Source organism: Camelina sativa, chromosome 5 (assembly GCF_030686135.1).
Source record: "Camelina sativa cultivar CO46 ecotype springtype chromosome 5, ASM3068613v1".
Lineage (NCBI taxonomy): Eukaryota > Viridiplantae > Streptophyta > Magnoliopsida > Brassicales > Brassicaceae > Camelina > Camelina sativa.
Window position 1 is genome coordinate 34,879,134 of NC_141884.1, and position 216,009 is coordinate 35,095,142.

Genomic DNA, 216,009 nt, shown 5'->3' on the forward strand with positions numbered 1-216,009 from the left:
TGGAGATTCACGTCAATCAGCTTAGCTTAACCAGGCCTTCAAGCTAACGCCCGCCGACGAATCGTTTTGCTTGAGAACCAATATTTTTTTTTTACGTTCTTATTGATAATCACTATATTTATGTCTTAAATACGTATATTATTACTTAATTACCTTGTCAATTACACGTCTTTTCAACTTTCCGACTTTTATTTTATATTTCATATATTAAATTTTTAGTCGGTTTAGATTTGATGTACTTTGAATTTTTGTATTGACAATCAAGATTAAAGATAGAAATAATGTATGAATCGCATAATGTTTTTAAGTGTTTACTGTTAAGCTATTCACATCCCTACTATAATAAAGTAGAGGTGGTGACATTAAAACGCACTAAAAGCATTATATACTTATAGTATAAAGGTATATAATGAAAAAAAACAGAGATGATGGGAAATATAAATATAGACGTGGGATGACTTTTCCAATAAAGCAAAGACAAGTTAATAGGAAATAGGTTCGATGGTTTTTACTTCTTCGGGAAATAGGTTCGATGGTTTGTCAATTATACTGTACTAGTAGACTACAAATTTGTTAGAAGGCATGGCAATGAATGAGATTGAACTACACTAAATGGCAATATAGTGACTTGTTAATATAGACTAAAAATTTGTTAGATGGCAATGAATGATATTGAACTCGACAAAATAATGGGCAATTTTGTGATTTGTCAGACTTTAAATTTGTTGGATGGCAATGAATGAGATTGAAACTAAACCAAATTGCAATATTCTGATTTATTTCTATCAAATTATACATACCTGCAATTTTTTTATAAATTATCCATTGTTTATGTTATCATGCGATTTATTGTTATCAAACAATGTAGAATATTTATATAATTGTTTAAATAAATTTAATATGATATTTTGCAAAATAAATTTAAAAGTGTATGTATTTAACATTCTCAAATATTTCACTCAAGTCTAATGAGATTTGAAGTATAATGATAATTAACAAATTAATATATTAAATTAGATATCAAAATATTTTATTTGGTGAATAATTTAATAAAGAAAATTAATATGGTAAGTTAGATGATCTCAAATGATTTTTTAGAATATTCTCTTTACGATTTTTGGAAACAATAAATCCATACTATACAAATAATATAAAACTTAATCTATAACCTATTTATAACCAACTTATTAAAATTATATAGTCTACAAAACAATGTTGTGTACTTCCGTTTTATTATATAGGGATATATCTTATGTTTTTTTACTTTTTTATAATTTTAATCTTGTATATTATTTGTCCAAAAAAAAATCTTGTATATTTTTTACCATTATATCTTGATTTATAGTGTTTTGTATATCTTATGTTTCTTATCTTAATCTTGTATTTTATTGACCATATTGTCCCATTTTCAAAAAGTAAATCATGCCTTTATGCTATAGAGGTAGATTGTTTTTGTATATTTCTTTCTAAAATAATGTATTTTAACTAGTTTTAATGTTTTGTATATGTTATGATTCTCATCTCAATCTTGTGTTTAAATATCTTTAGGATTCTAATTTATAAAGAATTTTTAAGACTTCAACAAAATCATCAAAAGTGAATAAGTGAAAGATTTTTAAGTATTGCTAGAGAGTATTCTATAATTTTGTTGAATAATTTTCTAAAATTTTGTAAAATGCTTCAAAAAATCTATGTATATTTATGATATTTTCTATTATTTTATTTTGTGCAGAAAATATATAAAATCATGAACCAATAACATAATAATTGAATTCATTAACAATCCTAGATTTTGTTGTTTTAATTGAGTAACACAAAACTTTTAATAATTTTATAAAAGTTTGAATCAAATAACCCAAATTTGTTAATATTTTAAATGACTTTTTACAAATCACAAACTAATAACACTAAACTTTAGCAGAGTTTAACAAAATCTTGATATGGTTGACAAAAAAAAAAAAAAAAAATTGATCTAATAACAACAGATTCTACATAATATTTAAAATATTTAAAACTCTATTCAAATCTCAAGCTAAAAACCCCCATTAGTATATTTCTTTTTAAAATCAAGTATTTTAACTAATTTATATGGCTTTGTATTTGTATATATTATGTTTCTCTCATATCTTAATATTGTGTTTTATTGACTATTTTTTCTTAATTTGAGAAAGTAAATCATGACTTTATGCTAAACATAGGTAAATATATTTAGTATATCTCTTTCTAAAATCATGTAATTTAACTAATTTATAGGTTTTTGTATATGTTATGTTTTTCATCTTAATCTTGTATTTTATTGACTATTTTGTCCCAATTTGAGAAAGTAAATCATGTCTTTATGATATATAGAGGTAAATATCTTTTGTATAATTTTGTAGCACTTTGTATATTTTATGGTTTCCATCATAATATTGTGTGTTTGTTGACTATTTTATCTTAATTTGAGAAAGTAAATCATGCCTTTAAGTTATATATTTAGTATATATCTTTCTAAAATCATGTAATTTAACTAATTTATAGGTTTTTGTATATGTTATGTTTCTTATCTTAATCCTGTATTTTATTGACTATTTTGTCCCAATTTGAGAATGTAAATCATGTCTTTATGATATATATAGGTAAAATATATTTTTGCATATTTCTTTCTAAAAATCAGATATTTTAACTAATTTTGTAGCACTTTGTATATTTTATGGTTTCCATCATAATTTTGTGTGTTTGTTGACTATTTTGTCTTAATTTGAGAAAGTAAATCATGCCTTTAAGCTATATATAGGTGAAAATCTTATATATATATATATATATATATATTTTTTTTTTCCTAAAATCATTTATTTAATTAATTTATGATGTAGCATTTTAGACAAAATATATTGACTAAGTTAAAATTAAATACATTAAAATAACATTTTAAAATCATAAACTGGTTTTAATTGTTCTTTGGTTTCGGAAGCAGTTTACACTTTAAAAAATAAAAATGATAACTTTACCTTTTCTTTGAGTCAAATGCAAACTTTTATTTTTGTCCCCTTTAGAAAAAAAAAAAGAAGAAGCAAAATATCAAAGTATTAATTAAAAAAAAAGAGATAAAAAGAAGTAACCGTTGTAAAATATAGTAATTGGCTGATTCTTAACGTTTGACCTCTCTCTCTCTCTTCTTCCTATACATCAGTTCTTTCCTTAGTTTGTTACATAAATCCTTTACTCGCACTTTCCCTCACGTGTTTCACACGCGCAATTACGCATTTTCTACGGTAAAAAAAAAAGTAAATAACCGGAGTTAGTTTCAACAAATTTTAGTCCCTTTTTGTAACCGTTTTGATTTATAAATAAAGACTAAAAGATCCTCTTATTTCTCTTGTATAAATATAACCTCACAATAAAATATATTTATTCATGAAGCTACGTTAAAGCGAGCATTGGGGTCAACGACGTTTTGACCGGGGAATAAAGACAAAAGTACAAGGGTAAACTCGTAATTCCACTACCAGAGAAAGAGAGATACAACTCAACCACTTTGTATATTTATAAGCCAAAGAGATTAAAAAAAAAAAGATAGAGAGAAGAGATAAGAAGAGTCTCTGTGTGTAATCCTCCTCTCAAAAAAAAGACAAAGAAGATTATTATGTTACCCGTTACAAAAACAATGAAGAGAGTTTTCTCCGGGGACTTTACTCCGGCAAGAAAACGCCGACGATGTGTTGTTGGTCTTTCTTCCTCTGTTTCTCCGGCGCCGGAAACTGTTGTTGGTGGTGGTGTAGATTTGTTAGATTCAATCCCTGACGATCTTGTTGTTACTATCCTTTGTAAACTTGGCTCTTCTTCACGATGTCCTGCTGATTTCATCAACGTTTTGATGACGTAAGCTTTCCGGTTTGGTTTTTTCCTTTTTTATCACCGGTTTGGTTTTTTTTTTTTGCGTTACAGAGTTCTAATTTTTGATTTTGTGTTTTATTTTTCGTTACAGATGTAAAAGATTAAACGGATTAGCTATGAACCCTCTCGTGTTGTCGAAGTTGTCTCCTAAAGCTATTGCTGTTAAAGCTCATAATTGGTCGGAAAATTCTCACCGGTTTTTAAAACGGTGTGTCGACGCCGGAAGTCTCGAAGCTTCTTACACTCTAGGAATGGTTAGTTTCTTTAAAACTTTATTACTTAGTTTCGTTAAAATAAATGGTTAAGTTTTGATATTTATTTCCATTTTCGTGTAGATTCGCTTTTATTGTTTACAAAACAGAGGAAACGGCGCGTCGTTGATGGCTAAAGCCGCGATTAGTTCTCACGCGCCGGCTTTGTATTCGTTAGCCGTGATTCAGTTCAACGGAAGCGGTGGTTCCAAGAACGATAAAGATCTTAGAGCCGGTGTGGCTTTGTGTGCGCGTGCGGCTTTTCTTGGACACGTCGACGCGTTACGTGAGCTTGGTCACTGTCTTCAAGATGGTTATGGTGTTCCTCAAAACGTGTCCGAAGGTCGTAGGTTTCTCGTTCAAGCCAACGCACGTGAGCTCGCCGCCGTTTTATCTTCCGGGGTACAAGATAGGCCAACGTGGCTCACTTTAGCACAGCCACCTCCGGTTCCTAACCATGGACAAGGTTGTCCTTTGCTTAGCGATTTCGGGTGTAATGTACCGGCACCAGAGACGCATCCGGCGAATAAGTTTTTGGCTGAGTGGTTCGCCGTACGCGGCGGTGATTATCCCGGAGATGGGTTGAGGTTGTGTTCACACGCTGGATGTGGACGGCCGGAGACGAGGAAGCATGAGTTTAGGAGGTGTTCGGTTTGTGGTGTTGTGAATTACTGCTCACGCGCTTGTCAAGCTTTGGATTGGAAACTCCGGCATAAGATGGACTGTGTTCCGGTTGAACGGTGGCCTGATGAAGTTGAAGGTGGTGAAGGTAACGTTCAGATTGACGGTAATGGTAACGGTGATAATGTTTTGCTTCCAATGAGTTAACGGCAATGTAACGGCTGCTGCTTTGAATAGTAAAAAAAAAAACGACGCGAGAGATGAAGGTAAAAAAAACGGAAGCTTGTTTCATTTTTTTTTTTTTGCTATTAGTGGAAAAGATTAGGTTAATTATATTACCATCGAGTAGAGTAATTTTTGTAATTCCAAATCGACTGTAAAGAGGAGTTATAAATGAACGGCCTTTTTTTTACTTTTCGTGTTAAAAATCGTAATTTAGTTTTTACTTTTGTTGAGAAATCTAATGCCGTAAGGAGCTTATCTCTCCTTTATTCTTCATCTTTACATTCTGATTTTGTTGATTTCGTCTTTGGTTTTGGTATTCTTTTTTTCATATTTGAATAGTGGAGGAGGGTGAGGTTTTGACCCTTATCTTGAGTGTTTTGAGCTTTTTCTTGCATCGCATTAGGTTCCCCTCGTGGTTTGCATATCGTCCCTACACCAATATTTGAATTCAATCATCTTGCTTCATAATAATAAACTCATTTTCATTGTCCCCTTCTAAACATTTATGATTGCTCTTGACTATTTGCGAAGAATGGACTTTTCTTTTCTAGGACATTAAGTCACTTGGAATTATATTGACTTGAGCAATTATATTGACAACCATTACTCCAACACTTCATGATCGAGGTTGCTATTTTCCGGTAACATTTTCCATCGTTTTCTATCTTTAAACTCCTTGAAAGCTTTACGGCAATGGTTCTCACATTTGACATAAGATCGCATGTGTAATGTGTTCCTCTGAGGTATTTTATTGTGAAAGTTCCCGGATGTTCAAGCTTTGGAGGCATACTTCTTTGACCTGCGGGAGACCTTGCAAAGTATTCATTTTCAGAAAATTGTAAACTCTTTCTAAGAGAGTAAGAGTTGAGGTCCATGACACTTGTGGATCCTTTATTCGTGTCTCCTTTTTCAAACACCTTCGAATTTTTTCTCTTTTCTTTCGCTTTTTCACTTAGTAAGTATTTGGGCGAGGTACGTAGTCTTCAAGTTTCTCGTATTGATCTGTTTATTAAGTATGGCTGTATGGGTCTTTGCCTAAAAAAAAAAAAATAGTAAGTATGGGTTTGATACCATATAGATTTTCACGAACAACGTTTTTCACTTGTCTCCTTATAAGTTGATTACGTAGGTGTGTTGCCCATGGTAAGTTTTCTGAAAAAATGTTAGTGTTCTCATTTTTTACCGAATTGTTATTCAATCTAGAGGTCAATAAGATCAAACAAAAACTATAATGTTAGTAATTTAGGGGATAGTAAAAAAGTAAAGGTTAGTCAAACTATACAAGAAAATTTTCAGATTTGGAAAATATCTATAAATGGAAAATGTTATAAAAGGAAACTTACGAAAACCTATAAGGAGATAAAAAGTTAAAATCTACATAACAAGATTAAATAGTAAAAACGTGCGGTAAGAGTAAAAGAGGAAGCGAGTTAGCAATAAACCGAAGTAAGCGAGCTCGAAGCTAAGGTAATTTCTGACGAAAAATACTTAGGTTCACCCCTACGGGTGAACCTTTCCATTCACCCCCTCTTTTCTCAGCCAATCAGAATTTTCCATCTAATATTTCATTTGAAAAAATAAATCAAATTAAGGAAATAAATTATGTATACTTTTAATTAAGGAAAGTTAAATATTGGTTTGGTTTAGATTTTTAAAATTAATAAAATTATATGTCGGTTTAGGTTTACAAATGAAGTGGTTAGAGTTTAGATTTTACAATTAAAACAGAATTATATGTCGGTTTGGATTTACAAATAAGGTAGTTAGGGTTTAGATTTTACAATTAGAACGAAATTATATGTCAGTTTTGCGTTCACAAATGAGATGGTTAGGGTTTAGTTTTTACAAGTATAACGAAATTATATGTCGGTTTGGGTTCACAAATGAGATGTTAGGGTTTAGATTTCAGAATTAGAATAAAATTATATGTCGGTTTGGATTCACAAATGAGATGGTTATGGTTTAGATTTTACAAGTAGAACGAAATTATATGTCACAAATGAGATGGTTAGGGTTTAGATTTTATATATGTCGGTTTGGGTTTATTAAAGAGCGGTTTAAGTTTTTAATTTTATAATAATGTATACAGATTTTATTTCCTTATTTTATAAGGGGGTGAATGGAGAGGTTTACCCCTAGGGGTGAATCCGATTGTATTATGAAAAATACTTAGGTTCACCCCTAGGGGTGAACCTTTCCATTCACCCCCTCTTTTCTCAGCCAATCGGAATCTTCCATCTAATATTTCATTTAAAAAAATAAATCAAAATTAAATTAAAAAGCAAATCAAATTAAGGAAACAAATTCTGTATACTTTTAATTAAGGAAAGTTAAATATTGGTTTGGTCTAGATTTTTAAAATTAATAAAATTATATGTCGGTTTGGGTTTACAAATGAAGTGGTTAGGGTTTAGATTTTACAATTAAAACGAAATTATATGTCGGTTTGGATTTACAAATGAGGTGGTTAGGGTTTAGATTTTACAATTAGAACGAAATTATATGTCAGTTTGCGTTCACAAATGAAATGGTTAGGGTTTAGTTTTTACAAGTATAACGAAATTATATGTCGGTTTGGGTTCACAAATGAGATGTTAGAGTTTAGATTTCACAATTAGAATGAAATTATATGTCGGTTTGGATTCACAAATGAGATGGTTATGGTTTAGATTTTACAAGTAGAACAAAATTATATGTCACAAATGAAATGGTTAGGGTTTAGATTTTATATATGTCGGTTTGGGTTTATTAAAGAGCGATTTAAGTTTTTAATTTTATAATAATGTATACAAATTTTATTTCTTTATTTTATAAGGGATGAATGGAGAAGTTTACCCCTAGAGGTGAAACCAAGTATTGTTCATTTCTGACAGTACTATCGCTAATTTCACAGTATCGGCTATTTTGTTAAAATGTAACTCTCATTTTATTCACGTAAAAATGCTAAAAGCTCCACTATTGTACAATATGGTTAGTAATTTGAAGCAATAAATTTGCGGTAAGACTACTCAGTAGGAATATTTTGACCACACCTAATTCGAAGGGTTTGTAAATACTAAATCCGCACGACAATGATTTTATAGACAAATGAACGTGTCTTGATAATTCAGATTTAGCTTTCAAGGTAAAGTTTGTATCTTAAAAATAAATATTGTCGATACTCATACCAGCAGCAGGCAACAGTTAATAATTAATAAAAGTAGTGATTATATAATAAAATTTTAAGGTTAATGGGTGACAAAGCATCATGGGGTGTGCGATCTATTTTAGCTTTCTTTTTCTTCATGTAATTCGTGCTTTTTTCCTTTTTCGTAAATTCAATTAGGCAGACCGGGAAAACCTCATTGCAAATCAGATATGGATTAACAGAAAGCTTAATTTCTGATATTTAAATAAATGATCGTGGACCCTCTTTTGATACGTTATTGTCTCCACAACCACGATATTATCTGACAAACACAAATGTTTTATTTCACGGGCCCATCATCGTTGGTTTACAATTTGCTTTCTAATCATTATTGCATATATACTTTTACCACTAAATAAGGGAACCAAGAAAACTAGATTTCTTTCGTAAACATTATGAAATCTTAAAAGATTGTATATTTCAGACGAAATTTGTAGACTACTAACAACCAAATGAACATAACATCATACATTTACTAGGAACGTTGTTTATGCCATATCTTCAAAACATGTTATCGTTACAAAACATGATTAGTATGACTTGAAAAGCAAATTAGGGAGGAACATAGAAGAGTGTATTAGTGGGAGAGAATGAGGAATTTTTACGGGAGTGGGATTTTTTTTAAAAAAGAAAAAAACTTTAGACCCACCAGCAAAGCATTTTAATCAAATAGTCTTTGAGAAATTAAATAAAGTGTGAATGAGAAAAAAATAAAAAGAATAAAGCAATGTTGTTAAAATAAATAGATATTACTCATATATATATGTTTCCAACTAGTCACAGCGGAAGGAACAATGATGAACATAACTAAGGAATTAATTGGGAATTTGTAGAACAAAAGTATCAAATACTCAAATGTGGTAAGCATGGAATAAACATAACAAATTAAAAATGTGAGAAAAGTATAATATACTATAGGTGATTTTCTTTCAAAATATATATAGGGTCCGATTGGTAACGTATCCAAAACTGTAAGCTGGAGCTGTAAGCTGTTACGGAATACTGCAAAGCTGTAAGAAAAAGCTGTACATAAAATTTGTACCAAAAAGCTGAGAGTAAAATTTTTAATAAAGTTTTTAGTAACGCTTTTGTGATTGGTAAAAATTCAAATTTGTACAAGTGGTACAGCTTTAATTGTGTTCACCAATCAAGGCTATAGTTTTTGACTAAAAATATTTTCCAAAATTTGGCATAACTATTAACATCCTATGAGAATCTTATCTATGAGAATCGACTCGAACGGTTCTTATTTCATTTTTAATTGGGCTTTTGGTAATTTAAACATAATATTGTGTCATTCTAGTTTTTTCTTAAGGGAGGGTGTCAATCGAGCAATATTTTTCCAAATTTGTGTTAATCTAGTCTATTTTCAATTTTTCACTATATTATATGGTGATTTTTTTCAAAATATATATAGTTTTTGACTAAAAATATTTTCTAAAATTTGGCATAACTATTTAACATCCTATGAGAATCTAATCTATGCGAATCGACCGCACGGTGTAATTTAGCTCAAGGTAATCAAATAGCGTTATGTGACTATGTCTAAAGTAACTCCACATAGGCACATTTTCATAAAACTATGATTTCTTGAAGAAGAATGTAGATACATATGTTTTGGACCAACAAGCTTTGCATTAATTTAACTAAATATCGTGATAATGTATTTACCGATTTTGTCAATGCCTAAAAAGTAAAACAGAATTACTGTTCAGTGGCCAAAATTGACTCACTTATTAAGTAGCTTCTGTTGCAATCAATCAATCAAAAAAAAAAAAAAAAATATTGGATCTTTCTGTTCATCTACCTTCTTTTTGGGGTCACAAAATAAATGTATCAACTTAAATTGAAATTTGAACGAAAAAAACAAAGTAGAGAAAAGAAGAGGATGGGGGTTGGTACAAGAGGCCCAGCCCATTTATTGCTAGTGGTTAGAATTGCCAGCTTTAGTCCAAATCATAAACACATACGTATAGATGTTGTGTGTATATATATAGTTATGGCCTTTTAGGTAGGGAATATAAAGAAATTAAATGTTGTGTTAAAAAAAATGTAGTGTGGCCTTTTTAGGTAGAAAAAAAAATTGAATGTTTTACGAATCCTATGGGGATTTCACGAAAAAAAAATATAGTGTGGCATTCTCTGATAGAGATTGAACGCTCACCAGACGTACGTGAGACCTGCGACAAAGAAATGGATAGTATACCATACTGGCATACTGCATAGATAGTTTGAAGGCACTTATTCGTTTGACAATAGTTCTTACATCGGTGAACTATCTTGTTAAGGAGAATGTGTCTTTGAACACACTTTGAGACAAAAATTAAAAGACCCTAAATGAATAGGCAAACAATCTTTTCTGTTCAATACTTCAATTAGTCGTTTAATCGACTATTTTAATTATTTTTAGATTTGATTTATGTGTCATCCCGATAAAAGTAGTTTTGTGAAAATCCTTTTCTTCTATAATTTGTTTTCTTAAATATTAACGAAAGAAAAATATCAAAATATATATTAATATTGGAGAATTAAGACAAGAAAGTGATTTAGTTTAAATTTACTTTTGAGTGAGTGAATGATAATTTAATATAAAAGTAGTAATAATTAACAACGTGTAACAATTAGAAGAATGTTTATATGCTTTTCAGTTTAACTACACTAACTCAAGTTCAACTTTGTATTGAGTTTTTTTTTGGTTCTCAACTCCACACTAGTATTTTTACCTTGATTTTGTAATCTTGTTGGTTCTTAATTCTGAAAATCAAATCGAAACGAATAAGTGATAAGTGATAACCAACGGAGAGCAATATACAATTGGGGGTTTGACACATAAAACTGCGTGGCGTTTTCGGAAAAAAAAACGTCTTGTTTCCCTCATTCCAAGTAGCAAACAACACGCAGTTTCTGGTTTCTATCAGATTTCTGTTTTCTTCTTCTTCTTTCATTCACTTGCTCTGCGCTGAGTTGTATCAAAAACTCTCTGACCCTCCCAAAGCAAAAAAAAGCTTCAGCAATCTTCATCCTTTGGTTTTCGTATCTCAAGGTACGTTCCATCTCATTCTCAAATTGGTTTTAGTATCGATCTTAAACCTAGGATCTTTAGTCTTAGGTTTGTGTCGATCCTCGTCTTAGGAGAAATGATATAAAAGAGACCCTAATTGTTGTAATGTCCGGCTCCTAGAACCTTAACCTAGATCTAGATGGGAACCAGAGTGTACCGTGATGTTTAGGTCAGAGAACCCAATTTTTGGAGATCAATTGCTTTGATTTGATAGGAACCCTAATTTCTGGCTGAAATTGATTGTGAGTGGTATGATTTTGAGTGGCATTGAGTTTAGAGACGAGATGGGTTTCGTAATTTTAGGTCACAGAGCTCAATTTATGGATTTGATTATATTTAAAAAACCTAACTTTGGGGTGAAATCGATTGTGAGTAGTAGTATGTGTTTGAGTTTTGCAGTGAGAGAGAGAGATGGGTTTCATAATGGAATTCGCGGAGAATTTGGTGCTAAGGTTAATGGAGAATCCAGAGGATAGAGACAGGAAAGCAAGGGAACACATATATGAGATGCATGAGAGGTGCAAGAAGATTAAGGAGATGTGGGCTTTACCTATTCGTCCTTATGGATTCTGGACATTTGAGCGTCACAATGCTCAGCTTCGTTGGGATCCTCAGATCAGTCAGGTTGCTGGTCGTAGGGATCCTTATGATGATCTCCTTCAGGACAACTACACTCCTCCTCCTTCATCTTCACACTAATCAAACAATGGTTAGTTTCTTATATGCTTTTTTGTCTCTCGGTTGGTTGAGCAATCTGTGTTGGTTTGATATATGATTTGACTTTTGAGGGTCTTAAGCTATTTTGATATGGGGTGGTAATATTTTCTGTTTAGTAATGAATCCTTGGATCACCATCATAGTGGACGAGTTTGTACATCTTTTCTCCTTCACATTTGTTCTTCGAATTTGTATTCTTACTTGCTACTTATCTACAGTTTTGTCTCTGTCAATATAGGAATTTGTGTTGGTTAGTATATGATTTTACTTTTTAGGTTGTTAGAAATGGTGGAATAGTAGTGTTTGCATTCGCTTTCAAATTGAGGGTCTAAGCTGTATTGATGATGGGTTGGTAGATATTTTCTGTTGCTCTTTGCTCAACTTTCATAGTTACCTGGAGCAAAGTATATATTGTTCTTCTGATGAGTCTATACGCCTCTTGTACTTAACATATTACATATGTGCTTGGAATCTGCAGTGCTTTCCTCCTATTTATTTACAGTTTCAAGTTCATTAATGTCTCCTCTAAACACAACTACAATTAGCTGCTGCTGTGCGAGAAGTTGAAACTCAGTTTTTGACCTGTTTGTTTTGTCTGGTGCAGGAAGATGCGTTATGCTCTTTGGATTGATGGATGCATATGTCTGTTTTCAAGCTATTTTTTTCTCAGTACTGTACTCCCTTTGTTTCCAATTGTTCTTGAGGGAGCTTGGTACAGACTCAAATAATAAGCTCAAAGACTAGTTTACAAATGGGAGAGAAATACTTGTTGTTTTTTTTAGTAAAGTTGTTTTGATTGTCCATCTTTGATATGAAATATTTTGTTCTGCTATATGACCATTATGGAGTTTTGTTGCTAAAATTGTCTCTTTTGATTAAAAATGATAGAAACACGCATCACTTTTTTCACACTACCAACAATATCCTAAGGTCATTTACATATGTAACCAAACCCAACAAACCAAATCACACAATGTTTTCAATTCTGCACTAAATCAGAAGATGATTTATCTCCATCAGTAGGGGCAGTAGCTTCTTCTTTGTTTCCATCAACAGTAGCTGTATCTTCTCCTTTCTTCTTCTGCTCTGCATCCTGTTTCGCACAAGCCTTCATAATATCATCAACAGGGACCATTGGAAGATAACCAACCAAAGAGACCATCTGAGACAAATCAGTCACCAAACACGTTTTGCAGCCACGGATGAAGCTTTCTCCCCCACTGCATGAATTGGTTTGTACCGGTTAAGTCTAGCCCAGACCTTAATCTAGCTGATCACAACGAAACACTTGTACTCAGTCGCAGCATGGTTAAACGCAGCTTTGGGACCACCAGTACGAGCCTCTTTCACAAAGCTCTGAGCTTTCTCTGTTGCCTTGTAGATCAATACATCATACATGTGCTTGAGTCACCACTTGCTTAGCCATCGGAGTATCATGCTTCTCAAATTTGTAAACCAACCTATAAAGGTTAGGACTTAGGAGTTAGGACCTTTAGCCATACAAATTCGGTTTACTTTTGGTTTACATATATGTGTTTCAAAATTCAGCTATAAAACCATAAATTAAGACGTTTTCACTAAACCTATTAATAATGTAAATTTACGTTTCTTATTAGAAAGGAAACAATCTAAACCCTTTTTGTTAATTACCAATTAACGGAGTATCAAAAAACAAAAGGAAATAAAGTCGATGGTTTACTTAAACCAGACCTGGTTCGGTCTCAGGAGCGTTGAGTAATTAGAAATAAAAAAAGGAAAACAATTTTACTTAAGTCGTTTTAATTACTGATTAGTGTAGGTCAGAAAAAGGAAAACAACTAGGATTAATTAGAAGCTGAGTTTCTTGAGGTTAAAGTCTCTATATATTATATATATGATTAGAAACAGAGTGAGTTCCATCACATTCATTCTTTCGCAAACACGCAAAAAAAAAAAAAAAATCTCAAAGTCTTGTCTCGTTCTCGTTGTCTGTGAAATCTCAAAACACATCATAATATAATAATGGGTGGGTTGAAGAGGAAGATTGATACAGGGAAGAAGATAGATGGGAAAAATCCACGAGCGGTTGCTTTCTCTAAACGTCGTAAGGGTCTTTTCAACAAAGCCTCAGAGCTTTGTCTTCTCTCTGACGCACAAATCGCGATTTTAGCAACTCCGATTTCTTCTAATTCACACGCCTCTTTCTACTCTTTTGGCCACTCCTCTGTCGACAATGTTGTTTCAGCTTTCCTCGCGGGTCAGACTCCTCCTCGGGATGATGATGATGATGAAAAGTTAGGGTTTTGGTGGGAAGATGAGAGTCTCGGCAATTCACAGAATCCGGAGGAATTGGGTTGTGCGATTGATTCGATGAGGAAGATGTTACACGATCTGAAGGAGTTGAAAAATAAGCAAAGAGATCGTGTGGACGTAACTCATCAGCAGCAAACCCTAGATCATCAACCCTGTTCTTCAAGTCTGTGCGTTGAAGTAGATGATGTATCTGTGAACGTCCAAGGGTTTCAAGACAAGAACAGTGTAGATGATGATGTATCTGTGAATGTGCAAGGGTTTCAAAACAATACTGATGAAGAACAAACCCTACCCAACAACGACGGTTTACTTGGGAGCTTCGATGGATGCAATCAAGAGTTTGATCTTGATCAATTATATGATTTTGTGACGAAATCTGAAGATCTTTGGAAGGATATGGAGATGTATGATGTTTGTGTGGACGTGGAGAAGGAGAAGGGTGGTTCACACGTAACTCATCAGCAGCAAACCCTAGATCATCAACCCTGTTCTTCAAGTCTGTTCGTTGACATAGATGATGATGTATCTGTGAATGTACAAGGGTTTCAAAACAACAACACTGAAGAACAACAAACCATAGCGGTTTCTGGGAGCTTCGATGAAGAGCTTGATGTCGATGATATATGGAAGAATTTGGATTTGGATGATTTAAGTGTGAGTCTCCAAGTATTTCAAAACAATGTTGATGAAGAACAAACTCTAGCGAACGATGACGGTTTACATGGGAGCTTCGATGGGTGCAATCAAGAGTTTGATGTTGATCAATTATATGATTTTGTGACGAACTCTCAAGGTCTATGGAAGGATACGGGGATGTATAATGACTGTCTCTATTGATTTGGGATATTGATCGAACTAAAACCGATCGCTTAGCCTTAGCATTAGTTTATTTTGTTTGTATGTTTGGAATGTCTTTTAACAACATCGCTTGTCTTGTCTGTCTGTATGACATTGATTTCGTATCTATCTAAATGTATAAAGTTTCATTCATTAGAACATACAAACAAATTGCAAAATTGCTCCATAACAAATTGCAAAATCCTTTTATGTCGTTACTCTCTTATATCATTCAATTCATTGTAGATAAATTGTTTTTCTTGTGTGGTTATGTCTGAAATTTCACAAGCGTAAAGCTCACATACAGTAGATTAATGAAGTGCTAGCTTTCAATATCACAGTCAATACTTGTTGGCTTTTGCAGTTGCCTGGAGCAAAAGTATATTGATCATCTGATGAGTTTTGTACGCCTCTTCTACTACTGATGTGTCTGGTCTTTTCCTCTTAGCATAACTAGAATAGCTGCTGTGTGAGAAGTTGAAACTCAATTTTGACCTGTTTGTTTTGTCTGTGTCTGTCTGTTTTAAAGTTACTTTTCTCAGTGTTGTACTCTCTCTTTGTTTCCATTTGTTCTTCAGGGAGCTTGGTACAAACAAACTCAAATAATAGCTAAATGACTCGTTTACGGATCAAATCAGTCAGGTCGCTGACGATCTCTGTCAGTTAGTTTCTTATATGCTTTTGTCTCTCGGTTGGTAGAGGAATTTGTGTTGGTTTGATATAGGATTTAACCTTTGAGGGTCTTAAAGCTATTTTGATATGGGGTGGTCTACAGTTTTGTCTCTGTCTGACAGAGTCTGTCAATAGAGGAATTTTTGTTGGTTGATATATGATTATACTTTTAAGGTTAGAAATGGTGTGAACTATGAGTGTTTGTGTTTCTGTGTTTGCACTCGCTTTCAAATTGAAGGTCTAAGCTGTATTGATGATGGGTTGGTAGATGTTTTATGTTGCTCTTTGCTTTACTTTTTTAGTTACCTGGAGCAAAGTATGTATTGTACTCATCTGATGAGTCTATACGCTTCTTGTACTTAACATATGTGCTTGAATCTGCAGTGCTTTCCTCGTACAGCTTCATTAATGTCTCCTGTAAACACAGCTAGAATTAGCTGCTGTGTGAGAAGTTGAAACTCAATTTTGACCTGTTTGTTTTGTATGTGTCTGTCTGTTTTCAAACTATTTTTCTCAGTATTGTACTCTCTTTGTTTCCATTTGTTCTTCAGGGAGCTTGGTACAATAACAAACAAACTCAAATAATAGCTCAAAGACTCGTTTAGGAATGGGAGAGGAATGCTCATTGGCTTTTAGTAAAGTTGTTTTGATTGTCCATCTTTGATATGAATATAAATTTCTGAAAGACCCACACATCACATTTTTCACACCACCACCAAGAACTGAGAGACACTTGACCAAGTTTTGAGATCGAACAAAGAAAAGAAAAACAGAGGTCCTAAGATGAAAAGCAGAGGTCCTAAGATGAAAAGCAGAGGTCCTAAGGTCATTTACATACGTAACCAAACCAAACTCTCTCCAAAGGGCAACAACCAAATCACACAATCCTAATCCGAATCAGAGGAAGATTCATTTCCATCAGTAGTGGCAGTAGTCTCTCCTTTCTTTCCATCAGTAGTAGCTGTATCTTCTCCTTTCTTCTTCTTCTGCTCTGCACCTTCTTTCTCATAAGCCTTGACAATATCATCAACAGGGACCAATGGAAGATAACCAACCAAAGAGTAACCCATCTGAGTCATATCCGTCACCAACTCATTGTACCGAGTAGAAACGTGTGCAGCCACAGGTAAAGCTTTCTCACCCACTGCATGAATTGGTTTGTACTGGTTAAGTTTAGCCCAGACTTTAACAGAGCTGGTCACAACGAAACACTTGTACTCAGTCGCAGCAAAGTTAAACGCAGCTTTGAGACCACCAGTACGAGCCTCTTTCACAAAGCTCTGAGCTTTCTCTGTTGCCTTGTAGATCAATACATGTGCTTGAGTCACCACTTGCTTAGCCATCGGAGGAGCATGCTTATCAAACTTGTATGATGCTTCACCCACCTATAAAAAAGGTTGAAACTTTAGCCACAAAACTTATCAAGTAAAACACGATCTGGTTTCCATCAGATCAAACAAACGAATTGGGTTTACACATCAGATCCAAGAAAATGAATTGGTTGGGTTTACCTTGTGATCTAGAAAGACGAGGAGAGAATCTGGAACATCTTTGAGTTTGTGGTAAACAGGGGTGACGACGGTGGTGACAGCTCCTTCAACCTTTTCCACAGCGGGTTTGAGAGAACCGGAGTTTTGTTTAGCGTAGTCGTAGAGATTTGAAACGGAAGCCAGAATCTGGATCGCTGCAACCCTAACGAACCCAAGATGCTTTAGGCTTAGATTCTTGCTATTCTTCTTCTCTGTCTCCATCTATAGACCAAAGAAGAAGAAGATGAGGAGATCACTCTTGATTTATTATACTTAAAAAGAAAGAACAAAGCGGATGATGATCTCTTTCTTACCTTTAGTTTTGAGTTTTTCGATTTGCTTTTCTTGAGAAATCTTGAAGACGGTCACTGTTCTCTCTCTATGACGTTGTGAAACAGTAAAGTATCTTCACATCACGTTGAGGAGTGAGGAAGGAGACTGGGTTATTATTAGAAACTACGAGAGGAATTGGACTTGTCCACGTATCTAACGGTTGAGAATAATACATCTGGTAAGGTGGGGGCCCATGAAAGGAATCGTTTTCTTGGAAGGTGTTATCGTGTGTGGATGTTTCTGGAGTTTTTTAGCTGTGGGTAAAGATTCTAGGAGATTCGTACGTGTTTGCTTTCCATTGTGGGGTGATCGTATAAAATCTTTTCAAGGTTTTGGATTTTATCGTAAGGGAAGTTTAAATTAAGAAATGTAGGTCGATTTCTTACTTACTTCCATAAGAAATAAAAAAATGTAGATCACTGGATAATTAATTACTAAAGGGTTTACTTTGTTTATATGACACCAACAAAGTTGTTGGAGTTTGTTTTTTTACCTTTGCAACCTTTAAGATACTAAAGTACTTAAGAAAACAAGCGTGATAATATTCTCAAACGCATAGTGGTAAATAAAGCAAGAAAAGCGAGTGTATCAGGAGGAGGTTATGGAGTAGATAGATAATATCATATAAACCACTGAGGAGGTGGTTGGTTGACGTGTCTGATAGAGAGAGGTGGTATCTTCAATTAGCCTGAGATTTCTGGCGCTTGGAGGATTGTAGAATTGGCTCTCTCACCTTGACAATCACAGATCACAAGAACCGAAAAAAATAGGCTTATGTCAGTTTCAGAATTATAACTTAAGTTGAAAACATAGAGAGAGTAATGTGGTGTAGTGTAATATACCATGCTGGTCTTCCTGCAACGCTTGTCTTGTGAGGCTTGGCTACAGTTAGCAGGCTCGGCTTCTTTAGCATCCCCTCCGTTTACTGCAAAGCTCTCCCTCGATACCGCAGGCTGAGTGAGAGCCACGATTACCAAATTAGCAAAGAGTCTCAAACAAATAGGATATGTCTATCACTCGGTGGTGATTTCATTCTACCTGTGCCTTGTTGCTAATAGGAGTGTTCCCTGCTTTAGAGATAGTCTGTTCGCTTAGAACTGAGCCATTCGGCTGCATCCCAGATCTTCCTTTCGTACGTGTGAAGTCTGATCCTATGGAGTGGATACCTCCACACGTAGATACATCTGTTTGTTTCAAATATGTAAGATAGATAAACCAGCTTAAAAGTTGTGTGCAAAGTGCGAACAGGAGTGTACCTGCGGTTCCTTTGGCCAATATGCCGTTGGTCTTGTCAATAGGTTCGTTATCATCCACGTCCTGTGAAAGCATTCACGTTATAAAGCTGCTCCATGGATTTTTCAATTCTAGTTCTCAAGTATTATTACCATATCATCTGTGGCAAGAACCTTTCTGACTTCATATAGCTTCTTCTCAGTCAGACTAGAATGAATCACACGTTTCCCTATTTATAAACATTGCATCAATGAGGAAACAATAACACAACAACCAACAAAACTTAACAGAGAAGGGTCTGAATGGAGGTAGCAAACCTAGCCTGCGGTTGCTAGAAGCTTCCACGTAGCCCTCTTGGGTCATCCTGTCCATTAATTTACGAACTGCATTCTGATTGGCTTCACCATCCAGCATGTTGTGAAGCTTCGTAATAGTCACATATTTCATCGGAAGAGAATGATATAGAGCCTGACATAAAAACCATGAGTCAATCATGGACCTCAGGACCATCTTTATTTCTATCCTTTGTGCAGGTGTATCAAACACAGAGTATGAAATTAGAGTCTCTTACTTTCATGTACAAGTAGTCTTCAGGAGCTACAGGTTTCCCCTTCTTTGGAGCAATTTCATCATCAGCTTCATCTTTCACAAAGGTGAATTCACTCTCTGGTGTCTGCTGATATTTTGGGTAAGTAATAAATTATTATCAAAAAGCAAAGAGAAAATCATAACCAAATGAAATCAGGTCAGTAGGATTTAGGATAAAACTATCACCTTCTTAGTGTACGTGTCTTTCCCAGTTTTCGAAAGAACACCTTCTTGCACGAGCTGATCCATGATTTCTGAAAGTCAGAATGTGACCAGTTAGTGTAGGAAGACAAACTCTGAAGTTAACAGCAGATAGCTATCAGCAAACTGTATTATTCATCATCATAAGATTATGCTTCAAGTGTGTTTTTGACTAGTGGTTTACCTTCACATAGAACCTGAAATCATAGAAAGAAAGTGGCTTAGATTTAAGAAACGGCAGAAACTAAATATGTAAAAGCTCAGTTACACTTTTTAAGGTGAGAATCAATAGGAACAACTCATTACTATGGAGATATCTGGGAAGTTTGCTAGAATATCTGTGAGCTCCAGAGTATTAAGATGACGGGAGTTGATCCAGTCCTTCACCCTTGCCAACTGCTGTTCATTTTCAGCCGGATCCTGTGTGTTATCATCTTGAAGCATTTCACAGATAGGTGAAAATTAGAAGAAGCTCGTCTAATTCCATGTAATATAGTTTTTGGTGCCTAAATAGTTATAGAATAATTCACCTTCATCGACCTCTCCATCATCATCATCTTGTTTCTCTGTTCGATTATCAAGTTTATGCAGGTTAGTGAATAATTAATAGACTGGCATAAACAAACTAGGATTTGTTAGTCGTCATCATTACCTACTGGCACCACAATGAATTGATTCTCTTGTGTTTGACTGATCTGGAAACAACAATGAACATAACAGTTTAGGCACAGCAACGTGTAAAGCACCGAGGAAGTAAAAAGAAGATGAGCAAATAAAAGACTTCTTCAACCTCGCTATCTGAATCAGAAGGCTGTTCATCATGTACAGAATCATGTCCAATACTCTTGCCCTCATCTTGCATATCATCATTTTCATCCTCACAAGGATCGAGCACGCTCTTCACCTGCACAGATCATCCACAATGAATTGACATCAAAAGACAAGAAATATGTCAAGCGAGTAGCATCATTCTTCAATCACATTACCTTTAGCGTTAAGACAAGATGTTTGCTGTTAACATTCCCAATTTCCATTCTTAGAGGATTCTTTGTCCATACATACTGAGCTTCTTCTTCTGTACAGCCTCTGAAGAAAGGTGGCTCGTAATCTGGTGGCTGTTAAAAGGTTCAAATTACAGATGTCAGTCTTTCTTGTGGGCATTTAACTTTGGCAGAGTAGAGGAAAGTGAGATAAGGTGAATGGTATAGAAATTATTCCAAAAGATAGCAAGAACTTGTATGCAAACCCAATAACTTCAAAGCTACTCTGCCTATGTTATAAGTGTGTAGAACCAATCAGTAAATAGGAAATTGACAAGCACAAAATCAGAATGCTGACTGACAAGCACACATGTTAACCTAGAAGTCAGAACTATTACACAAAAGAAGCTCTACTCAAGCTGCATTGAGATCATAACAATGTCACCAGAGAATTTAGTAAGGTGGTAACCATACCGTCACATCATCGTAGTACAGAAGCTTCATCACTATGGTGCGCTGTAACAGAAGCAAAAAAGTGGTAATTCTCAGTAATCAGCAAATTTGGAAACTGACGTAAATGGAATAATCCTGAAGAGTAGTTACAAATATTCATAACCTCATCTGGCATTTTGTCAAGAGTCCTCATCAGCTGGACTAGTGTACGAACCATTTTGCAAGCTGAACTCCTGATTTCAGTACAGCCATGAAAAATAGTAAAGCATGTTACAGAAGATAAAACCAGATAGACCTCAAAGTAGGAAAGAAGTATCTCAAACAGTGCACCTCATTTGATTTGGGGTAATGTCAGCAGTGGAGTTAAATGTTCCTCCATTTTTCTTACTTCCAGTACGATTGATATTCATCATGACATTTTGGCTGTCAGAATCCGAATAGCTGAAAGAAACTGCAGTTACACAAACTCTTCATCAACCATTTATGGATGCTACATTCATTTATATAGAGCATTGAACCGTAAAAACGATTTAGCAAAAAAGCACATCAATCAAAGTATACACCAATTAATCAGAGAGGCATGAGGTATCAAATTAACTTTCATCAGAAGCTAAGCAATCAACTCGCCAAAACTTACAAGCGTATTCCTCAATCATCGGACCATCAACTGTTTCACATATGCAGAACATGAGCGTCTTCAAATATTTCCTCTGAAGCGCATCGTAGACTCCTAGATTCCATGATAAGAAACAAAAATCACCAAAGATGAACCAATTGAAACGAAGCGTTGAATGCTAAAATCGTTTAAGTATAATAAACCTTTCTCCATCCAGTCAATTAACCGGCGTGATTCAGCATCCATAGGCATTAGCTTCTTAATCTTCATATCTACAAAATCATCCGCCAAAAGAAAATTAGTTTCTATATTTACAGAAATCGAAATTTAAACTGGATTTCTTAAGATCCCAAAGCCAGAGAGTTCTAGAAACTTCCAGATTAGCGTCTCACCTAAAGCAGGAACCGATTTATCGTTGAAATACTTCTCAGGAAAGAGTCCTCTGATGTAACTTATGTTGAAGATAGCAATACGAAGCAGATTCCGAGTCTATTTCAACAAAACGAGAACCAAAACAAAGACGTCAGTGTACAAAACGTAGAAACAGTTCACAATTCCTCAGATTAAGCAAAAAAAAACAGTCACAGAGAGCAGATTAAGAGCTCGATATGTTAGATTCAGATCAAAATCTGCGAAAATCATCAGGAAGGAACTAGAAATTTGCACTTATCGTTTAAGAAACAAAAACTCAAAAGCTCGATGATCGGCGTAGGCGTAGCTTACCAGAAGAAGCGAGTCCTGCTCAGTAATCTCTGCTTCCTTCAGCTTCTGAATCACAACCTGAGGTAGAAACAAACGCAACACTGAACTCAGATTTAAGAAAACTAAAGCGAGACGAAGAGAAGAACGCTCGCGGAGAGGAGAAATTGATGATCGGAGAACTTCAGCTCACCATCTTCGCAGAGGTCTGGAAACGAAGAACGTGGTTCGTAGTCGCAGTAGTAATCTCAGAGAGAAGAAGAGAAATTTTCAAAAATTAAATTTCGAAAAATGGAGAGAAATTGTAGTGTGAGAGTCTCTTTGGGTTGGGAGCTTATTTGAAGTTTATAGAAATGGAGAAAAACATTTAGGGGCAACAGTAGTAATTCGGTGGTGAAAGCAGGGGCATTATCGACTAATTCCTTAACGTTGCGAAGATATTTTTGGGCAACGTTGGTATTTGGTGAATATAGTAGGGGTAATATCGTCTAACGACTTATTATAGACTGTAGTCACGTACAAGCGCTACCAAAAAGTTCGTTGCTCTTAGTGGACCCTACCTCTATTTTTAATTTCTATTATAATTAATTTTGGATTTAAAAATAGTACAGAAAATGAAAAATGTTACAGCCCGGCCCAGTCCATGAATTGTTATTGGGTTTAGTCCAGTTACTAGAATCCAAAGAAGTTGAAGTTGAACCATTGAGAGAGATTTGCAGTGTTTAAGTTTTCTTTAAGTTCAAACTTCAAACAATGTTTTGTTAGATGATAAAACAATATGAGCTTAAAAAAATGTATGTGTTATATACTTAAATTTATATTAAAATGAAGATTTTGTTTATTTTCATTTGAACTTAATAAAGAGAAAGTTACCATAGCTTATTTTTACATGATATAGTTCCCCAAATCCATTACTACCTTTTTGATAAATCAACCACATAATAATGTAGTTAGAAAGCTTCAAAACTCGTTACAATAGAGAATAATAATTAAGAGAATGGTTGGTTAGTTGAAGTTCATAGGTAAAATAGGGGCAATACTTGGAAATTGGAATTACTAACTTGGACTCTGTGTTGGTCAGGATCCTAGCGACTATGAGCATAGAAATGTTGTCAAAAAGAATTTTCTAACAAAAAATTTTGACAAAGAAAGTTTCCGCCGAAAAAATTTTACAAAACTTTTCTAAGGTTAATTTTAATAAGATTTTCATAAGGCTTTTATAAAGTTTTTACAAGGTTTTAAACGATTTAAAATTATTTATAAGACATTTATAAAGTTTATATAAGTGGAAACATTATAAAAACTTATGAAAAACTTTATAAAAATCTTATAAAAATATTATAAAAATATTATAAAAATCTTATAAAATTCTTATAAAAATCTTAGAAATTTTTTATAAAAACCTTATAAAAACTTTGCAAATGGCTTATAAAAATCCTATAAAAACTTTATAAAAATTTTATAAAAACTTTGTAAACACTTTTATAAGATATAAATTTCAGAATATTTGGCGGAAATTTTTTTTCAATTTTTGGCAGAAATTTTTTTATTTTGGCAGGAAATTTATAAAAGATATTAAATAATTTTTGTTTTTTTGGAAGGTTATAAACCGTCACAATGGTCATCTGGAGGGCTGCTCAATCATTCATTACGCCCACCTGTGTCAAGACAGTGTGCTCGAAACTTATTCTTGAGAAACAAACCAAAGCTATTGCACTTTCAAACCGTCATGGACACGGTACGGGAACCAATCCGCTTCAGTTGTCTCCAAACATATTCTCCCATCCAAGGCTCAAAACACTGTTCCTATATCGATACGATTTAAAAACTGCACACGCATTTACAACTGCTATAATCTCAAGATTCTCAAACTTGAGAACATCTATGCTGAGGTTGATGTGTTCAACAGAATTATTGCATCGTGCCCTTCTCTCAAGGTTTTGGTGCTACACCATGTCATGTGGCTCAACAAAAAGGCTTGCTTGAAGATTCACATCAACAACCTTAAGCTCTTGCATGTGTCTTGCATTGATGTTGATTGCATTGAGGTGTATGCGCTTCTTCTAGATATTTTCTCGATTTATTGTATTCATTTTCCTAGGGGATCTAACTTCTTCATCAAGGCCCCAAGACTTTTGCTCAATAATGGTGCTATAGACTTGGCGGAATTCAACATGCGCTACAACATTTCACGTCAAGCTCGGGTACAAGTACAAGCAATTGTATTATAAATCTATTTTGATTTAAAAATAGTGCAGAAGATGAAAAATGTTACAGCCCGGCGCAGTCCATGAATTGTTATTCCATGAATTGTTATTGGGTTTAGTCCAGTTACTAGAATCCAAAGAAGTTGAAGTTGAACCATTGCAGAGATTTGCAGTGTTTAATTTTTATTTAAGTTCAAACTTCAAACAAAGTTTTGTTAGATGATAAACCAATATGAGCTTAAAAAAATGTATGTGTTGTATACTTAAATTTATATTAAAATGAAGATTTTGTTTATTTTCATTTGAACTTAATAAAGAGAAAGTTACCATAGCTTATTTTTACATGATATAGTTCCCCAAATCCATTACTACCTTTTTGATAAATCAACCACATAATAATGTAATTAGAAAGCTTCAAAACTCGTTACAATAGAGAATAATAATTAAGAGAATGGTTGGTTAGTTGAAGTTCATAGGTAAAAATAGGGGCACTACTTGGAAATTGGAATTACTAACTTGGTAATTTGGTTTATATATGCTATTAAATCTGGTGAAATGGAAAGAAATCTTAAAATATAAAATAGAGAATAATAATTAAGGTAAGTACTGGAATACTTTATTTTATTTTATTTTTCTTTGGGTGTGAATATATAACTGAAATTTATTAGCTGTAAACCAAAAAAAATAAAAATTGTAATTAAATACTTTTTTTTTACAGAAATTAAATAATTGATTTATTTTTATTTTGAATAGAAACCATATTTTACCTTGTAAGTCATAATGAAAGCAATAATTGTAAATTTCTTTCCATCTTTATTAAATGATTTATTAATTGTCATAGTCAAAAGAGAGTAAATAATTTTTCTTGAATAATAAAAAGAAAGAACATTCCAATTAGGGTTATACTAGTAAAACAACCAAACACCATCCAAATACATTTGTTGTCTATATAATCTTCTTAACCTCTTCACGAATCAAACAACATCTATAACATCTTCACCTCTCTTTTCATATACACAAGTTAAAAAAAAATGAGTCTCTTCCCTCTCTCTATTATGAAAGGCTCTCAATTTCATCATCAACCCAAACCCATGAACGCATCACTATCGTCGGATGAAAGAGGCAAACGGATCCTCATCGATCCTGACCGGATCAGCAAACTCCCAGACAAGGTGTTGGTCAAGATCCTAGCGACTATGAGCACAGAAGATGTCATCAAGACAAGTGCGTTGTCTAAACGTTGGAAGAGTGTATGGAAGCAGGTGCCTTTCCTCCACTTCGATATGCTCGTTGACATAAACAAGACACCTCTGGCTCCGGAATCTATAACCCAGGTTTTTCTCTAATTTTTAGCGTCTTCTCTTTTAAGAGTTGTTAATCTGTTACCCGGAAATGTTTTTTTTTTTTAATCTATCTCGATTCGCTTTAAGCTTATATGAATGATGGTTGAATTGATGATTGCATTACAAATATACACTTGTTTATACAATAGCTCATATATGTGTGGTTATGTGCTTAATACGGTTTATCTTAAATTCCCACAACAATAACGGCATTTCGATTATTTTAATGAAGAGCATAGGTTAGGTTGTGAATGCATTATTTAATAGCTAATGAAAATCTAGGCCAAAAAATCTCTTGCCTTACTCTCATAGTGTACATGATATTATTATTATTATCTTTCAATTTAATTGTATTTAACAATTGATAAAACTAAAGCCATTTTATGTTTATTAATTAGTGAGACTTAAGCACAAGATATTAAATAATTGTTTTATTTTTTTGGAAGGTTATAAACCGTCACAATGGTAAGTTGGAGGGCTGCTCAATCATTCATTACGCCCAACTATGTCAAGACAGTTTGCTGGGAACTGACAGTGTGCTGGAAACTTGGATCGAATTACTTACTCTTAAGAAACAAACCAAAGCTATCGCACTTTCCAACCGTCATGGAAACGGTACGGAAACCAATCGGCTTCTGTTGTCTGTAAACCTATTCTCCCATCCAAAGCTCAAAACAGTGTTCCTATATCGATACAATTTAAAAACTGCAAATGCCTTCAACAACTGCTATAACCTCAAGATTCTCAAACTTGAGAAAATCTATGCTGAGGTTAATGTGTTCAACAGAATTATTGCATCGTGCCCTTCTCTCAAGGTTTTGGTGCTCCACCGTGTCGTGTGGCGCATTAAGAAGGCTTGCTTGAAGATTCACAGCAACAGCCTTAAGCTCTTGCATGTGTCTTGCACTGGTGTTGATTCCATTGAGGTGTATGCGCTTCTTCTAGATATTTTCTCGATTTATTGCACTGCTAGGGAATCTAACTTCGTCATCAAGTCCCCAAGACTTTTGCTCAATAATGGCCCTTTAGACTTGGCGGAATTTAACATGCGCTACAACATTTCACGTCAAGCTCAGGTACGTACAAGTACAAGCAATTGTATTATATATCTATTTTAATTATATATGTTGTTTGACATGTTAAATTATTGTATATATCGAAGGAGAGAAAATGCATTGCGCATGAGTTCGTGATTAGTAGAGATGCTAACTATTTGAAGCGGCTTAGATCTTTGTCGGTGTTCGTGAATCTAATGAATTCGAAACAAGTTGAGCTGTTTCGTCAGATATTGGTAGCATGGAATGGAATTCTTGGGAACCTCAATATATTATTTGAGGTACGTTTATTTTTATCACTTTTCTTTAATTAGTGTCTATTAATTATATCCAACACACGTTAATGTATATGTTCTTGTATATATGTAGGAAGAAGGTGAATCTTCCATTGGTGGAACACAGAATAAAAAGTGGGAGGAGGGAAAAGTGTTTCCCAATGCTGATTTCCGTGTGGAAACTGTGTCCATGCTTAATTTCAGCGGTTCGAATAAGGCTCAGTTTGCATTAGCTTCACGGTTTATAACGCAAGGGACCGTAACGAAGAAGATGATGTTCATGACGTCTTCGTTTCCTAAAGAGGTGAAGTTAAATACAGAAGCGGCAGTCGCTAAACTAATGAAACTTCCAAAGGGTAACGAGAATCTCAATTTTGGATACTTCTGATGAAATTGGGTTCGAATCTAGAAGGATATTATAATATCTCTTGTCATGTGTGACAAAATCTGTTGTGATTTTTCAGAAACTTTAATATGTTGTTTTTTTTTTAGGGCAATGACTTATATCAAACTTGTTTTTTTATCTCTCCCATTAGATCGATATTTGAAATAAATAAAATGAAAAAAAAGTTATCTCTTTAAATTTGGGTTTCCTTATGTGAACTTGTCTAAATGTAATTAAAGTGACAACAAGAATTTGATTGGTAAGAAAGAGAGAAGGGAGAAGGAATTAGGCAAGGGGGAGCCTGATGGAGAGTGAGTGGAGATACTCATAGGATTCTAGGTCGAGCATGCATTTGCATGAACATTATTGTACTGTTGACACTAGCAACAACAAATGGATATTCATATGCGGCTCTTTTGCCTCCATTCAACAGACGCTGAAACGAAGTCTACATATGTGTGAAGTTTTGGGCCTCAATCTATTCTCGAAATCTGAAAGTATGCTTCTTATTGATAGCATCTTGGCTAAGTACTAATCATCAAGCCCAACAACAACTACAAAGAAAAGGGAAAAATCGTAATATAAAGAGCAACAAGGGTTACGTTTTGACTATAAAAGGCCAGGGAAGCTTAGTAGTGCACAAGAAAAAGTGAGTCGTCGTATCCTTTAGTTACGCAGGGTGTTTCAACGGAAGTACAGAGACGAGAGAGTCGAACCAGAGACAAGAGAGAAAGAAGAAGTTCGTATCTTTACGACTTTACCTTTAGGTTTTGCTTTATCTTTGTTATTATCTCTTCGTAATTACATATGGCAGCATATGTTTAATCCAACTTATTATCATCTCTCTTAGTGTACTTCCAAGAAAAACATGAGTTATAACTCCCTCTCTACATTTCTCAAGCCCTTTCGATTTCATCCCCATCCAAACCCATGAATAAACGCATCACTATCGTGGGATGCAAGAGACAAGAAAATTGTCGTCGATATGGTGGAGGACCGGATCAGTAAACTCCGAGACAATCTGTTGATCATGATCCTAAAGGATATGGTCATAGAAGATATCGTCAAGACAAGTGTGTTGTCTAAACGATGGAAAAATGTATGAAAAGATGTACCCTACCTTTTCTTTGATATGCAAAAAGCTATTGTAACCAACATGGAACTTTCGGTCGCTCATTCTCATCTTGTTTCCAAAACAATAACAAATGTTGATTTCTCTCTATTTTTTTTCAAAATTTTATCTATATTCACTACAAGAAAATTACTAGAAGACGTCGGTTTCTTAACATCGGTTCTCAAACCGACATGAAAACCAAATAAAGGAAGGAATTTAACGTCGTTTAATAAACTGACGTTAGTTTTAAGTTTAACTAATCAATAATAATATTAATAAAATTACGATAGAGTGTTTATCTTCTTCTTCCTTACAAAATCAAAATCGGAGATCTCTTTTCATAATCTGAAAATCGGAGAACGCTTAATTTTTTCTTAGCTTGCTCTTCGATTGCGATGAAATTGATCATCATCCCTATCACGAGGTTTAAGATCCAACATCGAAGGAACAAATCTCACTCAAATTCGAGGTTTTCGTTCTCTATCTCCGACGGCTTTTTTTGATAGCTTGTGATCGATGATTTGTATTCGTATGGTACATTTTTTTCGAATTTTGTTTTGTTTCTGAATAAGTAGTTCAATTCTAACAGTGCTTTTAGGTTTCGTTTCAGGATTTGATGGATTCGTGAAACATTTGGGGCTAGGGTTCTTCAGCGGCGAATCCCAAATTTTTGAATTCATAACATGAGTAAGTCTTTTGATTTGAAACAGAGCATTCAATTCAACATTTACTGATTTATATTTCCAATTTCAGTGTAGAAAGATGAATAATGCATAGTTGTTTTCGAGTTGATTCCTATATGTTGTCGTGTTTTACTCAAACTGTTGACATAGCTATGAATAATGGATATTATGGCTTTTTGCAAGTACAAATTACTAAATACCACATATTTGAAGTACTTGGTATTGATTGTCAAAGTTCTTTGCAATTTTTTAATATGTGTTTCTAGGTGAGTGTGGAAAATCGTATATAACAACACAACTCTGTTAGAATGAGGAGAGTCAGAGACATAGAACAAGTTTGTTGATCTGTCTATTGCATTACGAGGGAGATCTAATGGAAGCTAGTCTCCAATAAAGCAAGAATTTGTAGGGTTAGTCGTCTGTTCCTTTTATATGTTGTATTATGAGTTTGAGGTTTAGTTTTAAAGTTTCAGATGTGTTCATTGTTTTGCAAGCCTTAGTAAAAGTTTTCCACTTACATTATGTGTTTCTTTAACACTCTATACTTTATTCCTTTTATTTTTTTTCCAGATTTCTCTATCAGTCCAAAGAAAAGTCTGAAACTTGAAAGTGTTGTTCCAAGTAAGGCTCATTTTCTTATCGAGTATCTCCAGTGCTTCTTCTGGAAATATGTAAACAACTCTCTCCATTCTCAAACTTTAAAAATGATTCTTCCGATGGTCTATTTTTCAGCCTCCTTGTGACAATCCTAATGGATACGAGCTTGCCTGAGAACGTTCGACCCCTATCCATAGTTCTATAAGGTAAAGTGTTTCATTCATTCATTCATTAATTTCTCCCATTTAGCTCCAGTACACTGGTAATTTGTTAGCACTGTTAAGTAATCTTTGTGTTTGTCTTTCTTGGGATTGCTATAGAACTTATACACTGCATTCTGTCGCCAGTTTTGCAAGTATTCTTGCATTTATGATTTCGTTGTCTAGAGCCTTTTCATCCATAGTGTTTGAACTTTCTTTTATTAAATCATGAGAGAAGAAAACTGAGAAAGAAAGAGGTTAATGATGTTGGATATACATGATGCAGGTAGAAAGCATTGTGTTGAATTTCTAATGTGGTCAGCTGATGTGGAGTTTCTAATCCGATTACAGTCGTATCATATCAATGTCCTCGGGTCCCAATGACAAGTGAAGTCACCAGAGAATGTGGAAAGCTGCAAAGAAATGGGGAGAGACAATAGAGCAAACATTGATAACATATGCTATTGATGCTATTAGAGAGTATAGGTTTACTACAGTAATAAACATCTCTTGTATTTGTTATAACTTATAAGATTGTATCCATGCTACTAGGAAATTTTATACAGAGTTACATTCCATATAAAACGATATCATGTTCGAATATCTGACTTTTATATAGATCAATATTTTTAATGAATTTTTATTTATAATTGTCATGTATTAAATAAATTGGAATATAATATAATCAAATAATCACTGCACATACGTCGGTTGCATGAGTGACACTAATTAAAGTCACAATAAAACTGACGTTAAATTTATGAAAACGACGCAAATATTCTAACGTTAAACTAAACGTCAGTTCTATAACCGAAGTTATTAATTTTAGCGTCGGGTCATGAGAAGTCGGTTTCCAAACCGACGCCAATATATTGGAGTCATTAGACAACCGACATTAACCATGATTATAAATGACGTAACTTACCGTGTTTTTTGTAGTGATTGTTGTTTGACCATATAGTACTAATGGTTGAATTGATGATTACATTTTGATTTGTAGAGAAAGTCATTTTGGAATCAAATACACTTGTATATATACTAATATACAATATGAAAATCTTAGGCAAACAACAATCTCAAATAATCCATGATGGAAAAGACAACAAAAAAAAATGGGATAGGTGTTTTTATATGGGTTTTTATCTTTAACTCATGCAACAAAAAATGATAATAACAACGGTTTTTCGTGCTCAATTTTTTTTTTTATCAGTATATTTGAAAAGATGAGTATAAATTGTAGATGCATTATTATAAGATCTAATAAAAATCTAATAATACAATCGCTTGCCTGATTCAAATAGTTAATTACATGATATTATTGATATATGTATATATATTTTTTAGATTATTGAATTTATCAAATGATGATAACAATTGAGGTCAAAAAAAAAAAGTGATGATAACAATTGCTTCACAATCAAATCTTTTTTTATTTATCGAAACCACTAGAAGTTTACTTTTCTTTAAAGTTATAAAGAATCACAATGATCATCTAGTTAGCTGCATAATCAAATATGATTATAGCCAATATCACCAATGTCACAACGGTGTAATCGAAACTTGGATTCGATTACATACTTACTCTTCAGAAACATACGATGATACGAGGGCTCTCTCACTTTCAAACCTTCATGTTAATTGTAGGGTGGGTCAATATGCTTTTATTGTCCCCTAAAACATTCTCCCATCCAAATCTTGAATTACTCTTCCTATGTCTATACGATTTAAAAACCCTACATGTATTCCACCGATGGCATAATCTCATAATTCTCAAATTTGACAAAATCTCTACTATTATCATAAAGGGATCTCTGTTTAATGCCTATGCGATGCTTTTTCGTTTATACTTAAGCCTAATTACATCTTAAACCAAGTAAAATCCTAATAACGAAGAAGAATTATTTTGCAATCAAAAAGTTGGTTTAGTAACGTCTTTATTTTGTTTTTTTTTTTTTTTGACAAGTCTTTATTTTGGTTTTTCCATATTTTGTTATCATATTTCTTTTTTTTTTTAAGTTTGACCAAAAAAAGATTTTCTTCTATAAATAATAAGGAATGCATTAATTTGTTAATTTATTTCCAGTTTTATAAATAAAAACTTTTAAAAAATCAATTAGGTTTTTATTACCAAAAAAAATTCCACCCATATATTTTGGCTACTTGTAATCCTTGTTATCACATATTTTTAATCCAACCCACATCATCTCTCTAAGTGTACTTCAAAGTAAAACATGAGTTGCTTCCCTCTCTCAATTCTAAAGACCTTTCACATTCATCGTCCATCCAAATCCAAGAATAAGGTGGAGGACCGGATCAGTGAACTCCCAGATGATGTGTTGGCCATGATCCTAAACAAACTGGTCACAGAAGATGTCATCAAGACAAGTGTGTTGTCTAAACGATGGAAGAATGTATGGACAAAGGTTCCATACCTCGTCTTTGATATGCAAAATGCTATCGTAACCAACATGGAAAATCTGACCGATCATTCTCATCGTGTTGCCAAAGAAATAACAAAGGTTATTTTCTCTCTATTTTCCAGTATTCTCTCTCTATTGTTGTTTGACCATGGTACTGATGGTTAAATTGATGATTACATTTTTGTTCGTAATACACTTGTATATTTATACAATACGAAAAACTTAGACAACTAGAGCCAAGCAACAATCTCAGATAATCCATGATGGAAAAGACAACAAAAAGTTTACTCTATGATTTTTTTTTCTACGACTTTTGTAAAAAACCACAATAAATTTTCTTATTACAAAAGTTCAAACATGTTTATCTTTAGGTGAAGTGTTTTTATATGGGGTTTTATCTTAAAATGTTGTGATAACAACGGTTTTTCGCACCATTTTTTTTTTTTTTTTGAGCATTGATCAATAGATTTGAAAAGATGAGCATAGATTGGAGATGCATTATTATAAGATTTAATGAAAATCTAATAATACAATCTCTTGGTGGATTCATATAGTTAATTACATGATATTATATATATATATATATATATAGTTTAATGAATTTAACAAGTGATGATAACTGTAGCTTCATATTCAAATCTTTAATGTGTATATATATATATATATGTGTGTGTGTGTACTGACGACTTATATTTTTGTATTTGTGTATAGTTGTTTTATTAAAACCACTATAATCTTGTTTTCTTATAGGTTATAAACAATCACGATGATCATCTGGTGGGCTGCACAATCAAACATGAGTATCACCAATGTCACAACGGTGTGCTGGAAACGTGGATTCGATTACTTACCCTTCAGAAACATACCAGGATTCTCTCACTTTCAAACCTTCATGTTCATGGTAGGGGATTCAATCAGCTCTACTTGCCCCCAAATATATTCTCCCATCCATATCTCTCATCACTCTTTCTATGTCTATACGAGTTAAAAACCGCATATGCCTTCAACCGATGTTATAACCTCATGATTCTCAAACTTGAAAAAATCTCTATTGAGGTTGACGTGTTAAACACAATTATTGCATCGTGCCCCTCTCTCAAGGTGCTGGTGCTTGATGTCATGTGGGATAACGGGAGGGCTTGCCTGAAGATTCGTAACAATAACCTAAAGCTCTTGCATGTGGCTTGCTCTAATGTTGATGGTATTGAGGTGTATGCACCTCTTCTGGATATTTTCTCCATTGACTACCGTTTTGATGGGAAATGTGACATCGTCTTCAATGCCCCTAGACTTTTGTTTACTATAAAATATGGGTCTATAAACAAGGGGAGATTTAAAACCATGACCTATAATATTTCATGTAAAGCTCGGGTAAGTACAAGCATTTGCACTATATTTATGTATATATATATATATATATCATTTATATATTGTTTGACATGTTTAACTTGTTTATATGAATTGAAGGAGATAGAAAATCTTGGGGACAAGTTCTTGGTGGGTAGAGATGCTAACTTTTTTCAGCAGCATAAATATTTGGCGGTGTCCGTGGATGTAATGAATTGGAAAGAAGTTGAGATGTTGCGAAATGTTTTAGTCGCATGGAATGGAACAATGTTAGGTCTCTTTATATTATTTAAGGTACGAACATTTTATGCTTCAATTTTAGTTAGATTTGATGTTTTATTTCCGTCAACACTTATGCCTGATTAGGAGGTATCAAATCCAAAGCATGTTTATGTATGTTATTGTATATATAGGTTAAGAATGTTTCTAAGGAAGAAGGTGAGTCTTCCATTGGTGGAACACAAGAGAAAAACTGGGAGGAAAACTTATTTCCCAATGCTGATTTTCGCGTGGAAGCTGTGTGGATGTATCATTTCCGCGGTACGAATAATAAACAATTTGCATTAGCTTCGCGTTTTATAACGCAAGGGACCGTGACGAAGAAGATGATGTTCATGACGCATTCGGTTACTGAAAAGGTGAAGTTAGATATAGAAGCAGCAGTCGCCGAACTAAAGAAACTTCCAAAGGGTAACGAAAATCTCGATATTGAATGCTTATGATGGTTTGAATCTAGTCCTATGTGACAAAATCTTGTCTTTTGATAAAAACATAAATCATGTTGTTTTCTTCTTCCTTTCTATAGTTCCATTTTCTGTTGCCTGTTAAGTTTAAATGAAAAAATAAAATACAATTTGATATGTTCAAATTAATCTCTGGAGCTACTCTCTCAAATTAAGAGATTACTGCAGTACTTAGGGGTCGAATTCTACAATAACTCAAATCTACACAATAAATTATAGAGTTTTATAATTATGCTAAACAGATTAATTTGAATTGAAATAACAATGCAAAATATTAAATAAAAGCTGTTGTAAATTCAGAAGATCAAAAAGCTAGGCTTAGGGAATTTCTCAGGAAATTACAAATTATTAAATCAACAAATAAATAGGATTCAAGCAATTAAGAACAGATCTAAAACTCTAAACACTTTTGTAAATTAAATCAGTTCTCCCTGCAAATAATATATAAATTTAAAATCAGAAAATCCAAATCTCTTTGTAAAATTCTAGGTTAAAAATCAGGTTTAGATTGTTCACAAAATTATTAAATCAAATCTCTTTGCAAGAAATAATTTTGCTCATCAAAAGGTTTGATCAGGAAAACAATTATATTCTCATATCAGTTTATTTTCCTAAAGTATTAATTCTAGGTGATCAATCAAGAATTAATATGAAGAACAACCTAAGATGAAGATCTAGATAGATAATGAATCCTAAATAAACAGATATAATAATTCATAAAAACCCTATGAAAAACCCTGAACCTAACAAGCAAACTACTCAGACATATTCGATGAAGAACAAAACGTAATTCTGAATAATAAGCAATAGATATTAAAAGAGTAAGAAGGAGTTTAGAAATTCTTCTCTCAAAGAGTTCAGATCTCTCTCCAATAGCTCTCAAAAATCTTTCAGGATTGCAGGAAAAATAAAACTTGATAGAATACAACTTCATGGTTTGGAAAACCTAAAAATACTATTTATATGTCCTAAAACACGTCTGAGACTTGTGTTGCAAATATGGAAGACTTTGGGCTAAATTGTAAATCTTCCAATTTTTGGCTCTCTCGTTGGTTTTGACTGGATGTCGATCGATGCTCCTTTCAGTGTCGATCGACACTGGTCAGTTGATCAGACTCCAAATTGACTTCTTTGAGTAAATGCTCCAAAACGATCCAAATTGCTCCATTTTGCTCCTTTCATGCCAAAATCCTATAAAACCTGTAAAGACTCAAAAACATCCTAGAAAACAAATCAAAAGACTCTAAAAGACTCCTTATATCATGGTTAAAAATCACAAAAACCATGATATATCAACTCCCCCAGACTTAGTCTTTGCTTGCCCTCAAACAAAACATAAGCTTAGACATGTGAAAGAGGTTTGAAAACAGGGAACTCACTCAACTGCATGATGATTCTTATTCACACTCTTCATTTACCTGACTCAAGAACTTACTTCTTATACTTAACCATGATAAGCATCAACATTCCTTACTCAAATCCCACAATCCTTTGGAATCTCTGAAATCTCCATTGTCATCTCATTAGTCAATATTAAAGCACAAATAAGGTGAATTCTTACCTTAAGTGTATTGATCAGTGGCATATAGACTCTCTTCAGGCCAAGATATTCTTCATACATCTGCTTTCTTCTCCCTTTTCTCACTTCCAAAGGGCTGATTACTCCCAAATTTTTTTTTTATAATCAAAGGTGTAAGCGTATACCGGGGTCATCGGTAATTTACCTACTCCTCGCTTCCAAGTTTTGTGTGATCATTTGACTCAAGAGTAGAATAATGAAGTCACAGGTATTTTACCTACCTCTCTAAACTGATCAAAATCATCTCATATTTTATTCTTTTTTTTTCTAAAGCACTAAAGGGAAGAGAGAGGGGAGACATACTTTGAAAAATTGCACTGTCTTGTATGGCTCGAAGAAGAAGTCTAGTCCACTAATTTCCAACCCCAAAGTAAGCGATTAAGTCCGGTTAAAATCCATGATAAAGGTTGAGACAACGTTAGATCAATCAGATATCCATTGAATAAAGGCTTTCAGAATTGTTGATAATGCTCATAGTCTTTCTAAGCTTCAGTTCTGAGACCAAGCATAAACAAATAATCATTAGAGTTATAGCCAAATAAGAGAAATCATTAGTCAAGATCATAATTCCCAAAGACAAAAAGAAAAATTTGAAAAATTTGACTCAAACTTTATGGTTTTGACTGACACAACTGAAACTCAAAAACAAAAACATAGTTAGTAGATAACCTCCCCCAGACTTAAACAACACTGTCTCCAGTGTTATCAAGCCTAAGATTGGGAAAAGAAAAATAAAATAAAAAAGAATGAGTATTGAAAGTATGAACAAAAATCGGATTTACTCATCTATGATGGTGGTGTCGACCGACACCATTAGTGGCATCGATCGACACTCTTTGCGTCTGCAAAGAGTCTGCCCATAAATCCATAGTTAGTTGATGTTAAATTTGTGTCCCTCTCAATCCTTGGATGTTAGCACTGCTAATAATCACTCAAACACAAGATTAAAGGCAACATGATAGATAGAAGTTCATAATTCAACACTAATTCAAACTGACTCAAAGCAAGAATAAAAATGACTCAAGATGGAAAAGAAAAACCTATGAGTAATTTGCCTCCCACTAAGCGCTTGTTTTTAGTCATTAGCTTGACTGTGCTGAAGCTCAGGCATCTGGTGGATCAGAACGTGGCAGTGAATGCTTCTGAGAGGAATGTCTCATCATCCAAGGTGGTGTATAAGCAGTAGATGAATGAGGTCTGCCAAGGATGTGAGGAACATGACCATGGCGAGAAAGTGGGATGGGTTTGCTTCTTTTATGTCCTGCAAAATCATCAACAGAAGAAACAAGTGCTCTACGATAATCTCGTGGCTTGGTTAATTGTAAAACAGTCTTTGTACCTTTGAAGTTCTTGTTAGTGATTTGAGGAGGACTAGGTGAAGAAGATACATACCTTGGCCTTACCTGAGGACTATGGAATGTGGAGTGGGAAATTTTCTGTTTGGGAACAGGTTTCTGACTTGGAGCATCAGTCTTGGAGATGTTCTGTCTCGGTCGTGGAGGGGTGTCGATCGATGCCTCCTCTGTGTCGATCGACACTGAGTTTGATGCTCGTGATGCAGCAACTTCCTCAACAGAAAAAGTTTGTCCATCAATGGTAGGAGCTCTCTTCAGCTTATCCATCTCAAAATTCATACTCAAACCATCCACATTCAGTGCTCTGTGTCCCTTCTGCACATCAATGATGGCACCTGCTGTAACCAAGAAAGATCTTCCTAAGATGAGAGGATCTTTAGGCTCTGTATCATACTTCAGCACCACAAAGTCGGTGGGAATCATGAAGTTTCCAACCTTAATTGGAATATCCTTCAAAACACCTTCAGAAATTCTTCGGGATCGATCAGCTAGGATTAGAGAAATCTGAGTTGGCTTGAATTCTGTCACCCCAAGTCTCACAGCAACAGAATGTGGCATCAAGTTGATGCTAGAGCCAAGATCGCAAAGAGAGTGAGCAAACCTTCCTGTGGAGATGGAGCAATCTAACACAAAAATTCCAGGATCAGGTAGTTTCTTAGCAGTCCTACACTGAATTACTGCACTCACTTTCTCAGAGACTACCACTTCTTGCTTCCTCTCTTTCCTCCTTTGAACAGGCTGGTTCAACAGAATTGCACTAACATCTTTTGTAAGAAGTGCTCCTTCTTCAGGGCTCAAACCATTGGATACCATTCTCTTCACATACTACTTAAGAGGTGGTGAAAGCTTTACTACATCAATCAAAGGCATCTCAATCATCACCTTATCCATCATAGTCTTGCATTTAGCATCTTCAATCTCCTGCTTGGACCTCATAGGCTTAGGAAATGGAACCTTAGGTTTATAAACCCTCTCAACTGCTGGAACCTGAGATTTTGCAGTTTCGGGTTCTGTCTGGGATGAGTGTCGACCGACACCATCACCTAAAATCGAATTCTCCTTCGATTGCTCACCTTGTTCTGCAGAAGCAATTTCACCTTGATCTTCACCTCTCACTGATATGGCATTACAAGAATGTTTGGGATTTGATTCAGTTCTCCCAGGAAGATACCCCTCTTGTCGTTTAACAGACCCAACAGTCTGAATAACTTGATTCTCTAGTTTCTTGACATGAATGTTCAATGCTTCTATCTTCCCATTCAGCTCAGTGTAGACATTGTCAATCTTTTCATTGAATGTCACTGTCAATTGCTCCTGTCCTTGCAAAAGCTGCTCAAGCATGGCTTCCATTCTACTCTCTGAAGAAGTCTTAGGAGGTGGAGACTGATAAGATGAATTCCCATAGGTTCTTGTATAGCCATTGTTCTGTTGCTGCTTCTGGTCACCATTGTAAGGTATGTTGCCTTGCTGATTACCGAATCTCTATCCCTGATACCCAGCTCCATACACATAGTTGACATTCTCCTCTGTATTCTCTGACTCTGGCTCCAATGTCTCAACTTCAGCAGCAAATTGGACTGACTTCTTACCCATAAGAAGATTGTGTACTGAATCCAGCTTAGCATTAACATAAGCTAGCTGGTTTGAATCAAACTCTCCATGCAGTCTCTTTCTTTCAGCATCATCTCTTTTAGTGCTATTGCTAGAAGCCAAATTCTCAATCAAAACTTCATCATCTTCTGGAAATCTTGTCTTGAAGTTCCCATGACTTGCAGCATCCAAAGCTAACTGATACTTCTAGTCACACCCTCTAAAGAAGATACTCAACAGTTGTACCCTTGAAAAACCATGGTGTGGGCAGTCCCTCTGATAAGCTTTGAATCTCACCCAAGCTGCCTTGAAAGCTTCATCATGTCCTTGCTTGAATGAAGAGATCTTGACTCTCAGCTCAGCTGACATTGCATCATCATAGAAATGGTTGAGGAAAGCCACCTTGATATCATGCCAATTTGTCAAAGATCCAGCTGGCAACTGCTTCAACCACTGAGATGCCTCTCCTGCAAGTAAGTATGGAAAAGCTTGCAGAATATGAAATCCTCAGTCACTCCATTAGCCTTGATACTGGTCACAAGATCCTCAAAGTGCTCAATGTGGTCCAAAGGCTTCTCATGGGGCAGGTTAGAGAAAGGTCTCTGCCTAACTAGCTGGAAGTAAGCAGGCTTCAGCTCAAAGTCATTCCTCTCGAATGGTGGAGGAACAATAGCAGACCGGTTCTCATATACAAGATCAGCCCGGTTGTAGTCAGCAATGGTCATGATCAAGTCCCGGTTTTGGTCCTGTCTTCGAACTGGGCTCTGGACGTGGTTGGCAGCTCCACGTACGCCTGCTGCAGGTGGGTGTCGATCGACACCCTCTTGTTGGTGATACGAGCCAAAATAGGGGTGAGTCGATAGCTGGTCTAAAGGACCTCTCTAACTAACTCGGATAGGATGGAGATGAATGATGGATCGAAGTTCGCCACACAAAGTTGCGGAATGACTTTGTGATAAGAACACAAATCAATATCTAAGTGAATCACACACAAAGATAAAGATTCAACTTATTTTCTAAAGGAATCACACACAATAGAAAAGACAAGTAAAACAAAAGCCTAAGCTTCAAAGTGAGAAAACTCTCTCTTTTATTTTTCCAAAAATATTCTATATATTTACAATGATGGGAAACATGAGCTTTTATAAGCTCAATTTACAAATCAATAACATAAATACAAAATAAATCAAATTAATTACATAATTAAATCAAGAATAAATTTGAGAGATTTTATCAATCATCATTGATGGAGATTGGTTCTTTGTATCTAGACACTTTCTTGATGTAGCCATGAATTGATTGTCTTCTAGAAACTTCTTCATAATTTGATCCTGATTTTCCTTGAACCAATTCTTGATGAGTTATGGATATTTCTAGGATTGCATCAGTTGGTGTCGATCGACACCAAGATTCAGCTCATCAATGACAGCAACTTGCTGGTTCACGACAGCCTGCTCGTTGACAACAGGTTCATCAATCACATTTCCTTATGCATCAAGCTTTTGGCCATGCTCATTGCGCAAGTGGCCCTCTTGATCCCTCAAAGCACCATCCTCATCACGCATCAGAATGATTGTGTTAACCATCTTCAAGGATTTGGTTGCTTCTCTGTTCTCACGCTCAAGTTTTCCCAACTCTTGGTTTGAAAGATTCACAGTAGGATCAAACTTGTTGCTCCTTGTGTGAGGTCTAGGATGCATGCACCTGAAACACCAAAGAGAAGAAAAACAAAAACGTGTAAGTAGAAAATAAAAACAAAAATTTAGACGAAATTAAAAACTCAAATATAATGGTAGATCAAAGAGTCCCCAACAACGGCGCCAAAATTTGATATGCTCAAATTAATCCCTAGAGCTACTCTCTCAAATTAAGAGATCACTGCAGTACTTAATGGTCGAATTCCACAAGGACTTAAGTATATACAATAAATTATAGAGTGTTATATTTATGCTAAACAAATTAATTTGAATTGAAATAACAATGCAAAATATTAAATAAAAGCTGTTGTAAATTCAGAAGATCAAAAAGCTATGCCTAGGGAATTTCTCAGGAAATTATAAATTATTAAATCAACAAATAAATAGGATTCAAGCAATTAGGAACAGATCTAGAACTCTAAACACTTTTGTAAATTAAATCAGTTCTCACTGCAAAAAATATCTAAATTTAAAACCAGAAAATCCAAATCTCTTTGTAAAATTCTAGGTTAAAAATCAGCAATAAAATCAGGTTTAGATTGTTCACAAAATTATTAAATCAAATCTCTTTGCAAGAAATAATTTTGCTCATCAAAAGGTTTAATCAGGAAAACAATTATATTCTCATATCAATTTATTTTCCTAAAGTATTAATTCTAGTTGATCAATCAAGAATTAATATGAAGAATAACCTAAGATGAAGATCTAGATAGATAATGAATCCTAAATAAACAGATCTAATAATTCATAACAACCCTATGAAAAACTCTGAACCTAACAAGCAAACTACTCAGACATATTCAATGAAGAACAAAACATAATTCTGAATAATAATCAATAGATATTAAAAGAGTAAGAAGGAGTTTAGAAATTATTCTCTCAAAGAGTTCAGATCTCTCTCCAATAGCTCTCAAAAATCTCTCAGGGTTGCAGAAAAAATAAAACTTGATAGAATACAACTTCATGGTTTGGAAAACCTAAAAATACTATTTATATGTCCTAAAACACGTTAGGGACTTGTGTTGTAAATATGGAAGATTTTGGGCTAAATTGTAAATCTTCCAATTTTTGGCTCTCTCGTCGATTTGGACTGGGTGTCGATCAATGCTCCTTCAGTGTCGATCGACACTGGTCAGTTGATCAGACTCCAAATTGACTTCTTTGATTAAATGCTCCAAAACGATCTAAATTGTTCCATTTTGCTGATTTCATGCCAAAATCATATAAAACCTATAAAGACTCAAAAACATCCTAAAAAACAAATCAAAAGACTCTAAAATACTCTTTATATCATGGTTAAAAACCACAAAAATCATGATATATCACAATTTTCTTACAATGACTTATAATTTATTTTATAGATCTTTTAGATCCAATAAAATATATTTATTTCGGCATATTTAATTTTCGATTACGAAAAAAACAAATCTCAGTTTATTTAAAATTTAAAAAAAAAACACTCCAGGTGGGAAACATGATTTAATTTCATTACAAAAAGAAACAAAAATATTATTGAAAAAACCAGTCCAAATATTGAATAAACCGAAACAAATAGATTAAAAGAAAAAAGACCCAACATCAATCATCGTATAAAGAACTTCCGTGGTGATGACGAGTTGGTAAGCGGTACGTTTCTCGAAAGAAAACAAAAAAAATCGCTTTAGAGCTGAATCCATATTCTTGCTGCTGTGTGATGACATTCGTACTTTAATTTGTCTCTCTTCGTTGATAGTGCTGAATCTCTCTCTGTGACAAACCTAGACGACCTATTTCAGCATGTTCATGTTCTTAGTAAATACAGCTATGACAGGCCAAGCGAGATACTTAGCCTGCCCGCACCTTCTCCTTATATTCTAGGGTCAGTACGTAACATTTCTTACTGAGTTTTGCTTCCACCCTCAGGCTAAAAAGGACCTCATGCATCTTCGCTTTTCCTCTTATGCGCGCAGGAATGATTTTGCAACGCATGAGCTGAAAGAGGAGGTTGTGCGACTAGTAGTTGATCTCTCGCTACATGTGGCTGAAATGATGTTTTTGCTCTGTGATGACCTTCGTACTATGGTAACATTCTGCTATAAGTTATCGATGTATGGCAAAAGGGACCTGAAACCTGATAGCCCCGTGGTGGAAAGGCTATTTTGTGTTACTCGTGATGTCTACTCAAAACATATCAAACCAAAGAATCTATTATATTACAAAGGTGGCCAGTTGGTCCACTGCAGACTGATGATGACGACTTGGGAGACTTTGAGTGTGGGAATAAGAGATCTGGACCTCCTTGTTAAGAATCTCAGAACTGAAAAATGCTTTTTATATGGCTGCGAGTCCAAGCGGATCATTGAAGAATTGCTGAAGAAGGTAGAGGAGCAGTTGAGGTCTGCCAAGGATGCTTCAGAGGCGCATGGGTTTGCTAGGGATGCAATGTATTCCGGCATCTACGACTTGTGGAAGTCGCTCTTTGACAAAGAAACCGACGTACCATGTGCTCTGGAACGAGATGAGGGACCGCATTGGTTAGCTACTCGCCTACTTAGCTTGTTTCTTCCTTCCTGTTTGGATTATATCTATGGCGCTTATATTTCCCATTTTGCTAAGAATCAAAGTAATTGTTATTTATTTTAAGTTTACTACTGATCAGAATCAAACTATCTTAAAATATATATAAACCAAATTTTGCTTGATTGGTATTGATAAATAGTTGGAAGTGATAGTGTCCTTTTTGTACTTCTCTTCCTCTGCCGAGTAAGTACGTACAAACATTGCATATGTAGAGAACAAACTGGTTCTTGTTATTCTTGTAATGAAATGTTATTTTGTTATCACGGAATGTTATATGCCTATCTATCATACATTACAACGTCACACATTTATTAGAGATTGAGTATATCGATCTATACTATTATTTCACAACTTAGGGCAACGGAGCTCTCGATTGAAAGTTGGCATAATTATGTTTTCCTAGACACATTTGGATTCAAGGATTACATGAAAGCATTTCAATCTCATACTAATTAAGTACTAACTATATAACTAAATTAAGTAGCCTCCATTAATTGGAAGTAGGAGATATCCCAAGTACTAACTATATTATCAACACTTTTCCAAAAATTATAATATTTTTATAAAATTTATTGTTATATTTCTTTTAAAAATTATTTTTTGAGACAATATTTACTTTTAATATTGCAATTGTTTGGTAATAGCATATATCTTTTTTAATACTAACTACTTTATAATATTATAGTATTTTAATTTGTTTGTTATATATTACAGTTTTATATTGTTTGTTTGTTGTATTTGCATCATTAAGTACGTAATAATATTGTAATTGTGAGCAAACAAAATTTATTAATTTATCAACGGCAGAAATTAGTTTTACTAATCCGCCGATGTGGAACATTACAACACACTTTTTTTTCTTCATCAAATGAGTAATATATCTTATGCAGAAAAAAATCTACATATTTATTAATCATATGTATGGTATGATAATTAAAAAAAATAGTAAATCAAATAAAAGAAACATGATGATAGGAGAATCATAATTAAAATCTTAACAAATCTTTTAAATGTAGTTATTAAAAATAATCATATTGTAGATTTAGAAAAATAATATCTTTGTTTTAAAATTCTGATTGATTTACAATTTTTAAAAATTAATTAGTAATTTTCGTTCTTAATTAATTAGAGAGAGAATTTTTTTTTTGCAAACTAAGAATTATTTAAAATAATTTTCAGTCTAATATTAAAATAGCAGTTTTACCCATACTGAAAAAAATTAAACATTTTTAACATGATAATGTAATATTTTACCATTTATAAGGTTAATTTTATATTTGTACTTCTCAATTAATATAGTAGGATTAAAGATATAAAACACACTTGGTCAAGCCAAAATGAGGCACCAAGCACAATATGTAACTTGGCTGGTAGTCACATCTCATTGTCCCAGATCCGTTTTTTTTCGTTATTGTTTCGTATTACGAACTTGAGAGGAATCAAAGAAGAAGAGAAAGTTTGTTAAGATATTTTCTCAATATGATTAAAATCAATCTGTTACATCAGTTATATACAAAGCTGTCACTAAACCGGAAATCTATATCAAAAGCTATATAACTTAATTAAACCGATTAAAACTGGTATACATACTCTAATATTTTGAATCACAAAAAGTGATTTGGTTTGGGTTGAACCGTACCATTAAGACCTTTGCAGTGTCTGATATTTATTAAAGTTCAAACTTCAAACAAAGTTTTTGGTAGATGATAAATAATATGAACATGAAAAATACCTGTGTTGTATAATTAAATTTATATTAATATGACTTTTTCATTTTTTTTTTTAATTTGAACTTAATAAAGAGAAAGTTACCGTAGTTTATTCTCTTTTTATTTTAACATGCTATAGTTTTCCAAATCCACCACCACTTTTTTGATAAATCAACCACATAATAATATAGTTAGAAAACTTCAAAATTCGTTACAATAGATAATACTAACGTTACAATAGAGAATACTAATTAAGAGAATGGTTAGTTGAAGTTCATACGTAAATTAGAGGCAATACTTGAAATTACTAACTTGGTGACTATATATGCTATGAAATCTGATGAAATGGAAATAAATCTTAATTAATAAAATAGAGAATAATAATTAAAGAAAATACACCAGAGTACTTTATTTTGATTTTATTTGGGTGTGAATATATAGCTAAAATTTATTTTCTGTAACAATTTTTTTATTACAACAATTAAATAGTTGGTTTCCATGACAAATTTCTTTCTTTTTATTTTGAACAGAAAGTCAAAACCCATTTTTTTACCTTGTAAGTCATAAGGAAAACAATAATTGTTAATTTCTTTCCATATTTATTAAATGTCATAGTCAAAACAAAGTAAATTATTTGTCTTTAATTAAAAAAAAAAGAACACTCCAACTAGGGTTAATAAAACAACAAAGCAATTAGTTGTCTATATAATCTTCTTATCTCTTTACTAATCAAACAACATAAATCTAATAACATCTTCACCTCTCTTTTCGTATACACAAGTTAAAAAAAATGAGTCTCTTCCCTCTCTCTATTATGAAAGGCTCTCAATTTCATCATCAACCCAAACCCATGAACGCATCACTATCGTCGGATGAAAGAGGCAAACGGATCCTCATCGATCCTGACCGGATCAGCAAACTCCCAGACGATGTGTTGGTCAGGATCCTAGCGACTATGAGCACAGAAGATGTCGTCAAGACAAGTGCGTTGTCTAAACGTTGGAAGAGTGTATGGAAGCAGGTGCCTTTCCTCCACTTCAATATGCTAATTGATATGAACAAGATGCAACCTCTGGCTCCGGAATCTATAACCCAGGTTTTTCTCTAATACTTAGCATGTTGTCTTTACGAGTTCCTAATGTGTTCAATGGAAATGGTTTTTTTTTTTTTAATATATTTGAAAGTGAGCATATATAGGTTAGTAGGATGTGAATCCATTACATAGCTAATGAAAATCTATAGACAAAGCAATCTCTTGCCTTATTTTCATAGTTTACATGATATTATCTTCCAATTTAATTTATTAAATTTAACAATTGATAAAACTATAGCCAATTTTACATATTATTAGTGAGAGTTTAAGCACAAGATATTAAATAATTTTTCTTTGGGAAGGTTATAAACCGTCACAATGGTCATCTGGAGGGCTGCTCAATCATTCATTACGCCCACCTGTTTAAAGACAATGTGCTGGAAACTTGGATCCGATTACTTACTCTTGAGAAACAAACCAAAGCTATCTCACTTTCAAACCATCATGGAAACGGTACGGGAACCAATCCGCTTCAGTTGTCTCCAAACATATTCTCCCATCCAAGGCTCAAAACACTGTTCTTATATCGATACGATTTAAAAACTGCAAATGCCTTCAACAACTGCTACAATCTCAAGGTTCTCAAATTTGAGAAAATCTTTGCTGAGGTTGATGTGTTCAACAAAATTATTGCATCGTGCCCTTCTCTCAAGGTTTTGGTGCTACACCATGTCATGTGGCTCAAAAAAAAGGCTTGCTTGAAGATTCACAACAACAACCTTAAGCTCTTGCATGTGTCTTGCATTGATGTTGATTGCATTGAGGTGTATGCGCTTCTTCTAGATATCTTCTCGATTTATTGTATTCGTTTTCCTAAGGGATCTAACTTCGTCATCAAGGCCCCAAGACTTTTGTTCAATAATGGCGCTATAGACTTGGAGGGATTCAACATGCAGTACAACATTTCACGTCAAGCTCAGGTAAGTACAAGCAATTGTATGTTATATATCTATTTTAATTTATACGTTGTTTGACATGTTTTTTTTTTTTGTATATATCGAAGGAGAGAGAATACATTGGGCATGAGTTCGTGGTGAGTAGAGATGCTAACTATTTGCAGCGGCTTAGATCTTTGGCGGTGTTCGTGGATGTAATGAATTCGAAACAAGTTGAGCTGCTTCGGCAGATATTGGTAGCATGGAATGGAGTACTCCGTGAGCTCCATGTTTTATTTGAGGTTCGTACGTTCATATTTTATGCTTTAATTCTAGTTAAATAGCTAGATTTGATCAATTTTTGTTTTATCACTTTTGTTTAATTAGCATCTATAATATCCAACACATATTTATGTATATGTTCTTGTATATATGTAGGATACCAATGTTTCCAAGGAAGAAGGTGAATCTTCCATTTGTGGAATACAAAATAAAAAGTGGGAGGAGGGAAAAGTGTTTCCCAATGCTGATTTCCGTGTGAAATCTGTGTGGATGTATAATTTCAGCGCTTCGAATAAAGCTCACTTTGCATTAGCTTCACATTTTATAACGCAAGGGACTGTAATGAAGGAGTTGATGATCATGACATCTTTGGTTCCTGCAAACGAGAAGTTAGGTTTAGAAGCAGTTCCTGCAACGGATACGTTAGCTAAAGAAGCGGCAGTCGCCAAACTAAGGAAGCTTCCAAAGGGTAACGAGATGCTTCGAATTAAATGCTTCTGATGGAATTTGGTTCAAATCTAGTAGCTAGCTAGGATATAATATCTCTCTAGTCATGTGTGACAAAATCTGTTATGATTTTTAATATGTTTATTTCTTATATGTGACATAAAATCTTTATGTTAGTTTTGAATGTTTAAATGACATAAATACCATTTTTGCACAATGGCTTACATCAAACTTGTTCTTTCCACTCCCCGATTAGATATTTGTAAAGTAGAAAACAAATAATGTTGACCTCTTAAATTGGGTTTCATTGTGTGAAATTGTCTAAATCTAAAGTGAGAACAACAATATAGATTGGTAACACTAAGTGTGAGAGAGAAGAGAGAAAGAAGGCTGGGTCATATAAAACCCATGAAAATTTAAAATTTGGTGTATTTTTGGTTAAAATTATATATTAACTCCAGCCTAATAAACATATAATCATTCATTCGACACCGTATCCCCATATCCTGAAAAACATCATCCATCATCAGCTCTCCGTCCAGTTGAGCTTTTACATCTTACCATAGCCTACACTAATGGCTAATGCCATCCATTATCATCAACATAACAAGCAATACATTTTATATATTGCAACACAATCGACTCTCGTTGCCATTAATTATAGGATTGGCTGATCAGCAAGACTTTAGGTCGAGCATTTACAAGATCATTAATATAATGTTGACGCAGCAACAGTAAATGGATATTTCCACGCTGCTCTTTTGCCTTCTTGCTTCTTCAACAGACGCTGAAACGAAGAGTCTCGTACACCAACGTTATCAATTAAAGAGGGTTATAATATGTGTGAAGTTTATCAGTTCCTTAATCAATTCTCTATTGGACTAAAACCGAAAGTATGCATGTGGGCCAAATTGCTAATCAAGCCCATCAACAGCTACAAAGAAAAAGGAAAAATCGTTACGTACAGAGCAAAGGTTACGTTTTTGATCATAAGGGAAGCTTGGTGTACAAGAAAAGTGAGCCCTATCCTTTGAAGTTCCTTGGGTGTTTCAGTGGTAATACAAAGATGGGAGAGTTAAACCAAGACAAAGAGAGAGAAAAATAAGAAAATCATCTAAGTAAAGAAGAAGTTCGGGTTCTCTACCTTAGGGTTTTGCTTTATCTTTCTTCTCTAATTAAGCTTTGTTGTCGGTTAAGTGTTGTGTAAACCATGATTGTTAGTGAATCTACGTTTGTGAGAGAACGTTTGCTGAGGCGAACTCGTTAAATCTCCATGTTATGCTTTACAATTGATTCGTGAATTGAGTTTGAGTTGGGACTGAACTGGTGCCACTGTATCACAAAAAAATATGAATCTCAGAAAGTAGAAAGTGACATATAGGAGTTACTAGTTAAGTTTATGGGTTTTCTAATGAATAAGTTCTTTTTTTTTTTTATAGTCCTTGCGTTGTTTTGGGTTTAGATTTTAGAGTTTAGTCACATTACATCTTAAACCAAGTAAAAATCCTGATAACAAAGAATAACTATATTTTGCAATTAGAAACCTTGTTTAGTCTGACATATACATAGTATAATTGTTTTTCCCATATCCTGTACAGATATATTTCTCTTTTTAGTATGAACAGAAAGCATATTTTTTATCACACAATAAGAAATATGTTAATTGTCATATTTGTTTTCATTTTTATAAAAATACCATATTCAATAAATAAATAAAATAAAATACCACTTTAATTAGAGTTTCATTACAGTATAAAAACACCACCCAGTATTTTCGCTACTTGTAATCCTTCTTTATCTCTTCATAATCCTTTTTAACCAAACCTATCATCACCTCTCGTAGTGTTCTCTTCCAAGTAAAACATGGGTTGGTTCGCTCTCTCCACTCTCAAGAACTTTCGATTTCATCGCCGATCCAAACCCACAAATAGAGCATCACTATCGTCGGATGCAAGAGACAAACAGACCCTCGTTGATACGGTGGACCGGATCAGTGAACTCCCAGACGATGTGTTGGCCATGATCCTATCCGGTGTGACCACAAAAGATGTCGTCAAGACAAGTGTGTTGTCTAAACGATGGAAGAATGTATGGAAAGAGGTACCATATCTCTCCTTCGATATGCGAAAAATTACCGTAACCAACATGGAACATCCAATCGCTCATTCTGCTTGTGTTGCCAAAACAATAACAAAGGTTAGCGTCTCTCTATTTTTCCAGTGTTTTCTGTCTATTGTTGTTCGACCATAGTATTGATGATTACATTTTGACTAGTAGAGAAAGTCAATTTGAAATCAAATACACTTGTATGTATTATACAATATGAAAATCTTAGATATATAGAGGCAAACAACAATTCAGATAATTTATGATGGAAAACACAACAAAAAACATACTCTATGGATTTTTTTTTTTTTTTTTTTTTGTAAATACTACAAGAAAATTTCTTATTACAAAAGTTCAAACATGTTTAACTAGGTGAGATGTTTTATTTTATTTTTGACGATCTAGGTGAGATGTTTTATATAGGTTTTTCTTCAATTCATGCAATAAAAAGGTAATAACAACGGTTTTCATGCGCAAATTTAAATTTTTTTGAGTTTTGATCAATATATTTGGAAAGGTGAGTATAGTTTGTAGACGCAATATTATACGATTTATTGAAAATCTAACAACACACAATCTCTTGCCTAATTCACGTAGTTAATTACATGACATATATTTATCTTTCAGTTTATGGAATTTAACAAGTGATGATAACTATCACATTCAAATCTATATTGTATATATGTGTATTAAATAACTTATGTTTTTGTGTATGTGCATAGTTGTTTTATTAAAACCACGATTCTTGTTTTCTTAAAGGTTATAAACAACCACAATGTTCATCTTGAGGCCTGCACAATAAAACATGATGATTACCAATGTCACAACGGTGTGCTCGAAACTTGGATTCGATTACTTACTCTTCAGAAACATACCAGGGCTCTCTCACTTATAAACCATGATGCTGATGCTAGGGGAGTCAATCCGCTCCCACTTTCCCCAAAAATATTCTCCCATCCAGATCTCGAAACACTCTGGCTATGTCTATACGATTTAAACACTGCAGCACCCTTCAAACGATGTCGTAACCTCATGATTCTCAAACTTGACAAAATCTCTACTGAGGTTGATGTGTTAAACAAAGTTATTGCATCGTGCCCCTCTCTCAAGGTGCTGGTGCTTGATGTCATGTGGGATAACGGGAGGGCTTGCCTGAAGATTCGTAACAATAACCTAAAGCTCTTGCATTTGGCTTGCTCTAATGTTGATCGTATTGAGGTGCATGCACCTCTTCTGGATATTTTCTCCCTTGACTACCATTTTGATGGCCAATGTATCTTGGTCATCAATGCCCCTAGACTTTTGTTTACTACAAAATATGGGTCTGACAGGGGGAGAGTACAAACCATGGTCTATAATATTTCATGTAAAGCTCGGGTAAGTACAAGCATTTGCATTACATATTTGTATATATATATATATCATTTATATATTGTTTGACATGTTTAAGTTGTTTATAATATGAATTGAAGGAGATAGAAAATATTGGGGACAAGTTCTTGGTGCATAAAGCTGGTAACTTTTATCAGCAGCATGAATATATGGCGGTGGCCGTGGATGTAATGAACTGGAAAGAAGTTGAAATGTTGCGAAATGTTTTGGTCGCATGGAATGGAATAAAGAAAGGTTTCTTTATATTATTTAAGGTACAAACATTTCATGCTTCAATTTTAGTTAGATAGATTTGATGTTTTTTTTTTTTTTAATTTCCATTAACATTTTCTGTCTGATTAGTAGGTATCAAATCCGAAACATGTTTATGTATGTTCTTGTATACTGTATATAGGATAAGAGTGTTTCTAAGGAAGAAGGTGAATCTTCGTTCGGTGGAACACAGGAGGAAAAGTGGGTGGAAAACGTGTTTAGAAATGTTGATTTCAGCGTGGAATGTGTGTGGATGTTTAAATTCAGCGGTTCGAACAAGAGACAGTTTGCAATAGCTTCGCGTTTTATAACGCAAGGGACCGTAACGGAGAAGATGATGTTCCTCACGTCTTCGGTTCCTGAAAAGGTGAAGTTAGATACAGAAGCGGCTGTCGCCAAACTAATGGAACTTCCAAAGGGTAACGAGAATCTCGATATTGGATACTTCTGATGAATTTTGGCTTGAATTCTATGTCCTATATATGTGACAAAATCTTATCTTCTGATAAAAGCATAAATCATGTTGTTTTCTTCTTCCTTCCTAAAATTACATTTTCTGTTGGCTTTTTAAGTTTACATTAAAAACAAAAAATACAATTTTCTCGCAATGACTTGTATAATTTTATTTAACTTGCTCTCTCATCTCGCCCGGTCGAATATTTGTAAAACAAAAATCGATTTCTTTGGGTTTCCTTACGTGAAAATGTCTTAATCTAAAGATGACAACAAAGAATATAGATTGGTAAAAGACTAAGAGAGAAGAGAGAAAGAAGGCATATCCTCGATCCTGAAAACATCATCCATCATCAGCTCTCTCTCCAACTGACCCCTTGTACATCTTAGCACATCCTACACCAATACCATCCAGTCCATCATTGTCATCACCGTCACAAGCAATATATATGTATACTTTATAAATTATACGGAAACATGGATCGACTCACGTTGAATTCCATGTAGGTAGCGTTCTTGTCCAGCCATTGCTTGTCCATTACCGCAAAGGCCACACAGTAAAGCAAATCAAAGGCCCATTCGTTTTCTGGATTTTTCAGAATCTTTTTCGAGTCATTAATCAAATAACCGAAGCTATGATTGATCATAACCAGAGAGATAATGATATGTTTCCATAGTTTACCACTTTACCTGATAGCATTTGTAAGAACACCAACCGTAGAAAACTCCTAGGCTTTACTGCACATGTAGTAAGTATAAAAACCAATTTTGCTTCACAAACTAAGGCAAGGCATTAAAGAGTGAGTAACACTCACAGGCTTCTAGGTCGAGCATTTGCATGATCATGAAGGTAATGTTGACGCCAGCTACAGCGAATGGATATTCCCAAGCGGCTCTTTTGCCGCCTTGTTTCTTTAACAGACGCTGATATGAAGTCTACACCAATGGAACCGCGGGATTATTACATAAAAGAAGGTTTGGATTTCTGAAAGTAGAAAGTGGCGTGGGAGTCAAGTTTTACCGAGAATGTCTTGGCAAAGAATAAAAGATTCTCCAGTGATATGAATCCAGCTCCTCTAATAACAACAGATGCAAGAAAACCAAATTAATCACTGTTTGACATGTTCTTATAACTCCAGCAGGAGAAAGAGAACGAGAGAGAGAGAGGAGTAACCTGAAATCAGTGGATGGATCTTTTCCTTGCCATCCCATATTTTTCCACTGGTCTGAGACCAAAGCTTGAAGCTTTTCACCGGGATACGTAGCAGACCACAGTGCCCTCAGTGCATCCTGATGGTCGGGTTGCGATGCATCAAAGTAATTCTTCATTTTCTTCCTCAATCTCTTTAGTCTTTCTTCCTATGATAATGATATAACCCCTATCAGACTTACAACACTGAATGCTTCCATAAAAAAACCAATTTACTGCAGCTAGTTTTGTTTACCTGCAATGGTGTCAAGTTAGAACAGATACGTTCATATGCTCTCTTGCGGTTGAAGCACACACATGTTAGGCTTTTCTTGATTCTCCAACTAGGTGTGCTACTACAACTTACATCATCTGCATCCGTAGTAATCAGCCCTGTATAAACAAATAAGAACACACTTTGTTCAAGAATTACATAAAAGCATCTCATACTAATTAAGTACTTACTATATAACAAAAGTAGCTAGCTTCCATTGGAATTAATGATTTAAAACATACTTGGTCAATTCATAGGAAAATGAGGGCACCAAGCACATGTAACTTGGCTGCTAGTCACATCTCATTGTCCCAATCCGGTTTTTTTTTGTTGGTTTTGAATCACATTTTTTGGTTTATAAAATAAAGAAACATGGAAACCTTCAATTTGGTAAATTCTTTTAAAAAAAAAAAAAAAAAAAAAAAGTATTCGATTTATTTTCTCTACAGTTTTTGTTTGGTAAGGTTATACAAAGTATACTCGGATATGAAAAAACTAAGCAGATCGTTTTGGGTATAAATTGGTTTATATACTGCTAGTCCTACATATGGTGACAAGTTACCCAATAATAGATATAACTATGTGACCCCCATTGCCACATAAAGACAATGTGATTATTATTTGAAGTGAGTACCACTTGCCTCTACTCCAGTTTATACACTTTTTGTTTTTGTTTAGGATAACAATTTCATACAACTGTCAAAACTTTGCTCTTGAAGCTGATCTAGACATTTGAGGGGACCAAACATAAAATTCAGTTCCAACAGTTAAATCAAGATAGTGTAACAAACATATAGATCTACACAAACTGAAGTTTTTGTTTTGAGTCACGTGGCAGACCGACTGAATCATTCACGGATCTCTCAGAAACCCGCCCCGATTAAACTAAACCGGGTGCAATCCTATGATGAACCACCGATACGAATTATTATTAATTCACAAAAAGAAAAAAAAAACTCAAAGGACCCACAAATAAAGAACCTCTCAATCTTAGATTATGATTCAGACACAAAATGAAAACCAATGCTCCTTGTAAGCCAGACACCTAATAATTATGCTTAGAAGAGTCCCAAATATACATCACATCTCGAGAAAAAAAAAAAAAAAGATTCTCACTAATAAAATACTACTAAATAATGTTTTCCTGTAGATAGGTTTCTTTACTTATGTTAACAGTTAACTGGTCAAATATACTGTTAGATAGCGGCCTTACTCTGCTACAGACACAGTAACCAAACCAGCCTTTTAGCGAAATATACTGTGAATCACTTATTTTGCAACATTTTAAATTTGGATAACGGAAATAGAAATATTAAATTGAGGAATATAGTAATGAGAAACTAGTTCTTAACAAATGAAGAACGTTTTTTCTTTTTTTTTTTTGATGAGTAAAAAAAAAAAAATTGCATTTGAATGGAACTAAATATCACATTATGAAAAGCTTAAATAATAATTAAGGAAATAAAACAAAGATCAATTGTTTAATACGATTCTGATTTGATTCGGCGTTAGCAAATTAATAGGAAATATAGTTCCAAACAATATAAAAAAACAGAGTAACAAGGCGAAAGAGAAAGAGAACGTACCAGCGGATGAGGCAGAGGCAGAGGCAGAGGCGTCGTCGGAGTGAGCGTCACAACCGCGGACAGAGGAGGATGAGGGAGGTGAGAGATGACGTGTACCGACGCATGAGATTCTGACAACTCTCATCTCCGGTTTGAGAAATGAGATATTTATTGTTCTGCAGATTCTTCCGGCGGAGAAGAACGTGCTTGTTACTCTCTTCTTTCTTACTAAGTCAGCTTCGGCGACTTCGACTTATTTATACACACTATTACTCGTTTTCAGTAGCTACCAAAATGACGCATATACCCCTCCTTCATTACACACTTTTTTTTTTTTTTTTTTTATTATGGGGACCATTTTTGGTATGTGGCCTGTTACACTTTAATTTAATCACTGGTTCAAAGAGATTATACGGTTGGTCGGTTCCAAGATTATGGTGGTCATACTCATATCATATCTCTCTAGTGGGTTTAGTTACATTCAGTATTCAGATGATATATTCTTAGAACCCATGAAAAGATTTCTTGATTCGCCAATAGTAGTAGTGTAGAAGATGACAGACACTCAGAACTGAGACTTCGTGGTGTATAAGTTCCTGATGAATAGCAAAACTGGTGGTACCATGACTTATATCGTATGTACACTGACTGACTTATTTCGTGGTGTTAAGAACAAAACAAAACAAAACAAAACAAAACAGAAGCTGGAATACGAAGAATAAAGAGGAGCAGGCTAGATCATCTTGTTTTCCATTACAAGTTTACAACAATAGGAACTCTCATCTCAAACCTTACAAGATATAAGTGTCTGAATCAGTGAACCTTGAAAGACAAAATCAAAACAGATAAAGTGCTGAACTTAGATGTAACTACCTCAGGTTATTAAAAAATAATGATGTTTTTAGAGAATATATGCCTATCAATGGATTGTGAAACGCAAAATGTAACAAAAGAATCAACTAATGTACAGTATTGAAGAAGAATGAAAAGACTTAACCTTTGAGAAAAATAATGGTCATTTCTTCAAAGCCACCAATCAGGGACTTTCAACCTCCTGTTTCTATGTACAGCGAGCTTGACATTAGGGATCTTGTGTTTCACCTGTCTCCACAACATATTTACTGCATCCTCTCTCTTGGTTGGGTACTGGAACTCAAAGTGATGAGATACGTTCTTCAGGCGTTTCCACATTTCCAGCCATTTCTCCTTAGGAAACTGGCGGAGGTTGTTGAGGATGTAGCCTGGTTCAAGCGACTCTTTTATAGAGAAAAAGAGTGAGAATTCTGAGTAGTCTATTTCATCTTCAAAAGGCAGCTCGATTTTGTCGCTTATGATGACCGGAATGCAGTGACTGACAATGGCATCAAATAGGCGGCATGAAGATGGAGTGTCCCCAGCTGGATGCAGACAGAATTTTGATGATCTCATCCCTTCCGTAGACTGGTGACAAACCAAAACATGAAGAGAAGAATTACTATCTATGTGATAGGTTCAACATCAGATATCTTCCTCTAATTCTTCTCTAAATCAGCTTACAAAATGAAGAGCACAAACTAACTGACACAAGTACCAAAGTTAGAAACCTTAGTTCGTTGAAGAGAACTCATATTCCTTTCATGCCTAATAGGTCCCCAAAAGACTCAAAAGCACTATCCTATATATACTCATGCTTCATGACAACCTATCACATTGGTCTTGGACTGAGAATGCTTGGATACCACATTTTCTTAAGTTTTAAACTATGTAGATTCTTTATCAGGATATAACCAGTGTATGAATCCTTGCCTAGAGAATATGAGAGGGGTAAGTTGCTTACCACTTTGATGTTTTGTGTTGTTGCCACACTTTTCTCATAGTGAACATCAGAGTTACCAGCCAATAACTTCTCCAACCTCAGACGGATTTTACCTTCGTCTTTCCTAGCAGTATTCCCACGGAAGTAAAGAAGCGTGGTACGAGCCTCAAAAGGATCCCTCATACCATCATCACCATCCTCTGTCAAGGACTCAACAACATGTACATACGGGGAAACAACATCTTTACTAAGACTTGCCATGTCTTTCGGATAACGCCCAAAATCCACAACAACAAGAATCGACGCATTCACTTGTTGCCTTAGAAATCTGAAAGCATTAGGATGTGTCATCGGAATCACATGATCTTTACCTCCTGAACGTTTCCAATACTCTGAATTCTCAAGAAACTCCATTAACTCTACCTGATCCACAACAAGAAACAAAGATTCAACATTTGCAATAAAGTTAACAACTTTGACCAAACCCATCAACCAAAACTAAATCAGAACATCCACAAACCACCGAAATTATGAAAAAAGATTCAAAATTTGTAGTAAAGTCAACGACTTTGAGCTAACCCATCAACCAAAAACTAAATCAGAACATCCTAAATTACCTGTAATTGCCGATCAAACTCAGTATCAGGATCGGTCATGTTCTTCCCATGAGTATTAAAGCTCAAGGACGAGAAGAAAGGAACATAGAAAGCATCCGCCAAATCCGGATCAAAAACCCTAATTGCTTCAGCATCAGCATCACCTCCACCACCTCCCTGAAGAAGCGAAGCCATAAGCCAATACTCAACGCTGTGCTGTCTCTTAATCCCAGAAGTCTGAGGCCAAGAAGGCAGATTCTTCCCTGTGAGTGGCTCAACATCTGAGCTGCGTGGATCCATCATCGCTACATTGAACTTCCGAGGGAGATCGTACATGAATACACGGAGAGGTTGTTGTTTCCCCGTGGAGCTACAAGGAGAAGGTTCACGGAGATAGAAGTAAGGTCTTGGATCGACGGTGCCCATGTAGATTGAGAAAGAAGCAACGAGGAAGATGAAGAAGACGATTGTGCATATGGTTTTGCCGTACATTTCTTCTTCTGGATAGAGATGTGAGATTTGGATCCAACGGTCTCTGTTTTGGTTTGTTGTTGTTGTTGCTTGATGCTCGTGTTAACGAGTTTAGAATTGGAAGGAGACGTGTTGAGTCATTTTGACAACAACAAAAACAGATGATTCGATTCGAGTCGAGTCATTCAGTCAGAAAACAAAATCTCTACTAAACTAGTCTTTAGACTATTTTCTCCTTTTTTTTTTTTTTTTTTTTTCAACTCAACCTATACAGTAAAAACCTCTACAAATTAATCACGTAGACTAACTTTATAGAGGCTGTAAAAAGAAAAGACTGTAATTTTTAGAGATTTTTTTTTTTATTGTGAAAATTCTAGAAAATATGAAATGTTAGTCTAAATCAAATCAGTGTTTTGAATGTTATAAATTTTGTAGTTTTGGACTTGACATTTTCATATTTATAAAAAATATTTTGACAATAAATTAGACAAATGAATTACAAAGATTATAGATGATTCCACTTTTATAAGCGATATATAAATTTCAATTTATGATTAGTGATTTTGATTGTCGTAATTTATTTTTATTTTTGTCAACAGTTTATAAGAATATCGAAATAAAAATGATACATATACATAAATTAAAAAGTTACCGAAAATTTTGGCTGAATTTGTGACATATTTATAGAATGTTTAAAAGTTTATATAACACTTGTTTTATATGATAAAAGTTTAGAGTGATAGTTTTCACGAAAATTCTTTTTTTTTGTTCTTAAAACATTAAAACCATAGATTAGTGTATTATTAATTTATAAAGTTGAAATTTTTTTAATTTTTAGACCTCTTTTCAAAAATAACCATTTTCTTGAATATTTTCATTTTTACCCTCTTTTATACAATTACAATATGTTAAATTATTTTTTAGAATTTTTATTTTAGCTTTGAGTTCTCTATTTTACATTTAGGGTAGGATTTAGTATTTGAGGTTTATAATTTATAATTTAGTCATTTTATACATTGAAAAAGGGTATTTTTATAAATAGACAACATAAAAAGGTATTTTTGAAAAATGACGTAAAAATAATTATTTTTGAAAATGTCTCTAATTTTTACTATGCGCCAATTTAAGAGTAGAAAATTTTATTATTTTATAATATTTATTGATTTCAAAAATATATAAAGATATTGGAAGAAGAAAAGATATTGCACATCCATTTTATGGGCACTAGCATTTGTAAACAATCCGGTATACAGTTACGCAACTATGGTATTAGGAGAAGAAGTTTTTTCTGAGGAAGAATGGGAACCGTTTTTTTTAAAAAATGGGGGAAATGCACTATCTAACATAAACAAAAGAAACAAATTATTGTATATGATTTGTATACCCGTAACCCCTACATTAGAAGCACCCATCTCTACACACTCCATTTCATAAAAAAACGAAATGTGCAAAAGACTAAACAATGACTTCTGCCAAATTTCAAAAGTTTAAACAGTTCATAATGTTTGGTTGTCCAGTTGAAAGCCTAGAGAAACAGGTAATGGTTTAACTTACGATTATTGTCTATTAGATTGTTGTCTGCTGAAATAATTTTAATGGATTTTTTTTGCTTTCAATTTATGTTTTTTTCTTCTTATTTCTTGAATCAACAAGCTGCTAAGTTACTACAAGAGGTATTGATCTGTCCAGTTATATCGTGCAAGCTAAGCTAATACTATAATTTTATATACTTATAATAAGAGAAGGTTTCTTCTAAACTTTGTTTGAAGCGATGACATTTGGCGCTTTATATAATTGACACTTATTCTCATATTTATTTCAATTTATAATTCATTATATACAAACGTTTAAGATCCATTGCTAATTAATTACGGCCACAATTGTCAACTTAATCCTTTGGTAATTAAAAAATTTGCCTTAACAAACAAACAAATGAGATCTGAACTTGCAGCCCATGTGTTTCTCTTCCTCCCATACAGTATTTAAATTGAAACTCGAATTTAGTTTTAGTTTTGCATTCTGCTTTTGAAAACGTAACGTCTTGCCATCAAAGTAAATTAAGTCATTTGATAATTGCTTCCTTATTTATTTCCAATTAAATATTCGTAATCTGTTTTCCATAAAATTATAATCCAATAGAATTCAATCTCTGATTACTTTTTATTATTATTATAATCTCTCTCCCTCAATCTACTGGGAATCAACACCCCCACACACTAACTACGCTTTTAAAAATGTTACAACCTAAAAAAATTGCTCTCCACTCTACTCTAGAGTTACTCTCTAACGATGACCACCGGTAAAAATAGGATTGTTTTTGGGAAGCTCCATACTTTAGAAGAAACAATCTCTTACTCAGCTTTAAATGTCTCTTTCTAGACGAAAATGTAAATCAACTACCTAATCCACACCACACCTATCTCACCTACTGTATATTAAAAACTTTCTCTCTAACTATTTTTTTACTTGCTTTCAGACATGCAACTCGCCTATCTATGTTCAAAGATCTGTTGGTTCAGAGAATGCAATGTCTCTCTTTGGGAAAAACTTGCCATTGAAACACATGTCAAACTTCTTACACTCTGGTCAGACTATTTATATTTGAATGCAACATCGTCAACCCAAATGTTTTTTGAACTCCAACAATTCCACAAAAGGTATTATATCGCAAAAGGTATTATACTATTTCATATACATCTGGTTAATTCTGTATTTGTTTTTTCCCCATTCTCCCACATGTAATATATATTGCTTCCAGTTAAATCAGTTTTTGTCTTACTTTTCACATCAGGTTTTCCTAATATTCATACAATAATCTTCTAAAATGAACAACAATCTTATAGTCTTTAATATTTTCCCCAATAACTATTTCAAGGCAAGTAATGTCCCGTCAATTTTAGTTAGCAAATTTTATTTAAGCCCAAAAGATTTGTAAATGATTGACCAAATAGAGACTTACGTCAAACAATAAGGATGGAGATCAGGTAATATAACCAATTTATACTACTACTATTACTTAAAACATCGTCTTGATAGTTTTAAGGAACATTTTGTTTTTGGTGTAAAGCGAAAGTGGTTGAAGTTGTGTGTTGCGCAATGGGTGGCATTACATTTCATGCACTGACTGTAATTAGAAAATGAAAAAATCTGGTTCGATCTTGACATGTCACACTTTCCCTCCATCCAAAGTTGTGGGAATACTCCAGTGTGTTGTTTTCAATGAGTCCGGAATGTGGAAATCTGTTGTTTCATAGTTCTTTTCATATGTTTTTTTATTTTATTTTGTGTACTAATTATTTGAAGGTACTATTGAAACTAAAATTGCCAACCCAAGTCACTTTTGTATTCTTAGGCCAACTTAGATGAATTGGACAACGAGGTGGCTCAGCTCATGAAAAGACTTAATAGGAAAGACATTCTTTTCCAATGTCAAAGAGTCTACATACAATTTCACTGCTCTATGTACCAGAGTTTCACTGTGAGTCTGTCACATCCATCAAAGACGATCAACACCACTTACTCTTAGAACCTGAGACACACATGTGGAAAATTTTTCAACAATGAATCATAAACCATTTATGTTTGAATTTTAACATTTTCAATTTTACATTTTTTCCCTTTGTTATTTTAACAGATAATTATTGATGATGTAAACCAAAGGTTAAAACTGAAGTTGAAGTCTCTGCAAGATTTGCAAGGGATAAAGGCATTGATTGGGGTTTTAACATTACTGGTCTATTGTTGACAGGAAATACAACAAAAAAAGTAAAGCAACTTCTGATGTTGGAAGAAACCAGCAGGCAAAGAGAATAAAATCACTTGTCGTTTCATCTGCAAAGCAAAGACAAATACAAGCCACATAAAAAAAAGACAGTACAAATTTCAAATTTCACCGTATATGTATTACAAATTGGTAGCATCCCAAAACAACACATTTTAATTGTAGAACAGAAAAATATTTTAATCTTTTATAAATTTTATTATTTAATAAATTAAACAAGACTAATAAATTAAATTATACATCAAGGTTTGTTTTTAGTAATGGAGTGTCAGTTAGGGTTGGGTATGGATAACTTTTTTTTTTTTTTTTTGCTAAAGATTGTTCAAATCTCCTTGTGATGATGATGTCAAATATCGACAATTAGCCGATTTTTTCATCAGAATTGAATGATTTTAGGTTTTTAGAGATTAATTTGTTGACTTTAGTATTAGACATATCTCTTAAGGATAATATTTGTACCAATATACATGTGAAATTTACAAGGACATGAGGTTTCTATTTTTCTCACTTAAGCTTGTTGGTAACTCTCTTTTGAAGAGAGAAAGAGTCTTTTTCAATAATTCAATATATGGGGTTTGATTGTGAAACAAAAGTAAAAATAAAACCGTGCGTAGCACGGGATAACCTCTAGTACTCTAGATGAACAATTGGAGGGTCGTGTTGATAGACAAGAGTGGCTACTCTGGCCTATTACTGCTCAACTCATTATTAAGAAATATACCGCTCATAAAGTCATTGACAGACCACAATGCTCAAGTAAAGCAACTGAGCAGAATTGCAACTTGGATGATTGAGAGAAATCAAGTTTATGAAGTTTAGAAAGTCTCGAAAACTAGAGAGATTTAGAAACTCATTGTAGTGAGAAAAACTGGGATATTGCGATTTTTTTGTATTAATTATGAGATGATATTTTACAATAAAGATATACACTTATTATTATTATTTTTATCTTTGACTGATTTGTGTTTTTGTTTTCGATCGTCTCTGTCAACCATACGTCGTAATTTTCGATTTTCTTGACAAGTTGTCAATGACAACAAAGAGCGACGGTGAACACAAGTACACAACATTTCAACCAAAAAAAAAATACACACAATCACGAATGATAAACCAAAACAAAGGTGCAAAGACATACGGATCTCACGACTAGTTATACAACTATAAAGAGTAACTGGTTTCCTCGGCAGCGGATTTGTGAAACCAGAAAAAGGTTCTTCCCAACTATAATGATTGGGAATGGATTATGTTCTCTTCGTTTCTTGGATCAAAATTACTACTGATTCAAAACTCAGCTATAATATTTCACATAGGTTTTGAATGGTTGTATATTATGCTCCAGACCAGACTAAAATTAGACTAGTACGCACTTAATTTACCATTCACCATTGCATAAGTATGCATTTGAACTAAAAATCTCTAATCTTCATACTAGTATACAATGAACTAAAAATCTGCATACTATTGTAAATGCACTATTGGTCTACATTTTTCATTATTCTCCTCAAAAATTCCATATTATTATAAACTCCATACTAATCTGTTATATACTACAGTCCAATGTTTTTGCATACCAAAATATAGGTATGTATAGTCCGATTTACATTATACCGTACAACCATTCAAAACCATAAACCAGTGGAACTCGACATACCGTACAACCATTCAAAACCATAAACCAGTGGAACTCGAGACGTGTGGGGGAGCATATATCATCGTATAAGGAAGAGAAAAGGTAATATCATAATTATATATGCTTTTTTAACACATGTTATGGTGATCACGACTAGTTATACAACTATAAAGAGTAACTGGTTTCCTTGGCAGCAGATTTGTGACCAGAAAAAGGTTCTTCCCAACTATAATGATTGGGAATGGATTATGTTCTCTTCGTTTCTTGGATCAAAATTACTACTGATTCAAAACTCAGCTATAATATTTCACATAGGTTTTGAATGGTTGTATATTATGCTCCAGACTAGACTAAAATTAGACTAGTACGCACTTAATTTACTATTCACCATTGCATAAGTATGCATTTGAACTAAAAATCTCTAATCTTCATACTAGTATACAATGAACTAAAAATCTGCATACTATTATAAATGCACTATTGGTCTACATTTTTCATTATGCTCCTCAAAAATTCCATATTATTATAAACTCCATACTAGTCTGTTATATACTACAGTCCAATGTTTTGCATACCAAAATATAGGTATGTATAGTCCGATTTACATTATACCGTACAACCATTCAAAACCATAAACCAGTGGAACTCGATATACCGTACAACCATTCAAAACCATAAACCAGTGGAACTCGAGACGTGTGGGGGAGCATATATCATCGTATAAGGAAGAGAAAAGGTAATATCATAACTATATATGCTTTTTTAACACATGTTATGGTGATCACGTCACTTAAACTTAAACTTGAACGTATATCTAAATCCCATTATTTGATTTTTTGCGTGTTTATATGTATAACTTTTAATTTGATCATGTAATTCGTGCACACACAAAAAAAAAATCATGTAACTCATATGTTTTTGTTGAAACAATATGACATTTTTCCCAATTATAACCCAAATACAGGCTAATGAACCAATTTTAACACCTTTTTGGATTGCTCTGAATCCTCTGACTCTCCGTCGTAATATGCAAAATTCTACTTTCGCTGCATCGTATTTAAAAGTCAGAAAACACACAACAATGTCACTTTGATATTGACATCTGTCCATACACATGCAAATACTATATGATCTTTCACCTTTTAAATAGTCCAAAGATATTCGAATTCAATGACTTTCAAACTTCAAATCTATAAGTCAAAAACAAAAAGAAATCAAACTTTACAAATCTCTACGAATTAAATTAACACTTTGATCCTGACATGACACCTTTTTATAAATTAAGATTAGATTAGAGAGAAAACGTTTTTGATAATGATATATAAGACGAGGATATTTTAGTAACTTTGTATCACATCACACCGTAACAGTCTCTTCTTCTCTCTCTCTCTCTGACACATAGCGACGGCGTTCCCGTTCTGTGTTCTGTTCCGTTACATTACAAAACTGAACCATCGTTGTCTTTCTAAGTACAAGATTTGTCTTAATTCTTTTCCTTTTCTCTGAATCTCTTTGTCATTACCAAAGCGCCGATTCAAACAATTTGAATCCATTCCATTAGTAGTGATGGCGTTTTGGAGAATGAGCACAAGCGATGCAACTGGATTCAAGTTCCTCTTCTCAATCGTCTTCATCTACGCTTTAATGTCAGCTATTGTTTACTCCGTCCTCCACATGAAATTCATCTCTCCTCTTCCTTCAGACGCTCCTCTCGAACGTTTCTCTGAAGCTAGAGCCGTCGAACACATCCGTGTCTTGGCTGAGGAGATCGATGGTCGTCAGGTGATTTGATTCGCCGCCGTTTCATCTCTTTCACTTTCACTTCCTCTCTCTGATCTTTGTTTCACGACATGGGTTTTGTAGGAAGGACGACCAGGGCTTAAAGAAGCTGCAACATATATAAAATCGCAGTTGGAGATGGTTAAGGAGAGAGCTGGTCCTAATCTAAGGTTTGGTTTGAATAAACTTTTTTTTTTGACCCGAATCAAAGAAAGTGGTATCACGAGTTTAATGCTTTTTGGTTGTATAATAGGGTTGAGGTGGAGGAGACTCAGGTGGATGGTTCCTTTAGCATGATGTTTCTAGGCCATAGCATCTCACTTGGATACAGAAACCACACAAATATACTTATGCGGTACTCTTTCTTTACTACTAGTACATTGAGATTTTCTGGTTTATATGTGTTATTCAGGAGACTTTGTAGTTTGCATTTTATGATTCAGTTTGCGGTTGACCATTCTTTCTCTTATAGTATGTGTTATATTTTATAGTCAGTCATTAGTAGAGAGTCTGCAACATTGAATGATTTGTGTCCCCACTGATTAATGCCAAACATTTCACCAATTTTTTTGTTTTTGTTTTATTGCAGTATCTCCTCAATGGATTCTCATGACACTGATGCATCTGTATTGATGAATGCACATTATGACAGTCCTGTTAACTCACCTGGAGCTGGTGACTGTGGGTCATGTGTAGGTGAGTTTGGGGTTACCATTTATTTAGTTTTTCCTTTCTTGACCACTATATTCATGGATTTATGTGTTTCCATTTTTGCAGCATCACTACTTGAATTAGCAAGACTAGTTGTGGATTCTGGTTGGACCCCACCTCGACCTGTAATCTTTCTCTTTAATGGTGCTGAAGAGCTTTTTATGCTGGTAACTCAGTTATGAATGATGCTTAGTTACTCTTTACGTATAGAATGATGTTGTTTCATGAAATTTATCTTAAATGTAGTTTGTAATTGCTAAATAGTATGATCTTTCTTATATAGTCAAGATGATGAAAAATCAGCTCTTACTTTACATGGTGGTGTGGCGTTTTGTCTGTGTGTTTAGGGCTCACACGGCTTCATGACGAAGCATAAGTTGAAAGACACCATTGGAGCTTTTATCAATGTGGAAGCTTCTGGGACAGGGGGTATTGGTAAGATCTTGTATCCCCTAAGGACTATTCAGATGGTGTAATATTGATAATGAATAAAACCATTACAGTGATATTCTTAAGTTTGATCTTGGATCCACTCTTATCTTTCCCGAGGATTGATATAACAAAGCTTATCATTAAACATCTTTATAGACCATTGCCGTAGACATATTGAAGAACTTCTCATTCATTAGCCTGTCTCTAGAAAATAATGCAGCTTGAGAATATGTGTTGGCTTATTAGTGACAGCGTTAAGTGTTTGCTTTTCAATGACTATTTATTCTTGATGTAAATGGCTGGCAGATCTGGTCTGCCAATCAGGGCCTGGTTCGTGGCCGTCCCAAGTTTATTCTCAAGCTGCAGTGTATCCAATGGCACAGAGTTCTGCACAGGTCTCTCTCTCTCTCTTGATCTTTAGCTCTGTGACATGCATTTGACATTCACACACATCCACAGACACTGTCTTCTCTGCTTTTACCAAGTGATAGTGGGGTCAATGACAAAACTGTATCCAACCATTTTGTTTCTAGTTCATCTGTGTCACTGACTTGAAGTTGCCCTGTGATATTTCCCAGGATGTTTTCCCTGTAATTCCTGGAGACACCGATTACAGAATGTTTGCAGAAGATTACGCTGACATCCCCGGGCTAGACATTATCTTTCTTCTAGGCGGTTACTACTACCATACTTCCTTTGACACAGTGGACAGAATAGTGTATGCATCGTTTTGGTATATATTATGGTTGAACTTTTCCTTACTATTGTTTATTTTTTAGTACGATCCTCGTTTCACAGAAATACATTTAAACCAGACCTGGAAGCATGCAAGCACGTGGAGAAAACTTAATTAGCGTGCTTAAAGCCTTCACAAGTTCTTCTAGACTGAAGGTTGCTAGTGAAAGAAAGGATGCTAACAATGACATGGTTGAAAGAGCTGTTTTCTTTGATTACTTAACATTCTTCATGGTGAGTGCTTTTGACTTTGTTCATCATCTTTTTTTGTTTCTTAACTTGTTTACATTCGCTTGACAAGCTGATATCATGACATCTATCAGGTGTACTATCCAAGAAGAGTAGCTATGGTACTTCATAATATTCCAGCTGCTTTGTTCCTTTGTGTTCCTTTCTTTTTGTATATGATGGAACCTAAGACACACCCTTTGTTATCAATCTTGTGGGCTTTCTTGAAAGGTAAAAAATATGCAATCTTTTACATTCTTACTATTTTTAGTTACTCTGTACTCTTTTCCTTCTTGTACGATGTTTTGGAGGTTTAACATTGTAAACCGTTGCCTGATTAGGAGTTGTCAACCATTTCGCTGGGATTTTACTTGGTGTAATATTCCCTGTTCTCTTCGCAGTCATCAGATTGTTCTTTGCTTATCCCATGAGCTGGTTCGTTTTTTATTCTTGTTACATTGTTCCATATTTTATTTAATGCTTAATAAAGGTATTGAAACAGTGGAAAATTTTATTGGTGGGGGAGACTCATTTAAATTATGGTGGAAATGCAGGTTTGCTCATTCATACTTAGCTTTCTTGATGTTCATCCCCTGCTCATTTTTTGGCCTTTTAATTCCAAGAGCTATCTCTGATCGTGTCTCACATTCTCAAGGTGTTTCATCCAAGAAGATAATGAAAGTTGTAAAGTCCTTATTCTTTCCTCTTATCTCATTAGTCTCCCTGTCTATTACTAGAAAATGTCTTCTAACTATGATCTTGTAGGAACCATCTGATGAAGCAAGGTTTTGGGGAGCATTTGGGTTCTATGCTTTTGCAACTTCGGTATGCACTTTTTGTTACCTCGGACTTTGTTTGTTTGTTTGGCTGATCTTTGACTAACTTGAGAAACGTTTTCAGGCATATTTTTTCGCTGGATTAAATGGAGGATTCATGACATTTGTCATCTGCATTTCTATGCTACTAGGGTGGATTGCTTTCTGTATGTCAGTCAAGTCTTATGGCTATAACTCGATCAAGTAATACTTCTAGACATTGCCTAACTTTAGCCTTCTGGATAAATCTGTTGTATGATAAAGTTATATTTCATCCAGGTCTCCCATGTTTTATGTGATACCTCTTGTTCCATGCCTTCTGTATGCTCTATATTTTGGTGGTATTCTTGCACTATTTTTAATTGAGAAGATGGGAATGATGGGAGCAATTCCACCACCTTATGGTTAGTTTTACCATTGGAACATTAAATAGCTTGTTGTGATTGCAAGTGTGACCTTCATTGTGAAGATGTTTATTGTACAATGTTTTGGTTTTGCAGGGTATTATCTAGCAGATGTAGCAGTAGCTGCAGTCATTGGAATCGTCACCGGCTTGTGTTTAGGTCCAGTAATACCAATTTGTGATCGTTGGCTGGCCAAATCGTCGATCTTGAAATTCTTGCTTCACTTCAGTGTGGTCATGTTGGCTGTATCATCACAGTTCTTTCCTTATAGCAAAGATGCACCGAAGAGAGTTGTACTCCAACACACATTCATCTCTGCAGGTAAGCCTTTTGCTCACGCGATATAGAACTGTTTTCGGAGTAATGAAGTTAAATGTTTATTAATGTGCCTGTTGCAGGTGGAAATGAAATCACAGGCTCAAGTTACGATTTAGCTGTGATTGATTCAAACTCTATGGAGTTCATTTTTAAACATGCTCCGGAAGTGGCAGAGGAACTTCATGCTGGTCCTTCTTTTTCATTGGCAAATGCTGAAGCATCTCCTCAAGAAGCTTGGTTGGTACGTTCTTTAGATTCGTTTCACCGTACATGCTATTGGCAAAGATATAGTAAGTATTTTGAGTTTGGAGTAAAGAGTTGTCTGGTATCTACAGGCACTTTTCCCTATTTCTTGCGTAGTAACAACAAACGGAAGGTTCTCTGCTAAAGCCAACAATATTTCAGAACGATATAGCCAATTCCCACACCTTCAAACTCATAAACCGCAAACGACATTTAAAAACGGAACTCGCAGAGTTCATCTGGAACTCTCTTTGGGGTTAGTTGGACTCCAAAAAAGACACTTCTATTGGTTTTGTTTTGCTATTTACCAAAATTGGTTATTAACTATTGTCTATATTCCATTTGCAGGTCGTTGGAAGAGATCTGGGTCACAGTTCTGAACATAACTGGTCCGTTATCAGGATGGTCCTTTGCAGATGGCAAACCTCCAGGTTACACACACACAAAGAACCCTCCTTTTTCTTTCTCCTAACAAAATGGCTTATTGACTATTGTTGTTGCAGCACCTGAACTCCCACCGGGTGGTCCTCCTTCGTACATATTGAGACTGAGTGGCAACAGCGGTGAGAAGTGGAACTTCTGGTTAGAGGCAAGTAGTGAAGATGAAGTGAGAGTAGATGTAGCTGTTCTTGATCAACGTCTTGATGAAGAAACTATACATTTGAAGGGTCTTTTCCCAAAATGGTCCGACGTCATTGCCTACACTAGCTTTCTTTCTACTTACTTCTTCTAATCATACAATCATAGAGTATTTTGTATTTCTCCAACTTGGGACCGGAAAAAATTATTAATTTACAGAGAATATTAATTTATCGAGATTTGACTATATTTGTTGTATTTAACTTTTTACATGGAAAATAGAACAAACAAAAATAATATCGATAAACAAAAATTATATCCAGATATTTTAAAAGATTTTTTTCTAGATATTGTATACATATAGCTATAGGTTTTGTATTAATTAAATATTGTAGTTGTAGTTGATCTAATATATAACTTTGTATCCAAATGAAATATTTTATGACGAGTTAGTTAGATTAGTAGATTTAATTAAAAGCCACTGACAAAGTAAAGTAACAACAAAAGTTTATGATTACTACATATATATAATCAAATGGAAACGCAAGTCAGTCTCGGTAGTAATTCTTGTCATATACAAAGTTTGTACAGAGCAAAATCTATTTAATGTGATCAAATCTCTATTCAACAGATATAGTTTAGCACAATTTTTTATCTTTAAACTTGATAAGTACTCGCCATGATTCTCCTTTACGGTTGATGATCGATTGGACAACAACATAATGCCATAATTCTTTTATGTAAAGTAACTACTATCATCATTTAAAATATCTGAATATGCATGTAATTATTGTAGTGCAACATTAAAAAAAAAAAATCTAACAAAATTAGCACATGTTATCGAGAACAATTCCAATTCCACTTTACATTTTCCTCTAAATTCTAGTATAGAGTAAGATCCTCTTTTCTCTAATCCTACTATATATATATATATATATATAGAGTAAAACTGCTTTTATTCTACTTTGAGTTGAAAATTTTATTTATAATTTACTACTTTAAATCTGAATTGTTTTTATTTTATGACTCAAATTTTATAAATATTTAGGCCACTTATATTTTACAAACAACAAAGTTACAACACAATTTTTTTACAAGCTTGGCTCGTATACTAGCAAACTGTGGGGATGTGAGGACTTTAACCGTTTTCTTTGATTTGTTGGAAACTAGTCTTTCTTTCACATAATCTCTCTTTTTTTTTAATTAAAAATTATTGATAATTGGCTTTAATTAAATTAAAACTATTAAAAAAATATTACTATTTCCAACTCCTCCAACCGTTCCTTGTGGGTTCCCATCGGCTCGACGGATGTCTCCGGAGACACAATGTGCTTTTCTTTATGTTTAGAACGTCGAAGCGAGTTGTTTGTAAAAGAAAAAAAAAGTGTTCTGATACCGCTGATAAGTTCCTCTTCAAAGCTAAGAGTATTGCTCAAAAAAACAATAAGATCAATATTTTTGGGTAGTTAAGACTACATTTTTTTAATTTTTTGATTGATTTAAATAAGTAAAATACAAAGTGTCGTGTGATCATGACGATCCCACAACTTAGGGAAATGGGAAAGAAGTTGAGTGGCTCCTTATAACTCGGAAGACCACTTCAACTTATTTGCCAACTGAATCAGAAACAACAATAAAAGAACAGGGTCTTCATGGTTGACACAATCAACGTACCGTTGGTTTGGTCTTCTAACACGAACCGGTCTTGTGGAAGGACCGCCTAATGGTTCACTTCGAGTCTTATCAATCACATAAATGAAACACTCTAAGTCTTAACATACATACGTATATCTATATTAATATTTTTTAAGTACATTTTAGTTTATGCTCTTTAAGTTTTACTTATTTAATTTATTTTTTACAACACTAATCTCTAAAACAATTCTATAAATAACACTGCAGAGATACTCAAATACTAAACTTTCTTAAATTGACCAACATTTGTTACATTTATTGCCATAAAATCTTAACAACATCTATACATTCTGATTTTCCAAAAACAATTCTACCCATTAAATCTCTAAACTATTTTTATTGATGCTAGAATCTCTCAAATTTAAATGATATACAACAGATTTTCAATAACAAAAGTTTACAATCTCCATAATTATATTAACATTAATAAATTTCCTAAACCGAACATCCAATTATAAAATGTCACATTAAATATGTTGAAAACCCCCATATAATTTGGTTTTTTTTTTTTTTTTTTTTTTGAGGAATTACCAAAAAAATTAAAATTCTATTAATTATCATAAACTATATATATTAACATGGAAAAATTATAAACTATAAAAATATGCTAATTTGGTAAAGCAATTAACATAATTAGAATTGATTAAAAAAACTTATTTTGATTATTTTTTTTAACGTAAAAACTTATTTTGATTATGGTGAGACGGATTGGCATTAATCCCATATAGGGAGTTAAGTGGACTTTTTTTTAAAAAAAAATACTTTTAGATGTGTACCAGGAGATTCCCTTTTTAATAAAAGGGAAGTACTCAACATAGTTTTTGTAGATTTTATATTTTCAATAAATGGTTACAAATGGTTACACACAGGTTATAGATAGATTATAGATTATTTCATATATTAATATTAATAGTTACACCTAAATATTAGGAATATACCAAATTGATAATTGATATATTAATGGTAACAAATAAAATCATGGATATTCCAAACTGTATTTTTGGAAGATTTTAGTCATATATTGTTGTTTCCAAAGATTTTTAAACACAATATTACAAATTTATTTTCTACATATTTTATCGATAGAGCACAATGTTAACCAAAGATAGATTACGAAATTGATATGTTGATTGGTTACAAGTTAAGTAGTGGATTACAAGATAGATTACGAAATAAAATTTAACCAGTGTTATAGCACATATACTTATCTAGAATCATTAACAATATAAAACTTACAAAATAAACTTACAAAATAGGTGTTTTTTTTCAAGCTTTCATATTTAGCATATGATTTTATTGCATAATGTATTATCAAAAAAACTTTAAAAAAAATAACATAAATTATATTTTATATAAAAATATAATATAAATAAAATGAATTTTAACCCGTGCTTAATCTAGTTGTTTTTATAAGATAAGCTACCAAAATTAAAGGTAAGCAACATATAATAAAAAATAAGGCAAGAAAGAGTAACGATCGAATATTTTAGTGTATATCCACGAACATATTAAAAAAAAAAAACTGAGAAGAAGAATCGCCAACCCAATTCATAGTGTTAATGGGCTATTGTATAAAGCCTGTAAAGTCATGACAAATGGACAAAAAATAAGCCCATTAGAATATAAGAACTAGGTTTTCGCAGGTTTATATCTTTTATCACTATATAAAGTCTCTCTTCAACAAATCTCTCAACTCTTCTGCAGCCGATTCTTCTATTAGCCGCCATGGTAATTGCTTCAAGCTTCTCACTCCATCTCTCTACTCTCGTAGATTTAACCTAGAAAATCGCCTTTGTCTAATCTTCTTTATCTTACCTTTTGCTAATTTCGCAGGTGAAGTACTCGCAAGAACCCGACAACCAGACCAAGTGTAAGTTCCTTTGGTGACCATTTCGTTGTCTCGATCGTTCTGCTTTGTATTCGATTGTGTGTTTTGATCTTTGTGGTTATATTTTGTTTTTGATTTTGGCAGCTTGCAAGGCTAGAGGATCCGATCTTAGGGTTCACTTCAAGGTATGTGTAGCTCGCAATTACATTTTCCGATGTGGTTTTAGATTTATGGGTTTAGGAGATTGTAGTTTTTAGGGTTTAACCTGATTGAGAAAAAGCAGAGTTCTGTAGCAATTTACAGATCTCACGTATACTTCAGGGAGATTGAATTGGTCATCGTGATTGGGTGAATCTGTGTTTGTATATCTCATAACTATTAAGGTTCAGTACATGATGGTACATTGATAATAGTTTTATCATTTCGTATTATGAAGCTTTTGGATTTTAGGTTTTTTTTTTGGGGGTTAGTAAGTTAGTATTGAAACCTGATTAAAAAAGCAGGGCTTTGTTGCCTATTTCTGTGAATGAAGCTCTCGTATATATCAGGGAAATTACGGGCATTGTTCTTGGGTGAACCTATGTAGATTTTTTTGTGACTAATGGTTCAGTAAATGATGCCACATTTTACAAGACTGTTGGTTTTTGATTGGTTGTGCTCATTGTGTTTTTGTTTTGTATTGGATTGTGTGGAACAGAACACTAGGGAAACAGCGCACGCCATCAGGAAGCTACCATTGATCAAGGCCAAGAGGTACCTTGAGGATGTGATAGCTCACAAGCAAGCAATTCCCTTCACACGTTTCTGCAGAGGTGTGGGGAGAACTGCTCAAGCTAAGAACAGGCATTCTAATGGTCAAGGACGTTGGCCCGCCAAGTCTGCTCAGTTTGTTCTTGATTTGCTCAAGAACGCTGAGAGCAATGCTGAGGTGAGGATAACAGTCTTTTAATTATGAATGTATGGAATCGTTTTTGGTTGTCTCTACCATTTTGCTAATGAGCATAATTTGACTTTGACTTTTCAGGTGAAAGGTTTGGACGTTGATGCGCTCTTCATCTCACACATCCAAGTGAACCAGGCCGCAAAGCAAAGGAGAAGGACTTACCGTGCTCACGGAAGAATCAACCGTAAGTTTTGCGATATTGTAAAATTACTTGCATGGTTATCTTTTTGTCTTCTCTTTAGTGACTCATTGTGTCTTTCATGGTTGCAGCTTACATGTCCAACCCATGCCACATTGAGTTGATTTTGTCAGAGAAGGAAGAGCCTGTCAAGAAAGAGGTAACTATATTTCATCTCATTTGTTAGTCAGGATTTGTGTTAATAACGGTGATTCTCATTTCGTAATTGTTTTTTGATAATTGTAGCCGGAGACTCAGTTGGCAGCCAAGTCTAAGAAGTCAGCAGCTTAAGCTTTCTTTGTTTTATTTCTATGTCCTTTGTGCTCATTGAAGAGATTTTGTTCCCTTTTTATTTTAGCTCGAATCGTTTTGTAAGACAACGGATAGTTTTTTCTTGAAGATTTTCGCTTAATGGTTATGACAAGCATTTATCATGTCTCGTATTTAGTAGTAATCATATGATCTAAATAATTCTTGAACAAAAAAGGTTCTGCAATATTAGGTTCTTAGGGTTTACTTCGTTAGTTAATAAAAGCAGACGAACATAAGTTCTGAGAACAAAAGAGATCTGTACATTTTCTGACTTTTTCTTCGTGGGAAACATGAGTTCTCTCATTGTCGTGTATTCTCAATGGCTCGGACGATTGGGTCGTTCTCTAAGTCCAAGTCATCATCTTCGAACTCATCCAGCTCACTGATCATTGTCTGTTTCGTTTTCTTCCTCGACTCTCTCCTATGCTTCTTGGGTACTAGCCTTGGTTCAGCATGTTTCACACCCATGTCTCCTACTTTGTACCTGTGTCATGGATCCCCTAGTTAAACGACATTTGAGAAAATGACCAATCTCAAGATATAAGTTTCAGGAGAATCCCAATAATAATACCTAACATCATCTTCCCTTTTGGTTCCAAAAGTCCTAAGCTGAAACTCCTCCCTGATTCTGATCTCATCAAGCAGTTGCAAGTAGTAAGGATACCTTTCCCAATCACCTTTCACAACACACCCTGGTTCCCCAATATGCAAGCAATCTCTAAATCCACATTTTCCACCTTCAATCTTGTTCCGTATCTAAAGAAACAATTCAGAAGACAACACATCGTCACAGTTGGTCAATAAGCAAAATGGGAACAAGCCAAAGGGTACAAGGAACAAACCTCAGGAAAACAGTGTGCAAGTGACTGCTTTGTTACTTTCAGCAAACTAGGTTGGCTAAAGCCAGGAGTATCAGCGAGATAACCACCTTCAGAAACAGGCAGTAGCGATACGTTCCGTGTTGTATGTTTACCCCTACCACTTCTAGAAGAAACTTCCCCTACTCGTTGATCATCAAACCACTTATTACCTAACATCTGAATATCACAAAGAGTCAAGCCATGAGAACATGGTAAAGTAAAAGTTAAGCTCTAGAATGAAAGAAACTTACAGGCTCAAACCAATTCTCATCTTCCACCTCACCACCACCATGGTGACTTCTCAATATGTTTATTAAGCTTGACTTCCCAACACCACTAGGTCCAACAATCACAGAAGTCTGATTCCTCAGGATAAACGCAATCTCATCAAGTCCTTCTTTAGTTCCCACACTACAAAACAATGGTTCATAGTTCCAACCACGCAATCTTATCTTCCAAGATTCCAATTCCTGTAAACAACAAGTTCATGATTCTAATCAATCCCTAGAAGCAAACAAGTAGTGAGCTAATGCAATCTATAATTCCTCCTTTTACCTCTTCACTGATGAGTTCAGTTTTGTTCAAAGCAAGTGTGAGTGGAATACGAGTAGATTCAGCTTCCACCAAGAACCTAGTGAGTGTAAACGGCTCCAGCTTCGGTTGATCCAGAGAGAAAAGCACCAACAAATGATCAACGTTCGCAACCGGTGGATCCAAAATCTCAGAGCGGCGGTGAAACACATTCTCAATCATTCCTCTCCGATCAACCCAATCAATAGATCCAACAAGAACCTTATCCCCAACCAAAACTCTCCTCCGTATCTTCTTCAACACAGCTCTCACAACACAAAGCAACTCAACACCATTCTTAGACGAATCATCATCATTATCACCACTCTTCACAGAACCAGCTACATCTTGAACAATGACGCGCATAAAGTTCGCTTGAGCTGTTGCAACGGTACCGATAGCTTGAGACTCCAAGAGCGAAGGTTTGTGCTCCGGCGAGAGAACCGGCGAGAGAGAGGAGGAGTAATTTTTAGTACCGATATGTTTCGCTCTGAGCAAATTCTTACTCGGTTGGGGTTTTCTCGAGACATCAGGGTTATCTCGTCTCGCTGAAAGAGGACAGAAGCTGCGGCGAATTCCGATTCCGACTCGAACTCCACATCCGCCGGGAAAAACCGCCGTGCGACGGAGGAACGGGGAAGAGTGACGGAGGAGTGAAATCGACGATGTCTGCATAAGAAAATTCTAGAAGAATCCAGAGACTGTCTAGAGAGGAGAGAGCAGTGGAGAATTTGGGTGTGATATGAAGAAGATTTTTGAGTTATGGGCCTTCTGTTAAGTGCTATGGGCCTGAATCGTAAAAGCGTGAGAAAGACGTGATAGTTCAAAACCTAATTTTCCCATTTGAAGACGATGATGATGTTTGTCGAAAAATACTTAAGTTCACTTTCTCTCCTCTTAGCCATTCAGAATTTTTTATTTAATATTTCATTTAAAAAAAGTCAAAATTAAATTGGAAATAAATTCTGTATACTTTTAGTTAAGTAAAGTTAAATATTGGCTTGGTTTAGATTTTTAAACTTAGAACAAAATAATGTGTCGGTTTAGATTTACAAATAAGATGATTAGAGTTTAGATTTTACAATTAAAACGAAATTATATATCGGTTTGGGTTCACAAATGAAATGGTTAAGGTTTAGATTTTATAATTAGAACGAAATTATATGTCGGTTTGGATTCACAAATGAGATGGTTAGGATTTAGATTTTACAATTAGAACAAAATTATATGTCGGTTTGGGTTCACAAATGAGATGGTTATAATTTATATTTTACAAGTAGAACAAAATTATATGTCAGTTTGGGTTTACAAATGAGATGGTTAGGGTTTAGATTTTACAATTAAAATGAAATTATATATTGGTTTCGGTTTATTAAAAAGCAGTTTAAGTTTTTAATTTTATAATAATATATACAAATTTTATTTCCAAGTATTGTTCATGTTCGTCACAGTTGCAACTTCCAATCACCCGAAATACCAACCACAGCTGGGGATTTTGACTCAAACTGGGATTTTGACTCAAACTGAGATTTTTAGTTCAGTTTCGGTTCTCTCGGTTTAACCGATCAAAACATGTTTAATTTGGATTTGTTTGCTTTCGGTTCGGGTAATTATTAAAATTGGTTTTCACCAATACCTAATTTAACCGAATCAAATGTAACTAAAAATAACCGATGTTAACCGCATTAGAAATCAGTTATTTTTGGTTTTGACCCAAGAACCGTACCGAGTTTCTTTTTTGGCACCTATTTAGAAATATGTTAACTAACCGATAACCAAACAAACCAGCTCAGTTCGATTCGGTTATCGTGAAATCAAACAAACCCAGATGTTCGATTTCATATTTCTCAAGTAACGTGAAATTTCCTTTTATGCTAACCAATACTTCACTCCTCCAGTATTGGCTTTGAATTATTCCAAACCATGATGAAGGAATTTCTTGTGCTAGCTAGGGTCAATACTGAGAGTGTATTGACCTCTAATGGATCTGTTTTTCTTTTCCAACTGGTGAAACGTGTGTCTAGCCATATCTTATCTCCTGGCAGTCAGGTGTTTGACAGGTTGTCGAAACTCTGCCACAATACATTTCTAAAGGAATCTCTGATGGGTTTTCAAGAAGAATTGCATGAACTTGGTTGCTCCTTCTTCTGGTTCCATTATAAGGAAGGCCGGTGGACCGAATGATATGGGCTGTGTGTAATTATCACACAAAACTAAATCATGGTTTGTTATCTTCTTTTATAACAAACAGATAATTTATACTATTTTCAAAACGAGATTCTTTTTTAGTCTACTAAAATATAGTATCAAGGTAATTTTTACACCATCTTACATAATAAAGTAAAGTTTCCACAAAATCCAATCTTTGAAAAGATGTCATTTGTTTCATAATCTTTTGACATTGTCATTCTTTTAAATTTTAATATATAAAGTTTATTAATTTCATATTAAATATGAATCCAATTTCATATTTCTTAATTTTTTTAATTAATAGAGTATTATATAATATATTAGATGTTTGAAATAAAGATAAAAACAACGTAAAACTTGAGAACTTGTATTTAAATTTTATATGAAAAGATCTTTTTGATGAACTAATAAAATGTTAACATGAAAATAGAAAGGGATGGTTTGACATATGAGAGTCTATTTTATTTGTTATAAAATACATAAGTAAAAATATTTTACTTATGTTTTCTTATATTTGACATATGTTTTGCTTATATTTTTGTTAAGTTTTTCATATTATAAATATATGTAAGTTGTTACTTAAATACAAAAAATTCATTGTATTTAGTTGAAAATATTTAGTTATATGTAATATGTGTTCAGTTTTATGATATTAGAAACCTTTGAGGATCTTTATGTATAGAGAAATATGATATTAGATACTAAATATGTAAATCATAATGTATATTTTTAGGAATTTTGATCAACATGGAATTTGTTCTCTTCATCAACTCTTTTGGAAAATAAAATGTTTCTCATAACAAGATGAACATGATTTCATTGTGAATAATACTTATATTTATTCAATATTTCAAAGAACAAAAAAAAAATTGCTGCCATAAGTAAAGAATCACACCTACAATTTATATTTATATAGAATTTAATAAAAATTATATTCAATATATGTATCAAACAATAAAATCATGTAACAAAACAAAACAATAAAATCATGTATATATATATATATGATTCTATCATAGTCACAAATCAATAAAAATATATAAACAACTAAAAATATATCATTCATGCATCACGTGTGCAACCATCAAGTATGGCATAGGGGAGATAACTTTGTTTGTACATACCCATTGCAATTTCAAACACGTTACTCCGAGAAACAATAGTGTCCTCTCGAGAAAGTGAGGTATTGAAAAAGAGTACATCATATCAAGATGCATCTTTCAAATAAGGTGAAAGTGAGAGCATCAAGAAACATACGAAGAATTCGTAGATGCCCATATATAGGCCATATACTTAACCAAATAAAAAAAGAGAAAAAAGGATTTTAGAGTTTAGTTATATAAAGAAGTTTGGCTTGTGAAGAACTGGTCAGTAATTTGATACAAAGAAGAAGTTTGGCACAATATTTTTAGTAGAAACACTCTCATCTCTTTATAAAACAAAGAAACATAAACTTATTATGTTTAATCCCTGAATTCTGATGGACTGTTTGGTAGAGAAGCATAGCTCATTTTATTTGTTCAACGAAAGTATAATACTTTGAATGTTTTAGTCTATATATTGCCTGGTTTGGTAACTTCACCTATTTTAGTTTTTGAAGGAAAGTTAAGACTTTGAATGTTCCGTATTTGATTGACTAATTTACCCAAAACATTGTTCTGAGAATACAAAAACTAAAAAAGGTGTTGACTATCCTATTGCAACTCATGCTCTAGCATAGGTCATATCAACATTTAGATGATATCAAATAATTTTTTAGAATATTCTCTTTAAGATTTTCGGAAACAACATGCTATAATAATAAAATATTCCAAAAATAAATTAGAGTTGCACCCACTATTTAACTTTTAACCAATTAATCTATAACCTATCTGTAACCAACTTATTAAAATTATATAGTCTACAAAACAATGTTGTGTATTTCCGTTTTATTATAAAGGGGATTTGTTTCTTTCATCATTTACTCTGTTTTCTTTTGAACAAAAAACTAGTCAATTATGGTTTTATTGATACTCAAAAAGCTTTGTTGCATTGAAAAGTTAGTTAACGAAAAGTATGTACATGGATGGATCAACACAAGTTACTGGGTTTTCTTTTTCCTTGAGAGCTTGATTAGGAAACTCGTACTGGACTCTCCCCTTGACCCTTGTAGACTTGTAGTTGCGATGTTGAGAATTCTCGTATTTTATTATATTTTTGCCAATCCACGAAAACATAACATAAATTACAAACATTGGAAAAGTTTTGATATCAGATTTTTTTTTTTTTTTTTTTTTTTTTTTTTTTTTTTTTTTTTTTTTTTTTAAATTTTGTTCTTTCATTATAACGGAATACTAGATAAGTGACTCACGCTGTACAGCACGGGAAATTATTTACGTAAATTTGGATTTGTTTGTTACAAAATATATAATAGTAGAAAAAATTATTTATTCTATAAATTTTTATAAAATTATATATTTAATTTACTTAGTCTCATACTTCGATTTTGACATGTAGTCGGTACTACTATTTTGGTTTGGGTGCAATATCAAATTCGTTAATTATAAATTTAGTAAAGTCTAAAAAACCCAACAAAATCTGTATTGACATGTGATCTGGTATTACAAATTGATGAATGCGGATTTAGAGGTGATTTTGTTTCCTTTTTCCTAAGAGCTATATAAAATCCAAGAGAAAAATATATCTAATAAATATAAAAATTTCTCAACGATCAATCTTTTTGTATTCACAAATGGTTAGATTATGTATACGAAAACTACAATTAGATTATGCATATTTATATTGTCAACATTATACACTTAGTATTGGTTATATAGTGAATATTGTGTATAAAAAAATAAGTTGTAGCCAATTAAATAGTTTTGTTATTTTTTCCTAAGATTTCTGAAACAATAAATAGTTACTGTTAAATAATTTCATTAAATAATTTTATTAAATATTTCTGAAAATATATTTTTTTTAATTTTGTAAACCAATATAAACTTTTCTTTTGTTAGTTATTAAATTAATTAAAATGCAATAGCATTTTTTCATAATATGCCACATCAAAATTGGTTAAAATTCTAACAACATTGCTTAAATAAGTATATAGAGATATTTTTAAAATTAAGCAATGTTGTATATTAGTTTTAAAATAGATCTATCTTTATTAAACGATTTAGATATGCAAATATTTAATCTTAGTTTTATAAATAAAATTAAATTTTATAATTGTTTAAAATAGTTTATTATTGTGTTCCTAAGATTTCTGAAACAATAAATAATTACTGTTAAGAATTTTATTAAATAATTTCGAAAATTTTGTTTTATTAATTTATAAACCAATATAAGTTTTTTCTTTTAGTTATAAAATTAAGGGAGATTCTCAAAAATAGCACCAAAATAAGTTTTTTTTCCAAACTTAGCACAACATATCTAAAATTCCAAAAATAGCACTAGTTATTCTTTTAAAATTAAATCCTAAATTCAAAATACTAAACCATACATGTCAAAACTATACCCTAATTGTGAAATTGGGAACCCAAACCTAAAAAAACAAATTCTAAAAATTAATTTTAAATATTTTAATGTGTTAAATAGTGCTATTTTTGGAAATTTATGGAATGTGTGCTATAGTTGTCCTTAAAACTTGTTTTAGTGCTATTTTAGGGTATATATCTAAAATTAATGAAAATGTAATTGCATTTTTTGTAATATGCTTAAATAAGTATATAGAGATTGTAGAAACAAAAATAAGAATAAAAGTTTTAGGTACTTTACAATGTCTCAAATACAAGTATAAGAATTACATTAGGGAGAGTAGCCACACACACATGTCACATTTTATATATACAATAATTTAATTTTGTGTTTGATTAAAGGGTCCACAGATAAACACAAAAAAAAGTATAACTAGAAATTAACAAAATAAAGAATGAAATAAGCTCTTATTGAAAGAATGCAAAGCTAAACTTCCAAAGAAAAAAGAAAAAAAATCTGTTCTTATTAATCATTTCATCTTACATTTTTATGCTAATTTAACATCTGTCGTCGTTTAAATGATTAGTCAATTATAAAGAGAAAAATAGAGCTAACAATGAAAGGCATCTGTACAATCTATATGTTATATATATGACTTCGTCTCCGTGGAAATATTACTTGACATTGTCTTGTTGAAAGTTGAAACATTAGGTCGTTCTCTAAGGTCTTGTACTTGTGTCAAAGCTTCCCAGATTAGATCAGTCCATCTTAAGGTTGTGACCCTAATTTTCATTTGAGAAAATGACGTTGATGATGTCCGATCTTCCAGAGGATTTGATAGAGGATATTTTGTCGAGGGTTCCAATAACATCTCTAGGAGCAGTGAGATCTACTTGCAAAAGATGGAACAATTTATCCAAAGATCGGATTGTATGTAAAGGAGAAACAAAGCCACAGTTTCTAGGGTTCATGGTAAAAGAATCTAAGGTTTGTTCGTTGAGATTTGATCTCATCAATGGAATCCAAAATCAAGATGTCGAACTAGCAGGGACATCTATAAAGCAAATAGATAAATTTAATGAATTGAGGATATTTCAAGTTAATAACTGCAATGGCTTACTGTTATTGGTAACTAAAGAAATCAATTTCAGGCTCGTAGTTTGGAACCCATATTTGGGACAAACCAGGTTGGTTCAACCTAGAATTAATTTCGACTTCGAAGATAGGTATTATCTCGGATATGGTAACAACCGTAACCACAAAATCTTGAGGATATTCGAGTACAATTACGAAATCTACGATGTTAAGTCTAATTTATGGAAGGTCTTTGATATCACTCCGGACGTTGGATATATAAATTTTTGTGGATGCAACTTGTCGGTTAAGGAAAATACTTATTTTATTTATCGAAGAGAGAAAAGAGGGGATTTGGATATAATTTTACAATATTTTGATTTTACAAGAGAGAGATTTGGACCTCGTCTTCCGATGCCATTTCTTCAAGTTTCTATCTTTAACAGTGTGACTATCTCTTCTATTAGAGAGGAACAACTTGCGGTATTATTGAATAATATATAAGATGGAGATGGAGAGATATGGGTGACAACCAAGATTGAGCCCAATGCGGTGTCGTGGAGTCACTTCTTAAAGTTTATTGATTTAAAATTTGAGATTACAGTTTGGAGTTTCTTTATTGATCAAGAGAAAAAACTTGCTGTAATTTTTGATAATTTACGCTTATCTTATGGATCCATAGATAAGAATAACATAGCTCACATCATCAGAGAGACTGGATACTTGAGAACAGTGGATCTCGGAGTAGCTTCCGCACAGTATCGTCCCCTACCAGTGTGCTCTTATGCTCCAAGTTTAGTGCAAATCAATCAAGGCCAAGAAATATCGCTTATGTGGCTAAAGAAAAGATCGAGATTATTATTAACCAGTGGTTATTTTTACAGTACCTTGTTTGTTTCTTGCATCATCTTCTTTTCATTCATTTCCTCTGTTTTCTCTTGAACAAAACTAGTCATATATGGAGAAAAAAAAAAAAAATTAAACATTGAAAAGGTTTTGATTTTGGATCATGTTTAAATTGTCTCTATAAGCAAAAAAAAATTAGAAAATAATTCTGGTGGGGTGGGTAAAATAATTCTTTAAACTTCACCCACGAACAAAAACATTGCATACAATTTCTGAACCTGAATAACCTGAGGAAAAAGGGAAACGAAGGAGTGAGTAATGAATTACTCAGTGAGAGGATCCTTTCCACCAACTGGAAACATGAAAAAAGAATCTACCTTAAAACCGCATTTATCAATTCGCAGAAAAAAAAAAAGACACAACAATCAATTACTCTGCCACACTGTGCAAAGCTATAACATACAAATCTTTCTTGCCCTTAATTAAGCAAGATTCCTTCATCAATACCAGGTTTGATATATAATCTCTATGACCTTTGAACTTATCTAGTTCCACCACTAGGCCCGTCAGCCTTTTATTGAGCTACAAAGAATGCTGACCATTTCCAAGTTCGATCATCTCTATGACCTTTGAACCTATCTAGTTCCACTTTTCATCATTCTGAAGATATTATTCTCGTTTCTCAATAGCAATCATAAAGTACTATTCATCAAAACATTATTTTAAAACCTTATAATACTCATCACTCATCAAACTATATAATTCCTAATTAACAATTCAACACTAGCTCGCAAGCAATGATCTAATCCTATGCAAAGGTATCACGAATTATATATAAGAGTAGAACTTGCAATCGCATTTCCGCAGATCACACCCTCACCTTAGCCATAACTTTTTGGAGACTTCCAACTTGGTTTTCCATCAACCAAAAAATATAGATTAATGCATCACAATCCAACCTCGTTTACCAAACCAAACAATGCAACTTGTTACAAAAATTACTCTATACAAAACTGTCTCGAAAACAAACGCATAGGTCAAGAACTAATTAACCGTTGGAAATGTAATCCCACTGTTGGATCTGACTGGTACCATGAAGTTCTTCACCAAATTTCGTCCCATTCGGAGCAGGTTCGAACCTCCAAACGTTTCCCTAATGAAACCATCAAGAACTGCCTTTTAGCCTTTTAGAATTCTGAGTTTGACAGACTTTGCAGTTACTTGTCCAGAAAGAACCATGCATAACTTTTTTAATATAAAACTAAAGTAAGCTCCGTCAGTGGCTATGGATTCTTGACAGCGTGATCTTTCCAAAGAGACCTTATTTGTGATCTGGTTGTTTCTGGCACGACGGGAATTAGCATCACAAAACCGGAACTCGAATCTGTCTCTTTTGCTTATTCGTCTTCCTCATTCTTTCTTGTTCTTCTCTTCTCCACTTATGATCGCTACGAGTCTACGACTTTGCTCCTCCACCACCACCAAAGCTTACCACAACCAGGACATGAATAATCATATCCACTAGTGACTTCTCCCACGTCGTCTCGCTCAATCTCCTCTTCTCTCGACTCTCTCGCCCTATCTCCTTTACTGCTCCGTTTAGATATTTATTTCTCTTAACTTTGGACCAGGGCTGCACTTATGGCTGCTTCTCTCTTTCCCCTTAAAGGAACTGATCAAGAATAAAAGCAACAACGATAGCGGCTTGGGACAACTAGACCACAATAATCAACAACGACAACTAAACAAAACAATGTTACAAAGGCTCATCTTCTCACGATCTGACTGAAATCACAATCTCTCCTCTTGGCTACGGATCTGATCTGATGACAACATCACAACACAACAACGACAGGACACCAAACCGATGGAGGCTTCTCAAAGACTAGTCCATTATGGATTTGTTTTATATAATCTAGGATGTCGTGCGGCAATGCACGGGACAGTGAAAACTTGAAATGATTAACATTGTTAATTTCACATTTGGAGTAGGAAAAGGAACAAAACATTTGTTGGATCAAAACATTGCAACTTTATATAAACAAAGAGGTGTAAAACAAAAAGGTGTGAAAACTAACATTGCTAACATGGAAAGCTTGGGGTGCGACGAAGAAATATGATTGTTGGATCGAAACTTTGTAACTTTTGAGATTATAAACAAAATGATCATTAATAATACTCAAATAACAAAAACTATTTTCAAAGTCCATAAAAATCTGTATATATATATAAACAAAAAGGTGTAAAAACAAAGAGGTGTGAAACAAATATGTGTGAAACAAAAATGTACAAAAACTAACAAGTGCAAACATTGAAAGCTAGGGGTGCGATGAAGAAACACAATTATTGGATCAAAACATCGCAACTTTATGTAAACAAAGAGGTGTAAAACAAAAAGGTGTGAAAACTAACAGGTGCCAACATGGAAAGCTGGGGGTGCGACGAATAAACGTGATTATTGGATTGAAACTTTGCAATTTTTAAGATCATTAACAAAGGCTGAGATCATTAATAATACTCAAAAAACAAAAACTCTTTTCAAAGAACATGAAAATCAGTATATATATAGATAAAAACAAAGAGGTGTGAAAGATGTGAAAACTAACTGGTGTCAACATGGAAAGATAGGGATGCGAAAAAGAAACACAATTGTTGGATCGAAACTTTGCAACTTTTGAGATCATAAACAAAGGGCGAGATCATTAATAATACTCAAAGAACAAAAATTCTTTTCAAAAAACATAAAAGTCTGTATATATATGAAAACAAAGAGGTGTGAAACAAAAATGTGCGAAAATTAACAAGTGCAAACATTGAAAGCTAGAGGTACGACGAAGAAACACAATTGTTGGATCAAAACATTGCAACTTTTGAGATCATTAACAAATCTAAACCATTAGATGAGATAATAAAACAATTTCATCAGTTAGATTTAAATTGACCCCTAAAAGTAAAATTTTCCATTTTTATCCAATGGACTACAAAAATATGTTTCAAATTAATTATTTTCAGAGTATTTTTAAAAGTAAAAAAAATTGAAGAATTGTTTTATTGGAGTGTTTTTAAAATTTAACCTGCATCAGTCTCATATCAAGGTATTTTTATGAATTTGTTAGTGTCCATTCCGAAAAATTGGTTTTGTTCCCTCCTCCATTTCGTTCGCATATATAGATTATAGATTAACGAAAAGTTTGGTTCTTCTTAAGTGCTCTGTTTGTCTTTATGTTGTCGGTTAGATAATTTACTCAAGATAGCACTTACATTTAATTCCTTCAAGTTAAAGTAGACTAACAAAAGGACGTGAGATCAATATCTATAACACAAAAATTATTATGGCTATATCCGTCATGTGAACAACAATTGTATGGCTATGATACGATCTAGATCAGTGGACACAAAAATTGACTGGGCTTAGTGCGTCGTCGTGGAAAAAGGAATCAAAAGAAGATTCCTAAAATTTTGTAAGGGACACCAACCTACACATACAACTACACCTTGACCGGCCAATGCGGAACTCTCTGGTGGCACGCTCACATCCTATAGCTCCGTGCCACTGTTAACAGTGCTATAGGCATCCTTCCCAATCGCGGTGTTCCCTACCCTTTCCCCAAACCCGACCACGAGAAATTCATTGTTCTAGGTATCTCAATCTTCATATTTTTAATCTTCTTGCATAAATTTGGAATACTATTGACTTGTTGATTTCACATAAAAAATGAGATGTGTGACCTACATTAATATTGCAACGTGATCTTGAGTTTAAAGCTCATAAAAATTAATACTGCTGTCACTCGACGCTAGCGGTTCATTACATTGCATATTTGTTGATTTGAATAATCAATGTCAGCACCCATAGAGCACATAGAGAGCATATAATTATATACTCTAATGTGTCTTCAGAAAGATGGATCGGACAAAAGCTTTTTTTAACGGAAGCGGAGGTTGTTGAATGTTAGACAATTTGACACGCCCTTGTTTACAACATATTGTAAATAGATGTCTTTTTGTTTGCCGATCATTTGCAGTACTTTCCTTAGGCCATACTAATGCATTACAATCTCCACACCTTATTAATTGATTCCGTTTCAATTTTTTTGATGATACAGGTTTTTTATCTACATTCAAATAACCAATTTGTTTATTAATTAGAGCGCGAAACCGTAAAAATGAAAACGCAAAAAAATAAACCACTCAGATTTGCTGAATCAACAGAAAAAAAAATTGAGAGAGAGAGAGAGACGAAGCGGAGAGCTCTAATGGAGAACTTTAGCTCAGTAGTAGTGAGAAGTCTATTTCCGTATATCCTCCTTTGTCTCTTTTGTGTACAGATTAGAAAACATGGTACATATTAGAAAGTCATCAAAGAGTAAATAAGTTACCTTTAGAAGATCTTTGCTTCCTAACTTGACTTATCATTTGGTCGTGCTTACGCTTTCTAGAATTTGATTTTGTGTTGTCACAAGTATGTCTGGCTTTTTCTTCCGCACTCTCTATTTCCATGCTCATTTGGAATATTTCTATATATAATCAAAATGTTTGATATTCAGAAAGTATAAGAAATTAAAATTCAACTAAATTTTTTACAAACTTTATTTACAAAAAAATGGAAACTAATCTGGATCATTTTTATTCAATGGACATCCTTCATAACAAAAACAAAAAAATAGATTATTACTTTTATACCATGTTTGTTAAAAAAATTAAATAGGTTAAATAGGTGAATAATATAATATATATAAAATTATACCATGTTTGTTAAAAAAAGTTTCGCTTATCCGCATCTCTAGCATCAGTGCATGTCATCATGCCTCTCGTATCTCGGTTTTGGTTTTTCCGATTACCGCTCTGAGTGACCACGAGTCGGGTCGTACTCTGGGCGAAGAAGATTACGTTATTGATATTTTTGACTTTCTGGAGGGCACTGTCCTGCAATAAACTTTGGATGCTTGGATGTTATACTCTTTCCCAACTTAATTAAATAAAGAAAAAATTGTGACTGAACAAAAAAGAAGAAAGCCACGTAAACTCATATTTTGTCCCACCGTATCTAACAGTAACCAATTAACAGGTTCGGTGAAGAAACACTAACAAGTCATTCATAAGCTTTAATAATCTAACCAAAAAAAAATTAACAGGTTCGGTGAAGAAACACTAACAGGTCATTCGTAAGCTTTTGTCACTTGGTGAGTTTCAAAATTTTTTTTATATTTATAAGAGCATTTACAACTATACTCTTTCTGTTACTCAGAAAAAAAGAAAAAATAATGTTTTATTATGTAACCAATAGAAAGCTGACAAGTGTAGAATCAAACTGAGCAACGTTGCTTTTCCAAGAATTTTGAGAACGGTTCTCTCTCTTTCTCTCTCCCTTTTATATTATTTAATTAATTTTTAATAAAAAATCTTGGAAGCAACTGAGTGAGATTGATGCTTGTTAGTTAAAAAACGCTTCAATAAAATAATTCTTTAGTTTTATTTATTAACTTGTAAGTTTTAAAAATACTCAGAAAACAAATTTTCGAAACTTGTTTATGTTGTCAAGAAAAGTTCATATATATTAAACAAAGAGATGTAAGACATAGATGTGTGAAATAAAAATGTGTAAAAATTAGTAGATGTGATCTTTGAAACATGGAGGTATAACAAAGAGGTGTAAACATAGAGGTGTAAAATAAAAAAAATGTAAAAATAAATAGATGTGACTTTTGAAACATGGAAGTACAACAAAGAGATGCAAAAATTAAAAGGTGTGATTTTTGAAAGATGGGGGTACGAAGAAAATACACAGATTAATAATTTGCAACTGTTGGGATCACTAATAATTTTAAACCGTTAGATGGAAAAGTAGAACTAATCTCATCCGTTGGATTAAAGTTGACACAAAAAAGTGGGTTTGCTATTATATATAGATATCATATGATACTCAAATTTAAGTTTTATTGTATTGAAGAGTACTATATACTGGGTTTTCACTTTCCATGCCTCTACCATGTGTAGTTGAAACTTCCCCTACACGTAACACGCAGATGCTTAAACCACTTGTTACCTAATATCTGAAATTCTGAATGCTTTGGCTAAAATGAAACTGCAAAAAAAAACCTTGCAAGCTAAAATCGATTTGTATAAATGAAAAAATCGAAGATTATGGGCCCTGTTTGTTTAAGTATATCTGACGTACGCATATATATATATTGTCTAGGGCTCCGATCTCCCGGTGGATATGTTAGTAGAGATATTGTCTAGGGCTCCGAAACCATCTATAGGAGCAGTAAGATCTACATGATGATGATCCTACTTGAAAAGATTGAGATTATCAACCAGTCTTTTTTACAGTACCTTATTTGTTTGTTTCATCATCTTCTTTTCATTCATTCACTCTGTTTTCTTTTAAACAAGGCTAGTCAAGCAGTTTTCTTTTAATTATAAATTTTTTTTTAATTTTTATTTTTTGGTATGAATGTAAAATTTATTCACCCAAAAAAACGTTCTTACAATGAATGGTGAGACCGTGAGAGATGTAGTGACCAGGGTTACTAAACCAATAGCAAAGATCCTCAGTATAGTGGGCACTACCCGAAGAGGAGATAGTGCTGAAACGGTTACGAATATTCTTGTCGAGAAGTCGAACAAGCGTGGCACACGGAGTAGGATCATCATCATGCCGTCGTCAAGAAAGTTAGAAGATTTCTTTTAAATTTAAACAAGACTAGTCAACCAAAATTTCATAATTTCCACACTGATGCTGTTCTCATAAAGCAGTTTTAAGATAGTAATTAAAGACACCTTTTCCACAACACTTCTTGTTCCCAGTATGCAACTATGGAAGCAATCATTGAATCTTCTTCACTTTTGTATTAGTGGCTGAACCAAAATCTCTTTTTTAATTACCTGGGTCGGGAAAAAAAGAAAAAAAAAAAAAAAAAAAAAGTGGATCACACACTTGTGTGCTCTTACTCCAAGTTTAGTTGAAATCAACTAAGGCCTACAAGTAGAACTATCTATCGAACAAAAGGAAAGATCCAGATTATCGACCAGTCTTTTTTACAGTAGCTTATTTGTTTATTTTATCATCTTCTTTTATTCATTTACTCTGTTCTGTATCGAACAAGATTCATCAATTATGGATTTGGTTTATATACTAATATCAGATTATACTCAAAAGCTTTGTTTTATCGAAGACTTGACCAGAACAAAAAAAATATTTGTGTCATACTGGTGGTTTGAAACCTGGTTTGAGGAGGTCAACACTATAGAATTTACCATCTGTGCTACTGAAACTTTATAAAATTACATGTAAAAACAATTATTTACTTAGTTTACCCAGGTTAGGTGACCTACATACTATAAAACAGCAAAGCTTATTTGTTTTCTACGTTCATTGGGAGCTTCATTTACATGATATATGGTTAATGAACAGAAACTTATAATGATGAAAGATTATGGGCCCTCTGCTCCAAGTATTTAATGGCCCATCAGACGCATATATAATAAATCTTTAAATAATTGGGAAAACGTAAAAGTTTAAAAAACACATCAAACAATGACGATGATGTCTGATCTTTCGGAGGATTTGGTTGAAGAGATATTGTATAGAGTTTCAATAACATCTCTAAAAGCAGTGAGATCTACTTGCAAACAATGGAACCGTTTATCCAAAGATAGGATTCTATGTAGAGGAGAAGTAAGGCATGGGTTCCTAGGGTTCATAATGAAAAAATATACGGTTTCTTCATTGGGATTTGATCTTAATGGAATCCACAACAAAGACGTCATTGAGCCATCTATGAAGCAAATAGATATGTTTAAGGATCAAGTCAAGATATCTCAAGTCTCTATTTGCGATGGCTTATTGTTATTGGTGACTAAGGAGGTCAATTCTAGACTCCTGGTTTGGAACCCTTATTTGGGAAAAGCTTGGTGTATACTTGAACCTAGAATCAATCACTTCTTCTTAGTAGACATCTATGCTCTCGGATACGACAATAATCATAATCACAAAGTCTTGATATATAGTTTTGAAAACTACCAAATCTACGATTTTAGGTCAAGTTCGTGGAGGGTTCTTGATGTCGTTCCCGAAATTGTTATAAAGTTTCCTCAAACCAGTCACATCGTGTCATTGAAGGGAAACGCTTACTTTTTTTTCTCAAGGGGAGAAAATAGTGGAAGGACCAGCTGAAACTTTTTTACAATGTTTTGACTTTACAAGAGAGAGATTTGGATCGCTTCTTCCTCTACCAATTCAACTTAATGATGTTGGAGATACCGTGGCTCTATCTTTAGTTAGATATGAACAGCTTGCCGTGTTAATTTTTCACCGGTATAGGTTTGAGATGGAGATATGGGTAACAACTAAGATTGAGCCCAATGCGGTGTCGTGGAGAAACTTCTTAAGAGTTGCAACTACTACTCATTTTAATCTTACGTTTTTTGATGGGAGTTTCTTCATTGACCAAGATAAGAAACTTGCCGTGATTTTTGATAGAATCATTATTAAGCAAAGCTTACTCGATGTAGCTTACATCATCGGAGAGAATGGATACTTGAGAATGGTTGATCTCGGAAAAGCTGGGGTCTCGTATGTTAACCCATTTGTTTTATCTTATGCGCCAAGTTTAGTGCAACTCAACCAAGGCCAAGAACTCCTACTTATTACGCAAAAGCAACGATCGGGATTTTCAACCAGTCTTTTTGACAGTATCTTATTTGTTTCTTTCATCATCATCTCCTTTTCAATTATTTACTATGTTTTCTTTTGAACAAGATCACTTGTATACCTAAAAGCTTCGTTGTTTTGAATAAGACTTGACCAAAGTATTATTAAAAAGAACAGAGTTTACTTTTTTTACTTTCCTAAGGAGCTTCACTACCTGATATGATTAATGAACAAAAAAAATGATGATCTCATTTGATTAGACAATTTGGTCGTTAGTTACATATAGATCAGTCAAAGATGCTGTCTTAAAAGTCGAGCTCATTCATCATTGTCTGTTTCATCGTCTTCCTCGACTCTCTCCTATATTTCTTAGGATCTAGCCGTGCTCTACCTTGTTTCACACCCTCTTCTCCCATGTTGCACCTGTGTCGAGGCTTCCCTGATTAATCCAAAATTTGGGCCCATGTCTCATAATAAAAGCTGTTTGTTTCAGGAGAGAATCGAAACAATACCTAACAGCAGCTTCCTTTTTGGTTCCATACTTCTTAATTTGAGACTCCTCATCGATTCTGATCTCTTCAAGGAGTTGCAAATAGTAAGGATACCTTTCCCAACCATCCCTCACGGCACAGCCTTGTACCCCTATATGCGAGCAGTTTTGGAATTCACACTGTCCTCCCTCAACCATTTTCCGTATCTAAGAAAAAAGAGTAAAGAAACACTAGATTCCTCACAATCATCAATCAAGTCCACATATTGGGGAAATGGGCACAAGCAAAAAGAAGATGGTACAAACCTCAGGAAAACACAGGGGAAGTTTTTGCTTTTTAACTTTTAGTAACTTATGCTTGTTAAAGCCAGGAGTATCAGCAAGGTATCCACCTCCACAAAGCGGAAGTAACGTTACGTTTCGAGTTGTATGTTTACCTCTTCCATTTCTAGCTGAAACTTCCCCTACGCTCTGCTCTTCAAACCACTTTTTTTTCTTCTTCTTTTTTTGGCCATCATACATTAATCCTAATATCTGAATGTGACAAACTAAAGGTCAAGTCATGAGTATATATGGTAGAATGAAATAGGTAAAGAAAAGAAAAATTACAGGCTTAAACCCTTCTTGGTATTTAATGGCACCACCAAAGCCACTTCTCAATATGTTGATCAAGCTTGACTTTCCAACACCACTAGGTCCAACAATCACAGAAGTTTGATTACGTAGGTTAAACGCAATCTCATCAAGTCCGACTTTAGTTTCAACACTACAAACCAATGGTTCATAGTACCAACCACGCAATCTCATCTTCCAAGATTCTATTTCCTGTCATTAAACAATATCATGGCTCTAACGTAACTAATCAAGCAAGTAGTCTAAAACTATGAAAGTTTACTTACCTCTTGAGTGACGAGTTCACATTTGTTCAAGGCAAGTGTGACTCGAATGCCAACTGATTCAGCTTCCACCAAGAACCTGGTGAGTGTGAATGGATCAATCTTAGGTTGATCGAGAGAGAAGAGAATGAGTAAGTGATCCACGTTGGCCACAGGTGGATCCAAAGTCTCGGAGACTCGTTCAAACATATTATCGATCTTTGCTCTCCGATCAATCCAATCAACATTTTCCAGGTAAACTTTATCACCAACAAGAACCGTCCGCCCTATCTTCTTTAGCAAGTTTCTCACCACGCAAAGCAACTCAACGCCAATCTTATCATCATCTCCATCATTACTCTTGACAGACTCATGTACATCCTGAACAACGACGCGCATGTAGTCAGCTTGAGCTGTGGCGACTGTACCGATGGCATGATCAGGACTAAAGACCTTAGTTTTGTCGTCTAACGAGACAACCGGAGCTAAGAAGGCTCTGAGAATAGTTTTGTTGCTCGGCTGGGGATTCTCTCGTTTCTCTGAGAGAAAATAAAAGCTGCGGCGGATTCCAATTCCAACTCCGCCGTGATATTTCGTCGCCGTGCGACGGATGAAGGATGTGAGAGCGGCGGACTGCATAAGAACAAAACAAAATCTAGAAGATTCTAAAGAAATGGCTTAGTGGACGGTTGACATTGATTATAGAGAGAGACAGAGAGATTTTCACATTATAATTTGTAGTTACTGAATTTACATATCATTCCGAGTTTGGTAGTTTTGGCAAAATAAATATCTTCTTTTTCTTTTTGTTACAATCTTTGGTTTTAACTTATAAGGGAATGTTAGATTTTGGTGGAATTGCTTGGGGAAGAAGAAAAAGAATACTGAGTTAAAGACAGTCAAATAATTGGGGACAGTCTTGTCGAACAAGAGTGTATGCGTTGCAGTAGTGAATGGTCAAACAAAAGAAAGTGCTATTTATTGTAGAAAAAGTAGAGACCGATTTTATAATTTTTTGTTTTTTAATTTTCTTGTGTTGTATTTTTTGCTCTTTTTGAACGTCTTCTAATTAAAAGTTTAAAACTAGTGTCGGTCAAAAAAATAAGCGACAGAGTGTAAACAAATATGTAGGTGTTTACAATCGTAGGGCTGATCTTTTGTAGGATGAGATGAGTCTGTTAAGTCATGTGGTGTGTTAAGAGCCGTCGTTATTGTTCAACGAATAATTGTGATAGAGATGAGTTTAATCTAAAATAGTCTATCTATGGTAAATCGTTTAGTCGGAAAATTTTAGAGTGGATATTTTAAAAATTGGTTTTAATAATATTTATTTTGGTGAACATAAAATATAATAATAAATTTTATAGTTGAAAATTTTTCAATCTAAAACTAAAATGTATTACAAAACTGTTATAACAAGAGGTTTAGGGAATTATTTTTTGTATTATTGATCTCTACTATAGGATACAACATATATATAGTGTACAACATATATATAGTGATACAACATTAGGGTTTTAGGTTGTATATAAAGTCTACTAATGGACTCGTAATGGGCATCCACATAATACAATATAATCATAACACTCCCCCTTGGATGACCATTATAAAAATGTAGTCCCAAATGCGCATGTGAGATGCTGCCTTGTTAAAAACCTTATTTGGAAAACCCAATAGAAAAAACTATAGTTAAGGGAAAAAGAGTGCAGCACGCTTTTACTCCCCCTCTTGAGTACATCACTTGAAATCTTCAAAATGTCGCAATCCAATATAATGAAGTAACTTCTTGAAGTAGTGTTTAAAAACGCCTTGGTAAATGGTTCACCAAATCTTCATTTCCACAAATTTGTAGGACATGTATATCACCGTACATCACAATTCTTCTGCAAGCTGTTGGTCTCTTAGATGACTCATCTTGATCATTATCTTCGTCTCTCACGATCTCATCAATGTATATCAAAGAATTTGAAGATGATAGTCTTTCACCATTGGAATCATAATATTCCTCTGCAGATATTTATCTTTCGCGTGTTCTTTTATTGTCTCGATAAAAACCTTTCATGGAAAAACCCAATTGGATAAAAACCATGATAAGAGAAAAAAAAGTACAACCACGCACATGATCATATTTCTCCCCCTGAAAGCATCATCTTCAGGTTATGCGTATATATCATCTTTCCTGAACTGTTATAAACAGCGCTTTCAGGTACAAACTCATATGATCATCATATATTCTATTGGGTCATTGAACTTCAAGTCATTTGAACCCCTTTCATATAGAAGATCTATTTGAACTTTAAGTCCAAATCTTCTTTTACATACAATCTTCCAAACAATCATCTTATATATAGGAGTTATTCATAATCTTTTTATAAAACTTTCTCTTTCAACTCTTTCTTAGTATGGTACTTCAAGACCATATTATATGTAAGATACTTTTATCAACATACTTTACACTTGTTCTTGTATCTTTCTCTTAACAAAAACCACTTGTAAGTGAAGAGATAAAAGACACAATTTTTTTCTTTTAACGAGATTCAGCAAAGGCCTACGTCCTCAAACTTTCTTGAAAATACTTCTTGAACGCAATTACAATTAGTGTTCAATCTCAGATTTACACAACCCTAAGATATTCACTTAGCTTGTTCCCGATTTATTTTCAACCCACTATGAGATCCTTAAGATCAACAACAATGATTCTCTCATAGAGATAAACTCTCACCCTTTTCTCTTCAAAGGTGTCAAAAATCATCAAAACTTTTTCTCGTTTTTACAATGTTCTCGAGAACTATAAATTATTGCCTCTAGCAATATAATCACTTTAAGGGATACTTCTGACAGTTTGGAAACCTTCTAGATAGACTGAATCAAGTCTTGCCTTGTTTTCAAACTCATAAGAGATCTACATAGTTGCTTCCACCATATGAGAGTGCATTTCTCATAATAAATATCAAGTATTTATGAGAATTATTGTACTACTACATGTACTTTATTTCTCATAAAGATCTCCTTATGTCCTACTCATTTTACACTTTCAAGTGTAAGGACTACAAGTCCAAATATTATCTCTTTTTTGAGATTTGAACTATTTCATAATAGTTACTTCTTTCAATGATTAGCCAATCATTCTTTGTGTACACTTTTCAATAGAACATTTTCTATTAACCACGCGGTTATGATCCTCGGATTTATCCATAACATAATCAACTGCAACACTGCATGCAAACATATTTACGACGTCGATTTGCTTTTTGGTTCCTTTTCTTTCGAGACATGACTCAACTTGTTGAGATTTCTTTTCATTATGATTCTCAGGTACCTGAATCTCTTTCTTACTCATGTCTACATCTCTTCTAGAGATTTTTCATAACTCTTTGCTTCCTCGGTGCCATATTAATTTATGCTCCTTTTCTTTTCCGAGGATGCTTATATTTGGAACCATAAGTCTATCACACTTCATGCGATCTTTAGACTTACTAGCAGTTGATCTTATCCTTCTAGGACATTAATATTAATTGGAGCACAACTGGTATATGTGTGACTTTGTCACTATCATGGTCAGCAAATGCTTCTTGCATTCTTTTGCTAAACTTTGCAAATAAATTATTTTTTCAATTTTTAGCGCACATTTCAAAGTAAGAGGATCCAGATAATTTCTCCCAATATATTTATTTTCCAGCTGTTTATTTTCTCCCCCTCATGTTGGAAAGACTGACTTACTGAAACAATAGTCTCACAGTCTCTGTATCTTGACCCTCAAATTCTCGAGATATTCAATCATCAAAAGATATTCATATCCAACATATTTCCAACATTCTTTCAAATTCCATCTTAATCACTTTGGTGGAGCAACTTAACATGTATAACACATTAGATGGAATATATCTGGTTTCTGACCCAAACCAATTGTATTGGGGAATACTCATGATAATTCTTTGGTATGATGCGAATTATTTGACATATAGAGTCATTTATGTCAATTACTTGGCATGCTTTCACCACCATTGTCAATTAACCAAATACTCTTGCAAACTTCATGTTGCAATTTAATAACAAACATATATAGTGGATGATCAGTCCACAATATCGCTTTGTACATACCACAAAATTGACATTATCCAAATTCATTGGGTTGGTGAAAACCATATAATCGGCTTGCTTTGTAAAGCAGCACACATAATAAATCACTAAGAAAACTCTTCAGGTTCTCTAGTGAATGTTTTCAGAAATTTCTGATTATTCTTTTGCATCATTATTAAACCGGAATGGCTTAACCGGTCATGCCAATCATATTGTCTCAATATGAGACAATATGATTACGTTTCAAATCCTCAATATTTGTTCTATCATATGAGTGATTAAACTCATTTTAGGTGTGAACTCTTCTATCTGTTCCATCACCTCTGTATGTGGGATTCATCAATTCTCCCCCTCGAGATGATGACACTTCATGTCTATCAATCTCGATTTGAATCCCACTATGTAATCAATAACATTCTCAAATTGGGTCGTGTATTATATCTTAGACCCTTTTGATTTTGAGACTAATTGGGAGACTGTAACACATTTAATATCAAATTGTGTTCCCATAGACAATAATATATATACTCTTCAAGAGCTTTCAATACTTTTTCTACTACTTCTTAATATTAGTAGAATAGTGGAAATTGTCTCACATTGGTTTCTTTCATCATATATATATATATATATATATATCTGAGATAAGTACATCTAGTACTTAATATTCACTTCTACTGGAGAAACTAGTTAATAATTTTATATATCTTATCCATATTTATGGCCACTTTTATATAGCAACTTTCTCATCAATGGTGTGGCTTTTTTATTTTATAACATAAAGTTATATTCACTTCAAAGAGTAAACTAAGTCAATAGGATGTGATTCACATCAACATCTCATAATTTACACAGTTACAAATAACAAAATCAGAATATTTTTTAGTATATTTTGTCTACAAGACAAATATAAATTTGTGACTTTAAAAGTATATATTCTTTTAAAGAATTTTAGTCATTTACTTTCTGTAGATTATTTTAAAAAACTAGTGAATTTTTATGGTCATATACTTGAACTTAAACCTCCTCATAGAAGTGATGCCAAGAAAATATAAACAATAATCATTATTTAGTAAATTTTCACTTGATTTTCAATTTATTCCCAAAGGTTGGAGACATTGATTTAAAATATTTCACCATGATACTATATCTAATTTTGATTAGATTTAAATTTGTGATTAAAATTCACAAACATTATAAACAGTCATATAAATGAGTGTTAAATAAGTAATAAGCATCATTTATATATATATATATATCTATCTATCTATATATATTATTGTTATTATTATTATTATTATTTTTAATAACTTTTTTTTTTCTTTTGTAAAACAATTAAGAAAATAATTTCATGATAAAAACTTTGAAATTTCTATAAAATCATGTCACTGAAATCGTAAACAATAAAATCATGATTTAGATGTCTTTTCACCTTAATTATCTATTATTGCAAGTACTATTAACTTGGAGTTGACTGTTATAAATTAGTTAGCTAATACATAATTTTTAGTTTAATATGCGCAATACACATACACGTTCCTCGTGTACAGTATGCATATATGCATAATTAAGCCAAATGATACTAAAGATCAATTGGTCACATAATAAAGTATATTTCGGTGTTTTAATGAAGTTTTAGTTTTAACTGTCAAACTTATAAAATTTGACTGACACAAGAAAATTATACTTTTTTTTTTTTACATCAAAAACACCATATTTTATTAAGCTGATCCAAACAGGCTAGCCTCATGAGCTAGCCATCCCGGGACCTGGGAGCTTACATGAGAAAAAGAATCACTGCGAGCTCTAGCCGCTTTTGCAAGACGGTCAGCACGGGTATTATTTAGACGAGGAATAAAGCTAAGAGAGAAAGATACAAAACTCTCACGATAGACCTTAAATAAATTCAATTATGTGGCTAGAGCTGGCCAATCATCCGTATTATCCAATACGGTCATAAGCTCACGACAGTCAGTCTCAAAGTGCATTGCATCAAAACCATTTGCAAGGATCTGTTCCATCGCCCAGGTAAGAGCTTCCAATTCAACATGTAGAGGGGATAAAAGGCAAGGTATGCTACGGAGGCCGAGGAGGGAAGACACGGTACCAGTGAGAACAAAGCCTACACCTGATAGCAAATCTCCCTGCGCCCAAGACCCATCTACCTGACAGCGAACTGCATTGCTCCCCGACAGTACAAATACCGGTTGGGTAGGAGGAGGGTTTTTTGAGTCCTCTTGCTGATCTAACACCTGAGCAAGACTCCAGCTTTGGGCCTCCGAGGTAGCAATACTCAGAGATTCGTGTGGCCCCGTGTCCCTATTGTTGAAAACCTTCTCATTTCTTGCCTTCCATATGTACCACACAAGCCATGGGATCATGTGGATGTGAGCTGTATCTATCCCCAACTCTTGTATCTGCCAGAAAAGGAAATCAAAATTTGCATATCATAAAACAGAAATACTTATCTCTGTGGCAATGTTTTTAAAATCGGACCGGTAACTGAACCGGGAAAGCTTATGGGTCATGAGTCAACATGGTTCGACCGGGGTCGACCAGGTTCAATTGATTTTGATGATACTTTTATAAATAATAGGTATGAATAGGTTTTCTATTTTTTTCAATGATTATAACTATGATATAATTGGATATGCCAAATAAAATACTTCAATAATCACAATGTTTTTAAAAAACCTTAAAAAGTAATAAACTCAAAGTGTAACCAGTACTAATAAAATATTTTAGAAATTCAAACAATAAGAGAATAAGAGTGTAGAACATTTAATCTTCATTCTCTAAGAAACCCTACTATTGCTAATTTTCTAAGAAGAAAACTAGAAAAAGGTAATTAATTAAATTAATTGCACTCATTTTTTTTTTTAAAGTAGAACCCGGTTTTATCCGGTTTAATGGTTCACCGGTTTTTGATATGATTTTTTACCGGTTCAATTTCTTTTGGGTTTTGATATTAACCCAACCCGGACATGTTGCCGGTTCGCGGGTTAACGTGGTTCGACCGCCGGTCCGGTCCGGTTTTGAAAACATTGCTCTGTGGTAATGGGTGATCGGAAATCAGAAACGTCATTGAAGTTGAGACGCATCATACCATACATCGGCTGGAGATTTTTGTGAGTAATTATTTCCTCAGTTCTCCATATTAAATCACGTTGCAGTAGTAAACTCTGAACAAATAAACCAAACAACCAAACAATTATATAAATTTAGGACCGCTAGGATTAGAGACTCGTGCTGATAACGTGTTATAACAAGAGGTTTATGAAATTATTCTCTTGTATTATTGATCTCTACTATAGGATACAACATATATATAGTGATACAATATTAGGGTTTTAAGTTGTATACAAAGTTTACTAATGGGCCGGTAATGGGCATCCATATAATACAATATATTCATCACAAAAACTAGATTAACAAAAAAAAATGAAATCTAGCTCATAATCTAATGATTTGAATTAGTATTGTAGTTGTTAAATTCGTTAATGTACGTGCGTTAATTATAAACGATAAATTTTCTTAGAAAATATGGATTGTAATCGTTGAATGGTCTTTATGATCTTTCATATATCCATTTAAGCTATTTGTTCCTCTTTTGGAGCTACCCTCTTAATCTGACTGTTAGATTATTTTTTTTTATGAAAATATGCTAGTTCATTCTATTTGATAAAACAAATATTCTAGTTCGATTTATTAATTGTTTAAACACGAAGAGGCGAAGAAAATAGTTATATACCTTTCGTTCAAGATTTCCAAGAGATCCAAAAAAAGGAATTTTATCTAAAGCTTAAGGTGACTCACGGCCATGTAACTAACATATGGGATTATGATAAGTCATAAGGTATTCAAATCAACAAATGGGTTGAAAAAAATAAAGGCTACAAATAAGAAATAAATATGAACCGTCAAAAATGGCTACCCACCACATAACTCGTCAACATCACGAGGATTAATGATTATTAAAAGAAAGGAAGAAAAAAACAAAAAGATAAAAAGTGAATGAAACGATCGCTTTCGGGTCGCCACTTTTAGTTTTCATAAACAAGTCTTCTTTTCATTATGGTGGGTTGTTTAAGTCAAATCTCACGAATGCTTTGCTTTGTCTTACTTTTTATTTTTAGTTGGATTCAACGACTTTATCTTTTTTTTTTTTTTTTTTTTTTTTTAAGTATAACAAGGGTGTCATCTTGTGTTTCCTCTTGTTTCGTTTACTCCGACTATTATATCAAATTGTTTTTACTATCTATTTGCATTTGTGTAAAGAACTAATTGTCATATTCCTATAAATTATACATTAATATGGTCGAATGTCATAAAAAATACTTGTACAAGATAATGAAGAGTAAAACGTTGACGAGATGATCGTGGTTGATAGATTCTTTTTTTTTTCTTTTTTAGCCTTACAACCGGATGTGACTTATTTACTATTTTTAATCAAAGCAGCTATATACATTATAATACATATAACCCAAACCAAAATTTTAAAATAAAAATAGTATAAAGTGTTCCACCGTGCTTTAACTTCTGAATTTGTCGAGCCTCAAATCCCTTTTTTCTATGTTTCATTTACTTTTGGAGTACAATTATTCTAATTCCAACTGTGGAACAAAAAAAGTGTTGTAAAAACTGCGAAAAAGTTATAAGAAAAAAAAAAGAACTCATCATCTTGGCTCTCGCAGTCTCGCTAAATGTTTTGAAAGTTTTAAGAAGTGTATAATTTATATGTACCTGTATATCCTTGAGGAAGAAAAGCTGGTCAATTATGGAGATGCTTATTTTTTAAAAGGTAAATGGAAAAAAATATCATGAAAAGATAAATAATTGTAAAATTTAGTATATTGTCCAAAATAAACAAAATACTTGAACTAGGATTAGTGTTACCATCACAGATTTCAAATTTCCATTATAATGTCTGAAAAAATAGTTTTCTCTAAGAACATCTCCAACAACCCCCTCAAACCTTCAAATTTTGAGGGGTTTTAAATTCTAACAACCCCTTAAAATCTTCAAATTTTAAGGGGTTGAATAGTGCACCCTCAAAATCTTTCACATATTTCATTTAAGTCATTAATAATTTATATATCTTACAAATTACTCTGTTAAATTCAATTGTTTGAAAGCTATCTATATAAATTCAAAACATACTAAATTAAAATTGATATTATTGATATATGAAAGATATACCATTTAAAAACAAATTTTATACAACAATAGCATTAATCATAAAATTTTAAAACACACTAATTAATCATATATGTGGGCATTATGGAAAGTAATTATATTGAGTAATTTTATATCATGTAATTTTGTTTTATGCTTTTTAAGAAAATTATATATTATTTTGTGTTATCATATAAGGTTTTGTATTTATTAATATTTTCTGATATAATTTTTTTAATTGTATGTTTTATATTTATATATGAAAGTTTTCTGATTATAACTAATTATTAGTAATATTGTGGACTATACTGTAAATATAAAAACTTTTACAAATGAATTTGAGGATGTACCATTGGAGTAAGCGACTCTCAAAAATTTATTTTGAAGGTTTATTCCTTTTAAAATGAAGATGATTGGTGGAAATGCTCTTAGTAAGATAAAAAAAAAGCTTAAGCATGCTGTTTTAATATATACTTTTTCCTTCAATTATAGCATCAGTGATTCCTTCGAAGCAAAACACATATAAACAAATTTTAATATATAGAAAATATCACTTAGCTATATGTCACCGACTCACCATCCATGTTATAGCTACATATAGCAAAATTTTAAAAAGTGCAAAATATCATGTTATATATTTTCAACAATATGCATTAAGCGAGCTTGATTAATTTTAGATGGTAAGAAGATAACAATAATAACAAACAGTTATAATTTAATTTAAAGTATAAAAGGACGTGGATCCCAGCTGTTTATCTATTACTCTATTCGGATCTTAATTATGTTATATGTGCATCAAAACAGTTCTTTTGTGTTAAACATGTAAATGAAATCGAAACCAAACGACATCATAATTCAATCATCTATACTATAAAAACGGCAACTACTTCAATGCAATCCCTGATCATCCTTTTCCATATCATATCAAACAACAAAATAAAATCATAATATTAACTGACAATATTTTCAGTTAATGTAAAATATTCTTATTTCTATCAATCGCAACAACTCATACTCAATATTTACCATTTTTGTTCGTAATTTAGTATGCTAGAGTTAATCTAAACCAAACAATACTCATTTTTACAGCTGACCATTTATAATATCAATCTTCTCAAATAAAAACAGAAACAGTTTTAATACAATTCATAATCATACTATGGTATATCATATCAAATCCAAGATCAAATTAAAAAATGAAAATCTTAAATTGATTGCATAGAATATTCTTCTTTCACACAAACTCAATAACTGATAACTTAAACTATTATACAAACCATAGAACACAACGTAAAAAAAAACACATCAAACATAAAAACAAACAGATTAGAAATTCACCTTAGAATAAGTCATGGCCGCCACCGATGGTTTCACTCATGTCACCGAGCTCAAGGCCTTCAAAATAACATGGAAGATAAGAGTCAAGATCGTGCATACATGGGAGCAATATACCATATACACTGGAGAGTCAATAGAGATCATACTAGCTGATTCTGCAGTAAATAGTTCTCCTTTTGGTTAAATGATATTTTATTTTACAATAGAATCCTCTTTCCGTTTTGATGAAACATTGTAGAGGGTAAAGAGACTTATAAGGTGTCCTACGTAGATATGGGTGATAATAGTACACATGTTGACAATATTGAAGAGTGTGAGATACATACAAATCCTAGGGATGTGATATCTAATGAAGTTTAGGTATGTAATTCTTACTTAATTTTTTTTTTTTTTTTAAAACAATGAAAGTTCAATAATTTTCAACATGTCAATTTTTTAGGACCATGATTGTCTAACGAATAGTAGTAGTGGTAATAGGACATCTGTTACTACACATTCATCAAAACGGAAAGAGGATTCTAACGAAGATGCTACAGCACAGTCTTCAACATCGAAAAATATGTGCCCACCATCACAAAAGCCATTGAAGAAGCTGGTGAAAAGATTCAAGGAAATGAAGTACCGGGGACTTAAGTTTTGTTTTCTGATTGTGAAGGGGAATATTTTCATTAGGTTTTCACAACAACAAAAACACCATCTTTAGAATCCTCTTTCCGTTTTGATGAAGGTGTAGTAACAAATGTCCCAATACCACTACTATTTGTTAGACAATCCGAGTCCTAAAAATTGACATGTTGAAAATTATTAAACTTTCATTATTTTTTTAAAAATAAAATTTAAGTAAGAAATACTTACCTTAACTTCATTAGATATCACATCCCTAGGATCAGCATGTATCTCAGACTTTTCAATATTGTCAACATGTGTACTATTATCCCCCATCTCTACGTAGATCACCTTATAAGTCTCTTTATCCTCTACAATGTTGGCCGTTTCTACAGAAGCAAGAAATAGAAAAGTCTTCCTCACCAACGCTTGCAAAGCAAGAGGCACAATAGTAGGATCTTGAATCTATAAATACCATTTTAAGTTTAAGTTATTTTAATTTTGAGATATAATGAAATCAAAAATGGGATATTGTAAATAAAAAAGTTTGATTTACCTCATCATAATGTCCTCCAAGTACATCTATTAAAGTTTGGTTGACTATCTTGATAGCATTGGTGTCAAAGAGAATACACTTTGTCTCACCAGTGCTATCCATGACATCCAATACTAATTTGTACCTAAAACACGTAATTCAAAAATAACCAATCAATTAATTTTCAAAGTCACTAAACTTTTTGTAAATGACAATAAATATGAATAATCAAAATCAATTACCTGCATATAACCTTCAAAACATCTTGGTTGCAAGTCTTGCACTCAAAGAGACTCTTTTTGTTTTTTTGGTCATGATTTCATTCTTCTTTTTTGGTATGAGAAAGCATGTTCCCTTACACTTTACACAGGTAAAGTAATACCACCCAAACTCCATATCGATGTGGTAGATAGTACAAAGTATTTTAAATTTCTCTTCCTAAAAGACAATTTAAAATCAATATTGTTTAAAATAAGATTTAGATATAGTTTTTAAACCATAAGGTTACCATTTTAGCTTCGAGAAGATCAGAAATAGTGCTGTGTGGGAACTCGTTGATGTAATCATCCTTGTCATGTAATTGCTTAAGGCAACTACAGTTTCTTTTCCTGAAAGCAATGTTTTTAAACCCGACCCGGAAAGCAGACCGGAAAGCCTTCTGGGTTACTGGGTAGATCCGGTCCGACCGTGGGTCAATAGTTTACTGAACTTCAATATATATATATATATATATATATATATATATATATATTATATGTTATATTTTACTTTTATGAATACCAAAAAAAAAAATTCCATAGTTTATCATATTAAGAAAATAATAAGACTTATGATATGTAAGAAATTACTAATTAAGCAATTACAAGGTGCAAAAAAAATAGTGAATGAACAAAAGAAGAAACCACACTCAATTTAAAAATATTGTTGTCCCACATCCGAGTACAGAGGAAGCGAAGTGCATGGCTGCCTCATTATATAGGTGGACCCTAGTGATTGCATTTACTCGTCGAAGTTTGAGAAATTAATTAGGTTTTGGATTGATCCAGACCATCGGTTCAACCACTGGTTAGTGGGTTTTAGCCGGGTTTTTCCGGTTCATTATGAGTTTTTTGGTGTCCGAGTTTCATGTATAACCCAAACCAGAAGACCTTCTGGGTCACGATTCAACCAGGCGGTCCGGTCCGGGTTTCAAAACATTGCCTGAAAGTAAGTTTCAAATCATCTTTTGGCAGGCTGTTTAATAAATAGGAAAAAATTATAAAACCAAATAATAATATTTAAACAGAAAAAATAGTACATGGAAATAATGATTTTCAAATAATACTTCTCAACAAAAGTTTGAACAGGAGGATAGTCTGGGTTGATTAGCATCAACGACATATCAAATGCATTTGAAATTGTTCTCTCTCCAACACATTAAAAATCGAACAACACATCACATAATAACATAAACAATGTATCAGATAAAAATAGATATCATTGTATGTGTTAATCTTTCCACAATGGATCAAACATATGACCATTGAATCATTTGTCTCATGACATGCTGTCCACATATTGTCGGCAAACTTGCCCCAAAGGGTGCATGACAAACGCTGATTACTACTTCAAAAAAATGTTTACCATACAAAAAAATGATGATAATTAATAGTGTTTAGTATTTCAGAATTCTTAGTAAATAATCATCATTCATAATCTGATCTCATTACCTGGTTTCTCGCAGCACAACCTCTAATATCTTTTTCGGTTTGTCATTGAGCACAGATGTTTTCATTTCTCTAATAGAAACAACCTGTCCAACAACGTCTGAAGTAGGAAAAGAAAATCGATTTAGTTAACAGTATATAATTAACATATCATACTATATATCTAAACCAGACAATATATTAGATGTGCCTATCAAAATGTGTTCATTCAACCCATCTTTTGCGAGGATTTTCTCGTATGAAGCTAGATCCAAATAAAAATCGGTTGAAAAAAAGCACATCGGGTTATGAAGGTTGAGTTCATGATGGTCATCTTGTATGGATGTTTGGTTGCCTGAAAATTCTTTGATGCTCTTGTTAGTTGAAAGTTCTCTATTATTCTCCACTCTCCAAAAACAATAAGTCTTTATAATTTGTTCAACTGCTGCTTCTTAACCGTGGCATGAATGAGAGAACCCTAACATGAAACATTAAACATAGTTATTAAAATTTGTAAGTTCTATGTTATTTAAAGGAAATATTTTTAAAAGTTATAACCAAAAAGAAAAAAATTACTGCAGAATCAGCCAATATCATCTCTATTGTCTCTCTAGTTTATGTGGTATATTGCTTCCATGTACGCACGATCTTGCCTCTTATCTTCCATGTTGTTTTGAAGGTCTTGAGCTCGGAGACATGAGTGGAACCATCGGTGGCGGCCATGACTTATTCTAAGGTGAATTTCTAATCTGTTTATTTTTATGTTTGATGTGTTTTATTTTTTACGTTGTGTTCTATGGTTTTTATAGTAGTTTAAGTTATGAGATGTTGGGTTTGTGTGAGATGAAGAATATTATATGCAATCAATTTAAGATTTTCAGTTTTTGATTTGATATTGGATTTGATATGATATACCATAGTATGATTAGGGATTGGATTAAAACTGTTTCCGTTTTTATTTGAGATTATTGATATTATTAATGGTCAGCTGTAAAAATGAGTATGTTTGGTTTGGATTAACTCTAGCATACTAAAATAAGAATAAAAATGGTAAATATTGAGTATGAGTTGTTACGATTGGTAGAAATGAGAATATTTTACATTAACTGAAAACATTGTCAATTAATTTTATGATTTCATTTTGGTGTTTGATATGATATGCAAGAGGATGATCAGGGATTGCATTAAAGTAGTTGCCGTGTTTATAGTATAGATGATTGGATTATGATGTCGTTTGGTTTCAATTTCATTTACAGGTTTGACACAAAGGAACTGTTTGGATACACATATAACATAATTAAGATCCGAATAAAATAATAAACAAACAACTGGGATCCGCGTTTTTTACACTTTAGATTACATATTTGCCCCCTTTTTATAGCTTTTTCCTTTCTTTTGTCATGGGGCATTGAATTTAATTTTTAAGTTTTTTTTGTTTTCTACTTTTGTACTCCCCAATTAATAGTATAAATAAATTACATGATATTTTTTGACCAAAATAATACAACTTACATAATATTTTATTTTACAAAAAATTAAATGATATAAATTTATTTAAAAAGAAAATTAAAACTCCCGCACCTATGTACGGGTCAATCCTAGTATGCATTAAGCGAGTTTGATTAATATACACAACATCCTACTATATTAATTGAGAAGTACAAATATGAAACTAACCTTAAAATGTGTAAAAAATTACATTCAATTGCCATTAGAAAAACTTAATTAAAAATAATTAATTAATTAAATAAATATAATTAATTTAAAAATATAAAAGCTGACAGATCAAATACAAAAAAATATTCAAATCAAAACTAATTTGTACTTAAAAAAATAAAAATTAACAGCTTAGATTTTTAAAAAAGAAGGATAAATTTTTTTGAGTAGAGTTCATTTTCTTTTTTAATTTTACATTGTCATGCAATTGATTTTAAATAATTATTAGTTTAAAATATTATTTTCTCTCTCTAATAAATTATAGACGAAAATTACTAAGTATTTTTTTAAAAAATATAAACCAATCAGAATTTTAAAAACAAAGATTTTATATCGATGTAGATAATATAATTATTTTTAATAACTAGATTACAAAGATTTTGTTAAGATTTCAAATTATGATTCTCCTAATTAATTTTTTAAACAATAATTTTGTATTACTATATTGAGATTATTATAATTATTATTATATTTCAAATTAAGATTTTGTTAAAACAATAATTTTATTATTATATTATAAATTTTAAAAAATGTTGATCCGTGCTTTAAGCACGGGATATCTCCTAGTATCATGTTATATTCTTTTCATCGAATTTGATTTCGGATGGCAATTATAACAATACTAGCAAGCATCACTTGACTACATGTCAGAATCCATGTCACAAACAAATTTTATTATAATTTTGATATGAAACTCATTTTAAAACACGCTGATGGAGTTGATCTACAAATACTAGCAAAAAACCACTTAGCTACATGTAAATTAATTATAATATGTAAGAATATCATGTTATATTTTTTAAACATGTATTAAGCGAGTTTGATTTTAGATGACAAGAAAATAACAATACTAAGAAAATCACTTGGTTGCATGTCACAATTTTTTTTGGATTGCTATGTTTATTCTCATTTTACTTTGGTTACGATAGAAATGGTATATTTCTTAACGTAGCGGTAAGATAATTACATCCACTAACTTTTGAGAAATACTGAAAGTGTAAGTGCATTGTATTATGATTAATTTTCATTCCATTTTTTTATTGAATACTATTGCCTTCAACCAAAAAACGACTAATGTTAATCTTTCAATTTCTTTTTAAAAGATACTTATTTCTTCGACACCTATTTTTAAAAAGTAACTCAGACTATAATAGTAGTGAACTTTACTTGCCCCCTACTTAACATTTTTACCAAAAAATTAAAAAAATTATTTGCCCCCTAACAAAGAAGGAAATGGCATGCGACTTTAATAGGGAATTCATGGTCAGCACTACGAACCACCAGTTGGAAGATAGGCCCACGTCAGACGGATACAAAGGGATACGATTCGATTGGCATGTGCATTCAGATTTCAGACACACTACACATCTCCATCGTCTGTATGCTTTTTCCCCCATCCTCGAGTCTTTTTCCCTTTTCTCTTTTAAATTTTACAATCTCAATATATTAATTTTATTAAACTTGAAAACTAATTGGATTATCCAAAATAAATCTAAATTCCTGAGGAAGAGAAAGAAAGAGGATGAAACTTGACAAATGTGCTATCTAAACTCCACATATTGCAAGTCTATCAAAGATAGTGAAAGAGAATTGTGCCATCACACAAAGATATCAAAGCCCTTGACCAAACACAGTTACACAAAAGCTGAACCACAACGAACTAATGGAAGCAAACGGGCGAACTCACTCTACCCAAAATTATTGCCTAATATTGGGTAACACAAAGTAGAACACCAAAGCAACACAATAGTTGCTCCTCCAAAAGTAGTGCGAACGAAAACATTCTTTTATTTTCTTTACAGTCTCCTAGTTTGACCCTTCTTATAGATTTATTACAAGTATATATTGACCCCAAAAAAAAAACATGTGGTAGAAAAAGAAGTAGAACCCAATGTTATTGTGTAACATTGGAAGAATAGTAAAGTTATCAAATAAAATAAAAAAATCTTACTCCCTCTGTTCTAATTTAGTTGTCGTTCTAGGATTTAATTTTTATTTCATATTAGTTGTCGTTTTAGATTTTCAATACAAATGTTTGATGAATATTCCAATCTTATCCCTGCTGTTTTAAAGTTTCAACCAATGAAAAAATTATAAAATATATTAATGAAGGGCAAAATATAAAATTTAATAGTTTCCTTAATTTGTGTGAAAAACCTTAAACGACAGTTAAACTAGAACGGAGGGAGTAACTAACAGACAAAAGATTAGTTTACATTTAATATTGTTGTTAGGAATAACAAAACATGTCTTGTTTTCTTGGTTGTCTCAATCAAAAAACATGTCTTCTGAGCATATAAATAGTAATAAAATATATAGGATGATGGGTCAGTGACGTGGTGACTAGTTGACATTATTATCTACGGTGATCCACCGTACCGTAAGATAGTAATTTGCTTATATATATATATATATAAAAATCCTAATCTGACGCTCCCTTCAATTTCCTTCCATTACCATTATTAGATCTCTCTCTCTCTCTGTCAATGTTATCTTCTCTGCACCAACTTCAACGCAAATAGACCCCAAAACCGACAAAGCTCCCCTATTCTTTCGGTACATCCTCATCTCTATCTCTTTTCTTCCTTGTTTCTTTCTCTCTTTGTATAAATGTCTTAGCCATTTTGGATTTAGTTAGATTCTTTCTCCGTAAGTTTCTCCCACTCTTGCAAACAACAAGATCATCATCATCCTCTTCAGGTCTCTATCGTTTCCTACTTGTTTCCCTATTCTAATTCTCTGCAATTTAGATTCTTGATGTTTTTTTCTTTTGGAGTGTTTCTTGTTCTTATGTGCACACGATCTTTGGCCAATTCTTGGAAACTAAGTTTGGTCGTAAGACGTTTTCTTGATATTGTTTCTGAGAGAATTCAGTTTTTTCAGATTTTCTTGATAATGTTTTGCTTTTTTAGGAAATCATTTTATAGCCATTCAAATTCATTTTGTTTTTTCTTGGTAACACGCGAAATTATTCTTTTTCTTCATCGATCATCCTATCTCTTCTTTATTTGATTGTGATCTTATTGGTTCTTCTTGACTTAGTTCAAGACTTTGACTAATCTGAAAAAAACAAAAAATTTGCAGAAAAATTCATTACTTCTAAAGATGGATGTTGCGGGTGGCTGACGAATCTTTTTCTCTAGCATTACCTTTACTGGTAAACAACATCTCTTCTTTACTACATATCTTTTGAATGAATCTTGTAGTTGTTGACAACATCTTATGATCTGTTTTTTTTTTTTTTCCTTTTGGCCAGATACGGAAATGTTTGTGAGAAGAAACAACATTAATTTAACAACAATCATAGATACTAACATTTGTAGAATAAGCAAAACCATTGGTATGGAACATGAATTAGATTGTGTTGGACATCATCAATATTCATCAGTTGTCACTTCAATCCCATTCTTCTCCGCTACATTGTTTATTCCTTTGTCTTTGAAAATCACTATACGTGACGGGTTTCACGAAGTTCTTTAGTTAAACATTTTCATATACAAAACAAACAAACACGTAAATCTTAGTTTGGAAAAATTTGTTCTTCTTGGGGGAGATTAAGTTGAAAAGAAAGATGCAAGCGTTTGCTATAAGTGGGAAGAAAAGGATTGTGAATTTCATGGATGATCCTTTGATCCCTGGATTGCCTGATGATGTGGCGAAGCAGTGTTTGGCGCTTGTTCCGCGTGCTAGGTTCCCTTCTATGGGAAGTGTATGCAAGAAATGGAGGTTTGTTGTTCAGAGCAAAGAGTTTATTACCGTGAGAAGACTAGCTGGTATGCTTGAGGAGTGGCTATATGTCTTGACAATGAATGCTGGAGGGAATGAGAGCCAGTGGGAGGTGATGGACTGTTTTGGACAGAAGCTATCATCTCTTCCACCGATGCCTGGTCCTGTAAAAACAGGGTTTAAGGTTGTTGTGGTTGATGGGAAACTTCTTGTTATTGCTGGTTGTTCTATGATCAATGGTTCTCTTGTTGCATCCGCTGATGTTTATCAGTATGATACTTGCCTCAACAGGTTCGTCAGCTTTTGTATATTTTCTTGATTTCACCATCCTTTGTGAGCTTTGATCCATTGATATTGAGTGAGTTTTGTATATTTTTGAAATGTAATCAGCTGGGGTAGACTAGCAGACCTGGAGGTAGCGCGGTATGATTTCGCGTGCGCTGAGGTGAATGGGCTTATTTATGTGGTGGGAGGTCATGGTATAGACGGTGAGAGTCTGTCGAGTGCAGAGGTGTATGATCCTGAGACAGGCACATGGACATTCATAGAGTCTCTAAGGCGTCCGAGATGGGGGTGTTTCGCTAGTGGCTTCAACGGGAAGCTCTACGTGATGGGTGGGAGATCCAACTTCACTATTGGCAACTCAAAACTTCTTGATGTGTACAACACTCAATGCGGCTCCTGGCATGGCAGCAAAAACGGTTTAACTGTAAGTCTCCTTTGAGTCTTTGATCATTGAGTATGAGTCTAATGTTGGTTTCTTTCTTGTCACATGATATATAGTATAGCGAGTGTTTTTAAGATTTGACTGTTTGATATGTTCTCTTGCAGATGGTCACAGCTCATGTTGAAGTAGGAACAAAGCTGTTCTGTATCGACTGGAAGAACCAAAGGAAGATGTCAGTGTTCAATGCGGAAGATGAGACCTGGGAAGTGGTGGCTCTTCCGCTATCAGGAAGCTCGAGGGCCGGGTTTCAGTTTGGTAAGCTGAGTGGGAAGCTTCTGCTTTTTTCGTCTCAGGAAGGAACCGGTCACAACACTCTACTGTATGACCCGGATGCTGCACCAGGCACACAGTGGAAAACATCTGAGATAAAACTGTCTGGTTCGTGCGTATGCAGCGTCACAATCACAGCCTGATTGATGAACTATAGTGATGCCATTGTGTTGTTGGTTACATTTCCTCATATGAACCAAAGCAAAGAGAGCATTGTCTCTTTTTAAGGTTGATGATGTACACTGATTTAATAAAGTGGAGAGAGTGTTTTGTTTGAAACTGATTTAGTGTTCTTGTAATTGTCTCCTCCGTTTGCATGTTTGTTGTAACATAATGCGTTTTGATTTATTTGGAATTTGTTTCAATGCAATTCGCATTTCATTGGCAAAGGCAAAGAGGCAAAGCTGATTTGGTTTAAACAATGGCTTACATTGAGAAGCGACAGAGACTTTTAAGTTTTAACTAACAACTTTTCTTCTTCATATTTTATTTTGAATCAAGTAGAGTATTTTTACATCGAACAGATCTTTATGGAACTTACTGAAGCTTCCAGTGAAGTTAATATTTTATTAGTTGAGGAAAAGATGATCAGAATTAGGTGTTTGTGAATAAATATTAAGACACAAAGTTATGTTAAATTCAATTCAAAACCTTGACCTGACTAAATATTAATAATAAAGTTCTATTTCACCCAGATTTTGAAATTACAAAATTTTTGGAAACACTTACAAAGTTACAAAGCAAAATCAAAATATTATATATTTAGTTATACAATAAAAGAGAAACGCATCACTAGTTTTCAACTATGGTTATCACTCACTCATGTGTGCACAAAGATTAGCATACAAATCATTAGGATCTTTACCAACCTCTCATCGTTCTCTTCTCGGCAATAATGCCGTTTCGCAAAACTGTTATGGCCCTGGGCCGATGAGTCCATAATGATCATTATCGATGCATCGGCTCAGGACCATGACAGTTTTTCAAAACAGCATTATTGTAGAGAAGATAACGATGAGAGGCTGGTAAAGATCGTAATGATCCATATGCTACTCTTTGTGCAGCACATGAGTGAGTGACAACTATAGTTAAAAAGGAAAGTTGTGTTCCTCTTATTCCTGTTTACCTAGATCTTTATTCTACTACTATGAGCTTGGAAAACCTCAAAGAACCAAAGCTAACTGCAGATCTCTAATAAAGGCAAAATTTGAATCCTCCTAACGAAAGTTGCTGTCATCAGTTGTATGAATGTGCCAATCTGTGCATCAAAAGCATCAATCTCTCAGTATATATTTTGTGTCAGCCAGAAAGGAACGTAAAATTATCGAGTTAATTAGCATTCATCTGTTCTAATGATTTAAAGTTATTCCGTATAATGAACAAAATTTTTTTTGTAAAAAACTTAAAATTAATAAAGACAGCAAGGTGGAAACAAAAGCTATATTGTTGTAAAACACTTGATGGACTCGACCTGACCGACCACTTATCTGTCCTTGTTACGGTCCATTAGAGTTAGGCTCATCGGCCATATGTGTTAAAGGCCCATTCGGCCATGTCCTTATCTTAGTCGGTTTTGTACTTTGTTCCTACGGGACTCTATATATATGTTGTAACCTCGAGTTTGATCATTAATAAGAACAAGAGATTTCCCTAAACTCTCTCTAGTTTTATAACACGTTATCAGCACGATAGTCTCTAAGGCCAGCTGAGAAAACCCTAACCCTAAAACCCTAAAGCAGCCGCATATTCTCTTCTTCCCTAAAAACCCTAAACCGCCTTTGATCTTTTTCTTCTTCGAGACTTACCCTCTTGTCTCGGAGATCCTTTACTGATTCACGAGCATCCTTAGCTCGTGATCAAGTTCTATACCAAAACCTATCGAGGTTTGTTGGTTCGCGGTTTCGGGGGTGAGTTCGCAAGGAGCTGATCGAGAGAAGCTGTTCGCGGGAAGAAGCTGTTCGTGGGAAGGAGCTGTTCGCGGAAGCAGTTCGTGATCGAGAGAGAGAGGAATTACCGAGGTCTTTAGCTCCCGGTCCATACCAGTCAGAATCCCAAACGGTGAAGGTAACAAAATCCGAAACCTTCTCAAAACCTTATGGATCCGAATTTGGACTTAAAAGCTATTGAACCTTAAAAGGAAAACAAGTAAACAACCAACATAGATTAAGATCTCTCTCAACCTAAAACTTTAAAAACAGATCATGTTTAGGTTGTTAGATTCCTTGAGAATTAAAACCAATTGTATAAGATTAAAATTTGGTTGATTGCTTGTTGTGATGCATAAGAACCTAGATTCAAATTGTTAAATTGTTCTAGGATGTTAAAACTGATCATTCATGCATCATAAGGAATCGAGTAGGGTGTTAGAATCAAATTGAACCATAGATTGTTCTTGTTAAAACTCGGATGCATAAACCCTAAAATCTCGATCATATAGCTTGAATCCGAAAATAAAACTTAAGCTTTTGCTAAAGAATTAAAATCTAAGATTTTCGGAATTAAAACTTGATTAGGATAAGTTCCTAATTTAAAATATAGTAATTATCCTAAGATTAAAATATTTCCTAAAACATAAATTTAGTAAATCTTAAACTAAAAGGAAATTCAAGGAAAAAGGAAATACTATCTAGAATTGTTGCATGCACTTGATTTTGTTGTCTTGCATGCATAAGGAATTTAAACCAACGAAAATATACATAAGGCATGGCATGGTCGGTCTTAAATACCGCATGACCTAAGGCATGGTACGGTCTTAAATACCGCATGACCTGAATATTTGTTGCATGGTTCGATCTTAAATATCGCATGCTAACTATCGGTTGTCTATCTTTTGCAGATGGCAAACCTCAAGAGCCTAGACTACCCAGTCCTGCAAGCTTCTGGAAAGAACTACTTGCAATGGGCATGGGACACCATGACCTGCTTGGAAGCAAAAGATCTTCAACAATGTATTGAGAGTGCTAATGTGTGTCCTGAAGAGGACAAGTGTGCGACATGTTTTTACATGCGTCGTCACATGGATATAGACCTCAAGAAGCAGTACCTTACCATCAAAGATCCTTTTGAACTTTGGACAGAGTTGAAAAACAAATATGGACACCAACAGATGGTGTTCCTACCAAAGGCTCAAGAGGATTGGAGAAGCCTAAGGATCCTGGATTACAAATCCATGGAGGAGTATAACTCTGAGCTTTTTAGGATTGTCTCACTCCTAAGGCTATGTGGTAAAAGGATTACTGATGAAGACTTAATAGAGAAGACACTCTCAACCTTTCACCAGAAGGACATACTGTTTCAGCAGATGATCCGTGAAAGAAGCTTCCCAACATATGCAAGCCTATTCTCCTACTTGTACGAGCAAGAGAACATAAGCAGCCTACTAAGACCAACCACGTCCATAGAAAAGGACACTACGGCCATGGTCGTGGTGGCAGAGGACATGGTGGTCGATAAGGCTAAGCCAGCAGTAGAGGCCACAGACGTAATGGCCGATGAAGCTGGGCGGACCGAAGAGGCTGCGGATGTGGTGGAAAGGGCCGTGGGCCCTCTTAAACCACAAGACCAAATCGGTTCAAAAGAAGAAGAATCCAGAAGCTAACCTTGTGCACCTCGATGATGAAGGAGACTTCGATCATGAGAAGGATGACTTGCTAGACTTTGAAACTCCCGATTGCCTTCAAAACATTGATTGAATTTCGTTTTTATTTTGGTTTAATTTCTATGCTTTTATGATTTAATTTCTATGTAATGGATAATTGCTTTGATTTAATTTCAATGGATTTTATTTTATAAAATTTGTCTTGATTAAAATCCAAAATTATTGTCCTCTTAATAGAAATGGCCGAGGACTTGAGTGAACTAGTGGTGGACAGTGGTTCCAGCCACACTATACTAAGAGATAAAAGATATTTCATAAATCTTAAAATGAAAAGTGCTAATGTTAATACAATTGCTGGTATAGCAAATTTGATAGAAGGCTACGGCCAGGCTCACATCTTGTTACCTAAGGGTACACACATTGAGATAAGTGATGCCTTATACTCACCCAGCTCTAAGAGAAACTTATTGAGCTTTAAAGATATAACACTAAATGGTTTTCATGTTGAAACCAAGGGTGAAGGATCTAAAGAGTTCCTATACATTACAGAAAATGTAAATGGACAAAAGAAGATCCTAGAAGCTATACCTGCACTAGACACTGGTTTATACCATGCTAGAATAAATATGATAGAAGCTAACTTAGCAAAGCACAAGATGTACAATGAACAATTCACTCTATGGCATGACCGGCTTGGCCACCCGGGTTCGAACATGATGCGTAAATTAATAATGAGTTCGAAAGGGCACAACCTTAAAGAAAGGAAAGTTTTCCCTAAAAATGCAACTTGTGTAGCATGTGCTCAAGGGAAACTTGTTGTAAGACCTTCACCAGTAAAAGTCACAAAAGAGACTTTACACTTTCTGGAAAGGATACAAGGTGACATATGTGGGCCAATACACCCACCGAGTGGGACATTCAGATATTTCATGGTGATGATAGATGCATCAACCAGATGGTCCCATGTATGCTTGTTATCCACGAGAAACTTAGCATTTGCTAAGCTCTTAGCTCAAATCATTCGATTAAGAGCACATTTTCCGGACTTTCCACTTAAGACTATACGTCTAGATAATGCTGGTGAATTTACATCCCAAGCGTTTAATGATTACTGTATGTCCATGGGGGTGAGTGTGGAACATCCTGTGGCACATGTCCATACACAAAACGGATTAGCTGAATCCTTCATTAAACGTATACAAATGATAGCTCGACCATTGCTAATGCGATCGAAGCTTCCCGTGTCAGCTTGGGGACACGCGGTCTTACACGCATCAGAGCTCATACGCATCAGGCCATCTAGTGAACACAAATATTCACCATCCCAACTATTATCGGGTCAAGAGCCAGACTTGTCCCATCTGAAAACATTTGGTTGTGCCGTATACATACCTATTGCTCCACCACAGAGAACTAAGATGGGACCTCAAAGGAGGATGGGAATATATGTTGGATATGACTCTCCCACAATTATAAAGTATCTCGAGCCACTCACAGGAGATTTATTTAAGGCCAGATACGCGGACTGTCAGTTCATTGAGTCCGAGTTCCCGACATTAGGGGGAGAGACTGACAAGCTGGTCAAGGAATTAACATGGAATCAAACATCCTTAAATTGGCAAGATCCTCGAACTCAAGCATGTGATGCTGAGGTTCAGAAGATAATTCATTTACAGCAGCTAGCTAATCAATTGCCAGATTCCTTTGCTGACCCAAAGAGAGTAACAAAATCGTACATACCAGCTTGCAATGCACCAGTACGTATTGATGTTCACAAGGAACACAATAATCAAGTTGCTACAGAGTCTAAGCCACGTTTGAAACGAGGTAGACCATTAGGTTCCAAAGATAAGAATCCTCGGAAAAGTAAAAGAGGTGCAAATCAGACCGAGGCTACGGGAATTATAGAACAAGTAGACATTACCGCGGAAACCCCTATAGTACCAGGTGACGTTCAGGACGCTGAACCTCAAGAACCTGAGGGGATTAATAGAATTGATAATAATGAGATATCAATCAACTATATAATGTCTGGAATACAATGGAACCGAAAGGATGTCGACATTGATGATATATTTGCATACAAGGTAGCACTTGAGATAAATGAGGATCTAGAACCCACATCTATACTAGAGTGTACACAAAGTAAAGATTGGTCTAAATGGAAAGAAGCCATTGATGTGGAGTTAAACTCTTTAAGGAAGAGAAGTGTGTTTGGTCCGATCTTGAGGACAACACCTGAAATTAAACCAGTTGGACATAAGTGGGTCTTTGTAAGAAAGAGAAATGAGAAGAATGAAATTGTAAGATACAAAGCACGGCTTGTAGCACAAGGATTCTCTCAAAGACCCGGCATAGATTATGAGGAGACATACTCCCCTGTGATGGACGCAACGACTTTTAGGTATCTAATAAGTCTGGCCGTAAGAGAAAATTTAGATTTGCGGTTAATGGATGTTGTAACTGCATATTTGTATGGTCCACTGGATAATGAAATTTATATGAGATTACCAGAGGGTATAGAACACAAGAAAGGTGGTTCTCGAGAACAGTACTGCATAAGGCTAGACAAATCCCTATATGGACTGAAACAAAGTGGTCGAATGTGGTATAATCGGTTAAGTGACTATCTAGTCAAGGAAGGCTATAAGAATGACCCAATCAGTCCATGTATATTCATAAGGAAGTTTGCAAACAAAGGATTTGTGATAATAGCAGTCTATGTGGATGATTTAAACATCCTTGGAACCTCTGGGGAAATTGCCCAAACTGTAGAATATCTTAAGAAAGAATTTGAGATGAAAGACCTAGGTAAAACAAGATTTTGTTTGGGGTTGCAGCTTGAGTACATAAACAATGGGATCCTTGTGCATCAAAAGGCATATACAGAAAAGGTACTCAAGAGATTTAATATGGAGCAGGCTCACTCATTGACTAGCCCAATGGTTGTGAGAAGTATGGAAGTGGATAAAGATCCATTTGCTCCTAAGAAGGCCGATGAAGAAATTCTCGGACCTGAAGTGCCTTACCTCAGTGCTATAGGAGCGTTAATGTTCTTGGCTAGTCACACTAGACCAGATATCAGCTTTGCCGTGAACCTCCTAGCAAGATTTAGTTCTTGTCCGACCAAGAGGCACTGGAATGGTATCAAACATGTTCTGCGTTACCTTCAGGGAACGACAGACTTTGGTCTTTACTATACTAACTATAACAAAGATGGTTTAGTTGGTTTTGCCGATGCAGGTTATCTATCCGATCCACACAATGGTAAGTCACAAACAGGTTATGTGTTTACACACGGCGGTACAGCGATATCTTGGCGTTCCATGAAGCAGACTTTGGTGGCCACATCCTCAAATCACGCGGAGATCCTAGCCATACATGAAGCCGGCCGTGAGTGTGTTTGGTTGCGGTCTATGACTCAGCATATACGGACGGATAGCGGTTTAGAAGACAACAAGGAAGCAACGGTCATCTACGAAGATAATTCAGCCTGCATCGCGCAACTCAAAGACGGTTACATCAAGGGAGATCGGACGAAGCACATACTGCCAAAGTTCTTTCACACACATGAACTACAAAAGGCCGGAGAAGTTCAAGTGGTGCAAGTTCAGTCATGCGACAACTCAGCCGATCTCTTCACCAAGGCATTACCGACAACGACGTTCCGGAAGCTCACGCACCAGATTGGAATGCGGAGGCTCAAGGACTTAGAGTGATGTTTGGAACAGGGGGAGCAATGTGTGCTGTACTCTTTTTCCTTCACTAAGGTTTTGTCCCAATGGGTTTTCCTGGTAAGGTTTTAATGAGGCAGCATCCCCTTAGCACATTGCAGCGATCCCATCCTCGCATAGGTACGGTCATCTCGTCCAAGGGGGAGTGTTGTAAAACACTTGATGGACTCGACCTGACCGACCACTTATCTGTCCTTGTTACGGTCCATTAGAGTTAGGCCCATCGGCCATATGTGTTAAGGCCCATTCGGCCATGTCCTTATCTTAGTCGGTTTTGTACTTTGTTCCTACGGGACTCTATATATATGTTGTAACCTCGAGTTTGATCATTAATAAGAACAAGAGATTTTCCTAAACTCTCTCTAGTTTTATAACATATATAGAAATCTAGAACTCTAACCTTAAAAACTTCGTAAACCATGTTTTCTGGATCTGTGGTGCTTAAAGCGTTTATCAACGGGCGAGTGAGTCTGTTTGCAACAGCAGCAATGGTGCCTAGTAGTACCATCAGAAAAATCTCCCATTTGCTTGCAAAATAAAACATTTTATAAAACTACACTTTCTTCATACTTGAAAGTTGTGAAAAAGGAAAAAAAAAACAAACGTTGTGAGTTTTTCCTTAATACGGGTGTTTGTATATATAGAGTTATAAATATTTAGTATTTACTAGGTGGTTGGCTCACACATTTTGTGTGAAATGACTTTAGTAGTGTAACGAAACCAGTCATGGATATCTCTTCTGTTCAATTGGTATTTGTTCGGTCAACAATGGCTAAAAAGCATGACTACCAAATTCCTTTGACCAAAAAATGAAAATTCCGAACTCTCCGTCGATATTTGTGAAGCAAGCAACATTGAGATTTAAAAGGAAAAAACAACCTAAGGATTTGGTTTAGTTTGAAACTTGTTTAATGCAATTGGCGTTTGATTTTTTTAAAGTCAGATTATCAGTCAAAGACCACAGAATATGGCATAACGTACAAAACTCTGGAACATATACCGCGACCTGAGTTGGATCTGTAACAGTAACACTATAACTACCATGAGGAAATACAAAAAAAAACCTACATCAAAACTGATCTTCTAACTCATACATGTCTGTAACTTTAAGATTCGATGCCGAAGAGGTTCTAAAAAATGGGATAATCTTCGGACATAATTAACAAGGTAAGCGCAGACCAGCCGGTGAAGAGTCGTGTGCCTTTCCCTGTTCCCTTAGCTTGATCATATTGTTCCCAGATGTATCCTGTCTGGTAATAGTTTCTAACCACGTTCCTGTAATTTATGACATGTTTCAAGTTAATATCAAACAAGACCTCTCTATCGCAGTTACTATGTAAAATATACCTTATCAAATTGCTCCTTAGTTCCGTGTAAATTGCTCTGGACTTTTCGCTATATGGCCCATCCACTGCAGGAAATTGAACACATGGTAAAACGCATCCATAAGATGTAATAAAAAAAATAGAGGTCTTGTAGCACGTTGTCGATGTTCTTTTCCATGTGAAGGGTAGAAAAGTACCTTTAGAGTAATGGTGCAGAGAAGAAAGAATCATGTAATTCATGTTCATCCAGATAGGGCCTCTCCAGTATGGTGCATCATGCTCAGTGTTACGTTTCATATACATAGAACTGCATCAAAACAATACTCTTTCTTATATCATTGAAGAATAACATCTTGAGTATGTTCGTTCTTGTGGGCTTACCTGGTTTTGGCAAGTGAAACTAGTCCATAGTCACTCCATAAGATGCTCCTATTTGAAATGAGATCGAGCTGTTTCTCAAGGATTGGAGAATCCTTTTTCGACCAAAAGTATGTGACAATTTAGAACAAGAAGTAACTGATGTTTTAAAGATCATTGAAATATTGACCAAACACTCACTGGTGGGATGATTCTAGACATGAAAGGAAAGAAGCTGACATAACCCACGTGAGGAACCAATTTTAGCTTTGGCTTCCCATACGTCTTCCTTACAAGCTGCCGAGATAAATGACCATTTTCTTGAATTACCTCTTTCCATATCAACTTAACCTGGGGATCAATCACCGGACATGTGGTTCAACGAAAAGAGTGAGAATCTTACGTTCTTCTTCTATATGACAAAAACTGACACTCAAACTTAAATTTATGAAGCTTCTCTTACTTTTTCTGTATGATTACCAAAGTCAAAGTAAGCCCCATGGTCACTATCATAGTGCATCTGCTCAGAAATTAAACATGAATGAGAAAAGGAACAGTGAGGAGAAAAAGTTAATGTGATACTCTTTGAGAGAGAAGTCATGTTTTTAATAATCAAGTTATATATATAGAACAACGTCAAAGTTAATGGAAGTGAGAAAATTGTTGACATCTGATAGAGGATATACCTGATTCAGGAGATTAAAGTTTGAAAGCAGCTTGGCAGTTGAATTGTAATCCTCCTGCAGGATTTGTTTTTTACGTCAGTAACATGTGAACAAAGATAGGAGAGACATCCCTTTCCTTTCAATCTTGTGCTAACCTTTGAAAGTTTATCTTCTATTCCTAAAAACTCTGTGATGGAATGCATGCAATCTGCAGCGAGGTACATCCAGCATCTAAGATCAACATGTCGCTCATCTTCACTTGGGTGCGAAGCGCGAGGATAATCATCCAGCCCCGACGAAAGCGTCTGCAGAAGATATAAGACATCAGATTTATCCCCAAGGATCTGTGAATTGAACTACCATATCCGCAAAGCTGACAAAATAACGATCCTACAAAAATATAGGTCGCCCACACACACGCAAAGAACTGGGACATCTTGTATCTAACAAGCATATACCACAGAAAAAATTCCTCAATTATTGTTATCATATTGATAAAGAAGATATGGTCACATGAAAGCAGGCTAAGCAGCAAACCTCAGAGAAAACTTATAACTTGACACTAGAAATTTAAGTTTGTGAGAGTTGAAATGTAGATACTGAAATTTTCATGAGAAGCCAACAAATAGTACCTTAGGGTTTAGTTCTCGAGTTGTTGTATTGTCTCTGCCATGCCAAAAGTAGCTTCCTATCTCCTTACCTAGTGTTTAATCAAGTCATAACAAAATACATGAACTAGCCCATTCTAAAGTCTATCAAGACTGTAATACCAATCAAATACTGGAACTCATCTCATCTAGTGATCTAGATTTAACAACCAGGGATCCAACTATGGAACTGTTATGAAGACTGAAGGGATTCTGTAAATCTATAAACTAGAGGATAATCATGTTGTTACCTGTCTGGGAAGTATTAAACCACTGAAACCATGCATCTAAGCGTACAGAAGCCCGCTCAAGGAATGACAATACTTCATCCCTTTCTGATGCGGTAAACTTTTCCATCCTTATAGCATCTATTAGATCTGAAAAAAAAACGATTGTCACTATATGGAACTGAATTGATTGTGAAACCTTCCTATCTTAACCAGTGAAAGCACTTTTATGATCTTGGCAACAGACTTCTAGACATCAGATTGTAATCGGAACAGAAATATTAGTAAAACAAACAGAAGGAAGCTGATTCCAATAATTCTGATTCCCTATCTTATAATAAATGCTGGTCAAGGATTGACATCAGAATAAACTTACTTGTATGGCCCGATTCCCAAGGGCTTACATGAAACAAAAATGAGCGCATAAGAGAAATCGTAGTAGATGTATAAGTACAACAGATTCTTACCGCGTATCACCAAAAAAAGTGTTGGTGGATTGCCATTACTTGGGTATTGAACTACAAATTCCTCTGGAACCTTACTGCAGTTAAAACAAATCTCAAAAACCATTACAACAAAAACTATGACTACCCCGGTTAGTGAGAGAGTGTAAATACCTCAGAGCTTCAGCACCCAAAATTTGCTCACGTGGAATCCATCCATCTATGTTTAATAGGTCTAACCAGTGTCCAACGATATCCAAGGTTATACGAAAATCCCAGCGCCTGATCAAAGCACACACAACATAGTCCAAAGAATGATCAACTAGTGGGATGATTATAGCTTGCAACTCTGTAATAATATTTTATCAAACAGAAGTGGCTTTCAGAAAATCCATTTAAGAAACAATCACAATAGAATCATATCAAAGAAATCTTCAGCATACAAATGATCAATAAGAACGAACCAGATTAACAATTGATGGAATCCTTCGTCCCACAAAAACCCCCTAGGAAAAAAGGGCCGGCTTGGAACAGCTGTGTATAGCTCGGCTGGCCAATAAAGCAAGAAATTATTCTGACTTTCAGGCTGCAATAGAAGGTAGTAAGTTGTATGATTCCGTGAGAGGTCCAACCTAGTTTGCAGATGGAAGAACATAAAAAGGATATAAATATTAATAAAACAAGACGCAGGATGCAAGTAAACTCGCCTGAGTACTTTTAGGAACAAAAATTTTTGATTGACCATAGAAGTAACCAATGCCCCCAAGCATGTTTGCAATAGCAGTCTTGCCAACTCCCAATGTTTCTGAATCATGCTAGAACCACAAGAAACCGAGAATGAGATCCTCATCTTTTCTATTAACATTATAGATGCAAATTATCAACTCTATGAACATTATGACAACTAGGAACTAACAACATATGCTCGCCATTGAGAAACAGAACTGCACATAAGCAGAGAAAGAAGAACAAATCCTAGTAAAAGGACATTTTTTAGTGGAGACTGAAATTGCTAAAGTGAATAAAGCAAATGTCAGCAGTCCCTGTTCCCGACTTCAAATCCAGACAACCTTGTTCAGGGGGTTGTTTTAAAAGTACAACAAGATATCCATGAAACAAGACCTCTGGGTGTGCCAAAGACATATATTTATATGGGTAACTGAAGTTTGTAGATTTAAAAAGAAAAACTTAGAACCATACCTTTTCAGAAAGGTTGAAGCATTCCTCAAACTTTGTATCAAATTCTCTATGTTTCTTTTTAAGTAGATCAGAGAGTGGCAAACCTACATGGAACATACCTAAAATTTAGCACAAATAGAATAAAAGTAGACAACAACAACGATATAAAAATTAAGCTCATGCTGTCAGAGAACATCTTTTTAGATATAAAAACTCTACTGAATTGAGCCTTAACAGATGCATATAATTAGTATCCTTAGCAAAGCTACTGCTATTCAGGTATGTGGGACACTTAAAAAAACACGGAAGCCAGACATAAATTCCACAGTAGAGTTCTTTATCTGAGCTATGAAACTCAAAAGGCAAAGGTAGATGTAACGAACTCATTGGAAGACAAGAAGTTCTTCCGTACTCAAACTCAAATGCAACTCACACAAAAAAACTAAGGTTAAGAAAATTCAAACACAAATGCAAATTCTTCCGTACACAAACTCAAATGCAAATTCTTCCATACTCAAATTAAGAAAGTTCTTCCATACTCAACTCAAATGCAAGTCATATACACAAACAAAGGTTAAGAAATTTCAAAGTCATCATTAATGATGCTTGGTAATAACGGGAGGCTTAAGAAACCTGAGAGACTTGACAAACGCTTTTCCACATTTGAACTTTCTCCTTTGATTCCGGAGACAAAGGTTATATCAATCGTAAATGGTAGCTTCCCAGAAATCTGTTTGACAAAGGATATGTTGTCATTGGACACAGTGAAACATATTGATCATAGATTCCAGGAGTTACGAACATTCGGTATATTTATACAACACTACACATGCATACATCTTCATCAAGACTGATTACCTGAAAGATGTAAATGTTAGAAGAATCCTCTGATGTGTCAGAGAGCTGAAGTCGTCCAAACTTTCTTGCCTGAAAAAATACAAGCCAAGAGACATGTAAGCATGTGGTCTTAACAGAAAAACAAAATACCTTGGCTCTTTCAAAATGAGTTATGAGCTCGAAAATTAGCAGACCTGCAGAGCAAGATTTTGCTGAACAAGATCAGACAGATTATATATGTGAGGCGTCTTGAAACCGGAATAATGTGTCTCAAGCTGATTCTGCAAACGAAGAGAAATTAAAGAGATATCCAGATGAGCATCATACGAAACATAACAGAAAATGTCAAACCACCCACAGATCCACTTCCAGCAGAAACAGCTCCAAAATTCTACGAATTTTATGGAGCACTTTTAATCAACAAATACCTGTGATTTTAAGTGTATCTGCCAGTCTCCTACATCTTCACGTGAACCCGAAACCAGGAGAGAGCTTTCTTGAAAATCTAAATTATCGTGGCCTAAATTTAGAACATTGCCACCTTCATCAGCTAAGTAAAAGAAGAGATGTGCGCTTCTTTTTGCACCATCATTCAACCTAGTTAAATCCCAATATGGTCAAGGAAAAAAAAATACCAAAATAACAAAATAACAAAAGCTGACACAGTGAAGAAAAACAGTACATTAGTAATGTATATCAGAAATTACCCTTTATCATTGACATCAATCCGAACAGCCCAATCCCCACCATAACCAAGGCTGCCTTCCTTTGACTTAACAAAACTTGTCTCCAATATCATATCGTTTTCAACCAGCTCTTGCCGCCCAAAATCCCGTCCATTATGTTCCCTCCAGCCAAACGTACTTAGATCATCAGAGTTTTCACAGAAATGCCGCATAACATACATCTCGTCTTTGACACCAAGCCACATCAATCCAGCTACCAAGGACTGTGGTGTTCTGCATAGCCATATACAGCTTATTTATTGTAGAAAGAGTAGCTTGATACAAGAATTGATAAAGCAATAAAGACATTTTCCCAAAGTAGAGATTGATTATTCCCAAGTGAAAGTTACACACCTGGCTCGAACTCCAAAATAAACATGAGGACGATAAGTTCCCCAGTACAAGCTCTCTTTGTGATCGCCCTGAAACTGATACATATACGAATCGTTCCAATTTCAATTACTCAAAAACAACAAAAGCAAAAGCTAAAAGAAAACGAAATGTGGATATAATAAGAGATTAGTAGTGTGGTACCATAGACAAATCCATGAGTTTGGGAGCTGGGAAAGGAGTGATAACCCTAGGCTTCTGAGACTCATCGAACAACAATCCGCGGCTAACGAGCTGATTGATGACGAAGTAGATGACTACAATCCCCAATATGATTAACGCAACCAAAATCTTGAGATTCGTCTTGAAAGCACCGATCGACACAAGCTCTTTGCCTTTGCCTCGGCGGATACTCGGAGGAGGGTAACGAAGCGAATCGCTTCCTTCATCGCCGCCGGGAGATGACGTTGATTTGATTCGACTACGCGCGCTCCGACGGCTTGTTCCGGTCATCGTCGGAGTAGTAGACTAATCGGAAAAATGAAAAATGAGTTTGGGTCACGTGATTGCTATGTGATCACTAGAAGTCTAGAAGTGAAGGTAGAGAGAGTTGACTTTGACCGCTTGTGATTGGTCCATAGGTATAATTAATAAATTATCTTTTTTTTTTTTTTTGCTTTTGCACAAAGGCATATGAAGAAAATTGGAGTCGTGTTTAATCTGCTAATTTGCAATTATGGTCTCTAAACATTTTTTGTTATGAACACAGAAATATAATTTGTTATATAAACTCAGCTGTGCTAGAGTTACAACAACACACATATCTACATGCTTATTGAACAACATGGTTAGTGGCTGTATTGTACTATCAACAAACATACTCACACGCCCTTGACGAAATTGCTCTTTGATCACAAGTCACAACCATGTAGAAAAGAAACACCAAGGTAATGATCGACCATAGTACCAGCTGATACTTATTAACTTGCGACACACCATGCAGTTTGCTCAGAATCCTGCGAATACAAAATACACATCGGAGCGCGTGATGTTTAAGGCTTTCGTCGCATATTAAATTATTCACTAGTAATAAAGTCTGAAGAAATTAAGTATCATAATAGAATTAAGAGTGGTAGCTCGATGATGTTGTAACAGTTGTATATGAGCTGAATCTTTGAAAAAAATTCCTTTAAACCCTTATGATCACATGAGTCTTGAAACTAGGAAAGGCTTTTTGATTCGACTTTGATTAATTTGGTTGTTAATTTTTATTTTTTTGGGTATTGATTGTTTCTGTCTCGATCTTGTCTATACAACAAATCATCTAACCAGTTTTTTTTTTCTTTTTCTTTTACAGTTGGATTTAGGTAAACTATTTATTTTGGTTGGAGACTCCTCTTGAGCACCGTACATTACAAATTTGAGAAGCATGATACTCCGATGATGGCTAAGCAAGTGGTGACCGTGACTCAAGCACATGTATTGATCTACAAGGCAACAGAGAAAAGCTCAGAGCTTTGTGAAAGATAGATGCTCGCACTGGTGGTCCCAAAGCTGCGTTTAACTATGCTGCGACTGAGTACAAGTGTTTCCTTGTGATCAGCTAGATTAAGGTCTGGGCTAAACTTAACCGGTACAAACCAACTCATGCAGTGGGGGAGAAAGCTTCATCCGTGGCTGCAAACGAGTTTGGTGACTGATATTGTGAAGGCTTGTGCCAAACAGGATGCAGAGCAGAAGAATAAAGGAGAAGATACAGCTATTGTTGATGGAAACATAGAAGAAGCTACTTCATCTTCTGATTTAGTCTAGGATTGAAAACATTGTGTGATTTGGTTACATACTTACATATGTAAATGACCTTAGGACCTCTGTTTTTCATCGAAGGACCTCTGCTTTTCTTTTTGTTCGATCACAAAACTTGATGGTAGTGTGAAAAGTGATGCGTGTTTCTATCATTTTTAATCAAAAGAGACAACTTTAGCAACAAAACTTCATAATGGTCATATAGCAGAACTTAAAATTTCATATCAAAGATGGACAATCAAAACAACTTTACTAAAAAAGCCAACAAGTATTTCTCTCCCATTCGTAAACGAGTCTTTGAGCTATTATTTGAGTTTGTACCAAGCTCCCTGATGAACAAATGGAAACAAAGGGTACACAATACTGAGAAACATAGCTTGAAAACAGACATATGCATCCATCAATCCAGAGAGCATAACGCATCTTCCTGCACCAGACAAAACAAACAGGTCAAAAACTGAGTTTCAACTTCACACAGCAGCTATTCTAGCTAGTTATGCCTACAGGAGACATTAATGAAACTGAAACTGGAAATAGATAGGAGGAAGGCACTGCAGATTCCAAGCACATATATTTAGTAAGAGAGGCGTATAGACTCATCAGATGAACAATATATACTTTGCTCCAGTTAACTATGAAAGAAGCTAAGCGAAGAGCCAATGAGAAATTTGTATTCATAGCTAAGATTGGAGAATCAAAACAACTTTAGTAAAGCCAATGAGTATTCCTCTCTCATTCGTAGACGACTCTTTAAGCTTTTATTATTTGAGTTTTTTTGTTATTGTACCAAGCTCCCTGAAGAACAAATGGAAACAAAGAGAGTACAATACTGAGAAAAATAACTTGAAAACAGACAGACACAGACAAAACAAACAGGTCAGAATGAGTTTAAACTTCTCACACAGCAGCTATTCTAGTTATGCTAAGAGGAAAAGACCAAAGACATTAGTAGTAGAAGAGGCGTACAAAACTCATCAGATGAACAATATACTTTTGCTCCAGGCAACTGCAAAAACCAACAAGTATTGACTGTAATATTGAAAGCTAGTCCCCACTTCATTAATCTACTGTATGTTTATTTTAACTCAAACAGTGGTTACTATGTGAGCTTTACGCTTAGGACATTTCAGACATAGCCACACTCAAAAAGAAAAAACATTTTATCTACAATGAATTGAATGAATTAAGACAGTAACGACATAAAAGGATTTTGCAATTTGTTATGGAGCAATTTTGCTCAAGTTCTAATGAATGAAATAGATACAAAATAAATGTCATATAGACAAGACAAACAAATTTGTTAAAAGACATACCAAACAAAGTAAAATAATGCTAAGGCTAAGCGACCGGTTTGAGTTGGATCAATATCCCAAATCAATAGAGACAGTCATCATACATCTCCATATCCTTCCATAGATCTTCAGATTTTGTCACAAAATCATATAATTGATCAATATCAAACTCTTGATTGCACCCATCGAAGCTCCCATGTAAACCGTCATCATTCGCTAGCGTTTGTTCTTCATCAGTATTGTTTTGAAACCCTTGGAGATTCACAGTTAAATCATCCAACTCCAAATTCTTCCATATATCATCAACATCAAGCTCTTCATCGAAGCTCCCAGAAACCGCTAGGGCTTGTTGTTGTTCTTCAGTGTTGTTGTTGTGAAACCCTTGTACATTCACAGATACATCATCATCTATGTCAACGAACAGACTTGAAGAACAGGGTTGATGATCTAGGGTTTGCTGCTGATGAGTTACGTCCACACGATCTCTTTGCTTATTTTTCAACTCCTTCAGATCGTGTAACATCTTCCTCATCGAATCAATCGCGCAACCCAATTCCTCCGGATTCTGTGAATTGCCGAGACTCTCATCTTCCCACCAAAACCCTAACTTTTCATCATCATCATCATCCTCATCCCGACGAGGAGTCTGACCCGCGAGGAAAGCTGAAACAACATTGTCGACAGAGGAGTGACCAAAAGAGTAGAAAGAGGCGTGTGAATTAGAAGAAATCGGAGTCGCTAAAATCGCGATTTGTGCGTCGGAGAGAAGACAAAGCTCTGAGGCTTTGTTGAAAAGACCCTTACGACGTTTAGAGAAAGCAACCGCTCGTGGATTTTTCCCATCTATCTTCTTCCCTGTATCAATCTTCCTCTTCAACCCACCCATTATTATATTATGATGTGTTTTGAGATTTCACAGACAACGAGAACGAGACAAGACTTTGAGATTTTTTTTTTTTTTTTGCGTGTTTGCGAAAGAATGAATGTGATGGAACTCACTCTGTTTCTAATCATATATATAATATATAGAGACTTTAACCTGAAAAAAAAAACACTCAGCTTCTAATTAATCCTAGTTGTTTTCCTTTTTCTGACTCTACTAATCAGTAATTAAAACGACTTAAGTAAAATTGTTTTCCTTTTTTGTATTCTAATTACTCAACGCTCCTGAGACCGAACCAGGTCTGGTTTAATTAAACCATCGACTTTATTTGCTTTTGTTTTCTGATAATCCGTTAATCGGTAATTAACAAATAAGTAAAATTTGTTAAAAGGGTTTAAATTGTTTCCTTTCTAAAAAGAAAAGTAAATTTACCTTTTTAATAGGTTTAGTGAAAACGTCTTAATTTATGGTTTTATATCTGAATTTTGTAAACCAAAAATAAACCGAAAGTAAACCGAATTTGTATGGCTAAAGGTCCTAACCTTTTTATTTACTTCACTGAAGCACCGTACAAGTTTGAGAAGCATGCTACTCCGATGGACTCACGCACATGTATTGATCTACAAGGCAACAGAGAAAGCTCAGAGCTCAGATGGGTTACTCTTTGATTCGCTATCTTCGGTTGGTCCCTGTTGATGACTTTGTGAAGGTTTATGAGAAAGAAGATGCAGAGCAGAAGAAAGGAGAAGACAGCTAATGTTGATGGAAACAAAGAAGAAGCTACGGCCCCTACTGATGGAAACTAAATCATCCTCTGATTCGGATTAGGATTGTAAGTTTGTAACATTGTGTGATATGGTTGTTGCCCTTTGGAGAATTTGGTTTGTTGGGTTCGCTTACGTATATGTATGTAAATGATCTTAGGACCTCTGCTTTTCCTTTTTGTTCGATCACAAAACTTGGCCAAGTGTCTCAGTTCTTGGTAGTGTGAAAAACGTGATATCTTCTTTAAACAGAAGAGAGATTTTTTTAACAACAAAACTTCTTACTGATCACATATAACTGTAGAAAGGAAGACATATGCATCCATCAATCCAGAGAGCATAACGCATCTTCCTGCACCAGACAAAACAAACAGGTCAAAATCTGAGTTTCAACTTCTCACACAGCAACAGCTAATTCTAATTGTGCTTAAAGGAGGAAAGCACTGCAGATTCCAAGAACATATGTTTAAGTACAAGAACAATATACTTTGCTCCAGGTAACAATATAGACTCATCAGAAGTACAAGCACATACTTTTTTATACTTAAATTGGCAGAAATAACAAACATATAAAATGTTTTGTGATTTGGTCGATGTCTTTTGCATGAAAGTTCGGCGGAATTCAAATATTCCGGTAGAACTGCAACAACAACAAAAGCAATATATTCTTCCAAGAAAAAGAAAAAAAATCATAATAGAGAAATCACATGTAGAAGATTAAGAAGCACAAGTTTGAAACAGTGAGAGCTACAGTCACATCATCATATAATAGTATTGACAACAAAATTCAATAATATTGACAGTAGATTATCTGTGTTGACAATTACATAATGTTAGCCCAAATAAAGTAAAAAAAACAACAATATGAATTGGTGACGGATATGACTCAGATGGGTTACTCTGATGGAAAGAAAGGAGAGACTACTGCCACTACTGATGGAAATGAATCTTCCTCTGATTCGGATTAGGATTGTGTGATTTGGTTGTTTCCTTTGGAGAGAGTTTGGTTTGTTTGGTTTGGTTACTTATGTAAATGACCTTAGGACCTCTGCTTTTCATCTTAGGACCTCTGCTTTTCTTATTTTTTGTTCGATCACAAAACTTGGTCAAGTGTCTCAGTTCTTTGGTGGTGTGAAAAATGTGATGTGTGGGAAATATCTTTTTAAACCACAAGAGCTGTATTTGGCAACAAAACTTCATATCAACCGTAGTTCAGAAAATTATATTTCATATCAAAGATAGAGAATCAAAACAACTTTACTAAAAAAAAGCCAATGAGTAGTATTCCTCTCTCATTCGTAAACGAGTCTTTGAGCTATTATTTTTTTAAGTTTGTTTGTACCAAGCTTCATGAAGAACAAATGAAAACAAAGAGAGTACAATACTGAGAAAAATAACTTGAAAACAGACCATTTGCATCCATCCATCGAGAGAGCATATAATGCATCTTCCTGTGTTGCAGACAAAACAAACAGGTCAAAATTGAGTTTCAACTTCTCACACAACAGTTAAGACCATCTCCATTGTATTTCTCTATTTTTTTCTCTAAAATAGAGTAACTCAAAAATAAAGCATTGTTTTCCTCTAATGTATTACTCTATTTTCACCTCTATAATAGAGTTAGTGTAAAAAAATAGAGATGAGAATAGAGTTGCTTTATATATAGAGCAATCCTATTATTTTCTCTATTTTAGAGTAAAATATAGAGTAGGGTTGGAGCAAATATTGCTCTATAATAGAGATTTGACTCTAAAATAGAGTGGGGTTGGAGATGCCCTAAAAGGAGGAAAAGACAGCAGATTCCAACTAATCACATCAGTAGTAGAAGAAGAGGCGTACAAACTCATGAGATGATCAATATACTTTGCTCCAGGCAACTGCAAAAGCCAACAAGTATTGACTGTGATATTGAAAGCTATTCCACACTTCTGTTTTTTTTTTTGTGTGTTCGCAAAAGAATGAATGTGATGGAACTCACTCTGTTTCTAATCATATATATATATATATAGAGACTTTAACCTGAAAGAACTCAGCTTCTAATTAATCCTAGTTGTTTTCCATTCTCTGACTACACTAATCAGTAATTAAAACGACTTAAGTAAAAAAAATTTCCTTTTCTTAATTCTAATTGCTCAACGTTCTTGAGACCGAACTAGGTCTGGCTTAATTAAACCATCGACTTTATTTTCCTTTTTTTTTGTTAGTCGGTAATTAACAAATAAGTAAAATTTGTTAAAAGGGTTTAAATTGTTTCCTTTTAAAAAAGAAAAGTAAATTTACCATTTTAATAGGTTTAGACTGTTTAGTTTATGGTTTTATAGCTGAATTTAAAACACATAAGTAAACCACAAGTAAACCGAATTTCTATGGCTAATGTCCTAACGATCCTAACCTTTATTTATTGGTGAAGCCCTATTTTAAAAATCTCCATTTAGTACCGATTCCACTCTCTAAAGTTAGACTTATCTTTTTCATCTCGATTAATGACTAATCTCTGCCTAGCATCGATTATCCGATTATGCTTATTTAATTTAATTATAACCGTTTAATCATATTAATCATTTTTTAAGTTTGTGTATACCGGTTATTTTTAGAACCAAATATAAATCAAAGATATGTTTTGTTTAGATATTTAAATTAAGAGTTTGTGATGTTTTACAATAACTAGTGTATGTTTTTACCATAATTTTAAAGACAATGCTGTAGTTTTATATTTATTTGATGTTTTTCTTTTAACATAAATATAACTATACATATATTAATACTATATATTTTTATTTTATTATTAATTTAATAAAATAACTTTAAAATTAGTTTCCGATTAATTCATGTTTAATCTCCAATTTTTTCACTAGGCGTTAGGTCCCGACCGTCCGACTATCGTCTAGCGATTTATAAAACAAAGTTCTTAAAACCATCATTATCCCAGTAACGCTTCTCATTTATCAAAATAATATATTTTAATTACTTTTTGTTTAATATTATTATTTATTTAAATAATAAATTTGGGAAAAAAGAATCAGTCTATGAAAAACTGACACATGTGGTAGTTGTGAAGAGAATCGGTTCCTTCGATTCTATGTGAAGAAGCGTGCCTTTTCTTTTACCTTTCTTTATTATTATTTTATTATTACTTTTAAATTTTTAATCAAGAATACTCCTTCAAGAACTACCAGTAATCATGCTCAGTGAAACATCCCCAAAACTAAAAAGATTAAAAAAAACAATAAAATTTTTATTAGATATGTTATAACTTGTTGTTGTTGAATAAGAAAACCATAAAACAATATGAAACTTAAAATGCAGTTTGGTTTAATGAGAAAAACATTGTGTAATTTCGAAAGTCAGGGAACCGGGTTTTCGCACCAGCTGGGTCAATGCTGAGCCATAAGAAGAATCACATGGATAGATGATGAAGCCCACAAGATGTTCAGTATTTTCCCTCTTAATTTAGTAAAGAACAAGAAAGACAATTTCCAAAAGGGAAAATAAATTTCAAATCCTCTTTGTAATTAGAGAAAGTGGTCTTTTAACTCTTAAATTTTCTATACAAAGAGAGGCAAGAGCTTATAATCCATCATCACAACTTACAGAAGCAAAGGATCGGAGAAGCTAGAGAGATATTTCGGTTAAGAGGTTTTTCGAGAAGCTATAATTTTTTTTCTTCTCATTTTCATCTATTATTGTAGCAAAAAATAATTAAACTGTTAAGAAAGATACTATGTTTTCCTTTTGTTAGGATGAATAATTAAGTTATAAACCACATAGGAAACCGGCAGATGATAGGAAACCTGATTTTGTTTTAGCAACCAGCAGAAAAGGAAATACAACAGTAATAAATGAACGTTATCAAAATTATTTTAAAGAGAAAAGAAAAAAAATAGAAAAAAAAAGAAAAAAGGAAATTACATTAACGCTTAATTAGGAGTCCGAACAAATTATATAAACAGAGTTTTGCTTCTATAAATATAACCCAACACGCTAAACCTAGCTTCTCCACAATCTCATCTAAACTTTCGCTCTTTCACTCTGCCTCTCCACAATCTCATCCATCTTTCACTCTGCCTCTGAGTTTGTTTGTTTTTTTTTTTGTGATTCCACTCCGCGCGACAATGGATACTGAATCGTTCAGACTCGATGTTAATCTAGCCGCTACGTCTCAAGATCGGTCGTTAGGGTTATTAAGCACGGTGAAAATCACTGTAAAGAGAGGGTACTTCGAGGAGTTTATCATAGAGAACAACGATGATCATCAAAGCATCAAGAGTGTCGGATCTTACCGGAATTCTCCACCAGGTCCAGACTCAGAATTCATTCTGAAACTCCGAACCTTCGAGCCAAACGACGTCTATCGAACTCTCCATCGCCAACTCCACGATAATCTCTTGTCCGAATACATAGCCGATGAGATTGTTGTCCAAGCCCTACGACAAACAAGCAAAAGTTCTAACTTGCCACAACAACAACCTTTATTCATAACAGGCACTGTCAAACTGACACAGAAGGTGTACAACGTTGTGCCTTGTTACTCTGCTCCGTCGGCAACAAATTTGGAGACTACTTGTGCCATCTGTTTGGAAGATCTGGATCTGTCTAGAACCGAGGATTACTGCCAGATGCCTCACTGCTCGCATTGTTATCATAACGATTGTTTCAATAAGTGGAGAGATCGACATAATCAGCAAGATTGCTCATGCCCTCTCTGTCGCAAACTAGTTGATCAACGACCGGCGTGAAACGGAGTCTAATTAGGGTTTCAGTGTATTATTTTGTTGTCTTAATGATTTTTGCTAATTTGTGTTTTTTTTTATGTAACGATTTTGATAATGTTTTTGTTTCCAACATGTAATGCAGTTTGATTTAATGCAATTAAGAATTTTTTTTAGGCTTGAAGTTCAAAATTAATAATTTCATCTACAAGTTTGATACAGTCTGCAACATGTCTCATCACACAACATTGACTTAAACACATTTAATTCGAACTTTCTGATGTCGGTTTACCAAATTGAAGGAAACAATCCAACAATACCAGAGTTTCAGAATTGAAATAGACGTGATCCTAGGTTCTAGATATTGAAAACATCTCTCAAATCACCAGATAGATGAACCAAACTCTAGATAACTTTTAGATAAGATCAAAGCTCGACGTGCTTAAAGTGATACTCATGGATTGTCGAGTATATTAGACCATCTCCTTCCAGTGATTGGATAACGCTCCTATAAATACACCCGAAAGAAAACAAAGCAAACTCATGAACAAAACAACTTTGACAGTATAGAGAGATAGAGGTTAGAAGGAGAAAGGAGAAACGAACGTACTCTAGCTTGTTCTTTGGGATCTTCAATTGCTGAGCAATTTCATCAATGTGTATCCCCTGTTTTCTTGCTCTGCAATGAACAAATAACAATTATCAGACCGACTTTAGAGGTGGTGCAATGTGCGCAGCAGACTCAAAGTTACATGCAAGCATAATGAGTTTTGATTCGAAGTGGTGCAAGGTAAAGCAAACTTAAAACTCACGTGCAAGCAGGTTGCTTTAGATAGTCTAGAATCATGTCATCTAAGTTCTTGCGACCATTCCCATCGTTTGGAGAGGACACCACCTAAATAGAGAGCAACAACAATGATATTTTAAGCAAGCAAATCATATGTCATGAAGGAAACCAAAAAAATGCTTGGTGCCTGGTTTGTGTTTGATCCACCTTGAAACGTGGTGTTAACCGATTGAGTAACATCACCAGCTTGTTGCCCCGACTGAGAAAACACATGTCAGAGAGCACTGATTTAAAATTCCAAATTGTGATCTTACAACAACAAAGTTAATCTTTTGGCTTTATTCCATTTTCTTATTACCTGTGACTCAGAGTTCTGGGAGTAGAAGTGTATACACTCAATGTAGTGAAAGGTAACCTCTGCAAAAACAAAAACAATCTTTTAATACTCAAAATGATTTCATCTATCTCTAACAAACCAAAATCTATTGCAAATGCCAAAGGTTCCATCAAAAACATACCTGACAGAGAAAACAAGAAGCTGAGTTTTTCCCCTGAAAAGTCTTCAAATGACCATTGAGACGCACATAAGTTCCATCACTGTTTCGTTTCACAAGCTCACCCATTACAAAACACAAATGTAATCTTTTACCAAAAAAGATAGTAACCGCACAGACTCCATTTCTCTAGCGTCAAAAGATTCATTCACCCTATAAAAGAAGCGAACAAACATCACCAAATTATACAAACTTCACCTTAAAAAACAACTCTTTGCACAATCAATCAAAAAGGAATAGTCTTTGTCTGTGTTTTTACCATCTTTTACAGTCGATTCGTCCTGTACCAGTACCATCATCAAGAGTGAATCTAACTTCTGTGACTTTTGAATCATCTTTGTCACACACTAGACCGACAAGTGAGACCTACAAATCAAAACATCACACAATTGAGTATCCTTATATATAACTAAATACAGTAGATCATTGGTTTAGAAGAAGAAGAAAAGAGATTGTGTTAAGGTCGAGCCCTTAACCTGATTTAGAACAGTGAAGAAAGAGAGTGAGAAGAGGGTAATGCGCCTATTAAGGCGGAGAGTTAAGAGAGAAGATAGAAATGTGATTTGATTATTAATGTCATAAGGATAACCTAACTAAGGCTCCTGTATTTATTACAAATCCTTTACTAGGGCTACTAATAAAATGACACAGCTTTGGTTAAACAATACCAAGCTCTTTTATTTGAATAATAAACCTTCTACTGGATTCCAAAGTTTGACCTCTTTAGCCACTTTTGACCTTCTCCATTTGTCTTGCTCTTCTCCCCTTTGTCCTAAATTTCCTCTTCATGAAAGCTACTGGGACTCTTAGTCTATCAATACTCCCCCGCAGAAGACTGATCTTGTCCTCAAGATCAAAATCAGGAAACTGCTCCATTAAAGTTGTGAGTGATTCCCAAGTAGCTTCTATAGCTGGCAACCCTTTCCACTGTACCAAGACCTCCGTATCTGTACCTTGAGCAGACCTGCGAATGTCCAACAGCGTAACTGGTTCTGTAGCCCACTCGAGGTCAGGTGTTAAGATCGGTGGCAACGCTTGAGCTTGATACAGAGCTGGGACTGCCGACTTCAGTTTAGAGACATGAAATACAGGATGGATGTTGCTGTGAGCAGGTAGATCCAGCTTATAAGCTACTCGCCCAATTTTCTGTATTACCTTGTAAGGACCAAAGAATCTCTGGGACAACTTCTCGTTCCTCCTTTGTACCAGAGAACTCTGTCTGTAGGGCCTTAGCTTCAGATAAACCCAGTCACCCACTGCCAACTCTACTGACCTGCGATGCTTATTCGCTTCTTTCTGCATACGAGACTGAGCCAGTTCCATGTTCTCTCGCAATTCTACCAGAAGACTATCACGATCCTTCAGCAATTCTTCAACATTTGCATTCGGAGTAGGGGTGTCACCATAACGAATAAGTTTTGGTGGTTCGCGACCGTAAATTGCAAAGAAGGGTGTGTTCTGAATAGAAGAGTGGTAAGAGGTATTGTACCAGAATTCTGCCCATGGTAGCCACTGAGCCCAACCTGAAGGTCACCTACTTGTGTAACAACGCAGGTATGTCTCTAGACATTGATTGACTACTTCAGTCTAACCATCCGACTGAGGGTGGTACGCAGTGCTGTGGTTCAGAGAAGCTCCCTGCAGTTTGAACAATTTGGACCAGAAACTGCTGAAGAAAATACGATCCCTATCCGACACCAACCTCTCAGGAAACCCGTGCAGTTTAACTACTTCTCGTATAAAAGCCTCTGCTACTGTCTTCGCATTAAATGGATGCTTTAAAGCAATGAAGTGTTTATATTTGCTTAAGCGGTCGACTACCACTAATATTGAGTTAAACCCTTTTAATTTTGGCAAACCTTCCACAAAATCAAGGCTCGCGTCTGTCCAAACTTGTGTAGGCACTAGTAGAGGTGAGAGTAACCCTGCAGGCGAGAAGGTCGAGTACTTGTTTTCTTGGCAAGTCTGACATTTTCGAATATAGTTCACTACATCCTTCCTCATACCCTTCCAATGAACTTCCTGAGTGAGTCGCTTGAATGTTTTTAAAACTCCCTCATATCCCCCTATCGAACTCGCATGGAACTGCTCCAACAACTTTGGAATGAAGGGAGATCCCGGTGGAATGACCAGACAACCATTCTTGTACAACATACCTCTCTCGAGACTGTATCCTGGATGTTCAAGTGATTTGTTTTCCAGTGCCGTGAATATGGCTCCCAGTTCTTGGTCTTGTTTAACTTCTTTCAACAGTTCCTCCTTGTCCAAGGTTAAAGGAGAGTTCAGGGTTAGCTGTTGCAGTTTCTCCAACACTGGAATCCTTGACAAGGCATCTGCGACTCTGTTTTCCACACCCGGCTTGTATTCTATGCGGTAGTTGAGCCCAATGAGTTTGGCTGCCCATCTTTGTTGAACAGAGGAGATTTCTTTCTGTTCAAGCAGATGCTTGAGGCTCCGCTGATCTGTCTTAATCACAAACTCTGGTCCCATCAAATAATGTTTCCATTTATTGACTGCTATCACGATTGCTAACAGCTCCCGCTCATACACAAATTTGACTCTTCCCTTTGACGAGAATGCTTGGCTGAGGAAAGAGATGGGTCTCCTATTTTGTGAGAGTACGGCACCAATTCCAATACCCAAAGCATCTGTTTTGATTGTGAACTCCTGACTGAAATCCGGTAGAGCTAGAACAGGTAAACTGGTGACCGCCTGTTTTAAGATATGGAAAGCCTTTGTTGCCTCTTCAGACCACTCAAAACCTCCCTTCTTGAGTAGTTCAGTTAAAGGTCGTGCCATTAGTCCATAGTTCCTGACGAAACGACGGTAGTAGCCTGTAAAACCCAAAAATCCCCTCAACTCCGTGATGTTCTTGGGAGTGGGCCACTGCAGCATTGCCTCCACTTTGTCAGGATCCGCGGCTACACCTTCAGCTGAGATCTTGTGACCCAGATAAGAGACTTCTGCATTCCCAAAAGAGCACTTCTTGGAATTAGCATAGAACTTATTCTGCTGCATCAAGTCGAGAACCACCTTGAGATGTTGCAGATGCTCTTGAAGACTGGCACTATACACGAGGATGTTATCGAAAAAGACTAAAACAAACCGTCGCAGATAGGGCCTGAAGAGATCATTCATTATGCTTTGGAATGTAGAAGGGGCATTTGTCAAACCAAAATGCATGACTAAGAATTCATAATGCCCTTGGTGGGTTTTGAAAGCCGTTTTCTCCACATCACTGCTTCTCATATGGATTTGATGGTATCCAGACTTAAGGTCCAGTTTAGAAAACACCTTCGCTCCTTGCAACTCGTCTAGAAGCTCTTCTATCACCGGAATGGGGTACCTATCCGGTATAGTTGCTTTGTTTAGTGCTCGTTAATCGACACAAAACCGCCATCCCCCATCCTTCTTCTTCACCAACAGAACATGACTAGAATAAGGGCTAACGCTTGGCCTGATCACTTGAGCGTCGAGCATTTCTTGCACCAGCTTTTCAATCTCATTCTTTTGAACAAATGAATAGCGATAAGGTCGCAGGTTGATCGGGGAGGTTCCTGTTTGTAAGTTGATAGCATGCTCTCTGTTTCGCAGTGGAGGCAAGGTAAGGGGCATCTCGAAGACCGACTGGTACTCCTTGATCAACTTCTGAACTGCTGCAACTTCAGGGATCTTCTTGTCCAATGGCTTCTTTCCATCGAACAGAGTGGTAAGCTCCAGCAAATACGCTTCTCCTTCATGATGAATAACTCTCTCCATGGAGCGTAATGATATTGGTTCTTTGCTGAGAGCTGGATCACCCACAATTGTCACCCAACGAGGACCAATCTTCCAACTTAAAGTTCTATTGAGCCAGTTAATCCTAGTATCTCCCAAAGTAGCTAACCAGGAATATCCCAGCACTACATATGTACTTCCGAGCTCTATCACCAGCAACTCTTCCATGATTTCTACACCTTGTATGCCCAACAGTGTACCTGATACACGACCTTTCCCTTTAAGTATCCTGCCACCACCTACTCGAACACCAAAGGGTCTTGTAGTTGATATGGTTAACCCCAACTCTTGTACCAGACCATAATCTACAAAACTTCTTGTCGCGCTAGAGTCTATCATGACTACCACATCCCTATCCACAAGTTTACCCATCATGCGCATAGACTTCTCATCGGTGAGTCATGATATGGAGCTAAGGGACAGAACCTCATACTCCTGTAGTTCCTCAGCTTCATCTTCCAACACTTCTTGTTGCTGCTGAACTTCAACCGCATCACAGTATTGTTCCTCCTCCTCAGCCACTTCCAAACACTTTAGCTTCGGCTGAGTTTTACAACGATGACCAGGAAACCATCTGTCACCACAATGTCTACACGGATTGGAATTTCGACCTTCTTGACCCCCTTGATTTTTCCTGAACTCCTTATTGTTCTCCATAGGGCGCTTGCCTTGGGAATGATCCACTGGTCTAGAAGAGCTCGCTACCTGACCATGTGTAGGTGAGTAAAATGATCTCACTGTCTGTCTTGGTTGAAGACTAGTGTTTTCACTCTCCTGGTGCTCAATCATCTTCGCATTATCAACAATATCCGCCAGATCAAAAGGTCTGCAACGAACCACTTGGTCCCTGATACTCTTCCTCAAACCCCGCAGAAAAGCAGACTCCAAAACATCATCAGAGACGTGAGGCAACTCCACTGCTAACTCCTCGAACTGCTCACGATACTCCTCGACACTTCCTCTTTGGTGAATACTCATCAATTGATCCAAAGCCGAAAACCCCCTGCTCGGTTTGAATCGAACCTTGAACTTCTCCATGAAATCCTTCCAACTGCCAATCCTCTGTCTACCATATGCCATACGCCACCATGTGACCGAGGAGCCAGTAAGACATGAAATGGCTAGATCTATCTTGGCATATTCAGGGGTTCCTGTACTAGCAAAACACTTTTCCAACCTAAACAACCAATCATCAGGACCTTTACCTTCGAACAACGAAAGCTCCATTTGCCTGTTTGGGTACTCCGTCGCATAACCCTGTGACAAGGTTGGTTGGTCTGGAGGTGGAGCCGAGAAATGCAAGGTCGCTGGCCTGAGGTGAGATTCCGGTTCCGGGTTGGGTAGAATCCCCACAGTCGGTTGACTGGACGACCCCATCAATGGTTTTGTTGCCTGCTGAGCCTGAACCACCAGAGCTGGGCTGTCAAACCCTGGAGGAACCGATGACTCGGTGATAACCCCAAGTGTTTGGTTGCGGAGGATCTTGTGAAGCATGTCCTTGATAAACGCGAGGTCAGCATCGTGTTGGTTGACCCGTTGTTCTAGCGAAGGAGACGGCGGTGAGGTTTGGGAGGATAACTCGAGCTCGCTAGCTTTGGTTTGAAGGTTTTTCCCGGTATCCTTTTGTTGAGGAGCCATGGAAAACTCTCAATGAAAGCACCACTTGTTAAGGTCGAGCCATTAACCTGATTTAGAACAGTGAAGAAAGAGAGTGAGAAGAGGGTAATGCACCTATTACGGCGGAGAGTTAAGAGAGAAGATAGAAATGTGATTTGTATATTAATGTCATAAGGATAACCTAACTAAGGCTCCTGTATTTATTACAAATCCCTTACTAGGGCTACTGATAAAACGACACAGCTTTGGTTAAACAATACCAAGCTCTTTTATTTGAATAATAAACCTCCTACTGGATTCCAAATGTTTGACCTTTTTAGCCACTTTTGACCTTCTCCATTTGTCTTGCTCTTCTCCCCTTTGTCCTCAATTTCCTCTTCATGAAAGCTACTGGGACTCTTAGTCTATCAGATTGATTCATGTACGTTTGTAAGTGAGATCCCATTGATGACAAGACCAGATTCCTCACTACCGGATTGAAAACATTCGGTGATCCATCGGATGGTGGAAAAGGAGAAGGAGGAGCCCGTCGACGGGAATTCGAAACCAGTAAACTCATTCAGTCGGATCTGGACGGAGTTAAGTTTAGGCATCCCGTAGCTATCAACGATGTTATTGGTTATATCGGCTCCAGAGAATCACCGTTCGTCGCTCTGAGAGCTTATATGGATGCTTTGCCTATTCAGGTGTGGTACCAAATTCCCAGAATTCTCATATAAGTTTGTAGATTCAATCGATTTTGCTCCATGGTTGTTTAGCTTTTACCCACATCTGCTTTTGAATTTTTAGAGAAAAAAGTATCTCTCAGTCTCTATTTAAGAAAAATACTTAGGTTCACCCCTAGGGGTGAACCTCACCATTCACCCCCTTTTATCTCAACCAATCAGAATCTTCCATCTAATATTTCATTTAAAAAATAAATCAAAATTAAATTAAAAAGCAAAACCAAATTAAGGAAACAAATTCTGTATACTTTTAATTAAGGAAAGTTAAATTTTGGCTTGGTTTAGATTTTTAAAATTAGAATAAAATTATATGTCGATTTGGGTTTACAAATGAAGTGGTTAGGTCTCAGATTTTACAATTAAAACGAAATTATATGTCGGTTTGGGTTTACAAATGAGGTGGTTAGGGTTTAGATTTTACAATTAGAACGAAATTATATGTGGGTTTGGGTTCACAAATGAGATGGTTAGGGTTTAGATTTTACAAGTATAATAAAATTATATGTCGGTTTGGGTTCACAAATGAGATGTTAGGGTTTAGATTTCACAATTAAAACGAAATTATATGTCGGTTTGGGTTCACAAATGAGATGGTTAGGGTTTAGATTTTACAAATAGAACGAAAATATATAGGTTTGGGTTCACAAATGAGATGGTTAGGGTTTAAATTTTATATATGTCGGTTTGGATTTATTAAAGAGCGATTTAAGTTTTTTAATTTTATAATAATGTATACAGACTTTAATTCCTTATTGTTCTTTTTTTTTTATAAGTCTTTAGTGGAATTCAAATCGAAATTGAAATTAATTATTCTATTTGTTGTTGTGAAAGAATGGTTGGATTGAACTTCGACTTCGTGATGCTGAATTTGACAAAGCACTCTTCGTATATGATCTACAATGTCTGCCTCTACTTTAGTCATGTTATACAAGGAAGAGGACTAAAGTATTTTGTTGCTTTCTCTTCTTTTATAAGGTTGTTGATCTCCTTGCTCCTTATGGAACTATTCAACATTGACGTCAAAGCTCATGGTATGTACACTTGCTGTATATTTATATAGTGTGCGCAGTGGTATTCCAAACTTTTTTTACTTACTAACTGGTTCTCCTACTGGTGATTGTGTGGTTTCTCCGTATTTCCTGGTGTGGGAGAAAGGACTTGTGAAGGAAATGACTTGTACATAGAAATGATTGAGAGTGGTGTCATCAAGCTAGGTGAGAAGAAGAATAGAATTGAAAAGAGGAAGAAAAAGAGAAACGAGAAGAGAAGCTTAATTCATTGTTGATATTTTTCATTTACTTTTGGAATGTCTTCAGCTTTCTTTTCCCTGAGATCTTTCTTCTCAATTATTTATTTATTTTCTTTTGAATCTTTGTTTGTTTTTGTTGTATATTTCAACTATGGTTATTTTTTAATAGGGATTTGTGCTTTTTAGCTTTATGAGGTGGGACTGCTTAAATTTCTCAAAACAAATATTTTTAATTTTAAATCATATTTCATGAACAACGGTGAAAGTAGGTAAAAAACAAAAATAGTCCTTCCAAATCAAATACCTATAACAAAATCATTAAAAACACACACAGTATATGTCATTAAACAAAATCAACAGCCAAAATTAAGTAAAAATAATAACAAAACTAAAAAAAAAGACCTCCGATACATCCTAAAACAATAAAAAGAAAGCATTATACTCGAAAATTCCATGACAAAAAAATAAAATAAAAATAAATAAAAACACATAATAACAAAAAAAAAAACATATAAACATTTTCAAAAAAAAAAAAATATATTTTTACATTACAAACAACATGCAAAACTAAACACTACAATAGTTATAAAGAAAAACAAAATAAAAATAACCCCGCGCTATGTCGCATATACTACTATCCTAGTTTCTTTAATAACACAAAATTCTTAAAGTGTAAAAATAAAGTTGAGAAATACTTAAAGAGAAGTTAATGGATTTATGCAAAAAAATTGTAAAAAACGAATCAGCATATAGTGAATCTCTTCTGCGTAACTCTGATCGTGGCATCCACTTTATATTTAGTTTATAATCTATAAAGCTTGATATGGTATTAGAAGCTTTATTGTTCTGGGTTGGTTACTTTTCTGATCTTAAACCATGTTTTGGTTCAAAATGGACAAGGGAAATCATGATATTGAGGACATCTCGGAAATTTTCCAAAATAAATCATTCAGACTGCAAATGGATGACATACGGAAGGATGCAGATCTTTTAGATATATTCATATCGATTAAGAAAGTGAAAATTAAATGTTATTATCACTAATCACCACAATGGTAATTAAGAAAACACATCTAACAGTTAAATAGACAACCACAATTTTGAGGCACTTCGACTTCAGGATCGTCAAAACATTTGCCAACTCCATTGTAACCAGTATAGCAGCTTAAACGGCAATCGACAAGATCACATGGAGTTTCTTTGTCAATCGTCATATGACATCGCTCCCCCTCAGCTCTTTCAACCATTAAAAAAGCTACGAAAGTAAAATATCGTGTTATGTATATTAGCATGATCAATCACAATTCCATAAAGTTATCATGTACATATCTATTTTAGATGCTTATAAATATGGAAAAGTACGAAATTACCTGACAATACAAGCATGAGTACAAGGAAATAAGAACATGATAACTTGGTCATGATCAATATATATTACAGCTAAATAAAGACCGAAGTTTTGTGAAACTTGAGATGATACGGAAGGGTCCTTTGTTTTGATTAATGTTTAAATGACTGTGTATAAATGTTGTTATGTGTAGATTATTATATAGGTTGCTAGGTATGGGGTGTTCTTTTTTCTTTGTATAAGTATCACTATCATTCAAAGCAAGATCTCTAAACATTTGATTTTTTTTGGTCAAAGATCTCTAAACATCATATAAATATCAAACCAAATTCTTTAGGAAGTTAAAACCATACCCAAAAAAAAAAAAAAAATTGGGACACCGATTAGGGCAACGAAAATACATATTCAGTGGAAATTTATCATGATCCAAATCTTCTTCTTTTTAACTCATATCTTATATAATAAAGTAAGGTTTCTTGAAACTTATGTTCTAATAAGATGACAAGTGGCACTCAATTTTTTTTACATGCGTTATTTTTCACTCTATTCTTTTGACATGTGTCATTTTTTCTAAAATTTAGATACATTATTTTCATAAGATTTAGTTATACTTTTATACTAAAAAAATAACCTATCATTTTTTAATATCCATTTAGGAATTATATATTTTCTAATGAGGTATCAATATTCTATATAGTTACCATAATATTATCAATATGGTAAAATATTTTCTAATATTATCACTTTTTTGTATTAATTCTTAAATAACTTCAAACTCATTCTCTAATAAGCTGACAAGTGACACTCTATTCTTTTGACATGTGTCATTTTTCTAAAATTTAAATTAATTATTTTCATAAAATTTAATTATACTTTTATACTAAAAATAACCTATAATTTTTCAATACCCATTTAGTAATTAATTTTTCTCTAATTAAGTATCATTTATCAATATTTTATGGTTACCATAATATTATTAATATTGTAAGATATTTTCCAATATTTAGTTCACAATTTTTACATCATATTATCAATTCATTTTATTCTAAAATAAGACCAATTAATTTCAATCTAAAATAATATAAAGATATGAAAATATGAAAAATTATAATATTTCTTTGTTGTTAAAATATTTAGTTCACAATTTTTTACATCATATTATCAATTCATTTTTTTTATTAAAGATATAAAATATAATATTTCTTTATTTTTTCGAAAATATAATTTTTTCTGTATGATCTATTTATTTATTGGATAAATTAAAATAATATCAAGACATAAAAATAGAATTGCCATAATCTGAATTCTTAAGATCCATCATATATTCAGTCGGTGCCATTTTTTTATTAATTCTTAAATAACTTGAAGATTTAAGAATAATCATAATAATAATTTATTGTGTATTAATTTTTTATAATGTAACTCCCACGATAAATTTTAATGTATTAATTGTCAAACAATTTATGTTTTACAATAAAGATGAAAAACCACAATTAAAATTTATGGTATATTTATTTAGAAATGTAACTATAAGTCCCATGATGTTTGGAAAAAAAAAAAAACTGAAAACCTTTCAAGGTACTACTGAAGTATTATTGCATAAACAAAACTAAAAAAAAACAATTTTTTTCTATAAATATCAAGGCAAAATCTTCATCAAATTGAAAACCTCCTCAGCGTTGTTTCTCTCTCTCGCGACGATCGCAACGATGGATCGCATGTATCGCATGTATCGCAGCGTTGTTTCCCTATTATCACCTCACATTACTTTATAAAAAAAAATAATATGAAATTTTATAATTTAATTTAAAATTTGGAGCATATGCAGAAATAAACATGTCTAAGGCTCATTTTTGCACAAAGTATGTCTATCTTCTTTACGTTCAGTTTCTACTTCTTCTTCATGGTTTGAAGTTGGCAAATGTTGTTTAGCATGTCTATTTTATTAAGTTTCTAAAATTCATGTTAGTCTTTGAGTAGTCAACAAAATGATGGACATAAAACCAAATATTCATTAGATACTTATGATATTTCTAGGTTGGTGCTGCTTCAAATCACTATCACCTTTTATTTTGATGTGCGGTTACTTTTTTATGTATCTTCTATTAGTTTAGAATTTTAATATACATAAATTACTCATATATGTACTTATTTGGTTTTTTTTGGTCAAGTTTAAAAAGTTTGATCTTTGCAAATCTAAAAAAAATCTTAATGTACTTTTGCTCTTCACAAAACAAAAAAAAATTATGTACGAAACAGTAAACTATAGTGAGAGTGAGAAGAATGTCTACTAAATATGTGAATTCACGTCATTGTATTGGTCATCATAATTTGATAAGTTTATCATCTCCATCTATCTCCATCAAGAACCTAAGCCGAGTGTTCATCTTTTACTTATCATGTTCAATTTACATTATATTTTACTTATTAAGTTTTGTTGTGACCATCATAATTGCTCATGATGCCTTTGTGGGCAGATGAGGTAATCTAGAAACAAATTACATGGATGAGGATGGTATTGAGCGTACTAGATCTGATGAATGGTGAGCTTATACAAAATATATAATCTTCACCGAAATCAATGGTGGAACTTATATCAATTTAAATTTAATTTTTTTGTTCTTAAAAAAATAAACTCACAAATTTTTTTTAATTAAATCAAATAATTTAACTTTATTGATTTTTTATCCAGTCTGTAATGCTATTTATTTAGAGGGGGGTATTGAACCTAACATTTTAAAGGATTTTAAAGTATGCTCGGTTTTTAAGCTTTATGCTCGGTTTTTTAAGTTTCATGCTCTGTTTTTTGTTTGAGACTTTTTTATGCCTAATAAAAGTTTTTGACGACTAAAAAAACAATCTAGATGCAAGGAGAGAGAACAAACATGAGAACAAACACGATAACAAATCGTTTGGTATAGAGTTTTCTTTTTTTGGTGTTATAAAATATTTTAAAATCATTCAAAGTTTACTATAAAATCTCATAGAATCTAATAGAGTCTCATAAAATAACATTTTATTTTCCTTCTTTTTTAATAGAATACCTCTAAAACACAAACAAATCTCCTAAAATCTTTCAGAATTCTAAAATTTTAAAATCCTACCAAATCCTAAGAATATCAAGTTTAATACCCCCCTCTTAGTAATTGTATATGTGTGTCAAAGTTGTAAGTTTTCTATTATACTTTTAAACTTTACATTTACTTTAATAGTATATCGATACGAATTTATATATTTTTTTGGTCAACTGAATTCATTTATCTTTTTGTTAATATTTTCTGTGTGAAATACTTATGAAGTTCTTACCATAATATTCAAAGATAGAATAAATAGTAAATAATTTGATTAATGGTAGTTACTGAAACAACCGCATCTGGATTCCCAATCCATGCACAGGATTCACGGGAAACAATCTCACCGGAACCCCATAATTCCAGCGAGACAACCGGCATAGAAATCGCTCCTTACAAAAACTTTCACAAATACACCAAACTCCATCTCATCTAGTTACTGAGTCGCACAACCAACCACCCCTAGCGACCGAGTAACAAGAGAGGTGTGCTGGAATATTTGATTCCGTCCAGCCATGGACAACACTGTCCCACGAATACTCTAATTTACTATCAACTCCTCTAGCGTCAAACGGCACCTCCACCTAGTGTCGAACGTCCCCCATCGCACCACTTGCGAACCAACACACACACCGACGCTCACGGCATCACTTCCGTCGATCTCTCCTCATCCAAACCTAACTCTAGCTGTCCTCTTAAGACCCAAACACACAACAACATGCTGGTGTCGACCGACATCACCTTGGTGTCGCTCGACACCCCAACCTTACGAAAAAACCGTCTATGCCAGACCACGATACAAACACTTAACTAAAACACAAACCAACCGTTCTTTCACAAACCCACCGTTGGATATGAAGATTGTAGCACCACGAAGCTACCTACCAAATTCCAGCCAAATCAGACTCTGTTTCATCCTCTTACACCAAGCCTGCAACCACGATCGAGCGACACCAAGCCTGCAACCACGATCGAGCGACACAAAGCATGCAACCACGATCTATGCTTCTCCTTCAGCCCCTTTTCGCCGCAAAACCCCAACTCTCCATAATACTTGCTTCCCATACGAATAATCACAAACAATAACAACTAAGGAAAACAACCCATGGATTCTTCTCAATCCATCTTACCCATCAAAAATCTATCACAATCATTCCAAACCCCTATATAAGCCTAACATCAACTACTTACCTTGGTTTAGAGACGAAATATGAGGAAGGAGCAACAGCTCACCACCACCAGTGCTCCCCTGTCGTCCTCCACGCCACATCATCGCCACTATCCTTCATTCTCATCCCCAAAACCATATCCTCACCTCCCTAAACTCCAAGGATACCCAAAAACCTCTTATCTTCTCTAGGGCAGGAAAATGGATGGGAAGGTAATCCCTCACATGAAGAGAGCATTTTCCTTTTATAGGGAAAGTTTAGGGTTTCTTTAAAACCACTAAACCACATTAGACTAGGGATTTACCAGAACCGCAACCTCTAAAAGTGAAACTCCGTTCACGGACGTTACAGTTAATATATTTATGATAATTATTATTAAATTTATTTTAAATTAACTAAATATATTTTAATATATATTAGTTATAAAAATGTGTATATAATTTATTATTTTTAGGCTTTTTATCCACGCATTGTGTGGGACTTTTTCTAGTATGAATAAAATTGGAGTGGTGTGTAACATATTGTGTGTTTCTCTTCCTTCGTTTGAAGGTAAGACTAATAAAAATCCCTTATGAGAAAAAAAAATAAAAAAAATTTGGAGTCGTGTTTAATCTGCTAATTTGCAATTATGGTCTCTAAACATTTTTTTTATGAACACAGAAATATAAAATTTTATATATACAGTACTCAGCTGTGGTAGAGTTACAACAACACACATATCTACATGCTCATTGAACAACATGGTTAGTGGCTGTACTGTACTATCAACAAACATACTCACACGCCCTTGACGAAATTGCTCTTTGATCACAAGTCACAACAATATAGAAACACCAAGGTGATGATCGACCATAGTACCAGATACTTATTAACTTACGAGACACCATGCCGTTTGCTCAGAATCCTGCGAATACAAAATACACATCGTTGCTAACAGGATGAGATATATCAGTTTGAGTGAAACAAGGCATGGAGTGGAGTTTGATTACTGCTGGTTTTTGAATTGTTTTTGCGACAAGGTTAGAACCACTCAGCCATGCATTTCGGGTAAAGGTCACTCTCTGTAGCAATGGAGGCGAGGCCACGAAGTTCCTTCTGAACTTTCCGTCTCTCGTAAAAGACTGAGCAAGCGAGGGAATTGCATTTCACTCCGCATTGCACAATCCAGTCTCCCCCACCACAGTGTCTGCATATCTGCAAAATATAATAATATAAATAGAAATCAAGTGATGGACCAAGGAAATTGGAACTGAATGCAGCTACAGAGATTCTGTAATCAGTTCATATAGATATTAGAGATGTTGGAGTACTTACCGTGGCTAGGTGTTGCATCTCTCTCTCCAATTTTGAAGTCTTCCAAATCATGGTTGCAGCAGCAGCACTTTTATTTTTGAGGCACCGGTTGCATAGCTGAGCAGATTCCTGAACAACTTCCCCACACAAGATGCAATGTTTCGAGAGATAAAAATAATCAATTCTAGCTTTGTGCGAGTTTCTAGAGTTTAAGGGACGTTGACCAAGGGAAATTCTGGTGGCACGGGGCATCTCCAAAAACCACTGGTTTAAGTCTGCACCCACAAGTCCAAACACCCTTTGCAAAGCTGGTATAATTTGTTTGTTGATGTAGTATAAGTCATTCAATCGGTAGGGTGTATCGATGTCCAAAAGAACCAGTGGGTCCACCACCATATCAACAAGTCGAGCTCCAGGCTCCCCATGGATCACAACATAAGGCACTCGTTCAGCATAGCGTGGCTCTGTCCGAGGGTCTGCTCTCATTGATTTGGTTGCCACAATAGCTGCTGGAGGAAGGAGTGAAGAGTCTCTTGTGCTATAAGTCCCCAACCGAACTTCTTTTGCAAAGACAAAATCTTGGAGAGACACTCTCCCTGATAGTATCCGCTTCCACTGTCTATACAAGTATGACTTAACCTGCACAACGAATAGAGAAAAGCAGATATAAGCCACTGCAGTTTCAGCTGATGATATGAAAGAGCGCAAGAAATACAATTTGTACCTTAGAGATGTTCTTCTTTTCAAAAAAGAGTCTCAACGATTGCTCCATAGTTTTTGCAACGGCTTCACAAGTGTCTCTTCGAACAGTTTCAATACCTTTTGCATCAAATATAGGCTCACTCTGATCTGGACTTTCATAACTGTACCCAACATAGCGCTTCTTAGTAAGAAGGAAACAAGGGTGATAGACTTTCTCCATCTTTAAAGTGACTGGGTGTGGGTTCATTTCAGATATTGCAGATGCAATCTCTTGTCCAACTAAAAAAGCTTCTTTTACGGTCCGTCCTTTGAGGAGGACAAACATACTACACAAGTAATTAAAATGCATGAGGCCACATGGAAGAAGCAAATAAAGAAACTGCGATACATACTTGCCAAGGCTGCTACAATGACCATAATAAACACTCAGAAGTATATACAAGTATATATTAACTTATGCAAGCATGAAACCCTGGTTATACTTTATTCTGGAGGAAGTTAAAATAGTGCCACGAAAGATGGTGGTAAATTCTAATTGGGTTTCAAATCTTGCAATCACTTTAACTAGATGAGTAGATATGGAGCTTACCTATCAGTGTCACCATACACAACTCTAGCGTTCCATTTATCATTTGCATTGACGAACGAAATAGCCTTCTCAAGTGTGCTACGACCACACTGGACAATGCTATCTGCCAGCTCTGCACAAGGCATTCGACCACTGAAGCCAGCAGCAGTATAGCCATAAGTCACATTTGCTATTAGCTTTAAAGCAAGCTGCCTCGCATTAAATATCTGAAAGAAGACACTATATACTATCAAAACTGAAAATTTCATGCTGGAACCAAAAACTTGGGCCACTCTCTCATTAGCCAATCATCCCTAATCAAGATAACTATACCCGGTGAAGAACTGCTTCTGAAGGAGTCAACTTTTTCATTGCTTTTTTCACCATTATTCTTGTAGATAAAATTTCCTCTAGCAGCCTTGGTAAAATTCCACTACGTACCTATATGTAAGAAGAGAAGGTGATTACTTAAGCAGAAAACAATGACGCTTTTGGGAAATAAGATAACTTGTTTGTCTTGAATATGATGACTTTGGATTCAAGATTTAATTTTCTCAAGAAAAGCAATGCACATTACCTCTGGTGGCACGTACATCACACTGTTTGGGGTCTGCATGATCTGATTTAAATCCTGAAGAACATCAAGGTCTAGAGAGTATGAGCTGACCCCAAGGGTGTTCATCTTCAAATGTGCAAGTTTTCCGAGACATGTAGAAAAGCACAAATTATATGCTATAATCATTGAAGGGTAGAGAGATTGAAAATCCAACACAATAACAGGATCATCGTAGAATGCAGACTCTGGTTCCATCACAAGAGGTACACATTCCATAGCTGGCTGAGAAGCAACCTACATGATCACATGGTTTACTTAGGAGAATGTAATGAGCAAGGAAGTAAAAAGATTATGAAACTTTACTGCAAGAAATTTGTTATGGAATGGAAGCTAGGAGAAACAATCTATGGCGATAAACAAAACGAGGGTTCACCAGCCCATCCTTTAAGGTCCGATGACTGGTTGATAATCCAAGAAACGTTATATGTAAAACCACTTGGAAGTAGCAGATAAAACAAACCTGTTGATTTCCTGGAGATATGGCAAGATAATTTTGTGTATGTGCTAATCTTAAAAGCATGGATTCCACTCTGTATTGGGAACCTCGGGAGAGAACTGAGAAAAATTCTATGCCAAAAACACGTGCAAGTTCTGACGTACGATTTATCTGCAAACGATGATTTAGTAGAATAAACGACTTGCACATATATAATTCACTATGTACATCAAATTGAAAATGTTTCATACCATGTCAAGTTGGCTCAGAATCTCAAGGTTCAAATTTGCTCGGCGAATCACATATTCTATGCATCGATATCTTGCACCAGCAGGACCACTCGAAAACCATTCTGTCAATACTTTATAGGGGATTGATGGAATCTTTTGCCTCAAAACAGCCTCTGACACAGCTTCAATCGTGTACATGTTGAGTTTAACTTCCCCGCGAATCAAACGCCATGCATTGAGAACAATTCGACCTCCAACATGGACACCACTAGCATGTGTGCGGCCCCACTCGTCCTCAATTACCACTTCTTCTACTTGAGCAGGATCAGCTACCAACGGGTCTGGCAGTAGACTATTAGCAAGCTTTCTCTTATTTGAATCACTGGTCGTGGTCGGGGATGGCGTCCTAGATATATTATTGAGAAATCTTATACCAAGCTGTGCAGCCCTTTCAGCCAAATAACCAATGGATCCACCCTGTATATCCCAGCCCAAAAGAATATCTGGATCCCATTTACATAAGGTCTCAATGAAAAAACTGAATAGTTGCTTCTCTTCAACGAAGACAGACAACTTGCATCCAGATAGGCCATCAACATTCCTGTAGTGAGATAATAGTAATAACAAGATTGAAAAAGCATATTGGAGTAAGAAAATGATTGAAGTTCAAGGTAGCTTTAAAGATATAACAATAGCACGAATACATCAGCTGCAGTATTTTAAAGAATCCAAAATAAATGAATCTGGTATATTACCTCTGATCAATGCAATCTGGACTAAATAAAAGCACAAATACTTCAGTTGCAAAATTATCGTCATTCTGCACGACGAGAGCTATGACATTGACAGAATCAAATCGTGGATCAGGTCGCAGGTCCCCTCTAGACTCTGCATGAACCTATAAGTTTACAGAAATTAACATGTATCAATGAACCTTTTCCCAGAAAACATCATCTTTACCACAGAGGGCCTTTTGGTAACAGCATTAACACAAAAAATGAGTAACATATCATACTAAGATAAGCTTTAGAGGCCAAACTCCTTAACGAGATGATTTTGTCTTTCTAAGTCCAAGTATCCTCAAGCATTGAAAAAATGATTACTCAAGTAATTGCAACATCAACCCAGTGAAAACAAAACATTGATTAGCTCACTGTGAGGCTCGAAGAATGAAAACTGTAGCATGAGACTTTCAGTTTTTTTTTATCTTCGCAATGAGTTGTATTACATGAAATGAGGATTCCACAGTACACAAACCATTCAAACTCTCCATGCTTAAATCTATGCGTGCAAAGGCCATTAGAGGACTTTTACAGATTGATTAGCTTCATAAAGAAGAGGGTTAAGTTAAAGCACCTCTATACTCAGCACTGTAAGCTGTTGCCCTGCCCCCATGCTCGCAGGATCTCGGAATCCAATTTGACTTAAGGGAGTGGGCCCTGATGTCCCATCAGGACCTGAAATCTGAGACATCTCTTGGGAAACACTAGTCTGAAAGTTAAGACTATTTCCTTTGTGTTTCAGATCTATATCAGACTCTGTATAAGCATTTGATTCTGAATTCTTATTATGGTGCTGCATGTGCTCAGACACAGACATCACATTAGATGCAGAAGCAAGATCAGTGAAACTCGCCCCATGATCAATATGCTCATCTCCTAATGGTTGATTTTTTGAATAAATTTCAGAGTCTCCTGGACCTGCAAATTTTCAAAAAAGTTTAGAACAGAAGTTATCATTTTCACTTCTTTTACTAGCATCTAACACTTTCTCGAAAATCATAATCAGTAAAAGTACCATTTCCGCAAGGAAAAACGCTTTAAGAAATGTATATCGAACCTCTTAAGGAGATGTAAATTGGATTAAATTAGGCAGTGCAGTGCCTTCCTACACAATACCTTTGTCATTCGATATCCATTGTAAAACAGAATCCACAGGAGGCGGCGACAAGGCAGGGGTCAGTAGGTAAAGGTTGGAACCGTCATTGAGATGATGGAAGGGAATACCAATGGAAGCTCCGTCGAACAAGTGTTTCTTTTCATCCTTGTTGAATTCAATGTCCTTCAAGGGAAAAAATGGGATCTCCTTGGAATTCCGCTCTTCCAAGAGAACAAAAAAACAACAGGATGTCAGAAGTATCTCATGTCGGAAACTTATAAAAGATAAATAAAGGAAAGCACAGCCAGAGAGAAGTTCTGCAAGAACTTGAGCTGACCTAACTTCAATTTTATAAATGTATATTTCAACAGCATTTGTATTAATTGTAAAAGTAGCAGAAACTAGAACCAGAAAAAGATGAGTAAAGGTACCATATCCGCCATGCTGTTTTTCTCTAGCATGATGAAACTGAGCGGGAATTTCATTAGAATGTGCAGAATCCTGCAGTCCAGCACTTAAGCAATCGAGAGAAGGAGGCTTCTTGTTTAAGGTTAGGCATATTAATCTTCCTGTCTCATCAATTCCATTGGCAGTTGACTCGTGCTCCACCCCAGGTTTTTGGACATCATCTATTTCAATCTCAACAAGTTTATTGCTAGACACCAATGTTTCTGAATCCATAGTTTGCGGATCCTGACCAAGTGGAACAGTGGTAGATGAAAATTTCCTTGAAATTTCATCACTGCTTTGACCTGCTGTCTCTTTAGCCGAACATCTATCAACAGAATGAAGTTCAGATGACTGAGTGGATATATTACACTCGCAATTCCCAACACCCATAGGAGATAAAGTTGGAGGGGCATCGCCATAATCAAATTCACTTAATTCTGCAGAAAGAGCAGGACCTTGTTTTTTTGCCTCAGCTCTCGAGGTGCACTCCTTTTTTTTCCCGGATCGGGAATCTCTGGTCTGTGGTAGAACCTTCCTACACTTCATATGTTGTGAAACAGGCGAGTCTCCATGGCATAACCGGTTTTTTCTCATCAAGTCCCGCAGAGAACATCCAGCCAAAACGTTTCTGTCGATCGTGTTACAAACATCTGCTTGATGTTCTTTGAGTGGAACATTATAGTCTGTCATCTCATTCATAGGATCTGAACTAATCTTTGTTAAACCAAGTTTAACACTAGCATTTGTACTGTCAAAGTCCTTCTGAAGATTTTTGGTCAGTGTAAAAGGTAAAGGTCCCCATACTGAGTTGCTAGGCTTGTTGCTCTTAGAGAAGCCCCTGTTCTTATACTTATCACTCTTTCTGTATCTTTGGAATGAATTTTCGCTTTCTCCATTTGAAGTGGAGATATCTGGAACATCACTAGCGACTACTGTTTCAAGAGATTGTTTGTCTGATGAAGATATAAGATTATTGCTATCAGGATTACTAGGTAAATCTCTTTTTGTTGAACTCCCAAAGTCTGGTAGATCCTCCTGAGAATCAAGAATGTCTTGACATTCCTTTTGGGATTGGCTCACATAATCTGTACTCGCCATTTCAAGAACCTTGTTCATGGACGCTAAAGGCAAAAGAGGACTAAGGATAGTTTCCCGGAGGATTTCATCATCAGAGTTTATGTCCTCTGCAGCCTGGGATGAGGCAAACCACTTAAAGAGACCCAAGGCTTCAGCATCTTGTGTTTCAGCAGGTGTCCCTCTGTCCGTGGGTGTTGTGATATATTCATCATTTCCCATTGATGCTTCTCCACTCTTATCACCAAGAGGAGAAAGCTGTTCTGATGCAGGATAAATACTGCGTGTACCAACCATATGATTCAAAACCTGCAGATCAGTAATTTCAGGTTTGGCATGCATATCTGGACCGGCTGACGATACCGCAATAGGATTCATATCAGATGGAGACAATTCAACTTCGTTATGCATTTCTTTAAGTTTAGTCTTAAACCCAGCATAATCTGACATAGTCTTCAACACATCAGCTGCAGAAGGTTTGCCCGGATCAGGAGGTATAGGTGCATCATGCATGCCAGTCCTTTCATACTCCTCCTGACACAACAGTGATGAGGTCAGGCAATGTGATACCAACTAAATAATTTCAAAGTAGAGTCAAGAAAGTTAGAATAAACCTCCCAAATTGCCACAAGCGACTGAACCATGTTCGTATCAGACTGGGCTTGTGAAAGGGAGTTGTACATTTTAAACTGTTGATTGAGAATATCTACAAGAGAAAAAGCTAGTTCAAAGGTACGTTCATAAATGTAACAAAAATAATTATATTTCGTTTCAGGAAAATTACCACTAACAGTAGCATCTCCCTCAAGTTCACAGAGACTCTGACGTCTGTAATGGTCCCTATGCTGGCTCTGACTCAACGGTGTATCAGATTCTTCGAAGGGCTTCCACATCCATTGACCTGGGATTGTTGACAAGCTCCAAACAGGAAAACTGACGCTTGCAGCAGCACTTAAATTTTCCTGCTATAATGTTTCATTATTGTGAAATAAAGGTAGATAAAAACTACAAAACAATCTATTTCCAAACTTCAAGTATTTGAAGATCCACCTTTGTAGTAGCCACTTTGTCAATCTTTCCCGCACAATCTTCCAAATCAAATCTCCTTGGAACGAAATGGTGAGGCACTGGATTACGGAACTTCATCTTTGATATATGCACATGACCCATTCCATACAAATTATAATCAACCTACAGAACAAAATCACAGAAACTTCAGAAGCGGAATGCAGACAAAATGTCGTGGAACTACAGAACAGGGAAAGGGAAACATTAAGCACCAGTTCAAGCTCTCGAAAGTACCTAGTATATTATCAATCTGGAAGTTATGTTCATATCTGACATTGCTAAATTTGGCAGAATACCTATTCACTAAACTATTTCTTTTGAACACATAACAACGAGAAATTACCAGAAACTGGAGAATAAAGGGAATATGAGACTCGTAAGGCTGCAAAATTTTACCAAGAACAGCACCTGACTAGAGACAGAGAGAAAAAAAAAACGCTCATTACAAAAGAAAGACGAAATGTATTATCAGTATACAAGTTTCACCAATCTCTATGCATCATACATAAAGTAAAGAATAATGGTGGAGTGAAATCATCAAGATATCGTACCAGAAGAAGACTGGCAGCACGAGCCACATCGGGTGGATGGTAGCTATAATACTGTTAAGGTGAAGAACTAACAAACTGCTCAACAAAAGGGTACTTGACCTAAAAGTAAATATTCAGGATACAGATAAATCTTAACAAATGCCTCCTCTGTTGAATGGTACCCATAGAACTTCTTTGCTCTAACAATCTCACAATCATGGACATGTTGCCTTTTTGAAGCAGCGTTTCCCTTAAGCTACAAGTCCATATCAAGTATCATCAGGAAGGAAATACTGATTGAGACACATCTAGGGAAAAAACAAAATTCAGATAGATACACAAACAGAAACAGCTTATAGGAATGTAAAATACACACCTTTAATGCTTTCTCCAACTCAAGGGATACATCAAGTGTACTACTTCCATCAACTGAAACAAAACAAAACAAAAGACATGAAAAATGTCAATGGTGCTCGAAAAGCTAACTGTGCTACATTTTCAAAGTAGAGTTATAAAATAGGTTATGCCTCATACCTTTATGCTGCTCAAGTGGAATCTCTGAACATGGAATATAGAGATATGGTAAAGCCTACAAGACAAACAAGGTTTCCAATCTGAGCACCTGGCAAACAATCTTTTTTCTTTCCTCAACAACAGATTAAGAAACTAAGAAACTTACACGATGAATGTGCAAGCAAGTCTTCTGACCAGCAGGTGTAGAGCCATATATCCTTATAACAGGGACTTCATTTACCTCACCACCTTCAAAATCGCAGCAACAAACCAAAGAGTAACAACAAGTCAAAAAAAAACTTCCGTTTTTATCTATGAGAAGACTATCTAATGAAACTGGAGCACAATCTCAAAACGTTGAAGCTTTTAGAAGATATGAAGGGAGAGATTTTGCCTTTACCTTGAAAACTACTGTAGCAAATATCAAAACCAGGGATCGGAGAAGCCATGTAATAATCGATCGAAACAATCCGTAAACTGAAAACATTAGAACCGGACTGAGACTCATCCATGGCTGCTGCTTCGTCGAGACTTTGACGGAACCGCGAAGTCTGATTTGGCGCCAGTACCCGCCGTGGTTTCTCCAGTAAAGGTCAGACAGAATCTGAAACCGGAAAATCAAAACTGATTTAAACCGACCATTCAGTTCTAAAATCTTTGAACCAAACGGTTTTAGTTCGGTTCATTTTGTTTTGACATTTATAATCAAATTACTAATTAAGATCAAGACGTGTTCAAATACCTTCTGTGAATTCGCTCTCTCTTTCGTCTAGTTTTCTTCTATTCTACCTCGCCGCGACGCCGCCTGATTTATCCCGGCTGCTACTTAACCGGTCTCCGTCAAAAGTTGCCGGTTGTAAAATGTGAAAAAAGCAGAACGAAGCAACCAACGTTTAATTTCGTGGGCCTATCTAAACTTTTAATTATCCATTATGCTTTATTGAAAATTTGTAAAATTTACCCCACTTAGAAAAGTTAAAACTTTTTTTTTTGTCAAATAACCAAAAACCAAAGTAAATATCAAACACAATTACGTAATCCCTTCATGGGATGGGATCGTTATATTTCCTAAAATGCCAAGAAAAAAAAACTAATAAATCATTTTACATGACAATTAGCATTTGAATGTCTAGAGGTGAAATCCAAGTTTGAAAACTAAAAAGATTGTATGATTAAAACAAACAAACAAACAAAAACTCGATCAAAATCAAAATTTCAAGTATGGTTCTTGGAAAATATCAGATTCGACTGTGGAGTGTGGAACTGGGTTGTATGTATCTGACATATGCTCTACCAAAATTTATGATGAAGAATGCTATAGAATTATTCATCGTAAATATTGGTCACCCCATATTTATAATAGTTTTTTGTAAATAATGTAAAGTGTATTTATTATACATTTGTTCAGAAAACTGTATGTTATTAAATAATTCTATAGTATAATAGCTGTTTTTTTTCTTAAACTAATAGTGAAATTATGATAAAAAGTACTTAACATAATAATTCTGCATAAATCATTTTTTTGAAAAATTAGTTGGCTTACAAAATCATTCATTTTTGTATTCTTTAGATTTCTTAAAATGTTGCACTTATCCGGATTTACCGGCGGCTTCACGTAATCAAGATCGACGCCCGTCAACTCAAGAACTTCTCGGACGTTAAAGCCAATATTTTCAAAATTGCCAACGGCAACGATAGAGAGGACATGTGTAATTAGCCTTGTTGAGAGCAATTCTAACATTCTTAGTGAAGTAACAAGCGTGAGATCTAACTAGTAAGCATGGTGAAGAGTATAAAGTTGATGCTGCCGTTTATGCCATTGATGAGAAAGCTGGCTACAAAATACCTCTAGACATTTAGATATATGAAAAAAATAATTAAAATGCGTAATACTTGATTATTCATTGTGTGGTTCTTCATTGCGTCTTTTGGAAATAAGGTTTGGTGCAGCGCATTAAAAAAACAAATGTTGGCTAGAGGGTGAAAGTTTCAGAGTTTTGTGGTTATGTCTCAGAAAAGTCAGCTTATTGTCACAATGAGAAAAATCTATCAAAAACCATCATTAAAATGACACAAATTTTCACAGGAAACAACAATTACCCTTTCTTTAGGCTAATGACTGATTTCAGTTCTAATAAAATACTGCAAATTCAGGTTTGAACAATATGAAAAGAGACTATCTAATAAGGTGGCCAACATACACAAGAATTTAGAGATGGTTTATGACATAATAATATTTAGGAAGAACCTATGTGATGGAACAATAAAGAGCGGTTTGGAAATGCTTTTACGACAAAGAATACTATAGAATTATTCACCGGAAATATTGGTGACCCCACATCTATAGAAGAACAGTTTTTTTTTGTTAATAATACAAAGTGTATTTGATGTACGTTTCTTTCGAAAACTATAACAAATAGTTATTTTTTCTTAAACTAATAATGAAATTATGATAAAAAGTAGTTAGCATAGTAATCATGTATAAATCATTCCTTTAACCAAATATTATTTATACGGGCAAAGATTTATAATTCGCATCCGCTGTTTTTCATGGTGCGTATGTGTCATGGCTTCTTTCAAAGTACTGGATATGTTGTATTTGGCATGTGCATAAGGAAGCTAACTATAGATTAGCGAACAATAATTTCTCTCTTTAGGATTTCATAGTTTTGATTTCTCTGTTGAGGCTGTTAACTCTCTTTTATATGATGATGCCAACGGGTCTGCGCGTCTTCGATCCGTTTGGTTGTAACTGGTTTAGTTTTCTTTCTTAATAAATTGCGGGATACTTCGTTAACCCGTTTTATCTGGCCATACACACCTTCTACAGCTTATACGGTAAAAAGTGGATACTGGTTACTCATAACAAATAATTAATTATTCAATTGAAAAACAAATCGGTCCCTAGACTAGGGAGTGACGTAACGGCCTCGTGTAAGAACTATCAAAGAGATACAAAACCTGAAGAAAAAAAAAAGAATAATAATAATTGAATCAGATTTTGTCGATGTTCTCAGAGACGTTCTTCATACGTGGACGGACTTCAGGGTCACCTTCGGTACAAGAGAGAGCTAGATGAAAGACGGACAAGACTTGTTGCTTGGCGTAAACTTCTTGAAGCAACATTGGATCCACCATATCGGACAACGGAGTCTCCTCTTCAAACCCTTTCCTCACCCACTTCACCAAATCCGGTACCTCGACTACGAGTGTGGACGACGAGGAGCTTGGCGGGGACGAATCAGGAGACTTCCCGGTCAGAAGCTCCATAAGCACAACACCAAACGAGTAAACGTCCCATTTTTGAGTGGGTCTACCTCCAGGGAGTCGGGCCTCAGGTGCTTTATAGCCATTAGATCTATCCGAGGGTTTGATAGAAGTGTAAGGTAGAGCTCCGCCCAAAAAACCGCCAGCCGAGGAGGAGGAAGGTTCATTGGAGGAGGCGGAAGGCGCAGTGATTGTGATGAGACGTGTGAGACCAAAGTCTGAGATGTAAGGAGTAAAAGAAGAATCAAGAAGTATGTTAGAAGGCTTGACGTCGCCATGTACCAACTTCCTTGGACTACACTCGTGTAGATAAGCTAGCCCACGCGCTGCTCCTTTTGCAATCTTTAGACGCGTTGACCATGTTAGGCTCGGTGATGGTTGACCGTTCCTCCCTATTCACACACCCAAACAAAAAAGTATCAATACTAAAACAAAATAATGAGTTACGATAAGAAAAGGACGGGTCAACTAGAGGATCAGGGAAGTGGGTGGGTATATAAAATCATTACTCGTAGCCCACAAGTAATCCTCTCTCATCATTGTTTCCACACTCCTTTTTTTTTGTTTTTAACTAATTACTTCTACACTAAGGCTCTACCACACTAAATCATACTAACACTTCAATTTGTTATTCGTACATGGAGACTTATCTTACAAGGTATGTCTCTCTTTTACATGTTACTTGTCTAAAGTCTAAACTAAAAAACAAAAAGATGCCTAAAAGAGAAAGAAATCTTGGTTCAATAGGATATTGGAATGTATACACATACACACACAAAAAAAGGGTATCTTTCTTTGCCACTGAATAAAAACAAAATAAGATTAAGACCCCACTAGGCACACAAACTATCTCAGATCTAAAACCTCATCTCACTAATGTCTTGTCTAGGGTTGACAAAGTCAAAGTCAACCTACATTCTTAAAAAGTCAATAAGAAAATAACCAGTGGAAAAAGTAAGGTTTTTTTACCTCTAAGAGCATCGGCTAAACTACCATTGTTGACAAAATCACTGATCAAAAGCTTCTCATCAGGAACCCAATAATAAGCTCGTAGCTTCACCACATTAGGATGTTTCACTTTCCCCATAGCTTGAACCTCCGCCACAAACTCCTTATACCTCTGTTCCCCTCCTTCCCCAAGTCGCCTCACAGCTACAGGAACTCCATTCCCAAGCACTACCTTATACACAATCCCTAACCCACTCTTCCCCAACACATAAGCAGAAGCTCTCAACAACTCATCAAGCTCAAACGAGAACCCTTTATCAATCGCAACAAGCTCTCCATCTCCTTTCCATTCTCCTCCTCCTCCTCTCTCATTCTCCTCCGCTTCTGAATCGTCTACTTCTTTCGGAAACCCCGCGATACAACAACAAGACTTCCCTTTCTCCGAACCACCACCACCACCGAGCTTCTCGTTCCCTGTGCAGCTACACCCTCCTTCAGAGTCTTTTTTCTTCCAGTACAAGTAAACTATCACTAGCCCAATTAAAGCTACACTCCCCGCATCAGCCACCGAGATCAACACGATCAACCCCGTGCTCAACCCTCTTCTAGAATCCGACTTATTCACCGGCGTTTTCCTCGTCTCCGACGAGTTCTGATCAGAGTCTTTACAAGACTTCTGGAGAGGGAAACCACACAGTTTCGGATTATTAAGAAACGCGGTTGGTCCTTGGTTAGAGAAAGAACCAGACTGAGGAATCTCGCCGGAGAAATCATTGTTCCGGAGATCAAGAGAGACAGTAACCGGCAAGTTCCCTAAAGATTTAGGGATTTCGCCGGTTAAGTGGTTAAAAGAGAGATTAAGAGTACCGGAGAGAGACTTAAGCTCTCCGAGATCTTTAGGTATCCCGCCGGTGAATTCGTTAGCAGAGAGATCAAGCTGAGCTAAATTCTTCAACTCCGGCCAGATTTCACCAGGAACCTCACCGGAAAATTTGTTAGCGGCGAGGATCAAACGCTGAAGCTGTTTACACTTGTTGAGATCCGGTGAGAGTGTTCCGGAGAGCGAGTTGCTAGACAAATCGAGGTTCTGAAGCTTCGCGGGTTTACAGATGGAAGGAGGGAGAGCGCCGGTGAGGTTGTTACCGTAAAGGAAGAGACTATGAAGCGACGTCGCGTTAAAGAGCTGAGTAGGGATCGAACCGTGAAGCTCGTTGTTATGGAGGTTAAGACGACGGAGGTAAACGAGGGAGCCTAGCTCTGAAGGGATGTAGCCACGTAGGTTTTTTCCGGCGAGTGAGATTCCGACGACGCGTGAGACGGAAGTGTCTGAGATGTTCATACATGAGATTCCGGACCAATGACAAGGATCGGAATCGTTTTCGTTCCAGTCGGAGAAAGAGGAGGAAGAGGATTGATCTACGGCGGATTTGAGTGAGAGTAAAGCGACACCGTCGGGGGAGAGAGAGTGTGATGGAGATGTGTTGAGGAGAAGGTGGAGAAGAAGAGAGAGAAGGATCATCTCTATGGAGTTTTGTGTTTGGAATAAACAGAGAGAGAGAGAGAGAGTGAAGGAGGAAGAGGAGTTAAAGACGATGTTGAAGGGAAGGTGACAAGAGAGATTGGTTGGGGTGTATTTATTTATGTTAGTTATACTTTTTTATCATATTGTAAATCAATTTTAGACAATAACATCAATTATTTATTACTTCCCTAATTATTTTAACGTTACCATTTTTTGTTATAATGTTTGCCAAACAACTTAACTGCCTTCTAAATTTTGATTAGTGAATCTCGTATTGATATAGTATGGGAATATCTTATTTTCGTTGTAATTAATTATGACAACGATACTAAAAACGGTGTAAAACAAATATTCTTAGTTTTTTTTTTTGTGTATCTACATTTTACTGTTTTTATTAAACTAATTATATATATCGTTTATCGTTTATTTATTTTACTAAAAAAACCTTATACCGTTTTGTGTTATTATTGATTGCATCCAAAATCTTGTATTAGTATAGTTACATTGATAAGAGATGGATTCATCATTTTCTAGTGAGTATTGTAATTTGGACACTTTCGTGAAGAAAGGGTAAAAAAATATGACATGTGGAATTAATTGCCACAAATTAAATTAGAAAATAAGTGGTCCTCACAAACATGGATTTTAACCTAATCCAAGCGTAGATTAGGGTGATAAACAGAGGGATTAGGTGTACGGAATACAATTTGTATCAGTAGTAAACTCCTTGGGAACTGTTTACTGTCCTGTCCTTCGCTTAGCCGCCGATCTAAATTCCATGCCCTTTGACACGTGCTTCGTGGTCTCTCAAAGTCTCTAAAATATCATACTACTTTTTTTTTTTATACTACTCAAAAGATTTTTATTTTCTAACCAAACCCGTTTGTATTAAAAAGAGACAATAACAAACCCATAAAGGGTTGATCAAAAAGATTAAAAAGAACTTTCAGTAATTGACAACGACGAAACTTAGACTGTATTTGGGTTGTGTTTGTTAATGTCATCATTAAAACACGCTTAGAAGCAAACTAAAGCATGAAATCTATGATATTATACATCTGATCTAATATGAAATTATGAGAGGCAATTTTCAAAATGAGATTTAAATCATGTGATTAATTACATCATCATGTGTCTACAATTAAGTAATTATATTCACCATTTTGGTATGTGTTTCTTTTCCCGACCAATGTACGCAACTGTAAAATATACATCTACATCATACTTGTTTCTGTCATGTGGTAGTTCGATTTTGTAGAGTGGACCAACAAACCACCCGATCACGTACGTACCACCATACATATATTCTATCGGTACGGTGTCTATACGTAACACATATGTAATTGATTCAAGAACATCGAAAATATACCCAACTTCAGTAGCTCTTCGATGCTGAAAAGGACACTAGTTAACCATGTGTCATTGATTCAAGAACTATGAATTCAGGTCCATTAACTTCTTAGTTGGAAAAAAAACAATTATGGCTATGATTGGTAGTGTGTATTTTAGAAAAAATAAAAAATAAATAAAGAGACAAATAATAACTCTAGCTCCACCAAATTAACCAATCAAGTGAAAAAAAAACAGAAGATTTTTCTTCTTCCCAATTCCCTCAAAAAGGAACAAAATCAAATAATATTTTCGAATACAAATTAGAAATTACTACATGGTGAAAAAAATTGGCAAATTTTCTCTCCTTTTTCTTATATTTTCCTCCAACCTTTATTACTATAGACAATATATGTGAAAAGGAATAAAGTAGAAAAATGAGTATATAGATTCCTAGTTATAATGATGATTTGGATTATATATTACAAGTTTTACACCAAGAATATTAATGATGAGAACAGCATATATATTGAAAGAAGATGATGTACTCATTGATTCCACCATTTGGATGAGTTTCTCTCAAGAAACCGTAATCCTTTTGCTTTGCACCCAAGTCATGTTCTTTTCGATTATCTTAATCGTTAGGTCTGTCTTGTATTATTTTCTCTTTAGAAGAACAGAGGTAGACCCGAGAGCATAATTTTATATGAAATAAATCAATGAATAACAAACTTGTGTATTTTATATCTAAATCTGAACTCTGAGGCCAAACAACATCTAGTAGCTGGTTTTCTACTAAATTTATTTATATAAAATTGTATATGCTGCAGATAGTTCAGTATCACATTAACTAGAAATAGGCTCACACGATGCGCGAGATATATTTAATTTTATTTTTATTAATTATCATATATTTTAAATTCAGAAATATATTTTTTTAATATGAAAACTATATGATGATGCCTTCTACAAAAACTATGTTATGTTTAGTGACTTTAGTGCAGTGGCAGGACTCCATTTGTAGAAGGCATCATCACATCCGGGATCGAGTCCCGGCTTCTACGAATGTAGGAATTTGGCTAATGGGCCGGCCAGTTGTGGGCCAATGGTTGAGAAAAAAAACTATGCTCTATTTTAGAGTAAAAAATAGAATATAAATTGGAGATAGTCTTAGCACACATGAGATTTGTGTAGAGACCATATATCAGACATTCGAAACGAAATTATTGGAAATTGTTTACAAATATTACCAAATAAATCTCATCTTTCCTTACATCTTTTCCAAAGCTGTAATATATGGATGCGATCAAGACTTATATGATCGTAAAGAAAAATAATTGATAAATATTTATCTTTTTGCGAGTGGTTTTACAACTTTATATATTCTTTAACTCAATCTTGATATTTGATTTTCTTTTTGACTCCACAATATGTTGCTACGGTTTGATTTTCTTCAGTTAGCCTCCTAACAAATATCTTGTGAATTAGAAACTCTATATGAATGCTTAGAATGTGTTATACTTCTATGATGATGGGTTATTTCTCAGTCATTGTCTCTATTATTCATTATGTTCTTTTAATTATCAGAAAAATGAACTCTCCAACATTTCAATTGGTGTAGATGGAAGGGAAGAAAAAATTAGAAAAATTGATATCAACAATAGATACATTCCAATTATTTTTCTGATATAACTACATTTCTAGTTTATTTTAACTTACATCTAAATGCTTTTTCTAATTAACTATATAAAAACGTATACTATCTATATGTTGACTTTTTCATCAGATTTTGATGATTTTAAAATAAGATATATGAGGAACAAAAATCTGACCGTCTCAAATTCATCCAATCAATAAACTAAACTTCTAAAACTTGAATTTTGTACTATACTAATGAGATTATGAATCTAGACAATATGTTTTACAAGGTAACATAAGAATCACCAATGATTAGTGTTTACTCTCTAATCTTGTAATCACCCTTAGTATAAAAAATTGGAATAATGCATATTAAAATATGGCTCATATCATAAAAATTTATGAAATATCTTATACTATATCTCACATTAAATTTTGAATAAAATTCATGAAAAGAAAAATGTGTCAAATTTAATATTTTTAGATTCGATATATTATATCTATTTTCTAATCATTTTATAATAAATACTATAATTACCATTAAATTATTTTGTGAAACTATTGTTTCCTAGTATTTCATGGGTGATTAAGCAATTATGTTATTTTTCTTTTCTTTTAGTACATACGTTTTAAAGACAGTCAAACTGTAACTTATAGAATATTAAATATAATTTAATTTAATCTGAGTTTTGTCTTTAATACAATATATATGATTATTGAATACAATGTGATTTTTTAAATATATTAGAACATATTTTATATTTTTAAATTAGTCTGTCATAAATTAATTTGGCTTCACTTTTTTTTTTTTTTTTTGCCAGCAAGATACAAAATTAGTTCAAACGAGCCAATTAGATGGAAAATTGTTCACATAGGTAATTGGAAGCGACTCCACTCTAGCTCTGCGCAATTTGGCTTCACTTTTTATTTTAAAAATATGAAAACTTTTTTGTTTTAATTGGTTCGATCAATAGTTTCATTTTTATCTGAGTTTTGTCTTTAATACAATATATATGATTATTGAATACAATGTGATTTTTTTAAAATATATCAGTACATATTCCATATTTTAAAATTAGTCTATCATTAATGAACTTGGTTTCAATTTTTACTTTAAAAGTATGAAAACTTTTTTTTTGTTTTAATTGGTTTGATCAGTAGTTTTATTTTTAAGTTATATGGTATATGCTTTTATTAGAAAATATATTATATGTTAAAACTAAAAAGTTGGAAGAAATATATTTTGTAGCAATGTGATTTTTTTTTAAAAAACCAACTATACACCATATAAGATATAAATAAAATAAAGTATGTAAAAATTATTTAATTTATGATTAATGAGAAAGATATGTGTCACAAATATAAAGCGCCAAGTGTCGTATTGACAGACAAAGTTAGAGAAAAAAATTTCTCATATTATATAAGATAACATTAGATCTAATCACGATGTAATAAATGGCAAAAAGAAAAATTATTTCTCAACTAAAGTTTTTTTTTAAAATCACTACGTACAGTAGCTTGGATTAGTAGCAGCTAGTTTGTTTATAAGATTGCTTTTCAATTTATATATAGAACCTTAAATATTACAGTATTGTTACTTATTTCACATGTTATCCTTTGAATAGGGTCTTCTTTTATGAATTCAGTTTAGAAGAATATGTATAAGTGATCCAATTGTCAGTCTTCTTTAGGAGTCGCATGAGTAGTGGATCAAACAAAATCTGGACACTCGAATCATCTTATGTATGAAGATACTTTATATACCACATGTTTGAGTAAGTGTATGTAATCCTAATTCCCACATGTATAATCCGTGTAACGAACTAACGAAGTAATTAAACATTTCAAGTAACAATGGGATTCACATACTATAATCAATTTGCTTATATTCCTATTTTTTTCATTTCACCTTGCTTCCATCCCCGTGATAGTAACTCTATTCACCGTTACATTTTCCAGCTCCAGTGGCTCAACCTCCATCTCCGGAAAGCTTCTCCGGGGGCCATCATAGAAAGCAGGCTCTTTAGGCAAAGAAAGTGCATTATTGCCTTCGCCGTATATCATCGACACAACGTCTAACATATTTGGTCTATCTTCTGCGTTTTCTTGTACACACAACAGAGCAACTTGAACGCATCTCAACACTTGAGGGTAATCAAGCGCAGAATCTCCCAAAGACAGATCTATCACCTCGGAAACTCGGTTGTCTTTAAACAGATTCCACACCTGAAAAACAGAGTTTCAAAGATCCAAAGCAAGCAAGCAAGATGAGAATGTTAACAAATGAGAGAAAGAAGTTCAGCTTTTACATGAACTATGAGATTCAGAGGTCCTTCTGAGTCATGGTGGAAGCTATTGTTCTTCCTCCCACAAATGATTTCGAGCATTAGAACTCCAAAGCTGAACACATCTGATTTAGCCGAGAATAGTCCTTCTCTAAAGTACTCCGGAGACATATAGCCACTACACATAAATATCAAATACAAGAAAGTCTATTAAAATCTTGATACAAGAATCATCTCATTTGTTTTATAGTCAGTCTTAACTTACAATGTGCCGGCAACTCTTTTAGTATTGGCTCTGGTTTCTTCCGCTCCAAATATACGAGCCATTCCAAAATCCGATATTTTCGGATTCATATCCTCGTCCAACAAAATGTTACTGGCTTTGATATCTCTATGTATCACTTTCAACCTTGAGTACTTGTGAAGGTACAAAAGCCCTTGAATTATTCCTTCCATGATCTTGAACCGTAGCGTCCAATCCAGAACGCTTTTCCTCAAGGGATCTGCATAGATTTGTTAGACATTTTTCATATGAGTTATCTATAGATTTTCTGAACCTTTTAATAAAAGCTCACCAAAAAGGAAGTAGTCAAGACTCTTGTTGGGCATGTACTCGTAGATCAACATTTTCTCATCCTTCTCGATGCAGCATCCTAAAACCTGAACAAGATTTGTGTGTTGAAGTTTCGCAATAAGCATAGCTTCGTTCTTGAACTCCACTAAGCCTTGCCCAGATGCTAAAGATAGTCTCTTGATAGCCACTTCTTCCCCATTTATTAACTTACCCTTCAAGAAAGTAGCCGAAACGTAAAAAAATTTTTTTGCTTAAGTTAATATAAAAAAAAAATATGAAGAGTATGGACTATACCTTATATACAGGACCAAAACCTCCTTCACCGAGCTTGTTTGCATCGGAGAAGTAATCTGTTGCCAATTCTACACTTTCAAAGCTAAAAATCTGAAGCTCGTTATTATTCTTCCTTTCACTTCTCTTGTGTTGGCGTCTCCTATCAATTCCCAATTCACGTAGTAACATTTCTTGGTCTAGTGTTGAACCAACCCTCAGTGATAAAAGTCTCCTCCGTATGAAACCAATCACTAACATTTATTAATAGCCAAAAATCACATACATAATTCTCAACTCAACATGGTTATTTTTAGACATGCTTATAAAAAAAAATTTACGTACCTTGTGGAGTGATTTCTCTCCATAAAAAGTAGAATATTCCCCGAAATATAACACTTGCTAGATTCAAAACAAAAAGGGTAAACTTGTTAGTAAGAAAAAATTTGGACAATTAGTGTTTTGAGTAATTCTGATACAGTTTTCCTACTAATATACCTTTTACTTTAAATTTCTTCAACACAAGATAGATTATAAACCAAATCATAGGTATCATTAGGCACAGTGATGCCACAACAATATACCAAGCTTCCACCTTTTTCTTCTGTAAGCCTAGCACATATCAATATTCCAGAAAACTTAAGTGTTCAATAGATTTGATGCAGGTAATAAATTAAGCGCCGCCAAAACAAAAAACAAAACGAAAACAGATTATATATTTCCACAAGTTATGTACCATTTACACGGATGTATATTGTCCTAGGTCTATGAGAAGACGACCTGTTGTTAGTAGGACGAGTACTCCAGATTTCGCATCCGGTACCATCTAGGTTGGCTGAAGCATAGGGAAGACAAGAAGAGTTTTGTACACATATAGCTTCGCAATCAACTAAACTTAACCTTCCACCAGTCTCATTAAGTACAAAACCATTGCTTGGAGAAGAAGATACTGTCACTCTAAAAGAAGTGAGCCCATATGAGTATGGCTCATCCGAGACTACATAACCTGCTGCCAAACAATTTGGATTCCTAGAACTTTGCCATGTAGGTTGCTGCTGATGAATCTGCGTTCTACGCAAAAAGCCTTGTTGGTTTATCATTATGGTGGGAAAAAATGTTCCGGCATCGTTCTGATCACCACCTGAATACGTAAAATATTGTCCACTCTTGGTTGAAACGAAGGAAAAGAGGAAATCACATTCGTTTAATTCCTCTACAGAAAACCGACCCTTGTACCAAAGCCCACTTGACCAATACATTTTTCCACGCCACAAGATGGTCAATACGTTTGTAATATTAGCATCCATCCCAAAGACAAAAGATCCAGAAGCAGGTAAAGTATCACCTAGCCATGATGTAAGTTCCCATCTCTTCCCGGTTTTGACATCGAACCCTAGTTTCATCCCTGGAAGAAGTGTATCAGTTGGATAATCGAAACTTTGCCACAAAACCCTCTTCATCGATCCATCGGGATCCATCTCTTGGAGCTGAAGGTTTCCAGAATCCAAAAGCTTTAAGGTTGTGTTTCTTGTGGTTTCCGTAGAGCTTAGCTCAAGAAGCATGTTTGATGATCCTCTTAAAATCCTCAATTTGCCAAAAGAATCCACTGTGAGGCTTCCAGAGTGGTTCGAGATTGGATTGTTACGGTTAGCAATCCAGACAGGTCTGTCCCGGACATCAGGATCAAAATAAAGATCGTTGAACCAAATCCCAAGATACAAGTTTCTTGAGTTCTTGAAGTTGAAAAACTTGAGTTTGAAGATTTTGAAAGCAGAGACGAGCTCTTGCCCTTCTTTCAAGTACTGGCCCTGATGAAGTGTATCTGTTTCACTCCATGATTGCCTTAACAAGAGAGAGAAAATAAAAAGAGTGAGAAAGATACCATTTGGCCACATACTTAGAGACAATCTGAAACTTTGGAAGATAGATTATACTTCTCTGAAAAAGTGGGTTTCAAGACATATATCTTTTGTGATCAAAGTCTAACTCAGAAGTTCAACTCTACGCTTGGAGACAAATTTGAAGTCTTGTCCGTTGAAGTTTCCGAGCTACTACAGCTATTACACAACAAATTAGCAACCAAGGAGGAGAAACTAATTAAGTTGTATTATATTTCATAAAGACAAAAAAAGTCTTTCACAGGTTCATATTCGTAAAGAATAAATATATATATAGGTCTCAATCATTTTCTTGGAAGAAAAAAAGAAGAAGCCAAAATCTACTTGTGTTGATTGACCAGAAAAATACTGTCAGGCCACAACCTAATGACCCTGTTTTACTATGTATGGAGACAATCTTATTTAGTTTTAATGGTTAGAAAGACTTTTAAAAAACCGTATATTTCACCGGAAATTAACTCATCAAGATAGCAACTATTAGTAAGGTCATTAGGGATTTTAGTTACTTTCACCGTTGCCCCGATCCTCTAAATGATCAAAAATAAATAACTTAGGTTACTATGCATCGTTTTAACTTAGGTTACTATGCATCGTTTTAACTTCTCGTAGACACCAGAGCTCTGGAGAGTTTTAAATTTTTGCGTGATCATCTTGTTGTATACTTGAATGATTTCAACTTGGTATCAATAATCAACAACTGTCTTTACGATTTTACTTGATTTTACTATTCTATCTTTTAGATTTTTTTTTTTTTTTTTTGATATGAATGTAAATATCATTAATCAATATGAAAGGTTTAGGATATAAATAGTGAATAGCCTAAAAGATTGAAACCTTGCCAAACAAAAAGAAAAAAACAAGGAAACAAAAGATATCTAGTAAGGAGATTCGGAATTAACGTAGCCAGAATGACATTAGATTGGTGAAGCGACGCCTGCGTCTTCTTGCAACGATTATGTTCCGTATCTCTCGATCGATGAGTTTGAATAGTGTTGGTGCACGGGTCGAGTTACGGTTATATATGAAGAACATTATTTCTCTGTTTCCAAATATGGAAAACAATCCCTTGAAGCCTTGAACAGTCACTTTCCTGAGGAGAGATGGAAGCAGTGGTAGAGGTAGCTCGTGTCCAAGATAATAGTTCAGACCAAGACCTGAACATGTGTTGGGAGGGACCAAATCTTGAGAGGACTAGTTTCCAGATTTTCTCTGTGTTAGGATTCACACCTGAAAGTAACTCCGAACACTTCTCTAAACCTAATCGAATTCAGCTCAAGAACTTTGTAAAGTAAAGAACAAGAAACGCGAGGCACAATTGTTAACCCAGTTCAGTGCAATTGATGTGATTACACCTACGTCTGGGACCGAATCAATCCGGCAAATTCACTATATGAGAAAAGGTTACAGCTCAGAACCAAGCTTTACAACAATGGTGGATCTCTCTTTCTATCAATCTCTCTCTCTCTCTCGATAACAGAAGATGAAGAGTTCAAACCTAATGAGATCGAAGAAGAAGACTAAAGTTTATGAAACGCAACGTTTCAGTTATATATGTAAACCCTCCACTGCAGTTGGAGACTTCACCTTGATCTTCTTCTCTCTGGTTTAATCAACAATTTCCAAACTAGAGATAGCCAACGAACCAACTCCTTAATTTCCGGTTTAGAACCAAACCATCATCAACCTAGAATTGAATCAGAACTAACAATCTCAACACTCCACCTTGATTCAGTTCCCCTTTCCTCTAACCATGAACTTGCACTTACTTGGATTTAACCTTCAGCTGAGATGCACTTCATCTCACTTGATCAGCTTTAGAAAGTCTAAAGCTGCATCAAACTTCTTGATTGGAATGCCTTTTGTAAGCATATCCGCAGGATTCCTCGATGTATGAATCTTCAGAACCTCAACCTCTCCAGACTCAACAATGTCTCTGATGAAGTTATACTTAGTCGCAATATGTTTTGTTCTCTCATGAAACGTGTTATTCTTTGACAGACATATTGCAGACTGAGAATCACACCAAACCGTGACCTTCTCTTGTTCATAACCCATGTCTTCCAGAAGCTCCTTGAGCCATAAAGCTTCTTTAACCGCTTCTGTGAGTGCAATATACTCAGCCTCTGTGCTTGACAGGGTCACAACCGACTGTAAACTTGATTTCCAGCTGACAGTATTCCCACCAACTGTAAAAACATAACCACTGGTGGATCTTTTTCGATCCAAGTCTCCACCATAGTCCGAGTCACTGAAACCTTAAATCTCCAGCTTGTTCCCTTTCGTGAAAGCCAAATTCAAATCACTGGAGCCTCTTAGATACCTCAGCAACCACTTCATTGCTTCCCAATGAATCTTCTCAGGTTTCTTCATGAACCTACTCAACACACCAATAGCCTGAGCTATGTCAAGTCTTGTACCTACCATTAAGTACATGATACTTCCAATGGCACTTGCATACGGAACCCGTTTCAATCAACACACTCTCGATCATTTTTCACAGACGCCAACTTGAAATGTGTTCCAATCGGAGTATCTGCCTCATGAGCCTTACTCATGTTAAACCGACTTAATACTTTCTCCATGCAGAAATGCCGTCTTGACATCCATCTGCTCCAGTTCTAAGTCATCGTGAACCACCAATGACATTAAAGTTCTGATTGATATGTGCTTCACTACAGGTGCAAACACCTCTTGATAGTCAATCCCTATTCTTTGCGTGAAGCCTCTAGCCACCAATCTGGCCTTAAACCTCTCAGGTTCTACCCCTGGAATACCTGACTTCTTTTTATAGAGCCATCTACAACTAATAACCTTCTGACCAGCCGGTCTATCCACTACATCAAAGGTCTCATTCTTCTTTAATGAGACCATTTCCTCATCCATACCCGCATCCCATTCTTTACTGTACTTATCCTCTTTTGCTTCATGATAGCACTGAGGATCTTCGCATATGATCTCTTCTGCAGTCATAAGTGCAAAAGCAAACTGCGAGTAATCAGAGAACTTCAGTGGAGCCTTGATTTCTCTTCTAACCCGGTCTCTAGCTAACTGATAGTTTCTGAGACTTGGAGAACTCCTTGGAGCCTTGACTTCACCTTCAGGCTCAAAGTAATATGAATATGTATCACTCTCATCAACTATAGTAGCTCCACCTCCATTAGAACTCTCTCCAATCAATCTATCTACATTCTTAATCTCTGTCAAGATCTTAACATCCTTCTTGACATCTGTTGCCTTCTCTTCACTATCCTTTTCGAAGAGATCTTTATACAATACCTCTTCGTGAAATACAACATTCCGACTAATCACACACTTTGATTCTTCAAGTAACCATACCTTGTAGCCTTTCGTGCCTTGTGGATAGCCAAGAAACACTCCTTTCAGTGCTCTAGGCTTGAGCTTTCCCTGATCTTGATGCACATAAGCAACAAAGCCAAATCTTCTCAAGTGTTTATACCCTGGTTTCTTGTTTAGCCACAGCTCTTCAGGTACATTGTGATCAATCGCAGATGCAGGTGACCTATTCACGAGATAGGCTGCAGTGGCTGCTGCTTCAGCCCAGAAACGTTCTTCTAACCCAGACTCATTCAGCAAACATCTTACCTTCTCCATAAGTGTTCGATTCATCCTCTCTGCAACTCCGTTTTGCTCTGGAGTGTAAGTGCAAGTTCGATGTCTCTCAATACCATGCTTCTTACAGTATTCATCAAACTTCAAATTGCAAAACTCCAATCCATTGTCTGTTTTGAGGACCTTTACCTTCTTACCAATCTGATTCTCAACTAACTCTTTCCACTCGCAAAACCGATCGAATGTTTCGTCCTTTGTCTTGAGAAACATAAGCCATACCTTGCGAGTCTTATCATCAATGATAGACAGGAAATATTGCTTACCTGACAGTGACGGAGTCACATTCGATGAACCCCATAAATCTGCATGAACATATCCTAATGCATCCTCAGTATCGTGTCTGCCCACATTGAAGCTCAACTTCTTGGACCTTCCCATTACGCAGTGCTCACAAAACTCCAAGTTAGTGACATCTTTCTTCTGCAATAGCCCTTTCTCAAATAACACTCTCATACCGTTAAGACTCAAATGTCCAAGCATGCTATGCCACAACACAGTGCTATCTTTCACATTCTCAGTGTTGCAATTCTCCCTAATAACAGTCTCACCATTCAAAATATACAGACCATTGTTCAAACTCCCTGACAAAGCTGTTTTCCCATTCTTGAAGTATCTCACTTTGTCGTCTCCACCTTCATGCTTATATCCTAGTTTGTCAAGAGTACCCGTCGAGATCAAATTTCTCCTCAAGTCTGGAACATATTTAACATCGTTCAACACCTTGATTGAACCTCCTTGTATGTTAACGCGAATAGAACCTATTCCCTGTGATACCACAACTCGATTGTCACCCAACAAAATAGTTGTTTCTCCATTCTCTTGAAAACTACAGAACCAATCTCTCCTAGATGTCATGTGAGATGTACACCCAGAATCCAGAATCCACAAGTCTCTGACCAACTGATTGCTGACACTCAGAGCCTCCGAGAATATCAACTTTTCTGTTATAACTCCAGCTTCATTCTGACCCTCACTTTCAAACTTTCGCTTCCTGACATAACAGTCCTTCTTCACATGCCCTTCCTTCTTGCAGAACCAACAAGTAACTTTTGTTTTTGGAGTTCGACCTGCTTCTACCTCTTCCCTTAGAGCCATTCTATTGGCCTCTAGTCTGAGGTCTTCCTCTTTCAGTTGTGTACAACGCTGCAGATGATCCTTTCTCAGACTCTTTCGACTCAGCTAGCACCCTCTCTAGAGACTTAGCTGAAGAAATCACATCCTGAAGCGACAAACTCTTGTTACCATACTTAAGTGTATGCTTAAGCTGACTGTAGCTAGCAGGCAAGGAGTTTAACAAAAATATCGCTTAAACCTCTTCAGTGACCTGAATCTCCAAGCTCCCTAACTCTGCAACAATCTTCAAGAAGTCGTCTACATTCTGATCTATAGTCTGAGCATCAATCATCTTGAAAGAATAAAAGTTCAACTGCACAAAGATCCTATTTGGCAAAGAGGTTTCCATGTACAACTTATTGAGCAAAGCCCACATCTCTGCAGCTGTCTCACAATGATTTACCTTTCGCAGAACCTTGTCCCCAACATGATTTATGATTAGCGTTAGAGCTTGTTGCGATTGATCGATCTTGACTGGATCTGGAACCTCTTTAGTCTATGATAACGAGGAGTCCGATGATTCTTCTGTGGCAATCTTCTTTTCCTCTTCTTTCGTTAACGGAACTATCTTGGTCAGCTTGAAATCGGTGAGAATATTCTTTAAACCAAGAACCCCAAGCTGTGCCAAGATCCAAAACTTCCATAGCGAGAAGTCGCTATCACCATTGAACATCTTAATCTCAACTCGCGCCGCCGCTACCGCCATCGATTGGATCTAGAAGAAGAACATACGCTCTGATACCACTTTGTTAGGATTCACACCTGAAAGTAACTCCGAACACTTTTCTAAACCTAATCAAATTCAGCTCAAGAACTTTGTAAAGTAAAGAACAAGAAACGCGAGGCACAATTGTTAACCCAGTTCAGTGCAATCGATGTGATTACACCTACGTCTGGGGCCGAATCAATCCAGAAAATTCACTATGTGAGAAAAGGTTACAGCTCATAACCGAGCTTTACAACAATGGTGGATCTCTCTTTCTAACTCCTTAATTTCCGGTTTAGAACCAAACCATCATCAATCCAGAATTGAATCAGAACTAACAATCTCAACACTCTGCATAATCACAAGTTACAAGCAAGTGGTCTCTATGTTCCGTATAAGATGAACATAAACAGCAAAGGGTAGAGACATTTAGGCCCCAAGAAGCTAATCTCTGCCTTGTTGGAAGCCTGTTTAAGTGGGAGACCCACATGTTAAAAGCGTGCTTAGGGACACCTTTAAACCAAACAATCTTAGACCATGATTTTACAGCTTGCCTAGGCCTTAGAGCCTCCCAAGTTCTTGAGGAAGAATAGCCATTGCAGGGAAGACCATCTACAATCCAGCAATAAGAATCCGCACGACTAGACTGACTTGGCACTAGAATCGTAGTTAGATGAGCATGAAGTGAAACCTCCGTATCCGGTCTTGGTGGTGGGAGCCTCCATTCGCTGCCCTCACAAGCATCAGCCACACTACTATTTGGGGAATCATAGTTTCCTCGGCCCATCACTTCCAATTATATATCTTTTAGATTTTGAAGTTTTTCGTATTTTCATGTTACAAATTAAGATCTTCAAATTCCGTTCTTCATTTTCAGGATCTTTAAAAACTCTCTAAAAGTTCTTCAAAAAATTTGTACATTATTTTTTGAAATCAAATCATGAAATCAATTCTTGCATTGATACTTGAACAATTGAACCTCAACAAACCAAGACGAACTATAATTTGTGAGTATATATTTTGGTTAAGCTTTTCTTCGATCCAAACGGTTAGAGTTTGGTGTTAACCTAATAAATTTACAATTATCTTATTTGTCACTCAATTATTAAGTTGATTATTGTTGCTAATTTGGTACCATTTATTGTTTTATTCACGAATTACAACAATTAACGTCCCATTAGCAGTTTATAGTTTATTTATTACAGGTTTTGATCATCATACCATTGTAAGCTAAATAGAGAATAAATTAATTGTATATACTATTATTATATATACTAGATTAGGATCTGTGCGCTAGAGCATGAGTTGAAATTTATTTTATTTATATTGCATTTTTTATATAAAATATAATTTATGTTATTGTTTAAAAATGCTTTTTGGACAATATGTGGTTGTCTGTAACCGTATCCGTGTTTCTATATGGTTAAAATCTAGTGATTAAAATTAATCCCAACTCTAGCACTTTGGTGACTGAAAATTTTTCAATGATTTTCCAATTCCCTTTCGTGAGAACTTTCTTAAATTTCGTAATATCCTCCTTTTTTACTCCTGCTTGGATTTTGTTACCCTGTAAAAAAAAAGTATAATCCGAAATCACTTATAATCGCGGAAGCCAAATTCCTACATTCGTAGGAGCCAAGACTCGATCTCATATGTAATGGTGCCTTCTACAAATGGACTTACCTTCTGTCACTGCACCAAATTACTTCACAAAATAATTAATTTTATAGTCTATATTATATAGTCTACAAAAATTGTGGTGTACTAAGGCAAACGAAATGAATTATTAAAAAGGCGTAAAAAACAAAACGCCAACTCGCCTGGTGGATGGAAGAAGCAAATCTTTGAGTGGGTTTTTTATTCAAGAAAATGTAATTAGAATCTATATTTAAAAAAAAAAACTCAATTTGAAGATATGGTGGAACTGGAACGTTACAAAATAAAATAAAAAATGCTAAAAATATTCAAGTGGGATAACATAATTTAACTGACAATAAGTTCATGTTTCCACTAACATTTTTTATGGAACAAAAAAACGCACTATTTGCTAACCATAACGCACTAATCTCTTCTCAAAAAAGGTTAACCATAATACTCTTAAACTCTTTAAAAAAAAAAAAAATTAATTGAATACTCCTAAGTCCTAACTAACCCAAAATTAATCTTTTAAACCAAAGTCAAAAAAGTTACAAATTAGTACTAAACTTAATAATTATGAAAAAAACTCAGTTACAACATACATGTCTTGCAAAACTTCCTAAAACAAGTAATTAAATAAATTATACTAAAAAAGAACCGTTCATTAGTCAAATAAAATATTAATTAACGTCACGGTAATGCCGTTTCTTAACTTAATTTAATTAGGTTACACATATTCTTAAGTACTTCCACCACTCAAAAAGATCATAAATCTTTCTCTCTCTCTCTCTGTCTCTCTCAACCCCCATGGATCGCTGCCAAGAACAGAAACCCTAATTTCTCACCTATCTTCTTGATTTTGTTTATGAAGCCGGCACCACCGTCGCCGGTCTCAATTTCTCCGGTATGTTTTGTGTCCTTGACCTCTCTATCTTATCTCTTCTGTTCTTCTGTTCTGTTTTTTTTTTTGTTTTCCATTTTTGGTTGTTGCTGGTTCCACACGTGTTCTTCGCAGCTTTATTTTTAGTTATCTTTTTTGTTTTTAATAATATAAATTTCGTTTTCGCGTTTCTATTAATCGTAAGATTTTTCCGGTTTTTGTGGAGTTGTTTCAATTCCGTTATTGCATAGTTTTTTCCATCTTTGCATAAAAATTTCTGTTTTTTTTTTTCTTTTGTTTTCTGGGTTAAGATCATATCAAGGTAATAATTTCTATTAATCAATATTGTAGTTATGATTCATTTGTTCTGTTTTTTATAATAATTTCTGGGTAAATTTTGCAGTTTAGAGAGTTTGGGTCAGGAATCAATGGATGTGACAGATCTTGAAGAGAATCTATTCGCGGCTAGCGATGCTAAGGTTCGGTTACAAATTTGTATTGTTTTAGAATCTGATTTAAATCATCATATGAGTCTTTTTCTTGAGCTAGGGCTGAATTTTGCATAATTCGAATTGTAAATTGGGGTTTAATCTTTAAAGAAATAGTTTTTCTATCATCTGAGTTCAATATCTCAAGAGGGTTGTGTTTTTTTTTTTTTTTTTTATGTTATATGAATATGATTGTCTTGTTGTCATGAAGCTAATGTTTTATGGAAACACGCAGTTACATGGAGATATGTGTAAAGAACTATCTGGAGTTCTATGCAAAATACTATCAATCTTTCCGTCTTTGGAAGGAGCAAGACCTCGGAGTAAATCAGGGATTCAAGCCTTATGCTCTTTGCATATTGCACTTGAGAAGGCAAAGAATATTCTTCAGCACTGTTCTGAGTGTAGTAAACTTTACTTGGTCTGTCTTCATACCCCTTTCTCTCTTTGGACGAGTTTTACGCTTTCTCTTTTTTGTGTGTTGTCCGTCTTTAATTTTCTCGTTTTCTTCAATCGCAACAGGCCATAACAGGGGATGCTGTTCTTTTAAAATTTGAGAAAGCAAAGATTGCTCTCATCGATGGTCTTAAACGTGTAGAAGACATTGTTCCTAGCTCTATTGGGTCACAGGTATTGTTGATTACTCAGTTCTCTGCACATTGTCTCATTTGTGATGATTAAGACTAGTTCACTTGTTTCTTGATAAGTATGTTCTTCAGGGTTCATAATATTCCCTAAATAAGTCTTAATGGTTTTTGTTTTTTTGGCTTCAGATTTTGGAAATTGTTGGTGAACTAGAGAACACCAGGTTCATGCTTGATCCATCAGAGAAGGAAGTTGGTGATCAGATTATTGCATTGCTCCAACAAGGGAAGAAATTTGACAACTGTAATGACAACACCGAGCTTGAAACTTTCCACCGCGCAGCTACTAGACTCAGTATCACTTCTTCTAGAGTGGCTCTAGCGGAAAGAAGAGCTCTAAAGAAACTCGTTGACAGGGCACGCGCAGAAGAAGACAAGCGTAAGGAATCAATTGTGGCTTATCTTTTGCATCTTATGAGAAAATGCTCAAAGCTATTCAGAAGTGAGATTTCGGATGAGAATGACTCTCAGAGTTCAAATCCATGCTCTCCTACTGAGGATTATGGGAGTGTTCATGGGTTTGGCCGCCAGCTATCTAGGTTTGGTTCTATGAACGACAAGCCCATGAACGGCGTAAAATCAGGACAGATGCCTGTTCCACCTGAAGAACTGAGATGCCCCATATCTTTGCAACTTATGTGTGATCCTGTCATTATTGCTTCAGGGCAGACATATGAACGGGTCTGTATTGAGAAGTGGTTCAGTGATGGGCATAATACTTGCCCAAAGACTCAACAGCAACTCCCACATCTCTCCTTAACTCCCAATAACTGTGTTAAAGGTCTTATTGCGAGCTGGTGTGAACAGAATGGAACTCAGATCCCTAGTGGACCGCCGGAATCTCAAGACCTTGACTACTGGAGACTGGCTCTCTCTGACTCTGAGTCCACCAAGTCAAAGTCAGTCAATAGTATAAGCTCGTGTAAGTTGACGGGCATAAAAATTGTTCCTTTGGAGGAGAATGATACTACTGTAGTCGAACGACAGAACACAGAAGAAAGTTTTGTGTCTGATGATGATGATGAGGATTCTGATGTAAATGTACTTGAGAGGTATCAAGATTTATTGGCTGTCTTAAACGAGGAGAAGGACTTGGATAAAAAAGGCAAGGTTGTAGAAAAGATCAGGCTATTGCTTAAGGATGATGAAGAGGCCAGGATCTTCATGGGAGCCAACGGGTTTGTCGAAGCGTTGTTGCGGTTTCTAGAATCAGCTGTGGATGAAAAAAATGTGGCAGCACAGGATAGAGGAGCTATGGCTCTATTCAATTTAGCCGTCAACAATAACAGGTTAGTACCTCCTGTTCTGTTAATGTTGGTAATACAATAACAGATTTGTGACTTTCACATTACTTTTTGTGTTCTTCGTTTCCATGGCCTGCAGGAACAAAGAGTTAATGTTAACTTCTGGGGTGATTCCACTGCTGGAGAAGATGATCTCTTCTTCTGAATCCCAAGGTTCAGCAACCGCGCTTTATCTTAATCTTTCCTGTCTCGATGAAGCAAAGTCCGTGATAGGTGCAAGCCAAGCTGTGCCTTTCCTTGTGCAGCTTCTTCAGGGAACAACCGAAAACCAATGCAAGCTCGATGCTCTTCATGCCCTCTACAACCTTTCCACATATTCCCCTAATATCTCTGCTCTCCTTTCATCTAACATCATCAAGAGCCTCCAAGGCCTTCTCGCATCAACAGGTGAAAATTTGTGGATAGAGAAGTCACTAGCCGTACTGCTAAATCTAGCTTCGAGCCAAGAGGGCAAAGATGAAGCTGTATCATCACAGGGCATGATCAGCAGTCTAGCAACTGTGCTAGACATGGGTGACACGGCAGAACAGGAGCAAGCTGTTTCATGCCTTTTGATTCTATGCAACGGAAGGGAGTCTTGTATCCAAATGGTGCTACAAGAAGGTGTGATACCATCATTAGTGTCAATCTCAGTGAACGGGAGTGCGCGAGGCAGAGAGAAGTCTCAGAAGCTTCTAATGTTGTTTAGGGAACAACGGCAGCAACGGGACCAGCCATCTCCAAGCAGAGATGAGTCACCACAAAAGGAACCTCCCCGGAAATCTCTCTCAGCACCGATGTCTCTCCATGGATCAACAACTCCTGCCTCACCTTCAGTTGAAGGTTTTGAACCGAGAGTCTTGTCGAAATCCATGTCGAGAAGAAAGTCGTTGGCTAGACCATTCAGCTTCTTCTGGAAGAAAAGTTACTCGATTCGCCAGTGAGAAAGAAGAAAAATATCACATATTCAAACAACCTTTGTATGTAAAAGCTTTGTTTTTCTTTTTCTTTTCTTACAAGTTACAAAAGTTATATCATAGAGAAAGAAGATACGTATAGGCCTTATTGTGATTATACTCGATTTTTGCTGTTACTATGTATATCAAGTAAATATAAATAAAACAAAACCCCAATTTTAACATCATTACACAAGCCTCTTCAAATCACTTATTAACATTCTAGCTTCAAATCCCACCAAAGACAAAACTGTTCACTAGAGTTAATCATTGGATCTTCAACTTAGGTTACATAGAATATGATATATACAAAAGTAATGAATACAAGAAGTTGCGATAGAGAATGAACATATAGTACTCTAATGGCTTGTGCTAATGCGTCATTGTGTGTCAGGTGGAGTAGGAATCAGAACGCGAGAAGGTGAGCGAATCAGCGCTTCTACTACTTCGTTTGATGGGATTCTGAATCCAACCAGTCTCAAACAGTTCCAAAATGGGATCACCGCGGCTGCTGTTGCTACGACCAGTGCTTCCACCGCCTTCTTCACCGCTGCTTCCTCTCTGCAACGCCTCCTTGTACGTCGCTTTCTTCCCCTCAGCCCACAGGTTCTCCTTCTCGTCTTCTTCTTCTTCTTGTGAGACTGATCCTGATCTGCTAAAACTCCTATCCACCGTGATCTCTTTCTCCATGGTCCCTTTGTTCTTATCTCTCCAACGTCCCAACACATTCACCAACAAACCAAGCCAAGAAATGAGATGAACCAGCACCAAATCTAGCCACACAACTCTGTTCATCGAACCAGGAAGTATCTTCAAGAATCCATCGAATCTCTCAGGGAGAGTCTCAACAACGATGAGCAAATCGGAGATCTTAGCGAACACGAAACTGGAAGAAGGGAAGTAAGTCTCGACAGCATCTTGAAACGCGAGAATGTGATCGTCGAATACAGAGAGAACCGCGAGGAGATGACGATGAAACGGACTTGTCAACGAAACGAAGAAGATAACGAATGCGAACAGTCTCTGCAAAAACCAAGACGGTAGATTCTTGTTCTTCTTTAAAGTTTGGTTTCTTGTGTAAACAACACGAGCCATGAATACTAACACACCGCCGCATGTCTCAAGAGGACGACGTCGTGGCCTTCTTCTCGCTGATTGCTCCTGTCAAACACACAATACCAAAAAGATAAACCAAACATACATATGGCTATATTATCAAGATTAGGAGGAACAGAGCAAAATTTGCATACCATTTTATGAGGAATGCTTCTTTTTTTCTCGCCCGTAAATTTTTTCCCGGAAAATTGATTGAGCAACTTTGAGAAAATTTAGTTAGTTTTGAGGGTTTTTATACGTAGTCAGAGGAAAGTGATCGGTTAATCTTGATTTCAGGTATGCAATTTTTTTTTTGAACGAGCGGTTACGCTTTTTTTTGTTTTTTTCCTTTCTTTCGACTTTGGGAATCTTATATATGAGAAGGTTTTTTCTAACTTTGTCTGCCAATACGACACTTGGCGCTCTATATTTGTGACACATGTCTTTCTCACTAATCATAAATTAAACATTTTTTACATACTTTATTTTATTTATATCTTATATGGTGTATAGTTTGCTTTAAAAAAAAATCACATTGTTACAAAAATATCTTTCTTCCAACTTTTTAGTATTAACATATAATATATTTCTTAATGAAAGCATACATCATACTCCCTCCGTTTCACAAAGAGTGTCACTCTGACACTTTTCACACAAATTAAGAAAACACTTAAATATACATATATGCCCTTATTTAATAAGTTTTTAATAGACTATTTTAGTTATAATTAAGGGTAAAACAAGGAAATCTAAGATAAAAGATGCATTGGAACTATAAAATAATGCATTGGAATTGTAAAGTGACAGTCTTTGTGAAACAAAGAAAAATCTCCATAATGACACTCTTTGTGAAACGGAGGGAGTATAACTTAAATATAAAACTACTGATCAAACCAATTAAAACAAAAAATAGTTTTCATACTTTTAAAGTAAAAATTGAAACCAAGTTCATTTATGATTGACTAATTTTAAAATATAGAATATGTACTAATATATTTTAAAAAATCACATTGTATTCAATAATCATATATATTGTATTAAAGACAAAACTCAGATAAAAATGAAACTACTGATCAAACCAATTAAAACAAAAAAGTTTTCATACTTTTAAAATAAAAGTTGAAGCCAAATTAATTCATGACAGACTAATTTAAAAATATAAAATATGTTCTAATATATTTAAAAAATCACATTGTATCCAATAATCATATATATTGTATTAAAGACAAAACTCAAATATAATTTAATTATATTTAATATTATATAAGTTACAGTTTGACTGTCTTTAAAACATATGTACTAAAAGAAAATAAAAATAACATAATTGCTTAATCACTCCATGAAATAATAGGAAACAATAGTTTCACAAAATAATTTAATGGTAATTATAATATTTATTTTAAAATGATTAGAAAATAGATATAATATATCGAATCTAAAAAACATTAAATTTGACACATTTTTCTTTTCATGAATTTTAAACAAAATTTAATGTGAGATATGGTATAAGTTATTTCATAAATATTTATGACATGAGCCATATTTTAATATGCATTATTCCAATTTTTTTATATTAAGGGTGATTACAAGATTAGAGAGTAAACATTGGAGCATATGATAAATCATGAGTACACTTATTAAATATTCAAAATAATCATTGGTGATTTTTCTGTTACCTTGTAAAACATATTGTCTAGATTCATAATCTCATTAGTATAGTACAAAATTCAGGTTTTAGAATTTTAGTTTATTGATTGGATGAATTTGAGTTGGTCTGATTTTTTTCCTCACATATCTTATTTTAAAATCATCAAAATCTGATAGAAAAGTCAACATATAGATATTATAAGTTTTTATATAGTTAATTAAAAAAAGCATTTAGATGTAAGTTAAAATAGTTTAGAAATGTAGTTATGTCAGAAAAATAATTGGAATGTATCTATTGTTTATATCAATTTTTCTAATTTTGTCTTCCCTTCCATCTACACCAATTGACATGTTGGAGAGTTCGTTTTTTTTTACAATTAAAAGAACATAATGAATAAGAATAGACACAAGGACCGAGAAATAACATCATCATAGAAGTACAGCACATTCTAAGCATTCATATAAAGTTTCTAATTCACAAGATATTTGTTAGGAGGCTAACTGAAGAAAATCAAAACGTAGCAACATATGGGAGTCAAAAAGAAAATCAAATATCAAGATTGAGTTAAAGAATATATAGAGTTGTAAAACCACTCGCAAAAAGATAAATATTTATCAATTAATTTTCTTTACGATCATATAAGTCTTGATCGCATCCATATATTACAGCTTTGGAAAAGATGTAGGGAAAGATGAGATTTAGTTGGTAATATTTGTAAACAATTTTCAATACTCAATTTTCGTTTCGAATGTCTGATATATGGTCTCTACACAAATCTCATGTGTGCTAAAACTATCTCCAATATATATTCTATTTTTTACTCTAAAATAGAGCATACAAGTTTTTTCAATATGTAAATGGAGTTAGTGTAAAAAATTAAAGTTGCATATAGAGTAATCCTACCAATTACTCTATAGGGTTATAGCAAATGATACTATATAACAGAGTTTTGACTTTAAAATAGAATGGGGTTGGAGATGCTCTAAGAACCTAACAATTTATCACAAAACAGTAAAATCCAAAACAACAAAACTTTGAGGGATTTAATTACTTCCACTAAAAAAATTTCCGATATGTTTTGTTTATTTTATTTTGCATCCAAACATTACAAACCATATATAAAAAGGAACAAATATTAATTTTAAAAAAAAAATCATATAAAAAAATACGTTTCTAAATTTAAAATATATCGTAATTAATAAAAATAAAATTAAATATATCTCGCGCATCGCGCGAGCCTATTTCTAGTATATATATATACTAGATGCTCAATCGTGGGATCCCACCGAAACCTTGTCTATGTATATATATATTATTAGACATGTATTGAATATAAACTTATTTCTGAAAAATAGTTTATACATAACTAAATCAAACCTTAAATGTTGAAAACCAAGTATCTCTATAGTATTGCGGCACTTTTCCCCAGCTATACCACGCTCCTTTGAAGTTCCCTTCAATGATTTTCCTAACACGAGTTGATACTTCGGTGTTGTTTTTGAACCTGTTGCATGTGTATTAATTAATTCACATTTTACTTTGTTACATTAAACGGTGTCTGAAACAAAAAAAATGGAAGAACAATACTATATAGCTCCATTTCTTCGAGCCGGATCAAGCACTCGAACATCACGTTGCACATGTAAATTTTTTCCATCTGCTCAACTGGTTCAACGATTGCAGCTGGGGGATTCAAAATTCTAGGAAGCAAAGTTCTTTGAAAACCAGCAGCTTGAGAACTCGATGATTGTCCATACGAACGACCACCAATGTTGATTGGTGGGCGCATCTGTAATTAGCAAAGAGAAATAAGATATGAAAATTAATCTAGAGGATCAATATCTACACAATTCAAACCTTGAAATCGAACAATATATAACAAATCCAATCAATTTAGAAGAAATCAAACACTTTATAACAAAACCAAGAGATCTAGAGGATCGGGAAGAGAGTATCTACAAAATTCAAACCTTGAAATCGAAGGTAGTGGAAGAGCTAACTACAGCGGGATCAGGAAGGGAGAACTGACAAGAGAGGAGGTTAAAAAAGAAGGCATATGGTGTAGTTAAAACTCATGACATGTTTACTTTAGTTAGTGCTAGTAAGGAGAGATGAACCATTGATGTGTGTGCATGCTCTCGATTCGGATGGTCAACGTACTTAGCCATTGTGAATGGATGTGTGTGGTATGCTCGATTCAGATGGTCAACGTAGCTGAGAGTTGTTTGAAAACTTTTTGTAAACAATTCTGAACAAAAGGGATCTTTAGGAGGTTGGTTTTAAAAGTAAAAATCAGTCTAATAAAACTTGGTGAACAAATTCATACGCGGTGAAAATTTCTACTTTTTAATGCAAAGGTTTAAAATGGAGTTCAAAATTTTCTCTAGACTTGTATATGATTCTCAGATAATTGGACAAAGTTAGTATAAGATTTTATTTTAGGATCCGGACAACCTTATTTTTTTTTTGTTAAAGGTCAAACCTTGGTTTTTAAACAAATTATAAAAACAAAAGTTCTATATATAAAAATAGTCATAAAAATAAAAATATCTTTTAGTCACGAAATAATATTGTTTAGTATATGTGGAAGAGCCACCAATGTTAAACAATAATTTTTAGTCAAAAATATATTATTAGCATATATGAAAGATGCATCAATGGTAACAAAAAAGAATTGTACATTGTTTTTGTGAACCACAAAAACCAAAATGCTCTATAAATAAAGCTTGCACTTACAATCTAGAAAATCACAGAACAGATTTGTCCAATATTTATACTACTTTATAGTTGATAACTTGATATATATACTACAAGCAAAAAAATGGGTATCACAAAGACTTCAGTGACCTTTTTACTCTTGATAGTATTGGCAGCTTCTTTGTCAAGTTACAACGTTTTGGCTTCAGGTAACATTTTTATCTATATGTTGTTGTTTGCTAATATAGGTTTCATCATTTTAAAGCAAGAACATTGATATATCTATAAATCTATATATAACATGTATATGATATTCATGCATGTGTGGTGACTTTGTTATGCAGAGATCAAACCAACAGGGAGAATCGATGATATGTGTAAGACTACTTGTTCGCCAACATACGGAAATGGTAAATGTGGGGCAGACTGTAGGAAGGCTGGATTCGCATCCGGACAATGTGCTACTTCTGGCCGTTTCGCAAACAAATGTTGTTGCACCATGTGATAAAAATTTGATCTTTGTCTTTGCAATTAGCATTGATATGTGTTTTTTTGTTTTTCCATGAACCACAAATGCAATAAAAGATAACATAATTATCTTATCTTATGTCTTTCTAATCAAAGGTACTAAGTATACACTCTATATCACTCTATCCAACTATCACCATGCAAAAGTTTTATTTTAAAGAGAAATTATATATATAAAACCCCATAAATTTTATTTAGATATATGCTTGGTTTAACTTCATTTAGTTTCTAATTATTTGCCTAGCTACTAAGATGGTTTTTGAGAAATCCAAAAATTTTACTCTCTGTTATGGAAAACGATATAATAGTGTTTGATATACATATTTTAAGAAGAAATACTCTAACCATAGTGGGACTGAGACTTAAAAATAATTACACAATAATCATTGTCACATATGAAAATAATAAGTCATCCATGGATGATGATCAATTTAAATAGGAGACAACAAAAGCAATTAATTATTTGCAGCTATGTGGTTTCAATATAATCAAGGTTTAATTAGAGTAAATTAAGAGTGTGGCAATGTATATATATGTATGCTCGATTCTAATAGAGTTGATTGATCTTTTATTTTTGTCACAAGAGTTGACTGATCTATACAAGGCTTTTCTTATTCGTAAATGCTATGGAGGAAGTAATTACGAGAATCTGCTTATATTAAAATATATGAAGCATTTAGCTTATGGTTATGGTTAATCAACACTCAAACTCCGATGCGTACTTTTATATATCCATCATAATGATGTTCACATTCATATAAATGTTTTGAAATCGCCTTAAGAAGATGGCATACGGTGTAGCTAAAATTCATGACATGTTTACTTTAGTTAGTGCTAGTAAGGAGAGATGAACCACTGATGTGTGTGTATGCTCTCCATTCGGATGGTTAACATACTTGAGCCATTGTCCATTGATGTGTGTGGTATTCTTGATTCGGATGGTCAACGTAGCTGAGAGTTGTTTGAAAACATTTTGTAAACAAATTTGAACAAAAGAAAACTTTAGGAGGTTGGTTTAAAAAGTAAAAATAGGTTTAATAAAACTTGGTGAACAAATTCATATGCGGTGAAAAATTCTACTTTTTAATGCAAATGTTTAAAATGGTGTTCAAAATATTCTCTAGACTTGTATATGATTCTCAGATAATTTGAAAAAATTAGTTTATGATTTTTTTCTAGGATCCAGTCAACCTTATTTCTTTTTTCTTAAAGATCAACCTTGGTTTTAAAACAAATTAAAAAAAAAAAAAAAAATTTTGTATGTAAAAATAGTCATAAAAATAAAAATATCTTCTAGTCAGGAGATAATATTCTTTAGTATATGTGGAAGAGCCACCAATGTCAAGAAATAACTTTTAGTCAAAAATATATTAGTAGCATATATGAAAGATGCATTAATGGTAACAAAAAAAAATTGTAAATTTTTTTTTGAACCACAAAAACCTAAATGCTCTATAAATAGAGCTTGCACTTACAATCTAGAAAATCATAGAACAGATTTGTCCAATATATATACTATCTTTATAGTTGATAAATTGATATATACAGTATACTACAAGCAAGAAAATGGGCATCACAAAGACTTCAGTGACCTTTTTACTCTTGATAGTATTGGCAGCTTCTTTGTCGAGTTACAACGTCTTGGCGTCAGGTAACATTTTTATCTATATGTTGTTGTTTGCTAATATAGGTTTCATCATTTGAAAGCAAGAACATTGATATATCTATAAATCTATTTATGATTGTATATGATATTCATGCATGTGTGGTGACTTTGTTATGCAGAGATCAAACCAACAGGGAGAATCGATGATATGTGCAAGACTACTTGTTCGCCAACGTACGGAAATGGTAAATGTGGGGCAGGCTGTAGGAAGGCTGGGTTCGCATCCGGACAATGTGTTACTTCTGATCGTTTCGCAAACAAATGTTGTTGCACCATGTGATCCGAAAAACCAATCTTTGTTTTTGCAGTTACAATTGATATTATGTTTTTTTTTTCCCATGATGAACCACAAATGCAATAAAAGTATAATATAATTATCTTATTTTATGTCTTTCTAATCAAAAGTACCAAGTATACACTCTATATTATTCTATCCAACTAACCCCATGCACAAGTTTTCTTTTTAAGAGAAATTATATATAAAAAAATATTATAAACTTTATTTACATATATGCTTGGTTTAACTTCATTTAGTTTCTAATTATTTGCCTAGTTACTAGGATGGTTTTTAAGAAATCCAAAAATTTACTTACACTCTATTGTGGAAAACGATATTATTGTGTTTGATATACATATTTTAAGAAGAATTACTCTAACCATATATTTCTTCATCTGGTTGTCAGATTGATGGTTCTTGGAAATCAACCAATGTGCATTCAAGATTGGGCTGGTAGTGTCGCATTGGTGAGGAGCGAACCTTGTTGTTGGGGACCAAGTGTCTAAGACGGAGCTCCTCCCCCCTACATTTGGAGTTAGAAGCGTTGTTGTGGGTTATGGAGCGGATATGTGCTGCATGGATCACTTGTCAACATTTTGAGACTGGTTGTGCTGAGTTAATCACTATTGTGCAGTCCCTGAAAGTTGGCTGTCCTTCTCCAACCTGCTCGATGAGTTTAACTCGCTAGAGTCCTTCTCACTAATCTATATCTCTTGGATCTCGCGTGCGTTAAATATGAAGGTATATTGTCTTGCCCGTCCTCCGCGTTCTTTTATCTCTGAAATTTCTTTTGTAAACTTCTTCCATCCAGTTTGGACAACTAACCGAAGAATTTTCTTTTAATTTATTGTTTGGTTGAAAAAAAAAAGTAAATAGATATACTTATAGTTAATGAAAATAGTTATAGATGAGTTTAAAGTTATTAAAATAAAATTAAATTTAACAAAAAATATATATTTAATTCTTTTCATAAGTAAAAACAATGTATAAAAGTAAAGAGATAAACTTTTAGTTAAAGAAAATAGTTGTTTTTTTTTCTATAATACAATAATGTATATCCATTTACAAATCTACTATATACACTACCAGTAAAAGTGTATTTGTACACACAAATATATTTTATTGTTCAAATATACTGTACTATTTAGTCTTTACTACTACCAACGAATTGTCTTTATGGACACATTAAATAACCTATTATATGTCTCTTCACTTTAACATTTTTATAGTTTAACATTTTTATAGTTACAAAAACGCATAGTTAATATTATATACTCATATCTTATATATTACAATAGCAGTATTTTTGAATAAATTATTTGATAAACAATATTTTTTTTATTTTTTTTACTTTAACCATCTTTTTCTTTATGTAAAGGTGAGTATTTACTTTTTTTAGAAACAGTAATTAATTGTATATTTTTACAATCATTTTTTTATTTTATATAAAAAGTAAATTTTCTTGTAAAATTAGCAATTTAAAATTAAAATAAATAAACTATATTATAATTTCGAATTTAATGATATATATATAATTTCTTTATAATAAATTTTTAAAAAATTTAAAGCTGTTTAAATTTTATAATTGCCTTTTAATATTTTTAAAACTGTTAACAGTTTTGTTTTACATTTAGAAGTTTACAAATGTTTTTTTTATTAAAAGATTTTAAATAAATTAGGTTTCTTTTCTCTATTTTACTTTTATATAAAACATATTTATGGTAGGTTTTGAATTTTTATATTTTAAAATTTTAATAAATTTATTTAAAATTGACATGGATCAACATCTGAAATATATAATTGACACATGATCTTGTTGTTAACGAATAACTTTGACATCCAACTTTATATAGTATAATAAAATATATTTTTAATAATAGTAAAAAGGGATCGGAATCTATGACATATGCATGATGTAAGCAAATTAGATAAAAAATGAAGATTGAATAATTTGTACTGTGTGACTCTGCTGCGAGTCACTGATTCGGCAACTCCTCCTTTCAAATAATCAAATCTAGTCTCTCTATTCAGTTACGGCGTTCGCGGTAACGGAATCGTCGATCTGTTTCCCGACGACGACGTCTTTGTTCGTGGTCTCTCTCTGCTTTTCGCATTTTTAGGTAACTGGGGAATTGAGAGATGAAGTTGTTGCCTCGAGAGATCGAGAAGTTAGAGCTTCATCAAGCTGGTTTCCTTGCACAGAAGCGTCTTGCTCGTGGTATTAGACTTAATTACACTGAAGCTGTAGCCCTCATTGCTACTCAGGTACTATAATTATACTCTTTTGAGGACTAAAGAGATATAGTACTTAGTGTACAGGAGATTTGAATTCTCCTTTTCGAATATTTTCTAAAGTTATGGTTTTATAGATTCTTGAGTTTATTCGTGATGGTGAGAAAAGCGTGGCTGAACTGATGGATATTGGTAGACAACTATTAGGAAGGTAATATGATGAACTGAACTATACTGTTGATTTACTTGTGTTTTGTTCTGATAGCTTGAGTACTACTATAGCGTTTTCTTGTTTTGTAACAGGAGACAGGTTCTTCCTGCTGTTGTGCATCTTCTGTATACGGTTCAGGTGGTTTTTTTTCATTAACTCTGTTGATTTTCTGATAGTTTTTCAAGATGGTCAAAATGGGCTTTATGTTCCTTGCTATGCGTTTGGTGTGTCAGTCAAGTTTGTCATACAATAACTAGTTAAGGTGTGTTGTATATGTAGGTTGAAGGGACGTTTCGTGATGGTACAAAGTTAGTCACGGTTCATGAACCCATCTCTTCTGAAAACGGCAACCTTGAACTCGCTTTACATGGATCTTTCCTTCCAGGTTCGTTGCATATTCTACACACGTACTATGTCTTTTTTGTTTGTTTGTTTGTAATACTTTGCCTAGAATGTTTCATGTGAGAGATTACATTGATGCCAAATAAGAAGTTTGTGGAAGTATTAATATTGTTAATGTAAGGTTGCTTATGATATGATTTATTGGCTCGTTCGTTTCGCAGTCCCTTCATTGGATAAATTTCCAGAAGCTCATGAGGATGTAATTCCTGGTGATATAAAATATGGAGATGGAAGTATAATAATAAATCATGGAAGGAAGGCAGTAGTTCTCAACGTCGTCAACACTGGAGACAGACCAGTTCAGGTGTGTGTAAATTTGCCATATCTTGCTTCTTCTGTGTTTCTGTTTTACTGTAAGACTTTATTTCAAATTCTCGTTTTGTTTTATATGGATGGAGATATAATTCAAATAATCAATTTTTCAGAGTCTCTTTTTCAGGTTGGAAGTCACTACCATTTCATTGAAGTGAATCCATTGTTGGTGTTTGACAGACGTAGAGCTCTTGGTATGCGTTTAAACATTGCAGCTGGAACCGCTGTACGATTTGAGGTTGGAATTTCTGAATATCTCTGTCTCTTGTTTCATTTTTCATATGTCATATACCTATGGATTTGGCCTCATTTAGAAAACTCTTCAGTATCTCATCTATCTAGATGGTTTTTGTGCTGGAACTGATATTTGGAGAAAGGAATAGTAGCATTAGAAAACCTTAAAAATATTTTTCAAAAAGGTTGAATAGCATCATCTTGAGGGACTCTCTGCTGTTAATGTGATATCTTTTGTTGTTTTTCATTACTAAGGGATGAACCTCTTAGTCCTGTCAGTGAAAATTGTTATGCTTTTCGTAGCCAGGAGAAAGAAAAAGTGTTGTACTTGTGAATATTGGTGGAAATAAAGTGATAAGGGGAGGGAATGGAATTGTTGACGGTCCGGTTGATGATGTCAATTGGGCAGTTGTTATGGAAACCTTGGAGAGGGGAGGCTTTAGGCACCTGGAAGATGCTAATGCTAGGTAAGTCCTATTTATTTTGGATTTTGTATGTTCCAAGATTGAGTTTTACCATGGTCACCTTACTTGCATATTCAACCAAATCAAGTTTTAATTGATCTCTTTGCAGTGAGGGGATAGTCGGGGAAGATCCTAGATTTACAACTACAATTACTCGTGAAAAGTATGCAAATATGTATGGTCCTACCACCGGCGACAAGCTTCGGCTAGGTGACACCAACTTGTACGCAAGAATCGAAAAAGATTATACTGTTTATGGAGATGAATGTGTATTTGGAGGTGGAAAAGTTCTAAGAGAAGGCATGGGTCAAGGAATAGAGCAATCTGAAGCTCTTTCTTTGGATACTGTCATTACCAATAGTGTGATAATTGATTATACAGGAATCTATAAGGCAGATATTGGCATTAAAAATGGTCATATTGTCGGTCTTCGGAAAGCAGGCAATCCAGATACCATGCATGGTGTGCAGAGCAATATGCTTATTGGGGTAATTTGATACACTGTATAAACACTGTTGTTACCATTTTGGGCTACTTACCTCCTCTTGTTGTTTTTTCCTAGAACAAGACTGAGGTTATTGCTGGAGAAGGAATGATTGTAACTGCTGGAGCTATTGATTGTCATGTGCATTTCATATGTCCCCAATTAGTATATGAAGCAGTGTCAAGCGGTGAGTAGAGTAGCCTGACTGCATCTAATCTTCTTGAACATTATGAATTTTGTAATATGTTGTTGTCTAGATTAACTATAGTCATGTATGGGAAGAAAGCATAAGTTTGCAAGTCTTTTGGAACACTGATTTAGATCAATTTCCTCTAACTGGTAATTATATGCAGGCATTACAACTATGGTTGGAGGAGGGACAGGGCCTGCTTATGGTACACGTGCTACAACCTGCACTCCTTCTCCGTTCGATATGAAGTTAATGCTGCAGTCCACGGATAGCCTGCCACTAAACTTCGGGTTTACAGGGAAGGTGAGATATGTTTCTTCTTGACAATGATTTGCATCCATGTAATCTTCTTGTTTCAAAAGTCCGCACTTCTTAAGACAGATACACCAATAGCTGACTAGAACTCTTACGGTTAGTAAATGTATCGTTGTTAGGGAAATACATCTAAACCGTTAGAGCTTCGTCATATAGTGGAGGCTGGAGCAATGGGATTGAAGCTGCATGAGGACTGGGGAACTACTCCTGCTGCAATAGACAATTGTTTGGCAGTTGCAGAAGAATATGATATCCAAGTCTGCGCTTTTCCCTGACATCCTCTTTTTAAGGAACAAATTTGAAAGTTTCCCAAATGTACTAAATTGTTTGTATTTGACAGGTGAACATTCATACTGACACTTTAAATGAATCGGGTTTTGTGGAGCACACAATCAACGCATTTCGAGGGAGAACGATACATACATACCACAGGTGCATCAGCACCTCACCTCTTCTTAATTTTAGTTATGTTCGGTAGCTTAAATTCGTTGCTCCAATTCCCCATATGCTAGGTAGTTATGATGTTCAATTAGCTGATAAAACTAGATAGGTAACACCTATATCAAAGTAAGGTCACTGCCTATATTAGAATCAAATATTGAAGTGCTATTTTTGTTAAATCCTGCTGGACAGTGAAGGTGCTGGTGGTGGACATGCGCCAGATATCATCAGAGTTTGTGGAGTAAAAAACGTACTCCCATCATCAACCAACCCAACACGGCCATATACAAAAAATACTGTAGATGAACATCTTGACATGCTGGTATGAAGAATTTAATAGGAAGTATGTGACTGATGGTGAATTACTTTATTTTTGTCTTGTTGATAACCTCATATGCAAACACGATCAGATGGTTTGCCATCACCTTGACAAGAATATCCCAGAAGATGTAGCTTTTGCTGAATCAAGGATAAGAGCTGAAACAATAGCAGCAGAGGACATATTGCATGATATGGGAGCAATTAGCATTATCTCTTCTGACTCACAAGCAATGGGTCGCATTGGAGAGGTTCATCCCTCTAAAACCAAAAAACATTTTGTGAAATCAATACTTGAAACTCTAGGTTCTCAAAAGAGCTTTTGTCACTCTTTGCTAGATTCTGTTTAGCGGAAAACTTATTATGGGAGAATTCTGTTTTGCAGGTAATAAGCAGAACTTGGCAGACTGCTGACAAGATGAAGGCTCAGAGGGGTGCCACTGATCCTAATACAGCTGATGATGATAATGCGAGAATAAAGAGATACATTGCAAAGTACACTATAAACCCAGCTATAGCCAATGGTTTTGCTGACTTAATTGGCTCGGTTGAGGTATGCTAATTTTCAAGTTAGACACATCTTATATCTTTACTATATAGCTTTCTTTTCCTGTTGCAAGTTTTTAGTTCTGTCTTCCAATACATGCCAAAACTGTGTGAAACATCATTTCTTATGAACAGTATATTTCCTGCGTTCTTTAATCAGATTCTTTATGGATGAGAGAGCTAGCAGTGGTGTTTGTAATTTTGTAGACTAGGAATAGAGTGAAAACCTTACTTTGGCTAAATAGTGGAAGTCTGTAGTCATTTAGCCACAATGTTTTTGTTTACTGGATTGTAAAATTGCACTGCTTTGCAGGAGAAGAAGCTGGCTGACCTCGTTATATGGACGCCGGCTTTCTTTGGAGCAAAACCAGAAATAATAATTAAAGGTGGCAATATATCCTGGGCTAATATGGGCGATGCAAATGCGAGCATACCTACTCCTGAGCCAGTAATCATCATTGACTACTTGTTTCTGGACATGTTATTTTAACAACACGTCTTTTAAGTGTATCTTGTTGATTAAAAATATAACACTCTTTGCTTAATTTTACGACGGTAGGTCACATCGAGACCTATGTTTGGAGCATTTGGAAAAGCCGGAAGTGAAAACTCTGTTGCATTTGTCAGCAAGGTATGGCTTTATCCTCTCTTTCTCAGATTGATTTGTGGATCAGTTAGCAAAAGTATAGTTTCTTTATTCTTACCTAAGTCCAGGCTGCCTTGAGAAACGGGGTAAAAGAGGTATATGGACTCAATAAGAGGGTTGTAGCAGTCTCCAACGTGAGGCAGCTCACAAAACTCGACATGAAGCTGAATGATGCGCTTCCACACATCACCGTGGACCCAGAGACATACGTTGTCACAGCAAACGGCGAGGTCCTTACGTGTGCCCCAGCTGATTCAGTCCCTCTCTCCCGAAACTATTTCCTCTTCTAAGGCTGCTGAAATTTCAGTTGGTTTATTGCATTATATAGGCTTTGCTAGCTAAAATGAGACACCTACAACATTATAGCAAGCATATACCCATAGGCCACATCCCTTATATTCATTTGTAACAGTAGCTTCTCTGAAAAACCAAACAAACAAAAAGGTAACGAGAGAAGCAGATATTAAGTGGCAAGGGGATGTAGTGAAATAGATGATCAAGAAGTAATGTTGTTAGACTAGAGGATATATCCACCATTAGAACAATAAGGTGCTGTCTCTTTCTAAGTTTTTTGATGGCATGAAGCCATTAGTGGACTTCCCTGATTCTTGTGGGGTAAAAGCATTTACATCATTACAGAAGCAACTTCTGGCAGACATATTCTTCATGCTATTGGACTCATTTAAAACTCATGTCACTAAATTTCATGGTCCTATATCATTTTACGAAATATACCACTTCTCCTACCAGTGAACCTTAACCCCAGTTATGCGGGTGCCATCTTGTCCCGACATATATGAACTTCATATCCTTATTTCACATCTTAAAAACTCATACTGTTAAAACTCATGACTCATTACATTGATCTACAATATTTAGTTGTATTTTTTATCGATAATGCTATTCGTTTTCGTGAAAAGGGACATGATTAGAAGAATTTGAAAAGACTCTTAACCTAACATCATGAATTGATATTAAAAAGAGAAAAAAAAAAGTTGAGTATTTAATATTACCTCCACTTCAAACTACTATTAGATATTTTGAGTTTTCACTTGATTTAGAGAAAAATTATGCAATTACAATTTTCTCGTAATTGCTATTTTCATTTTTATTTTCAAGTAAAAAAAAAGGTTTGGTGAATCAAGAAATATACATTGCAAATTTCCAAATGTCTAATGAATTTAAAGTGAGAGAAAATTATTTTGCAGATTTTTTTTAATCTTTTTATATAGGATTTGGATTCTTATAGAATAATATATAGAGATATCTTATATAATATGAGAAGGTTTTTCTCAACTTCTTCTAAAAAACATGACATCTGGCTTCTTATATATCTGACACATGTCCTCATTTTCAATTTAATTCAAAACAATGGGTTAAAGAAACTTAAATAGATCCATCTCAATTTCCTAGCCAACAAGATATAAACTCATTTTAGCCAAAAAAAAAAGATATAAACTCATTTCAATTTTAATTCAAAACTATGGAGTAAAGAAACCAAAGAAACAAAAAAAAAATAGGTCTGTTCCCTAGCCAACATGACTAATTAAAAAAGTTAAATATATTTTTTTTCTTTTCCATGCCTCTCTGCTTCTACGAACTTGGCATCATTTCGAAGCATCAACTACATAATCTGACAATGTATTAATACTTTACTTATGGTTGGTTGTCCCTCATTTCTTACATCATCATCAATTCTATCATCTGCTTTATTCCTCTTTGATGACCTAATTGGTTAAAAATCACATTATTTATTATATAGAAGTACTCAGATTTATCTTTCTCTACCAAATCTTTAATTAATTTTGGTTTTTTTAATTTAGTATTATTTCATAGCAAAAATCTCTATAGTTTACTTTTGTTAAAGAAAAATTAATCTATTAATCTATTTTGTTTTTACGATTCATAAAATTTTCACTTATTTTTTTATCGCAACTGGAACTTTATTACTTCACTATTTTTATCGGTTTCACATGTCAATATTTACTATATATTAAACTATAATAAAGTAGAGTTGTGAGAAATTGTCATTTGGCACTCCTGTATTTTTTTTTAACATGTGTCATTTTTTTCAATTTTAATGAAATAAAAAGACACATTATTGCTAATCTAAAACTAAATTGTCTACACACATTTTTTTAATTTGGGACATTTTATTTGTTCAGTTTCTTTAGATTTACATTTACTTCTCTCAATCAATTACCTTTATGACATTATGGGTGGACATTTTCTTTTGTTCAAACTGTTCATGTTGAAATAATGCATATGACCAAATTAATTACAATTAATATGCTTTATAACTGTATTTATTGCCATGAATGTGACTACTCAGAATAATGTGTCAGTGAAATTCCTTTTCCCATCATTTCCCATGGTATTTTTAAAAAAATATTATTTCTTATGAAGTTTTTAAAAAAAAACATGATGTCTTGCAGTATGATGATTAACATATTAATTTCTCTAGGACTATTTGAAGAAATCGTTTATAAAGCCATGTCAATGTTTTTTTTTTTGATATCATAGTCTTGTCAATATTTATTAGCCTCTTTCAAAGGATTATGTTTTATGATAGTCATGATTTAAAGTTTTTGCATTGTTTTGTAATGTGATTTTTAACTTTCTAACTATAGTTGGAAGTCTTAAGTGATGAAGATGAGCCTAATGCTTGACTCCTAAAGCACAATCTCTTTGGCTTTGAACATTCAATCATAATATTATAGTTGTAAGTCCCTTAGATTTCTCCTTTTAAGTCCTCTGATATTCAACTACAATATATTTCTAAGTTTATGTTTTGTAAATTTGCTTTGTTTTTCATTTTTAAAAGTTCTTTATCCCCATTACAAAAAAAAATATTTTACTTTGCATATTGATAAAAAGATTGAGCCTAATTTTACCGTGTAATACATATAGAAATAGTCAAAAGATCACATATTTCTTTATGCCTCTTTGGAATCACTTCCCAAACTTTACAACATCCTTTCGCATTACACGGAAAAACATTACAGAGACCTATTGTAAAATATTTAATATATATACACATATTGTAACCTTAATACTTTCATCATAGACATATGTCAATCATTAGAAGTGGTATAAATTATAGTAGATTAACCTGTACAAAAGCAAAACTACTTTTATATCGCGTTGGTATTGTTTGAGTTGCCAATCATACCTCATGTCTATTTTCCTGTAACCCTTACTCCATCCGTCATTATGCCGAAAAAAGCTTACACTATTTCCAATGGTTATCTATATTTTATATTTTACATTTAGGGTATAATTTTGAAGAGATATGGTTTAGTATTTAAATATATAAGATTAAAAGCATGATGCTATTTTAGTATTTTTAGAATTTAGAAATGATTTGCTAAATTTAAAACCAAAACTTATTTTTATGCAATATGTGAAAATTGTCCTTTTTTAACACACTTCATAACTATAAACTGATAAATGTATGTATTAAAATTCTTTTCAAGGCATATATAAATAATATCATAAACGATTCATATATAATTTAACAAAATTTTATTTTATATACAAAATATTTGATTTTATAACCCACGCATCGCGTGGGTAACTTTCTACAAAACTATTGCATTTTTATACTACACCAAAACTTAGAGTAATTTTTTATAACTTTATTTACTTGGATTCATTTTCATTATTAAAATTTCGTAAAAAAAAAATTAATTTGTATTAGAATGTATAAAGAATAAATTATATTGAGGGATGTGATTGCATTTTTTACCTCACCAAAAATTAGCTGGTAAAATATATTTATTAAGTTCATTGTTATTTACCTAAATTTCATATTTAGATTGTATTCATGTAAGTTATTTTCCAAAATTTTCATGTTTTTGTAGATGTCAGTGGTAATATAATTTGTGCAAACGCAAGAAAGAAAATAAAAAGATGGAGAATGCTTAATATGTCTTGAAAGTCTAAAGAGAGAAAAAACCATAAACACACTACTATGTAACCAAAAATTTCTCTACATATTGAAATACTCTAATACTACATATAAAAGGAAAATTTAAGTAACACTAAACAAAAGAATCCAAAATATATTGAAATGATCAGTATATTTTAAAAATCATTAAAATAACAATTGCTGAGTAAACAAATAAAAGAACTATAATATCTATATTACTAAAATTCAAAAACAATATAAGCTAAATCTGTGCGTAGCACGGAATGACTTCTAGTATCATATATACAAATACAAATATCTTAGCTGGACACTACGTGAAGATCATGCTTGGGAAAAATCATAACTTGGATGTGCATCCACACACATGACGATAGACATTAGACAATCTTAATCTTTATTTTATTGAGTCTTAAATATATTTTAGTGTTCAGATTATACCATTCGGCGGTATGAAACTTTGTCCACGAGGAACATATTTTATGTATGTAATCCCTATTTTGATTTCTTCTTCATTTATTAGTATTAGTCTATTTGAAATGATTTGATTTTAGTATATTGCAGAAAAAGCAATAGTTTGGTTGCTCACTTGGCAGTTGGCAATTGGCATGACACGAACTGAAGATTATGATTATAAAAATGCATCTTTCAGTCATCGTCTTTGTTCATACATATAAGTACGGTTCGGTCACAATTGACCTGTTCACACGGTTCCTCTAATTAATTCCGATTTCGGGACAACCTGTAATAATTTAAATGGGTATGCTGTAAGCTGTTGTAACATACTGATTTAATTGTGTAACTAATGAAAGACCAAAAGGTTTGGTGAATTAGTTTAAACTATAATAAGCTTATTAGTAAAGAACATATAGAATGAAAAGAGAGAGAGAGAGAGAGAGAGAGAGAGAGAGAGAGAGAGAGAGAGATAGAGTTGTATTATTAATTGACTAAACATATAGTCTTATCCTCTTAAGTATTTATTCGAAAAGTTAAAGTTAAAATGAGAAATTTGAGGATTTACAGGCGGTCCAAGAAAATGGCCAAGTTTAAGAATTTGTTTATTTCGTTGCATGTGCTTAATTAAAACTTTAACGCCCCCATGAGCATGAGTAATTGAGTATATATGCATGTATGTGGTCAGAGTTTTTTTAATTATTCCTTAATTTTTATGCTTTTAGCAAAAAGAAAATATTTAAATGGAACACAAGTAATACTAAAAAAAATAATGGTGCCACACAACTTTTGAAACCTCTTAAAACTTTTTTTAATCACAGTAATGCTAATGGAACGAAAGGATAAAACACATGATTTTAGATTGTCAAATCTAGAATCAAAATCTTAAAAGATCGAACAAATCTACGACATTTCCACCTTAGTTAGTAGTCCCAAATTTAGAGACAAAGCACTAACACTCACACCACGACCGGATGGAGGAAATGAGAGTTATGGTCATTGGTGGTGGCTGCTTAAATTTCTGCAAGTAAAATTTTTTTAGGACTCCAAAAGTTACAACAAATTTACATGTACACTACATATTGCTGCGATATTTATGATTCGAGCCTTTACAAAACATAGGCCTTCTTTTTCTTTTTGGCAAATACATGATAAAATATTAATTTTTTTTTTCTCAATTCGGATGAAATATATCTAAATGACACTTAGTTTCAAAACAAAGAAAAATATATGTTAAGAGTTACGATGAATCAAGAACGTAAAACTAGAGGAGATAGTATATACCATGATTGCTTTGGTGAGGATAAGTGCTCCACTATCCGATGTGTGCCTTCTCAATAGTCAGTAATTTGTTAAAGACGTAATCTCGACATTTTTTAAAGACGTAACCTCGAAAGACATGTTCATAACACCCCAAAAACAAAGTCCTAGTATATACTTTTATTATATCTATATATAACGTTGACAAAAGCAAAAAAATTAACGCGTCTTTAACTATAAATATCTCAAAAACTTCCGATTAAAAGAAATTATACACAAGTAAAACTTGAGCACACCACTTGGTTTTTGGAGTCTGATTTGATATTCACGCGTGATAAGTAAGTACACAACCGGTGTGAAAGTGACCGACACAACACTCTCACGGTCAAAAACTACACATTCTCCTGTCTGAAAATAAACCCAAAACGCACCGTTTGGTCGTCTCAGTCCTCTAGCACGAGGTCCACGAGCATCATCTTACGTTTGCCTTATTTATCATCTCTCTCTCTCTTCACTCTACAAAAATCCAAACAAAGAAACAAAATAAAATTTAAAAAAACAAAAATGTTCATAGCATCTCCGGTGAAGACGAACTTCCACGGCGCCAGCCTAGTGAGATCTCCGGCGTTTCCTGCTCTTCCACGGCGGCGAACACACCAAGTTCTTCTTTCAAGAAAACTGGTTCGAGCTGTGATCAGCCGAGAAGAAAAGGCGGTGGATCAAGAAGACGGCAAAAAAAGTACAAACAAACCACTTATAAATTCTTCTCCGTTTCCATGGCAACAAAGATCTAAGTATACGGGATCAAAGACGGTCACGGCCGTTGTAAAGATCAGGAAGAAGATGAAAGAGAAGCTTACTGAGAGATTTGAACATCAGTTAGAGCTATTTATGAAAGCCATCGGCCAAGGGATGTTGATTCAGCTTGTCAGTGAAGAAATCGATCCTGGTTCGTTTTCTATAATACTTCTTATTATATTTCTGGAGTTTCCTTTTTTAGCTTTTTGATAAAATTATTTTGGACTAGAAAACAAATCCAAATCAATTTTGAGTTAAAGTTACCAAATTTGTTCGCTTCTTCTTTGTTTCTGTCTGACCATTTTTTTGGATTATTACTAGCTAGCCTTCAAAATTAGCTTTTTTGAATTCTTGCTAGCATTTCTTTTGTTTTCTTGGATCGTATCTGATTTTTTTTTTTTTTTTTTTTGGTTAGACTCAAGATGACAGCTATTTTTTAAGTCGTGCATAATTTAATGATATTTGAGTTTTAACTAAAACAAGTTAAGGATAATTAAAGACCCATCGGCCAATCTTAATTAAATTTTGTCCTCTCATTTGCTGTCAATGTTCTGCTGGAACAAGTTTGGTCATTGTAATGATGTGTGATCTCTACACATTATTGTACGATCAAATGATAAATGGAATCTTTCTTCTTCTTCCTGACTTAGATCTGAGTTATTTTGCTATCCACCTTTTTGAATTATTATTTTTCTTAGATTGTCAAAATTTTCATCCGGGTTGAAGTATTCTTGGTAATTGTCCCATAGGTTTTTTACTTTGTCACACTATAATTTAATAAAATTTAATGCGATAGATTGAGTATAAAGTTAGTGAGAGTACTTTAATAAAAAGACTATTGACTTTTTCATAATTTCATCATGCCTTTTTTTCTTTGGTGGGTTCTCAACTCCACGTCACTGAGAAGTCCTTTTTTTCTTTCTAGTTACAAATTTATGTCACGTAGAGATTAGGAGATAAGCATTTATGAATAGCTTCTTGTTACATTGCAGAAACTGGTAAAGGTCGTAGGAGTTTAGAAACACCGGTGCTTGGACTCCCAAAGGCTGTGAAAGATCCGAGATGCCTTGAATTCACAGCTGACTTTACTGTACCGTTTGACTTTGGTAAACCTGGTGCCATTCTTGTCACCAATCTCCTCTCCACTGAGATTTGCTTGTCAGAGATTATCATCCGTGATTCCGGTGAGAACATTCTCTTCCCTGGAAACACTTGGATTCATTCTAGGAATGATAATCCTCAAGCTAGGATTATCTTCAGAAGTCAAGTGAGAAATTCTTCCTTCTTCTTTTGTTTTTTCATCCTTCTTCTTAATACTCATCATTGAAATGTCTTAAAATGTATTTTGACTAACCATTAATGTGTTCCTATTATTTCATAGCCATGCCTACCTTTGCATACTCCTGATGGGATCCAAGAGCTACGGGAAAAGGACTTGGTCAGTGTACGTGGTGACGGTAAAGGCGAGAGAAAGCCTCATGAGAGGGTTTATGATTACGATGTTTACAATGATTTGGGAGATCCACGTAAAAAAGAACGAATTAGGCCAGTTCTTGGAGTTCCAGAGACGCCTTATCCAAGACGCTGCAGGACTGGCCGGCCTCTTGTTTCAAACGGTGATGATTGATCTCTTTCTAACTCACTCTCTACATACCTTATGGTTCATCTAGTTTTGGTTCTTGACTTGGTGAAATCCTTCTCAGATCCACCGTGTGAGAGCAGAGGAAAGGAGAAGGAAGAGTTTTATGTTCCAAGAGACGAAGTGTTTGAGGAAATCAAGAGAGATACCTTTAGAGCTGGAAGATTTAAGGCTCTCTTTCACAACCTTGTGCCATCTATTGCAGCAGCATTGTCGAACTTAGACATCCCCTTCACATGTTTCTCTGATATCGACAATTTATATAAATCTAACATTGTCTTGGGACATACCGAGCCAAAAGACACGGGCTTTGGCGGCTATATTGGTGGTTTCATGAATGGGATCCTCAACGTTACAGAGACATTGCTAAAATATGACACTCCAGCCGTTATAAAATGTAATTGTCCCATTCAGAGTATTATCATTTTGTTGATATATAAATGTATACATATGTTGACTCCTCTGTATTGTAATGTTTTCAGGGGACAGGTTTGCGTGGCTGAGAGACAATGAATTTGGACGTCAAGCTCTTGCTGGTGTCAACCCTGTAAACATTGAGCTACTGAAGGTGTGTTTCATTGCACCATTTCAAAATCAAGAAGTCTCTATGATAGTTTCTGAAACTCTTTGTAATTGTATGGCAGGAGCTACCTATTCGAAGCAATCTTGACCCGGCTCTATATGGACCTCAAGAATCAGCTCTCACAGAAGAAGTGATAGCTCGAGAGGTTGAACACTACGGAACGACCATAGAAAAGGTTAGCTAGTGTGACAAGTGTACATTTGTTTCTGATTGAGGATACAATCTTTCTCATCTTGTTGATCTTTACTAATACAGGCGCTTGAAGAGAAGAGATTGTTTCTTGTGGATTACCATGACATGCTCTTGCCATTTGTAGAGAAGATAAACTCCATCAAAGAAGATCCAAGAAAGACATATGCGTCAAGAACAATCTTCTATTACTCAAAGAACGGAGCACTGCGGCCATTGGCCATAGAGCTCTCTCTGCCTCCCTCAGCCGAATCCGAGAACAAGTTTGTTTATACTCACGGTCATGACGCTACTACTCATTGGATTTGGAAACTAGCCAAAGCTCATGTCTGCTCAAACGATGCTGGTGTTCACCAACTAGTGAACCACTGGTATGTTAAGTTACTTAAGCTTGAGTTGTAGTCTCTATTTATGTATTCAAAAGTATATAATTTGTTTTGTTTTTTTTGCAACTCCCTTAGGCTAAGGACTCATGCTTCCATGGAGCCTTACATCATTGCTACTAACAGACAGTTGAGTACAATGCATCCGGTTTACAAGCTGCTTCACCCTCACATGCGCTACACGCTAGAAATCAATGCCCGTGCGCGTAAAAGCTTAATCAATGGAGGAGGAATTATCGAAAGTTGCTTCACTCCCGCAAAATACGCAATGGAACTTAGCTCTGCTGCATACAAGAGTATGTGGCGGTTTGACATGGAAGGACTTCCTGCTGATCTTGTTCGGAGGTTAATTAAAGCTCTTTTGACTTTGCTTAACAACAAAACACTCTTTATTATATGTCTCTTTAACGCGGTCTGCTATCACTTACAGGGGAATGGCAGAGGAGGATTCATCAGCCGAATGTGGCGTGAAGCTTGTGATCGAAGATTATCCATATGCAGCAGATGGTCTTTTGATATGGAAGGCCATCAAGGACCTAGTGGAATCCTATGTGAAACACTTTTACTCTGAGTCCAAATCCATAACCTCTGACATGGAGCTCCAAGCTTGGTGGGATGAGATCAAGAACAAAGGTCACTACGACAAAAAAGACGAGCCTTGGTGGCCCAAACTCAACACAACACAAGACTTGTCCCAAATCCTAACCAACATGATATGGATTGCCTCGGGTCAACACGCAGCCATTAACTTCGGGCAGTACCCGTTCGGAGGGTATGTCCCAAACCGACCTACTCTGTTGAGGAAACTTATACCCCACGAAACTGATCCGGACTACGAAATGTTCATGCGAAACCCTCAGTATAGCTTCCTAAGCTCTCTACCAACACAGCTCCAAGCAACCAAAGTGATGGCGGTCCAAGAAACGCTCTCGACACATTCCGCAGACGAAGAGTATTTGATCGAGCTAGGAGAAGTGCAGAGACATTGGTTCCAAGATGAAGAAGTGGTCAAGTATTTTAACAAGTTCTCGGAAGAACTTGTGGAGATAGAGAAGACGATCAACAAGAGAAACAAGGATAAAAAACTCAAGAACAGAACAGGTGCTGGGATGCCTCCTTATGAACTACTTCTCCCTACTTCACCACATGGAGTCACTGGCCGTGGTATTCCCAATAGCATATCCATTTAGATGTATAAATGCACAACAGATTTATATCATTATTATGTCTTATATGGTGGTAGAGTCTATTATGAGGCATATCTTACTTTCTTTTTTTCCAATGTATCATATAATAATATATATATATATATATATCCAATAAGTTTTAATCATCTTTCACTACTCTCTAGGGTTGGTCCCGAGACCTATCATTTGAAACATGAGTGTAGCTAGGATCACCGCTTTCACGGGAACGTAATGCATATGAATAAAAATCATAATTACATAATATTATTAATAAAAAATAATCATGAGAAATACAGTACAGTGAATATTTTGCAATTTGCAGTGCTTTTTTTTTCCTTTTTTCTTTTTCCGACAACATTATAATACTTGGATGGCTTAAACCAGCTAGTAGGAGAGGAGAGGAGAGGAGAAGACATTCTTTACATCAAAAATATACTGCGATTGTTTGCGGACATTTTGGTCCAATTTGGCTGGAAAATACACTATCTTCACCAGGTGTAAGCAAATAATAATTAAGAAAATAAGTTTTAAGATAAATATTATATATGGAGAGTAGTCAATTTTTATTGCGCTTTCTTAAGACTTAAGACAATTGAATAAAATAAACATAAATTGTTTGAGTTTTGAAAATTTGATCATAGGGTTCTATTAAGGTAACGGGTAAAATAAATGTTGTTAGTAAAAAATGAAGTGATGATGACTAATTTTTACAAAGTAGACATCTCGTTTAAATCTTGAATGGCAATATGTTTTTCTTTTCTTTTGTCAAACGAATGGCAATATGCTTTTATAGCCAATATACAAGGAAAATTGAAAACACAAATTGCAAAACTGATACACCCTATGAGTTTGCAAAGTACTACTAACCCTGACCTAAAACCAAACAAAGCCTAGAAAGCTCTAAGGTTTGTGCTTTTTCATGGTCAAGTGTATACTCGCGGGTTTTTTTCAACATAGAGTTAATAGATTTCGTTAGGTTTGATGTCATGATGTACCGATTAAAAAAATAATAAGCTTTTGACCATTTCCTAGTATCCGCTTGCCAAAGGTATTTTCCAAGTTCTTTTTTAACATCAGAGGTTTTAGTGAATCTTTGAAATGTGTCTGCAAATGGAAAGTGCAAGTCCCATGATGAACAACAAGATAATTTTTTGAAAGTGCGATTGCAACTAATGAAGCACAATCAGATACAAAAACTAGATCCTTCTAATCAGGAATGATATTCTTCAAACATTTCTAAAACCAGTCCCATGATGCAACTATATCAAAACCAATAGAGTACAAATTAAAATTTTCATCATGAGTTGAGGCAGCAAACAAAGTCCGTTTTATAGTCATGATAAGTAGATTTTTGTGGCAATACGATGTATGTACAAAAACTGTCACGAGATTAGTAAAGATGTATGCTTTGAGTGATTCTCGTTTTTTAAATAGTATTTGGTTTTAGTATTTCTAATTTATTTTGCATCACCATACAAAATTTAGAAGACAAAGCAGTTTTTTTCCAAAAATAGAGTATCTAATTTTTTAATATTTTACTTTTTAACATTTTCTCAAACAAAAAAAAATCCAAAATCCATACTTTTAGGGTTTCTTCCCCAAATAATATTTGATATATCAACATAAAAACCAGAAAGTAAACAAATTACATTCAACGTTTTTTTATTCAATTTTTTTTAAAAAATCTTCACCACAAATCAAAAACTAAAAACCACAAACAAAACCATTTAAAAACCTATAAACAATCATAGGGGTATTTTTATGAAATATTTTCTGTTTTTTTTGGTATTGATCAATATACATTTTAATATAATTGACAATACAAAAAATTCTTTGTTTGATGCCAAAGAATTGTTTAATTTACTGAGAGAAAAATTGTAAATCGGAATCCACTTATGCGATTTTGTAGCTAGCTGATTTAATATATGTGCTTCATGTCCCTTATATAAGTACACAAACTATTGAATAATAAACACAAATATTGGTTTGGAGTTTGACATCATCCTATACATTTATAATGTAATTGACAATACAAAAAAAAATTGTTTGACTGACAAAAACAAGAAGCTAGGTGAACTGCTTCATCTTTGTTTAGGTCGAGAGTTCATCAATATATACTTTTTTAATAAAATATTAAATTATACTCAAAAGAAAAATATTTTTTTTACATCATGTGCTTCATTTGACCAACTGTTTTAGTCAAAGAATAATAGAATGCAGCAAGGAAAAAAATGTTTAAAGGTTGTAAGAGAGATTAGAGCCTGGATTGTAGCCAAAGCTGAAAACCATCATCGTATCTTCAGTCACCTTGTAGACCAATTGATAAAAACCGATTTCATACTTGTCGATCAATTCCCCTGATCAGTTTTGCAGACGTGGTTGGGTCTTCCCCATGGTATCGACCATTCCTCTCTCTCCAAATCGAGTATAGTACTGCCTAAAAGATATATCGCTTTAGGAAGTGTTGTGTTTGATCTTTTCCAATGTTGGATATGGTGCTAAGAATGTCACACAAACTAGTGGAGTAACTAGCCTTGAAAAGCCCTTTTGCCAGGGACTCCCAAACCTCTGCTGCGAAGGGACAAGAGAAGAAGAGGTGATCCCTTGTTTCCTCACTAGAGTTGCAGAGTACACAAATCCCAGCAGCCCCGACATTCCACTGCAGCATTCGTTCACATGTGGAAAAGCGATTGTGGACTGCAAGCCAGGAGCAGAAAGCGTATTTTGGTGTCCCGTGAGTGAACCAGGTCCCCTTGTGCCAAGTTATCTTAGTTGATGGAGTGCGTAAGTTGTTCCAAGTATCCTTCGTAGAAAACTTGGGCTTAAAGTCATCATTCTTTCCTCTCCATAGGACCAGATCAGGCGTATCTTTGTGTGACTGCAGTGTTGTGTAAAAATCTCCTTCATCGCATTTAGACTATCAGCCCTGTGTTGATGATGGTGGCGGTTTGTCCACGCTTCGACCACTGTCATTGTCTATCGAATCCCCATGTCTATAAAACATTGTCAACTTTGATAGTGAAGCTAGTAGACAACTCCTAATGAGCTTGCATAGATACCAACTAAAAACATTCTCGCTTTTTCAAAACTTATCTTTAGGCCTGAGATCCTAGCATACTCATCAAAACCCCAATGATCCCTTCCACTGAGTGAATCTTGCCGTTAGAGAGTACCATGAGATCATCTGCAAAACTAAGATGGGTTAAGCCAATAGTCTTGAACCGAGGATGGTACCCAAACTGGTCTGTAGATGCTGCCCCATCCAACAATTTGGAGAGGACATCCATACTTATGACAAACAAGTATGGAGATAGGGAACAACCTTGTCTTAGACCTCTTGAACCCTGAAAATAGTCAGCAAGTTCACCATTAACATAAACTGAAAATGAGGCTGTAGTAATGCATAATTTAATTCAGTTAATAAATATTGGAGGGAAACTCATTGTGGTAAGGATGTTAATGATGAAGGACTAATGAACAGAGTCAAAAGCTTTTGAGATATCTATTTGAATCGCATAACGACCTGAGACTGAGTCTTAATGGTAATCCTTTACAAGCTCTGTCGCTAACAACACATTCTCAACCAACAATCTGTCTTTGACAAAAGCAGATTGATTACTTGCAATGAACTTGGAAGCAACACTTTGAGGCGGCCCATCTCTCATTTCTGCTGCCTCTTGCTTCTTGGGAATGAGAGCAAGAATTGTAGAGTTAATCCCTTTCGGTAAAAAACCCTTCTCAAAAAAAGATTGAACAGTCATTATGATTCCAAACCTATAATATCCCATGTTGCTTTGAAAAAACTATGAATTATATCCATCTAGCCCAGGAGATTTATTATTGGGCATAGCAAACAAAACCAATAATATTTCTTCTGCAGTGACAGTATTAAGAAACCGTGGTTGCTCAGTCATCGAAAAGGCAGTAATTGTTGCAGAGCATCCACTGAAATACCAACATAATCATTGGGAACCAATTGTAAAAACTCACGAAAATACTTTGTTATTATTATCACTCACCTCAACCAATGCAATTTGAACTTCTGCTTTAGATACTTTCCTCAATTGCAGCCAGTTTATCCCATCGCGTATATACTACCTCAAACCGGTCACATGATTTAAAAATTGTCACACGTTGGTTAGTCGATTAATTATTTTTACCCAACAACTTGCCCCTCCACTCTTTAATTACTAATTTTGAATTTGGAGAGCAGTATAGAGTTCAGCGATGTTGATTTCTCGTAAAATAAGCACGTATGCAACATTTTTCTACCTCAAACCAGTTGTTCGCAGGGTTTTGGTAGTTGTTTTTATTTAACAACCGACGTAAATTGTCATTAGTAGATAGATATCAGAAAATTTGATAACTTCTAAGGGATTGTTTGCAACATGTACAAAACATCTTTTGATAGCAACTCTAATTTCTTTAACATTTTTTTGTAGCTACATGTATGTCATGAAATAACAAAAGAATGTTTAAATAATGGAAGTTGTTTGCAGGTACCTTTTTTGTAGATTTCTTTTTGTGCATGGTCCCCACAATCTCAAGAAGAGTGAACGAAAGAGAAATTCTCCTTTCTTTTATGACATTTCTAGCGAGTGAGAGAAGTTAATGGGCCACGTTTTTTTCTAAATGGGCCTTTAATATACACTCTTCACAGTCCTAATATTTAAGATACTATGTGAGGCATTTTTTTCAGCAACAGCAAAAGATGGACGGCGCTCTCTTCCAAGAAAGGAATATGTACCCTTTAGCTTCGTTTTTACTGCAAGTTCTGGTATTCATTTGAGTTCCTTTTTTTATTAATTGTTCTTTTAATTATTTACTCATTTGAGTTTTAACCACATGTGGTTTTTGTTTCCATCGATGGGCTATTATTATCGATATAAACGATTTTTTTTTTTGCAACTTATAGTTGTGCAGATTTTGTGCAGTTTGACATAGAAGTACCTATAAAAAAAGGTTGAAGAAATTAGAGTTGCTATCAAAAGATGTTTTGGACATGTTACAAACAATCCCTTAGATATTATCAAATTTTCTGATATTTATCTACTAATGACAACTTACGTTGGTTTTTAAAAACAACTACCACAACCCTACGAACAACTGGTTTGAGATAGAAAAATATTGCAT

At 34.6% G+C, this 216,009-nt stretch overlaps 30 protein-coding genes, 2 long non-coding RNA genes, 3 other non-coding genes and 5 pseudogenes across 57 annotated transcripts; 23 read left to right on the forward strand and 17 right to left on the reverse strand.

The window, feature by feature from the left end:
* The first annotated feature begins 3,360 nt into the window (after positions 1–3,360).
* Positions 3,361–5,160, forward strand: LOC104787739 (F-box protein At1g67340). Its single transcript, XM_010513360.3, has 3 exons — positions 3,361–3,861; positions 3,968–4,130; positions 4,212–5,160. The coding sequence occupies exons 1-3, from the start codon at positions 3,626–3,628 to the stop codon at positions 4,953–4,955; spliced, it is 1,143 nt and encodes a 380-aa protein (XP_010511662.1). The 5' UTR covers positions 3,361–3,625; the 3' UTR covers positions 4,956–5,160.
* Positions 5,161–11,073: 5,913 nt separating this feature from the next.
* Positions 11,074–12,800, forward strand: LOC104787741 (uncharacterized). Its single transcript, XM_019246050.2, has 3 exons — positions 11,074–11,203; positions 11,621–11,930; positions 12,543–12,800. Exon 2 carries the CDS (start codon positions 11,633–11,635, stop codon positions 11,918–11,920), a length of 288 nt encoding a protein of 95 aa, XP_019101595.1. The 5' UTR covers positions 11,074–11,203; positions 11,621–11,632; the 3' UTR covers positions 11,921–11,930; positions 12,543–12,800.
* Positions 12,801–12,917: 117 nt separating this feature from the next.
* On the reverse strand, positions 12,918–13,336 carry LOC104789667 (REF/SRPP-like protein At1g67360 pseudogene; annotated as a pseudogene).
* Positions 13,337–13,868: 532 nt separating this feature from the next.
* Positions 13,869–15,312, forward strand: LOC147944757 (agamous-like MADS-box protein AGL97 pseudogene; annotated as a pseudogene). Its single transcript, XR_015558541.1, has one exon. The product of XR_015558541.1 is annotated as an agamous-like MADS-box protein AGL97 pseudogene (transcript).
* Positions 15,313–16,369: 1,057 nt separating this feature from the next.
* On the reverse strand, positions 16,370–17,925 carry LOC104787742 (REF/SRPP-like protein At1g67360). Its single transcript, XM_010513361.3, has 3 exons — positions 17,583–17,925; positions 17,251–17,490; positions 16,370–17,124 (listed from the first exon to the last, which is right to left on the reverse strand). The coding sequence occupies exons 2-3, from the start codon at positions 17,488–17,490 to the stop codon at positions 16,627–16,629; spliced, it is 738 nt and encodes a 245-aa protein (XP_010511663.1). The 5' UTR covers positions 17,583–17,925; the 3' UTR covers positions 16,370–16,626.
* A 78-nt stretch (positions 17,926–18,003) lies between these two features.
* LOC104787743 (meiosis-specific protein ASY1-like) lies at positions 18,004–22,726 on the reverse strand. 4 transcript variants are annotated; one of them, XM_010513363.3, is made up of 22 exons: positions 22,565–22,693; positions 22,396–22,452; positions 22,065–22,161; positions 21,876–21,944; positions 21,694–21,786; positions 21,387–21,507; positions 21,220–21,289; positions 21,078–21,119; positions 20,610–20,738; positions 20,414–20,527; positions 20,276–20,318; positions 20,154–20,189; positions 19,930–20,057; positions 19,808–19,820; positions 19,609–19,676; positions 19,406–19,507; positions 19,152–19,302; positions 18,987–19,063; positions 18,858–18,918; positions 18,640–18,785; positions 18,444–18,554; positions 18,004–18,334 (listed from the first exon to the last, which is right to left on the reverse strand). In XM_010513363.3, exons 1-22 carry the CDS (start codon positions 22,565–22,567, stop codon positions 18,281–18,283), a joined length of 1,785 nt encoding a protein of 594 aa, XP_010511665.1. In that variant the 5' UTR covers positions 22,568–22,693; the 3' UTR covers positions 18,004–18,280. The 4 variants fall into 4 exon arrangements, with proteins under 4 accessions (XP_010511665.1, XP_010511664.1, XP_087307204.1 ...); XM_010513362.3 differs by having other exon boundaries at positions 19,406–19,510; XM_087451078.1 differs by lacking the exon at positions 19,808–19,820 and having other exon boundaries at positions 19,923–20,057; positions 22,565–22,726.
* A 2,824-nt stretch (positions 22,727–25,550) lies between these two features.
* Positions 25,551–27,834, forward strand: LOC104787744 (putative F-box protein At1g67390). The gene is made up of 4 exons (XM_010513365.2): positions 25,551–25,912; positions 26,368–26,997; positions 27,084–27,257; positions 27,346–27,834. Exons 1-4 carry the CDS (start codon positions 25,610–25,612, stop codon positions 27,637–27,639), a joined length of 1,401 nt encoding a protein of 466 aa, XP_010511667.2. The 5' UTR covers positions 25,551–25,609; the 3' UTR covers positions 27,640–27,834.
* Positions 27,835–32,404: 4,570 nt separating this feature from the next.
* LOC104789670 (putative F-box protein At1g67390) lies at positions 32,405–34,869 on the forward strand. The gene is made up of 4 exons (XM_010515331.2): positions 32,405–32,749; positions 33,401–34,021; positions 34,118–34,291; positions 34,411–34,869. The coding sequence occupies exons 1-4, from the start codon at positions 32,462–32,464 to the stop codon at positions 34,717–34,719; spliced, it is 1,392 nt and encodes a 463-aa protein (XP_010513633.2). The 5' UTR covers positions 32,405–32,461; the 3' UTR covers positions 34,720–34,869.
* A 4,648-nt stretch (positions 34,870–39,517) lies between these two features.
* On the forward strand, positions 39,518–39,624 carry LOC147944758 (small nucleolar RNA R71). The gene has a single exon (XR_015558768.1). It is a non-coding gene; the product is annotated as a small nucleolar RNA R71 (small nucleolar RNA).
* Positions 39,625–42,569: 2,945 nt separating this feature from the next.
* LOC147944759 (uncharacterized) lies at positions 42,570–43,583 on the forward strand. The gene is made up of 3 exons (XM_087512712.1): positions 42,570–42,580; positions 42,694–42,819; positions 42,911–43,583. Exons 1-3 carry the CDS (start codon positions 42,570–42,572, stop codon positions 43,581–43,583), a joined length of 810 nt encoding a protein of 269 aa, XP_087368838.1.
* A 2,377-nt stretch (positions 43,584–45,960) lies between these two features.
* LOC104787745 (putative F-box protein At1g67390) lies at positions 45,961–48,140 on the forward strand. The gene is made up of 4 exons (XM_087452808.1): positions 45,961–46,325; positions 46,625–47,242; positions 47,326–47,499; positions 47,636–48,140. The coding sequence occupies exons 1-4, from the start codon at positions 46,020–46,022 to the stop codon at positions 47,978–47,980; spliced, it is 1,443 nt and encodes a 480-aa protein (XP_087308934.1). The 5' UTR covers positions 45,961–46,019; the 3' UTR covers positions 47,981–48,140.
* A 1,569-nt stretch (positions 48,141–49,709) lies between these two features.
* LOC104789672 (putative F-box protein At1g67390) lies at positions 49,710–52,284 on the forward strand. The gene is made up of 4 exons (XM_010515334.2): positions 49,710–50,122; positions 50,792–51,409; positions 51,505–51,678; positions 51,819–52,284. Exons 1-4 carry the CDS (start codon positions 49,790–49,792, stop codon positions 52,125–52,127), a joined length of 1,434 nt encoding a protein of 477 aa, XP_010513636.1. The 5' UTR covers positions 49,710–49,789; the 3' UTR covers positions 52,128–52,284.
* LOC104787746 (uncharacterized) lies at positions 52,180–55,384 on the reverse strand. Of its 2 annotated transcripts, none has more exons than XR_768029.2 (8): positions 55,179–55,384; positions 53,575–53,711; positions 53,304–53,488; positions 53,151–53,205; positions 52,945–53,065; positions 52,820–52,867; positions 52,621–52,731; positions 52,180–52,525 (listed from the first exon to the last, which is right to left on the reverse strand). XR_768029.2 is itself a non-coding variant. In XM_010513367.3 (8 exons), the coding sequence occupies exons 1-8, from the start codon at positions 55,300–55,302 to the stop codon at positions 52,427–52,429; spliced, it is 864 nt and encodes a 287-aa protein (XP_010511669.2). In that variant the 5' UTR covers positions 55,303–55,382; the 3' UTR covers positions 52,180–52,426. The 2 variants fall into 2 exon arrangements, 1 of the variants encoding a protein (XP_010511669.2); XM_010513367.3 differs by having other exon boundaries at positions 52,621–52,715; positions 55,179–55,382.
* A 483-nt stretch (positions 55,385–55,867) lies between these two features.
* On the reverse strand, positions 55,868–58,294 carry LOC104787747 (putative arabinosyltransferase ARAD1). The gene is made up of 3 exons (XM_010513368.3): positions 57,570–58,294; positions 56,974–57,375; positions 55,868–56,597 (listed from the first exon to the last, which is right to left on the reverse strand). Exons 1-3 carry the CDS (start codon positions 58,038–58,040, stop codon positions 56,181–56,183), a joined length of 1,290 nt encoding a protein of 429 aa, XP_010511670.1. The 5' UTR covers positions 58,041–58,294; the 3' UTR covers positions 55,868–56,180.
* Positions 58,295–64,602: 6,308 nt separating this feature from the next.
* LOC104787749 (uncharacterized) lies at positions 64,603–69,921 on the forward strand. Of its 5 annotated transcripts, none has more exons than XM_019246051.2 (20): positions 64,603–65,212; positions 65,294–65,379; positions 65,463–65,564; positions 65,799–65,905; positions 65,987–66,087; positions 66,268–66,355; positions 66,659–66,747; positions 66,931–67,070; positions 67,168–67,321; positions 67,411–67,546; positions 67,657–67,750; positions 67,870–67,999; positions 68,081–68,140; positions 68,216–68,334; positions 68,410–68,534; positions 68,631–68,855; positions 68,933–69,093; positions 69,188–69,351; positions 69,444–69,526; positions 69,599–69,921. In XM_019246051.2, exons 1-20 carry the CDS (start codon positions 64,997–64,999, stop codon positions 69,826–69,828), a joined length of 2,610 nt encoding a protein of 869 aa, XP_019101596.2. In that variant the 5' UTR covers positions 64,603–64,996; the 3' UTR covers positions 69,829–69,921. The 5 variants fall into 5 exon arrangements, with proteins under 5 accessions (XP_019101596.2, XP_010511673.2, XP_087307205.1 ...); XM_010513371.3 differs by having other exon boundaries at positions 64,690–65,212; positions 67,870–67,996; XM_087451079.1 differs by having other exon boundaries at positions 64,791–65,212; positions 67,151–67,321.
* A 3,057-nt stretch (positions 69,922–72,978) lies between these two features.
* LOC104787751 (large ribosomal subunit protein uL22y) lies at positions 72,979–74,752 on the forward strand. The gene is made up of 7 exons (XM_019246052.2): positions 72,979–73,097; positions 73,203–73,239; positions 73,342–73,382; positions 73,895–74,125; positions 74,222–74,324; positions 74,411–74,478; positions 74,565–74,752. Exons 1-7 carry the CDS (start codon positions 73,095–73,097, stop codon positions 74,607–74,609), a joined length of 528 nt encoding a protein of 175 aa, XP_019101597.1. The 5' UTR covers positions 72,979–73,094; the 3' UTR covers positions 74,610–74,752.
* Positions 73,471–73,603, forward strand: LOC147944760 (small nucleolar RNA snoR74). The gene has a single exon (XR_015558632.1). It is a non-coding gene; the product is annotated as a small nucleolar RNA snoR74 (small nucleolar RNA).
* Positions 73,691–73,824, forward strand: LOC147944761 (small nucleolar RNA snoR74). Its single transcript, XR_015558643.1, has one exon. It is a non-coding gene; the product is annotated as a small nucleolar RNA snoR74 (small nucleolar RNA).
* Positions 74,753–74,777: 25 nt separating the features above from the next.
* On the reverse strand, positions 74,778–76,911 carry LOC104787752 (small ribosomal subunit biogenesis GTPase RsgA 1, mitochondrial). Its single transcript, XM_010513373.3, has 5 exons — positions 76,046–76,911; positions 75,742–75,960; positions 75,473–75,667; positions 75,202–75,386; positions 74,778–75,114 (listed from the first exon to the last, which is right to left on the reverse strand). Exons 1-5 carry the CDS (start codon positions 76,733–76,735, stop codon positions 74,931–74,933), a joined length of 1,473 nt encoding a protein of 490 aa, XP_010511675.1. The 5' UTR covers positions 76,736–76,911; the 3' UTR covers positions 74,778–74,930.
* Positions 76,912–82,415: 5,504 nt separating this feature from the next.
* On the forward strand, positions 82,416–83,793 carry LOC104789673 (putative F-box protein At1g67450). The gene has a single exon (XM_087512508.1). It carries the CDS (start codon positions 82,511–82,513, stop codon positions 83,285–83,287), a length of 777 nt encoding a protein of 258 aa, XP_087368634.1. The 5' UTR covers positions 82,416–82,510; the 3' UTR covers positions 83,288–83,793.
* Positions 83,794–92,508: 8,715 nt separating this feature from the next.
* LOC104787753 (small ribosomal subunit biogenesis GTPase RsgA 2, mitochondrial-like) lies at positions 92,509–94,453 on the reverse strand. The gene is made up of 5 exons (XM_019245483.2): positions 93,675–94,453; positions 93,385–93,600; positions 93,082–93,309; positions 92,798–92,982; positions 92,509–92,708 (listed from the first exon to the last, which is right to left on the reverse strand). Exons 1-5 carry the CDS (start codon positions 94,287–94,289, stop codon positions 92,591–92,593), a joined length of 1,362 nt encoding a protein of 453 aa, XP_019101028.1. The 5' UTR covers positions 94,290–94,453; the 3' UTR covers positions 92,509–92,590.
* A 5,184-nt stretch (positions 94,454–99,637) lies between these two features.
* On the reverse strand, positions 99,638–100,108 carry LOC147944762 (uncharacterized). The gene has a single exon (XM_087512713.1). It carries the CDS (start codon positions 100,106–100,108, stop codon positions 99,638–99,640), a length of 471 nt encoding a protein of 156 aa, XP_087368839.1.
* Positions 100,109–111,033: 10,925 nt separating this feature from the next.
* On the forward strand, positions 111,034–113,875 carry LOC104787754 (F-box/kelch-repeat protein At1g67480). Of its 3 annotated transcripts, none has more exons than XM_010513377.3 (6): positions 111,171–111,338; positions 111,421–111,482; positions 111,867–111,939; positions 112,039–112,799; positions 112,899–113,217; positions 113,340–113,875. In XM_010513377.3, exons 4-6 carry the CDS (start codon positions 112,354–112,356, stop codon positions 113,646–113,648), a joined length of 1,074 nt encoding a protein of 357 aa, XP_010511679.1. In that variant the 5' UTR covers positions 111,171–111,338; positions 111,421–111,482; positions 111,867–111,939; positions 112,039–112,353; the 3' UTR covers positions 113,649–113,875. The 3 variants fall into 3 exon arrangements, with proteins under 3 accessions (XP_010511680.1, XP_010511679.1, XP_010511678.1); XM_010513376.3 differs by having other exon boundaries at positions 111,212–111,338; positions 111,417–111,482; XM_010513378.3 differs by lacking the exon at positions 111,421–111,482 and having other exon boundaries at positions 111,034–111,338.
* A 296-nt stretch (positions 113,876–114,171) lies between these two features.
* On the reverse strand, positions 114,172–121,377 carry LOC147944763 (uncharacterized). The gene is made up of 2 exons (XR_015557714.1): positions 121,238–121,377; positions 114,172–114,763 (listed from the first exon to the last, which is right to left on the reverse strand). It is a non-coding gene; the product is annotated as an uncharacterized LOC147944763 (long non-coding RNA).
* Positions 119,962–120,943, forward strand: LOC147944764 (secreted RxLR effector protein 161 pseudogene; annotated as a pseudogene).
* A 383-nt stretch (positions 121,378–121,760) lies between the features above and the next one.
* LOC104787756 (mannosyl-oligosaccharide glucosidase GCS1) lies at positions 121,761–128,194 on the reverse strand. 2 transcript variants are annotated; one of them, XR_015557715.1, is made up of 22 exons: positions 127,777–128,194; positions 127,597–127,670; positions 127,225–127,476; positions 126,946–127,114; positions 126,712–126,798; positions 126,539–126,607; positions 126,314–126,410; positions 125,702–125,784; positions 125,209–125,316; positions 124,966–125,087; positions 124,676–124,783; positions 124,526–124,595; positions 124,083–124,208; positions 123,817–123,884; positions 123,340–123,489; positions 123,206–123,259; positions 122,983–123,039; positions 122,721–122,870; positions 122,544–122,635; positions 122,360–122,469; positions 122,185–122,248; positions 121,761–122,112 (listed from the first exon to the last, which is right to left on the reverse strand). XR_015557715.1 is itself a non-coding variant. In XM_010513379.2 (22 exons), the coding sequence occupies exons 1-22, from the start codon at positions 128,083–128,085 to the stop codon at positions 121,968–121,970; spliced, it is 2,568 nt and encodes an 855-aa protein (XP_010511681.2). In that variant the 5' UTR covers positions 128,086–128,194; the 3' UTR covers positions 121,761–121,967. The 2 variants fall into 2 exon arrangements, 1 of the variants encoding a protein (XP_010511681.2); XM_010513379.2 differs by having other exon boundaries at positions 124,526–124,599.
* LOC147944765 (REF/SRPP-like protein At1g67360) lies at positions 128,113–133,398 on the forward strand (annotated as a pseudogene).
* On the reverse strand, positions 130,573–131,626 carry LOC104787757 (agamous-like MADS-box protein AGL97 pseudogene; annotated as a pseudogene). Its single transcript, XR_015558542.1, has one exon. The product of XR_015558542.1 is annotated as an agamous-like MADS-box protein AGL97 pseudogene (transcript).
* A 2,899-nt stretch (positions 133,399–136,297) lies between the features above and the next one.
* Positions 136,298–137,202, forward strand: LOC104787758 (uncharacterized). The gene has a single exon (XM_010513381.3). It carries the CDS (start codon positions 136,430–136,432, stop codon positions 137,051–137,053), a length of 624 nt encoding a protein of 207 aa, XP_010511683.2. The 5' UTR covers positions 136,298–136,429; the 3' UTR covers positions 137,054–137,202.
* A 1,155-nt stretch (positions 137,203–138,357) lies between these two features.
* Positions 138,358–138,656, reverse strand: LOC104789674 (uncharacterized). Its single transcript, XR_015558587.1, has 3 exons — positions 138,627–138,656; positions 138,479–138,520; positions 138,358–138,410 (listed from the first exon to the last, which is right to left on the reverse strand). It is a non-coding gene; the product is annotated as an uncharacterized LOC104789674 (long non-coding RNA).
* A 7,973-nt stretch (positions 138,657–146,629) lies between these two features.
* Positions 146,630–147,306, reverse strand: LOC104787759 (defensin-like protein 159). The gene is made up of 2 exons (XM_010513382.3): positions 147,106–147,306; positions 146,630–146,990 (listed from the first exon to the last, which is right to left on the reverse strand). Exons 1-2 carry the CDS (start codon positions 147,155–147,157, stop codon positions 146,809–146,811), a joined length of 234 nt encoding a protein of 77 aa, XP_010511684.1. The 5' UTR covers positions 147,158–147,306; the 3' UTR covers positions 146,630–146,808.
* A 4,646-nt stretch (positions 147,307–151,952) lies between these two features.
* LOC104787761 (DNA polymerase zeta catalytic subunit) lies at positions 151,953–161,560 on the reverse strand. Of its 7 annotated transcripts, none has more exons than XM_087451085.1 (24): positions 161,424–161,560; positions 161,082–161,285; positions 160,848–160,930; positions 160,703–160,757; positions 160,545–160,597; positions 160,312–160,424; positions 160,190–160,232; positions 159,982–160,050; positions 159,621–159,761; positions 159,355–159,532; positions 159,185–159,276; positions 157,478–159,104; positions 157,067–157,267; positions 156,525–156,868; positions 155,924–156,066; positions 155,190–155,769; positions 154,963–155,109; positions 154,464–154,736; positions 154,220–154,327; positions 153,908–154,113; positions 153,341–153,479; positions 152,638–153,255; positions 152,313–152,517; positions 151,953–152,227 (listed from the first exon to the last, which is right to left on the reverse strand). In XM_087451085.1, the coding sequence occupies exons 2-23, from the start codon at positions 161,191–161,193 to the stop codon at positions 152,344–152,346; spliced, it is 5,499 nt and encodes a 1,832-aa protein (XP_087307211.1). In that variant the 5' UTR covers positions 161,194–161,285; positions 161,424–161,560; the 3' UTR covers positions 151,953–152,227; positions 152,313–152,343. The 7 variants fall into 7 exon arrangements, with proteins under 7 accessions (XP_087307211.1, XP_010511693.2, XP_019101599.2 ...); XM_010513391.3 differs by having other exon boundaries at positions 153,341–153,644; XM_019246054.2 differs by having other exon boundaries at positions 153,341–153,644; positions 159,355–159,535.
* A 1,977-nt stretch (positions 161,561–163,537) lies between these two features.
* Positions 163,538–166,607, reverse strand: LOC104787762 (receptor protein kinase-like protein ZAR1). Its single transcript, XM_010513392.3, has 2 exons — positions 164,918–166,607; positions 163,538–164,340 (listed from the first exon to the last, which is right to left on the reverse strand). Exons 1-2 carry the CDS (start codon positions 166,413–166,415, stop codon positions 163,676–163,678), a joined length of 2,163 nt encoding a protein of 720 aa, XP_010511694.2. The 5' UTR covers positions 166,416–166,607; the 3' UTR covers positions 163,538–163,675.
* Positions 166,608–171,109: 4,502 nt separating this feature from the next.
* LOC104787763 (G-type lectin S-receptor-like serine/threonine-protein kinase At1g67520) lies at positions 171,110–174,658 on the reverse strand. Of its 2 annotated transcripts, XM_087451087.1 has the most exons (9): positions 174,449–174,658; positions 173,251–174,356; positions 173,013–173,126; positions 172,860–172,916; positions 172,539–172,768; positions 172,246–172,456; positions 171,936–172,173; positions 171,695–171,848; positions 171,110–171,611 (listed from the first exon to the last, which is right to left on the reverse strand). In XM_087451087.1, exons 2-9 carry the CDS (start codon positions 174,074–174,076, stop codon positions 171,291–171,293), a joined length of 2,151 nt encoding a protein of 716 aa, XP_087307213.1. In that variant the 5' UTR covers positions 174,077–174,356; positions 174,449–174,658; the 3' UTR covers positions 171,110–171,290. The 2 variants fall into 2 exon arrangements, with proteins under 2 accessions (XP_087307213.1, XP_010511695.1); XM_010513393.3 differs by having other exon boundaries at positions 173,251–174,654.
* Positions 174,659–182,088: 7,430 nt separating this feature from the next.
* Positions 182,089–185,938, forward strand: LOC104787764 (U-box domain-containing protein 7). Its single transcript, XM_010513396.2, has 6 exons — positions 182,089–182,403; positions 182,783–182,858; positions 183,103–183,288; positions 183,390–183,497; positions 183,641–184,800; positions 184,895–185,938. The coding sequence occupies exons 2-6, from the start codon at positions 182,808–182,810 to the stop codon at positions 185,736–185,738; spliced, it is 2,349 nt and encodes a 782-aa protein (XP_010511698.2). The 5' UTR covers positions 182,089–182,403; positions 182,783–182,807; the 3' UTR covers positions 185,739–185,938.
* Positions 185,934–187,136, reverse strand: LOC104787766 (uncharacterized). The gene is made up of 2 exons (XM_010513397.3): positions 187,001–187,136; positions 185,934–186,911 (listed from the first exon to the last, which is right to left on the reverse strand). The coding sequence occupies exons 1-2, from the start codon at positions 187,001–187,003 to the stop codon at positions 186,141–186,143; spliced, it is 774 nt and encodes a 257-aa protein (XP_010511699.1). The 5' UTR covers positions 187,004–187,136; the 3' UTR covers positions 185,934–186,140.
* Positions 187,137–191,261: 4,125 nt separating this feature from the next.
* LOC109133029 (defensin-like protein 43) lies at positions 191,262–191,792 on the forward strand. Its single transcript, XM_019245559.2, has 2 exons — positions 191,262–191,399; positions 191,535–191,792. The coding sequence occupies exons 1-2, from the start codon at positions 191,315–191,317 to the stop codon at positions 191,693–191,695; spliced, it is 246 nt and encodes an 81-aa protein (XP_019101104.1). The 5' UTR covers positions 191,262–191,314; the 3' UTR covers positions 191,696–191,792.
* A 1,441-nt stretch (positions 191,793–193,233) lies between these two features.
* On the forward strand, positions 193,234–193,766 carry LOC147944766 (defensin-like protein 43). Its single transcript, XM_087452825.1, has 2 exons — positions 193,234–193,369; positions 193,504–193,766. The coding sequence occupies exons 1-2, from the start codon at positions 193,285–193,287 to the stop codon at positions 193,662–193,664; spliced, it is 246 nt and encodes an 81-aa protein (XP_087308951.1). The 5' UTR covers positions 193,234–193,284; the 3' UTR covers positions 193,665–193,766.
* A 1,633-nt stretch (positions 193,767–195,399) lies between these two features.
* LOC104787767 (urease) lies at positions 195,400–201,186 on the forward strand. 3 transcript variants are annotated; one of them, XM_010513398.3, is made up of 18 exons: positions 195,400–195,926; positions 196,031–196,104; positions 196,197–196,242; positions 196,384–196,489; positions 196,668–196,810; positions 196,946–197,056; positions 197,356–197,519; positions 197,626–198,004; positions 198,079–198,187; positions 198,354–198,493; positions 198,625–198,762; positions 198,846–198,937; positions 199,139–199,268; positions 199,357–199,515; positions 199,650–199,817; positions 200,124–200,258; positions 200,370–200,441; positions 200,525–201,186. In XM_010513398.3, the coding sequence occupies exons 1-18, from the start codon at positions 195,801–195,803 to the stop codon at positions 200,744–200,746; spliced, it is 2,514 nt and encodes an 837-aa protein (XP_010511700.1). In that variant the 5' UTR covers positions 195,400–195,800; the 3' UTR covers positions 200,747–201,186. The 3 variants fall into 3 exon arrangements, 2 of the variants coding, with proteins under 2 accessions (XP_010511700.1, XP_087307214.1); XR_015557716.1 differs by having other exon boundaries at positions 195,599–195,926; positions 199,144–199,268; XM_087451088.1 differs by having other exon boundaries at positions 195,606–195,926; positions 196,932–197,056.
* A 5,146-nt stretch (positions 201,187–206,332) lies between these two features.
* LOC104787768 (lipoxygenase 6, chloroplastic) lies at positions 206,333–211,022 on the forward strand. The gene is made up of 9 exons (XM_087451089.1): positions 206,333–207,046; positions 207,888–208,162; positions 208,277–208,511; positions 208,599–208,931; positions 209,017–209,102; positions 209,179–209,292; positions 209,373–209,677; positions 209,768–210,034; positions 210,120–211,022. The coding sequence occupies exons 1-9, from the start codon at positions 206,662–206,664 to the stop codon at positions 210,877–210,879; spliced, it is 2,760 nt and encodes a 919-aa protein (XP_087307215.1). The 5' UTR covers positions 206,333–206,661; the 3' UTR covers positions 210,880–211,022.
* Positions 211,023–216,009: the final 4,987 nt, after the last annotated feature.

Coding starts and splice junctions, on each gene's coding strand:
- LOC104787762 (XM_010513392.3), bottom strand. CDS start 166,415: ATGATCCTTCTCTCTCTTCTTCTCCACCTTCTCCTCAACACATCTCCA. Junction 164,341..164,917: donor TTTAGCCGATGCTCTTAGAG/GTAAAAAAACCT, acceptor GTGTGTGAATAG/GGAGGAACGGTCAACCATCA.
- LOC104789670 (XM_010515331.2), top strand. CDS start 32,462: ATGAGTTGCTTCCCTCTCTCAATTCTAAAGACCTTTCACATTCATCGT. Junction 32,750..33,400: donor TTGCCAAAGAAATAACAAAG/GTTATTTTCTCT, acceptor GTTTTCTTATAG/GTTATAAACAATCACGATGA. Junction 34,022..34,117: donor ATATTTCATGTAAAGCTCGG/GTAAGTACAAGC, acceptor TATGAATTGAAG/GAGATAGAAAATCTTGGGGA.
- LOC104787742 (XM_010513361.3), bottom strand. CDS start 17,490: ATGGAGACAGAGAAGAAGAATAGCAAGAATCTAAGCCTAAAGCATCTT. Junction 17,125..17,250: donor TCGTCTTTCTAGATCACAAG/GTAAACCCAACC, acceptor CCTTTTTTATAG/GTGGGTGAAGCATCATACAA.
- LOC104787749 (XM_019246051.2), top strand. CDS start 64,997: ATGGCGTTTTGGAGAATGAGCACAAGCGATGCAACTGGATTCAAGTTC. Junction 68,000..68,080: donor CCAAGAAGATAATGAAAGTT/GTAAAGTCCTTA, acceptor ATGATCTTGTAG/GAACCATCTGATGAAGCAAG. Junction 69,527..69,598: donor TGCAGATGGCAAACCTCCAG/GTTACACACACA, acceptor TTGTTGTTGCAG/CACCTGAACTCCCACCGGGT.
- LOC104787758 (XM_010513381.3), top strand. CDS start 136,430: ATGGATACTGAATCGTTCAGACTCGATGTTAATCTAGCCGCTACGTCT.
- LOC104787743 (XM_010513362.3), bottom strand. Junction 22,162..22,395: donor AGCAGGACTCGCTTCTTCTG/GTAAGCTACGCC, acceptor TTGTTGAAATAG/ACTCGGAATCTGCTTCGTAT. Junction 20,319..20,413: donor CTTCTGATTCAGATAGCGAG/GTTGAAGAAGTC, acceptor TGTTGTTTCCAG/ATCAGTCAAACACAAGAGAA.
- LOC104787745 (XM_087452808.1), top strand. CDS start 46,020: ATGAGTCTCTTCCCTCTCTCTATTATGAAAGGCTCTCAATTTCATCAT. Junction 47,243..47,325: donor ACATTTCACGTCAAGCTCAG/GTAAGTACAAGC, acceptor TATATATCGAAG/GAGAGAGAATACATTGGGCA. Junction 47,500..47,635: donor AGCTCCATGTTTTATTTGAG/GTTCGTACGTTC, acceptor GTATATATGTAG/GATACCAATGTTTCCAAGGA.
- LOC104787754 (XM_010513378.3), top strand. CDS start 112,354: ATGCAAGCGTTTGCTATAAGTGGGAAGAAAAGGATTGTGAATTTCATG. Junction 112,800..112,898: donor TATGATACTTGCCTCAACAG/GTTCGTCAGCTT, acceptor AAATGTAATCAG/CTGGGGTAGACTAGCAGACC. Junction 113,218..113,339: donor GCAGCAAAAACGGTTTAACT/GTAAGTCTCCTT, acceptor GTTCTCTTGCAG/ATGGTCACAGCTCATGTTGA.
- LOC104787739 (XM_010513360.3), top strand. CDS start 3,626: ATGTTACCCGTTACAAAAACAATGAAGAGAGTTTTCTCCGGGGACTTT. Junction 3,862..3,967: donor TTCATCAACGTTTTGATGAC/GTAAGCTTTCCG, acceptor TTTTCGTTACAG/ATGTAAAAGATTAAACGGAT. Junction 4,131..4,211: donor CTTCTTACACTCTAGGAATG/GTTAGTTTCTTT, acceptor ATTTTCGTGTAG/ATTCGCTTTTATTGTTTACA.
- LOC104787759 (XM_010513382.3), bottom strand. CDS start 147,157: ATGACCAAGTTATCATGTTCTTATTTCCTTGTACTCATGCTTGTATTG. Junction 146,991..147,105: donor ACTCATGCTTGTATTGTCAG/GTAATTTCGTAC, acceptor TTACTTTCGTAG/CTTTTTTAATGGTTGAAAGA.
- LOC104789673 (XM_087512508.1), top strand. CDS start 82,511: ATGACGTTGATGATGTCCGATCTTCCAGAGGATTTGATAGAGGATATT.
- LOC147944766 (XM_087452825.1), top strand. CDS start 193,285: ATGGGCATCACAAAGACTTCAGTGACCTTTTTACTCTTGATAGTATTG. Junction 193,370..193,503: donor TTACAACGTCTTGGCGTCAG/GTAACATTTTTA, acceptor TTTGTTATGCAG/AGATCAAACCAACAGGGAGA.
- LOC104787767 (XM_010513398.3), top strand. CDS start 195,801: ATGAAGTTGTTGCCTCGAGAGATCGAGAAGTTAGAGCTTCATCAAGCT. Junction 195,927..196,030: donor TAGCCCTCATTGCTACTCAG/GTACTATAATTA, acceptor ATGGTTTTATAG/ATTCTTGAGTTTATTCGTGA. Junction 200,259..200,369: donor GCATACCTACTCCTGAGCCA/GTAATCATCATT, acceptor TTACGACGGTAG/GTCACATCGAGACCTATGTT.
- LOC104787746 (XM_010513367.3), bottom strand. CDS start 55,302: ATGAGAGTTGTCAGAATCTCATGCGTCGGTACACGTCATCTCTCACCT. Junction 53,489..53,574: donor CTAACTTGACACCATTGCAG/GTAAACAAAACT, acceptor TCATTATCATAG/GAAGAAAGACTAAAGAGATT. Junction 52,868..52,944: donor AATGCTCGACCTAGAAGCCT/GTGAGTGTTACT, acceptor CTACATGTGCAG/TAAAGCCTAGGAGTTTTCTA.
- LOC104787751 (XM_019246052.2), top strand. Junction 73,383..73,894: donor ATCTTAGGGTTCACTTCAAG/GTATGTGTAGCT, acceptor TGTGTGGAACAG/AACACTAGGGAAACAGCGCA. Junction 74,126..74,221: donor ACGCTGAGAGCAATGCTGAG/GTGAGGATAACA, acceptor TTGACTTTTCAG/GTGAAAGGTTTGGACGTTGA.
- LOC104787753 (XM_019245483.2), bottom strand. CDS start 94,289: ATGCAGTCCGCCGCTCTCACATCCTTCATCCGTCGCACGGCGACGAAA. Junction 93,310..93,384: donor ACCAAGAAGGGTTTAAGCCT/GTAATTTTTCTT, acceptor TGTCACATTCAG/ATATTAGGATTAATGTATGA. Junction 92,709..92,797: donor AAAAAGGAAGCTGCTGTTAG/GTATTGTTTCGA, acceptor GCCTCGACACAG/GTGCAACATGGGAGAAGAGG.
- LOC104787761 (XM_010513384.3), bottom strand. CDS start 161,193: ATGGATGAGTCTCAGTCCGGTTCTAATGTTTTCAGTTTACGGATTGTT. Junction 160,598..160,702: donor TCCACTTGAGCAGCATAAAG/GTATGAGGCATA, acceptor GTTTTGTTTCAG/TTGATGGAAGTAGTACACTT. Junction 160,233..160,311: donor GCATTTGTTAAGATTTATCT/GTATCCTGAATA, acceptor ACAGTATTATAG/CTACCATCCACCCGATGTGG.
- LOC104787764 (XM_010513396.2), top strand. CDS start 182,808: ATGGATGTGACAGATCTTGAAGAGAATCTATTCGCGGCTAGCGATGCT. Junction 182,859..183,102: donor TCGCGGCTAGCGATGCTAAG/GTTCGGTTACAA, acceptor GGAAACACGCAG/TTACATGGAGATATGTGTAA. Junction 183,498..183,640: donor CTAGCTCTATTGGGTCACAG/GTATTGTTGATT, acceptor TTTTGGCTTCAG/ATTTTGGAAATTGTTGGTGA.
- LOC147944762 (XM_087512713.1), bottom strand. CDS start 100,108: ATGATCCCATGGCTTGTGTGGTACATATGGAAGGCAAGAAATGAGAAG.
- LOC104787756 (XM_010513379.2), bottom strand. CDS start 128,085: ATGACCGGAACAAGCCGTCGGAGCGCGCGTAGTCGAATCAAATCAACG. Junction 126,411..126,538: donor CTAACATTTACATCTTTCAG/GTAATCAGTCTT, acceptor TTTGTCAAACAG/ATTTCTGGGAAGCTACCATT. Junction 122,113..122,184: donor CTAAGGAGCAATTTGATAAG/GTATATTTTACA, acceptor CATAAATTACAG/GAACGTGGTTAGAAACTATT.
- LOC104787752 (XM_010513373.3), bottom strand. CDS start 76,735: ATGCAGACATCGTCGATTTCACTCCTCCGTCACTCTTCCCCGTTCCTC. Junction 75,961..76,045: donor CTGAACTCATCAGTGAAGAG/GTAAAAGGAGGA, acceptor TGTTGTTTACAG/GAATTGGAATCTTGGAAGAT. Junction 75,387..75,472: donor TTGCACACTGTTTTCCTGAG/GTTTGTTCCTTG, acceptor TTGTTTCTTTAG/ATACGGAACAAGATTGAAGG.
- LOC104787741 (XM_019246050.2), top strand. CDS start 11,633: ATGGGTTTCATAATGGAATTCGCGGAGAATTTGGTGCTAAGGTTAATG.
- LOC104789672 (XM_010515334.2), top strand. CDS start 49,790: ATGGGTTGGTTCGCTCTCTCCACTCTCAAGAACTTTCGATTTCATCGC. Junction 50,123..50,791: donor TTGCCAAAACAATAACAAAG/GTTAGCGTCTCT, acceptor GTTTTCTTAAAG/GTTATAAACAACCACAATGT. Junction 51,679..51,818: donor GTTTCTTTATATTATTTAAG/GTACAAACATTT, acceptor TACTGTATATAG/GATAAGAGTGTTTCTAAGGA.
- LOC109133029 (XM_019245559.2), top strand. CDS start 191,315: ATGGGTATCACAAAGACTTCAGTGACCTTTTTACTCTTGATAGTATTG. Junction 191,400..191,534: donor TTACAACGTTTTGGCTTCAG/GTAACATTTTTA, acceptor TTTGTTATGCAG/AGATCAAACCAACAGGGAGA.
- LOC104787747 (XM_010513368.3), bottom strand. CDS start 58,040: ATGTACGGCAAAACCATATGCACAATCGTCTTCTTCATCTTCCTCGTT. Junction 57,376..57,569: donor AGTTTGATCGGCAATTACAG/GTAATTTAGGAT, acceptor GTTGTGGATCAG/GTAGAGTTAATGGAGTTTCT. Junction 56,598..56,973: donor CAACACAAAACATCAAAGTG/GTAAGCAACTTA, acceptor GTTTGTCACCAG/TCTACGGAAGGGATGAGATC.
- LOC104787763 (XM_010513393.3), bottom strand. CDS start 174,409: ATGTGGCCAAATGGTATCTTTCTCACTCTTTTTATTTTCTCTCTCTTG. Junction 173,127..173,250: donor AATATACATCCGTGTAAATG/GTACATAACTTG, acceptor GATATGTGCTAG/GCTTACAGAAGAAAAAGGTG. Junction 172,174..172,245: donor TCTTGACTACTTCCTTTTTG/GTGAGCTTTTAT, acceptor AAATCTATGCAG/ATCCCTTGAGGAAAAGCGTT.
- LOC104787768 (XM_087451089.1), top strand. CDS start 206,662: ATGTTCATAGCATCTCCGGTGAAGACGAACTTCCACGGCGCCAGCCTA. Junction 208,163..208,276: donor GGATTATCTTCAGAAGTCAA/GTGAGAAATTCT, acceptor ATTATTTCATAG/CCATGCCTACCTTTGCATAC. Junction 208,932..209,016: donor CACTCCAGCCGTTATAAAAT/GTAATTGTCCCA, acceptor TAATGTTTTCAG/GGGACAGGTTTGCGTGGCTG.
- LOC147944759 (XM_087512712.1), top strand. Junction 42,820..42,910: donor CCTTCTCCTTATATTCTAGG/GTCAGTACGTAA, acceptor TTATGCGCGCAG/GAATGATTTTGCAACGCATG.
- LOC104787744 (XM_010513365.2), top strand. CDS start 25,610: ATGAGTCTCTTCCCTCTCTCTATTATGAAAGGCTCTCAATTTCATCAT. Junction 25,913..26,367: donor CTCCGGAATCTATAACCCAG/GTTTTTCTCTAA, acceptor TTTTTTTGGAAG/GTTATAAACCGTCACAATGG. Junction 26,998..27,083: donor ACATTTCACGTCAAGCTCAG/GTACGTACAAGT, acceptor TATATATCGAAG/GAGAGAAAATGCATTGCGCA.